Raw genomic sequence first — 231964 nt, 5'->3', positions numbered from 1 at the left:
TGCATTTAAAAAAACCTTCATGCTAATAACAAAAGCATAATCTGTCTGATTTAAATTTGGTAATTTTATTACATGTCCCTACTCCTTATCCTGTGATATTTAGCAAATGTGTTGCTCTCTTCTTCATATCACTCATGATTTTAGAGACTTTTATCAAAAGTGTGTTTGAAAAAGAGGTGAACAACAAAAGTCCTAGATATTCAGAAGCTGTTTCATACACCTTGTTACCATTCACTGTACCTTTTTGATGTGGAGAGAGAGTACCAGAGATGTGGGTTTACCTTGGATTTATATACTGATATAGTGATATTACTTGCTTTTTTCTCTTGTCCTTTCATCATAGTAATCAAAATATTAAACCCAACTTCCTCAATGATTCTCATTTGTTTTGCCACTACATGTCATTTCCAACCTATATGCCCGTGCCTCTCTCCTCACTCTCAATTCAAATTGCTTGTCTTCACTGGTTTAGACACAGACCCTCTAAGGTCTGTGTGTCACCACTGCCCTGCACACAAGTACAACACACAATGGTCATTACCCACAGGAATCGTGAGGGCAAGGATTTCCAGATCTGATCACAATCATGCTGGGAAACTTTGTATGAAATACAAAGGCAAGAGCAGTAGAATTCTGTTTCCTGCAGATCACTCCTGCTGCCTCTCATCAGTTAGAGTCCTACAGGCATGCTTGCATTGTTAATAGTTTCTTGTTATTTTTTTTTTTGCAAGTTTCCATTAATTCTTATAACAAAAGATTCATTTTTGGTGGCAAACATTGGGGTTTTTGAAAGGTACTCTCCTATATCAATTTTTTATATAATGGATGGCAAGACACACCAGAGTGTCTGAGAGCACTCCAGAGGTAAGGAAAAGTGTTTATTAATATTATTTTCCTCCAGATTACCATGCTTTCAGGAGCCAAAGCACTTATCTCCTTTTGAAACAGATACAAGAATTCAAGGGAGTATTTCCTGCTACTATAAAAGAATTCTAGGTTATTTCTGGGGTCATCACCCAGCACGTTGCCTCCACATCACATGCATTAGTGAGGCACTTGTACACTGACATTCATAACGCTTTGCTCTGATATACTGTTAGTCACAATATTAAAAATGATACTTCTCCTATTGTAATTGTACTGAAAGATGGTAGTTTAGGAAACATTTGAAGAGGCAGCCAAACACAAAGTTTACAAATAGCAGAACAGTACAGTACATTTTGCATAATAAGATATCGCTGGGGGCCCATCCAACTCGACACAAAATCCAATTTGTACATTCACGTATTTACATCATGGGATGAGATGGCAACTTCTGACAAATGTCAATTTTCTTATGTTGAAAATTACACATACACATCTTGTATCAACATTTTGTCCTTGACCTTCAACAAATATGTTTATACTAAAACGAACTTTTTTAAAAAGATAGGAAAAATATGGGGGAAAATGTGACAATTTTAAACCCCTGCTATGGAGATGCCTTGCAGGAAGCTTCTGGTGATGGACAAAACAATGGCTCATTAAATCCCTGCAGTGTCCTGTCCTACATAACTTATTCCATCAGGTTACATGATATTGTAAGACACTACACAACTGCCATTCTCTCTGAGTACAGAAGGTGCAAAGAGTAGATTCTTAATGTTGTATTTGCAAAATGGTAAAACACAGCATAGCCTCGTAGCAGTATAAATTTTGTCATTAGTCTTTGCTCTCTCACTGTTGGTTCTAAAACTTTTTTAATTAAGTAATTAAGAGGATAAAAAAATATGGAGAGCAAGAAGAAAAGTCAAGAAAAGTTTTTTCTCTTCATTTGTCTTGCCTCTGGTTTGCTTCTTTATACGCAGGAGACCTTTCAGAGTTACAAAATTCCTTCAAGATTCCACTGAAAGTCAAAAAAACTGGAAACCCGTGATGTGATTAGCTATTAATCCTGGCAAACCTCTTCCCATTAATTTACTTGCTTTTTGCATTATGGAAATCATTTTTTAATTAAAGACTCAATTAAAAAAAATTCTGGGAAATAAGGGTGGGGGTTTTATATCTCAATAAAATTTTTTTTTTCAAGTAATTTCTCATTTAATGTAGAAGGGGGACAACTCTGAAATAGGTTAGGAAACAAATACTGGCAGAGAAAGTCTAGAGCAAGAACAAAAGAAGCTAAGAGAAGTTGACCAGGACAGACAAACATATTTTGAAAGTACAAGAGAAAGAAGTACTAATTAACCAAAACCTCTAGTCACAGAATCAGTCTGATTTTCTAATATTTCCAGAGGATGCATCATGGGTTCAGGATTCTTTTCTCAATAGCAACAAGACACTGAGTTACAGATGAAATAGAGGAAGAGATATGGCTAGTGCTACAGTTTTTAGCCCCCCAAAAACAGATTTGTATTGTAAGGTCAGAACATAAGTATTTTACACAAGAATATGCAAACATTTAAAAAATAAGTCAGCTATACTCGCTAGACCTGGCACTGTATCCTTAACTTCCCTTACAGATGCATTCTTGAAGCATTCAGCTGCTAAATACTTAGAATGCTAATGCACTACTTTCTGAAATGATAATCTAAAGAGACAGAGGAAAAATATAGTTAAAATTCCAAAGCGTTAAAGCCAAAAATGTTATTTATGCACATTATCATATAAAATTTCCATTATTGCTTTTACTTGTCAGGTAAATATGTAGGAGGAATACAAAAATCCATCTATTGCAGGGCACACAGTAGAAAGAATATTTAAAACTACTCAGACCTACATTTTGTAGCAGAAACAATCTGATAATGATCCAGTCCCTGTTCTCTCTCCTATTCTGTAAAAATCAGGTTGTTGCTCAGCTTCCAAGAAACTTTCTGGTTAAATTCTCATCATACCACTACTGCTTCTTGATCAAATTTTCTGTAAGTTCTCTGTAAATGCTAAAATATTATGTAATTGGAGTAACATCATGGGAAATCTGCTCCAGTTATACTTTTCAAGATTGCAGATTTTTACATCCTCCTATTTTTATCTCTTTTTTTATCGAGTTGATGATCAAACATAACTTGGAACTGAGCCTCCAACGAGCAATGGACATTTATGTATATTTGCATCCTTGAGTAAGAAGTATCAGTTGCAAATTCAAAATAGGATTCAGAATTAGAGAATCAGTAAATATCCTAGAAAATACTGTTACCATGCCTGATAGGTATTAGGAATTAATCTGTCAACAACTCTGATACCTTCCATGAAGTTGTGATGGATATTCACAAACATGCTGAACTTCCTAACAAAGTCTGGGTTTCTGTAGCATTTGATTTCCTGTGTCTAGTTTTACTCTTGTCTCTCTAGGTTCAAATCCTTAAGCACACATTCACAGGCACCTCCAACATCTCTTTAATTTCCTGTTTGGAGGACACCACAATCCAAATATCCACACACTTGTTTTGGGAGAAACTCTTTCATAGTGGGTCCCTTCCAGGTCAGAATATTCTGAGACATATCTACAATAGTGATTTCATTGTGCACTTCTTTAGCTCATTGTTCACCTCTCACAACAAAGCCAGTTAAAGCTCAGGCCCTGAGATTTCATACATCCTCCTACTTTACTTGGTGAAAACAAAAGAAAAGAAGTGCAGTTGGTGGAAAACCAACAACATGCGACTAAAATCCCTTTTCCATTGTGCAGGCTACATTAGGATGCTCAGGTTACAAATCAGCCCAAAAGCTGTAGGCTTGTAACATCCACTCTCCTCTCCAAAAACCACTGGAAAAAAAATATCTCTCCTTTACAACCTCAGAATGTGCTTTGCTAGTTTACTGAATCCATAAAATTTTCCCTCCCTGCTCAAATGATCTGCTGCTTAATTACAAGCTCGTCTGGAAGGATCAATATCTCTTGGCAGTAAACAAGTCATTATCCTAACATTCCAGCATTCAATCCAGGCAAACTCCAGTCAATTTTTGATAATCATTCATCACATGCACCTCTGTCAATACCTCCTCTATTTCCAGGACCAAATACACATTTAAATGAAAAAGAAAAGGAAAAAGAAAAAAGGAGACAGAAGTAAAATACCTTTTATGGTCTCAAAAGACAACCAGATACACACTAAATCTTCATGGTCTTAGTCTCTGAAAGAAATAAGTCTCCATTTGTGAAATAGTACTGAAATTACATTTAAAGGCTAAGGATGGAGACATACAGCACATAAAAAGTTACTTTATTCTTATGGTCTCCCTCTGCCAAATCACTGATTTCCTGTGACAGCAACAGCAAAAAGGAGTAAGTGAAACATTAAATTCTCATTTAAATCAGACAATCAGATAAATTTTGTTTATTTTGCTCATTGCTGAATAAATTCTGTTTCACTGTCTGCTTCTGCCATATCAAGTGAAACAAAAGGACAGACCACCAGAAAGCTTAACACAACACATGCTGTAAAATGGACCGTTTCAATCACAGTGTCAACATCTGCACAAATAATTAGCCAGAAAAAAATGTATTTAAAACACAGGTATACACAAAATACAAACAAATTATAAACTTAATTATACCCAGAGTTGTCCCTTCTCCAGTGGCTTCACTTATATTTATTTTAAGTTCAAAAAACAGCTTACCAGGAATGAACTATTGCCCACAAAAGTTTTTCTGGAATTTAGTGACTGTACATTCAGGTTAAATGCCAGTCCAGCCCTGGCAGTCACACTGACCCTCAACAGATTCAGAGGGAAAAGAGAAGCCTGCAAGCCAGAGAAAGTCTTGTAGATTAGTGCTGAATTTGGAAACAGTGAGAGACTGAAAGGTAAGATAAAAGCAGGTGGCTCAGGAACAAAATTTGTCATGTTGCTTTGCCAATGTATTTCCAACTTGATTTGTCACCCTTCTGTTACTTTTCTATTATCCATTATTTGAACAGACTGCATATTTGATGAAGACATTCAGGAATAATTTCTTGCACACAAAAATGTCAAGTAAGAACAAAATAATGAGCAATTTCATTTTAATTTATGACCTCAAATAGGATTTGAATCTTGATAAAAAGAAGAGGAACAAACTCCTGACTGCCTGAATTATGACTTCCCTGCATTGTGATTTTAGGCTTATGTGGAACACAGTCAATGTTATTTATGTCTGAAACGCAACTAAAAAAAATTGGCTGTATCAGCTGAAACCTCCTCCCTCGTAAGGCAGTAGAATGACAGCAAGAAATGCCTGCAACCCCTTGCTGTGGTATCTAGCACATAAAAAACCACAGCCATTTTCCACCACAAACACATAGAGAGATCTGCCAGGTAAATATTTGGAAACTTGAAGGCTGGTATTACCAGCAGATTGAAGCATGGCACTCTCCCATCCTAAATTTCTTTAGGGTACATTCCTTCTGCCCACACTTTGATTGCAAAGACAGAAAAATAAAAGCAAAGCAAAGCAATGCTGTTTTTAGATGACAAACCATCTGCTAAAATGCCTACAATAATTACTCTGTTTCCTTTAGAATAACTTTCCATATGTTGGTAACTAGCTGTATTTTCTTGTCCCACAATACAATGAGCTTGGAACTAAAAATGCCCTCTAGAGTGCTGAAATTAGACTTACATTCACAATTTAGGATATACCCCACTGCAACTGTGCTTGTTCTTTTATTTAAAGAAACTTATGCCTGCTGATTTACTATGGCTCTTCCTCATCAATCCTTATTAGATTTCAAACTGCAATGATCTTGCAAAACAAAGGACAATTATACTGGGGTTGGATTCATTCTTTTTTTTTTTTTTTTTTTGAATAAAAGCTACCACATGTATTTCACCTATTTATCTGCTCTGCTTATTATGGAATTATTTCCAAAAATAAATTTATCTTTTTATCTCCATCCCAGTAGACACATTCTGTATCCTCATCAGTCTTCCTATGGACAAGATTTACTACCTCAGATCAGCAAATCCAGCACACTGAACATTTTTAACACTAATCTTCTAAACCCCAAAGAATACTTCAACCTTTTCTTCTTGTAATTTTTATTTCTCATAGAGAGCTCTTGCCAAAAAATGCATATTGCTCCATATTACATATGATTATACCCCACAAACTATACAATTTATCCTTTGAATAGTTCTATTAGATACAACTATTAGCTTGTCTGAATTTTCCAACTATATCAAACTCACCTAGAAAAATGTATCAGTTTTGTTTACAAACCCCATGTAACTAGTATCAAATATTTTTATATTGAAGGAAAATTGAGTTAAAGGTGCTAGTTAAAAAACGTAAAAAAAACCAATCAAGCCCTGAGACAGAACAAGCTATTAATTGACAAAGCAAGTGGTAAGGTGCTTAATGATGTGACAAGGTGGCAGAGTTTGTCCTTTAAGAAATATTGGCACCCTGCAAGTGAAGGAATGCATGACACCCACATTGTTAACATACAAGCACACACATAACTAGATGACAGAAATTCTCTTGATTTAGCATCAAGCCTTTCCTCCATAATTTGTCACAATATGACAAGTTCCACCCCACAGCAGCTGGCAGGACAGAAATGACCTAACAATGCAAACAGCCCTGAGGTTGGGGAAAGAAATCCTAGTAAATACATCTCACATTCTTCAACTACAGTAACAGTCTCCCAAAATTGATATGAAGAAGTCAACACACTTGGTAAATCACAGAATCAGAGACATTTAAAATGTATCAGTTTGCACACTACTTAATACTGCAGATACTCCGACTTCTGCAGTGAAAAACTGAACCAAACAGGACATCATCCTTAATTTTTCTTACAATCAATATTTAACCCCAGGCCAAAAGCCAAGCACCAGACAGTGTGCATGGGCATCATGAAATTGCATTAGGGATGGAAGAGCTGGGAGTAAATAAACTGAAGGAGAACAATTCAGGTTGTTTTAAAAAAACATTTGAGAGGAAAAGCAAAATTTGAAAGAGAAACAGTTAAAATATAAATTATTTGTATAAATGTTAAATATATGAACAGTCTAGTTAGAACCAAAAAGATTGAACTTTCTACCAAGTAAAATGTTCCATAGATCATTTTGTTCAGTGTTTAGTACTGCCTTAAAAATTGTAAACACTTTCAAAAATGCACCAGAAATTTTCCTGGTTTTTTTTTTATTTCTTTTAGCAATGTATTTTAGAGTCTCCATTCTGATGGAACCAACATTCTGATAATTTCCAAAATAATCACACAGTAGATAGCAAGGTGGAGGGGTGGAGGGAGGTGTGTAAGGAAATAGGGCAGTTACATTATAGAAAAATAGCCTGTGTAAGATCCTGGTGCAACAGCCCCTCTACTTTTATAAATATAAAATAAAAACTCCTTTTATATACACGGCATTCAGAAAAGATCCCCTCAGGCTGCAGCTGTTAGAAATGGGCCACATTTCTGTGATTTAGTGTCGGTCCATCCTATAAAGGTTCTTGTGGACTTACAGTGGAAATCTGCTTAACTGTGTTAGAAATGTGGCTTTATCTTTATGCAAGAAAGGGGGGGGAAAGCAGTGGTGAATCACACAAATGTCAGATATGGTCTCTCTGCTAGTCCAGGGGCAAGAGTGGTTGAGACTTATCTTCAGGATGAGATGTTTCTGTCTTACACTTGGCCTTTTACTGCATCAGCTCCACTCATTGCTCCCTTTCTTACCTTGTTGCATTCACCCTCCCTTCCCACCTTGATCAAATGGGAGAACATCAAATCTCACTGCAGAGCTTGTTTAACTAAATAAGAATTTACTCCTTTCACAGTCCTCTGATATCAACAGAATATATTAATATGTGTCTTGGTAATTAAGGAACATGCCTCTCTCAAGCAAAGGCTTCTGTAAATCATTCTTGAGTTCAAAAATGTTCATTTCAACCCAATTCCACTGCAGCCCACAACTCTGGGCCTATTTTAGCCAAAAGCTCCCCACTTTACTCCTCCTCTACCACTCAAAACTAAATTCTTACAGTATGTCTTTGGGTACCTTTCTATGCACTTGCTATAACTTCACTATTACATATTGACAGATTTGCCTGTATATTGCAACATTTAGGCACAATTTTAGTTTGCTTGAAATGCAAGGTTTATATTTCTAATTTTCTTTTAAAGAAAATGCAGCCTAAATTTTCTAAACATTTCTTAGAGATAAGATGGAACCATGCTGGTTAAGAGAACTTTAGGCATAAAGCAAAAAAATATTTTGTTTTGGTGGGGGTTTTTTGTCTATCTGTTCCCAAAAAGTATTCCAGTTTAAAATCGTTTCAAATCCACTTTTTTTTTTTTTTTACTCAGAGACCCTGTATCTTTCAAGATACAGGAAATTATAGATTTCTTTTATATATTTACTTCTTTATAAATAGAAGTAAATTTAAATTTTGTTCACTTGCTGTGAAGATACATTAATTCTTTGAGAAAGGTAAGCCAGAAGTCGTACATAGCTTTGGAGGTTACCACACATTCTTAAATTACAGCTATAAACAAAGCAAAGCAAAGCAAAGACTTGATAGTGGGCCTGTGCATCCCATATTTACATCCCAAACTTGATATTCATCATCACACATTCCCACTCTTTCCTTTGTTGAAATCTGGTACATTTTTCAGATGGGTTTGTTGTCAGTGAATGAAGACAAACATTTAATTGTGAGTTTTATTAACATAAGCACACACTTACAAGAATTCCCCTCATTGTTGGTATATCAACTAGTTATGATTGCATCAGACTAAGTTTCTGGACTATGTTCAAAATCTCTTTTTGTATTCATCTAATGTTAAATCATAGTTTAATCCAAGCCTGATTTGGCCTTTTAGTGCTACCATCAATACTTATTTTACTCATGATCTGCTGAATTTTATTTGGAGCCTCTGTTAAGTGGATCATAATTTTGGAATTTCTCAAAGATCAAAGAAAACTCTACAAATTAATGATACTAATCCCCCTTGGTTCTACAGAGATTTTTCACACACTGCAGGATATCCTTGGCTGTTAAACTCTACATCTCTAAGTCAACAAGAAGATGCTTAAAATGAGGGAGAGATGGTCTTCTGCATAGTGATTACCCCTGCAAAAATGTTAAATATTCACTAACATTTGTTTTATCTGGATTCTATGAAAAAACCTGGCATGCACAGTGAACTTCTGCATTTTAAAGTGCTTGAACCTTTGAAGCTCACAAAATGTCTTCCAGCCAGAAATGAAAGGTCATAAAGTATAATGGCTTAAATGATAATGGAGGCTTTGCTAATCAAACCTCTGGATTAAAAGTTTTACCCAATTAGCTCCCTGTTAAAAGATATGGTTACTAAATTTTCACATTTTCTTTCCAATTGCTTCCTCTTATCTGATTTCTCTTCTTGGGTCCTTGTGGTGACCTATATAAAACGACAAAGTCTCATTATCAGGATTGTGCAGCACCCAGAACTGGCTGTAATTGATGAACTGAAGCCACAGCTGCAGCAAGAGCCCGTACATTTTAAGTCAAGCAGGAAGGTGTTCCTTTGAAATAAGACAAAAATGGGCTGCCCTCACCAGGGCTTTGAAAGCAGGGGTTGGTAAAAATGTGAAGTTCTATTATATTAAAAATAAGGAGGATTTAGGAAAAAAAAAATCTCGGCTTGATACTTCTATCCTCCTAACCTCTTTCTGCCCATACAAATGTGGAAAAATCACCTAAAAGTCCAGGCAGTCATTCAGGAGCACCATTCCTCACAGATTTCATGTGCTTACAAAGGAGGAAACAAAAAAAAGTAACTTCTGTTGACCCTGTTTGTGAGTACATGAGGGGATACTTTATACACCATATAAAAATTAATGAGGAAGTCTAGTCATGGAAAATCCATAGAATTCCTAGAACTCTAGAAAGGGCATATACAGATATCATCCAAAAATAGCTAATGGATTCTCTTATATTCCCACATCACATATCCTCTGAGAAGATGTTATATTCTAGTGGGCCAGCACTGATCAGCAGAACAAGCAAAGCACAACACAAAATAAATTCAGTCTGAGAGCACATAAAATTACTGTGAGCATCACCCACATCTTATAAATTGAAAGCAAAGTGGGAAGACTAGTTCAGTCATCCTCCCTCATTCTCTTGAAATCTGGAGTACCCTTGAGACCTGCACTGTGCAACCACTTTCTTCGATGCATCAAACATGTTGACCTTCAAGTGTTTATGATGCCACAGTCACCGGGTCTTGCTGCCTACATTTTATCTCCATCGTGACAGAACTTCAACATGAGGAGTTCTATCCCAGGCCACCCCAAAGATGACTTTCCTCCACGTGTAATTCAGTGAAGGAAACTTAGGAACTTCTGATGAAACCTCTCCAAACTAAGCTTACCTCAATTAAAGAGAAAAGGATCAATACTTGTGTTCCTGTTCTTATTTCAATTTGTTTGTTTGTTTGTTTTAGCTTTAAGAGGTTTGTTCACTATCTCTTAGAATTGACCTTTGCAGTTACAAATTTTATGAACTCCCAGTATTGGGCATTCTAATGGGCCTCCGGGGCTTTGACAGCAGTAAAGAATTTGTCAGAATTTCTTAGATTACCTCCGATATTTCAAGTGTCTATAAACATGAGCCTTCTTATTTCTGCACCTGACAATAAAATCTTCAGTTACATGCATTTCCATTCAGAAGCCATCACAAAGCTCATCCATGTCAAAACACTCAGGTTTATCAGTAAGTAAAGAAAAATAGCAGAATTTTTGTTATCTAACATTGAAGGTAGAACTCTTAGCCCTGTCCATAATCTATGCTTAAGGGTCATAACTGGGGTTAAAAAAAAAAAAATTACTTGAAGGATATTTTAACATGTTCACTGTTTCAGAACAAAACAGTACTGACAGGAACAACCTAAAAACATCAAATTTCAGCCAAAACAGGCACGACATGTATTTTGTTTCATAGCCTTATACCATGTAATACAAATGTCATCTACATGTGTGCTGTCATAAAACATTGAAAGGCAAGCTTTTGGGCCTCAAAAAAGATATCAAAATAGATTAACTTTATCAGCTTTATTTTATATTTTCTCACTTAAAAGTTGTTCTGTTTGATAAGTGGGCTGAAAAAAACCATAATTCAGTTTAAATTGCATGTGTTAAGTGGAAGCAATGGTTTCATAACATGTCCTATAGTTATTTTTATAAAAAAAATAAAAATTATCATAGACAAATTGTTCTAGATAGAGTTACTTCTTGTTACTGACAGGTATAAAACACTGGTCCAGGAACACAACCTTTCAAAATTTTCATTTTAATAAAGCAATGTAATTTTTACTCTCTGTGACCAAGAAGTGACTTTTCCCTAATAATGTTTCTAGAAGTATGAAGCCTCTGAAAAATGTAGACTACAACAACTCTGAAGTTCCTGAGTAAGAAAAGGAGGCTTAAACAACATGGTGGTGTTTCTGCATCTCACACTGAAATTTGTAATTACCATAAATATTTTTTAAACCCTTCTAAAATCCACTTTGTCAGCATCTTAGATTGCAGCAATTAATCTTGGCTAACTCATTAACTTGATCCAGCAACCTGTTTGTTCCTTACTTCTGTTGCAATCACAAAGCACCCTTCATAACAGTGTTTAAAAAGAAATAAATAAAAAACACATGGGAAAAAAGTCTTTCCTGGTTCCTTCAAACAAGTGCATCCATACACGTATAAAACTAATTATAGAACATAATACATATACTTTATAAACAAATGTAGTTACGGTTGTACCCCTCCTGCAGTGCATGTGTAATTCTCAGAAATACATCCCTTCTGAAAGAAAGATGCTTACCAGTACATTTATATGCCAATGCCTCCAAATATATCTGCAGACATAAAAGGGTAACACTTAAGTGTAATGCAGAAAGAACTTTATCAGGACTGCAACTTGCAGGACTGGAACATGCAGCATCACCTTTATTTTTTTGAAATTAAAAATGTGCACACCTTTTTGGTACGTGCTCCAGTTCCACTGATTTCAAACAAATACATTCCTGTCTACTTTTACTAACAAGGCTGTAGCATCCTTAGAAGACACAAATATGTTTTTGCATTTTCAGGTTATGAACTGCTCATTTCCACGTTGCCTTATAATATTATATTGAGCATGGCACTGTCTCACATTATAAACAGGAACTACTTATCATAAATACATATATTTATAAGAAATGAACATTCCTAAAATTTAATGAGCAGCACTGCAATCTGCATGCTGCAGTTCATTAGGTCCCATGTGAAAAGCAGAAAACACTGCAGCTCAAAATTAAAAACAGTGGCTGTGAATTAGTTCTTTTAGGGCTCCTCATCTTTTGGCTGACAGTGGGAAATGGATGTAAGAAGACAGATGTTGTAAGCTCAGTTCATTACTACCAGCTATGCATTATTTCCCCACCTTCCTGACAGTATGTAGATTGATTGCTACTCTAGCAGTCACATTCCTCTAGCTGTATTTGGATTTGAATGAAGGTTTTATTTTCTCTATCTTATGTCAGAAATTTTAATATTTTACTTTTTTCTCCCATTTCCTTGCGTTCATGGCACATTGTGGACGTCCCTTGTTTCACCACACTTTCATCCAGTAACGCAACAAAAATCACTAGCAATCTTGATTGAACTCTGTCTTCTCTCCAAAGCAGCAAAAGTATGTTTCACATTGGGAGAGTAGTGCTGCACTTCCCAAAAACACCTACATTAGCTCAAGAACAGTGGCCAGAACAAAGATGCTCTCCTGATCTGATAATGGGGATGATTTTCACTGAAGATGTGTGTGGGTAAGAAAGATGAGATAAAAGCACTCAAAAAATTGTACAATATAAAATAGTCTCACAAACTCATCACCCTTTTTAGCAAGCAGCTTATTTTCAGTACCATTTAAAAGTTCAGTCTGTTTACTACACTTCTCAGTAAAATATTGAGATTACTAAGTTAATAATACAATCTCTCAAATGAGACTAAAATTATTGTATTCTGGTTTGGGTTTTTTTTTTAAATTTACCTTATTGAAGTAGAAAGAAGTCTGCCTTGTCATATTTCAAGGCTGTGTAATGTAGTTATTTTATGTCACATACGACTTTAGATATCTCTGAATTGCTTTAATTCACCAAAGCAGTCACACCTTTACGCTTTGTAAAAGTAGAGGAAAAAAAGTATGGTATTTTCAAGTAAAACATGTATTTTTACTAAAGCTTTTCATCACATACTTTTGTGAGGTTTCATCTGAGGATGCTGAAGGAAACAATGGTGGATGCCCATTTACAATGGGACAGCTACTTTGCTCTGTATTTTGCAAAGCATGTGTTAGTCAAAATATGGACAATAATGCCAAAAACTACATTTACAAAAAATCTTTTATAACTAGAAAAGTGATAAAAGTTTAGACAGTAACCATGAACCACTGAGATAGGGTTAGCAGAATGCCTGCAATGCCCATGGAATATGGTTGCTGAAGTCATGCCAGGTTAACTGAAATAGGTTTTGTTAAACTAATACATTTTTTGTGCAAGGACTCTCCTATAATAGGTTTTCAAATAGTTATTTCAACTTAAATTGTGTCTGTAAAGTTGTGCCATTCTCGTTTTATGAGAATTTCATATAATCCTACTAAAAAGAACTCTTGCTTCAAAATCCTGTGCTTTTATTGCTGCAGGCAGACATGGAGAGGGTAGATAGGGCAAGAGGATTATTAAAGTGGAGACAGGCAGCTTTTTCCCATTAATTTCCAAAGACAGCCACAAATATTTATTGTTCATGTCATATTAACCAAGCTTTTAACACTACTTTTTTCTGCACTGTCACAATAAACTAACCATGGAGCAAACACTGCTAGGTCTCCATGTCACACCATCCATTTTCTTTTGTGACAAACTGGAAGCTCTTTCACACAGGAATCATCCTTTCCTTCCGTGTCTAGAGAGGTACAGCAGAATCCTCATTCATGGCTTATTGTCTAGAGACTACAAAACCATACAGGAACCAGTATAAGCACAATGACTAGAAAATTATGGTCTTGGTTGATACCAAGGCTACAAGGTCAGAATCTTATATGGGAGGCTATTGCAGTCAGCTTAAATGACCCAAATTTGACAGGCTATGCAAACTCCAACCCTTCACAAGCTAAATCAACATGAGTAGCTCTCACCACGAGCATAAGAGCTCTGGAGTGTATTTTACACTGTCTGCCTAAAACTCTCTGACCCAAGAAGGATCTACCTCACCGATTATTGTTATCTGCAAGGGAGTCTACATCCAAGGGAAACAGTTTTATAACTCAGAACTTCTATCTGAAAGTAGCTCAGGAAAAATTACATTTTGCTTTTCAGCTCTCATACTTGGGAATATCTACCATGTAAGAAAGCCTAAATCCAAGAGCTTTGTATGTTATATTACATCCTTAAAGACTGCTAAAAATTTAACCAGCTGGAACCCAAAACATGTGACCCTAAATTGAGAAGCTGTTAAATAAAACACGTAGAAACACACTCAGACCTTTCATTTGGAATTCTATTGTGGCCATTCTATATTTGGAGCTTAAGTCTCAAGAATTACCTCAGGTAAGGCACAAAAAAATCTATGGGGGGAAAAAAGTCAGTGGCTCTAGGAGGAAAAATAAAAACAAAGTCTATTTTTTAACTAAATATTTCTGCAGCCTACATGAAATGTAGAAGAAACCAAGCAGTTTAAAGCCAATAGTTTACCTAATTAAATTATATCTGTTGTCATTTAGCATTGTTTAACTCTTAAGTGGATATCCAGAATGAACAGCCAGCTGAACAAAGGAGACAGAGATGAATATTAAAGCATGTTGGGGAATAGAAGTCCAAAAGCTTTGCTATCACATTAAGTTGTTACATATAAAAACATATATTTCCCCTTTTTGAGAGCTGAAAGTTCCCAAAATAATCCCTCCTTTCACTATTTAACTAATATGAGGTAACTACCAAAACTCCAGCCAACATGAGGCAAGGGTGGTGAATATGGTTGGGTTTTTTCCACTATTAGAACATTCAGTTAATTGATCTAGATATATGATCCCATGCATGTAGCAGAAATCAAATCCTGATAGTCTGATAGAAGAGGTAACTGAAGAGACACATTTCCTAATAGCATCTGCTTGCTCCATGAGCAAGAACAAGACAACACTCCATTTAACAGCCTCTGGTCATGAGCTTACCAGCTTCAGAAACTTCTCATTAACTTTTTCCCTGTAGCAGAACTTAGTTTTTCAGAAAATAAGGTATGTGACAAGATACTACTTTATTCAATTCCAAAAAAATTAAAATGTGCATACACCTTCTAAAAGACTAAAAATTAATTGGTTATGACAGCCCATTGCAAGATTTTCAAAAACAATTTCTTCTGAAGATTTTTCTAATAAACAGTTTCTGGCAATTTCTTCAGTCCTGTCTCATCTTACTTTCTGTAATACCAATACTATGTTGGACTCCTATTCAAACATTCCACACACATTGCTGGGCGCTGTAATGCTGATTAGACTAATTTTCTGAATTAAATTTTCACCAGCCCGATATTATTACATTATTTATAAGCTGTTTGTTGTTTTACAAGCTTTAGCCATTAAACCAAATGAGTCTTTTCAGTGACACTTGTTTGAGTTGGGACCACGACACTATATAATGTTCAACCCAAAAAAAGGTTACAATAAAGGACAATAACAAAACTGTTTGACTTTAAAAGTTGTTTTAGCAGTTGTGGAACTACGGGGTGAAAGTAGGGTTAGTTTCTTGTTGGAAGAGTGCGGCTTACACAACAAAACTCTTTGAGAAATATCTTTCTGTGTATTTGTTTTCACCCTCTGTCAAGCCCAGACCATCCAGTAAAACAAAGGAAGTTAGAAGGTAGCCTTTTTTAATTCTTTATTAAAATTAGCATCCCATCAGTTTCTCCTAGAAATAATAAACCCCCAACACCAAAGATTCCTTAAAAAAAAATGATAAAAATTATTATCCATTTCTTCTTATGAATTCTCCAGTAGACCTAAATTTGAATCCTCCCATGAATGTAAACCCATATGTCATCCATAAGATGATGGTAAAATCAAGAAACAAAAAGTTAATCTAATCTCTCTTGTTTGCATCCTGATAATAAAATTACTTCTCTTTTCTCTACAGCATACAATTTTATCTATTCAGTTGCTGTTACTTTATGCAAAGTAAACGTTCATTGTTTCCTTAAGAGTAAGAAATAAAAGTATGTCATAAAAATTATCCAGATTTCAGTGTAAAACAATGCTCACTGGTACTAAAATATTAAGTAAGAAACAAAAATCATCTAAAAGGAAGTTTTTGTTCAGACCAAAGTTTGTTTTCAATGTAAGTTCTCAAGCAGAATGGTAAGAAAAAGTAGGGAGGTTTTTTTATTTGGCTGTGGGTCTTTTTCTTTCCTTTAACTACAAAATAATTGAGGGTAACTTAATTTCACTGAACCAAATACAGGCTAGTCCTGACTTTGATACATTTGGATTCAATTTCTCCATAATGTTGGATTCCCCATTTCTATTCAAATTACAACCCATAGTTGAAAATTCATTATCTATTGAATCTTACGTGTAGGACCATTACTTTGTAATGAAACCAAAACAAAACACCAGTAGAAAATGCTCCCTAGCTTCCAAACATATCTTCTTTAAACTTCCATTTTTAATTAAAAATACGATATTAAATTCAGGCCTAATGTAACTTGCAAGATCTAAAACCCCATGTAAATACCTTGCTAAAAAGTTATTAAAAACATTTGTTATTACCTCATTAACTTCGAGGCATGTCAAACATGTCTATTAAAGAACATTAAAATTTAATCCTGTGCTTACCTATTAAAAAGCAGAAAACAAAGAGAGAAATGGAAGAACAACACATTATTTCTAAAAGCCTGAAGCAATCAAGGCAGTGATAGCCATCCAGAACTGCAAAACAAAACCAAAAAAACTGCAAATTTTGCTACCTTGATAACATTGAGGCATCTTTTACAAGGAAGAGAGTCTATTTTTGAGGGCAGAAAGAGATGAGTAAAATAATACACTTCTGGAATTATTAGAAGTATCATCGTTACTATAATATTAAGCAAGGAATGTTTCTTAATATTTTTTATTTTCTATATAACTTGGTGCAAGATTTAGAAGTATTATTAAGGTGGATAAGCAAATCCAGAAATAAGCAAATCCAGAAATAAACTGAGACTAATGAGGAATTACCACTAAACACCATCTTAGATATAGAAGAAACAAAATCTCAAAATTCATTCAAGGTAGAAAATACCAGAAGTGACACTACTGTACCACCACACTGGCACAAGAGAAAAGAGACATGAAGGTAAAAGAACACATTTCAGAACTAGAAAACCCTTAAGACTAGGTTTCAAAGTCAGAAAATTGGCTTTCCTGTAATTCAGGAAAAAAGAAATCCTGTTTGCTCTTTTTAACATAATCCTATTTCCAGTAGATGTAAACCCTTTAGATTTAATTCTTACATATAAACCTGTGTCATGGGAAATGCAATAGAAATTCCATATTGCAATGGAATAAAAATGTGGCACATGCTGCTGCCAATTTCATTTATTTTTTTTACCATACAAAACTCTACACAACTTCAGGCACAGAAGCCATTAGGCACTGCAGCTTTCAAGCAAAAATTTTTTACTTAAAACTGTCATAAAACTTTAAAAGATTTCATATTTTTAGAAGTGTCTAGGAAGCATGTGATCGGTTTATTACATCAAAGAACTAGTTCACTGACATCCCTGCATGTGGACAAGACTATGTGTTAGTGAAAGAAGTGCAAGCTAGAAAAGTTATTTTCCTGATAATTGATATTATAATTTGGCATGGTTGATGGTTTTCAACAGAAACTACCACTATTACCTGGAACTGTGCGATTCAGCAAAATACCTCACCCTTCGTGGCAGCATAGAATTGAGATAAGGTGACAAGGAGGCTGGACACCTAACCTGACATTCCAGTCCAAAGCAGAAACTGGGTACTTCATTTCATAAAGGCAAATCTGAATATAAACTCATAAACAGTTTTTACCCATTTTGAACACAGATGCAGAGACACGTGCAAGTTACTGTTGCAGAAACGAATCGATTAGTTGAGTTTTAGCTGCCAATATAAATTCTTAAACTAACATTTCTTCCTCATCTAACTTGAGTGCTACCACACATCGCAGTAATACCACAGTAAGCAAAGCAAGCCCTTCACGAAAGTGAACCTCCCTCTCTTTCCTTTTTCATTCCCCCTTCCTTTCTTTAGTGCAAGAGATCATCAGGTGAATGGAAGGTTGAAATAAACTATCTCTGCTCAAAGTCAAGCATATGCCAAAACTTCAATTTGTTGTTGAAATCAGCAGATTGGAGATTAAATGTTTAAACATTTGAAATCTCAATCATTCACCCATTTGTAAGAGGAAATAAATATCTTCTTCTTTCCCTTCATGCAGCAATATCAAAAGGACCTATTGTTACAATTTTTACAATTAAAGAGACTTGGTGAAAACATTTTTTTCCTCCTACTCACAGACAAGTTAGAAAACCTCCAGGTCTAACTCCATATTTCCCAATTTGACAAAACTTTTTCCATTTTATTTTCACATAAGAGGTGGTAATAAATTTGCTTCGCTAATTTTGCACATCTCCAACAGATGTAAAATACAAGTAATGTGGCGAGGATATTTCAGAAGACTGGAAAGAAAGGATGCAGATGGCATTGCAACGAGAGGAGAATTTGTGCCACAGATGAAAATACTTCCTAGACTGAAACCTTTTGTTAATCACGGAATTCTGACAACCAGTGAGGTATTTTTATCTGCGCTGATTGCCCGGCTCCCCCGGGACAGTGGCTGTGCAGCAGCAGCAGGCCAAGGTCAGAGGACATCACCCACAGTCGCTAAGCAACGAGCAGCCCTTCCTGGGATAAACGACAGCAGGAGCAGGACAGGAGGCAGAAGCAGGATGGGCAGCAGGAGCAGGACGGGCACCCGCCAAGGGCATGGAACTCTCAGCAGCTCTCAGCACCCATTCTCTTCAGCCACGGAAGTTACTGTGCTGTTGAATCAATTGAGGGCCCCCTGCTCACAGCTGGCAACAGCTGTACCTCAGAGACCTGAGGCAGGAGTGCTCCTGCCTTACCCTGGAACACCAAGGACCACAGCCTGGCTGAATTTCGAATAAAGGTGAGTCTACAGGAAGTGGTGGGAGCCGTTCAATATTACTGTTCAGAAGTTATCTCGGCCAATACCAGAAGGTCTGTGTGCCTTTTGGGAATAGCTCTTCCTGTAGAACTGTTCCACATTATTATGTCTTCCTATTATATGTTCTCTATGATTAGGTTTTACTACTTTAAGTTCTTCTCCAGATTTTACAACAAAACTGTACAAGCAGACTTCATACTGACAGTGTGAATTAATTGCTTTGCGTGTGCATTGGTTAATGCATGAATGCTTCGAACAATTAAGACCCAGAGGTGCTGATTAGTTTCCACTGTTTTAGAACCCAAGAAAATCTACTGAAATAAAGCACTGACTCTGAGCTGGACTCGTGCAGTTTGAAATCATTTCATTTGTCTTCTGAAGAAAACAAAGCACATACAAGGTGTCCATGATCCTGGGGTTTAAAATACAAACGAGGTATCACTTTTATGCTGTTGCACTATCAATATGAAACTCATGGGTTTTCGAGCATATTTTAAGACTGCAAGAACAGTTACTTTATGGATGGCTCTATAACCAGAGCATTTGTAAGCAATTCTTCCAAATGATGGATTACAACTGAGAAAGTTTATTTCATTCTTAAAAAAAGAAAAAATCAACTAAGCATTCAACCATTCAGTTAAGACAGCACCAATAACTTCCCCAAAGAAAATTAGCATAAGATAAGAATATACAGTGTCCATTATTTATGTGTCCAGTGCAGAAGCATTTCCTTGGAGAAATCAAATTGGTTTTGTCACTTTTTGTCATCATATGCGTCTATGTCCCACAGCAAAAAAATACTTTTACTTTCACAATTACATATAGGTGCAAAATGGGAACATGGATAAAGTAATATCCTTTTTACAGGAACAAGATGATTCCGAATTCCTAAGAATCAGAGCTGCATTATGGTTCAAGATAAACTGAACAATGCTTATCATTCAGTGCTTTTCACTGTAATGCAACAACAATTTTATTCTATACATTGTATAGAATATAAAAAAATAATTTAAATTTTATAAGCCATATAAACAAGTACTTGTAAATAATCAGTTGCCCATATTCAGAATGAAACATGATTTTTTAATGTCAATTCTAAGGAGACACAGACTTTGAATTAGGACATAATTCAGCACAATCTCATAGACACCTTAAGTTACTGAAATGCGAGGGTATTTTTGCTAGATAAACACCTAAAAGTCTATTAGGGCACCCGCTTCAAAACTGATATTAATTGACATTTTACTGGTCCAGCCAGCTGGTCAAAGGACTGAACTGACACAGAATGGGAAATAGGAGATCTTGTTAAAGGATCTGACAGTGACTGGTATATAAATAAAAACACACCAGAACACACCAAAACACACCAATTGCAAAACTTTTACAATTAAGAAATGATGGTTTTTAAAATGTGCTGAATTGTATTTTTAACTTCTAGTTTTTATATGCTTTCATAAAGAAGAGATTACATTCAGTGGCTGATAACTATTACAATAGGGTTTTTATTACTAAAGCCGTTACATCAAACCCAAAACCTTTTGTTACCAAGGCCAACCCATTATACCTATACACATTTCTTTGTCAAAATAGTTACATCTTACATACACATATTTTGGTTCCTAAATTTTGCATATTTTGTTTAAAAGTTACGAGGCATTTCTCATCTGCTAATTAACAAACAAATGCTGAGATAAACTTCGTGAACCTATACAGTATCTTTCAAGGCTCATTCAAAATTCTTTTTCTAAGATACTTCAACAATCCAGACACCTGCGATAAGTTAAATTGCAGAGGAATGGAGATTTGAACAAGATCTACCTTTTCCAGAGGCACTGTGTGTCTGATCTACCAACCATGAAGCTGCTGGAGCTTCATGCACCAAGCCTGACTTCTTTCAGATGATGCACACGTGACCTGCGAGGAGATTCTCCTGGAGAAGGCTCAAGCTCTGCAGCAGACCAAGTCACAGAAGTCAATGATGGCATGGGAGCCAGAGTGGCAAGAAGAAGTGGACATAAATATTAACTTTTGTTTCCAAAATTATTTGTAAATAAATAATTATTTAAACATAAAGTATATGTAAAGGAAAAATTTCGTGACTTCAACCAGGTCCAGAAAAGGTGATCTGCTGACATTCAAATATTGACTTGCAATTCATAGGCAATCAGTTGGGAGAAAGCTGGATGTGCATCAAACTTTATAGCAGCTGACCTGGCAGCCAGGGAACAATGAGCAGAAAAAGATTTCTGCATCTGGAGGTTACTGTAATTAGTAAAGAGCATTCTGTGAAATCTCCTAAGACACAAAATTAGAACTGGCTCACATGCATATAAATTAAGAGGAATTTCATGTGGACAATTTGATGACTACATTCAGCTTTCAGTTGTTAGCAGATTTTTCAGGGTGGAAAATAAGCAGACTACAGATGGGGAAAACATTGGAGCTGGCTCAGCAGGGTTAATTCTGGCATGATGCTGCATTACTCGTCAGCTGCAGTGCCTCAGCACCACACTCCAGGGACGGGGTAATTGTGCATGGAGCTGGCAGGGAGTCAGGAGCTTTGTTAGCTCCTGATCAGCATTAACCGTTCTAAATAAAGCTCAGCTCTACGCAGGCAAATGTAGGTGACTCCACGTGATCCTCCTCAGTACTCTGGAGCTTTCTTCCATGTGGAGTATACTATTTCCTGATAAGAGCTAATGGAAAGGGACTACTAGCAGAAGAAAGATTTTGTCCAAAGATGTCCCACCCCAGTTTCAGCCCTTCTGTACAAACTTCCCAAAAACACAAACAAGGAAAGGAGGAGATTAGTAGAAGGAAGCAGACCTTTATATTGCCACAGGTGTACAAACAAAAACCTGCAATAAAGTAAAAAATAGAATGCGCATTTGGTGTTCTTGTAACTACAGAAGGAAAATGCTTTATTACAATAAGAAAATTTTTAACTGTTACTGAGCATTCCAGAAGGTTATAGTCCACACAAAGGTACACTTCCAGGGACACAGAACCACTCCACAGAAATTAAGGCAAACTAAATAAACAATTCACTAGAATAATATCCTGTGACGTGGTAAAGTGGAAAAAGTAAAAATAAAAGGAGGACCAAATTGATGCCTTGATACAACTAAATACAGGACCAAAGTCCACAAGATTCCTGGACAATTTACTAAAAAACTTCTAGAATAAATCTGATATGGACTATAATGAAAGTGAATTAATATCAATAGGTAAAAAACTGCATTATCTATCAGCTCTGAAGAACACCTCTATGAGTTCTAAAAGGTAACCATATTGTTAGATTTGAAATGAAAAGTATGAGTCCATTTTGTTATCTGAGGGTCTATATTTTTCTCATAAGATCAAGAGAGTTCCAAATGAATTGTGAACATATCTTTTTCCAACATTAGAGAGATAAAGAAACTTTCGATGTTGAAGAAAAAATTTGAGGAAATTTCTAAGGGCAGATTATAAGCCAAGCCTTGCAATACCAAATTTCCAAACTTTTCGATCAAAAAAGGATATTAACAGATCAGGCAGGAGACAAGGAAGAACAAGCAGTGTGGGGGCAGGATTTGTTTCCTATGTCTATTAATTATATGTAGCCTGAATTATTTCATATGAACAGATCAATGATGTGGTCTTGCAGATATTGATCACTATTGCAGTCTATCGATCCAATCCACAATCAGCTGAATGCAACAGAAACAGTCTTTAATGAGAAATTTAAATATGTCTGCAAAACAGATTCTTATTTCTTTCTTCCTTCGTTCATCTCGAGTCATACCAAGCCTTTTATCTTCACACAGAATCCAACACAGGACTCACCCTATAGTAACACACAGTGAAAGCGTTAAAAAAAAATAAAATAAATAAATAAATAAATAGATAAAAAAGGGATAAGCCCAAGGGCAGCTGGGACAAACTGTGCTTACCACATCTACACAGCACAGCAAATGACTCAAGGTTTCAGAGCAAGGCCTCTGAGCTGCACTGCTCAAATCAAGCCATTTCAGAGTACCTGGAGAAATGAGCTTCTTGAAGACTGTCAGTAGCACCACTATCCACTTGAAAAAACTAAACCACACTTGGCACACCATTTATGGTGCATTTACATATATATATTAATGATGGGAGTCTAGTACAACTCTTGAGCTCATATGCATCATTGTAGATAATTATTTTAAATGTTGCAAGGAAGAAGTTTTTGTCACACAGCTTCAACAATAGATTGTTCCAAATCTATTCCAAAAACCATACGAAAATGGAATCTCAGATTTTACTTACACTATCAAGATGCACTGAGTTATCACAAGTATAGAAGAATAAGAAAGTTGTTATTTAATTGAAATAGAGCAAGAGTTCTTTTGTCATCTGATTTTCCACAAAGCATTTTTACTTTTACAGTAAAATATTGAAAACAAATTTATTCACAGTGATGCCTCTTTGCTTCATAGGATTTTCAAGTACAATCCCAACTCTCAGCTACCTTGGTAGGAGTCATCTACTTACTCTAGAAATACCTTTCCAGAATAAAACAGAAACAGTAGAACAATTACCAAACTGTAATTACAACTAGAAAAACTCATTGAAGGACTTAGCCCCTCAGAAACTCAATCTGATCAATAAACCCAAAAATTATGGGCAGTGAAGAATTATAAATACTGACTCCCAACATATCTCACAGAAAGGAATTTTAGAGAAATATCTTTTCTAGAAGAATCCTCTCATTTGATCTGGAATAAGAAGAGATACAGTCCACTCACACTGTCAAGTTGATGTAGATGACTATGCAATATGACCTCACCAAAAAGGTAAGTGACCTCCACATTAGTTATTGGCCAAAGAGCAAATAAGATCTAAAAAATTAAAGACCTAAATACTGTTCTGAAATAACAATATTACTTAACAGTAATAAGTAAAAGTAATAAGTAAAAGACTGGATAAGAAGTTGGTCAAAAGCAGGGAAATCTAAATTTGTCAAGTGTTTAGCAGGCCTTAGTAAATGCTTCAGAACTGAAAATTTAGAAAATATTTCTGTTAAGTCACTGTTGAGGTTGCTAATGCCAAGCAATAATATTTTACTTATGGTAAGTCCATAATTTGTCTAATAGGAGTAAATGAAAACTAAATCACTCAAGTTAGTTCCTTAGCACTCACTATGGAAATGCAAATCAGATTTGCAACAGGAAAAAAAAGGAAAAGAGAATAAACATCATTATTATATTTGAAAAGTCATCAGCAATGAAAATTACTATTTTTTCCCTAAATTATCTGCTTCTTGTACATTCCCATTCATACCTTGATGCCAAAAATTACCACTTATTATTTCTATTCTGGTGAAATCCTATGCCAGATGTCTAACCATGTCTGCTCCTGTATTATAGAGCAACACTGTTCTAAGATGAAGCAAAATTCAGAAATCCATACAGCTGACTAAATATAATTTGGGTTGCTGTTATCCACATGAACAATGGTATATAACATATAATAGGGTATATATATATATAATAGGACTAGAGAAATTCATAATCCTTTCATGCCCGTGAGAGGGCTAAAGACACCTGTAACACTATGGAGCATCATTAATGCATTTATTCAGACCTGGAATACAGGCAGGTGCAGAAGAAAAGGCCAACAGTCAAACTCTCTGAGATATATGATGTGAATTCACCTAGCTGAGACAGAGAAAATTCAAACCAACTCTCCTTTCACTTATACCCAAAGAACTGTCAGTACTGAAATGAAAAACCCACAATGCCATTGAAATGCAAGTCAAGCAAGAAAAGAAGCTATCAGACTTTTTCAGCATCTAAATCCTCTTTGTCTAAGAAGAATATAAAAACTGTTTTGGAAAGTTAACTTTATTTATGTGACTCAGAGTTAAAAGACAACAACAGAAGCTACAGAAATTACATTCCTGCAACTACAGTGCAAAAAAATCTTGGGCATTGAACAGATGCCTAAGCATCAAACAAGCTGGGAATTGAACAGATGTTATTCTGATAAAGGTAGAGGAAAACCAGGAAAATATACATAGAAATTATTTCAAATAGATTGCCTTCTAATAGTCATTTGATGTATCTAGTTACTCATCTAGCTCATATCCTCAAAGTCATTCCAAACACTGTGAAGGTCAAAGGCAAGGGCAGCTTTGTGGTTCAGGAACAGCAGTGCTGGAGATGTGGATGTCAGAGCAGGACCCCAGTCCAGTTCTTCCTTCCCAAACCAGCAAACACAGCAGTGCACACTTCCCTTGTTCAGAGCGTATTTTGTACATTAAATCAAAGCTTCTATAACTATAAAATTCCACAGCACAGACACAAGTGCTCTGTGATTAAACCACAATTTCCTCATTCTATTATGAATATCTATGGCAAATATTTCAGCTTATCTGTTATACAAACGTAGCATTCAATCCCTAAAGTTTAACTTCCATCCTTTTTTTCCTGATGCTGCCTGTATTTCATGTCTTAAGTAAAGAAGTGCAAACACAACATGATATTCCATATTTGTCTTCATCCCACTTACTTCATGAGGTTTAAGGGACTATAATTGACTTATTCTACTCATTCCACAATTCAGTGACTGCAACCAAATTAGTTTCTGCTCATTCCTACATTAACTTTGGTTTCCTCTGGGTTTGACATGATTGTCTTTAGAATGAAAGCAAATTTTTCTGAAATGAGGGATACAAGTTTCATCAGCTTAACCTGATTGGCAATCAACCAAAGACATTTACAATTCCCTTGAAAAACAGAGAATCTCACCTGTGGTATTCTAAAAAAGACAGAAAAATAAACCATGCAGATCAACAATTGATACTCAAAAGTTTTACAGTTATCTCCAAAATTAGATTAGATAATGGCAAAGTTCACATCTAAATCAATACATCGTTAAACACTCAGGAACTTTTCCCACTAGAGACCACAATGGGTAGAAACTTCCGGCTGAACACAGGAGTTATCAGAAAACGACAGTTCATTGACTAAAATGAGTTTTGTGCTGGCACCTCTGATCAGAGGAGGCCAAATCACAGTTGTGTTTCTGATGGAAGCTCTCTCTCCCTACAGCAGCACTAGTGCTCTGCTCCAAGATCACAGAACGCTGCACCTTGAAGCCTTGAGCTGCAGCCCCACTCAAATCAGAGTAGAGAATTTCAAAGCCATAAGAACACCAGAGTAACTCAAAACTTTCAAGACCTCTCAGCTCAAAACCAACCTTCTTACTGTCAAGAAGTTTGGAAGAGCTTCTACCAGGCAGCAGCTCTCAGAGCTCAACAGCTGCTTGCAGTAAAGGCCCCACCTCCAAGTGGGGTATACTTTCACACCGTAGGCAAGGAGCTTAAAAAAACCTGAAAATACAGAATAGAACTGGATGCAAGCATATTTTGGGAAAGAAAAATGTCCTCAGAACTAGAAATCCCAAGTTGGAAGATGCTGCAGTACTGATTACAAAGTGAAAAGCATATACATCATGCAGAAAGCAACGAAGAAGCTACACTTGTGTTTGCTGTGTGTCACTTGATAAGGTTTGCTAACACAGCTGTCCTTCCAGAGTACCCCTCAACTGATTGTCTCATATAAACATAAAATATGGTTCTATCACTCACTAATATGCTACATTAACAGAAAATCCTCCATGTTCCTAAATCAAATGCAGAGAAGTTTGGGGCCAATACCCTGGTTTGTAACTGCTAGCAGGACTTGGTAGTCAGAGGGCAAATCTGTAACTGATAAATCTATCATGCTGTTCTTAAGCAGGCCTTTGTGAAAAGGCAGAATTACTGTAACTATTAATCCTTCATTTCCCACTCACCTGCAGAAAGAGTTAAAATTGGATGTTGCAGGGGAAGCTGTTTAATTGGGGAGAAGGGTGTTTTGGAAGTAAGTGGCACAGCTGACCTTGCTCCTCCATTCTTTCACCTTAGAGATTTTCTTGGCTACATTTCAAGAAACCAAAGCTCAAATTACTGAAATAACTAGTTCCAAATATATATTTATTATTTTTATAGACAAAGAAATAACTATGAGTTTACTTCACCTTTAAGTGGTATCACAGTGGAATCATAAGTAGCCTTCTAAAGATGCTCCACATTTTTAGCATGCTCTGTACAAGCCAGGTCCCCACACACCCTCAGAAAGATCATCAAGAACTTCTACAACATCCACCCAGTACCTTTCCATTACTTTTAAGAGGAAATAGTTAGACAAATTTTAACATTAGAGTCTATTACAGTTATGTAAATGAAGTCAACCTGTCCTTCCTTCAATTAAACATGTTAATTTCCCAGGGGACTCAGCACCGTTTTCTTTGGTTATCACATATGCCATCAGCACGCAGGACATCAGCTGGAGCCTTAAAAAGAATTAATCAAGTAGCTGATCTCACAGACCTTCCCTGTGTCAGTAAACCTCGTGTAACCCAACTCACTGAAACTCAAAGACATTCTCAAATGTGAAAGTTTCTCAGCTTCCTACACACAAGAACACAACCTTGGTGTTACATAGTGACAATAAATGCCAGAAAACAACCCTCTTGCCACCAGACAGCAGAATTAGGAATCTCAACACAAAAGGCATTTAGCTCATAAATTATTAAACTTTTCCATGGCCGCCTTCCTTCTGTTAAATGTTTAGTTTGCCTGAAAACTGCTGAATTTGCCTGAATATTGGATGACAACAGAAGTACAAGTATACAGTCAATCACAAGTTATTAATAGATTGCTAGATGTGTATGAAACCTAAGAAATTTCGTTTGGCTTGCCATTACAGAGATTCATTCATTAGTTTGATTTTGATAAAAGGTATTTAACAATTTGCCTATTTCTTCAGCAGAGGAAACCAGACATCTGATAAACCTTTAAAACAAATATACAAATAAAATTTGCATTAATTTTTACAGATTTGCAAATTTAAAGCACAAATCATTAGGGTTGAATAAGAAACATAAGAGGTGTCAGGCAGTTCATGGTGATAGTGACTGTTTTTATTGACAAACACAGCTAACAAATACTTCAAAAGGAGATCACACCAAGTCACCAAGTTTGGAAAATTACAAAAAATTGTTTATATATTTTCCTTAGCCACATTATTTGATTAACAGCTGATGCCCAGAAGAATTTAACTACCTCATTCATGTTGATTTTTTAAAGGACTATCTTTGTCTCAAGATTACCTTCAGACTCTTCTTGTTTGTCTCTGTATCAAAGTGAACAAGTAGTTCAGCCCAGGTTATTCAAATCTTCTCATATCTACTGATCTGCTAATCTTTCTCTGGGTGATATCTATTTCTGTTCTCTCTATCATGTAACTAAAGTTACCTGAACTTGACTTCAGGGGACCAAGTATTCATTCAGAGAAAGGAACACCATTCTACAACAGCTTCTGTTCTCCTGTGACATTATCTGCACATCTTAAAATCGCATTTTGAGCACTCAGGCTCAGTGAGGAGTTTACCACATACCCCCAATAAAACATATGGGTCTTCCTCACAGAGAATCAGAGTTTGTTTAGAATATGCATGGTTGACTGAAGCTATTCCTTCTCTTGCACATTTGTCAACAACAAGCTTCAGCTTTATTAGGTCCGGTACAAAGGACCAGATGAGGGCAACCCAGACTGAAGAAGAGGCTTGTTGTAAAGAAAAGGAATCATATCTTGTTACTTTTTTTACAGCTATTGTTCCTACAGCTACCCAAAAGTCTTCTCAGGCTGGCAATACAGTTGCTGTTGTAATTAATACATGAGGCACAGCAAAGTTCTCAAAATCATTAACATTCAGTGACCTTATCTCAGTATAACAATCCTACTTTCACAGTCAAATTGAATCCTCTTCTTGCCTCATTCAAGAGCACCTTGTTCACAAACACCTTTGCTACAGAAGTCTTTGAAATACTGATCATTGATCTATTGCCCTGCTTCCAGTGAGAAAGAACATTATGAAACTAAATTAATCTGTAAACTGCTAGCCTGAATATTTGCCAGAGACAGAAATAGCCCAAACGGTTGATTTCTTTTAATAAGAAGGCTTTTTTTTTCTTTACAATTTAAATATATCCTGATAGGCCACTGATGTGTAATTTAGAATCTAGTATTTCAATATTATGCTTCCTTATAAAGTGCTTCTCACTCAGCATTCTTAGAGCCTTCATATATATTCACAAATTAACCTTTTGAAAACCCAGGATTAACTGAATTTATAGAGAAGAAACGTAAGTAAGAAGGTGATGAGAGTTTTTGCCCAGTGTGACTCAGCAAGGCAGTGAGAATTCCAACCACCAAACCCTGATATTCTTATTCTTAGTCACAATATATTACTTCCAGGCCTTTCTATAGAATTTACAACTATTTTTTCAGGTTTACAGTAGAATATAATACTAAAAACACAGTACAATTGTTACACTACTACAGTTTGTATAACTGTAAAACAAACTCAGGTGAACTTGAAAAATAATATAGGACAGTGACATGTATTGCTGAACTCAAACAGGTTACATATGCAGCACTCAAATCAGCTTTTGAATGCAAGAGTGCTTCTTTGTAAGGGATTACACTCAGCCAATAGAACAAATTAAGTAGTTTTCTTACCAAGTAAACATTACTTGATAAATGTTTATCTTGACGTGCATTTCCCTTGTTACAAAATTTTTGGAAAACTGCACTTACAATTTATGTTGTGTGGAAAACAATTTAATTGGAACACAAATGTGATGCAAAATATCACAAGGGCTTGATATTTAGCAAGAACAGAGTGAGATATGAGAGCATCAAAAAAACAACCCCAAAACCAAAAAACCACCAGTCTGTGTTTATGGTAAAGTGGACACTGTTTTCAGCAGACCCATATCTGCCTTTTAAAGTGGAATTTTAACTAATGATCTTTTAAGATTCCTGGACTCATTACCCCATGATCAAGCAAAATCCTGCTAAATGCCACTTCTGAAGTTATTGATCTAAACAAGACCTTCCCTGAAGGGCAACATGTACAGGATTTTAGGAGAGCCCTCAGAAGGAGGGGAGCAATTCTACCTCCTATAATACCAAGTCAGGTCATACAACTCCACTTGCATGGAGTTTTGGGAATTTGCTCCACTAAACACAATTTCCAGAGCTACATAATATATGAATTACAATATCAAATCAGGTATTTCAAAGGAAAGTAAAACAAAGATGGTTTTTAAGCAGATATTGTTGCAAAGTGATTCTCTTAGATCAAAGAATATAAACTGCAATAAAATCCGACATATGAAAAGTTGAATCATCTTAGCATAGCACAGCTCCTACTATTATTCAGTTACTTTACACCTGATCCAGATCTTTGCAGCCTTTAATCACAAAAAAATTATTAACAACCAACACTTGAAATGTTCATTTATATGATGGAATTCTTCAGGATCAAATAGTTTGCTCTATGTAATGACCTGACTAGCATTTAAAAATAACTATTTTGAACAGATTTAGCGGGATCATTTCAGGACATTGGAAAAGAAAATACAAAGGGTTGGTGTGTAGATGGTACCCAAATAATAACCTCTGGTCCAACCCCTGCTCAGGTCAAGGCACTGGGAGTTTTGGCTACTCAAGCCAAGAATCTCCAGGGATAGAAGTCTTACAACTCCTCTAAATGTCTGCCTCAGTGTTTGACCACCATAATTGCGAGGAATTTTTTTCCTTAGTTTTGGCTGGAACTTCCCCTACTATAACGTGTGTGTCACCTCTCGTCCTTTCTCTGAGCACATCTGAGAAAAGTCTTGCTCCATCTTCTCTCTGACCACCCATGGGGTAGCTGAGAATGGCACTTAGACCCCTCTTCGCCTCCTCTTCTCCCCCAGCCCCTCCTCACACACAGTATATTCATCAGAGCAAATATTTAAATTCTGCACCTTGAAAGCACTGCACAAGTGAGCAGAGTTAGTCAGCAGGAAGTGACGTGGCACCTCAGAACTGAGGCTCATCTACATCCAAATTAAAGAAGAAAACTGCAGGGCATCTGCTAAATATGCATGTTGCTGTTTTTAAAGGTAAAAAGCAAACAGAGTGGTCACATCACAAAACACTTGCATCACAACAGCCACATAATCTAAGTATGTACCCTTCATTAATGAGTACAGAATGAAAAAAAGCATTTTAAATATACTAGAGAATTCATTAGGAATTTAAGGATTAGAGACCTTTCAGAAGCAACGTCAGCATTTAATAGAAAACAGGATCATGTGAGGAATTAATCAGGATACTGACATGAAGGTGATTTAGCAGTTAGATTAAAGGATGGCCTTTTACACAGCACTGTCCAGTGCAACCTGAAATAACCTGGCCAATGAAATTCGTACCACTTCCCCTGAAGGATTAGACCAGTGAGTCAAGAAACAACAATCCTTCTTCGTGGACCTGTTTGCTAACTCTGGATTTCTGCATTCAGTATTAAAGACCACATTATCAGAAATCTACTGAGAACAGAAATAAATTCAAGGAAAAAGAAACACAAACCCAACACAGGATAAAAAAAAAATAAAAGCAAGGGTCACAGAGCAAAAAAACTGAAATCACTGCAGTATAGTCTATAAACATACAACACTATGATCAAAGACGAGAATAAATTCACCTGGCCTTCAAAAGTACAAAAAAAAAAAAAAAGGAGAGAATGAAGAAAAACATAATCAGGCAGAAATTCAGAAGGAGAAATCAAAAATAATTTTAAAAATATAAAAACAATTCTAAAAACAAAATTTAATATACAACCTACTGTCCGGTTTTTGTAATACCAGTTCCTTCACTGACTTTTTTAAACTCAGGTTACACCTTTCTAAAATTCTATTTTAAATAAGCTGCCCACAATTACATGTAAAAAATATTTTTTGTTCTAGGTGTGGAAATACAGCCATTAGAATCAACACAACAAATTCTCCCCAAAACCAAAGAGATCTCTTTGCCACTAAAAGAATTGTTTGAACACTGACTCAAAAACGCTCTTGCATCAGTGGTACCAGCTCAGAAGTGAAACATCCAGTCATCACTAATCAGACTGGAGAGAAGAGAACTGCTGCAAAGTCAGAATTCTGGTTAAGTATGCGTGGACACTACTTGTTTCCTAGTTCTGACTACTGACACTATCTACAAAATAACTAAAAGCATACTAAAAAGCAGCAAAGTAAAAGAATTAGGGAAAATTATCAGTCAAAAGAAAGAAGAACAAAAACAAACAAGAACAGGAACTAAAACAAAGCATCTATGATAGTACTTTAAAATACATTAATAATTTAAATTTCTTCATGTGATAGCCTTTTAATGAAATTAGCACTAGCATGGGATCAAATAAACATCATGCAATTCAATGCAATTAGCTGAGTTCAGTTTCTGTATTTTAAGCCAATTACCAAGTCGATCATGAAATTTTTCATTTCCCAATTAGTTACTTTGTATCTTATGTCTCTAAAATTATCTCATAAGCCACAAATGCAAATTAATCTTTACATAAAACTTTCCTGATAAAGAAAAACAGTTTTATTGGATTACATACGTCATTAGAAATAACAGAGTAGTCATTACACTAGTCATTAGAAATAAAGGTTAAAGATTGCTTTTAAAAGTAAAATATAGATAAAAATTTAGGGATTATAAAGGTAATGTAACTTTAATATCTGTTACTCAGTTCATTTCAGTTTATTTCATCAAATTCTCTCAGTGTAAAGCTGAGAACTGGCCAATTTCAAATTCCTGAAGAAAAGCAGTTGAATTCACTATAATTTTTGTACAATTTTATTGGGAATACATGTGATTTCTTTGCTCAGACCAACGTTTAAAACACTTCAACACAGTAATCCTACTTCTTCTTTACAGACACTGGAAGTATGGTAAAGGGAAGTGGGAAAAAATTCACAACCATGAACAAAAATGGTGGTAAAACAGAGCAATGTCCTACAATGTGAAACCAAAATCCATAACAAAACATGCCTCAAGTTTGCAAAGCAAAGTATATTCAAGCCATAAATAATGTAAGATATACACACTTGCATAATTCATGGCATGGATGTACTAAAAGGACCTATAATTTCTGTTGTTAAATAAATAATGAGTTACTAAAGCAGTTTTCTGATGAAATCATGGACTTGGCTTGTCTAAGTTAAATACGTTACTTGGTGACAGGAAAGCTCTGGACTTTTAGAAGTATCTCACTTGTATGTGATCTCAGTTTTATTCTTTTCCCATGCCAGCACCAGCATACACAGATGCATCAAAGGCAGTTATGGTAGAATCTTCAGGAGTAAAATTTATGTGCAATCTCCAAGTTTGTCTCACAGCAATCCTTCTGCATTATCAGCTTCACTGTGCCCAGTTGACTCATGGGCACATTCAGAACATTTTGTCTTCATTCTAACATCTCAACACATCTGAACAGAATTACTGAAATCTTGCCTTCAATACAGGAAGTAACATGAAAGTATTTTTGTCTTTTTAGAGAAGCAGGATCCCCAAAGAAATCCAGCTCCATCACAAATTGCAAAAACTCAAACATATTTTCCATTATCTGAGTATTTAAGCATAATAATCTCTGTTCTTTTTTCCCCCTCTTTGCATTCTCCTCTACAAGTCCAACTATTCAGTAACAACTTCAGCATTAAGACAAAAACCTCTGTCTAGTTATATCCCAGTGATCTCCCAATTAAGTCAATAGTTTTCTCATAACTCTTAGGAACACATGAAAAAATCCTTATAGTTGCTTTTAAATCCTTACGATTATTCATTGTCACTGAATCAGAAAACATGACTGTTTATGCCTTTCTTTGTAGGAGTTTAAGCCATTAAGTATCTGTTAAGGTCTTTGATATCTGAATGACAGAGCAACCCAAGAAATAAAGCATTTGTATAATATTTATTTATTCCCTATTTTGACAAAATGAACAAAACCTCAAAAGTACTGTGTTTATATTATGCCTTTAAAAAACCCTGCCCGGTCCCTACTTAAAGTTACCTTTCAAAACTATATTAACTTCATAACTACCTGGTATCCATACTTCAGCTGCTGAAAAAAGCTTGAAGTGGCATTCATTTGTTTATCAGTATTCCCTGCAAGGGTCATTACTTGGTATTTTATATAAAGGAAACAAAAGGTATAACACCGTAAGCCTCCTCTTATTAGTTAACAAAAAGCATAACTGCTATGAACATATTGCCTCTCTTTTATTAGAAAAAACAATTAAACTCAGTTCCCCAGGCATAACACTTTCACAGGAGGTGTGATGGCACAAGTGTTACATTTTACTAGGTCTTCAAAAGGGTCATTAATCTTTCAGTCATGGATCTCACAACAAGCAGAAGCAAACACACAGCGCTCTCTTTCTCTCTTTGCAGCAATAGAAACATAGTAAACTCTTAAGAAGACAAGATCTAAAATTAGCCAAAGAGAAATCTATTTAATCCACTTTCATCTCTCCGATGTTACAGAATCTTATTAGTGTAAATATTTTCACTTTCATTGTTACATTGAACCAGCTGAGGCGTTTCAAGGCAAGCACAGAACTCTGTGCTCCTACTTTACAATGACTTTCAGACTCACCTACACATTAAGTCTTCAGTAAACGTATTATCCCTTTCATTTATTCAGCAGCATAATTCAGATTCTACGTGACCAAAGAACAATAAAATAAAGCCTAAAAAGCAGACTGAAATTACTTGAAATCATTTGCTTCTGTGAGATCCACTTACAAGCGAGAGCACTGACAAAGCAATGGTCGCCAATCCACTCAGGCTTTTGTACGCTGCTCTCACAGAAAGTAACCCAGCATATACACATGAAGGAAACAAACCTGGGTCCCTGCACCTGCTTTTCCTTATCTGGAGAGAGGGAAGATTAAGTTTTTGTGAATTTCTGAGCATGATAACAAAGATTGTCATCTTAAATGCTAGAGAAAAAAAAAAAATCACAATTTCACGTGACAATAATTACATTCAGTTATGTTATCACATTAAATCCCAGTATGAGCATTAGAAAGATACTGCTTTTTGCCTCTCCGTATTTTAGACCATTATCCCTACTCTGAGGCTTCCGACCTCTCAAAATTCAAAATCAATCCAAAAGGTACCCGAAATGTGGGAGCGAGCATTCCTAGCCTATGAAAATGACCCCTGGAGACACGATTTAAGGATTAGCATTCAATGCAGTACAGCACCCGCTTCCAAGGACCATCCCTTTCACCTTACAGTAAGTCAATGCTGAATAAACTGCGAGGACTGACTGTAGTACTGACATTAACCTGGGAGGCACCGGCTGGGCTCAGCCCCATCCTCTCTTAGCCTGGCCGAGCCCCTCGCACGCCGCCGCTCCCTGCCATGCCCGGGGTAGCGGCTCCAGGCTCGGGAGCGCAACCCACGGCACGACTCCCACCCCACAGCGCCGGCAGCCCCTCGGGGAACTCGGGGAGCGCCGGGCCACCAGGAACGGCTCCGGCGGCGGCATCGGGGGGGCGCGACAGCGCCCGCCAGGGACCGGGACCGGCGGGGCGGCGAACGCGGACGGGAAGGGGCACGGAGGGTGCGGAGCGGGGCAGGGCGGGCAGAGCCGCCCGCAGACGGAGCAGGGGCGAGGCGGGAAGGGGCATTCGCTGTGTCCCCGCACAGCGCGGGGACACCCAAGGGCAGGGACGGGCAAAAGGACGCGCGGCGGGCGGGCGGCGCTGGGGCGCGCCCCTTACCTGGCAGGAGTCGCCGGTGACCCCCGGGGGGCAGGTGCAGGTGTAGCCGGGCGAGGGCTGGGGCAGGATGAGCTGTAGGCGGCGCGGCGGCGGCAGCGGCGAGCAGGTGCCGTTGTTGCGGCAGGGCTGGCTCAGGCAGGGGTCCCGGCCCGGGGGCGCGGCGCTGGCCGGCGCGGGGAGGCAGGCGCGGCGCTGGGCCAGGGCGAGCAGCAGCAGCAGGACGAGCGGGGCGGCTCGGGGCATGGCGGCGGGGCGCGCGGGTGCGGGCGCCGCTCCGCTGCGGGCGCCGGCAGGGAGGGAAGGAAGGAGGGATGGAAGGAGGGATGCAGGAGCAGCGGCCGCCCGGCTGCTCCCGGCCCGCGTTCCCCGGGCAACGCGCGGGCGGGGCCGGGCCGGGCCGGAGGGGGCGGAGCCGCCTGCAGCGCCACCCGCGGCCGCCAGGGGGCGCCCGCCCGTCCGCCCTCAGCGGGGCCCGGCGGGGCCGGTGCCGAGCTCAGGGTGGGCGGGCGGGGTGAGTCCCACACCCATCGCCCCCCGGCAGCTCATGGGCCACGGGCACCGGCACCGCGCCCCCGGCACGCCGGGTTCGAGCGGGAGCAGCGCGTTCATGAGCTGCCCGCGTTAATGAACCGCCCGTTCGCGTCACACGTGCGAGTGAGGGTGCAGAGGCGCCCAGAGGGATCGAGCGCTGCCCTGGCTGAGTCTGAGCCTGGAAAAGACACTCCTGCGTCAGGACAACTCACCGTTTCCTGCTTATTTACTGTTTCACGAGTGTAATCCGCTGAGAATTACTTTAAAGTTCTATTGAGACCAAAGCAGGGGCAGATGAAAAGCACAAACATTAATCCTATCATTTCTCGTGCTGCAGAGAAGCTGTGTGTTTTCTCAGTCGAGGTTATCTGTGGCTGATTTTTAAAAATCGATTTATATTTTGCTAGTCTTCTGGGCATTTTTAATCACTCATATTAGAACTAAGATACAGGGTCCGTAAATCAACAGTGGGCAGCAGGAAGATACCCCCCCATTCTCCAGCCTTCTATTCATTTGCCTCTGCAAAACTGAAGTGAATTTGTCATAACTATCGCAGGGTACAGGAGGATTGCTGGCTACGGTTTTCATAAACCTTCACACCTCACATAGGGCCAGAAGCCCTCTCACGAGCAGAAATAACTGATGATGCTGATTGAACTGAAAATTCATCAGGGGCTCCAGCAGCCTGGCCACGATACTCCGTCCCTGCATCCTCCATCCTCCATCCCCCCAGCCCCGTTCCCGGCAGCTGCCGCTGCTCCTCCAACCCCACCAGCCCCGTTCCCGGCATCTGTGGCTGCCCCTCCATCCCCCAGCCCCGTTCGGTGCCGCTCCGGCTCCCTCTGCTGCCGCCCGAGCGCTGCAGTGACCGCCTCCAAACCGACCCCATTTACATCTGACATGATTTGTTCTCTGTAAGTCCACAGAGGCTGCAACTTGTCTCCTTGTTATCTTTCAAGTGCTCTGAAATAACTTGTATATATCCCAGGCTGCTGCGATGTTAAAGCAGCAGGGCTGTAATTCTCTCTTGTCCTCCTTCTCAATAACAATGTTTGTCCCTTTCCCGGCTCCTCAGACTTCACCCATCGACACAGGGTGTCAAAGATAGTTGTTAATAACAAGCTTTGGCCAGTTCTCTAAACATCTTACAGAACAATCATCAGAACCAGACAATCTGAAAAAAACATTCTACTCTCTGACCCAACCCATCTTTCTTCCTGTTCAAGCTCTTCTGGCTGATGCTGATTGTGTAGACCAGCTGACCAACCTTCATAACAAAGAGGAGGCCTGCACAGATGGTTATGTAGTGACCCTGCTTTCCAGTTGTTCTTGTACCCCCAGAGGCTTCAATAATTCTGGCCTGAAGCTGAAGCTTTTTAGTAGTAAGATATCTTAGGTAAGTATTGGAAAAGATGGTTTCAAGACTGACAGCCAGACCAGACAATGAATTCTCTTGGTGGAGCAGCCCGGTGTTTGCAGAAAAGGACAACTTTAAAAATAAGCTGGGTCAACCAACACAGCCAACAGAACAGGTCATAACACAGTGCTCTGGGTCAGATTGTACATACCTATATCACAGTTTCCTTAGCATTTTACAGAATAAGTAAGCAATGTTTGCATTATAATTGCCATTTTCATAAGGAAATATTTAACCTTAAAACAGAAAATATTATGCTTACCTAATTAGCTAGTGATTTTTTGAAATGCTGTTCCTTTTTATGCATATTAATGTTCCAATATGCATAGTTTAAATAATTTTATAGTCAGCTTTCCATAAACAAATTACTAATCTTAGTATTCAATAAGGATTCAAGCTGTCTGCCTAATTTACACTTGCTAGGATTTGAATTGTATTACCAGTCTAATAGCTTATTAGTGTGGCTTAGATAAGCTACACTACAGCTTAACTATTTATTTGGATGGGGAAGTACTCATCCTCCAGTGGCTTGAAGGAGATTTTGAACAGATTTTTTTTATCTGTTCTGATTAAATATTTAGTGAGGAACAAAAATCTCTCTGATTTCCTAAGAGAAAGTTACATGCTTTAAATATCTCCCATAACAACAATGATGTTTTCAAATATTGATTAATTCCTTTAAAACCATTAACTATCACTTACATTTTTCCTTATTACCATAGGAGTTACTTTAGATGAGAAAGTTACCGTGTTGAGCCTTTTCTGAACAGTGCCTGGACTGTGATTCTTTTCTGTTTCTTGTTTTGGGTCAGCCTGAAATCACATCTCTATGCTACTGGTTTGCAGAGTACAGAAACAACATTTTCCTCATCTCTCCCTCAGCTTGTGCCTGCTGTACAGCATCTCAGGAGTTAAAGTTTTAAACTACCACAAGGACTGGGATTTTAGCGTCATTTGAGAAATTTCAGAAGGGTCCCATTCATGCAACTGAAGTAAAATTTCCAAAAATGCACATTATCTTCCCAATCCCATATTGAACAGCAGCCAAAATTAAAGCTAAATCCCTTTGAAAATCATTGCTGGAATCACAGAAACTGTTACTGTTTATTTAACATTGTGTTTCATACAGCTTAAGATGCATTTACTTAAAATGTTTGCTACATGTATTTAACTTCCTTTTTCCAAGCACATAGAGTTTGCTGGAATAGAAATTATTTAATGTAACTGTTGGAATGACCCACACCTCCATTTATCCAAATACTGGAGTACGTATTTAATCATGTAAGTAGCCCACAAAATTCAGGAGAGTACACACCTTGGAAGGAACAGGCTCAGGTGTTTCACACTGGAACTTATTTTGTCTGTGGGTTTGTGAGGGCAGGTTTTGGCTACAGGAGAAAGATAGTTCAAGGGTCTGAACAGAGACAAAAATTTAAAAAAGCACATAACTCACTGTTGTAGGTGGGTAAGGGGGAAGTGTTGCTTTATTTTCATGTGTACCTGAATAATTGCTATTTTTCTTTTATCTCAGCACAGACTGACACACACCCTGCTCCCTGACAATGAGCAGGAATTTCTCTGCTTTCTCTCCAGCTCTTGCATTTACATTTGTTTTACCTTGCTCCCCTTTATTAAGCTGTTTGAAGCTTACATGTTTTCTTCTTTTTGTTTGCTAACTTTGCTATAGGAAGCTGGTGATAATCACGCTGGTTTGTTCACCCCTGATGGCAGTGAAAGTACACGTTATTTAATGTCTGCTGCACGGGGGAGCTGCGCTGCCAGCGGGGAGGTGTTGATACAACCAGTACCAAGAGAGAGCTGCCAGCCTGGGTACAGAAACGTTCTTCATTGCAGGAACCATAAATTCTTAAATCATGTTTTAAGACAAAATCCATAGAGCAGAAGTTAAACTATTCTATTAGGGAGCACAAAACCACTGTGCTGTGAATATTCATGGTGCCTGTTTGTCAGTGGCAATTCTGGAGTGGTGGCACCTCCCACATCTTCACTTGTTTGTTTGGTTCACAGGAACTTTTATCAACCTGTGTGGTTCTTATTTATACTTTTAGCACAGTGGAATTAAATATATACAGTATAGATGTTTCCCAAAACAAAATGACTGTCAGCTGTCTAAGAAAGATCTTCTCAATATCTAAGAAAGCTACTGCACCTTTCACCAAAAAGCTGTACACATAATTTGCTCATAGACCCCTTACAGTAAAGATGAGCTTTTTATACTCTTACAATATTTTTTATCACCATGCTGTGGGACACCACAGCAAATATTACTGTACTTCATAAAATGATAAATTTGTCTTATGAAAAAACTGATCTGGACCTACCTTTAAGTGAACTATATATGGTAAAATTCTGCATATTTATACCAAGTCTGAATTAACTTCTGTGGAGCTTACCTTAAATCTTTATGCTAGAATTTACATAGATGTTTCAGTAATTCAAGTAATATGCTTAATATGACAGCTGTCAGAACTTGTATCAAACAAGTATTGCACCACAAAAACTTCAAGGAGGTAATATATCTGAAGAAAATTTATTTTTTATCCAGTAACTAAATGACTCTGTTTCTATGAATTTCAAGGTGAATATGGTAGAGGACATGACATCTATATTTGGGTTGACTAGTGAATCTTACACATTAGAAGCTGTACAGAGGAGAGAGATAAATAAAATATCCAGGGACACCTTGCCCTACCTCTTCGCCTCCCCTAAAAAAATCACAAGGTAATTTACTTAGATGTTTCAAGGTTAATATTTGCTATTCTTAATATTTGTTATTCTTCCTGAGCAGTAAACAAAAAGGTGATGCTTTAGTTTGGTTTGTAGACACAAAATGGCAGTACTTGGGATTCTCAAGGAGCAGCCAGCAGTAAAAAAAAGCCAAATAGAACTGCCTACTATTTTTTTAATTTCAACACAAAATTTCCCAGCAAATACATAACTCAAGTATGTGTCAGGTTTTTCCTTTCATGAAATTTTTCTTTCAAATCTTCTTTTTCAGCTATTCATTTCTTTTCAAGTTTTTCAGTTTATTATTACTCAGTAATATCACCCTCACTAGAATTCAAATTCACAGATAAATATCACTCTTTTTCTATCTTCTATGTTCTTTTACATGTCTTTATAAGCAGTAGACAATGGCTGAGTCCAGGATTGTCTTTTCAATCTCATTCTCTCCCTAAGCATTTATTTCAAATAAGAGATGTATGCACCTATTTTAATAAATGTGGATCCACAAAATATCTTGATTCCTTTACAGGTTGAATCTTCAGGCTCCCAGTTAACTGAGTGCTGATCAGGATTCACCACCTCCTCACTGCTCTCCTGAAGTGAGGAAGTGATTTTATCCAAATTTTACAGCTCAAGCTCCAGCCCAGATCTTAAACTATTAAAACATCTAACCAACAAGTTGGATTCTTGGCTAACATCTGCAGAAAGGCAATGGTAAAGACAAAACTCATCCTTTAACTCTGAACTACTGATTTACACACTGCTAAACCTTGCTAGAGAAAACAATCAGGTGCTAAATTCTGTAAAAATTAGGAATAAATATTGTATGTTTATGGGAAAACAATGAAGCCAGTATCATTGTCATTGTCATGAAAAAGGGGGGCACTGTGCATTGTGTGGTGTCAACATCAATTCAAAGTTAGGGAAAAGGAGACTCAAGAGATTCAAGGAATCGGTGCTGTTTGCAGAGGCAGTGGATGTGCACTGGCACTCCATGCAGTCCACACTCAGAGTTCAGAGTTAATGACAGCCTGTTGTATATTGTATCCACTGTTTCTTAAACCTTTTGAAAACTAAATGGTAATATTGTAAAACAGCTCTGGACCAATTTTCATTAAGCCTCCCACACAAAGAACCTCTTATTTATTTTATGTTATCAAATCTTAGGGAGTGACTTGAATATACCAACCTGGCTTCTTTTCAGGCTGGCAGATCCTATATAATGCACTAATGGGTGGAATTACTCCCTTTATTTTTAGTTGTAGTGAATAAATTTTATGTTTCTGAAATTATGATGAAATTATAGAAATCTACAGCACTAAAAACATTCAGTAGTTTACTTTCATCTTTATGGCTACACACCAGACATTTTTGTATCAATGCAGCAGTGACAGCTATTAATCCCACACTACTGTCTAGTTCAAAAAACAGAGCAATTGCAAATTGTTTGTTTTTCTTAATGTCTTCTTGCTTAGTTGCATAAGTGGCTATAAAGTTCATGCTCTTATACAATTTAACAAGTCAATAATTCAAAATAGAAAATGCAGAATCACTCATCTACATTCCACATTGAGCTTTACAGCTTTTTTCTTTTTTGTTTTTTGATTTAAAGTGTTTGTGTGCCTGTCAACCTCAAGGAATATGCTTACAGGATTCTCCAGGGTAGAGATACACACATTGAAGTCCCTATTTTTGCTCAAATAATGAGAAATCTGTGTCATAAAAAATTGGCATGCTCCCTCAAAGACACACGGCTAATTAGCTCAACATCTAGCACACACACTTAGTGTTACAAATTACCCTATCAGGCAGACTGGCACTTTTGCATTAGGTAGTACCTCTATAAATGCAGCTTTTGCTTTTGGCAGGATGGCTGGTTGGGTTTGCAGAAGGAAGTGTCAAAGTGTTGATCACTTAAAAATTGCTCCTTTCCTCAGCAATTATCAATTCTGAGGGGAAAAAAAAAGTGCAATTATAAAACCCAAAAGGAACTGAATTACTGGTATTTAAGAGTTCACTGAACATTTTTAAACAAAGATACATAAACTGTGAACTTGAAAACCAAAGTGCTATCTTTGATTGCATGCAGAGCAAGGGATAGTTCACATGGTGTCTGGTTTTCCACTGACACATGATTTTTTTTCTACTCTCCATAGTCAAAGAGGCAAGATATTAAGTACTTATTATTATTATTTCAGTAAAAGATTATTGCAGAAACAATCTGTGCCATCCCTTTTGACAGGTTCAGCTCTGTGCAGAGGTGCTGTAACTCAGTCTCTGGAAAACACTCCAGTGTTTAGAAAAGCAGCGGCACAGAGCACATCCGTGCTGCAATGCCTCCTGTCAGCAAAGGCAAAATACCTCATCCCCACGGCTCTGGAGGGCAAAGGCATGCACTTAAACAAAGCTCCAACAAATGAAAAATCAGGCAACCTCTGGAGAGGAGTGCTTAACTTGAATTTTCCAGTAAACTTCATAAATAGCCTTGGCCAAGTGAGAAGATTACATTGCACTGAGATTAATTTTACTATAAAAACTGAATGAGAGGTGCAGATTCACCCTTTGGAAAGCTGTTTTGCTGAAACTGTGTAATACAAAGCAAATATAGCCTAGACTTCTTAATACCTTTTGAAGCCATATGATCACAACATGAAGTGTAAAAGACATTATTACATAGTGTCATATATTATTCTGATCTTCACATGGATTCAGGTGTGAAGAGATGCATTTTCATGATTAAGAATCAAATAGGTAGGACTCCTAAAAGAAATAACAGAAAAAGCCATATCATCTTTGATAAGAGTGTTTACATGGACAACTAACTAAGCAGAATTGCCTAATTCCATTTGAGAATTATTTAAAAGCTAAAAATTATTGCTATTATTTCCCTTAGATAACAATCAAATTAAAGTTTAATAGCTAGATTCAGTTTTTTATTTTTTCACATAAGATTAAAAAGTAAGTCTCTGGCAGCTGGTAATTTTTTGCTTTTATTTCCAGATTGTGCATTAGTTTTGAGACACTGTTCTTGTAACCATGTTCTGTTTAATGCTGTACAGAGAAAGGACCGAAAAAACCTCCCCACTTTTGCTTACAATTAAAGCACAAGAGAGGGCAGGGTCAGGCACTACAGAAAAACTGCACAGCACGAGGGGAATAATGACACAACATTAACCATCACAACAAGCCATAAGCATAAATGGCAATTGTCATTTTTCATGATCATTTCTGGAGCAAACGTTGTGGCAAAGAAGCTTTTCCAAGATTAATTTTAGAGTGCTTGAGGCAACCTGAGAAAACGTTCAGGTGCAAGATAAACGGGAGAGGGAACAGCAGCTCTTTTTTGAAGCATTGGAAGACAAGAACTTTATTGTGGTGGAGGAAAGGGAACTAAGAAATACAAATGGAGAGAAGAAATGATTGACATAAGCCAAGCCACAGTCTGTGTATCTGTCCCCTGAATGGGAATAAGCAAAATTATCTTTACTAGTAAAAAAACATGAAAACCTAAACAAAAATGCCAGTTACATAATGGAGCTGATATATCCATTGAATGATGTATGTGGATGGGAGAGGACCTGCTCAGCACAAAGCATCAGCACATTCAGATCCAGTATGGATGCAAGAATCTATTTTTGAGGCCAGGCTGACATGGGGGATGGTTGTATTAAAAAAAAAAAAAAAAAAGGATATCTCTTGGAAGAATGATTAAAAGCCTTATTTTGGACTTACAGATATGAAACATCAGGACTGGAATTTGGTCAGAAACAGTCTGCTGCAGCACAGAAGGATAAAACCATTAAATCGTTAATATGAAGAAAGTAGTTAAATGTGGTTTAGTGCAAGATTACTGAAAAATAAGCTATAAAAGGAGAAAAACAGGAAACTAAGAATGGGGACACTAATTGTAATATATAATGTATGTAGCAACAATAACAAGGATAAGAGAAGACAAAAGCAATGTATAGCTATATGAAGTTGGTATTGTACTGTCTCTCCCCCTATTCTATTACTAACATTGCTTCCACATTCAGGCTGAAGGAGTTGTAAAGCTGTCCACTCTGCCTACCTAAAGCAACTTCTCTTGTGCAGTACTGATGTCTTACTTTTGAAAGTGTTATGGAAGAGATCAATGCTGCTGGAGGAGAGGGAGATGCTGCTGAGTGAGTGTCACCTTTGTTAGGTTGTGAAGCAAGTATTCCTCCTACAACAGGCTGTCTTTATAGTTTTAAGCCCCATAATTTTTTTTTCCACTGTCATTCTTAAGACAAACATTTTTCTATGAAAACTCATTTAAAAAGACTGCTTGGTGGAACCATAAATGGCTCTGATGAAATAACTGACACACAAATCCTACTTGATTTCAACGGCCTGGTAACTGCTACACCTTTTTATGTTGTCGTAGACATACAGGATCTCTATCAACTCAAAATCAGGCCTCCAAAAGCTTTAAACAACAATGTCAAATGTTACTGACAGCTGGATTTGGGCATCTGATCCCAAACAGCATCTTACTCTCTGTTCCTTTGCCCATACACTTCACAGGATCAAGGTTACATTAATCTGTAAACTGCACAATGAGCTTTTGGTAGAAAATGCATTGTGCAGGAATGTCTCACTAAAATTTTGCACTAACACATTAAAGCAGAAGCTTAGTTATGTGACATGACCATAAACACCTTGAGCATCACCATGGACATACACAGCATTGCTGTGGTCACTCACCTCAGCAGTACTTGTTCAAATTCCACATATGGGATAGGAATAGAACTTTTTCCTATTTTGTCCATGTCATACTCCTAATTCTACCTATCTTTCCATTTCAGGGCAGTTTTCAGGATGCTGGGTTTTCTTAATACCTGTGAAAGCTGCTATTTCTAGAAAACCCTGTATGTGGAATTATGGCATCTCCATAATTCCTGTCAAATCATGTTAACTCCTGACTCTGGAAGAAATTGGAAATGACCAGCTACCTGCTGGGGCAGAGATGAACAGAGAGACAGAACAGTTTCTGATCACAGATAAATGCCAATTCATTCAATATTAAAAACAGAATAAGATGCCAGAAAAACTTTTGAAAATTGAAACCCTTTAAGAAAAGTAGAAGTAATTAAGGCCTGCAATTTTCAGCCAGTTGAAGCAGAATTCTCTGAAGTGGAGGCTGCTCATAATCTGCAGCTGCAAAGACCCTTATCATTTCTATTTATTTTATCAGAAAATTTAGAAAACCTTTCTCTCTGCATATAAACTTCTTCCACTGAATTTATTTAAATTGATGGGACTGATGTAGCACAAAACAGTGTAAGACTAAGATGCATATCAGCTTTGTTTGATGCTCAGCCATCAGTAAATGCCTGCAAACAGTTCTGATTTTCAATTCTAACCACAGCTCATTTGAGAATTGTAACACGTTTCAGTGAAACAAACAGATTTACCCAGTCGGGGAGACTGCACAATCCCTGCTCTGGGGATGTGAAGCTAAGGGGAATAATCCCTTCCCTTGATTCACCAGCTGTGCTCCTGTTACTGCAGCGTGGGATGCTGCTGCTCCCTTGCTGCCAGGGCACAGCACTGACCCAGGGCTCAGCCCTTTCCAGCACAGCTCCTCTCGAGACACTTCTCCCTTTAACTAATACCTGGTCCAGCAGAAGTAGCCAGTACTGCTGGCCATAAGCTGAAATTGCCACTCTTAGAACCTAACTTAGAACTAAAAGTGGAATAATTTTGCTGTTTGATTACAGTTTTAAAGCGATTTTTTCTCCCTTTTGAGTAGCACTTATACTTTCAGTGTCCCAGAACAAGGGTTGGTTCTCTGCACACCAAAGAAATATCAAAACTGTGGGAAACCTTTCTGAATGATTAGTAACATCAGTACTTCCAGTAAATTAAGCATAACAAGCTACAAAGTAAAGGCATAAAGATTAAATACTGCCTTTTTTTTTTTTTTGAAAAGTATAGCACAAACTACGGGAAACAGCTAAAGGAAGTGTAAAATAATTTGGGAAATAGCTGTTGATACGGGATAACTGCATTAAAGTATCTCATAGCATCAACTTGCCTTGGCTTTCAGTGTGTAAGAAAATAGATTGTGTAAGAACATACATTGTGCTAGCTTACCTTTACAATGTGAACCCTCCTTCCTCCACCTCTTCCTGTTCTCAGACAACAGGGTGGGGTGGTTGCTGTCTCACATTTTCCCCCAGGCTTACTTACTTTTGTCCTTTACAGGGTCTCAGCAATTGCCACAGCCTAATACTAAAGGGGGAGCAGGAGGAGGAACAGGACAGAGACAGATGAGACCAAAGAAAAGCCCAACCCACAACACACGTGTTGCTCTACCCCAACATGCTGCTTACAGCTCAAACTGGTCAGTACCCTCCCTATATACAGGAAAATACCACAGGAGTTGGGAATTCCTCCCACCTCCGGGGAGGCTGGTGGAAGGAGAGGGGGACACTTTCATGTCTCCTATTACTTCTAGGGTGGTTTGGGCTTTGTTTGGGGTTTGGGTATTTTTTATTTTTGTTGTTGTTGTTGTTGCATTTTCTTGGGGTTTTCTTTACTTTTTTTTTTTTTCTTCTTTGAACCAGGTTTCCAGAAGTTGCTGCCAAACTAGTTCTTGAGCTATCAGAAACTTTAATCTAGTGCCTTGAAAGTACTGGATGTGCCGTGACTATTTCCCCTCTGTTTACTTCTCCCATTTACTGTCCAAGATTTCATTATTCCCCAGAACACACAACAAAGGAAGAGACCCAAGGTCTGCTCCTCCCTCCACCCCCGAAGCAGCTCAATACCTGATCAATACACACACACACTTCAGCACCAGGAGACAAGGACACCATATTTCTCTAAAGGCATCAGTTATTCCTCGAGCCATTCACTCTCTGTCACAGGCAGCAGAGCTTTTATGTAAGTTGTTTCCTACCTGCTGGATAAACATGCACCAAACATTCTGATCAAACACTGTGACTGCAGCTGCTGCTGGTGCACTGGGGTGGGGCAACTACTCCTACTCTGGGGGCAACCACCTACACTCATCTGAGGAAAGCTCTGAAAACACAATGCAATTGGGAACACACAGCTGTGAAATTCCTGCATAATCACTGGAACAGATCACATAATACAGAGCTGTTCCAGTTCAAGCCATCAAGAGACTAGGAAAGAAAAATAAGAGAAAGAAAGGGCAAGCCCTGAAAAGGCTCGACCATCAGCAAGATTTTGCCTCCCCTTCTAAACTTTTTATTCTAATCCATTTCAGCAAAGCTTTTCATTATTCTCCATTCTGCCAACACCTTTAGCTACAGAAAAGAGTTTTGGCCTGGGGGAGGCACGTTCATATTAAAACCAAGGCATTACCCCTCATGTCAGGTGGACTTTTCTTTCCTGCTAGAAAGCCCCCTGCAGAGGTTCAGGCTGCTCAGAGGACGGGCACTGGCATTACTCATGTGCAGACAGGTTGGTGAAAACAGGTGGGACAGACCCATCTCCAGCAGTGGCCAAAAGAGAGGGCCCAAGTGATGCAGACACTTGGAATTTCACCAGTCCCTGCCCTCAGGCACCCACCTTCTCAATGGAGGACAGCTCAGCAAAGAAAAGAAGATAGAAGAAAATAAGACACATGGTTGAGGGGAAAGAATCTGAGCAATTCAATTTTGCAAGCAGTCTGCATATGGAAACTTGAATATCCAATTAAGTTTGGCAATGGCACGGGGGTTTTACACATAGCTGGAATTAATTCTTGTGCATCTTCCTACAGAATATGAAGCAGCAGTGTAACTAAATTCATGTCAGATGGGATACTAAAGCATTCCCTAAACAAGAGATTCTGGTATAAAGCCAACATATAACAAAAATAAAATTACTGCACAAGTTCAGTAGCAGCTATAAGTGCTTAGATGGCACTTACATCCGTGAATGATTTTTTGCTGCTCTTCTTAATTTAAAAGGACATGAAACTCACCCAAAACAGTAACTGGTGGTGTTCTCTAAAACCAGTTGAACTTACCATGTTAAAAAAATGCATCTATTTTAAAAGATAAGACTTCTCACTGTACCCTTTCTTATACCTTATAAAGGTATACAAAGCAGTGCAGTACTAAGATGACTATGTGTTCTTCTGAGGGCTACAGAGCCCTCAGCTGGCATCTGCAAACACCTGGGATTGATTTTAGTGAGCTTTTCCCTTAATCCAAAGTTCCTGAAAAGGAGGAATCCCTAACATCTTTCCCCACCCCTCCCCTTGTCTTGATTGCTCCTAGATACATTTGTTTGCAGGAAAGTACTGCAGCCATGTGAACTGTGACTCTTCAGTTTATTCTTTTCATTTACTAACTTGCTTTCTAATACATTAAAAGCTGCCCCTGGTATGAAAAAAAGAAGTGTCCCCAAAAGGGTTTCATTCACTTTTCAGGCCAACTAAATCCTTACTCTGTGCTGAAAATGACAGCCAGAACAACCAAAATCATCACCACAGGTACTCTTTTTTTCCTTCCTTTTTAAATAGGTAACCAACAACTTATTTTCCCACTGAAAGTTACACAAAGGCTATATATCAAATTTGAAAGCTCCTCAAAATTTCAAGGTCGATGAAAGCCAGATTCTAGAGGGAGACAACATGGGTAAAAAAAAATATCAATACACATGATATTTTAATACAAAATATTAGCTTTTTTCTTTTTTTTTTTACACAAGTCAGTTTTTTTTTTAAAATATAGAACCTTAGAAAATGAACAAATTGCTATCCACACACTATAAACACTTGTTTGTGCTCAGTTTGATCAAGTTATCAGAACAATTGAAACACCAGTCCATAGTTTAAACACTGCCTTGAAGTTGAATGAAAGCTATGCCGCACTGTGCGCTACCATTATTGTATGTACAGTGTGAAGCGCCTTCGGTCAGGTTTAAGAGTAGGAAAAACTGTTCAGTTATCAGGTTCTTTGTGCAAGGATTTCACGTTCTACTCGTGCTCATGACAGATCTGTATTACATTGCAGTGGCACTGGTATGAGCAACCACATGTAATTCTGTGAATGTTCACTGGAAGAATGTCCGTTACATGTTCTGGAAGTACAAGTTCTTCAGCTAGACAAAAGAAAACTTGTTAGTTTAGGGGAAACACTAGCCTGATTAGCCAGGATTTAACAATGTCTAAGCACTGAAATGAATTTTGATTTCTCAAAGTTGAATAAAAGTCATTAACTATCACATTTTCATAGAGATTAACTGTGTAGCAGGTACATCTCAGGAATATTTGTAATTGCCCGTTTTTTGAACCCATAGAAAGGAAAAAATTTCCCTCTGAGTTGGAGGTCTTTAAAAGGTCTTGTTTTAGTAGTAAATCATCCATAAGTTGCAGGTTGTTAGCCAAGTAGATTTAGGATGATTTACTTGCATTACAGTAATTTACACAATTGAGCTTTAGGCATACAGTACAAAACTATGAACAAAAAGGTGAAGCAAACTTTTTTATTTATATTCAGGTAAAAACATTAACCTGATGAAGTAAATTATTGCAGATTTGAGAAATCAGCACATAAAACAGTTGGACAGAGCATTGCTTACAGGTGCTTTATCTGTGTCAAAAGACAAAGGCTGAACTGCTTGTTCCAAGCTAGCACTGGGGGGGAAGAAAAAAAAAAAAGAAAAAAAAAAGAAGAAAAAACTACAAAATTAATCATGAACTTAGATCAAGAACAAGAAAACTGTTTACTCAAACAGGGAATGGAACAACTAATTTGTCTTTTAAAAAACTTTACATCAATTGGAAATGCTCTGGCCATACCACAATACACACTGGCCAGCCCAAGCTGTTGGACTTCAACTACATGAAAGAAATAATTCTTCCTCGCCTCCAGTAAGAGGCTTTTGCTGCCTGAATCACTGTGTAAACAGCTCTGGAGCGCCGACTGGTAACGACTGTCACCATTATAACCTACCACTACAGTAAAACTATGCTATAAGAAAGGTTCTACCTAGTTACAAAGGCTGAATTATATTGACAATATATATTTGATTTCAGTAAAATTTAAATTATCTTAATCAGAGAAAGAGGCACGGAGCAGTTAAATGCCCATGCTAACCAAAACATAACAATTGTTGAATGTTGCACACAAAAAGAACCAAGTGAATTGCACATCAGACAATACATGAGGATGGGTAAAATTAGAGGCAGGTGAGGGTACACAGAACTAGTCTACTAAACTAGATTCGTCAAATACATGTTGTGTTTTAATTTCTGTACTTATGTACAAAAGTTGTCTTTGGAGGAAAAACTTCAGACTTAGCTAGATGGATACACACAGCCCAGTATTAAACTGCACAGCGACATTTATTGTTCCAGCCTGGAAAAACATCCCTTTTTAAATTTCACACAGCAAAGCAAGTTAAAAACTTCACTCATCAAATAAATGATAATTTAAACAAGAACTTGCTAAAGAAACCTTGTCACAACAACTTTTAGGGCCTGATCACTTTAAGTCCATAGGGGCTTTTAATGAATATCAACCAAGTGTCTTTGTTTATAATCTGCAAGCCGTTTTTCTACAACAAGAAGGCGTAACACGTTTCCTTGACTCAGGTGATATATTTAGAAAAGAATCATGAGTTTCTCTTTTGCTGTAACAGGCAGACATTGCATTTTTCATTGTGATCAGGAAAGATGGAATGACTGCTGCCCTTCTCTTGCAGCTATCAAGAGTTTTTCACGCATTATCTCAATAGTTGAATAGTCCGGCAATTTGAGATAGTTCACACAAGTCATTACTGAGGGTAAGAAATCATCTGGATTCTCTGTAGACTCAAAAGTCTTGCGTACAATCGTCAGGGGAGGGTTCAAACTTCGAAAACCTGGGAATGAGAAAACACAGTCAGAATGAGGTTGCTCCTCTTGAAAACCCACAGCTGACACTGCAGACATCTATCAGTGACAGCAGCACACACGGCACAGCTGAACTTCAGCTCCACATTTACAGCTCTGGGATATGGCTTAATAAGGCCACGCAGCCACCTAAAAAATACCTGAAATCCTGTCTGTAGATTAGATTTCCAAGATGAATTTAAAAAAAGAAATAAGTTAGATGAATCCACTCTACTTTTAATTGTGGTCTGTATATGTAAAAACCCTATTCCAATCATAATATCTTAAAGACTTTGTTGGCTTTGTTTTAAGATTCTGAGGAATTATCTATGACTGTAATACCTTATTTGTTTTTACTCCAGCTAAGGTTTTTATACTCCTAACCTTCAATTCTGTCTGTGCCATCTCTCCATAAAAGAGCTCTAAAAACATACTTTAAATACTTGAAAAAAAAAGTCAACTCTTCCCCCCACATCCCAAAGAATGTAAGTAATGGAACAGATGCATAAATTCTGGTTTTACTTGCCAAGGGTTCAGCTGAGAATACAGTAAAATGTGTATTCTACAATGGTCCCTAGCAAAGACAGCAAATTCCTCTGTTTTCCTCCCTGCCTCTCACCTGAATTCTGAAATTCAAAAGGGGGAGAAAGTGAATAAAATTAATACTATGCTAGTATTGTCTCCTTTCTAGGAAAGAGATTATTGTTTCCAGGTAGCAATGCATCATTTTGTTGACATAACTTAATGCACCTCTAGCCAAGAAATACAGTATTAGGAGCTTTTAGTTTTGTTTAAATTTCAAACTATTTTTTGCCCTAGGTTTTCTGGTAGCAAATTAAACCTGGAGAGTCAAATGAATAAAGTATCATGAGATTAACACAAAGATTATGAAAATTATACCTGAAGTCTACCCAGTCACCTCTGAAATTAGAAATGTCAAACCAGTATGAACCTCTAATAACTTTTTTCCTACACTGAAGTAATCCACTTACTCTGAAATGCATTATTAATAGTGATTTCATATATAGCAAGATGTAATAAGGAAAACCTACCTCCTACGGGCAGTCTGGGGCTCCCCGTCACAAACTGAAGAAACAGTCTTTGCTGCTCACTGTCAAAACTACTGAGAATTTCAAACAGATACTTCACTGCTCGACTGAGGAGGGAAAAGAACCAAGATGACATTGCTTTGTTTATCATTAGAATAATTGCATCAGATTCATATTCAGTGCAGTATAAATATTTTCAAATAAATTTTATATAATTCCTTTAGCTTGAATAACAATATATCAAAGTTATTTAAATACATATTTTCTACTGGTTTTGGCTTTTTGGTTTTTTTTGTTTGTTTGTTTGTTTGAACAAGACCAACCCCACGTTACCTGTCATGTGTATAACCGTGATCAGGCCTGCAACATTCCATTAAGGTCTTTGCATCCCAAGTGTCTGTTTTGCTGCCACACAAGAGCTGCTCCAACTATAAAATGAAACAACAAGGAGTAAGTGCTCCCCTTTAGAACTTGAGGCAGGATGATGAGTACTGTCTGTTCTAAACACTACTACAGTGCTCCACTTCCTGGCATGGCTTGGTGCAAAAGCAACTCTGTCACACCAAGCAATCCACCCAAATTCTTTGGATTCAACAGCTTCATCTCAACACCTGTCTCATTTCTTCAATCTGCCTTTGCACACAATCCACCACCATACGAGATGCAGAATCTATCTCTTAGAACAGAGACAGTGCTAATAAGCATTTTACACTGGAGAACCAAAAATGCCATGAAATCTCACAATTTTTAAAGAAATCTGGAGGAATGCAAAGAATAGAGTGTTTACAGTCGCATTTTAGAACTGAGATCTTCCTTGAAAGAAAAAAGAACAGTCATTAGACAGAAATGGAACTGTCAGATAGCAGTTCTGTACTTCAGTTATTTTGCCTGTTCTGTCTATGGATTTGGGCAAGCAGAGGTGACAGGCTACAGTAGCCAAAACATTAAAAGTTTCTGCTGACATCCTTCAGGATACACGAGGAGTTGTAAAGCCCCAGTCTCAGTAACACCAGAGGTCTGACACACGTAGCTGTTTGGTCCATAAAAGAATTTTACAAGTTCTTTGTAATAGTTTAGGCATGGCTTGTAAAGAGGTTCAAATGGCTGGACAGTTATCAGCAACAGAACATGAGACCACACACGTGTATTCCATCAGGGAAAAGCTCTATCTCAGACTATTCCTGCGGCTTAAATTTGATCAACTGTATTAGCAGATTAGCAATAGACTATCATCTGCATTTTAAAATTCCAAGGGGAAGCAAGCATCGAACCATGCCAATGACAAGACAGAAGAGCATCACACATATCACAAAATGGACAAGTGGATAAACCAGAATAATCTGCCATTTTTACTTGCCTTGAATTTGTTGCAGAAAAAAAAAAGTGGTGGTGCCTTTGAAAGTAGTACCAACAGAGATGCATAAAGAATAATCCCTAGAGTAGCTACAGGCCTCAGCTTTAGGATACTCTTACATTGCAAAGCACCAAGAACATGAGAGTAACAGAGAGGCTTGGCTAACACACTGTTTCAGAGCATGCTTTAATGTTTGTTCTTGAAGTCAAAGGTATAAGTTGATAAAGGTAAAAAAACCCCTCAAAGTACAGTCTTCAAATAGACTCCTTAAAGGGAGAATAATAAAACATTCTCTCTTCTAGTCCAGACAACCATAATTGTGACTCAATTCAGTCCACTTAAGACTGCAAGCATTTTACAAGGAAATTTATATGATGGTGGTGAGAACAGGGCAAGACAAACTATCCTGATTCTTTACCCCTTCACCTGAATCTCTTCTTATTGTCTAAAGCTTTGTTAAAGAGCTGAATACTTTTCTTATTGTTTTCATAGAACATCTAGGTAGCATCCACATCTGTGGATAGCTATTCAGAGGTACTGCAATACAAGGAATTAGAGTATCCATGCCAACACAGAGAGCATGCATATATAAATTCAGGCACTTTTCTCAGAAAAGCCAGAATCACACAGTTTTAAAGAAAATGGAGTTGCTCACAAAAGCATTAAATAAATGACCACTGAACACAGAAATCTTTAACATTTAAGTATGCAATTTCAGGGACACTGAGTTTTACTAAAGTGCATTAGAAATGTAATGTCATCAACTGTCCCAGATGCCCATACACAGATAAGGTTATAAAAACCTCAGCAAAACCACATTCACCAACCTCCTCAGGGTAGAAGTACTGAAGATGACTGAGGGGAAAGACCGATTCAAATCCATCTCTGAAGGAGTCAAATTGTCTGGCAACACCTTCATTTAGCGCCCAGAATATAACCAACTGCAGGGAAAGAAAAAAATAAAAAGGAAAAACCAATCAATTTGAACGTAGGAAGCGTGGAATGACCACGACGGTACAAAAGGGGTACAGCTGCAGAAACAAAACTCCAGAAGTCTCATCATACACTCACTGGAGTTTCAGCAGTTTGAACATGGATTTATGGAGCTGCTCTACAGCATTGCCTCATTCTGCTTTCATTCATAACTTAGAGATTACCCTAAACATGAAAGTCATGCAGAATTTAAACAACATATTTGCCTTTGTTTTTAACTGAACAAATAAACAGAATTCAGAATAGCTGTTTAAAATGAACCTGCAAACCTGAACACTTACTATTTTTAGAAGCCTAACCTAGGTGTTCTCTCTCTACACCATTTAAAATTCAGTAACTGAAACAGAAGTCCGTAGGGCATCATTGGCTGTTATATGGATCCCTTTTCTAATATATAGTTTAAAAAAAGTAATTCTACCCTGTTTGATATATTAAGTAGCTTAATATTACACGAATACATGGGAACAAAAGAAATACCTTCATTTCAAGTTACAGGGACATGGTTAGGAATCATAATGCAAAAGGCAGTAAGACACCGGTCTAGGCTTTCTGAGTGTGATTCTTCTGTTTTGTTTTGGTTTTCTATCTGTAGCTACTCCCTCAATATTAAATTCACTTCCAAAGTGGACAGCACATACTAAAACAACAATCAGTGGGGGGAAGGAAGGGAATATGGCACAAACAAGATGAAATTTCTTTTAAATAATCTCCCACGGGCAGTGTTGCTCTATTAAATTAAGAAACTATATTGTGCCGAGTTCAGATTCTTTTGTCAGTCAGTGCTTTTGGTGATTACATTTGCCTTATATACCCTCGACTCTAGCAGAAAATGAAGGCTGGTTGTAAAAGATGTGTTGTCAACACAGAACTACTAGTTTTAAAACGTGTTAAAAGCTCTGCCGTGTGATGTTGATTAAAGTTATCTGCATGTGAATGTGCTGGACTCCTGAAGCACGTATTTAACCCTGTCCCAGTAACTGAAGAGTTACTTGTTCCAGAAAGCTCTCAAATACAAAAGCTCATCTGGATTTGTTGATAAGCTTTCCTACAGAAGGGACTGAATTTCAGTTGTGTTAAGATACACACCCCTACTCTCACACCCCACATTTTACTCCTGAAGAGGAAGGCAGGAAGCACCAGCAGCACAGAAAGCTGTTCTGTAACACAGAACATTCTATGGCTATTCTAACAGCAGACTTGCTTACCTAGAATTGTGATTACTTTTTATGACCAAGAGCATGTGGCAAAATTCAGCTGCACTGTATTTTTGCAGATTCAAAGAAAAGATCAAATTGCTAGGCAAAAAAACCTACACTACTGAAACTTTTTGTTCACAAATTTAGAAGCAGTAAGTTGGCCTCTTTCTCTGTAGTACAAGGGAGAAGGGGACAAAAAAAGAAAAAAAGAGAATAAAGTCTTTCACTATACTGGTAGCTGAAGTAGTTCTACTTTCTGATAAAGGCAGCTCCTGTGGGAACTGTCCTTTTGGGGAAAAAAGGGAGGTGGAGGGTAGAATGACATGATGACAAGAAAGGCATAAAAAGCAACAGTAGGATATTCTAGCTTTATTGACTACTTTTAATGTTAATCCACACACAGGATTTTAATGAAAATAACATTTTCAAGAGCAGGACAGCTGACCCACAGGGAGTTGTACAGGACAGCTGATAAATAAACTGCTTCTAAAATGCAATTCATCATACTTGTGATAGAGAGCACACTAGTCCTCTCTGAAATCTTTTCTATTTCCTTCACATCAAGTGTGCAGTGCTATAAGGACAAGGACAGGAAAAACTGCACAGGTGTCCTTTAAAAAATTAGTTCCAAAAGTTGCTTAGAAAGAAGAGGAGGGCAAACTTTCTGTAGTAATCTGCTTTTCCTTTACAATGCCAGAGGCCTGCAATAGGACAACTACAGGACACGTGAGTTGTCTGCAAGCCTTTCTCAGTGTATCAGACACCTGATATGAGTTACCTAGAAGAAAAATGACTGCAAAATGTATGAAAAACAGACTTGAATGAAACTTTTCTCAGTAAATAGAGACTGCTAATTCTGTTTCTAACCAACTGTGGTAGTTTATATCGTTCATCTGTTAAGTCTGGAAACAGCTTTATATCCAAATATATTTAATTTTGTAAGTGATTCTTGACCAGCAGAATTTGCTTTCAATAAATACATGAGAACCGGATAGATAACCATTTTGAACTGTAGGATGAACATCAACTGCTCAGTATTCAGTGTAAGGATTATGGAATAACTTTGCAAAGTTCTCAGTTCACATGCAGGAGCTTTTATGACCCTTACTGAATTGTTTCTACCAAAACATCAAATGTGTTTTCTTAGTGCTTTAAAACTTCAGTCATCAGAGTGAAAGGGCAGCAAACCAACCTCTCAGGAAATGCATTATTTAGTAATTGGAATACCATGATCTTTACCTCCATCCCACTCATGACTTCAGGGGATAGCACTGCAAAGTTCCTGCCTCTCCTCATCTCTCTTCCAGGCTGTTTTTAACCTATTCCTTTCAACACTTTCTTAGGGAGAAAGTTTCCTACCTTTGTTCAGCAGTATCAACTTCCTGTTTTTCTATGCCTTCTGACACAGGAATAAATCAATACACAGGTGTCCTGTCAACTTATTATGGCAATACTTTATCTTTTCTTTACCTATTATTTTTTATGGTTTGGGGTTTCTTGTGTCCATATTTCATGGGTTTTATTTATTTGTTTTGGGGGGATAAATGGTTTTTTATTGCCTTTTTTTTTGACAAAACACTACTGCTGTTATTTTGACTCACAACTGAGCTGATGTTTTCTTTGAGCCCCAAAAAGTTACACTATTATTATAGCAATTCAAAGACCATGGGTTAGCAGTGCTAAATTACTATTGCTAACAAATTCACTACTATAACCCAGATGTGGGAACTTGTTAAAGTGTTCTGAAATGAGTCCACTTACAACACTTTCTCCAAAAAACCAAACTTCTGATGACTCAGTTTTTGTACTATAAAATTTTCAAGTCAGGTGCATTGACTAGGATTCAAACAGTTTTTCTGTAGTAACTAAATTTGTACAGAGAAGAAACGATCAGCAGGAAAATTATTGCAGTGCCTAGTTCATGAGAATGAACTGAAATATATATGGGAGCAAGAATAAAGAAAATTTTAGTCCTAGGTTTGCTTTTACATACTCTGAGATACTCCTCTAAATTGTGGATGGTGACCGGTGTATCTTTCCCCCCTTTCTTCAGTTCTATATTGGGAAACCCAGGAAGTGTGAAGTCCAGCCCTAGATCTTCCACTGAGCAGCCATTCATAGTCAGAGCCTCCAATGCATACTGTAGACTTTCTTTGGTCTAAAAAATTGGAAGTGAAAACCAATGAGAACAATTCATTCAAATTAACTCATCCAAAAGTTAAGCAGACGTTTCTATAAGATTATTACCATTAAAACTGTTACAGTACTCCTTGCTTTCCTTCCATAGTTTTCATACATAACAGTAAATCAAGACAAACCAAATAAATCAGCTTAATGGATAAACTGGAAAGCTCATAGGAGTACACTTTTTTCTAGCAATTTTGGGATTACTTTGACTTCTTGCCTATTATGTATCTAGAAAATACTAGTGCAAGATAAGGAAGCGTGTAATAGGCTAAGGCTCTTAGGCTACCTGTTTGCCTTAGAACAGTTAATAGCATTCAGATTTGGCATGCATACTGACATTTTTCAGCCTTCATCCATCAGGTTTCAGGTTTTTCAAACTCTTGTTGGGAAATTAAAGGCGGTGACAAAGGAGAGATAGTGAGACAGTGAGGCGAAGAGGACAAAGACCCACAAGCTTGCAATAACTTCACTAGTAACAAAGCAGATGTATTAAAAGTATAAATTAGGTTATTAACTGCTACCTTCTATTAACATTGGATGCTAGAAAAAGCATGCATGCCAAAGACCTTTCATCACTATTTTGCCACAGTGAATTGTACTATTTTCAGCTAAAAGTGGATAACCTTGAGAAAGACTTTTCTGTATGTCTGACAGAACCTGTACTCTCATGCATTATCACAGTTTACACAGTTCTGCATAAGCTCTTCAGGGCAGGAGGGGAAAATACCCCCAACACAAAAGGCACTTCTAATAAAACCTGAAAATTTGACTAAACTAACTAATAAAGCCAAACCTTTTGAACATTCAAGAATCAAGGACAGATTTTCTTCCTCTGATATTTAAGTTGGTTAGTCTTTTCAAAGTGAACCAAGAAGAGAAGTCAGGCAAACACCTGACAGTTTTAGACATTTCTAGACTGTGTTTAACCACACAAAAGAATCCTATAACGTATTTCTCATGCTAGGTTTCACAAAAAGATTGTTTTATAATTACTAGCCACCGATCCAATAACATTAAAACTATTTTGTATTAGAATGAAGTCATTATGACTATTATCATCAGTATTAAGCCCTATCATACACTCTGAATTACTCCCACTTCATAAAATCCAAATGTGTGAAACTGCACTCTTCCATTCTTAGGGTAACTTTCCCACCTGTGTTTTATCCTGTTCAAGTCTTTTCTTTTGTCTCACAATATCTTCAAGGTGATATATTGATTTGGCTACTACTGGATCAATACTGAACAAGTCATGTGATGTCAAGGAAGTTTCCTGTCGCAGCATCCACTTATAAAAAGGAAGTCCAAGAGGAAGGTCCACCTGGAAAGAAACCAAAGCACTGAACTGTTTAGTATTGAACTGTCTTCCAAAAGTATATCTTTTGCTATCTTATCTCTTGACTGGACCTAGAATACTATTTACTATTTTGTCCTTCCAGCACACACCAAAACACCGTGTCTGATTGTTTTTGCCTCAGAAATTTACAGCTGAGAAAACACAACTGACTGCTTAGTGCACATACATTAAAGCAATCAGCAAACTTGCAGCTGGGAGAACAATAAGCCCAAAACAATCTTGAAAGAAGACTGGATAGAGGCTGCAACACGTGCCAGGTAATGGCTTTTCCTTTTTACACTATGGGCTCAAAAGCCACTGTAAAGATCTTCAACATATGCTACCCTCTCCCCCCTCAAAAGTTCAGCTGCATCCCTGTCCTCCTCCCCAACCCTCCACCAAACTGCACTTAATTCTAGAGCTGAAAGCAATACCATTAAACTCAGAATTACTATTTTAATTTGACCCCTTCAGAATCATATTTTATACTTTATTCTTACCAGTCTAAAATCCATGATTGCCTTGGCCATTAGTTTTCCCAGAAAGCGGAACTTCATTTTAACTTTTGCAATGTGAGCTGGCTTGGCTGTTCTACCAAAAGGAAGTGCAAAAAGGCCTTGAAGGTTATGTATATACTTGGTACCTTCCTGGCTTCCTGTTGAGGAAGGAAGAAAAAAAGAAAAAGAAAATGGTTCAGTACATGCACATCCAGTTTCATTCCAGACTCAAGTCTGAAAGGGGCAGACAGTCATAACCTAAAGCTTCTTATAAAAAACCCCCACCCAAACAAAACAAACAAATAAACCCAAAACCAAAACCCACAAAGATAATCACACTCTATCATGAGGCATATTACCCGGCCACAAACTGAGGTGCCCTTTACAAAACTAAAGTCAGCTTAGAATCAATTCAATATTAATCAATATTGGTAATTTAGACAGTAGAGCAATTACCTTTTGGATTGGCTAAAGTCACTTCTTCTCCCCTCCAAAGGCCCAAGTCTGCTCTCTGTAGTTCCTGAGATACAAGTGCATAGAACTCTAGTGTGGGGCCTAGGCCTGTGCCAACCTTCAGGGGAAGGAGGGTGAAGGGAAATGAGGGGGAATGAGATAAATAAGTAAATAAATTAGTCCATTACATCAGTTTGAATATCAAAATCTTTACCTTATTTGCTATAAAGAAGACTGCACTGCAAAAAGCATCTAAGAGAACACAACTATGCCAACATTTACAATATGACAGAGGCAGCTTGGAAAGACCACATGTCAGAGGGAATAACAGTGGAATAAAAGTATTAACCACCTAATTATCATATTATAGAGGAAATGCACACAGCTGTTTGCTTAAGAGTTAGAAAAAAACGTGCTTTGCAGAATAAGATGGATTATGAAATTCAGATCAGAAAGAGCTTCTCCAAGCAACTAAAAATAACAACCAAGTGGATTAGGGGTAATTAATAGATAAAATTCTGTAGCACCAGCAACATGAAGGAAGAAGAGTCTGACCACGTCATTCTAGGAAAGCTGTAGCTATTTTGCATTAATCTTCAGTAAAAAGGGGTTAAATTAGACTGCATTGATAGTACTTACTTCATTCTCATACTGGATTTCCAACATGGCTCTTGAACTGCCTAGATCCTGCATCACAGATTCTGCCTGTTTCAACAGCTCATCTCTGTTCACAGTGCGCTACACATTAAAGAAGTTTTAAGTAGTGAAATTATGTCTGTAAGTCCCAGCTCCCGAGGCAGTTACAACACGAAAAAAGTCAGTTATGCAAGGTTTTCCACCCCATGCCAATAGTTCCACAGTTCAACAATTTGTAAGCTTATACTTTGATAAAATAATTCTTGCTTCTATACGAAAACTGTTCAGAATTAAAAATTTTCATATAAAATGAAAAACCAATGCCTTACAAGTGTGTCAGTATAACTAACTACTCTTGCCAAGAATCTGGCAATAGGACTGTAACATACAGAGAAGTGCTGTCACATGATGTTATATACCTCTAACTATTATAGGGAGAAGAAAACAGAATAAAGATGCTGAAACCCAAACAGAAAACCCAACACCACCAGGATTCATACATGTTGGAAGCTATATTCTGTTTTAACTTGGTTCTCACGTCTCTTGTCTTTTTTCCCCCACAGGTATTCAGGATCATACAGCAGATCTTATTTTAAGGTAACATCTCTCCAGACTCAAGGCAGGCATCCAAGACTACCTCAGTTTAACACAGTTACAGCTTATTATGCTGTGAAAGGAGGTTTACCTTCCCCAAATACAAGGGCAGTATTTTTGTTTATTCAGGTAACACTTAAGGGTCTAAACCCTACTGCTTGAATTCTTCTGAAAAGTCAAGCAAAGCAGAGGTTTACAAGCTAATATGTAGAAATATCACTAAATTTTTCGTAAAACTCAGCATTCATTACTGGAGCATAGTCTCAAGAATCCTGTGAGGACCCCAGCTGAGGATGGAGCCGGCTGTGAGGGAGCACCGGCCATCCCGCAGCCCCTCCTGCCACCTCGTGGCCAGCGCTGGGAACACACTGAGCTTCCTGCTCGGGGGCTTTAGCGACCAAGAACCACCTCCCCTCACCGCTATACCACCAAAACTCCAGCTTCACAAATGAATCTCTCTCACGTTTATATTCTTAAAGACGATATAAAAATAAGCAGATCGCCCATTCCATTTGAAACAAGATATACCTACTTTTTTCCTGTCCAGCCGTGGTGCCACTCTGCTATCCTGAGAATCCGACTGATTGATTTCTGGATTAGTATCCAGCAGTCTTTGCATGGCTCGATCACGATCAAAAGCGGTTACATAAAACAGCATTTGGCGGGTATCAAATGGAAAGAAAAATGGGCTGTAAGGAGCAATGGATTAGTTAGCTGTGTTCCACGTAGCATCTATGACTATCATTTAGTTTAAAACAAAACAGAAATGTAGTATGCCTGCAATTAGTGCTTTACTACACACTGTGGTGAAAGCAGCCTCCGTGAAGGAAGCCTTCCAGAACACACTTTAGTTTTAGTTACAATGCCTACGAGCAAGAGTCTAAAGAAATGCAATAAAAGAAGGAGCCACAAAAAAACTCTAACTCTTCTTGAAAAATAACTCAAAATACTTGAATGCCTTGGCTATGCAGTTTACATCAGAAAATAAAATTCCTTGTTCACAACTGTTTTATTTTTAGTAAGTCTAACAGATCAAAGATTTTAAGAAAGTGGCTCCAGTTCCTGTATTTGGCAGTGGGAAGGCATGAGAACTCATTTACAGCAGCACCAGTATTCTACCTTCCACCATTTGCAAAAATATTTTAAATAATCTGTAATTTTAATTTATCACTTCCACTATTCTCAAAGGCATGTGTATGTTAACTGTAGTTCTCTATTGGCATTTAAGTGAAAAGGCAGTTTTATGGAGCAAATACTGCTATAGATGTTCATATAAGAATAGACTCTCATACTCATCATCTATTATCTGGAATGTTTATGAAGGACTTCAGAGACCTTATTTTAAAAATGAAAAGCCAAACAGATTCCCTAGAGCATGTATTTCCAGTCAGTTGTCATCAATGTTGCTGCAACTAACATGCTTGAAAAATCCAAGAATGTCAATTCTGGTTCCTCATTTTTTCAAGTGCAAGAGCTTCACAGCTTATACTCTGTATTGAGATACTAAAAAGTACTACGAATATAGCTTCATAAAAATTATCTTGAATATTTTATCAATAATGATAAACATATTTTCCTTTGTACCATATTGAATATGTCATGATAAATGCAGTGATACGGTAAAAATGCCATTTAGCAGTTTAACAGGAGAAAACCACCACCTGAATAAACAAGTACCATAATTTCAATTAGAAAACTTAAAATTGCTCAGAAACTCCCATAAGAAGTTGCCCAAACTTCGCAGCTAGTCTATCCCTTAGCAGGTGGTTTAAATTATGCAATATAGTGTGAACATCCATAGGAGTGTCACTGATGTAACTTGGCAAGACTTCCGTGACCACATTTTACCCTCCTCTGGCTCTCAAGAGTTTTGTAACGTGTGATGCACTTGTGCTGCCCAGTCAAGAGGCCTACTCAATTCAAATTAGAGACACTATGCAGCAAATCATCCATACCATGTTTTCCCCAGTTCTGTCAGCCAAGTTGGTATGTTCCCTGTCATAATGACCAAAGGATCCTGAAGCTGCCTGTTTGCTTTTGCTGTCAGTTTGCTGTTGATAAACTCCGAGGTTGGAATTATCTCCTTGCAGACTGCATTCTGTGTCAAAGAAAAGCAATGTATTTCTAGTTAGAGAAATGCTGAAAGAAGTACCAAGTCTTTATTAAGACATCTCTTTAATGCTTATAGTTTGCTTATCATCACAAGAAAAAAAAAACAACTTTCTCATTTTGGCCATCCAGAGTCTAAGCCATGAAAGAAGGACTCAGTAGAGTTTTACTGTTCATTTTCTTTTCAGGAATAATGTTGGATTTTGAACCTAAAGAAGGAAAAAGCACGAGAAGTGTGTCCAACACACTATAGAGAAAATATGGCCGATGATAAGAATTTACTGCCTTTGTCTTATCAGGAGTTAGAGAAACATGCAAGGGAAGATTACAGTAATAATTTGCATTATTCCATCGTGTTGGGGGGCAGCAAACAGGGGGAGAAGGTTATTTAAGGTGTTTGAGGACAGAACCATCTGTATTATTATTATGAAAGGGATTTAAAAAGTGCTCTACTCACATCATACAAGTAATACCAGTATCGACTGATAGCATGTAAAACTCTCAAAAGAAGAATAACATCTAATGAGGGATCTTCAAATGTTATATTTTCAGGTGGAGTAGATATGAGGTAAATTTCCAGAGGATTTAATACCGAAGGGCATACACCATCTAGCAGGAAAAAAAGAACATGTTAGCAAAACAAATCAGTTAGTGGTCTTCCTAAGATTTTTATTAGGAACCTAGGTAGTATTAGTCATGGCATTCCCTTAGCTACAACAGTTTAGTTAAACAATTCAGTAAATATCTTATTTTTAGTTTTAATACACAGATTAATATATGCTTACTATTCTTATACTATGCTTGCTTTAAAAGAAACACCATGGTGTCTGTAAACATTCCTGTGAAATTTCTGCAAGGAAGGGGAGGAAAGCTAACATATTAGCAAGGCAACACACTCACCGTGCCACAATTCATCATGTTTTTTAGAATTTCTAGGGGAGGTTTTTGTGGGAGCAGTTTGTGCTCTTCCTCTTTTACCACCAACACAGTCCTTATTACCATCTTCGTCCTCCCGCACAGGTTTGTACCTAAAACATAAACAGAAGTTAAAAATATGTTTTTGAAATGCTAACTAACATGGAAATGAAAGCACTTATGAAAGTGTTAGTTCTTTGATTACCAGAATTCTACTTGAATAACAGTTAAAAGCAGAAAGGCAAGAACACTTGCATTTGGATATGATCCAGCCTTTGAAGGTAGGCCCTCAGAAGCAAAGTTTGTCATGAGGGAGAAAAAATGGGGACCCTTCGGCTCTGTGAACTGGAAGGAGAGAAGCAGAAGGTATAGACAAAACCCCAAAGTGACTGGGGTTTAGGGGAGTGGTGGTGGTTGTTTTTTTTGTTTGTCTACTTTTTTCTTTAGCACATTTTAAGATTAGAAAAAGACACTGCTGAGCACTGAAATGTCAGGCACAGTTGCAGGTCAGTGCTCCTCTCAAAGTATGGCCAGAGAACACATACACCTGCACCCCAAGTGTATCAGGAAATTCAAAGGTCCACAGTTATGGAAAGAAAAAGAAGAAAGACAGCTATATTCCGATTTTCTTGATGTACATACACTTAGGAAACTGGAGAAGTTATTCCCTGATTTCTCTAGGAAACTTACCAAATGGTATGTGTTTTTGTCCAAATCCCAGCTCTTCCTAATGGGTTGCTTTCATCATCTGTAGATTCCCTCTCTTCCTCAGATTGCAAACTGTACTGCCTGACTGCCTGATACACAGTCATATTGTATGGCAGCAAGTGATCTCCAATGTAAAACTGCAGTCTATGTCTCACATTCCCTGAATTTAAGAATTGAGCAGCCTGAACAAAACAAAAACCCCATACAAGTTAGGAAGCTTGTTGCACAGCTTTTCTTTTTAAGCTTCTCCCCACACTTCTCCCTCATCTTGCTCCCAGACCAAAAGCTTACCAGAGATTCATCTATTTCTTCATCTGATCCATCATCATCACTATCTTCATCATCTTCTCTAACTCTTCCATAGCCTGAGGCAAGAGAGAAGAAAGATTTCCTCATTAGCTTTTTTACATGAAATGTGACAATGCTCTGATACTCTGACTTCTATAAACTCCACTGCTTAAAATCGTTCCAAAATGCATCAGTTAAAAACACTAAGATTCAGAAGTGCCAGAACAAATTTCAGCATCAACATCTGGCATCAAAACTGCCAAGCTACAGCCAGTTTGACAGTAAAGTAGATTATACTTCTGTTAGTATTTTCACTGAACTGTTTACAACATGAAACAATTTGTCCCAGAAAAGGGAAGATTTTCTACAGTCTTAAGTCTCCTCCCTGTGAGCAAGATATATTTATTTATAGGTGCCTCCCATTTGTCTTCAGTGTAATCCCTCACAGGTTTTTATGAGCTCTACACTGACTGTAGGAACTATTTCAAAAAGCAAAACACAAGTTACTGTATAATATATAAATACCTCTAACTACAAGGTATCTTTCAATGGCTTGTACCAAAGCCAGAGGATCAATCTTCACAGGTCCACCTTTCCACTGTTTCACATTAGCACAGTCTGGATGTCTTTGCAGTTGGCATTTTAATTGATGTGTATTGAAGAATTTTAAAGCTTGGGATCCTCTGTTAAGAGAAAAACTCAAAATAATTTGTGAAAAAAGTTGCTACACAAAGAATCTAATAACTATAATTGCATTAAAATAGGCTTATACATGCATTTACAATTTCACTGGTTCAGTCCATCATCTGTCAGATTATTTCTCTAAAAATAACTTACTACAGGTTTGGATAAATAGATTAAAAGTTTTCTTCTATAAGAACACCAGAACTCAAGTTGGACAAAATCTGGAAGCTACACAGATTAAGAGAAAGCCTAGCCTGAGGTCTGATTACAATATGGCCCACAGTGACCATCTTTGACATCTGCAGTTGTTCAGATTGTCAGCTGATGCCACATGAGATTTAGAGCTGTGTTTTCCTGCAGTGCAATAAGGATCAGAAATGAGCATTTCCTTCCAAAATGCAAGTATTCATCTATATGTTTTTTTCAATAAGGACCTGAATTTTAATGTTAGTTAGATTAATGCTACAGTTTGAGGTTCCAATTCATCTAATATAATGGATGTTATGTCACCATTAGTGACAAAAAATCCACACTAATTTACTCCCTGAGACATAGAAGACTTTTGGCATTTCTAAAAGAAGAGTTTTCAAAAACTCATGTTCAATGCTCCTCCTCTCCTAATTTCTACACAATCGTAAGAATATGTCTACAATCAAACTGAGCTTTTAGCCAGCACCAAAAAATACTTGCAAAACTTCTTTGCAACTTGTACTAGAATAGATTTCCTAACTGTGATACAAAAATGAAAGCTAGTGTTGATATACCAAAGAAAAGCATAGATAAGAAATTGTAGAAATAGGTCTTTAGTCACTTAAATTTGTTACATAAAGCACAACTAACAAGCTGGATTCCAAATTTATTCTCTATCTTAAGACTCAGGGCAGGTCCACAGCTATTTTAAACTATGTTGACAGCCAAGAGTTATCACTCAATCCATTATTATGCTAGAGAACAGAACTTACATGAGTAACAAAGTTTAGCACTGTAATACAAACTCTGCAATTTAATGACTTGGCTAAAAACATCAGTGTCCCAGCAATAAATAGATGTTTTCTTCCCAGTGTTTGTTACATGGAGACAAGGAAGACTTTTGAATTTTTAAAGCTTTAAATTTAGCAACTGCATTTAAAATTACACATCCGCCTCCAATCTAAGTGAGAGAAATTTCACAATGGTAAGCAAATTTTTGGTTAACTATTCCATCTTCCACTGAATAAGAAAGCCAATTGTGTAATCACTTCTGTCTTTAACAGGGTCAGAAGTTTCTATTACTTCCATTATCTCTTGGAGCATTTAGTGTTGTTTAAACAAGTTTTGGAAAACAAAAGCTTCCAACAAAACTGTTACCTGAGCATTAATCCTTACCTGCTCCCTGTTCCATTTCCACTAGGGAAGTCATGCACTTTAACAGGGAACTGTTCCATCTGACTGAGGCAGTTGTTCATTTTATGGACTAATGCCAACAAAGGTGCATTTTCTAATGGCTCTAATCTTCCAAGGGGCTCTTCTCCAGGAAGCTGAAATATAGTCCAGTCTTTTAATTATGTGCCTGAATTAATCCATCTTAAATAATTTATACCATAGATTATTTTAAAAAAGGGATATTAAGAATCACTGTTCTCACTGAAAGCATCAGCAGTATCAGGATGACTAGATGACACATCACAAGACCATGAAAGATCTGTTTCAAAGAACATACTTTTCTCTCCTGTTTCAATTGAATAGCCCTACAGATTTTAAGCATTCACCCTTAGCCATGAGCAGTAAGCTTTGTGGAAGTTGTAGTTATTTACCTTCCTCTCTTCCACTTTAAATTTATTCCTTTAAAAACAGGACACTAGTTCCTTGCAGTACTTAGGACTAAAGAGAACACGTAATAAGATTACTATCCAAACTCTTTCCATATCAACTTCTTAAAAGACAGAAACAACTTGTAAGTTGTTCAAGACTCAGTTAATTGGCCATTTTGGAACTTTTTCCACTGCTGTGTGAAATTCTCTGTAATTACAGGGTATTCAAAAAAGTTCATGGCCTATAAAGACTTAGAACCATGTGAAAGTTATAGTGCTATACAGTTTAGGTATAAACAAACATTCCTTCTGTACTGTATCTTTAAAATAAGGTCAACACTGAACCTTCTCAGATGGTTTTTCGAGCAAGAAAATTTGAGAGAAAGACAACTAAGAATTCCAAGACAAAAACCAAGAAAACTTACCGGAGAAGAAAAAAATACATGAAGAAATCTTTTCAATCTGATATCCCTGCTTACAGCATCTTTTTCACTTTTAGATGTCAAATAAAGCAGCAGTTGTTTAACAAACCCACTATGCTGGATTTCAAATGAGGAGACATCGGACTCCGAGACAATGCTACGGATTTCTACAAGGCACTCTGTTCCACCATCCACCTGAGAAACAGGAAGGTCGTGTTTTACTATGCAGGCACTAAGGGCTTAAGAAATACTATTTTTCCTTCTGCTGCATGGAACAGCTCTAAAGGGAGGGGGAAAAGGGAAAGTCCGGAGTGTATCGTAACTTAATACAAGCAGTAACGGGGCAAATAATCTGAGGATAAGCACTTCTCTGTTCAAGGGGAGACATTATAGGCAATATCTGCATTTTCTTTATTTTAAGAGAAATGCAAGGTCCCATTTTTGTCTCACACAAGGTAAAGATGAGCTCCAAACAAGTGGGTTTTGTTTTAAAAAACAAACACACACACACACACAACCCAGAAAAAGAAAAAAACAAAACACCCCCCCAAACACAAAAAACACAATGTACAAAAAAACCCCAAACAACTCAGACTGGTATATATTTTACACGACTTCCATGTGGCAGAGAAGAAGAGAGAAAGTTACATATTTTAATGATTGCTTAGATTAAAGCACAGAAGATGGCTCAGCTCTTGAGCTTCTTTAGATGTTACATGTTTAGACCACCTATCAAGGATCACAACTGTTTGAAAAGCAAGGCTCAACCTCTTGATATGCTCACAGATTTGCCTCAGTCTGTATTTCTTCTATCATTTTAACAAAGTGCTGCTTCCCTTTTGATCTCCCTCCACCCCCAAAGTTCTTACTACAAGCTGTGTTGCTCTTTAGGTATAAAGAGCACTTTATACCTAACACACTTAACTGTGGAACTTTTAAATTTGAAATAAACTGCTATGTAAATGACATATTGCTAGGAATCAAGAATACCCTTGTTAATACTGGTCTTTTATCGTAAGTGATGTGTGTCAGAGCTTATATACTCATTCCAAAAAATGACTCCAAGTCATAATGAGTCATAAGTCAAGTCAAGAAATGTCTCCCCACTCCAATTAAGTTTGCCATTTCTAACCTGGAGGTTGAGTTGTTCAGTTGCAGTGCAAAGTCTCTGTAATACATTTAGTGCAGGATTGCTTCCATCCATGTTTTCAGAGCTAAAATAATGTTCTACAAATTTATGGGCTTGCTCCTTAATCCAGCCCTTAATTTTTTCTCTGTAAAGAAGAACACAAAAGGCATTTGGCCACACTTAGCATTTCCATCACCAATACTGCAATAAATACAACCAGAGTATGATTTTTCTCCATGTTAAACAGCAGTCACAGACAAAAACTCTTTGCTCTTACTCTAATGCCATAAAGTTCTTTTCTCTACAGATCACTTTTTGCATCACTTTTCTCAGTTCTACAATTTTTCCCCACCATGCTACTTTAAACTACTAAGAGGTTATTTTCTCTACCTTTATTTCTTGATTCTTTTTCCAGAGTTATTTTAACTGTGGTTGTGCTCAAACTTCTTTGTTACATGGTATGCAATCCCTTGATGGTTTATCATAAACAGCTGTACCTCAAAGTTAACATCATATTACAAGTACTTTGACTTTTTTGTGTGTGTACCTGTTATTGGAAATGGTATCCTTGGAAGCAGCCCTTGCAAGACCACTTACTCCTGCTGTTCGTGCTGGTTCAATATTATTACTGTTGGACTGTGTGCTTAATCTTCCCCATGTTTTAGGATTTAAACTTGCCAAGAAAGAAGATTTAGGAGATTGAGTAGTTGTAGGGCTTTTAGCTGGAGGAAGTAAAGACAAAATTAAGAGAGTAACAGGTTTGTTACAGCTAGCACTTTTGGTAGCTTATAAACTTACTTTAGAAGGAGATAAAGTATCACATTTTAAGAATTATTTACCTTGATTGTCTACTTTCTCGTCATCTCTTGGAGGAGAGTATTTTGGTCTCCTTGGCCCTCGTTTTGGCAGTCTTTTCCTCTTTAGAACATCACTGAGTCTTCTGTCCAAAGTTAAAAATAAAGAGACATGTTCCCACCCATCATATTCACAGACATACCCATCCCTTATTTTAACATGCATCTGCCAGCTACTTCCTCGGGAATTAAAGAACAGGCTCTATCCCATAACATGGAGAATACTCTTCACTCTGGGAGAAGGGACCTGAACACTGTTTGAATTGACAGGACCAAGTGACTACTCTCACAAAGAAGGGGGTTTGCTTGCTGTCACCTTTCTATTATGAGCAGCCAAATGCAGAAGCGACACTAAACAGAGGTCTCTCATAATTTTCATGTTTTAATTTGTGTAACCATCTGTTTATTCATTTATTTGAATACCCTTAAAAAGAAGAAAAGGAAAATCCACGAACTTCTACTGAATAAACACTGAAAGACATTGGATATTTGACCTGCCTCCCTTATTAAAGCCCAGAAAACACTTTTTCAACAATTTGAGGCATTTCTACTCACCAACCCCTACACTTACAAAGTTCACATATTTCAGTTCTGGTTTAAAGTGACAAACACTTGACCTTTAAAGTGAAGGCAAACTGTGTAACATGAAAATAATTTATTATTTATTCCTACAAGAGATTTTAATTCTACAAGTGTTCAAAATGGTTGCCTTCCAACAAAGTAACTTAAGGATGATTTCTTTTTTGTCCAGTCTCCAGCAGAAAGGACCTATGCACCATAGCTCTTAAAGAATTGCTCTGTCCTTGAGAGTTAGACGAGACTATAGCTGTGGCTCTTGGCATCCTCCCAAAAAAGCAAATTATTTCATATTGTTACAACATAACTATCATGTCACTAGTCCTTTTTTTTCTTTTAAACATTTAATATAAAATTAATCAAAACTACCCACTGAAAGTTTCAACACCACCCCACTTTAGTTCTTTAGAGGAAAATATCACAGCAAAACACAGACAACAATATGGCAGCCCATGTCACTCTAGGTTTTAAAAAAAAAAAAAAAAAAAATTAAACCACAACAAACCACTAAACTCAACCCAAATATATTACTTTTCAGGAATTGCACTTACCCCTGTGGGCTGAGATCCAGCGAATCCTCCCGGCTGTGCTGTAAGCTGGGAGAGCCCAGATCTGCAGCTGCGTTACTGGCAGCAGTGGCTGTTCCAGTACTTATTGTGGTCGTGGTGCCCAGCGTTCCCGAGCCGTTAGTGCACACTTTTGGGGGGCTCGTTAGCAAAGCCTCAGACTCTGCCAAGTTTTTTACTTGGTGCATCACCCCTTTGTAAAAGAAGAACTCTTTGTTTAGTGGGTTGGTTTGGGGGGTGCAGGGGTGGTGTGGTAGCAGGAACAAGGGTGTTTGAAAATGTAAAAGTCTTATGTGAACCTCTGTTTTGACTCTGGCAGCGGTGGCTCACCCCACCCATCAATACAAAGTTTTAAAAGCAGCTCAACCTTTTCTCCAGGAAGTTAACCTACATAGTTTAAAAACAAAAAAATACAGCAGCATGACCAGTAGCTAAAGAAACCCTGAAATCCCCAATGGAGTAGAACACAGACTTCCTGCCAAGGATTCATCAGTTTTCTCCAGTAAGACTTCCCATGTAATGAGCCATCTTCAGCCCAGGTCAGTTCACTAGGATCTAGTAAGCCCTGTTTCAGATTCAGAAAACACAAGTTTGTCTCTTCCAGAGTCTTGGTAAGCTCCTCCCTAGCAATACGAGGACAGCTTGCACAGATTTGTCTTTACAATAACAATATTCAATTTTTACAGTTTGGAGAGGTTGGAGAGGAGGGGTAAAGGGTATGGATTCTATACACACATGTTTTTAAAATACTACCCAGAGAGGTGAAGAGAAAAAAAAAAAAGAAAGTAAGATTTACCTTCTCTTCTGAAGTAAACACTAAAAATGTCAGGTAACTTTTGCATTAAGATCTCTGCCATCTGCAGGGCTCCAACCACTATCTTAAGGTCTTGACTTGACAGCATGGAGGCAATATGACTAAAACAGATAATTTGTTAGAATTAGCTTTGTCTTTTTTTTTACAGCGTTTTTCTTTACAAATCAAGTCAATTCATCTTGCATATACAGCACTGGAGACTGAAAGCAAACAAATTTCACAGAGCTTTTGTAAGAGCTATAAATAAAAGGACAGCCTTCTTCCCACCTAAATCACTTACTAAGTTTTAACATGGCATAAAGAAAAAGAGAGGGTTTCCTCCCTTCATAAACATGGTGTTGTGCAGCTCGGTACTGCCTTTGAAAAACTATTCAGTTTATTTTCTGACTGTATCCTTTTATCCAGCTCCCTGACTTTAGGCACAACATGTAGGAGAGGCTTCACGAATAAAACTTACCAACTGAATGCCACAACTGTCTATTACTGCTCACACTGTATTACCTCAAAAGTTATCTTGCCCTTAGAGAAGTTCATAGGCAAGTTTTAGAAATCAAAAAACCAATAAAGGGTAATATTAGACATTACCTATGGTTGTGGGTATTAATAATCTAAGTTTCTAGTAAGAATGCCCAGTGTTGGCAACTACTGCAAAATCTATATTGCAAAAAAATTCCTGCAGAGCTGGCAGCCTCAGCTTTTGGAAAAATACATGAGACTTTAAAAGTATCATTTTCCCCTAAAAAAAGATGATTCAAAAAAAGTAATCACAAGTTTTAGTTTTAAGCTTAAAATTAATTTCATTCACAAGAGTTAATGAACCCACCTTGAAACAGCATGGTTTTTCAGAACATCCTTCAGAAGTTCAGCATCAGCAAAATAAATTATCCTAAGAATTGCTCTAAGGCACTTGTGTCTAACAGCAGGTCCAGCTGAAGAACTATATACTTCATAAAGAACACCAAACAATGTTTTGATAAAGGATTTTGCCAGTTCTGGGTCCTCTTTCATTAACTGTGCTCGAGCATCATCCTTCTTCAATTCTGAATGTCCACCTGTGAGAAAGTGTGCAACCAAACACTGTTTAGTTCTTTGCACCTCTGCTCTGATGCTTCCTTTCTTCCATAAAAGCTGATTTAATTCAGCTCTTAAATTGAAAAGATATAATTTAAGAACCAGAAGTCAAAATCATGGCAAGAATGTAGGTACAAAGCCTCCTCTTTTAAAAAGAGTTCATTCTTTTTTTCTTTAGCTTTCTTTCGTATTTCTGTACAACAGTAAGAGCCCTCACAGAGTCTTTGTTAAACAAAAAAGCTGTATGAACAAAACTGTTTCACAAGTTCCTAAGCCAGGAACACCCCCAGCTCCCTCCCAGTTCAATACATTCTCAGTTCCCAGGAAGAGTTTACGTGCGAAAAAGCCATGAATTTATTAGTTAAGTAGTAAAGTGCTGCACAATCCAGCACAAATTAGCCATAGGTAGAGACACCAGGTTTTTCTGAGCTGTACTTACTAGTGTTTGTATTGGCTAAGGGGTTTGGTTTTCGCTGAATGGCACGTGCTGTTCCAGTATCCTCATTTATTTGCTGCATAGAGTTAAAGTCAATAGTATAGACACGCCCAAGTGTAGACAGGCTGATCTCATCCTCACCAACCTGATGAGCTGCCTAAAACCAAGGAAGAGTTCAAAGTTAAGAAATCCCTAACAAACAGAAACTATATGAAAGGTGAGGAGGGGGTAACACAGTAGGAAAAGCAGTGACTGACAGAAATACAGTAAGAACAGTGATTAAGCAATTAAGTGATTTGGGATGACAGAATACCAAAATAGTGCAATACTACAGCAGGATGTTTGAGCAAACTTGTGTTTCTTACTCAGAAAGATCAAGAGTGGTATTCTCAAAGACGTAAAGAAAGCACTCAATTCCCTGTACAACCGCACGCGTATTTTAAAAGCATCACCACACAAATGTGTGGAATTACTACCTCTATTATTCGACTATCAATCCTGTTATAGGGATGCCAGAGACCCCTGTCATCTCGCCATTGCCATATTGCACCATCTGTATTTTGTGCATTTCCTTTCTTTAGCATAGTATCAACAGCAAAGATTCCCTCTTTTGGCAGGCAAGGCATCAGTTCACTGTAAAGAACATTAAAACAGTATTTTACTAGAAATATACAATCAAGTCCATCTAAGCTGAAAACTGTTTGCCTTCATTTTAGCGAAGTTAGGGATTTCAACATACCAACCAGACCCAAAACCTAGGACTGCAAAACTTACCAGATAAGAGAAGTAAGCTCATAAAGTTCTTGAGGACTGCGTGGAACAAGGTCAATTTGTTCTTGACAACTCCCATTTGAGGCTCCACAAAGAAGGAAGTGAAGAGTTTCTGCAATATCTATAAAAATTATTATTCATGAAATTGCCTGTATCAGAATATGGACTCCATTTCCTGTTGGAAACTACACAGTTACTGCCCAAAGCAAAGAGAGTAGACAGTAAGACAAAAGCCATCTCTTTGAACAGTGTAAGAAACATGTTTGTTCTCAGCTCTGGGGTTTGTGGTTTTCTTGGTTTGGGGTTTTTATCTCTAATGGACTTCTAGGGGAGAAGTGTCACTCAATATACAGCACACAGAAGAAAACAGGGAAACATACAGGGCAGATTAAGTGACAAGTCAAAATTTATGGATGAAACAAGGAAAACAAGTGACGACTAAGACAGCTGTAGAGCACCTACTTTGTTAATGTTTTACCTTAGAAAAAGTACTTAAATCACATGGTCCCCCCATATTGTGTAGACCATAAAAAGAATTATTCAATTTGTGTTGGAATGAGAGTAATTTGTGCAGCTAATACAGACTCAAAATTAGGTAAGCACTCCAGTGACAACAACTAGATAGGAAAGGGCAGAAAAAACCCTCTGAATAAAAGCTTTCAACAAGTTCAACTGAACTATATCTCAGGGGAAGCACAGTAAGAGAGAGAACAATTGAAAGAACATAATATTTATATAATCAAGTACAGAGAGGCCCATATTGACTGTAGGCATTAACTTGAACAGGTCCCCTAGAATATGAAAGAGTAAGAACTCACTTTGCTTCATGAGCTGGACTGCAAGTGTAGGGCAATTGGAGCACATCAGGGAGAACATGCGCACCACCATGATGAACATTCCTGAGCTCAGGATTGGAGGCGTCACAACCAAGAGTTGCTGGATATTTGTTAACAAGTCCTTGGAAGCAACCTGCTGCAGCAAGTTCTTCAGGAGGGAACAGCAAAATGGGAAACATTAGTCTTTGAGAGGTAAGCCCTCAAGAGAAATAGAGGGAGGGAAGTAAGAAACAAAAATCCACCCCCATCCACACCGTTACCTCCTCATGCTGGAAGTTGTCCACTAGCCGTGCAAAACAGAGACAAGTGCTTTCAACAGACTTTTTATCCTGTTATAAAAAAAAAGTTAAGTATTTGTTTGAATTGAAATACATTAACTTGCATTAGATCATCCTGTCATTTCCAGACATTCATAAAATATCTCCAAAAAGGCCAGTTGAATCATATTTTACAGAACATCATAGCTCTCAATTTTAAATTAATTGATACATTCTAAACTGACCTCTGATATGACTGTGCTCCTGCATATTCCCTGGGAAACACCCCACACTTGCAACACTAATACCATTAGTGACCTTTAAAGATAAATACATGGATCTATAATATTCTTTTTGGATTCTGCAAGGAGGAAACAAAAGGGAAAGGAGCTACAAAGCCAAGTAACAGAAGATATCGATAATAAGCAGGAGCGAAGGCTACTGTTCTATAGAATACATGGGGCCCATTTTTTATATCATGCAGCACAACCAGCACAGCAAATGCTGAACACCAGAGCAGGTTACCCAGAGAGACTGAGTCTCCACCCTTGGAGATATTTTGAACAAACAAAAAAATCAGCTGGACATGCTCCTGGACAATCTGCTCCAGCTGACCTTGCAGGGTAGCTAGGACTAGACAACTATCCGATGTAACTATTGTTAAAAGCAAACTCAAGATTCTTTTCCAGAAAATTTCCACCTCCAAATTTCTTGAAATCTTACTTTTTGGGGTTGTAGCTTCTCTTCAGAGAGCAGGAATCAGTACCTATCCCTACTATTGCTAAGAATGGTGCTTCCTGCTTCTAAAGTACAATCTAAAGCTGACAACTGACTCTGTGAGGCTGCTTCAAAGATTCAAATAGTCTTTCAGCAAGATGATGTTTGCAAAATTAAGAACAGTACAAGAACACACAAAACCATTGCCTGAAAGTTTCCATTAAGTTTATTTGTTAACAAACAATATACCTCTCATTTTTCATCTTTATAATAGGGATCTGCCAGCCAAGCAGATCAGAAATCTCTTTTGTAGGTGCTCATTTATGAACACAACAACTTGGCAGGATAGGTAGCATTTAGGAGCCCATGATTTAGGATTTATCACTTCAAACTATTGTGCAAGAATAGGAACTTTTTTTAAAAGCCATAAGCCCTCCCAAAAAGTGAAAGCAGTGAAAAAGGACACAAAAACTGAAACTGAAGCTGTTCTGAGTTAAAAGTGGGAGAGAACCTTGCAAGACATTTGTTAAGGAAAAAAAAAACAACAGTAATACTACTAGATTTCCTCTTTCTGATGTCCTTGTAGTTCTTACAAGGACTACAAACCCACTATTATTCATGTTCTAAGTTTAATTACCTTATTTACCTCATTTTATATAATGTCACAAATCCTTACAGCATGCTTACAAAGAACAAAAAGCCCATATGCACATTAGGATATTGCAACTTGATAGTACAGAAACTTAAAGACAATTATCACATTGCAAAGGCAAATAATACACAATAAAGAACTAGGTATCTGGAGGCAACTTTATACTACTTTCACTTAAAAATTAGAACTTTCCGTTTTTTAATAGCTTCTTACCTGATGGGTTAACCTTTGTGTAAGCAGTGGCAAAGAGTCTGCCACAAAGTGAAACTCATCAGGTGTTATACTCTGGCAGCAGTTGGCAGCGATAGCTAGTGCATTCCTCTGTGCATTTATACTGAAGAATTCCAGATACAGCAAACAGTCTGCCAGCCCACCCTATAACAAAACAAACATTTTCACTTTCAGTGCTGTTGAAGTCACAGAAAGTTGTTTTCTTATTTCACCTTCACAGAAGATCACCAAGATGTGGAAATGGTAGAGGTAAGAGGGCAGTTTTTGTCACTTACTGCCTGCAGAATGGCTTTGCTGTGCCTGCGGGACAACATCTCCAGGGCTGTGAGCGCCTGCTCTGCCACATCAATGCACTGGATAACTTGCAGCTACAAGGAAACAAAAAAGCTTGTAGACCAATTTCTAAACCAATCAGTAAAAGTAATCACCTTCATCAACACTCGGACAGACAGTCTCTACTAAGACACACATGCTAATGAAGCCAGATGGAACCAAGCCTGCCAGTTTAGGTTATCTCGGCTCCGAAGCTACTCCAGGAGACAACAGCTCAATTACACAGCACGTCTGCAACATCAACCTGACGAAAAGCTCTCAGTGGATCAGACTGCACCACTCAGCGACGGTGGGAACAAAAATTAAATGTGGTTTTAAAAGACTCTCGTGCATTATGTGTTATCTTGTAAGCAGTGAAAAGAAGCTGTTATCTTAATGGTATTTTTTAAAGTTAAAACAGAAGTTAAAATCCCTTCGTACTATTTTATCACTGTTTTGATTTCATTTTACCTTTTCCAAGAAGACAGGAATTGCATCTACCACTACAGCAGATGATCTGGGAAGTGCTTCCATCATGTATGTTAAGGCTCGGCATGCATGATTCATCTATTAAATAAACAAATGTTTGGTTTTAAGTTCAGATGACGTATTTTTGCATTTCAAAAGTTTCTGAAATATTACAGATGACTTACAATGTCAAAGTTGTGCTCCATCTGCAGCAGCGTTATCTGTTTTTTAAAAAAAAAAAAAGTATTGTTAGTTTAGAAAAAATTATCTAGGTATCATCGTAAAAAGGGTACAAATCACTACTGTAGCTTGACTCGGGACTTTGACTGTGGGTAAGTTTCAAAAGAACCTACCTAAGCTTGAGCTATTAAAGAATTAACAGGACTACCACAATTTCCCAAAACTTGCCCTCAAAACCACATAATGTGATAAACATATGCATAAATACAAGGAAGTCTATATAATATAAATTAAAAAAATTAAGCAAGATATTGAATGAAATATTATATCCTCTAATAGAAACATGAGACTAAATCTTTACCAAAGCTGGTACAACACTCTTGACTGGAAATCCTCCTAATGTTTCTTCATTTCCCATGACCAACAGCTGGCACATCTCAATCACTGCCTGTAGTTGCTGACTTTCATCAGTGGCTTGGAGACCTTGTAAAAGCTGTTGGGCTTTAGAACCTAGTTGTCCAGAAAAAAAAATTAGGAAAGAAGATATTAGAAAACATAAGTGTTCAAGGGAACTGTTATGCTATACTTCTGCCAGAGCGGAAGACCAGAGATAGTTTGTTTTCCTCTGTATTTGTAGTTTCACTTCCTTTCCCTGTCATAAAAAGGTAGGATAGGAAAGGGAGACAAAATCTCTCTTGGCTGTCTTTCCAGTGCAGACTGGTCAGCACAGGGAGTCCGCCACACTGCTCCTCACAGCCATCTTGCCAACCTACAGCAGGTGCCAGAACCCACACCACCCACCCCACCTTTGTAAAGCAAAGGACTTTTCAACACCCTCCCAGATCATCCAGCACGTGAGACCCCATCCTCTCCTTGGCATGCAGTGTAACAGGCTGCCTCTGGCTCTCCTGGGAAGCCAAACAGACTTAGACTAGAAGGTACACATCTCATCCAGCTGCACAATGCAGACCTGGGGGAACAAACCTAAGGACCCACGTTCTCACTGACACACCATCTGAAGGGAATTATTTCTGTCTGAAACTTAAGACACTTCTGAAACTAAAACCAGCATAACTTAGAACTGACATCTACAGGTAGTTTTAAAGCTAGCTTAAGCACTTGTTTCAAGCTAGCAAAAAACCCAAGGGGGTTGGAGAGGTCTTTTGTTAAGCAGCCCATCATGCAAAAGAAAAAGATAAGGAAGGGGTGAAAAGGCAAGAACCCTCCCTTCCCCACCTAGAATGGAACATTAAGATGCCCCCAAAAAAAGAAAAGAAAAGAAATACAGCTAAAGCAGATTTCTCTTCCTTAAAAGAAGACAAGTAAATTAATATTTTTGACCGGTGGTCTAGCACTATCATGACATACAAGTCTCCAACACGTAAAATATTAAACTATGAAGCTAATACAAATATTAGATTTACTAGTGGCTGAATTCTACTAGTCTGGAAGTGGAAAGAATTAAGTCAAATTAGACAAACTTTGCTTACTAGCTCCACTTCCAATTGTCCTGTGGAAGAGCTGCGACATCCGAGGACCAAGAGGGCCAAACAGGTGAGGAGGAAGACCCCTAGCCTCTAATAGAGCTAAAAGCAAACAGAGGATAACAGCCATTGTCAAAGCTTCTACGAATATTTTTAAAAGCTTAAATTCCATGATGTTATCATTTAAGATTGCTAGAATTTTGATATTTTAAGAAAGAAGAATTAGAATTAGATGACTGCAGCTACCTTGATTTCCAAAAAAAACACCGAAAAGATGACCTCTGGAGGATAAGTAACTCATTTCTGTAAGTATCAGAGCATTAAGGCCCTTTAAGAAGTCACCCGCTGAGTGTCCAGAGTTATGCATTTCACAGAAGAAATCTGGTCTGTTAAACTGTTGAAAGTCTAGAGCTACAATAGCAGATATACCAGGCTGTAATTTCAAATCTGAACTCAAACTACATAAAATAGGTTAAGGTTATCTTCACATTTTCAGAAACTGCATGTCACTACTAATCTGAAAAAAAATGACACTGAAAAACAGGTTCATATGTTTATCTGCTGATGTGCAGGAAAGGGAAGAACTCTGCTAGCTATTAGCGGGTTTCTTTTTTGATTGATTTTAAACACTTTACAGTAGTGTTACTTAAACTAAACTAACTGGCAGATTCTGATTTTTATTGTAGCAATCATGACTACTGCTGATTGATAAAATAATCATTAATAGTGAAAACCAACTTAGCTCTATATTCCTAATGCATACCTGTGCTTACTGAGAACTACAAGCTAGTGAACTGGTACTGACACAGCACTCACTTCACATTAAATACCCAGATTAACCAAAACCTCTCATTTGCAAGGGAGATCATAATCTCAGGTCTCCCTGCAATGTAGCAGCAAAATCATTAGTCCAATTGCAGGACATGCAAACTGAGTTTATACCTGTTTGTACTCCTGGGTTGTGAGAGACCGGAGTCCTTTAGCCCAAGCACAAAAGCAAGCATTTTAAGAACATTCAGATTTTGTTTGGTCAAAGCTTATAGCAACATGGGTATCAATGACAAGCACAAAAAAAAAAAAAATGTTATCCAGAAGCAGGCAGAGTACAATAGGCTTAACCTGGCCTGTGAACTGAAAACATGCTTGCAAAGATTATTTTGATATTTGAGCTTACACACTTGGGACTGAGTTCTCAGTTCTCTACCTCCACCTCCTCCCAGAAAATCATCAGTAGTAGTGTATTATACACCATGTAAATGAATATGCCATCCCCTCCAGACATTACTTCCAAATTCTTGCATCTTTAGTATATTAAGGCTTGTAACTCCATACTTCAGAATTACTGTAAGCAAAGCAACACATTCGCAGACAGTGAAACAAAATACAGCCTTCCCACTACATGTAATACAGAATTCGTGTAAGTATGGCTATTTATAGGCTGCAAACAGAGGTAAATTAATAACAACTTTTATACCTTGTAGTCTTCCCATCTCAGAATCATCTGACTCACTTTCTCCAGAAGTTGTCATACCTACAGCTCCAGCAACAGAACTAGAAGCTAAAGAAACAAAATAGAGATTAACGCAAGTTACAGTGCCTTTAAAGCTACAAAATTCACATGAAAAAAGCCTCTGCCATCAAAAGTGTGCTCTGCATCTAACATTGCCACCAGCCAACTTCTGTACAACTTCCCTTTCAAAGCAGACCAGTCTACAGGTCTAGTACTTTCCAAAAGCTGAAGAGAGTGGCTAAATCCACACAACATAATGAAAAAGTACAGCTAGATCCACAAATTACATTTCAGATAGATTTACCAGTATCCTTAATAAATTTATGCTTTTCTTAATTGAGTATTACACTGCACTTAGGTTTTCATTAATTTTAACTTTCAGTACTGATGTGGCTGGCTTTAAGCATAGAACATTTAATATTTTCTACCATTCAGCATAATTACTGGAAAGCACCTTTGAACTCACTACTGATTAGGACCAGATGATAAAATTATCATTTAATAGGACTGTGCAAGTAATAATATTTAACTTAGTTATAAATTTCTCCAGTACAGACATGCTTGCAATTTCAACAGAAAACCTGTAGAATATTTATGAGTAATTTCAACAGAGCTTTTACAGGTACACGATGCCTTCTGTATTCTAAAGCATTCAGTGTCTTTTCAGTTGGTAGTAATTTATGTAGCATCAGCTGAAGTTACTTTTTTTAAAAGAGAGAGAAGCTTGAAAACTAAAGTCTGGTTTATTGAATATAGTTTGGAAACTACAAGAAAGCATAATTGACCCATGTATCAGACAGCCAAGAAACCAAACGCAAAAGAGAAGATCCCTCTCACTCAAAAACCTTCCATAATAATTTATGAGCTTACTCAGAACCATTTAATTATTTTCAAATGCAAAGAAGTCTATATCATTATTATTATTATATCATCATTATTATGCTAAAAATGCTTTAGTTGGAATTTCTTCTTACCTGCAGCTCCCTGGGGAGGCTCATCTGTTCGCGCAGCTGAAGAGTTAACTCCATCCTGGTTGTTGTCAGGATCAGCCATCTTCTCCTGTCGGCGAGCTTCAGCTGCTCCTCTTTTGCCCAGGCCAGAGCCTCGCCGACTAAAGGTTCAAAAAACAAAGTTTCAGACCTTACGAACTATGACAAGGGATTCATTAGTGTAAGTCTACTCAAGACTGTATAACATCTATGCAGATCACTACCACAACACTACACAAACTAATAATTTGTTGAAGAATCAATCGTCACAAAATTATCCAACCCTTCTTTGCCCTCCTTGCCCCACACCATGCAGTGATCCGTTTACACTAATGGATTACAGCCAGGTCCTTACATTATACCCTTCGAGACAAGGCAGTCTACACTAAAATACAACAGTAAAAATGAGCAAGATTAAAGTGACTGTTAGTTACAAATCATGTACACATTTGAGAAGCCCAATAATAAGAGTAACCATCTTTAAAGGAAGTTCTGAACTACTGAAAGAGGACTCCGATGCTCAACATGGTTTTCAGTGCCAGAATAAGTTTGAGGGGATGAGCCTATTTAAATCTGCTGTTTTAAACACTACTGTCATCATCACTACAAATACATATGCCTACGAAGTAAACAGACAAATTGAAATGCTCACTTGACAACAGAACCGAGGCTTCAGAAGTGGGGTTTTTTTATGGTGTGGAAGAGGGAAAAAAAAGTATTGCTGGAACTACTAAACACAGTCTAGGCATAAGAACAAAAATAAAACTTGTTCAGGCTTCCTAGGTCTAGTTCCAGAATCTATACAGCTACAAAAGTTTTTTGCACCACAGGACACATTAACTCTCCCCTCCCACTTAATCTACCAGCTGTTTAAAATAACTAATTCAGGGCTAATTTTCCTCTGCATTAGGAAGTATACTAAGCACTTAAATGTAGTATTGTTCAGATGAAGCTGCTGACAAGCTGAGTCAGCTTAACAGTGCACACTATTAAAACAGACTGCTATGTGGTACCATGAAGTCTCATTTTTCAAAACAAGCATCTATTTTACTAGTCATGATGGACAATAGTTCAGCACTCTCTCTCATTCTCTGTGTTAAGTATCTTTTTAAAAAAAACCTCCCTAAGGACAGGATTACTTAAGTTTGTGACACTGATTTTGGGTGTTTCTTTCCCTCCACCTCCAGAGATGAGGGACATACTGGAAGTCTGCTGGTGACCAATCCTTTGTTCTATCCATGACACTGGTGTACAGAGCCATCAAAGCTACAGCTACTTTTACAACAGCCAAGTAGGAGATAGACAAGGCCAGTTTTCATGCATGCAAGTGACATCAACATCAATTCACTGCAGAAATTGGTTTGCTGAAGTTCTACCTGGTGCTAGCACAGGAGCCCGTGGTCTTTTGCCGTGTGCTCCGCCGCAAACTGGGGAGCTCAGCAGGTGGTGATTCACTGCGCTTCTTTGTAGATTTTCTTAGACCTATGCAATATGTAAAGAATTGAGAGGAAATCAGTCTTTAAATACACAGCAGTTCTACAAAGAAATTTTCCTGTACGGGAAACCTCCACGCAGAAGAAAAGCTTCTACATAAGAACCACACTAAGCCCACCTCAGCTTTTAGTCACCTTGCACTGAACTGCTAGACCAGTAAAAGAAAAGTTCAGGCATTTACTTTTACTTATTATTTTAAGCTAAGTAACACTAAACTCCAAGTTGTTATGTAGGTATCTTTTCCTAAAATACATACTACGGTTACAAAAGAGCTTCTAAGTCTTTCTTACGCTAAATAGGTAACAAATTATGGGATACAAGTTGATTATTTCCACATGTTGATGTCCAAACACAAGAAAATGCTTTAGTCTTAAAAAGGAAAAGAAATTACAATTTGGGGAGGGAGGGCAGTGGTGGTTGTGATCTCAATTTTTGGTCAGTTTTATTCACATTAGTCTGGCTTTAAAATAACTGTATTAAATCAAAACCACGCTCCCCTCCTGGAGTCAAGCACTGCCAGTGCTGAGGTCTATCATGTGTATTATTTGCGTTCCTATTTCAACTACACCCCTCCAGCCCCTCTGTCATGAGGCCTCCTTTGATGAAAATAATCAAGCATATCCTCAAGGCTTTGGAAATGGAGTTCAAGTTTTTAATTTACAAGTATTTGTACTGTTGAAAATGACCCAGTTGATACTAATTTGCTCTAGGTTACAAAGCCATTGTTCTGATGACATCCCACCACAGAGCCAGGTAAATCTTAAGCACACAAAAAACCCACGCGACACAACATTCTCAGCAAGCTTATTATCAGGTTGAAATATCCCATAGCAGCTTCCAAACTGGAAAACTGATAATTTAAATGTCAAAATTAAAAATCTTTATCAGGCTCAATTTGACACTGCAGTGCCCCTCTTACCTCTACAATAAGTCAATAAAATAAAAGAGAAATTTATAACATTAAGTTCAGACATACTATTACTAGAAGAGATGTAAATAATTTTGAAGAGATGAGGAGGTTAGATCACTGCTCCCCCTTCTGGCAACCAAGCAGAAATAAAACACCTTTAAACATGCAATGTGTTTGAGTTCAGTACTTATCAAACTGGCTCCTGTCTACTTCCTTAATCCTAAAACATCCTAGGGATGCAAAGTTGTGGTACTGAGGGATGTAATAACTATGCAGCTTCTGACTAGATATTTAACAGAAAAGGTAAACTGATCTGAAAAGCTACTACTGACCCGGCCAACAGTGTGTCCTTTCAAACACTACGGTGTATCTGACTGGGAACACAATCTGTGTGCAGGTAAGTTCCATGCACATGAAGGTTAACCTGATATTCACAGATTCACCACACACTTGGCTTACCAACCCAAGAAATATGGCAACCTTAAGAACACAACAGGGTATTGTATTTAAAAGCCACCAAGCACTGAACTGAAGCAGGCCAGCCACTTGAATTTTCAGATGGTTTGTACATATAGAACAAAATATGTAGTTTTTTCAAGTGTTCAAGAAGCAGTGGCATGCTTACTACATAAGCTTTGAAACCAAAAATAAGTTGAAGTTGCTACAGTAGAAATACACAATTACTCCAACACTAGGTACATATAGTGAGATACTTATGAGGGGTGACAAGAGAAAGAAAAGTGTCACAGAGATACAAGACAAAAATCACTTGAAACAGTTGCAGCAGGATCCCGTGTCGTAGCTAAGTTTCTCAAGTAGCAGAAGTCCAAAGGTACAGCAGAACTTCCCTCAAAGCTGGTTGTATTTCACACCAGAGAATGCATGCTTTAACTGGCACTAGGTATAGCACTGTACTACTCCACAGGCAAAACATGTTTACCCCTCTGGGTTCAGAGGTATACTTTTCCATATGTAACATATGGAACACATGGAAAAGTAGGCTACTTAAACCCTGTAACTCTACAGTAAAATTCTAAGTGAAATGTACCTTTGCTTTACATTTAAAAGAATAAATCAATCATCTTGTTACAGTAGAGTTCACTGGGAAAAAATTCACATTTTCATCCTTTATGGTAGCTCACCATTTATTACTGCAAATTTGTGGGTCATCATTTTCAAGCAGTCAGACTTTAACATCAGGTACCTTATTAGCTTAGTAACAGGCCACCAATGACACACCACACATTCACTGTAAGTGACATAAGACTGACTTAATGGATCAGAACAGGATTTCTGCTAAGGGCAAAGGTTTCACAAAGCAGCAGAGCTAGCTTAACAACTTGCTGTTTTTTAACAGTATGGCACACTCACCCATGTCTTATTGTCCCCAAATCAGTCCCAAGATGTACAAAGTGCACACCTGACACACATTTTCTTCTTTTGGTATTCTGCCAGTTTGGCAAGCTGAGCTTGCTTTACAAGGGTCGGATGAGCAGACACCATAGTAGAGCAAAGAAGCTATAAAATGGGTTGTCCCTTTTCACTAAGAGACATTAAATTAGCTGAGCCATCTCTTTAAACTGAATTACCTCAATAATTACCTCAGTTGTAGAGAAGGTAGTTACCTGGTTACCATTTGGTGGGTGAGCTGCAGAATACATCCCAGCCCAAGCTCTTGGAAGAGTTGAGTGCATTTTCTCTTGCTGCTCAAGAATGTTCTACTTGTCAGATCTTTGTGCATGTTTCTTTTCCCAAGTCTTTAGTTCTCTATGTCTGATGCATCTACCAGGGCACATTTGAGCTTCATCCTCCCCCTATTAATTTCTAAGGCTACAAAGGAAGCAAAGAAAGACATTCCAGATCGTCTCTCCCTGCTGTTCACTGCCATTCTCTACCCTTAAAGTTCATTGTTTACAAAGGCTTCTTAAGTCAATCTTACCACCTGCATCTTCTGCAAATTCCCTGAGTCTTCCCAATACCAAAACTTCAAGACTTAATTTCTTCAGACTAAACCTTCTTCATTTCACTTGCACTGTCATCAGAATTTGGGATGGCCAACACAGCCTCCCAACTGAAAGTTAGTCCTGTGTCTAGAGGACTTGCAGGAGGCTAAAAGTTGCAAGCCTTCACTGGCAAATAGGGCACAACCAGCATTAAGAAAAATGAGATTAGAGATGCCCTGTGACTGCCTGATGAAGGAAAGCATCAGTCATATTGCCACAGACAGCAAGGGATTTCAGAGGAATAGATTTATGTTCATCTCCAGAAGTTATTTATTCAGCACTATTTCTGTATTATATAGAGCCACGCATTGATAAGTCATCTCTTCTCCAGGCTAAACAGGTGCAGCTCTCTCAGCCTTTCCTCATGAGATGCTTCAGTCTTCTAATCATCTTCGTAGCCCTCCACTGAACCTTTCCCAGTAGTTCCTTGTCTTTCTTGAACTGGGGAGCCCAGAACTGGACACGGCACTCCAAGTGAGGCCTCATGAAGGCAGAGTAGAGGGGCAGGATCACCTCTCTTGATGTGCTGACAATGCTCTTCCTAATGCACCCCAGGACACCATGGGCCTTCTTGATCACAATGGCACAACACCGCCAGCTCGTGGACAGCTTGTCCACCAGGACCCCCAGCTCCTTCTCCACAGAGCTGCTTTCCAGTAGATCAGCCCCCAACATGCACTGGTGCCTGGGGTTGTATCTCCCCAGGTGCAGGATCCTACACTTGCCTTTGCTGAACTTCAGCTGGTTTCTCACCATCCAACTCTCCAGGTTTCACTGAATGGCAGCACAGCCTTCTGCTGTGTCAGTCACTCCTCTCTTTTGTATCTTCTCCAAACTTGCTGAGGGTGCATTCTGACACTTCATCCAGGTCACTGATAAACAAGTAGAACAGGACTGGACCCTGTACTGATCCCTGTGGAATGCTGTGAGCTACAGGCCTCCAACTGGACATGGTGTCTCTGATCACAACCCTCTGAACTCTGCCATTCAGTCAGTTCTCAGTCCAGTTCACTGTCACTCATCTTACCCACTCTTCCTGTGCTACCTATGAAGATGTTATGGGAGACAGTGTCCAAAGCCTCGCTGAAGTCAAGGCAGACAACATCCACTGCTCTCCCCTCATCTACCCAGCCATCATAGAAGACTATCAGACTGGCCAAGCATTATTTCCCCTTGGTGACTACTACGATAAGCTTTTCCTTCATATGCTTAGAGATGACATGCAGCACGAGCTGTTCCATCATCTTTCCAGAGGTGAGGGTGACCAGCCTATGGTTTTCCTGGGTCCTCCTTCTTGCCCTTATTGAAGACTGAAGTGACATCGGCTTTCCTCCAGTCCTCAGGTACCTCTGCTGTTCTCCGTGATCTTTCAAAGAAGATGGAGAGTGGCTCAGCAGTAACATCTGCCTGCTCCCTCAGCACCTGTAGGTACATCCCACCGGGGGCCCATGGAGGATTTGGGGGTGTCAAGTTTACCTAAGTGATCTCTAACCCAATTCCCTCAGCCAAGGAAAAATCATCAGGAGATCTGTTTCAGTACAAGTTATGAACAGACATGGACTTTCAATAAACGAAAAGAAAATTACATTTAAGCAGTTCACATTCAATACCTGCCAAAACTTCAAAACTAAGAGGCATATATTGCTTGTGCCCTGACATCATCCTATTTGCATGCCAAACACTCATGTTTATGAGTCAGAAGGAAAATAGACTCAAACAGGCTAAACCTGAAATAGCACAGCCTAACAGAAATCAAACTAGAAAAATCTTAACAACTTCACATTTAAGTCTGTTTCCTGGTCAGCACTTCTTTTAAAGGCATATTTTGTTGTGTGAAAGAAACAAGTTCTGAATGAAGCTGTACTGCGATCACTTGAGTCAGTGTATCACCCAAGTCAAAACAAAGTTTGTCAAGCTTTCACGTTCATAACCCAGAAAACCCTTTCTTTGCAGTTCAGAAAGGTAATCAGGAGAGATTTACTGGTTAAGATTGGAAGTTTAGATTTAAGATTGGCTCCTGTGCTGGTCTGCTCTCCTCACTGAGAGAGGGTGAAGGAGCTGTGGCAGTGGAAGGTAAGACAGCCTCCTGTCATTCTAATATTCCATTATTACCCTCCCTCAGGACCAACCCAGACACCCTCAGCTCTTGATTATGGTCCCTCACAGCCCATCACCACAATTACAGCAATTATCTCCAAGCCAGCCATCTTACTTCCTCAATCCCAAATCCACAACCCCAAGGCTCCAACAACCATCACCCAAGCCAGCACTGTCACCCACAATCCCAAATAAACTAATTCAGAGCTATTTTCAGACTCTGTTCTCCTCAGCTCTGTCAAATCCCTCAAAGCCAGGAGTTCTACTCTATTCACACTCTGTGTTTATGTTCATGTGGCTTTTCAGTGTATCCCAACAATCCCTCTAGCCAAATCTGACAGCATTAGGTAGAGATTTCTCAGTCAGGGACAGCTACTCTATGTTACCCTGCACTCAGCACTGTCCCAGCCACAGTTTCCAGCTTCCTCCTACTTAAGGGCCACAAGACACTACACAAAGGACAGCAAAGATTTCCCTAATAATGGAAACATAATTACTGTTTTTATATTGTTACATAAGCAGGAAGACGACCCAATTTGCAATATTTAAAAAGCCCCTACAACATATACGGATTGAAAGGGATGTGAAAATAGTCAAATCAAGAGAGCAAAATGAGAAACTTGTTTTCTTCCTCTTTTGCTCCCCCATGAAGAAATATTCAGCTACTCAAATAGATGAGAAAAACTTTAGTCTAGTCTGTTTTTATTATTCCAACATATTGCATAGCTGTTATTCAGTGATGTCACTGCTCAGTTACAGAGAATGCTGTGTAGCTAACACTCTGAAAGTCACCTTGGCTGGATTTAAAACCTATTAATTATCCAGTGAGGACTGGACAAGAAACCTCAGCGTATTCTCCTCCACCATGTGAAAACCTTCTGCAAAGATGGCAACCATGTTTCTCCTCGTTCTTGTCTTCAGCAGAGTAAGCCAGATCAGCTCTTCTTGGTTTTCCCTTTAAGATCACAACATCTAATAATACTTCCTGTACTTCCTGAACTGCAACACCCAGAAGGGAACAGCATTGCCTTTATATAGCCATGGCTGACTGGATGGGGCTTTGAGCAACCTGGAAGGTGGCCTTGCTGTGGCAGGGGGGTTGGAATGAGATGACCTTTAAGATCCCTTCAACCCAAACCACTCTATGACTTTACGTTAGCCTGAATAATCTCCCCTCTCCTCCCACTTTTCATTCTAGAATGTTTGGCTTTTTGCTTATCTCCCACTAGTTCTGTAAGTCCTAGTTCCATCTTCTTCAAGTATGTGTTTCATAGTATACACCTATACAAGCCTACTGAGTTTAAGCTTTCAGTTTCTACACAGGATTACTATGACTTCTAAGGACATGTTTCCAGGCAGACAGTGTACACCCCAATTTCATCAAGATCACTGTTTGCCTTACTGCTTTAGAAAGCTCTAGGGTGTTAATATTTGTGCAAGACATCATCTGCTTCTGCTCCCTTATCCTCTAAGACTACTGGCCTGCTACAGAAAATAAATTTGAACTTATCCAGTCTTTCTTAAAAACCAACCCGTGGTTTATTGTCTTCATATTTTCATGACACTTCTCAGCATTATCCAAAATGTGTATTTTGTTAAAATACTTCAAATTCGTCCCAATATTTTGAAGCTGTCACACAAGCTTGTTTTTAAAAAAGGGCTAAGCTAACAATCCCTACTATTGCTTCCAAGATCATTTCAACCTGTTGTCAAAGAGCACTATTTGAAAGACTGAGACTATCTGAAAGTATCATAGTTTAACACTTCTAAGTTGAGCTCTTACTCTTAGTGATATTTAGTGATTAATTATATTTATTGGAATAAGTTTTGCTGTAATCTATGGTAAAATAAAGAGGCATTAGACATTTTAGACTTCCTAGTATCACCTGTTAGCACTTTTCCCCTACCTCAAACTAGGATGCCCTCTACATAAAATAACCTGATCCTCTACTGCTTCTAGAAACATCTCTCACCGTGCTTTGTGCCCCTTACCAGTGACATTTTATACTTACACACACACCTCTACAATCCACACCAACTTGGTTTTGTCACATAGACTTGAACATTTTAGTTGAACTGAAGTTTAGCTTTTTCCAAAAGATAACTTTAGCTCTTCCATGACCTGAAAGTTAAGCCAAACTGGCTTTCTCAGTAGAGCCCTTTGTGAAGACAGTTTAGGCTCATTCTCAACACTGTTTTTCAAGCTCCTGAACACACACTCCACCCCGCCCCTTACACTGTGCCATTTCCCCCTTCCCCTTCTCACTCTTTGCTGAAGTTTTGTAACTTATCACATGAATTATTCTCTGCCTTCACCTTCTTGTTGTTCACTTGTTGGAGGTAAATTCTCTCTTGTCCCCCGTTGCTTTTTTTTCCATTTCTAAAAAGCTGCCTGTAGCCTGACTTCACCAAGAACTTGTTGGCCGTTCCTGTCGTTGCCTGACTCCTCCTCACTTCTCCCTCATTCCACCCTGTGCAAATTCAGAGTTTTGACTCTGGAATTCATCACCCAGTAAATTCTTGAACCAGGAAGCAGGTAGAAAAAAACCCCAAACTTTGCTGTAAAGCAAGTAAGTCCTCTCCACTTCCCCAATGCCATTCTTCACCCCTTAGGTTAGGTCATTCCAGAATCAATACTCCAGTCATGCAAGTTATCCAAAACATACCTGTTAGATTTAATTGACCCATGTTGATTATACAGGAAGACAATCAGTTGCTGTTGTTTATTCCACCTATTTCCTGCATTAGTATTAGCTACAGATGTGCCCCAGCTGGGACAGGCTACTTGTGACCATGCACAACAATCTATGGGTTCATGCACACAATTCCTTTGTAAAGGAACTTTGTAAGCAAGCTTAGGAATCCAACTTCTTACATTTTAGAGAATACATGCTGTAAATAAATCATTCAGCACACGAAGGCAGCATAATGCATTTAAAAAAAAAATTGCTCAAGACAGCAGAGCTACAAGCATATCTATAGCAAGCAGGTGCTCTGCTTGGAAACAGCCTGTATTTGTTAGAGACCATGTCCAACAATGGTACCCGCTATTCAAATCCAGCACCAAAAAGAAGACATACTTTGTGAGAACCTAAAAGATAAAGTGACTAACAGCCCCAGCACTAGGTACACCAGGTTTACAAGATTACTGTTCTTAAAGTAACATCAGAGAGTCTCACAGCAATGAAAAATTAGGAAGGTAGGTTTGAAAGAAGAAACCACATACAATGTACTTGTTTTCCAGCAGTTATCGTTCCCACTTTGGGACAGAAGGCTTAAGAAAACGAGGAAAAAAAATCTGACAAGAAGAATATAATCGAGTGTTTTATAATGTATATGTCCCCATCACAACATTCAATTATTTTGCATATATTTTATTTTTAAAATCAATTTGAAAGACAGAGAAGCAACTTAAATTTACAGAATGCTGACTGCTCTAAAATCATCTGCTTTAGCTGTAAATTGTTTCAGTCACAGTTTTACTTAAAAACTCAGCAGAACACACTAAAAGTTACTAGGAAGATCCCAAGAAGCTTGAAAACAGAAGTATTTGTTTAGAAGACTTGATTTTAAAACACATGTGCTTATTCTTCCACAAAAGAACAACTTACTTGCTAGCTTAGCCTGTAGTCCTGAAGGTCCAGGTTTTGATGTCTCCGACTTGGAAGAGCCTGGTAGAGACAGTTTTGTTTTGGGCAGACTGACTTTCGGGCTGAATCGAGCAGCCCAGTCAAACTTTGAAGAGCCACCTGTTTTACTCGGTTCTTTGTCCCTGCTACTCCTTCTTGGACTGGGGCTAGATGCAGAACGGGAACGTCTAGCCTTACTCTGGTCCTTTCCCTGTTTCACTCTGGCACCCTGAGGAACAGCAGAAGAAGCAGAGGCAACAGCAGAAGAGGAGGAGGAGGTGGAAGCTGAAGAAGAAGAATCGGTGATGGTGTTACACCCAGCTTTGGCTGAGGTCACCGATTTTGAAGCCAGCTTGGAGACTTTTGCTGACTTCTCTTCAGCGCCAGTTGATTCAACTGATGACCCACTCTTTATACAAGACAGATTCTCTGTCCTTTTCCTTTTCTGACTTCGGGAGCTACCAGCAGCTCCACCCTTTCTGGTGTGAGCCTTGCTTGTTGATGGCAATTGTGTAGACTTGGGCTGTTCTTGGTCTGAGTGTCTTCTCTTAGACTTAGTATGTGGCTTGTTGGTTTCCGAGGAAGTTTCAGTGTGTTGAAGTGCTTTGGGTTTTTTAGCAGAGCTGGGAGAATTGGTCCTCCTGTAATCTGGACTAGCACTGCGTTTAACTCCTCGAGAATTGTCTTTCTTAGGCACTTGCCCCGTTTTTTGCTTTTCTGAAGTATTGACTCTCTCTGGATCTTCTTGTTGTGGTATTAAAACAGCAGATGAACTACAGCCTCTGTAGAAGTAAGCAGGAACAGCATTAGTGCTGAACTCAGGAAACCTCACAGTTGTAACAGTTTTGCATGATAAATGTCATCATTCTCTAATAAAGGAAACTGCACGTAAGAAACTGTTGATTAGGTTAACATTGAAACAAACAAAAACAATGCCACAACATGCTGGTATGAGAACAATCATATTGCACATACTTGCTAGCATAAAAACTAAACAAATTGCAAAATAAAAGCACAGTACACTGCCTTCTAAAGAGGAAGTTATAACTTGAATTGATTTTACTTTTTTATGTATATTGCTACAAACTGATTTAAAAAAACAAACAAAAAAAAAAATCAAGCCATGAAGGTGTTATCTGAATGTTTGAGAATGTAAGTTCCACAAGAGAGTAAGGAGTGTTCAGTAATGCATAACTAGTCATAACTGGATTCTAGTTCAAGAAAGGCTCTTAATGAAAGGATAGTTTCTCATCAATCTTGAAATTGAGGTAGTGAATCACACACAGAAATGGCAAAATTCTCTTCTACATGATAGAAAACTGTTCCAGTGTGTAAATAGCAGAAGCATATGAAGAGCAGACAAAGCAATACCAAGATGATTACTCTGAACACAGGCATACTTTAGATTATTGCATGTTTCAATTCATATTGGACATTGCTCCAAACTCCTTGGGCAATCTTCCCCCAAAATGAAGCAGAAGAATGGGAGAAAGACCTTGCAAGTATTCCAGGACTAGTTATGCAGAAATCGTTTCCTCCCCATCACTGATGGAATGCTCTTAGTTGGTGAATTAGAAAAACAAAACAGAAACAGAATTTGAAACACTGAAATATATCCAGTGAATGCAACACCTAGATTAGTTCAAATCTATTAGTCATATGTAGTATAAGAACTCTGTATAACTCAACACATTATACACAGTTGTGAAGTGCAGATAACACTGGTTAACATATGAACATGAAGCGCAATTACCTTTTAGAAAAGTGTCCCTTGGACTGCTCAGAAGTAGTATTAGACTGCACTTTGGGTGTCTTTGAAATAGATTTTCTACTCTCAGGAGGGCTATGTGCCTTATGTTTTGCCTGCCCTAAATGTGACCTGTCAGCAGAAAGTCAAAACAGAAAGCTATCAGGATTCCAAGATACAGATACAGACCTGTAGGTGGAATTATTGTTTATTTTTGGGCCATTTACAAATATTCATTTACAGCTACAAACCTTTCCATATCAGCTCCCAATATTAAAGCAGCATTTCAAAAGAATCACCTGTTGCAGTTACAAATCACTACCAGTAACTGTTTTGTAAGGCACGCAATTATTTAGTCATTTAAAATGAATAAAACATCATCTAACTCCTGAGCTGTGCAGATAAATTCAAATTTTTCTGATCTGCAAGATTACTGAATTATTCACTTAAACATTAAGTTAGCACAGTAAGGCACATGACTAGAGCACCTGTCAAAGATCTCTTCTCAAAAATAGATATATACTCATCTACCTCGAGATTCCATGCATTAAGTCTTTATACAGTTATGAGTTTGTATCTTTGTTCTTCAGTTTAAAAAAAAATCAAGTGCTCAGAATAGGAATGCAGCCAGTTTCACTTGGTAGGAAATCTCAACCCTACCAGTTATTTTCTGGCTGCAGATCCACCAGTTCAGAGGATTGAGAGCTGTGTGGTAACAGCTAAGGAATGAAGAGGAAAGAAGAATGAAGAAACACATGCTACCAATGAAGGCAGTCAGATGAGACAGGAAACCTGTGATGTCAGAGATAGGAATGAGTTTCACACAGATAAGCTACAAGAGGCCTTCCAAGCAGCCTTCAGCTGTATGCAAAAATTGGTTCATTGTATGAGCTCTGACTGAAGGACAAAGATAATACTATACCATGGATAAAATTTAAGACTTAAGTTACATCTTCACATATTCCACATTTAGCTTCAAAACCACTTGGAATTACCATCTGCAAGACTCAGAAAAGAGCTCATCAGCATTTAGAACAGGACAGTATAAATAATTGCTGAGGCAAGGGACATCTCACTTGCACTTCCCTGGAGAGAACACACTTTTGACTCCGCTGCCACCAGGAAAACTCCACTGCACATTTCATACCTATAGAGAACCATCAAGCACCACCAACCTTTATGAAACCTCAAACTAGTCTAGTATTAACGCTGAAAGAAGTCATGTTTCAAAGGTGAAGAACTCTTGATTATATGTTTATATGTTATTAACCTCAGCTATCTACTCCTTTGAGTTGAGCTCTGCAGTGCTACGGTGTAAGGGGAGGAATGTTGACTTCCAATTTAAGTGTCCTGCTCCAACCCATGACCCCAAACATCACAAAATTTAGGCCAACAGACTAAGTGGAAGTAGTAGAGTTCCACAAGCTTTCAAAAAGTTTTTTCCAGCCAAATGCCAGAAATCCAGTAGCGAAAGCAAAGCTAATTTTACTACTAACCAGAAAGCTTCACTACCCTCTTCAGGACTTCAACACGTAGAAAACAAGTACCAAGTCCAACCACCCAGATGATAATAACATGCTCACCTTTGGAAGAGCATGACAGTCTGCAAAGATTAAATTAGCAGCATCTTCTCCATACTTGAGTAATACTATAAGAAGTAATTTTTACTATCAAAAGCAAGTGACACAAAATAGTTAGATCTCTAGGTCACAACAGCAAACTCCATCAAGGTAAACTTGGGAATATTTCACCCAATCCTCAGTGTTTGGATTTTCCTTTTCCCAACAAAAGATTAAGGCGTGAAATTTAATTTTCCCCTTGAAGTGTTTTTATTATGGGAGTAACAGACGTTATTACATAATTTACACTTGGCAGGAATCTCATTTTTTATGTAAGCTAAACTGATCAGAGTTCACTTATTCTGAAGTGTATTTTAAAAGGTTATTTTCCCTTAAAGATTTTTGTTTTGCTTTAGATATTCACAGAACATAATAATTGAAGATCTTTTCAACTAAAATATTGCTAAAGCAATACATGTAAAACATGCACTGAAGAGTTTCCACTTGTTTCAGGCTCCTCCCCTTTCACCTTTAAACCCTTTGGATTCCTACAAGTTTTACAAATACAGTTTCATAACAACATCCAATTTATGTGGACTACTAAAGCTACAACCATATTCTAGGGATGATGAATGCTGCCTCATGCAGAATACTCGCATTGGCTTTTTCTTTATCCATGAAACGATCAGTAAAAACACTGAGCAGAAAAGTTACTCTAGAAATGCAACAAATGGAGAGTTTAAAACTGATGGGAATTTTTTTTATTTCATTTTTAAAGACCTACTGTGCTTTCACTTCTCCCTCTGAGTTTAATCACTCACCTTGCACGTGTTCCAAAGAGAAGGTACACAAGACAATAACAACTGTGCATGCAGTAGCATGTCAGTTAAAAGGAACATGACATTAATTACCCTTCTATAAGGTCTATACAATAGCAAGAAGCCTGACAACTTGGAGAGTCTGCAGGATTAAGGTAAAAGAACTTGAACCATACACCAACCAGCAAGTATCATAGTCCCAATTTATACTGAAGTTGTGACAGTTTGTTTAAGGGCTCCTTAAAAAAGTTAACTTACATACAAAAGCATAACAGTCTGTAAAGCTCGACACAGAGAGTGGTGGTTGGAGAACAACCAAGGGCCAGGAAAGATCCGTGAGCAGCTGGAAGGCCGATTCTTTTCAAGGTTGTAAACTACCTGTACTCTTGTCCATAATCCAAGGCTTTCCACTTGGAACTTACCATTACAAGCTCTTTAGTCTTTTCCATTAATGTATCATTCATTAAGAATCTTCATTTAAAGCAACATTCCAGCAACAAGTATTTTGAGAGCCTAAGTTCCTTATTAATGACAAAAAATGACAAGGTAAGTATTTATGAGCTTGTGTTTGTCCTTTTCCACTCTCAGGGGCAGGTCCAGAAAGACTGAGCTCTTGCTGCACCTTCAAGTGTTGTTTCCTTCCACCTCTCCCCCAACTTAAAGACAGTTTCATAAACCACTCTGAGGCTTCACTCAACTGGGCAAAGCTGTCTGCTGATACACATTGTAATTCACAGGCAGACATTCAAGTTTAGAGAAGCACACATACAAGTTGACAAGCAAACCACCATTTAGCTCACTGTGTTATATAAACAATATGGTGGAAAACATCAGCCCTGAGCAAAACCATAATAAAGAACCAACTAGAACCTGTTCTCAAAGAGTTACTCTGTGCATATTAAAAAAAAAGTACCTTTTGAAGTTAGTTAATAAACAAAGTGTTTCATCTAAGTAATTTTTCTTAGCAGCTGAGAGTGAGCTATTAAATGCTTCCAAACATTAAGTCTGCAAAAACTAACCACTCTTACTTCTGTCAAAAATGAGACTAAAAAAAAAGCAGCAGCACAGATGAAAAAGCTATGGAAAAACACCTATTTGCTTTCCTCAGAAATACTCCACCTGTCTTCCACACCAACACAAACATTAAATTTAGTTTTTCACAGGTCGCAGGTAAGTTTTTAACAGTTTAACATATTACCAAAACTGGTCCAAAAACAATCCTGTTCAGAACAAAAGCAGTATAACTGACAAAAGCAGTTTGCTTATAACAACATCCTACATGCAGCCAACGAGGACCTCATCTATCATTTAGCCTTCAATCCCATATGCACACGAACATGTATGTATTATATTTCAAAAATAATTAAAATTTGTTTATGAAGTATCCTACTTTCATACACAACTCAACAGCATAGTAGTCATTTATGTCAAATTGATATCCTACTTAAATACTGCTGTTCCTAAAGATTTCATAAGGCTAACAATATGCAGGTTAAAAGAAAAGCACTGGCAATTAATGCCACTAATAAAATACTAACAATGTTTGCAGCATTAATAAAAAGTTCCAGTATATAAGACTACTTCCATTACTCCATACCAGTATAGTGCAACACTGATCACAACTGAAAGGAACAGTCAACTGCACCACTTCCAGAAAAGATCTTATTGTGTGCCTCACAATACCGCTTCCAAATCGCTCCCATTCCAAGTAAATACTACAGCATCACCGGGAGCTAAACCACAAGGGCACAATTCTTCAACACACATGGTAACAATGTAGATACACAGTTAACAGAGTGCCAGTAAGTACCTTCCACCCCCTTCTCCTGCCCCTACGAAGAAAGTTCGAAAGCTCAGGTTAGGGCATCTGCTTCCCATTCCTCTTGGGTTTACTGCTGCAAAGGGAAACTTCAGTATCATTACTGCTTCCCTACAAACCTGCAGAGACATCCTTCAGTGGAAAGTGCTGGGAAAGATACTTCAGACGAGGGTATGGGGTGTACAATTATGAAGGTGCCATTGTAACAGTAATTCTAAATTAGGAGGATAACACTAAATACTTCTCAAACTGGTAGTAAAGCCAGTAAGAACTACAATACCTACAAGAGCTGAAAGCAATCCAAAGCACAGAGTTATTTCAGCATCACTACTGATAACAGAAAGTGAAGAACCACATTAGTCCAACTTCACCAAGGCCAGTATGGTTACATGCACACATGGGAGGAACAACACTCCACCAGTTCACCAGTTTATATTAATCTCTAGTCAAACACACAGCTCTTTCTTATTTAGAGAAAAGCACACACCATTGTTGCAGCACAAATTGGAAATAAAGCATCTATCTTTCTATGCTGTCTGTAAGCCAAGTATCATTGTTCATATTTTTAAACAAATACATCTCTAAAAAATCAAACACTTGAAGCTCCTATCAAGTTCCTGAGCTGAATGTGAAACTGCCTGTAAATCTCTAGCAGAAAACCATTACAGGCTTTCCCCACTCATTTTGACTGCAAGTATTGATGTTACAGTGACATGAAACAAGCCCCGTCTAGAGGAAAATGGGTTTGCATTGTTCCTTCCAGGTTAAGCCAATCCGTCAATATTAGATGTCACGGGAGGGAGATTCTGCATTTAGAATAGACCATACAAAAGTTCAGAATTTCCAAAGTCTTCATGCAAGTGGACAGTAGTTGCTCAGCAAGTTCAATTTTTTAAAACTTTTGTTAAAAGACCTTAAATCTGTAAAAGTGTCAAAAGACTATAGAAGGACACACATTAGCACTTCAGCTTGGCAGCACTGTCATTCTCCTGCCTCTCTCCTTTTTAACACCTCTCTCAACTGAAGTCTATCCCATTCACTCCAGTCAGAGTATAAAAGAGATATTACTCACCTTAGATTACTGGACGTCACATCTAAGTCTGAATTTATGAGTGCCAAACTGCACAAACTCTCCAAATTTTTGTCACTTAATTTGTATTTTGAAAATTCATGCAGCTCAGCCACACAAAAGCCTTAAGAAAAAAAGCTGTTGCACTTCCAGCATTTAGAAAGCTATTTATACAAAGGAGAAGTGCAATCAAGTACACAAGTTCAGACAGTATCAAAACCTGTCCTTGCTCGAAGGGCTATGATTGCATATCTATGACCAAAGTGAAATAACCTCCAACACTTCAGAAGGTGTGGCCCTTAAGTTTGCTTACAAACTTGGTGGCTAATTTTAGGCATGAAGCAACAATCCCCTACAGACTCACATTACTGTCTAATTCACTCTGCAATAGTAGTTTTTCTGTTTTGTGTGAGGTTTGGGCATTTTTCATCTTTGTGTATCGATCTGTTGTTTGTTGGGTTTTTTTAAGAAGCACGTGGATCTAATAAAGTGGCTGAATAAAATCTCATACTGTTTGTACAACTACAAGTAGTACAGATGAACAGAAGAAAATCTGTAAAGCAAGATAGTTCCCATTAAGGATAAATGTCCACTATCTTTGCATTTCAATGATTTCTACTTCAAAGTAAACCAGACTAAAACCCCAAGTGACCAGAATACACGAACTGCTCTTATAGAGCATAACTTTCAGTTCAGTTTCATCCAAAAAGATTCTAGTTCAAGTGCTCCAAGACCATTCCACGATGTTAGCCAAAGCACAGCAGGTTAGGATGACTGATTTGTTTCAAAAGAACATTCCCAGCTCCAACTAAAACACTAACACAGCTACATCGCAGGTTCACAGCTATTTGCACAATACGAACGTATTATTGAAATAGTCTTTCCACAGTTTGTTTATTCTATTTTAAGTGATTTTACAGCTGAAACTGAAGAGTTTCAGTTTACAGATGACAAACACAAAAAAGGCTGGAAATAAATTGTGCCAGGAAGCGCAAGAAAACCCTTATGTAAGAAAAGGTGTGTTGTTTTTTGTTTAGTTTTCTTTTAATACAGCAGCCAAAGCAGTGTGTATCACTGGAGTACAGCAAGGTATAATGACACATCAAGTTGTAAGCTCTAGACTCTCCTACATACTGCTCAGCAGCAGAACTGAAACACAGTAACCCACTGCATGTAGCCGCAGTGTAGGATGAGTCCTGAGCTTTGTGTCTAAAGACAGGCAAGCAGAAAAAAAGCGACTGTTATCTGAGAGCCTGTCTCTTCCCATGTCATGTACAAAATTGCCAAGGACTTGACAGATCTATCTTACATTGGTCCTTGTACCATGGTCATTGCTGCCCAGCAGCTTACTAAAGAGGAGATACTGACGACAGTAAAAGATGATTAATTTATTATAAATTTTATATTAATCAGCATGCTTTATATCCAGGCCTTTTTAGATGCTGTGCCAGCCCAAAATGGTTGTTCAGAGATGGAAAGGCAGGGGAGGTCCTGTTCTAAAGCTACTCAGATTCAAAGCTTCTCCCATCCTCTTTACTTCAGCAAGGAGCTTTGGATCTGATAAAGGTCTAACATAGTTTAAGAGTGCAATACACTCTTGCTCATGGAAGTCTGACTCACACAGATTTGGTGAGGGGTGGAAGAAGTTCAGCCATTCCACACAACTGCATCTTGAATCATTATGTGACAGCATAAGTAACAGATCACAATGCACCAAAACAATGTATGAGTAACTTTTTTGAAAGAGAACAGTGCTACCCCTAAAATTTCTCAATTTGGCTGACTCACTGTAGAGCTTCTCCCTGGCACTGTGCTATAAAATCTGAATTAATGGTAGATATCTGAAGAGGAATCCCCCACCCCTTGCCTCTAATTCTTTATTCAAGGGAGAGGCTGATTCACCCCAGGTCAAGCTCAGTGTATAAGGAAAGAGTTGGAAGGGCAATATCTTACTTAAACATCCACTGAGATTCAGAGACAACACATAGTGAACAGAAGGGAATGAAAGGTTCAGTATGCCTCAGTTAAAAGAAATATTCTTCAGAAACAATTCTAGCTTACAAAATAATCATCAGCATAAGGCAGCAGCTTCCCTCTCCTTATGCCACATTAGTCCAGGAGAGAATCCTTGTGTTTATCAATCTGCTTGTCCATTTGCACAGTGGACTAGTTTAGAGAAAGTGAAGCTGCATTTTTGAGATTGAATTATTCTCCCAGAAGCTCCTTAGAAGAACAGTTGGCCTTCTTCACCCATTCAACAGTTGTTCAACTTGTTCTCACTTAGACTTTATACCAGTAAGACATACACCTCATCTTCCTGAAGTTTTATAGCCCGATGCTTTAAAACAAAAAAATTCTTTTGTGCCTGTGCTGGTTTCAGCTGGGGTAGAGTTAATTTCCTTCACGGTGGCTTGTATGGGGCTATGTTTTGGATTTGTGTGGAACACAGGGTTGGTAATATCCTGATGTTTTTGTTCTTGCTGAGCAGTGCTTATACAGAGCCAAGGCCTTTTCTGCTTTTCATACTGCCACACTGGCAAGGAAGTTGGAAGGTTGGGAGGAGACACAGCCAGGACAGGTGACCCAAACTGACCAAAGGGATACTCCACACCATATGGCATCATGTTCAGTATATAAAGTGCAGCAAAGAAGGAGGAAGGGGGACATTTGGAGTCATGGCGTTTGTATTCCCAAGTCACCGTTGTGTGATAGGGCCCTGCTCTCCTGGGGATGGCTGAACACCTGCTTGCCCTTGGGAAGCAGTGAATTAACTGTTTGGTTGTCTTTGATTGTGTCTGCAGCCTTAGCTTTCTCCCTACTAAAATGTCTTTATCTCAACTCACAAGTTTTCAGGCTTTTACCCTTCCCATTTGCCCTGATCCTGCTGGTGGGGAAGTGAGTGAGCAGCTGTCTGGGGCCTGGCTGCTGGCTGGGGTTAAACCACGACAGTCCTACTCACCTGCAATATTTTAATACACTTATCCCAAAAAAATCAAGTCCAAGGTACATGTATTCAAACAACTGCACCAATAAGATGTCTGGGGGAGCAGAATACAGACAGATGTTGCCTACCATCATACTGTAACCTTCATTAGACTAGTATTTTAACAAAATAAAAGAAACACTTATCCATACAGACTTCACTCACTCACAGCAATAATTATACAGGCATCCACAGGAAAGTTTTAATGATCTTTATTCTGCATTATAGAGGCAATCACTTGCAGAACAAATACAACCTGGTCCACTTGCTTACTAGATCAGGCATATTAAAGGATGGTAAACCTTTTTTTTCTTGAATTATTCAAAAGCTGCAGAGGATTAATATGCAGTGCAAAAGGAACAGAGTGGTACCAGTTACTCAGTCTTCTTTAATAGGAACATAGATTTTCCCAGATTTCCAGTAACAGATTCTCCCTGTCCCCCCCCCACATACTTTTGTTATCAGAGAAGGAAGACAGGGAAGGAATTTGTTATTACCTGTGATTTATGGGATATAGCTCAGCTACACTTCTTCCCCCCATAGATCTACTACTGCTATTCTGGCTGAACATGTACGGTAGTGAGCTACCCATGGTTTCACCCCACACAGGAACAGTACAGAGAGCATCACACAGGCAAAGAGATCTAACACAAATTTCAGAGCTTGGATTGCAGGGTGGAAAACTTCATTCTCTAATTAAATCACAGCAATTTTACTTTTATATACTAAAACACACATAGATGAGAGTCATACCTTCCTCCTACTGCGTCGTCTTGTGGCTGGGCCCCGGCAGTGTTCCTCTGTGAACGTCGCAGTGACCCCCCTGGATTGTTATTAGGCCGGTTGGACATTGGCACCTCTCTCCTGAAGGGACATACCCTTTCTAGACACTATCATTCACTGAAAGACAAGAGAGAAAGAGTCATAAGACATGTGGCATGAAGACTCACTGCCATGCCTCCAGAGGCAAGTGTAAAATGCTATTGTTTAAGCAAAAACTTAAGACAAAAACCTTTAAGCAATTTTTAGTTAAAAGACAGACGGACCAAGATTCTCCTCAAGAATATTTAGAACCTTAATACAGAGCAACCACTTTTACATATATATATAGCATACAGTTGACCTATTGGACTAGATGATCATTAAAGGTCCCTTCCAATCCAAACTACAAAGTCCTCAATGATTCTATGATGACATCCTTTTTTTCTGGTAGGCTTCTGTAACTATGTTGAGACAAGACAAATGTAATTTAGGAGAACCTCTGTTTATCAACATTAAAGAAAAACTCAATGCTTGATAGAGAGTAACAGTATTCAAGTATTTTAACTCTCATTGTGGGAGATGACAATGCCAGTTTCAAGAACAAGCAAGAGTATTCACAAGATTACAGAAGTAAGTTAACTACTATGCTCTTAAAGCAGCTTCTTTCTCTAGTCAGATTTATGCAACTTTTGCTTGCATAAAGCAAGATACTTAACTCAGGAAAAGATCTAGCTACATAAGCAAGAAGTTCTTGCTCACAAGAGGTTAATGAGTGGGAAAAGGTATTTGAGACAGAAGGATTAATAAGTGCACACAATTATTTTTAAAAAATAATCAATATGATGGCCTTGTATTACTGCTTTTGGAATTGCTTTGTAACTGCTACAGGTCTACAGATACTTTAGTAGTTACTTATGAAAGACTACTATAACACCCAGCTGCAGTCCTCAGAAACAGAGGTATTTCAAGAACAAGTCTCACTTAATTCCTCACTGAAGAGAGGTGACTTCTGTATGCTGTGCTAAATCAGTATTATCATGTAGACAGCACAGAAACAGGACCACAACCAGCAAATCCAGTTCTACTATTTCTAATTTTGTGGAATCTGGTAAAAAAAAGGTTATTTGCAGGTGAAAAAAAAAAAGCCATAAGAAGTGTGTTCTTGTTTAAGAACACTATAGCCTATATGGCAATTTGGTATCTATTATATCGATAGCACAGTAAGCAAGAAGTCTGCCAGGAAAAAGTTTAAAACATTTCAGCTGCAGATTCAAATTCAAATGTCTCCAATGAAATAACTCTCCAGACCTGGCACTGTCAGTAAAGCCAGTGAATAGTTGACTGTAATTGTCTATTCCTCTGAAAGGGCCTACAGAATTGAACAAAGGGGGGGAGGGGGCAGGGAGAAAGAATCCTAAGTGATGCAGTTTTACCGTAGGCCATAAGAACCCAGGCACATAAAGTGGTATTATGCAAACCATTACCTCACATATCACACTAAAAGGAACATGTATATCATCATGACACCTGCACAGTTCAAGAAATTATTGATCCAGATTCTGCTAGCTCAGATTCAGTCTTGTTACGCTGTAATAACACAAACTAAAAGCCCACACTTAGCATGCCAGAAATATTTTAAGTAAGGTCCAAGAATCAAATAAGAATACAAGTTAAGCAGAAGAATTGCTCCCCATTCTAATCCCCATAACAAAAGAGTCAAAAGCATCTTTTTTAAGTTTCTCATGTTCTTTTCACTATGAGGTCCCACATAGCAGCAAACAGCAAAAGCAGAAAGTAGGATTAACGAACAAGTCAATTCTACCTTTGTTGTTTCTGTTTTGGTTTTTTTTTTACCTTATGCTTAGGAACTTGAAAGAATGTAAATAAAGCACAAAATACACAGTCCCATGAAACAGTTGTTTGATGAACCTCATAGCTAGAAGTCTTGATGACTAAGAACTGAGAAAGCTGTAAACCCTACTCCTCCAAAGGTGAGCTTTCCATCCTCACAGTTATTTCTAACTCCTTAATCATAACCAATATTCCCACTAACAGGAAGGTTTAAAGCTTTTCAGTAATACATGGTACCATTAGTCTACAACTTCTTATACTTTAGAGCACAAAAGAATTTACAATGAAACAGAAAAGGCCTGGAATAGCTGGAAATCTTGCCAGCTTGCTGGTGTAGCCAGATTAGTCAAGCTGAGGAGAGTGTAAGTGGCAGCATTTTCTTCAAATACCAAGGCAAGAAACAAAGCCCAGCATTAATCAGGCTGAAAGCTGACCCAGGTTCCAGCCCTACCTAGGGGGTCTAGCTGAAGTCAATCACAGGCACTGTCAAATATTGTTGTGCATTCTGTTTCCTTGTACTCAAACATCAAACAAAAAAAATTTTCTTCTTTACTATCAGAAATGAGGTGCATTTTGTCTATTTTCTAAAAGGAGTAGTGTCCCCCTCTGTAAAAGGTCAACTGAGGTTGAAACTGCACTAATGTCAAACTTTTACTCCTACTACAAAATGGTTGCCACAGAACTATTGTCTCACCTCATACTGACAATAAGAATGTGCATTCCAGCAGTTTCATTCTAGAAGGAGCAGTGCTCACTCAGAGCTCTGCCAGCTGAGCCACATGCTTTCCCACCTCGGGCCAGAACATGGGCTTCTCCACACCCCACCACAAGAGTCAGCTACAGAAAAACACTGCACAGGCAATTCTGGCCCTGCCTAGGGAAACTTCAGTTTAACACTGATCTGTCCAGGTGTTCTGGTTTTGCCTGGGATAGAGTTTAATTTATTCCTAGTGGCTAGTATGGGACTATGTTTTGGATTTGTGTGGAACACAGGGTTGATAACAGAGATGTTTTTGTTCTTGCTGAGGAGGGCATATCCAGAGCCAAGGCCTTTCCTGCTTTTCACACTGCCACGCTGGCAAGGAGGCTGGGGGTGCATGGGAAGCTGGGAGGAGACACACTCAGGACAGGTGATCCCAACTGACCAAAGGGATATCCCAGACCACTGGGCATCATGTTCAGTATATAAAGTGGAGGGAAAAAAGAGGAAGGGGAGGACATTTGGAGTGATGGTGTTTGCCTCCCCAAGTCACTGTTACATATCATGGGGCCCTGCTCTCCTGAAGATGGCTGAAAACCTGCCTGCCATTGGGAAGCAGTGAAGGAATTCCTTGTCTTGCTTTGCTTGCATGAGCAGCTTTTTCTTTCCCTATTAAACTGTCTTTATCTCAACTCACAGCTTTTCTGGCTTTTGCCCTTCCCATTCTCTCCCCAGTCCTGCTGGTGGGGGAGTGAGTGAGTGGCTGCTTGGGGTTTGGCTGCTGGCTGGGGTTAAACCACAGCACTGGGTTGGCCAGACACTTTAAGAAGACTGTGCTTAGAAGTTATGCAGCACAATGTGTTGTCACACACACGATATTTTCAGCTGTGTAGAAGAATGAAATGACAGCTGTTTTATCCTGTAAGGCATCTGTCAAGTCAAGATAATGTCCAGAATTATTTTCTATATTGAAACCTCTCAACTTAACTGCATTTCTTATTGTGTACTTGTTACATATGACTCCCAGTTTTCTTTTTAATATAATGCTGCTTCATGATTCAACTGTGACCTTTAACATCAAAACACTAACTTCAGTCTCACTGCAAGTATCTCAAGCCACACAATACCATATGCCCAGTCAGTCCAGTAACAAAGAGATCTTTTCACAACTGTCTTCCACATGCTAGAACCACAAGAGCCCTGAGGTTCCTAAATCCCAACTGCTCTCATTCAGACTTGCCTCTCCACATGTGAGTCTCTCAAAGCACTTGGTTTATTCTTTCCCATCTTCAGACGCTTAAATTCAAAGGAAATGTGCAACCCAGTAGAGATCAGCCAAATGGGCCAGTGCAGTCCTGTCAGATTTTAAGATCATTTCCTCAACTACACTAAATATTCTTCCCCATACCCACAATCAATAAGAAAAAAGCTACAACTGTACATCAGACCTCCACGCTTGACAAACTTGGTGATTTCAGAATTTTTAAGTTCAAGCCCTCTTCTAGCATAAAGTTATCTGCAAACAAACCACTTTAGTTAGTCTTATAACTCCATATTCTTAGCTGTAATGATGCCAAAGCACTGGCCCACAGATGCTCTCATCATAAGCAGACTCTTTAGAATGAGGATGAATTCCAAAAGCCCAAGCATTTCAAATAAACCCACAACAGATCTTCTGAAGCCATGTAACAGCACAGGTATCCAATGCTTTTTATCCTGCATAGTGTTCTTGGGTTGTAGCAAACACTATCTGATTACTATTTACAGTCCCCTTTGTCGCTGTACAGGAAAGCAACTAGAATTAATTTCTGTAGACTTGACACAGCTATTGCAAACACTACAGCTAATGTACAGCCAACATACTGCTTGGAGAATTATACAGGAACACAAGACAAAAATTACCTGCTAATTTGTCAGGAAGCCTTTACCTTTATCCTAGTGGAAAAGCCAACAGGAAATGAGTAACACTCTTCCATGTTTTTGAAGCAAACAGAGGAAACAGACGACTACACAACAAGCCTGTATGAGCTTTTACTTATCACCCTAATCACTCCCTGTAGGATATTGGGAACTATAATGTAGCTACCATGACACAGGCTACAGAGAAGAAAAGAGTTAACTGAAGAATTCCAGTAGGCTCTGGGCCCACTAACAGAGTAACAAGGCAAACCAGTAACAATACCTGTAAAAAATGAACTGAACTCTCTCACAAGGGCCTCCTAATCTACCTGCAGGAGCTCTAAAACCTATTTGTTTGGGGTTTTTGTTTGTTTGGGTTTTTAAGTTCTGTGGAAGAATCTTGGTAATGCAAGAATTCTTTCAGGCTCTTGCACTCCAATTTCCAGAATATTTCAGGATATGCCTAGCACCTCTGCCTAGAATGCTCCATTATAATATCTGTTATCTGTTTGGGGTTGAGCTCAGTACACTGGTCAGCACATCTGCTTTTTCATACCTTGGCCCAAAAAAACCTGTGCTTTATTTAATGCTGCTGCAGCAGCAGTCCAGTGCCTCAAAACTGCAAAGACTTACTGCCCTGAGGTCAGTATTAGGCAAAAGAAGGGGGGAGAAGGACAAGACAGGAGGATGTTTATATGCCTTGTAAGTTCAGAACATTTTCTTCCAGCAAGTTGCACATCTTGCCAGCCAGAACTCAGAGTTTGGCGTACATATCAGAAAATATTACGTCTAAGACTTCGGATTTGTATTCATTTACTTCAGTGTAGACAACATTAATTTACTTGATCAGCTGTTTCTGTGGTAAATCTAGTCACTTAAGATATAGAAACACCATTCTAAATATACAAACATACAACACATTCAAGAGTTGAGACTTTAATTGCAACTAAACTGAAGGACTTAATGCCCACGGTTTAGTAACCGCTGAATTGTTTTAGATCTACGTTACTTCATTTTCGACTGATCTCACAGCTGCACCTCATTTTTGCTCACTGCTCACAAGATTCCCTTATTTACCTGCCGACATACACACCTATTTTCTTGCCTTACAAGCAAGCACTTGCAAGTACTCATTCAATTACTTCTACTACTTCACCAGCGGACTTAAATTGACTTCTTAGTCCGGAGAGTTGCTTTAAACTCAGTCTTATGCAGCTGATTTTGACACAATATTCTTCCTTGCTATACTCTCCAAATTCAGTAGTCATCCACTCTGCTCAATTCTTTTTCCAGTGAGGTCCTCACCTTGAAACGTAAATTTCATGTCAAAGCTCCATGCAGGCAGAAGCTCGTATTTTCAATTTAGCAGCCTCTCATCCCTTCTAGTTGTAGAAGTAGCTTGTGGAAGAATTTAGGGAGTAGGTAAAATAACATACTGAAAACTTCCTAGAAAATTTTTCTGTAACATTTCCTGAATTCTCATCATGCCTCCCTTCTTCCAGACAGCAATTTTCTATACACAACCAGGGGAAAACTATACTCTTCCATGAGCTGTAAGGTACACTAAGATGCATGCATTTCATCTGCATTCATGCAAATCCTGGGTTACTCAGCAGCAGAAAAGCACTGAGCCTTAAGGAACAACAAACTTTTCTTCTTCCAACACAGGAAGACTAAGCTACCATTTATTTTCTTATCTGCTTCCATTTCTACCTTCCCCCCATCAATAGCCATAAGCTGCCTACATGATTCAAAGATGCTAGAGCACACTATGGTTCACTGGCTGCACTGCATCTTATGATGTAAAACTCACGTGGTGACTTGTATCAGATTAACTTCTTTTGATACAGAAACCACACAAAATCATACTGAATCATATATTAGGCTGGACTGTATTGCTTTTGTGTTCTCCTTCCCCAGTGCTAAAATAAAACTGAGAAAACTACACACACAAATGCATGCACAAACACTAGAGCAAATCCAGTACATACAGAAAAATCTTCAGGACAAACGAGACTGTACAGCCTCCTAATACTGTGACATTACCTCACTGCTAAGAAGATGGACAAGTAGGTATCAAGGAAGTTTCTTCTGACTGTGAAGAAACTATTTCTACACCTCCTCAGGCACAGAATTTCTACAGATTTAAAGAACTGTATCACTTTTGTCACTTCTCTCTGAAGACATTAATAAGGGATCGATGGGAAGACAAGTGGAGCTTAACCGCATACAGAGGCAAACTCTCTTCAGACCAGATGCCTTTTTGATGTAGGGTCCAACTGAAGTACAACAGTTAAAGTCACAATGATTAAAAACACCTTGGCTGGAAAGGATCTCTTGAGATCATGTGGTCCAACCACCTGCTGAAAGTAGAACCTCAGATCACATTAGAGATCTCTCATTCTGAGAAGTGACAACTGCCAACCCCGATGACAGAACACACACCCAGCTCCGAAAGCACTCCTGCCCCTTCAGGTCCTCAACAGCACAATCCAGTAACCTGGACTAGGATGAGGAAGTAAGGAAAATGGGCACATAAGCTACAAATTTCAAAGGAGTCCAGTCTCTGGAGATACTATAGATTAAGGACTAGCTCACATGTCCTTTTTTACACTGAGTAAGTATGACAACACATATGCTGTTAATGCAGAGATTTTTCCAAATTGCCAACAAAAAAGAAAAAAGTTGCAGCACAATATTCTTCCTAGATTAATTTACAGTGGAAAAGTTCTTTTTAATTCAGCTACTCTACAATCATTCTTGTGGAAGCATTTCTTAACCATTTCAAAAATACCCCACATACTAAAGAAAGGAACAGATACTGCACAAAACTTCTCAAATACCAGGAGGCCATAAATACACTCAAGCTACAGATTCAAAAGGGAAAAAAAAAAAAATCAGTAAAGAAACTGGAGTTACCCTCTGTTCCACTGACTTTACAACAAACAGCCATCAGAAGACTGTGGCAGCCTCTGGGCCCTGCTGCATTAGGAAGTCACCTTGCCCTTATCCAGTCTATCAAGAGCTTAGATCTTGCCCAGCCTTCCAGCCAAGAGAGTGGAAATGCCAAAGGTCACCTTCATAGAATCAGCAAAACAGGTGGCTTCAAACCTGAAAGGATGTAAGCACCAGGTTTAAAGTCTCCAAACTGTATCTATGTTTATATGTCTGTAATGGCATATAGACAAAGATTGGGAAGAGAAAGCTTGGCATGAAAGAGAAAGGGGAAGAGCCAAAAATATCTTCATTTGTGATCTCACGGTTGGAACGAGGGGGAACTATACTGCTAACTGAAAGTTCAAATATTCATTACCTGAAACTGCAGATTTACAAGTTCCCACAGGAGATAAGAACACTGAAAACACCTCTGAAACGATGCAAACACTATTTGCTAGAGGAATGGCCAGGTTGTTAGGACTGTGTGATCAACAGGTCATACATGCCATAATCCCAAGCCAGAAAAGCAGCATCCTTACCTACTGACTTCTCTCTGGGAAAAGGACTGGAAGATACCTGTGCAAAAGACACCATGGTTTGAGAACGCAGTCTGAGGAAGTCAGAGGTCAAGTATTGTTTAAGGAAAGATCTAAATACATGCTATCACATGCTCCAGGTGTTGATAAAAACAGTTTTGTGACAGTGATTATGAGTTTTAGAAGATGAACGGTCTCCTCTGCTTCAAGCAGGTCAGTTGAATTTGAAGTCTGAGACTGCAGAGACCTTTCATGGGACCCGGCATGGAAAAGCAAACTGGAGATGTCTTCAGTGACCCAGAAGAAGTTTAAAACCCTGTTCCATGAAGATTACCAAGAACTGACACTCATCATTCCTTTAGCAACACAACAGTGGATTGGCCTAAATGCCACAGCCAGAACCTCAGTGAGTCCTTCTGGACTGTGGAAAAGTCAAACTGAAATAGCAAATGGGGCACTACTCAAAATTAGGGAGCAGCACAGGTGCCACTGGCAGTCAAGTACAACCAACTTGTCAGCTCAAAAACCAAGAGAAGCCTATGGATTGTCTAGAGAGGAGGGGAAAAAAAAAAAAAAAAAAGAAGCACCTGCAAGAGTTAAGACAGCAGAACATTCCCAGTTATCTGGATAGCTTAAAGGAACAAAAAAACCTGCTCATGTTCTACTCTGGATATGGTTGCACAGGATACACAGGCAGGCTCAGGTGTCTCAGGTCTGATTGTAAAACTGGTGTTCCCAGTTCATGGTACACAGGAATCCACAGCTTCATTTCATCACTGAAGAAAAAAAAATCACCATATTCATGCACTGGGAAATTGGACCAGGAGTAAATCTTAACTGAGTTCTTGCAAGCTGGCTAAGGGGGCGACCTAACACTAAGATAGTGAAAGCCTTTATCTCCTATAGTCGTTTCTTCTGGAAGACCAGAAGGTACTGCAGTTTGAGGAGAAAAAGCAAAGGAGTTGCATGGAACAAATATAATGCTCTCTTGAGGGCATCCCTCTTCAGTTCTGCCACCTCATTGCTTTGTTTCTCTTATGTTCATCAAGTACATAAATACTACAATTTGTGTCACTCTTTGGACTGCACTTTGGTTCACAAAACACCACAAGTGTCATTCAGATCTTTGATCCTCATCCAAATGAGAAGTTAGGAAAAATAGAAAGCATTTCATTTTTTCTCTTGCTTCTCTATAGTTTTGCACTGTGTATTAAAAGCGTTGTCAACAGCAACTATTCCTCTTGGGTTTGAGTATATCAGTAATGGAGTCAATTAAAAAAATAATCTCTTAGAACATTTATTCATGACTTTTTTCAAAGAATTTGCCCTTGTAAAAAAATTCAAATAATTAAGTTGTTCTTCTCCAAATAAGCCACGTTTGTTACCCTTCCATGTCACCATTTGTAACATGTCCAAACTAATTCACTGTAAGTTTTCCCCCAGTGTATGGTTTGACTTGAATTCATTAATGAAGGAAGATTCAAAATGCTCTCTCAGTGGCAGAGGGCCAGGACTCAACACTTCAGGAAAATATTTTCACGTTTACAACACCTGTAGTTTCTCAACCTGAATTCAGTGTTCTATTTCATGTTAGTTTTTTAGTCAGCTACACATTAAGTTCTGTTGCATAATTCAGTCAACTCTGCAGCAGTTAATTTTTTTTCTATGCACAAATATAAAGATCATCAAAAGCATAAGAACCCAGAAACTTCTGAATCAATCCATATTCAGTAAAAGACCAGTCTGATCAGGATAGCTGCAAGTCAACCAGAGACAGCTCAGCTTCAGCAGCAGCCCAGAGGTATCCAAGCCATGTCAGTAACACAAATGATTGTCACAACACATGGAGAACACACAAACACAGCAAATGTTCCCTGCAAAATAATGAACCAGGCTTCATCTCTTTGTTGACAGGTCTTTTTCGTTTTAGCACAACAATGGGAAAGGAAGGAAAAGTGAGGAACAAATGCACATTCTAAGTTTGTTCTGCTGTACACTTGTGTCACAGAGCGAAATTTCTCTGCCAAATCAGATTCTACATCAAGAGCTTGACTTCACCTCTACAGGAACTTTAAAACTACTGTTACTAACAAGCTGCGAGACAGCAACATTTACACTATGAGAGCCTCAGTATGCAATTCTGCTACCTGGTGCTCAAACAGGTGTGGTTCCAGCTTGTTAGCAGCAATGGAAATACCAGTTCTTTTCCTTTTTAAAATTAAACAAAAGCCTATCTCTCCAATGAAAAAGAATATATTTTCCAGCAGCCAAATTCTGACCAAAACTCTGCTGTTTGTACCCAGAGTGAATTGATGTGAATTCATTTCTTGCAGACTCTCAATAAAAACCATCACAATAAATAAAAGTAAAATCTTATCTGACCTTCACTTTCAGCTTATCCATCCTCCTTGTTTAGTAGAAGCCAGAAGTCAGTATCTGTATGGTGCCTTAACCTTTCACTAACATTATAAAAAACCCACACTGCCTGGCAAGAATGAAGGAGAAGATTCTCTTCAGAAGACAGGAATGAATTTGAATGAGGAGCTTTTACCTTCTGTGAGACGTGAATTAAAGCACAGAATCCTTCATGAAGAACAGATTAGTGACACTGCCAGAGGAGAAGAAAACTACAAGGCAGGTGGTCAAGCTAAGACCAAGTAAACAGCTGCAGCAAAGTTGGGACAGGGGGCATTTATTACCAGTGGAAGAAAAAAAAAAAATCAGCTGAATGATTAGTGCAAATTTCAGTTTAGAAGCTTGGTTTCATTAGTGTCATGTAAGTAAACCAAGAAGTACCCAAAATCATCACTGACTTCCAATCTGCCCTGCCCAGTACTTAATACCCAGCTGCCTTCGAGCTGCATAGCTCTATTTACTTCAACATTATGAGCCTGAATGCAGAACCTCCTGCTAAAACACCAAACCTCTTCTGTATTCTAATGCCATAGACCAGATGGTGCCTTATTTGCAGTTTGCCATTCACCTGCATCTGGCACACACAGCCCTTAAGCAAAACCAAGTGCAATAGCACAAGACAAATACTGATATGGTACAAAGCCATGTCCTACCTGCAGAGCCTGTTAGACAATACAAGCCCCAAGCTGCAGCATGGCAGGTTGCCTGAGCCCTGCCAAGTTCCTAATCAACTTTTGCCAAGCTGTCTTAAATTACAGAGAGACCTAGTGAGCTCAGTGGCTAGTAAAACATAGTTTGGTCACCCACGGTCTAAATTAACACAAGATGATCTCTGCAATCTTCTAGACAACTAGAAGGAGGGAGTCAAACAAAACAAAATGCAAAACTTTAATTAGCCCCTAAACTGAAGGAATTCAGGGACCAGATCTCACAGAAATTAGTGCTGGAAGAAGAAACAAAAAACAGTTGACTTGTACATGCAGATTAGAGAAGTGCACCACAGATAAAGCCAAGATTACAGGTCTAAGAGCATTATGTAGATCTACCTTGAAAACAAGGTAAAGAGGGAGGAGACTGGGTCTTCATTTTGATCATATCCAGCTTCAGCTTTAAACTAGTCTACACATAGAAATATCAAAAGTTGAGAAGCCTGTTCGCTCACACTAGCATGTCTTAAGGAGAAACACTTTAAAAATAAAAACAATTTCAAAAAAATAATTTATGTTTCCAAGGGCAGGTGGAAGGGTGAGTACTCATCTGTTCTCTGCTCACCTAGAACATGTCTCAGGTTTTTCCATCTTCAAAATATAATTTAGACAAGTTTTAGACAAATCAGGAGGCTTTCCGGAGTTTTCCTTCGGTTTTTTTACTCACTGACACTTAGCACTGACTCAGGCTGAGGTCTCCTGAGGCCTCCTTTCCTGCACTGTCTTAAGCAGGTTTTGCCATCCTGCCAAACAAAGACTTCTATCCAAATGCTACACAAAACAAGTCATAGGCCCAATGCATACCGAGATTCCTACGCCACATGATACAATCTGGAAAATGGTGTAATTGGAGTTGTTGAGGAAGAAACCCAATTAAAACAGGTTAAGTTTCCGGCTTCCTCAGCACTGGATCTGCATATGGATCTTTAGCTCTCACAAAAATACTGCAACAACAAACAAAGGGATTGAAACACATTTATGTTTTCTAAACCTGGCAGTGCTCAAAGCAGTGGCATCTTGGAATTATGTGCCACTGCTTTTCCTCCACCAAAAAAAAGGTTTGCATTTACATTACACCTTACAGTGATGTAATTGAGAGCAAGCTCCAATACACATACCAAATCACTGACCCAGGCACAATTAAAGACATTTACCTTGTATGAAATCATGAACTGAACTACCTATCAAACAGCTGTATAGAGAAACAGAAGTTCTGTGTAAAGCCAAACAAAAGGAAGGCACATCCCAAGAAACACCTGTTAAATGCTAAGGATTAAGCTGTCTTTAAGCTGATCCTATCATTGACAGGATCATGACTTTACAGTGCTCAGAGCTATTCTTTCATGTTAACTACACAGAACAACATACAATATTAGTTTCCACAACTGTATTTTAGGGAGGTTCAAGCTTTCACAGTCATGGGAAAAGCTGTCAAAAGGCAGAGCTTTATAAAAGAATTAAACAACTTTATGGCACACTTTATCAACAAGTGTCTACTCCACTCCACACATACACACCTTTCCAGCACTCAATAAATAAAACAAGTTTGTGGGAACAAGGCACTGCACATGGAAATTACAGAGTATGGGAAAGGCAAATGAGTATCTCAAGAACCTGAATACAGAAGGTTAAGATGCTGAACTTATATTAGAGCTCTTTCAAGTGCTTTCTAGCAGGATGCCAGACTTAGTCTTAATTTCAAGCTAGACAAGAACTCACCATCACTGAATCTTGATACAGACAAAAAAAGTCTGCTACAAATTCCTCACTTCCTTCACATAAGTGCAAGTACCACCAGGCTGTTTTTCTGCTTTACCTCAGCAATGATTTTTGCCTCATCTTTCCCAGGCTGCCCACACACTTTCCTTGCACAAGCAACAAAGGTAACTACGCCCATATGCTACAGTTCACTAGATTAACAAGACACTAATGAGGTATTTTTCCTAGGGTCATAGCACGGCCAGGTTTGTAAAAGCCTGAATTCCTTGTGAACAGTCCCATCACCCAAGAGATGCTGCCTAAATCTCTTCAATGTCTTTTGTTATCTTCAGCTAAACTGCTGCTCTGATGTACTGTAAGGATTCACAGAGTGATACAGAATACACATGAGAAGAACACAGTTTCTCCATAGCTCCAACATATTTGGAATAAGCAGAGCTGTAAGCTTTCTGTAGCTTGAGCAAAATGATTATTTAAGAACTAGATATTACAATAGCTGATTTGATAAGCCTTTGCTCTTGCAATTTGCTGTGACCCAATCAGAATACTCAAGAGTTGTCTCCAATACAGGTGACCTTTCATCCTACACTAATGTTTAACTATGCCTTACAAGTAAACCTACAACCTATCGCCCCCAAACAACACACCAATTCTGGCCTTGTCTGGGATTGAAAGAGAATATGGCAAGAAAGAGAGGAAAGGAAGACAGTGTTTCTCCCAAGTACATCAATGATAGAACACGCTGGAGCAAAGCCATGCATCCACCTTGCTACACTCCTAAAAGACATTTTTGCAAACATGAAAATAATCCCATACTGTTAATATGACACCAAATTGGAAGCAAAGTTCACTTAACGCCTATGCAAGATTTCTTGTCTTTCTGGTTTATTTTTGTGGGTTGTTTTTTTTTCCTTTAAAAAATATCCACAAGACACTCCAGAACTACTCCACATCATACTCTTTACTATTTATTATAAGCCATTTAATAAAATGCACTAGTAAGGAAGACAAACAAAAGGATATCTAACTGGAGAGGGCACCTTCATCACAGTGCAAGGCAGAATAATTCTCTTTACAGCATTTGAGTAAAAAACACACAGAGAATGGAAAGACTTCAAGGAAAGACAAAAGAAAGAATATGAAGTAGACAGGCTCATAGAGGGGAAAATAGCTGTAGGCCCAGAAGTGAGCAGTTTCTTCCTTCCTGCCCCTCAGCACAGTATGTTATCATAGCAAATATAAAATGTAGGTATTTCATAAAGGCTGCAGCCTCTCTTAGTCCTATATCTGCTTTGTTAATTAAAGATATTCCGCTAGGAACATGCACATCCCCATCCAACACATGATTAATGCACAAAGAAATGTTCTACTAATACCAGTATCTTTACTACCTCTAATTCCCCATGTCAAGTCTTGAAATATCTTTTCTCACATAAACTATTTCCTAGCACCTCCAGCTCCCAACAGCAACTAAAGTTGCCAAATTAATTGCACTAACTTTGGCTCTTTTTTCTAAGCTTTTCAAATTTTATTTGTATGGTTAATTTGTATTTAAAGGTTCTCCTGGCAGAACAATTTTGGGACACAGATACTGTGTACTGCAATCTGAAAACAGCCTGATCTGTGCAACACAGACTTCTTCCACAGAACTGAAAGCTGATGAGAACACTGCTCACCAAACTTGCAGTTACCTACTAAGAAATATTTTCAACTATTTTCTATTAAATGCCTATTTTAACAAGTTAGAAAGTGGAGGGCATAAAGCATCTAACATTGAATTTCAAATCAGCAGTCTGGTGTTGTTTTTTTCATATATCAAGGACAGCATATGCCATAGGCATATTACTAGCATGGCAATATTTATTACATTAAACAGCTGCATGATAACAGCCTGGAAGTTTCAGGCATACTTTTTTAATTTTTAAGAAAAACACCTCAAATGTTGTACTGCAATCTGTGCTTTATAATGAATTTTTTTTTAATAAAATGACAGCATAAACATTTTTATATATTCAAGTATGACAGACATTCTGAGCCAAACACACCTGTATTTTTTTTAACTCCTAAGCTTAGTAGTGATTACACTTCCTTATAATTTTCATTCAAGGTTTAACTTACTACTGAAGTTACAGTAGAGACAAAGGAGAGAAAACAAGCAGGCCAGACTTGAAGGCATTAGAGCTCTCAGTCTGCACTATGCAGTTTCTCAGTTGAGTTCCACTGTATCTTCCAAAGAGTACCAGGTACTGACGGAAGCCAAAAATCCCAACTACACTTCCTGGGAGACATCCTAGTGAGTGTGGTCATCCAGATAAATTAGGAAGTTAGTTCCTCTAATCCAAACCTACGTGAAAGTCCTGTGTACTAAGCAGAAGGCAGTCTCTAACTATTACATATATTTATCCAAATAAATATCCAAACATGTCATCATTTCAAACCCCTTCCCTTACACAAATAGCTCAGAGGGTACAGGGACAGAGTACAATCATTAGTGTCATTCCTATGCCTGTGCAGACCATCTTCATGTTAAAAATCAGCACGTGAAACTTAAGGATTTGGTCAAATATACAGACTGCATCTGTACAAGTTGATACAGACAATTTAAAACCTGCTACTTTGATCTATCACAAGTTGTCACAAGTAAAACTTTTCAAATTCTGCTGAAGCAACCTGAAATCACAGCAGCTTCTCCTCCCTGTCCCACCACAAACGCTGCTCCAGTCTATGCAAGCACAAAGAACAAAGCAGCTTAGATGATAGCCATCACAAATTTGTATTTTCGAGTTCTTCCGCCTCAAAGCTGAGCCACCAACCCTCCCAACAATGCAGCAAACACACACCAAGAGCAGATCCAACTCTAGTTTGTTGTAATAACCTAGAATACTATTAAGTAGTAACAAACTATCTTGATTTTGGACATATCTAAGTTAAACTCAGATGTTTAAATCACTATATTCTACAATAGGTTAAGTTTCTGCTTCTGGCTGCCACAGGTCTGGGCTTGCACCAGTCACTTCCTGCTGTTGATACTGACAACAGAGAGCCCAAACCCCTCCGAAGGAGCTTTTCAACAAGTCAGGTAACACACAGAAAGCAAAGATAGGGACTTACAAGCCCCAACTCAGCAATGTCTCACACGAGCTATGTGAGAATCAGAAGAAATACAGCAATTTGCATCTCCTCTACTTGTCACACCCAGTGATCTCCCAGCAGCATTCGTGAGTCCATGGGCACAAAGCTCTGGATCCTTGAATTCCCTGCCTCAGTTGTTCAAGGCTTAGGCATGGCAGGTTAACATGTTTAGAATGCCCTCCCTTAAGGGACACGAACAGAGATCCCCATGGGAGCAACTAACTTTCATGGTACAGCTATAATATTTATGACAATGGAGCCTGAGTCAGTGGTATGAAAACTTACACATACTTTTGCACCTTAATTTTTCTCCTCCTGTTAGCCTTCAGCTGGCATTTTAAGTTCTCCAATCTAAAGTGACACAAAAACACAATAAGGAAGAATTATCCCTTCACTTTAAAAAACAAATAAAAACAAATCACTACTGAAAAAGACATCCCCTTAGTGTTGACAGGATTTCCAGGAGTATTTCTCTCCTTTCCTAAGAAAGAAAGCCTGTTTTTTTTCAGGTACTTTTCACAGGATAGCCTTCCTTCCCTATGTCAGTAACGCCACACAATGGTATTTGTTTCCTCTCTGAAGGTATGTAGATAGACACTGCCACTGAAGCAGAGTTGAGCAGAGTACAAGCACTCTTTGATGAGGACCACAGCTTCCACCCCACCAGTTTCAAAGTGTGTTACAGCAAACACACTGCAGCAAGAATAGTTTTGGCTAAAGTACAGTTATGTCTGAACAATGGAAGGACTTAAAATATTCACAGCTACTCAATGTTCAAAGGCTCAACATTGAGAAAAACAGCTGAAAATGAGTGTCTCTGTAAGCCATGGGTGCTTAAACATTTGTAACACTTGAAGGCAGGCAGTAATGTTTAACTTTAATGATATTAAATCTTGAAATCCTAGTTCAGTAATAACATCAGTAGTCTCCAGAAGCAAAAGATTTTTTTTTTGACAGCAGAACTCAGAACACTTGCTACTATTTCCAGGCTCACAGAAGAGAGGTCATTCATTATTTTATTTCGGTTTTGTTAAACCCAAAACTATTTAAACAACCAACTGCTGTTAAGTAACATCCAAATAGAACGCATTATTTATGAGTTTAACAGAAAGTATTTGTAATGATGGAAGACTATTACACATAGAAGGAAACTATGAAATAAGATGAAATCTTTATTATTGTTACAGCCTTGCTTATTTCCACTTAACTCCCCAGGTGATATGATTATCTAAACAGATCTGTTCCCTCAGAATTACCCTTTTCTTCCAAACTAGCAAAACTTTCAAGTTCCCTTTCCTCTCCTCTGTCCCATGTAAGCATGCATCAAAAATTTGGAACAGTAATTATTCTCATGAGACACTACCAATGCTATGAAGTAATAATACCAATCAATATGGAGATGCTGTGCTTCAGAACTGAACCCAAAAAGTGTTGCTATAAGCCAAGCCCATGTCAGTTGACAAAAGCATTAGTGACTACATGTTCCAGTTCCTCCCAGAGTGGTACTGGAGGGGAATGGAAGAGGTGAAGTGTGGAAGAGGCACCAAGGCTTAGGTATATACACCATTACAGAGTAACCAAGAATTCTCAGTGCTTTTGCAAAAAAAGTGGTTATCTGGAGTACTCTATCCCATCCCAGCTGGCCTTGGTCAAGAGACATGAATTCCAACCAAAAAACAGAAGAGTGCTCTTAGAGGAGTTAACTAATAAAGCCTGTATTATTTAGCCTGGCAACAAGGTTATAAATGCTTTTTTTAAGTGCCAAGGGTAAAACAACAACAGAAGAAAATAACTTAGAAAGAGAGGAGTGTATTGATACAGTTAGCAGGCAAAGAGTTATGAGAAACCTTCGGGCTGGAAATTAGATGACCCTAAATTTTGAGAAATGACATGCTGAAAGAATATCCCAGGAGGAAAGAAGAATTAAAAAAGCAAGTATGAAAACAACCAATGCATGCACTTAAATCTAACTCTCAGCCATCTAAAAAGCAGCTAAGTGATAGATCAACAACATTAGCATTAGATCATTTTGACATTACAAGATCTCTTATTAAGCTCCTGGAGAGTCTTCATTGTCCTTACAGACAACTGACAAATAACAAGTTCTGTTGTTCTTCAAGGCAGAGAGATGTTGCTCAGGACTGAGACATTTGGGCAGAAAAAATCTCTTTAAAGGCTCAGTTCCTAGAAAAAGTTTGTTCCCCCACTTTGATCTTTTTGCTAAGGAAGTAACTGGAACACCATTCTTGTCATCACAACACCCATTCTTTCTCAGAAGGTGTAAGAAGTCAGAGAAGACTGCAAAGAAGCAAACCTATATTATCTGCAATCTACAAAGTTTTTCTTGTCCTTCTTGTCCCATGGGACCTACCACTGAAACTCTGCTATGACTGAGGAAAGAAAACTTGTTCCCACACCTTCTCCTGGGAAGGAGAAGGGGAGGCAGAAGACAGCCCTCCACAAAGCAATTTATTGCAATAAGCAGCAAGTTCTAGGATTTAAAAATAAAAAACCACAAACCATATACCAGACTTTTGGACAGGGTTAGTCTGTGCAGAGGTTGTTTATCCAGCTTGATCCTTCAATTGCTGTGTCACTCTGTGCCCATATGGTCAGGTTTGATATCTGCCACATGGGGGGGGGGGGCAGGGGGGAGGAATATGCCAGAGTTAATATATTCTGGAAACCAAACCAACTCCTCGATTTGCTGCACAGAGCTCCATGTAGAACCAGCAGACAAAAACACAGGAATGCTATCAAAGTGCACCAGAGAAATTCTGTAACTGAGTTACTAACGTTCAAGACAATTGATATTTCAGAATGGGTTACAGAACAGAGCAAGTCAAAATATTATTTGAACTCTGCTATTAGATCAATTAGTAATATCACCTGCTCTCTGGTTTTGATTTGCCATCATACTGATCTGACTTTCCAAATAGGATGACATCATTCTGGTGAAGGAAAACAATACTGCAAATCTGAAAGTCTAAGGAAGAAATTATTTCTTAGTTGAAAGGGAACAGCTCTTTGATTAAAACACACTACTCAATTTTGTGATGCAGAGTAATCTACTTGGTTTACTTCTGATTAAGTTTTTAACATGCTCCAACACCACTAAAATACAAATAAAATTAATTGCATTAATAGTACAGGTGAGATCTAATAGGGTTTCCAGTAATTTCAAGTGGATTTCAATTTCAACTGCAACAACAAAACAGATCCCACAAACAAGCAACAATCAGACTGCTGAGAACAGGCTGAGGGAGTCGACAAAGCGTTTTTGTGACACTACAGGTGTTACAAGCAGGAATCATAGTTAGCATTTAAGTATGAGATCTCAATCTGAAAGAACCTCACATTTCACTCGAATAAAATACATAAAGCAAAGAGTTTTAAAAACTAGATAATACAACTACATTGTTTATCCACTGACCTGTTACTAATAGGAATCTGCTTTATTTAAGTTACAAGAATAGTTTTAACAGCTTTTGGCTAACTCTGTGACAGATGAAAAAGCCTGAAGCACCCAGGGAGTATACTTTATTCCAAGCAACCTCTGGAAGCCATAAAGTACAGCAACAAGTGTGTCCACTGCATTGTATTTTGGAAGTGACACATTGAGATTACTTTGCCTGTCACTTCAGTGGAGTCTCACAGGTGACTTTACTTTTAAGTGTACTCTCAAAAATTAACATCACTACATCTCTATTTACCCCAAGTTTCTAAATATACAGTTCTCAGGTTCTAGCTCACTTCAGTTCTTCTGCATACAGCACAGTAAAGTTGGAATCTTCAGTGCCCACTCTGTTCCAACTCCAGTTCTCTTTAGACAGCATGTAGAGAACTCCTAAGCTATTAAAAAAAAAAACATGACCACAGTGCTTGAGTATTTCAACATTAATAGAAGGCATATAAGTGGTACCATTCCTTCACATACTAAATTTCACAAAATTCATCTTTCCTCTTCAGTTACTCTGAAGAGAGCTCAGTTTCCACTCACTCCATGAAGCATTTAAATATGCAGACTGAGGTGTGCAACAGCATTTCTCTTTAAACGCTTCTTCCAAATCCAAAAAGTGCTGATGAAAGTTCTGAGGGGGTTGTCAAGAGTCCAGGATAAAACACTGCTATGCTCAGTTGCAAGTCTACAAATATGCAGCAGAACTGTATCAACTAAAAGCTGCCATACAAGAAATTTGAAGAACGCATATTCGTTATCTTATTTTTGGCAAAGAAATATATTTGTTCTTCTGCCAGGCTTCTTGTAACTCAGAAAGGGAATGAAACTAACTTCTTTTATCCACAATCTTATGATATAATGTAGTTCTTAATTTTTATTAGTAGTATTTTATAGTAGAAAGTTATCTGCTATATACAACAGGCAGGATACTACCACAATAAGACATGGCAGCACACACTGTCATTACATAAATATGAAAAATATTGTGGAATAGACTGCAGAAGATCTCTAAAGCACAACTTTTAACACCAGGAATCCTGGCTTAAAGTTTGCCAAACTTATGCAGCTTCCATCACTTCCATTAAATGAGATTCAGCTGAAATTGTGTTTTTTCCAGTTATTTAATTTAAAGATCTGAAACCTACCTACCTACCTAGGCATGGAGCTTCTTCTCAGGTGCTGTTCACTCAGGCTTATTCATATAGTTCCACTATGCCTGCATGTCCTTGTCCAAGTGAGCGATTTCCTGCCTTCCCCTCACCCCAATACAGTGGATGAGTCCATCAAGCCATCACGACTGAAACAACTGCAAAGCTCAAAACAAGTGAAGTTTTAAGGAGAGGTTACAGTTCCCAGTCAGTAACTTGATTACTAACGAAGTATATCCTCAAAATAAAGAGGAAGAAAACTCTCACTCTCTAAGGAAGGCAGAATTCCAATTTAATATTCAGCATACAGCCAGTTAATATGCACCTTCAGTTACTTTCTTCATTAGTTCTCTTTAAATGCACAGCCACATCTCACCTGTGATCAGAAGATTCAGTTACCTTGCACACACTTTCCAGGACAGGACATTCTCTATACTGAATAAGCTAATTACATAAGGGATTTGACACATCTTAACACATAAGGGATTTAACCACATCTTACAATATCACCCTGTCCAAAAACACACATCTACCACAGATTCCACAAAGGAGTATGATGTAAAGACAGCTTCTCCTCACTAACTTCAGGAGTTAAAGTATGCAACTAATAATTATACCAGTATCAAGGACATTTAATTTGAGTCCCTTGAGAGGTGGGAGGGATGCAGTTGTGTGCTTTTTCTTTTCTTTAGGACTGGGGGAAGGCAGGCAAGGGGGATGTTGAAGTCCACTAACACTAGTGTTACCATGCATTGTTTCCATCTTTCCTGTTTTGGTGCCTCAACTCATTTATGTTGCTCCTGCTCCTACAAAAAAACCCATGCTTTCAACTCAGAAGATACTACATAAGAGTGTATTTTTTATTGCCATGTTTATTTACCTGTACTTCTACTTTTACATCTCAGCAGTCTTGGACTAGAGTAGAGGTACAGAAGAGACTTCAAGTACATAAGACAAACCATAACAAGCTCAAAGTAAGGCAAGTAAGACAGAAGTCAGACGTGGAGAAAGATGAGGGAAAACAAAACAGCATACTTGCTTTCTAAAACAAAGATAGCTTAAGACTAGATCTTGGGGCACAAGTTTGTCACAGACTTATTTTTCCTAATAGTTTTACCTTTAAGAGCTACTCCTGAAAAATCAAAGTAAAAAATTACAGTTACTGTTCTGCACTAATAACAATTGATATCAGCCATGCTTCAAACAGCCAGCCACAAATCTAAAGGAGGTGCACATTGCTGGTATTGAGTCTAATGCCTATCTCAGGACTAGACAGCCTTCTGAAAGTTTAACACCTTTGTTCTCAAAAAACATATGTACACCAAAAAATAACAGGTTTGTATTCTTTCACTTCCATCTTTACAAAAGTCTAGCAAATATTTGCCCTTCTTTACAATAAGTGTATGTATTTGGATGTCACGCACTGGAACAAAAGTTGTCCGTAACAAGTTGCTCTGACATAAAATATACCCTGCCTTTCAGGTCTTAAAACACCCTTCTGGTTCAACAAGTACCAGGGACCTCAGCTTCCATTTTGAAACACCAAATTGCTCCCTACAACTCAAGGTTCACATTCCAGAGGATGACTCAGACCCTTTCATACCTTTTATGAAGGTCAGATCTTTGCAGTTCAGTACGTGCACTTCACTGTGGACACTATCAAAGCAAACCATTCAGAAAACACTGAGAAAATGGGATTTCCCCCTGCTCCATGAGCCAGCACTGTATTACCACACAACTGCAGAATCCTTCCAGTTTCTTCTCCACACATACCTTTGTAGGTTTGTTGGGATTCTCCCTTTCTCACTCAAGAAAATGGAGCTCTTTTTATCAGTTGTGATCAATGACAAACTTTATTCAAGGGTAGATAAAGTTAAACGGGAGAAGGGCCGAGTAACTTTCAAAGTCCTTTCCAAACTGGTTTACTACATGAATCTTGACAAGAGAAGCTTTTCTGGAGCAAATGAGGGCAACTATGGCTTGAACACCATTGTTCATGCATGACAACTGCATCTTCAATATAAAGTCCAGTATTAGATCACCATGATTAATTCTTTTATTATACACCTAACTCTTCCATTTTTCCTACATAAAAGCCTTCACTCCCAGAGTTGTCTCTCTACTGCTCTTACATGGCAGTTTCCTGCCATATTTGCACTGAGCACACTCATGAGTCAAGTAAGACTGGCAACAGTCAGTACATTGCAAGAGGAGCCTTATTATAGACAGTGAGAGCAAACAGATTGGTTCTGAGTGCTCCAACCTCGGCTGCCAGACAGAACTGGAGGAGAATATGACTGCATATTTACACAGTCAGATTCTACCAACTTGATGGCAGGATTAGGAGGACAATTGCTCCTCAAAACTAAACTCTGAAAAAAAGCAGCCATTGCTGGTATCTGAAAGCAGGCAGTGGAGAAGCCAGTTGACTTAGCCCTGCCTGTCACACAGACTGTACACTTGACATGTAGTTAGAATGTCTTTATTTATGGAAGACTGATTAACTTTAAAGCATGAATTCAGCATTTTGTTAAAAAAAAAAGACATCCTGAAACAAGCAGCTACATACAAGCATTTTTGTCATTACTGATCACCAGTGTGAAGTCTGAAAATAGTTTTGCTCCTCGAAAGGCACTTCATTTCATGTAAATTGGAAAAAAAAAATGCATCAGGAGGAAAAAAAAAGAGTTAATGTGGCTTTGTTTTGCTGTTATCAACCACATACCCCAAGTTAAAAGTGAGTTATGAAAACACTTGGGAAGAGGTTGCTTCATATACTGCCATAAATCTGTTATGATACTATATATAGATTAAAATATTATGAGCAAATTCAAAGTAAGTATTACTTCTTCAGAAAAATAAACCTACTGACCCAAAAGTAATCTGCTACTCTTAAAAAAAAAAAAAAAAAAAGCCCAAACAACACGATGTACTCCTATCTTCAGAGTCAGTAACGAATGGGGCAGTGACAGCTTGATGAAGAGTGTCAGAGCCCACAAAGTGCTTTACAGGGAGGGTTACTAATTTGACAGGTGATGAACAGGACACTGCTCATCAGGCCAACGGGAGATGGGTTATGTTTTTGACAATGCAGTAGTACACCGTGGTGTACAACTTGGGGATTTGATTATACCTTGTCACAATAATTTAGCTTCAGTGTGACAAAAGACAGACTCATGATCAGAAGTGTTCTACATGCTGCTTACTAATTAGCTTGTTAGAAAATATAGCATGGCCTATAAATATAAGATTAACACAGATAGTTCTGAGATTCACTTACGCTGCAAATTAAGTACAAACATGTAGTTTAGTCAAACAGTAACTTTCCTACTTATGCTTCAGCTTCATTACTCAGAAACAAAAGGAACTTAGGTTATGTTTCTGGACTGTCGTGGAGTAAATACCTGTACTTATCAATGGTGAAGGACCCCCACAAAAACTCATCATGTCTCCATTCATGGCATTAAAACCAAATACATTGTTTTTACTACACTTCTTCAGGAGAAATAGTGTCCTTGTTGCCTGTAGGCTGCAGGCCTCAAATTTACGAATGATGTTATAAGTACAAGTTCTCATTACAATTTTTTTTTCTGTAATATTTACATTCCAGTTTTGAAAACAAACAGTTAAAACCCAATATAAAAAAAGAAAATTTAAAAAAATTGTGCGTGATTCCTGATTGGGAATGACAGTTCTGATTATTCATTTACTGGGAAGATGCAGGTTGATTCCCTAATGGTCACTCTGGCCTGATGAACTTTTGCAAGACATCAAAAGACTCCATTTTCATAAGCTTTATTCAACAGGTCAGCCCTCCTACTAAAGTAGATCTGCTATATTAATAAGTAGTAATGTCACACTGTGGGTGACCTACAGTTTTTCTACTAACAGATAAGAAATGTTTATGTTACTACCTATGGAACCATCTGGAGACTGAAGACTTAAAAGTTGTTAATTCAAGTTTACTACTCACATTTTTTTGCGGAAATATCCTAGGAATGGGGAAAAAAAAAATCTGATTACCTATATTTCTAACACAATAGAATACACCAAACAATAAAAAACTAAAAATACCTTTCCATTTAAGACCAAAATCAGTATATATGCAGAACTGGGCCATTCACAATCAGCTACATTTTACAAATATAGAAACTATTACCAGTTAAAAACATATATTTCTGGAAACTTGAAGTATTATTTACAGAATTTACTCATCAGAACACTTTTTAAACTTAAACATAATATTGACATCAGCTGCAAAAACTGGAATACTAATATTTTCATAAATACATTCAATTCCTATCAGTATTTATTAAACAGGCTACCAAACAATAGAAAGCTATACAGTTATTTTTCAAGCACTGCTTTCATGTCCATTATGCACATTTTTATATATGTATGTAAAATAAAATGTTCAAAAACTTTTAGTTTAATGAAAAACTTAATAAATCACAGCAATTGCAGAAATCAAATAAAAAAAAAAAAAAAAGAAAAAACCAACGCTGTACAATTAGAACTCTAGTCTTAGGAGTGGGAGAGAAGAGAAAGAACTGGAAAGAAAAGACTATACAAGAGATAACCAGAAGTAATCACAGCAACGTTTGTTAGCTTTTAAACTTTTACAAAAGTACATCCACAGTGACAGCATCCCTAAGAAAATCCTGTAAAATTAATTTAAGTGTTCAGAATTCCTCTTCTTCCTCATTATCATAGATGTAATTCAAATTTATCAGGTGGCAACTACTTAACTCCTCTTTCTGACAACCTTTAAAGCACCAGGAAGCTCAATATTCATAATACACACAATACATTAACTGTGAAAGTCACCCTGTTTGAGCAAAGTTTTGCGTTACGCTGTTAGAAGCTCTGTATCAATATTATTTCTGCTGAACAAGGCAGGAAATAAAAAAAAAAAAAAACTGAACAGTCTTTTGGGGGGAAAAAAAAAGTATTCCAAATAAAAATTATTATTGGATTGCTACACATAATAAAAACACTCCCAAAACAAACTGCACACTCTCTAAAAACGTTCTTAAGTTGCACGCCAGACTTACAGAATAAATTTAGGCCAGTACCAAGCACTCATTTCTTCCCCGTGTGTAAATGCGACACAATCAGGCCTCACATGCAGGCCTCTCTCCCCAACACAGGCAGGACCTTTGTTCGATACGTCGATGTTTTTCCCTCAAAGCCCTTGACATAACTTTCCATTCTTTCCCCTATTATTTTCCGGTTGCCCGTCTAGACTTCGGGACTGCCGAGCCGTGCGAACCCCCGGCCGCCGGAGAGCCCGTGCACTCGGAAAGGGGAAGGGGGAACAATAAAAAAGTTGGACACAGGAAGACGGGCCTGCAGGTCTGTCGAGAGCCCTGGCCTCGGATCCTCTCCCAGCCCCGGATCCCGGGGGCACCGCCGGGACCCCCCCCGCCACCAGCACCCCACAACCTGGCCCCCTGCCCAGCCCCCCGGGAAAGGGGAAGGAGGAAGAGCCAGGCAGGAAAGGCAGAACCCAGCGTTTGATCAGCCTCCAAGTACGACGCATTATGCAAGCAAACGCCAAGGACCAGGCAACTTGCTTCTCGACTGAAAACAAGAAAAACATCGCCTAAAACATTTGGCTGCGAAAATAACCCCCCTCGTGGGCAGCCAGCCCTGGGGCTCCGACCCCACGGGCGCCTCTGTTCTCTGCCCACCTTCTTCCTCCCCCCCCAAAAACCTTGTGAAATATGGACGTCGGCCGATTATTTGGCATTTTTATCGAGCCGGGCAGGGACGAAAGAAAGAGGAATTGCTGTTTTTTCCTTTAAGATATTCGATAGCTCCTTTAGGGGAAAAAATAAAAAGGGGGGGGGGAGGAGAAAGGGCCATTGGGGGAAATGGGGCCCAGCGGAGTGGGGGAAGGAAGACGGGGAAGGGCATCGAAATCGGCACGGCAGTGTCAACACTGACACTGCCCTTTTGTATCAGCAGCCACACAAGGCCCGCGGAGGGGCGGCCGCGCTGCCCCCCCCGCCGGGCGGCCCGGGAGAGCCGAGGGGCGAGGGCTGTCCCCGCAGCGGGCCCGGGCACTGCTTGGCCATTTTGTCAGCTGCGTTTCCACCCCTTCCCTCGGCGGCGAGGGCCCCACTCCCCCCCTCCGGGCCGCCCCACACACACTCACCAGCGCGGCGCCGTGTCGTTCCCAGCTCCCCCTCGCTCCCCCCCCCCATCTGCAACAATGCTCCGGGATGGCGCCGCTCCCCTCCCCCTGCCCCGGGCCGCCAGGAAGGGCAGCTCGGCTAATGCCGGGGATGACACAACAGGCCCTGCCCGGAGGCTGCCGAGGGGCCCAGCGAGCGCCCCACCGCCCCGTGCCCGCCCCCGCGGCGCCCCCTGACCGAGCGGCGGGGCCCCGGGTACCTAGTTTGTCCCGGTGCGGCCTCCGCAGACGCTCCGTGCCTCCCTCCTCCCGGCAGCAGCCGCCTCGCTTCCCTTCAATTATCAGCTGAAGCCGCAGCACCGAGCGGCGCCTCGTCCGCCGCCTCCGCCGCCGAACCCCTTCCAGCGGCGCGAGGGGGAGGCCGCGGGACTACTTTCTCCCGGCGCCGGGGCCCCGCCGGGGCCCGCGCGCCCCCCGGGCCGGCGGGCGGCCCCTGCCCCGGCTGCCGCTCCCCGCGCAGCCCCCGCCGCGGCCCGGACCGCGGCCCGCTCGGTGCGCTCGGCGGGGCCGCTGTCGGCGGCCGGTATCCCTCCGCCGGGGTCGTCACCCCGGGTCCGCGAGAATGTCCGCCCTCGGGGCGGGCGGGGGGCGGCGGGGCCGCGGGTCTGCGCTGGCACCGGCGGCGGGGGTCGGACCCTGCCCGGCACCGCGGCGCCGCCGGGGCTGCTCCTTTAAGAGGGGGCCGGGCCCGCCGTGACCCCGCGCGATGTCCGCCCCTTCCTGGTTGCCATGGGGACCGCCCGCCGGCGTCCAAAATGGCGGCGGCGGAGCCGCGCGGAGCTGCTGCTCCTTCCTCCGCCCGGGAAAGAAGGAAGGCGACCGGGGCCTGTCCCCGGCTCCTGAGGCATCAGCGGCTTTAGCGAGGGCTTGTGCTTGAGCAAGGAGCTCCTTGCCTGGGCAGGACGGGGGTCGCCTGTTAACGCCGGGAAGCGAGCCGGGAGGCGCCTCCAGTAAGTGCTGCAGGCCGGGCCTCCTGAGGGCTGGGAACGCTGGGCCGCGGCCCGGGGATGTGGTGTCGGTGAGTAGCTGGGCAGCAGGTAAGGGTTGGGTACAAAAAGGGTTATTTTCAAGCTTTGGTGAAAGTGGGTCTAGACGAGGAGCCTCCGTATATGGGAGATTCCTTCTACCTGGGAAGGGGCTCTGGGTGAGGACCAGAGGAAAGGGGGAAATAAAAATCCTTCAAAATGGTGAGTTAATAGCCTTGCAAAGACGTATCTTCTGTGATCTCGTAGCCTTAAAATAGATCTAAGTCTACGCTCAGAAATGCCTCACAAGTAAATGAAGTATTAACATTTAAAGTGAATAAGTAACAAATCCTTAAGTAATGTCACAATATTCCTCCTAAGATAAGTCTAGCTGCACTCTCAGAATAACTAGATTAAGGTGGGGGGTGTCGTTCTAGGAATATAAAATTAAATTGCACATCTGGGAATGGGAAGGCTATATATATTTTCCACATGGTACCTGAAGATGTTTGCGTATCCTGCCTAACGCCTCTGTACGTAACTGGTTTTCCAAACAGGGAGAAAAGCAATGTTAAATATCCTGGAAGAGTTTTTTGAACTTTTTTTTTTTAAAATATGCTACAAAATGTGGTTTATGAATATTTTTCAGAATACTCTAATAGGAATCATCAATGAGGAATACTGAACAGTAAACAAATGAGATTTAACAGATCTCGTTATGAGTTTATAAGGTTATGAAATAAAACTGCAAATATTCTATAATTTTTGTTACATTTTTTACTTAGTTGACTTTATATGCATGAGAGATGAACACAAATGCTTGTGTCTGGCTGGACATACTGATTTAGAAGCTGTAAAATTTCAAAAATTTTTCTGAGAAAGTTTTTAAAATGTCTCACCAGAACAAAAAACACCATTGTATTTTAAAACTAGAAGGAAGTTTTTTGGTTTGTTTTCATAAAGTAAACCAAAATAACGAACGTATTTTATTTCAGGGAAAAATTGCTGCACAATGACTGGGAAATGTATGCTTTTGAACAGCTGAAGTCTTGTAATGGGCCTGTCCCATTGACCCCATGGGAATCCTATCAGTGCCCTGCTTGTTCATGGAATATGTAATTCAGTGTTATGGGGTATTTACCATTCATTTTTGCACTCAGATAATAAAAGTAAGATGTCCCTTTTTATTATTGCAGTCTTCAGTGTTTTGATTCTCATATCTGTTTCCTGTCAAACACTTCAGATATCTATTCTTGGGTTTTCAGTTGCCCAAATATATCCTGAAAACAAACCAGTCAGTTAACATAACTGTCAGTGTAAGGAAGTTAAAATTGTTCTGCAAATGTTTATTGTACAAAGCCTTACTAGAAACTTGGTGTCATTGAAAAATAACTGGTTTAGATTATTGGAAAAATTCAGCTTTGATTTTTATGAGGATAAGATCATTTGAGTATGGTGCAGTGAACATATGTATTTGAATATATCACTATATTGTCTGAAGGTAATTGCCTGAAAGACCTCACAGTCTGTGCCTCCAATCTTGCACACAGTTACCTGGACACTGAAACTTGCTGCTTTGAATAGTCCCATTCTTCAAAGTAAGTGGCTTCAGAACTGTCTCTTGGTTTTCTTTAAAAACAAAAAGGGAGTTTGTGGCTGCATACTGGATTTGAATGAAGGCTTCCATATTTCTGTAAGTGTTGCCCTACTTTGAATGGTCTACTTGAGCTTTACCTGAGCAGTAAATTCAGCTCCTTCAGGATGAAGTTATCAATCTACTGGGCATGTCTTATACAGCTCCAGAGTGTTTGTACCTGTGGTCATTGCCAGGATTTCCAGCTATTAACTGACCATCAAGTCCAGCTGTCATAGAGCCAGAAATCCTGTACAAATACAGGATATCTTAAGAATGGCTTAGGGCAAGAAATTTAATTGGACAAAGAGGCCATATCAGAGGGGTAAAAACAAGTCCATGGCAGCAGACTTTTGTGTTCAAATGAGTCATGTGAAATATCTGTGGCTTTTGTGTAGCTTTTTCCCCTGTTCAAGGGAATTAACATCCTTCTTCTGTCCTGCAACCTGATAGGTTGAGGATGTTCTCCAGAAGGCATTTTTGAAGTCTGCTGTGCCTGCCTCGAGTCACTACAGTAGGCCCAACATGCTGTATAACTAAAAATAAGTTAACAGGAAGTACTGTAAATGAACATAAAGAATGTCTCTGAGAGTAGAGTTAAGTATACACTAAGTTTGCTGAAGCTAAGTATAGGACAATAGTCAAATAAAGAGGACAAGACAGACAAACAGAGAACCTAGAATGTGACACTACAGGGGCACACTAGTTTCTGCATGGGCTGCTTCAAGGAGGAAGAGTAAGAAGAAGGGGGAGTCCTGTAACTCATTGCAAATAACTTTTCCAAAAGGAGACTACATAGGTGCAGATGCATAAATGAGCATTCATGGAATACAGTTCAACCAGCTGGATTGTGTAAAAGGAGAAATCTTTTTGAGCCATCAGTGAAAATAATTTTTTTTTCAAGTAGCTATTTCAAGTCAGCAATCATAATCTCACAAATGTAGAGAAACTACTGAACATATTTCCCCTGTGTGGGCATCTGCCAGTTCCACTGCAGAAATATAAGACTCAAAAAGACGACTCCAGGTCATCAAGTCCTAGTGCCTGCTGTTTCGTTCAGCCACATAATAGATCTTCATAGCATAAATGGGATTTGATGTTTCAAAGGTAGTGAGGGTTTTTCACACAGAACAATTGCTCCAGACCATCACTTCTCTGATGGTTAGAAAGGCAGTTATGCAGACTAATTTACAGCTTCTTCTGTTTAGATGTCTCGTGTGTAGGTAACAATGCTGTATATGTGTGTGTATAATAGTGTGGTTCTTCGAGGCTCCTTCTTAGGCCCAGTGCTCTTCAATCTCTTCATAAATGACTTGGACACAGGTCTCCAGGGGATACTGAGCAAGTTTGCAGATGCCACAAAACTGGGAGGAGCTGTTGACTCCCTCGAAGGCACTGCAGGGAGACCTCCACAAATTAGAGGGCTGGGCAATCACCAACCATGTGAAGTCCAACAAGGGAAAGTGCTGAATTCTGCACCTGGGATAGGGCACCCCTGGATGTACGGACAGACTGGGGAATGAGATGCTGGAAAGCAGTGCCAGGAAAGGGACCTGGGGGTCCTGGTCGATGGCAAGTTGAATGTGAGTCAGCAGTGCCCTGGCAGCCAGGAGGGCCAACCGTGTCCTGGGGGCATCAGGCAAAGCATCGCCAGCCGGGTGAGGGAGAGGATTGTCCCGCTCTGCTCTGCACTGGGGCAGCCTCACCTGCAATATTGTGGCAGTTTTGGGCACCACAACATAAGAAAGATAATAAGCTATTGGAGAGTGTCCAAAGGGGGGCAACAAAGATGGTGAAGGGCCCCCAGACTGCTCTGAGTTGTTGTGAAGGAGAAGCTGGTGTACATGGTGTACATGTCAGGATAAACATACTAAATAGAAAAACATGCTTGGCCATAAAGGAATCCTGTACTAGGAATCCTGCTAGAATTCATGGGAACAGTGAATAGCTTTTGTTTTGTGTGAGTGCATGTAATATTACATAGACTGGGAAGTCTTTTCTCAAGACTGACATGAGGGATGGCAATTTGTGTCACGTATGCCTTTCCATTATCTTTCACTGTACGTGTTTTTCACTCTTGAAATGCCAAATTAATATTTGATATGCCAGTTATAATTTGGCAGGGTTTATCACAAACAATAGATGTTATCTGTTTGTACAAAGCAAGTGATAAATCATATGGCCTCCAACACTAAATGTAAGATGGCTTAAAAGAGCCACACAAATAACTCTTTAAAATAAAATTTCTTATAAATTTTCTAACAGATGATAAGTACAGGTTTTGAAAAGTGCAGTGAGAGGAATCCAGATGGTGGGGTAGTGTAGAAAAGATGGGTCACTCATTTTGGTCAAACAAGGAATGTAGACACACATCCCCCACTCCCCCCCAAAAAAAGTCTGGTGCTTAATCTGCTTATAGGGCAGGCTGATAACTAGAATGATGAGGCTGGTAACAAAAGAAACGTAATGGGAAAATGATCCACTCAACATGTAATTAATACCAGCATCTGTCACCATTTAATGAATGCTGCACTAATCAGAGGATTTTGTCATGTTAGTAAAATGTGGAGCTACTTCCCTGTAAAAGGCAGGACTGACACGTACACAACAGCACCGGCATTGTGTGCAATATTCCACACAGGGGCTGCTCACACAACAGTCAGGATGGCTGAACTTTGTCAAATATGCAACTGCAGAATTGTATGTTTGGTCAGAGCTCAGCAACTGCATTCTCTAGCAAATATATACAGGCCATGTAGATGAGCAAACAGTGCAAGTAACCAGGCAAACAGTTCTGATGGATGTTCTTGTTCTTTACCCCTCATTGCTCCTATTGTTTAGTGTTCGCCTCTACATCTTCAATCAGTTTCTGATTAAATCAATACATTCTGAACACAGCATGTTATTTTGGGTACTGAGAACTACAGTATTTTCTTAAAAGACCTTACAATTAACTGTTTTAATTGAAAAAATAAAGTTGTTTTCTGGCTTTTTAGTTTTAAGTAAAAATTCTGAACCTACAGCACTAAAATCTTTAAGAATTTTTTTTTAAAATCCTTTCTCAATAAACAACTCAATTCTATGTCTAATCCCTGTAAGTACTAAATTAAAAAAAAACACAACAACAAAACCCAAACAAAAACCAACAAACCACACATGAAAAAAAAAACACTTACGAATTATCATTTTCAATAAAATTTCAATTTTAGGAGACATAATAATAAGTGATTATTGTAATGATTGTGGGCTGGTTGATTTTCAGTTGTGAGTACCTTTGGGTTTTATTAAACCTGCAAGGATAGCTCCTCCATTTGGGAAAAAAGGTATTCTAAAGTTAACTATTGAATGCTGGCCTTGTTTTTAAGTCTTAATGATGACATTTGATATGTAACCTATTTGACTGACAGGAGATGCCATTTGAAGTGCTTAAGCCAGATGGATTGGAGGGGGGGGAATTAACAGATGTTATAATAGTAATTGAGCTGAAATTAATTTCATGTTATACAAAACAATGTTTTTGAAAGATGTCTTATTTTAAGTAAAGATCTGTGGGAGATGAACCTTTTTCAAAATTCTGCTATTTTATTTGCATTTGAAACCTGGAGGATGCCATACCAATTATTGCCTATCTGGACCAATTCTATTTAAGTCTCTTCTTTGACTTTTCAAAGCAAGAATTTGTTCTTAACAAACAAAAACAGCACAGAAATTTTTCTAGAGGGCGTTTAAAAAATTATATTTTTGTTATGAACTATCTGTATGGAGGACTTAAATTGCATAAAACTAGGAACTTGTTGTTGTCTTAAATTAGAAACCTTTCAAGCATAGTTTGATGAGCTCAGAAAGAAGCCATTTTGTCCCAGCTCAGAAAATGTTCTTTTGTGCTTAAAAAGTGTATTTCCAAAACAGTCAAACACTTTCATGGTAATGGTATCACACACTATTAAGCAATTATTATCAGCAGAATGTTTGTTAATCCTAAAATACATAGGGAAATCTCCTTTGCTTTTTTGCTGTCTCTAATTCAGACATCGAAGGAAACAGTAGAGCTGCTTGGAAAATGGAGACAGTTTCTCTGGGGAACTAATGCTGTGTTGGAAAGATATGAATACTGTTGTCAGGTATTTCTGTGCAAAGCTAAAATCTGTTGTGATGTTGTGTTATAGTTCGGATGCCTCTTAGTACCTCTCACTTCTTCCATGAAGCACCACCTCTGGATGTATGCAGTCACTAGGTCTTATCCATAATGTTTTGGGGAAGATTTGGGAATACTTTAGTCATGCTGCAAATTGAAGATGTAATCCAGCACAAGAACCCAACTGACATATGGGCTTTTAACAACTGAAATGCAATTTCTGATGTGTAGCCCTAGCAGTGCTGGCATTCCAGGGCTTTCCTTACTGGCGGATCAAGATTTCTCTACAGAAGCATCACATAACAGCAGTCAGTGGTGAGCTTTTTCCTTTCCAGAAGACTCAGTTCTCTCTTTTTTGAGGGGTGGTTCTTTTGGGTTTTTTTTCCCCCACAAACTTTACTAAACTGTGTGAAACTCTGTGAAACATTTATTTATGATTTGAAATTAGAAATATAACTGGTTCTGAGTCCTTAAGTAGTTATTACTTGTAAAGTTCAGTTGTTTGTGAGCCTATGATAACTCTGTACTGTTGTGTGGGCTTATAAAATTCTTTCTGTAGTAGTTGACCTGTCCTTTGAAGATGCAGTGGAATATTCTTGTATCAATTTCAATTAAGGTATGTTAAAGATGATAAAGTAATCTTAGTTAATTCTCTGTTACCATTGTTTGCTATTACTCTGGTTTTTCTGTATCACTGGTGGCCTAGAGATGTATTTTTTTCTTTTGTGTCAGCTGGGTTTTGTCTCCTCATAACTAGTCTTTAATATACAGACAGCAGTGACACGCAGAATTGCAATGTTTAAGCTCCCATTTTAAGTTTTATGTATGATTTTAATGTTTGTGGCTTTCTTCAAAAGTATTATGCTTGATGTAGTCCTACCTGCCAAGGATGATTTCCAGGTCATGAAGGTATAATAGTTTCTCAAGGTAAGCAATCACAACTACCTTCTGCTTAATTAAGTCAACATTTCCTGCTGTACCCAAATGTTGCTCACATGTTCATTATTGTCAGTGCTTCTTCCAGAGAAAGATTTAGTTATATTTTTCACTTGCCTTACTTTAGGTAGTACATCCTTGTCCATGTTGTTCTCTCTCTTGCGATTCTTCAGGAGTAATTCTACTTTTGTGTTGCCAAAGGTAAGTTTGTGTTCTTATCTATTGTCTTGTTTTGCTTTTTTCTGCTTCAAGTTCGGAAAAGAGTTATTTCTTCTTTTCTGTTGCCTTTATTAACCCAGAGCAATTTACCTTATTTCATTTTCCATATGCACAGTAGCATTCATGATGAAGAACTTTCAGGGATATTTACTTGACTAGGCATACCATATATTTACACTTTGTTCATTTACCAAAAGTCAATTAAATGCAATCAGTAAAGTGTTCAAAGGAAGAAGGCAAGAAAGGTGGAAGGCAAAGCTAGAAAAAATCAGGATTTTTAGCTCAGTGTGGGCAGGTCTTATCTAAAGATGCACTAGTGTAATTTAAAAACTGTTTTTTTTAAACAAACTTGCTGGTCTAAACTGCTCTATGGATTCTTATTGTAAAGATTTGCTTGATTTTGATTGAGTATAAACTAAATCAATTTGTGTTAAACAGAAATAAGCCTAAATTAAACCAAAGTAAAAGTGCCTGCAGCTTTTGGATGGACTTCACTAAATTAGATTAAAATTGTGCACTGGGTGCAACCAGTGTAAATGTCATTTGTTGGCTGAAACCTAAATTACACAAATTATCTGGAGGAGGGTGGGAACTAGAAGAACAAACAGTAGTGCACAGTAAAATGATCAAAATGATTTGTTGAAAAAGGCAAAATAATACTGCAGAAGCGTAAGAGAGTGTCTGAAGCCAGAGTTCTAAATAACATAATAGGATGATAGTGAACAATAGAGTGAAAGGAATGACAACAGATGGGGATTGCAGGCAAGAGGAGCTGTGTAGCTGGAAAGCATCAAAAAAGCAAGCAGATACTTGTGACAGAAAAGGCAATGTATGTTTTTAATATATGTGCACATCAAATTATCATGACAAATGATAATGAAAGGATAGATTTCAGCATTCACTAAGGTGGTGCTACAGCTGAACTGTGCAATTGTTCCCACCTCTGCAGTTTACAATGAGACTGAAACCTAAAGGTAACAAATGTTAAGTTTCATGTAAAACAAGTAATTAAAATTGGACTAAAAAAACCTAGTATTTGAAGAAACAGGAAAAAAGTCAACCAGCTTTTCAGAGAGTATGCTACCTGTAGTACTGAGCTGAGGACTGGTTGAGAAATAGGACATACTTGTTAACACAGCTTTTTCTGCAAACTGGAGACATAGGCAGGAATCAAGTATATCAGAATGCCTGCACAGTGTGATGGATTCTTTAGTGCTCCTGTCTTTCAATCTGAGGTGGAATTAAAGCTGTAAATAGACAGAAAGGGAACTTTGGAAAACACTCTGATAGTGTTAGTCTGTTCTTAAAAAATGTGATGAGATTTTAGGGGCCACTGCACTAGGTGTTCCTCCAAATTTAGAGTGAGGGGTGTCAGTGCTGGAAGTGAGATGCCCACATAAGAATACAGGAAAACAGTTTTCAGCAGATATTAGATTAGACTGGTTGCAGATGTATACAAATCAGGAGGATAAGAAGCATCCAAGAAGGGAGCAGTGGGATGATTGAACTAAGACTTCATCTGTAATAAAAAGGATTGCCAGTTATGTGTACATACCCTGCTAAAAGAGGTGCAGATTCCCTAAAAATTACTTTGCACAGCTGCACTTGAGGACTTTTTGAGCACATAGCGGGGAGTCTGACTGTTCTGTTCTGTTGATTGGGTTCTTTACTCTAAGAAAGAGGAAAAAACCACACACAAAAAAACCCACAAAAAACCTAACCAACCAAACAAAAAAAAGACCACCCAAAAACAAAGCAGAAGAAATTTAAAGCACAGACTAGACCTGAAATTGTAACAAGAAGACCTTGAAACTGAATTAAGGAGGACAAAACTAAAAGAAATGATTTTAAGTGAAACCTGTCAGTGTGTTATCCATCTAGAAAGGAATGTTATGCCTTGCACTTAGCTTGCATCCTTTGTTCTGTTAAGTAGTGGAATAATCTCTTTGTGGCAGTCTTATCTAGGTCTGCCTATTTAATCACATTAATAAATGGCAAGTATCATGCTCATAATTGAAGACTCTGATCCTCAAGAGTAATATTTTATTCCCTCTGATAGTGTTGCTTTCCCCTCAGCACATCCCCTCCTTTCTGCATTGTCTCTCGCTCTTGTGCTGTCTCTCTGATCTGTGCACAAGTCTGTATAAAGGTAGATGTTACCTTCCAAAGCACCTGTGCTGTTGGCAGCTGTGAGAAACAGCTTGAGCTACTTTTTTTTTCTTATTTTCTTGACTTTTTATGTATTCCTTCTCCCACCTGCAAAGTCTAGGAAAACCAATGAGGAAAGATAGTAAAATAGGAATAAACCAGGTATGTAACTGAGAAAAGGGAGGAGGCCATGGCAAGGCAGCAGATTTTGTGCTCAAACATAACTACTGCATTCCCCAAAGGAAAAGACAGTTATTTTTTTTCCAAGCTTTTACTCCATCTTCCTCCTGTATTTTACTAATATGTTTTTCAGATGCTTTAAGTGGAAGCCTTTGGTAATCATGCACACATGCACACAGAGCTAATCCCTTAAGTGGGTTGATGCTTCAGAGTATGAGTGAAGTGGGGGAAAATTAGCAACTTCATAGTTGCTCCATATGAAATTTTGAAATTGAGATATTTCTTTTCTTCTTCATGCACTTGAAATATTTGTTAATGGCAACTCACAAAACAGTTTGCCTTGACACCAGAAAGTCATCTTTCTTTCCATATGCCATTGTCTTTACAGCTGTACTCTGCTACAGTCACTGTTGTATTTTTGCTTGCTAACTAAATTGTTTTAATCTCTTGCTATTTATTAATAGTAATTTTTTTTCTCCAAAACCAAAGCAGACATAGGGCAGGGAGGGTTTGCATGATGACTGTTGTGGCCCTACAAACTTCCAAGTACACACTGGTCTGAGAGAATGTTTTTTTTCCTTGGAGAACAGTTTATTTAGCACAGCTTAATAGGTTTTACACTTCAGACTCTGGCATATCTGAAACGGACATCCCTTAGAAAGATGAAAAATGGACTATGTCTAATAAATGCCAAAGAGACCTATTTTTGCTTCTCACGAGTGCACATCAAAAGAAAACTATTATCCTGTAGCAATGTAAACCTATCAGTGTAGACAAAATAGTAATTTGTATCATTTCCTGTACTACAGCAAATGCAAGGACAGACTTTCGTATCAATTGTCAAATGAATTAGGGACATTGAAAGCCCTACCTTAGATTTGGAAAGAAAGGTAATAAATTGCCAGAAGAACAAAATGCATCCAATTTCACAGACATAGCGGGCAGCAACTGGTACCTATTTAATTTCATATTGTTCATGCCTGAAATAAGGAATGGCACCGGGGCATGGCTTTAGTTTAATTTCAGTTTGGTGGACTCTTGCACTATTGCACTCAGATGTGTTTCATTTTTTGTGCTTACTCCTATAAAGTTGTCCTTCAGAGACTTCTGGGAACCCTAAATAAATGAAGGCTTCATTAACTGCGACCATTTTACCTTCTTTTCCAAGGAAACAGGACAAAACCTGTCAGCAGTTTTGAGGTACACACCACCACCACCCCCCGCCAAAACCAGTGTAGTCCCTTCTGCCAGGCTGCATTTCCTAGTGTTCACATTCTTGCATATTAACCCAATCAAGACTCTCAAAATAATCTCCTTTGGCCAGTCAAATATTTTCCTTACCAAGAATCTAACTGGGTTTGAAGACAGGAGGAAAAAAGGAGACTTAACAGATTCTTCAGTTCCACAAGATCTGCATTCTTGCTTTTAAGTTAATCACAATGTGCCATTGTAGCCTTCCATGAAACAATGCCCATGTGTGTTACTGTTCTGCCCAGCTTATCCCCCAGGGATCAAAGCAGCCCTGCTTTAGTGCCTCAGTGTCACCACGTGAGCAGAGTCTCGCTCTGCCTGAAGTGATTTAACATTTTACTTTAGTTCTTTCACAAAGACCTCTGCCTTGGCAGTGCTACCTGACTCCATACCTTAGACACAATACATAATTGCCTCTTCTTGGTGAAAAGTGAGTAAAATTGTAAGGTACCTAATTTCCCTTTTCTGAAGTGACCTAGAAGCCAGAGCTTCGTTTGCTTGCAAAATGAGCATAGCTTTGTCTAAGCCTAAAGGTTTCTGCTGTCCAACTCAAATTTTCCTTTATTCCTTACACAGTCAAAGCTGTAATGTGGATGTAGCTGCAACTGTGTGAAAAACTTTGCTATAAAGTAAAAAAAAATTACCATAATATCAATTTCTCAATTAGCTGTGGCTATGTTAGAGTAGAAAAACCTATGCCAGCAGGGGTGCTTTTTCATAAGTAAAATTGCATCTACACTGACAGGCACTGGACAGATGAAGGAAGCAGGTAAGCTGGTAGTTTTCACTGTGCTAATTAATTTCAAAATTCGAACATATATATCTAGCAAAGGCATTTGACTTCATGGCTTGGAAGTTGTGCCTAGCTTTACAAATTCTTAGGCAACAGATTAGCAGATACTGGCCTCAAGCAACCAATTAACTCAAAAATATTTAGGTATACAGATCATGACTTTAGAAATATCTATTTTATAGTTATCTCCTTTAAGATATTTCAGTATGCTGATATTTATTCCACTTTCATTTTGTATAGATTTATGTGAGGGTAAAATGGGCAATTTCTATACCAAGGTACATGAAAATGGATTGTTTTAAAACCAATAGATTCATTTGAAATTGTAGCAAATATGAGACAATATTGTGCAAGAGAAAATGAGATAAAATGAGGACAGAAGCGCTTGAATACTCTAATTTTGAAATCAAATTTTTGTGGTCTCCCCCACTCTACAAAATCCAGCCAAAAGCAGAGATTTATTTTTTTTAATCTATGGAAAATTAATAGAATATGAGATAAAATAGTCTGAGAGAAGGGATTTAGAGATAAATCACTAAGACTAATAGAGAACATGACTTTTTTTCAGTAGAAGACACAAGGGCTCCTTCACTGCACAGGGAAATGAGAGCTTGGACTGCAGTGACAAATCCAAGGGTGAAAACAAAGACTGGGGATTTAGGCCATTCACCTGGGACAGAGGAAAATGTTTAGCTCTAGATCTCCTGAATCTCAACAACACTATTTTCTAGATTCTGCAGTCACCTTCCTTCTCCAGTGAATGTTTAGCTATTTAAAGGAGAACAATTTAAGGGGAAAATAATCTCCCTATAACCTTTAATCTGAGTTATTATATTTTGAGTTTCTGCAGCCGAGTCTGGAGAAGTTTGAAATCCTAAAAATGTGTATTGGGGAAGGAAGAAGTTCCTTGTATGTGCCTTTGTACAGAGCTTCACAATTCACACCTTCTGTCTTGACCTTCCCCCAGAGGTTTCTCAATAGACAACGTGAGTCTGTCATGTGAGACTTGTCTTTACTTATATAACTTTCAAAATAGATTAAATTAAGGGAAGGTTGAGGCCAGCATCCTTAAAAGATGGCTCACCACCATATGACAAATTTCAAATATTATTTTCTCATGCTATGTAAATAGTAACTATGCTTCTGGTAATTTGCAGTCCTGATTAATTTTGACAATACATACTTACTAAATAGTTCGTTTTTTGCTAATTTTCACTTAAATATTTTGGTTGTTTTATTTGTTTAAAAATTTCCTATGACTTTTTACCTGAAGCCTTGTCTGGTTGCTGCTGTTTAGATTTGGTTTTGCTCTTCCTTTCCTCTTCTCTCTTTTTTCATGAAGAAATGCCAACAGAATAAGCAATGTGGCAGTGAATTGCTTTAACACTTGCACCTCCAAATAACATCCAGAATGGAATGTGTCCATGGTAACCAGGATGCACTTACAACACTTTCCATTCCTCATCTTTTTAATCTATGCAAATAATATAGGTACTACAAAGTCTATGCATTATTTTTATTTGAAATAACCACATGCTAAGAAATTATCAAGGTAATTGCAGATTGTCCTGGGTATTTGTACATAAGGAAGTTTTTTAATGCAATTGGCAGTTTGTTCCACTGTAAATCAAAGAATAATGTTTAGAAAAATCACAGTGGTGTTCAACAAAATTACTTGAATATTTTACTTTTCCTGTGCCTCTGCATGTTGGCCTGATCTTTCCATTTTGGCAGAGAGTTCTACTGCAGTGTGCTTCCTGGTATAACAATTAAAAGGAGGTAAGATTATGGAAATATGTATTGCTGTAGTTTTTTTTAAATTAGTATTAAAATGCTTTGGAATTTATACTTCCACACAATAATGCTATAAAGTAAATTTTCATAGCCATGTTAAAACATCTGTTGTAATGCACATGGGTATTTAATTTGTAGAGTATTGACTTAGTGTTTCATTTTAGAGTTTGTTAGATTGTATAAAGATAAAAATCTGATTCAAGAGTCTATAGACACATATGCCCACTCTAGTGTTTGGATTAAAGACGTTCTTGTACACTCACATATACTTAAAGTTACATTATAGATAAATACACACACACACACAAAATACTAAACAAAAAATACATGGAATACTTGCTGTGAAAAGTTTGTCTTGCTTACACCAGTGCAGAATTTCAGTATCTGCTATCTGTATACACTTTGTTCTGTTGTACTGTATATCCCATACTGAAAAGTATTTATTAATGTATTTAATTTACACATTGTAATTTGTGGTGCAATATATTTCTGCTTTTTTAAGAATTAGACTTGTGTGTTCATTTTCTGTACAACCTTATAGATTTAATCTGTAGAATATTGTTCAAAAGTTAGAAAGCAATAGCTGTTAATCATTTTTGGCAAGTGGTTTTGGGGACAGGTAGAACTATTTTCTTTTTCAGTAACACTTGGCATTTTCATGCTGAGAAATGGGGATTTTTGGTTTGGGTGTTTTGGGGTTTTTTTCTAATAAATGTCACTTCCAACAGTAACATGAAAAAGCCCAGAGAAAGCCTATTAACCATGTTCCTTTTCTCCTTTAACAATGGGGTTTTTCCCCATAGGATACTGTATTCTTGCATACCATGTTGAAGGGTGTGCAAGCTGAGGAACGTGTTACAAAGATGTCTTTTCTTTCTCTATTTGCATATCAGTTTTGTTCTGACCTTACTCTCACCTCGTGTTTTCCACAAATAAGAATGGCAGTAGCCCTACATGCTGATTCTCCCTACACTGCCAGAGATAAAAAGAGCTTTTGGAAGTACAGTACAGCATTCAGTGTCCTATTATCCCCGTGGTGGGCTGCAAACATACCAGTTCTAAAGCCTTCCCAGGCACTAAAATCGTCTCTGGAACAGAATGACAAGGGCTTTACAATCACTTCTGCATTGAATCCTCATGTTACCACTAGTATATGAAACGGGGTTATTTTAGCAACATGGTAATCTATATTGTGCATGTACATTGCAGAACTGTTAATTCTGCCATGATCAAATGTTTCAGTGGTGTGGTTTACTTTTCGTATATTAAATTCTAAAATGCAGATTGGATGAATATTTTTTGCCTTCAAAGAGGCAACTGTTTCACTGCAAAGGAATAAAGATTGTGTGTGTATTGTAAAATAGGATGAACTTACGTAACTGAGTAGGATGTTTTTTTCATTTATTCACATAATAAGGGTACAGAGTATTACAGATATGTCTGAGCTGTAATTGAAGCTATTCTGTATGTATGCAATCAGAAATATGATTTAGCATTCTGATTACCCCCTATAATGATGTATTAGCCACAACAGCCATCAAAATGATAAATTTTAGCTGTCTATATTTGACATTCAAATGTAGATGTTAAGCCTTTATTCAAACTTGTTTACTGTTGCTATAGCTAAGAGATTAACAAAGTAAAAGAAAGACTTGAAAAATACAGAAATGACTGGTGTCTTAGCAGATCATCTGGAATCTGAGCTTTAATTTGAAAATTAGTGATGAAAGTGAATGCAACTCTTTGGGAGTTACAAATACTTAATTCTCAACTTTAAAATCTACATTTTATCACTGAAATACCAGAGAGATCTAAAGTTAAATTCGATGTTGAGAGATGTAAACACTGTTGTCAGATCTGATTTGTAATGATAAATTTAACTCTGTTCTTCAGTCAGTATATGTGAGTATTGACTGTTAACTCAAGGCTTGCTTTCAGTTTTCCTTTTCAACATGCCAGTAGAAAAAATAAAGCTCTGTGGAGTTTGTTTTTTATATACACATATAAAACACATAAGTGTTTATATAAAACATATGTGTGTGTGTGTTCACCTCACTAGTATTCTCATTTGTCAGTTGTATCACTCGTATCAGGAATCCACCTATAGATATGACAGTGTAAACCCCTCACTTTTCTCAATGAACTGGAAGGAAATAAACCATATTAATATTAGTAAGACTAGAATATATGTTCTTTTAACCTTGCCTACAATAGCAAGTGAATCTTACTTGTGGCTTGGAGTGTGATCTTTACTAGCATGAAGGGAGAAACGTGATTATGACTTTCCTCTCCTGTAGACCCAGCTGTGACAGCAACAAAAAGAAAGTCAATATTAAAAGCTGACACGCTGTTTAAGCACACAGGTAATGTTTTAAGAGAACTCTGGGAAAATTACTGATAGTCAGGGCCACTTATTCTCCAGCATTTCATAGCTACCTAATTTACTATTCATAGTAATTTTTTGTCTCAGTTGCATGCTTTGTAATGCAGATTTTCTTTTTCTGTCTCTGAAAATGTGAGTTGAACATGTACTTCTGGAGTGCCTTTTCCAGAGTGTTCAGACAGTCTTAAGTGCTGAGCCTTTGAACTGTCCTATTAATTTTGATTTTAACAAAACGTTAAAATCACAGTGTAACTTCCAACACTGCCACTTTTGAATGCCTGAGCAGTTGAATGAGTATTTCTACTTATCAGGCATTAAATTATGTGGTTAAATTGTGTTTCTGTGACTAAATGAAAAACAAAACCAGAATGTTTATAGTTTTGCCAGTTGAGATGTCTTTAAATGTGTGTTTATTTCTACAAACAATTTGCATGCAGGGGTTGGGAATGTTTTCTTTGTATGTAAAAACATTTCACACTTGTTCTAGGTGCATTCTGGGATGTTTATTGTCCTTTGAAGCATGTTTTAGGGCTGCTGGTAAAGTAACCATGGTCTGATCTCTTACAATAACTTTGTTTTGGGACTGTAGTAATATTTCCACAATCTGACACCTGAATCTGAGTATTTATCTCATGGTACTTGATACTCATTTCTTCTGCTTTTTTTCTTTTTCTTCTTCCACAATTGTGGTCACTTAGGAGTGAATTTCATCAGTTAAGACCTGGAGAAATTAAAGAATCCCAGGAGGATTTTTTTGATGATTCATCTCTTCATAGGAGATGATAATAAAAATTACAAATTTGTGGTGGCATATAATGGAATAACATAGCAATATTGGTCTGTAATAACTTCCTGAAAGATGTGATTGCTTTGGCTAATAGACTTTTTTCCTATGAATTTATTAATATAAATTAATGTATGAATACAGGAAAAAACAAAAAGCTGTGACAGTAAACCTAAATATATTATAAAACCCAGCAACACTGATAGTTTCATTATAAGACAATGACAGAGATTTTACCAACAAAAATAGGCCAGGAAGCAATATTTTTATGGCTAATAACTCATAATGCTCTGTGGCAGCCCATTTGTTTTTATGGCCACCTGGATCCCCAATCTGATTTAACACAAGTAACCACAAATGCTGCAGGTAATTGGGACTATGCAAGTGCAACATGACTTCAGGAGCTGCAGCCAGAAAGACATCACTAAATAAACCTCAAAGGTAGACTGGCCACTGAGAACATCCAAAATAATGATGCATTTCCCCAAAATTCTGTGGAACTGTGTGTCCCAAGTAGTTATTGCTTTGCATCTTCCTATAATCTGCGTTCTCAGTAATGGATTAACTTTAAGAGATGGTCATGTCACAAGATACGGTGGATCCTGATCATGGCTCACAGAGGAACGTATCCTGAAAATACTAAGCCAAAGACACATTAATTCACTAACTGGAGGGAATAGATGAGGTGGGCTATGACCTAGTCTGGAAATGGAGAAGTTCATAACTGCACCTGCAGGGACTGCAGTTGAGATCTGAGGCTTTTGTAGCCCAAGAGACCTGACAGGACACCTTGGATTGGGGAGATTTTATTCTTTTTTAAATAAACTGCTCTTGTATTCTGTTTGTGTACAGATATTGAAAAAAATTAGTTACAGATGTGACTTCATATTTATCCTATTTTTATTATGAACTTGAAAGGTGTCATTTTCAAATGAAGTCCTGTTTTTCTCATCAACAGTTTTCAGTAGACATCATCTTATTGAATCATCATCTTATCTGAGTAAGTTGCCCAGGGAGGTGCTGGAGTCACTGTCTCTGGAAGTGTTCAAGAGGTGTCTGGATGTGACAGGGGTGGTTATGGTGGTGCTGGGTTGATGGTTGGACTACATGATCTTGAGGGTCTCTTCCAGCCTTGATGATTCTAGGATCCCATGGTTATTTACTCCTGGGTGGAGGAGTTATTTACTCCTGGTCTGCTTTCCCAAGGAGTATATGAATCTTGGGTAAGTGGTATGGTGGTAGGGAAGAGGGTAACATTATATATCTCTTTTCAAGAATAAACTTGACTGTATCTTCATTTATGATCTCGGATAAGACCAACATGTTCCCTATGCTTTGCTTATTAAAATCTAACACTTCCTACGGCACAATCCAGAGATTTTTAGCCCTGGTGATTTAGCGTGGTCTGCACTTCTATGTTTAGGTTTGTGTTCTTCGGTTTGTGTTTCTCATTCCCTCTATAACTTTTGCAGCTGATCGATATCAAGTGATCTGACAGAAACAGTGACACTTCCTTAGGCCGGTGGGTGGGAGGCTGCAGGTGAGCACTGTTGGTGTTCAGGGATGGACACAGCACACCTTCTAACCTCAAGTGACTGCATATGTGCACAAACCATGGAAAAAGTCTCAATCAGCACTCACAGTCCATGACAAAACCAATCTTTAATTCCAGTTATTACTGCTTGTTTTGACTAGAAGGGGAATGAATGTATCCTGAACCAATAGAAAATGGACTGCCTGTTGGATTTGGCTCAGGGTGTCTTTAAATATGCTGGGTTTTTGCAGTAGACATTCATAATTGCTCTGTTAGTTGAAGCAGAGTTGTACCACATTTTAATTTGTGGCAAAATTGATCATCAATTTTTATAAACTTGAGCTTTCAAAGAAGTATTTTTCTATACTTTTTTGTTTACCGCTGGTGGGTTTATTTTATTTACCTCATAAAAGTAGATTTGACATGTGAATATATGTTAGTGAGAAGGATTTTAGTGGGGTTTTTTTCCATTGCTTATAGTGTAACATTTTCCTGCAGCATTTGATATTAATATGATGTCACAATAAAACATCTGTTTTACATTACCTGGGAACAGTGATTCAAATGATTACATTACTGTTAACATGCAGTTTTCTACTATTACTCTGTGTGTTTTCAGTAGGTTACAAATAAGATCTGCCTGCTTTTTCTTGAAAAGTATTGCTGGTAGTTCAGAGGCTTCCTATCCCATAGGAAGTATTGAAAGCCACAATTGCCATTCTTTTCTAACATTTGATCATTTCTTCCTTCTAAAATCATCTCAAAATTTGGGAGTTTCCCCTCAATTTTTTATTAAAATTATCATATAAGATAAAAGTGCTTTGTTTTCAGAAAAGTGCTAATATAAATAGAAGTATTATGAGAATAAATTACTATGTTTGTGAGAAATTGTATTGTTATCCTGACACTATTTCTGTCCATAGCTCTTGCTGTTCCACACAATCAGATGTTTTTACACCTCCTCACCTCCTGTTAAAGGGAGCTTTGCTGCTCCTAAGTATTCACAAATTATCATTTTTTCTCTTAATTCTCCACAAATATATATATAGGAATTATATATATATACATATATATATATATATATATGTTCTGGAATAATATTCTAGTTATCCTTACTGATTTTTTTGCCAAATGAGTTCAAAGAAAAAACTCATCATCATCCCCATGGTTTGCTGCTAAATATTTGGTACATACCCCAGCCACCAAAATGTTTTCCTGTTAAGTATTGGTATTTCCTGTTCTTATCTCCTAGTTTTCATTCCTAAGATTTTATCTGTTTTCATGGTTTTATAGTAACTACCATACACCTATAAACATCTGTGTTTGATTTGAAATGTTTTCTGTTCTTTTTGGACAGTGAAATAACTTATCATTAGTTTCTTTTCGTAATCTCCATCAAGCCAAGAGGGTAGAGCAAGGTTTTATATATGGTTTTCCAGTGATGGAAAATAAATTGATGATAGTGTCGAGCAAGAGAAGAGAGGTCTACTTATATTTCTGGATGAGTGAACAAATAGTACAAGTCATCAAATAGTCTCCAGCACTCACAGGATGAAATTTTCATAGAAAACTTGAAGTTCAATAGATTTTCACAGTTAGTTCATCATTAGCTGCAGATACATTAATAAAGCAAAATAAACACAGCTAAATATATTTTAAAACAGCCAAAACAGATCACATTATTATTTCTAGAAATAAATAATTTTAAAGAAAAACTCAGATATTCATGTGGTAGCCTGCTTAATCTTCAACATGAAATACCTGCTCAGTGTATTTCACCATCATCATCATTCCCAGTATGTGAAGATTTTGATCATCCTTACATACCAGCCTGAATTAATCAGCCCAACCATTTTTAGTTGACTGTGTAGATCATTTTGTACTTGCATAAGGAATTTGAGGAAAATTACCAACCATATAGAACTGACATGCTTGGAAAGCAAAAAAGCAAAGGAGAACTGACAGCAAACTGCACTTGCAGCACGGAAATGAAAGCTTGCATAATATTGGGCCACCTACCCAAAGACACGAAGGAAGATAAGGCATTAGCTTCCTTCTCCATAGCTACCTTAGGAATATTTGGAAGGAAAAAAGAAGGAAAGTGTCTTAACATCTTAGCAGTGAAATCATGTAATTTTCAAAGCTCTTTCAAATGTAGCCACGTAAGCTTGAATTTTGTAACTAATTTATAAAATACTTTGGAAGGAAAATGGCTGCATCAAAATTGGCCTGTAGTTAGTATAGTTTCAATTTCCATGGTTCTGTTTCTCTCTTTGTATCACTCTAATGTACATGAGAAGATAGATTCTAGTTAGCTAAAACAAAAACAAACCAACCAACAAACAAAAAAGCAATAAAAAGACACCACTTTGGATGTATTAGAAAAAATTTCCAAATATAAAAAATACTAATTCTGCTTTAAATTTTGATTGCGTATGAAAAGGCAAAAAAAGTCCTGTACTAATCTGGATGACTGCATTCATTTTGTTAGATCTTAGGAAATCAAAATCTTCATTAGACGTGTAGCAAATTGAATTCGGGATTCTGTTTTATAATGAACTAGTAATTTTATTACAGCAATTTGATAAAATAGATAAGTGATCTGAAGAAATAGTGTTAAACACAAAAGACCAAGTTCCAAGTGGGACACAGAAGCAGAAATAATTGACTGTATGACTGCACGATGGGAAGTAGCTCACTAAGTAGGAAACCTACAAAGAGAGAATTTGGTGTATTAGATTATAAAGGAATGAGCCAAAAAATGTCATATACTGAGTAATTAGCACAGTCATTATGTAAAAAGATCTATATGCATGTGGAAAAGTGGATCCAAAAATGGTTCTGGATGTTCATGTTAAATGTTATTTTCTCTAGAAAACATTAAAAAAAAAAATAAGCTGACTGTTGGTGTTGGTTTTGGGTTTTTTTTTAGAGATGTATGTGAATAACTTGAGATTATTGATAAGAAATTTTAGGCTTTTACAAGTCTGTCACTTGGGTTTGGTTTCATTTTTTTTCCCTGTACTGTTTGGTGCCAAAGTTCTGGAATCTGTGGCGAGATAAGTAGGACTTCCTGGAACGGCTTCCTGTCCCATTGCTCCTGTACATCATTTCCTTTCTGGAGCTTGAAGATATTGCCAGACTTTCTCAAGTTTCACACAGGTCTGAAACAGTAAAAATTTTGGCATGTTGGTTTTGATTCATCTCATTGGTTTAACATAATCGTCAATCTGTCTGCTTTACTTAAGACAAGTAAAGTAAGGGTTGTCTCTTCATTGAGCTAGATCTTAGAGAAACAGTGCTTATCCTGCAAACTTTTATTTTATAATAAATAGTGATGCAGACAATTCCATTGCCACCCGTGGCTGGATGTTATGCCCTACTTCCAGGATTAAGTACTGGAAATGTAAAACCTTTGCTTTGTGTTATGATTCGTATTATTGTAATGTTTAGAAACTTCAGCCACAGCCTGGGATCCCCTTATGTTAGGCTCATTAGCAAACAAAAAGTCACTGCCATTCCTTACATTTACATCTGTGACAAAAGACAGGAGCACAAGGAAAGACATTTTTTCTTTTTTTTTCTTTTTCTTTTTTTTTGTTAGACTTTACTGCAAGAAACTGTAAGAAACACAGGAGGAGAAAGAGATGACTTTATGCTTGCTTGCTAGGAAGCTCTTTCCAGCTATCAGGAAAGCATGGGAAATAGTATGAACATGTTGAATTTAAACTTTAAAGAGAGAATAACAGAAGTCACCACTATTGGCTGCCTGGAGCTCAGAGCAGCCTGCCTGTGCTGAATGAGGGGTAATGAATTGGAAGGGTAGCCTGGACATTGCAGAAGAATGAGGGGCAATCTGTCCCTCATATTGAAAAGTCCTTCACTCAGAAAAGTCATATTGGAAAGGCCTTTGAAAGGTCATCTGTTCCAGCTTCCTGGTCTGTGCAGGGTCAGGAAATTGGGATAGAAAGATAATGTGTTCAGAGCTATGATCTAGGAATCTTATTTTTGTGGGTCTGAATACCTCAAAACTGTATTTTCTATCCCAGTCAGAGCCTGAGAAAAGGCTGCTGCAATAACTCCAGTAGGGGGAGAAAAAGATTTTAGCTTATGAAAAACAGGAAGAGAAATGTTTTAAAGGGAAAAATAACTTCTTATCCCCAAGGGTGCTGTAGGAGCCTAGAGTGAAGCCTGTCAAGTTATGAGTTGAGCAGTTAATGAAAACATAATGGTGAGACCTTATGAAAAAGTTAAACCCAGGTTTAGTTGTCTTGAGTCTGCTGTGACAACTAGATACACTCTGAAAGACTTCAGAGACACAGATTAACCGTGTAGTGTGGAGAGAGGATGTGTCTGGTACAGAGCACATCTCCAAACTGTATCAGGATGAGATTGCTCCCAGGGTTTCTATTATTTTGAGGCTACGTGGGTCAACATTTCAAGTTGTGTGTCAGACTGCTGGCAGTCCCAGAGGACGTGGCTGTGCTGCAAAGGTGTTACAGATGCTTCAGCAAGACAGAGTTCAAGTGAGCACAAGAAATAGGAGACAGTACAAAGAAAGCACAGGAGAACATGGCAAGTCAGGAAAATAGAGCATGTCATTAATTTAGAGATGAAGGCCAGATGGGAGTAGATAAGCTTGCTGAGTTCTGGGCTTTATTTCAGTTTGCAGATAAAACAGTCGATATTGTGACTGGGAAACAACTGGTTAGAGAATAAGGGAATAAAAACAACTAAAGGAGAGGAAGAGAATGGATAGAAGAGAGGTCAGGAAATTATTTGTTAGTATATCTGGAATTCATCTGGCATTTTGCAGACTGTGAGTGGAGCAGGATGAAGTACTGTGCAGGGCAATAAACTTTTCATTAGTTTAACATAAAGCCTTGGATATTCTGGAATTTAAGGAAATCCTAGAAAGAATTTAGTTGCATGATAACAAAGATAAAATTTTGGGACAATGAAATAACCTACTAGAACTAGTAGGTTCTCTTTCTCTCATTTCAGAAGTATTTTTATGGAATTAAAAATTTGCCCCAATAATATGAGTTTTCATTTCCAAAATAATTCACGTGTAGGCTGGAATGCTGCTCTCTGTGGAATTATAAAATATCGTATTCGGATTTTATATTTTTGTCCCGGCACAAGGGCAGGGCGGGACTCGTTTCGGTTGTTTTGGGACGAGCCTCTTCCAGAATTCCCGGTGCTGCGGGGACGTTCCGCCGCCAGAGGGCGCCGGGCCCCCGGGGCACGGCCGGAGTCACCGGGAACGGGGAAGAGCCGCGGGAACGGCGGGAGCGGCCGCGCTCTGCTCCCTAGATTTATTTTTAATTTTCTTTTTAACAGAACACTGTGTTTGGAAATAAAAACATTTGATAATAAAAACCAGCCTCTGCTATTTTTAACTTCACGGTGTCCATTTCTCATGGGAAAAGCTGAATGGGGGAGAGGTAGAGAGAAAGCAGAAATTCAAAGAAAACTTTTAAAAGGTGTATATTTTCATTTCAGCACTCCTACAGCAACTTTGCCTCAATGATCCCTGCTTTTCCTTTGCTAAAACGTGCTAGGATGTTGTGTGTGCCTGCACAAGAACAAACAGTTCACACGTACAGTGACAGCTTTGCTGTAGGCAGTGAATTAAACAGTTTAAGGTATTCAGCTCCATCAGCAGTAACACAAGTTATACCAGGACTTTTGCTGTTCTATTTCTGTTACCACTTACCAGCCACTTGAATTGGAGTCATCGAGTACAACTGCACTTAGGTCCCTGCAATTGCACATGTAGAGAAGTGGAACGTTTGGGGAAAAATCAGTGTTGCTGTGCTCTTGTATTACTTACAATGGGTAGATAATACATAATGACACAGAGTATCTTCCTAATTTTTTTTTTGGTGATAGTTCTGTCATCTAATAAATTACATCATTTTTGCTTCCTCTTTATAATATTTTTACCTGATTTTTTTATGGAGTCATTCTGAAAGAGAGAAGCACCTCCTGACAAACAGGCTTAATCCTTACAGTACTTCTGAAAGTTGCCTAAAATTGCATTTCTGTTGTAAGCCCAAGGCTTCTCTTACGTCCTTGAAAACAGATTTGTATTTCTGATGTGATTTCTACATCCTGACAAGTCTTTTGGCATCAACTTACCCAGCTCGGTTGATTTCAGAGCAGGTGTATGAATCACATACCAGGAGATTATGGCATTACAGCTGCTTTTAGTGTGGCAGAAAGGCCTTTGATATCATACCAGAAGAAGCTTCTCAGATATTTCACAGAACAACATGGGATACCTTGCACTGGCAACTCTGGGCAAAACTTCCACTGATATCTTGTGAATTTTAACTAAAGCTGTGTCTTTCAAGATACGTGGGCAGCTCACGCTGCAAGTGACCTTGATACAAGGCCTCTGTGCTGTCTAAACACATTCTGTGTAGTAGAATAATCACCAACGAGTAAGCCAAATTATGATTTCTAACCCTCTACTTTCTCTTACAACTACCTGTGTGACAGTGGGAAACTATTGTGGAGAACTTGTGTGACACAATCACACCTGAAATGAAGGAGCTGGCATAGGAAGTGGGCTGGAAACCATTCTCTGCACACAGATGTCCACTGCAGCTACAGCTCTGAAGGAGGAGGCAGAAACAAGATGTTCAGAACAAATAACTGAATAAAGGTTCATTTTTCACTGAAGCAATTGTTGTAAGGTGTGGGTTTGCTGTTTATCGGGTCAAACACATGGACTTCTTTACTGAGGAAAGCAGATTTCTTTAAGGATTGAAAGAGGAAAACCAAAATATGTCTTACTAGGAGCAACATGTAAACAATACAATCTTTAATATGTTGGGCATCCTGAAACTGTGTTACAATCAGCATCATAGCAGTTACTAGTAATATAAATGGTTGTGGCTTCTTTGTACTTCTTCATTCTGACTTGTCTGGTTTGTATATCTGCTATCCACTCCCTGGCTTATAGCAGATGCTGTGGCAATGTCATTAGTACCCTTACAGAAGCATCTATCACTTCGTGCTAGAAAAATTGCTCTTGAGCGCTGGGCCTTTTACTGTCCCCCACAGTAAATCTGCAGTGTTTACAGGCCAATAACATGGAGCTGGTTTCCAGAGTTTGATGTGTGTTGAAATGTTTTTTAAATTAATTATCTAAACTTCAAGCAAATAATAATTTTGTCACCAAGAAGAAACTTCTTTGAGGGTGTGGATCAGATGATCATCCTCATCTTGGACAATCCTTGAACACCATGTTAGAGGCACTCTGCCAGGATGGCAAATGGGAAACGTGTTTCCTTCATCCTGCTGATGCAGGAACTAATTTACTTCCATTGTTCAAGTTGCATATTTGATAAGAGATATTTGCTGTCTTTCAAGACTGTTACTATGGTTCCTTAAGAGTGTATATATGTATGTATGTATATATCAATATTCTGGAAGCATTTGGTGATCATTGATCTTAGAAGAAACACATATATATCCTTTCTTCTTTGTGATTCTTTCATTTTAGGATAATGACAAATACAAATTTCATTATGTGGATAAAACACTGTCCTAACTGAATTAATAAATGAACAGAAAGTGTATTTTTGGGTAATGTAACTTTATTCCCAACATACGGCCCATAGAAAGATATAATGCAGATATCACAAGTGAACAGCATATTATTTATTACTGTAATATGCAAATAAAGTTACTTTTGACAAAAGACAAGGTGAAGATCTATGTATGAAGAGTACATACCTTTCAAAAAGGAAAAAAAAGGCAAATAAGGGAAATCATCACTTCAATATATATATTTCACAGATAAAAGATAGCTCAGTTAAAATAAGCTATCAGCAGCATTCACAACAAGAAGACATTAAACCTGTAACAAAGAACTGATGTGAAAGTTTATGTGAACATCTTCTCCAACAAAAAAAGCTGATTTTAAGAAGTTACTGTGTGTTCACACCATGTGTTGCAGTTCAGTGCCACCTCAGTTGTTTTATGTGACTTTTAAAGGCCATACATAACTACTATATAATTGAACCGATCTAAATCTTAAAGTAGTTCAGGGTTTTCTTAAGGTTTTTTTTTTTGGCTCATTTCAGTGATCTATTTTAAAATATGCCCTTGCCAACAGTTGTAGAAGTGCAACTCTAAGAAGCTGGTGAATTGCAATATAGAACAATACACACAGTGGTTCAGAACTTTTTCTCAGCCAACTTTGCAGCTATAAAGAGGATCGGTAGTGTTGCAAACTCAACTGTGTCTAATAGTTCTTCGATATAATTGAATAGTATCAATTTTTTTTTAAGGAATTCCAGCAGCACATATCAGTGTTATACTAAGAACCTGATTTGTCATGCAAAAAACTTTCATAAAGCTAGGAGGATAAAAACATACAGTGGCTTTTCTTTGATAGAAAAATTAACGTCAGATTCACCTCTCAAAGCTGAAAATTATGTCCTGTCCCACCAGACAACACCTTCTGCATTGGTTACCAGGTGCTTCATGTTAAGAAAATTTATTTGAATAATTCAAATGTTCTTTAGCTCTTCTGTGCTCTGCAGCATCTTATCTTCTAGTGAATAAACTTCTCAAACATGACCAGTCTTATTCAGTTCATGGTGTATGCTATGAGCAGGAACACAACTGCTCATAATGTAACAGTTTTTGTTATTAAAGTAATTGTAACAGAATTTAGTGTGCTGTACTAGAGCCCTTTCCCATGGAAGGACTCAGTGGCAATGTTAAGAAGTTCTACAGTACCTCTAATTAGGTAAAGGGGCCACAGACCCCAGACTGTTCCTGGAATCATTTTCCAGTCACGAGAATATTTTCCATATGTTTCTCGTTTCTGCATTTATGATTTTTTTACTTCAGGTGCATTAAGTGTCACAGCATTTATAATGCAGCCTGTGTGTTGAGGATGGCCACTTTATTACGCAGTTGATACTTTAAAAAAATAAAATTAAAAATCCTTGAAGTAGAATCACAGAATCACAGAATATTCTGAGCTGGAAGGGACACACAAGGATCATCAAGTCAAAATGAGTCACTTCAGAAAAATATAAGAACTTTTCTTCAGTTTTGTATCACAGAAATAGTCATTTTAAAACATTCAATTAATGGAGTTCTTATGCTAGCATTTCAACAGTACTTGACTAGCCAGGCAAGAAATACAATCATTTTCTTATACTCTGTAACTATCAGACTGAACACATAGTAGGAGGGACCTTTATAAATCATTCATGTCCTGACCAAATTCTCTCTAGGACTCGTGTAAATCAGGAGTAACTGCACTGCAGTCAGTGGATTCTCACCAGTGGTTAGTGGTGAAAAGTTGAAAGAGAAGCAAGGATAAAGGCTACTAGCATTGTGCTGATATTAAAAGACTAGCAGCGTGCTTTTAATCACTGTATTTGGTACTTCTAAAGTAAGAGATCTTAACTATTTTAAAAAGCATGTTTCTCATAATTTATTAGCATTATGGAGCACATTTGCTTTTCACTTAAGTACAGCTTAATGTGGTTGGTTTCATAAGAAAAACGTCTTCATACTGTCACACAATAGAAACATGAAATCAAAAAAGTTCTGTAAAAAAACTTCTGGAATTTGTTCTATACTTGTGCTTCTTCTGTAGATTTTTGTCTTGGCTGTTTCTTTTGAATACAAGGTTGTATAAGTAAAAATATTATTCCCACCATGTATAGCAAGCCAGCTATGTAAAAAGAAAAATCGTATTTTTGTGTGATGTCATAGATCCAACCTGGAAAATAAGGACAAAACATGTTTGTTACAAAGCTTGACAACAAGGTATACTGCATGGGAAAATACAAAAAATACTTCACATTTCTCTGATGACATTTCAGTCAAATCCATAGATGTTTTGTGGAAACAAACAATTTTCAAACAAGTTGTCACAGGTCTGAATTTAAAATAGACATTTTGTAATCCCAAACCAATCAGCTCTTCCACCCTACTACTGCCTTTGTGAAATCCCCAACACTGCCCAGTTCAAATGCTCTGCCTTGTGCAAGCAAACACATTCCCAATAGCTTCCTCAAAGACTCACATACCAGTAAAAGAGTTTTGAAGAGATATAATCTCAGTGCTGCAGTGACTCTCATTCCAACCTCAATTCCTTTGCAAAACCACATTAAAGTTATTTCAGAAAGGTTTGAGAACCCAAACTAGCAAAATTCTCTCATGTCACGCTGGCTGCATTGCGATGACACCACAGGATCAGCAGCTCTTTTTACATCAACCACTTGCATCCTATTTGCTTCGTAACCAGTGACCAAATACAGAGCCACGCTCAGCACAGACTGAGAGGTGCTGAGGGAACATATGGCAGAGTGAAACACTGCTGCTTTCAAAGGGCACTGAGTGAGCTTTCTTCTGACTCAGAGGTGGGCAGAGGAGCTGTTCTCTCTTTTCTGGGCTGCTCATGCTGCCAGTGGCTTCCCTTCAGCCCACAGCCATCCCTGGCTGACCATGGCCAAGACTATCAAGGTTTTTTTCTGCTTTCTTCTGACCAACATCCCTGTAAAAGAGAGCTCTAGTCTGGTACAGTACTGACAATTAGGACCCCTATCTCTTCTGCACTTTCACCCCTGCCTCTTTCTATGAGAAAATTCATAATGAATGTCTGTTCAAACCTAAGTAACTAGGGGTACTATGCATATTACACTTCTGCCTTCTGCTGTGAATGGCAGTAAAGAGGTTATGAGCACTTCAGTCCCCAGAGTAAGTATTTCTGGCTGAAGGAAGGCAAAGTTAGTTACATCAACACATCCACTGGCAGCTTTAAGTGGTGACACCCAAACACACCCCACAGTTCTTGGGGGTAATAACTGTGGTACAAACAGCTGCCTGCCCTGGGAACTAATCATCATTTTTTTCATGTGGTAGAGGAATGGGTATGTATAGTGCATATACTACATAAAACAGAAAAACAGGTTACACCTTTCTAGTTGAAAAAAAAGTGCATGACACTATTTTAGGGAAACATACCATTGAAAGCATAGATTTTAATAAATCTGGGGTTATTTCCAAGAACTGGAATTTGCAATGTGTGAGCTGGTACCCAGAAGATGTGATCTGTGAATTTGTACAATTTAAAGCTGAATGTTATAGTCCATTCTGGAGTAGCTGTGATTTTGTTAACTACACATGCTCATAACATAAGAAAATTTAATAAGAGAAGGAGTCATACAGTTATTATACAAACATCTGTTGTTTAGCAATTTGAACTTTTTACCTGCAAAGGGTGGTCCAAACAATGCAGATATTCCATTGGCACAAATGATGATGCCATAGGCATTTGCAAGGTGTTTAGTTCCAACTAAATCTTCAGTCACAACAGGCATTAGAGAAAAATAGCCACTGGAAAATCCTATTAGAGCACAAACCACAGCCAGGCCGACATATGTTTGTATTAGTGGCAAAGTAAGAATGCAGGTGACCAGGGTAAAGTTAGCCATAAGGAAGACATTCCATGTGCTGATGCACGGGAGATCAGAGATGATTCCAAGGATCACTTTACCAAAAATATGAACAATTGCTATAATGGATGTCAAAGGAAATACATTGTCCTGCCTAGATAAGTTGTACTGCTTGACTATTTCTGGAAGATGAATAAAGGGAATGACAAAGCTGCTATAGGCAAACAAAGCCCAAATTATAAAGGCCACAAATACTCTATTGGTAAACAGTGATGCAGCTCCAAAGTAGCTGGAGTACCATAGTGCAAAGCCCTTCCTGACTGTAAGTGTCAGCTGGCTCACTGTCTTAAGCAAGCGCAGTCCATACATATTCCTTCCGCTCCCAGAGCTACCTCCGATTTCTATGTGCTGAGCACTCTCAAGCACTCCTTCATTTGTTGCCTCTTCTTTTTTCTCTGGTTCTTCACCGAGGACTCCATTAGATTTTATAGTCTCTGTAGAATGGGACAGAGCTTTTGCTTGATTATCTTCACTATTACTTCTCACAACAGATTTTTCACTCAGGTCTTTGGGGGAGAGAGGTCTCATAAGTGCCCCACAGACACAAAGGTTCAGAGAGATGGCACCCTGGATGAACATGGCATTTCTCCACCCAAATTCAGTGCAGAGGTACTTCAGTAAGGCAGTCATTAAGAAAGCTCCAAATCCTGTTCCTGTGGTACTGAGCCCTTGTGCAAGCGCTCTTCTCTTCTGAAAATACTGCCCCACCATGACCACTGCAGGCAGATAAACCATGCCACTTCCAATGCCTATGAAAATAATAAAAAAAAAATCCTAAATAAATTTAAACTTTTTGCCAACAATGTAAAAAGCAATGAAAAACAGATCAGTTTTATTCCTAACTTTTATGCAAGCATACTGGTAAAACCAATAATAAAAATTAATATTCAATTCTGATGTCAGCTTTCATTTCTGTCCTGTAGTGTTTTCCAACATTTTCAGTACTCATTCTAGTGAGAATACAAAACAGATATTTAACTGCTGGAGAAACTTAAACACGTGGAAGATAAAACCTTACCTCAGTTCAGCATGACACTGCTGGAAGGGCACAAACGTGCCACAACCAATCAGGGACAGTTAATGTGAGGACAAACACAGACACACCCTATTCTGCATTTGCAATACCTGCATCTGATTGTATCAGTGACCCGAACTGCTTAGTGAGCACATCTTGCTGCTTTCCCCTAAGTTCACCAGCAGTGAAGATTCACACTGGTTTTGTCCTTGCTCTGTAACTGTGGTGCCGCAGTGACCACGATATGTGTTTCAGGAGTCAGCACCAGGGCTTAGCACGGTGGGGGGACCTTGGGTGGCTTCCAGGCTGGTTCTGTTTGGGCACTCCAAGGAAGTCCAGGGAGGGCCACACAGTAGCTGCACAGGCTAAGTCTTAAAAGGCAGATCTCTAATTTTGTAGAAACCTCCTCACCTGTAGTTAAAAAACAAGGTATTCATGGTATATACTTCAAGCAGAAAGTGTTAAGAGCTGTGCAAACTCATCATTAAAGAAGACAGTTGCCCATTTTTTCTCACAGCCTATTCCTCACAGAGGAATTTGGACTGGTACAGGTGTATGCAGAAGATGCTTCCCAATACAATGTGATCATAATTCAGAAGAGTGTTTTGGGGTTTAAAAGTTTTCCTAAACAGGTGATAACACAGCTGCAAGCAGCTACAGCATGACCTAGCTACAGCTAGGTGAGAGAAAGAACAGTGATTCCAGCAAAGCCTGAAAAAAAGCCCTTCAACATCACAGCAGTGACCATGACCGGTGCTGACTCGTTTTGCCTATTAGAAGTATTTATTTCTTTGCTAGGCAAATACACATTCAGGTTTTTATTTTGCACAAATGCCCCTCCCCAGCCACAGAGTTCAGGGAAGCCTCTTTTCCCCCCTGGAGACCTCCTGCTCCTCAGGCTGCCCTGGAGCTCTCCTGCCCCTCACTGCTGGCTGCAGTGAGGAATCAGCTCCTGCTTGCACCAGCGCTCACCGTGTTTCCCCAAGAATACAGCATTTTAAAATGGTGTTATCTTTTCATTCTGTGGGCTACATAGCGAGAGACAGTCTGATTACAAGTGAAGGCCTCATGTACCTGCCTCACAGGCACACACGGGGCCGCAGGTCTCTCCTTGCCTTTTCCTCACAGATTCGTCAGGGCCAGCTCGGCTCTGCCCCCGCCATGCAGGGCCTCGGGGACAGTCTGCCCCCAGCCCACAGGGCCTGCCAGTGCCAGCGGCTCCAGGACGGGTGAGGGGAGAAGGCTCCTCTGCCCCCACGCTGCTGCTGAGGGGAGGAGAGCAGAGCGGGGCTGGAGCTGTCGGCCAGGAGGTGAGGGGACCAGGCTGTGAGGAGCTGGGGAAGGGGAACCACTCTGAGGTAACCCCCCGGGATGGGCTGAGGCAGAGGGCTGGCTGCGGACAGGGAGACACGGTCGGGGTCACAGGGACATCCTGTGAGAAGGCAGGAGCCATGAGTAAGCCCACAGGCACAGCACGGGGGCCCAGAAGTGATGGCAGCAAGAGGCGGTCACTGTAAGGGAACAGCAGCCATGAGAACATGGCACAGACTTCCCTGGGGTGGCAGGGAATGAGGTGACCGTGAGCAAGGGGATGGGACTGAGTGGGCAGAGCCCAAGGCGAGGGGTGAGTGAGGAAACCATGTGTGAGGGGGTGGTGAGCCAGGGACCGGTGAGTCAAGGAGATGGTGAGTCAGGGGACAGTGAACGGAGGTCTCATGGAGCTGGAAGGAACATCTGAGGCACTGCTTTTCTGGCCAGAATTACTCCTGCAACACCATTTTATTTTTCCACCTCACATAAAAGTTTGCTTCTGAATTTTTTCCATATAATCTTTGTCACTTTGTGTGTGCTCTTCCTGAAAAGCAGCAAGGGCTGAGGGAAAAATATGTAGATTCCTGCCTGCTCAATTATATTCAATATATACAGAAACAGAAATTCTGAAAAAGGCAAAACCCTGTCTGTGGCCGTTGTTCTTTGTTCAGGAATTTACATTACTGAAGTCTATGGTATGGTGGTATAAAGAGTCAGCACAGTGACCATTGCTAGTTTTAATATTTCTCCACCCAGAAGGCTAAATCAAAATTTCTGTATAGAAATTCTGTAGCTTTCTATGAAATTCTATGAAAGGACGGTTTAAGAGAATGCCGAGTACTGAAGCTATTATTAGTATTACAAACAATTCCTTTTTTTCATGACGTTTCCATCTGTCACATATAATACAGACACTGTGCTTCATTTGCAAACATAGCTGGCCATGTTATCCGTGGAGTGAGTAATATTTCAAAGCCCCTTGATTGCTCAGTGTTGCTCAGATGATAAGTAAAGCCCAAATTTTATATTTCTTACCTGAGTAACTTTCACATTTCTGCTTCATATCTATTAATAGTATCTCTTTGCAGAAATGAACAGTAAATAAAATGAAGTAGTGCTTTAAGCAGATAATACTGGGCTATTCTACATAACTTACTTAAAGTAACTAAATTTTTTCACAAGACACATTACTGCTAGAACATGAGCATTCAGGCACTAAGGATCTGTTGATTTTGAAGAAAAATGCCTTTTCATATTTTGATCAGGGTCTTACAAGACAAAAGGTTTTCTAGACATCTAATTTCAATTAAAATAACAAAATATTACTTCGGTCATTTTGGTTGTAAAAAAGTGTAGCACTATTTGTTGCTATACATGATTGCTGATACAATGTGAATATCCTTTATTAGAAATTAGGTATGAAATCCAGCATCATAAATTATCCTAATTGAGGCTGGGATAGAGTTGATTTTCTTCCTAGCAGCTCACACAGTCCGTGTTTTGGATTTGAGGCCCAACTACAGCTGATAACACAGCATGTTTTAGCTGTTGCTGGGCACAAGCACCAAGGCCTTTCCTGTTTCTCACACCCCCCAACAGTGAACAGGCTGGGGGAGCACAAGAAGCTGGGAGGGGATGCAGTGGGATAGGGGACCCCAACTGGCTGAAGGAATATCCCACACCATTTCATGTCGTACTCAGTAATAAAACTGGGGGAAAGAAGGAGAAAGAGAGGGCATTTGGAGCTCCGGCATTTTTCTTCCCAGGTAACAGCTACACGTGACCAAGCCCTCCTTTACTGGACATGGTTAAACACCTGCCTGCCCATGGGAAGTAGTGGATGATTCCTTATTTTTCTTTTGCTTACGCACACAGCTTTTGCTTTACCTGCTAAACTGTATTTATCTCATTTTTACCTTTCTGATTCTCTCCCATCTCACTGTGGAAGAGTGAGAGAGGTGCTGTACAAAGCTTATCTGCCTACCAGATGTAACCCACTTCACCCTTTAGTTTTAAAGCAGCACATAGTTATTATAATCCGGTATTGTATGAACGTGGAGCAACTCCTGGAGTTGCTTTTGCTGTTTCGTCCTGTGACAAAGAGAGGAGTTAGCTATATATATAATTCAACAGTGTTTTAACATCTTTAAATTTCATTTGTTAGAGTTTGGCTTACATTAATTTGTCCAATTAAAAATGTCCTCTAATATATTCACTTGGCTAAAACTGATAAAAGCCCAATCCACTGAGTAAATAATTAAGATTTCTAAAAAGATAAAAGGCTGTAAAGACTGTGAAAGAAGAGCCGGAATAACTTTACAATCTAACTTCCCTCTTGACTCACTCGGATAACCTTCAAAGGAATCAAAAGTAATTGAACTTTCAAACATTAGTGCAGCTCTTACCGGCTGTCACTCCAAACGTAAGGAAGAGGTAGTGCACACTGGAGGCATAGGCACTCAGGATCCAACCCAGGGCATTCAATATCCCTCCAATTATAGCTGTCAGGCGGCACCCACACATGCTGATGAATAAACCAATAAAAGGACCTGTTAAAAAACATGAAAAAAAAAAGAGAAAAGACAAATTATTTATTTCATTCTTCTGCTCTAGCAATTTTTCACATTGACTTTTTTAATGCTTTAAATAAAATGTAAAACATCAGGCAACTTGTGCAATTCAGTTTATTTTCCATATTACTGCTTAAAATTATGCAAAGAAAAATATGACCAACTGATCAAATACTTAGCAAATACCTGCAAGACCTAAAATCAGAGTTGCCTCATGAAGGATAGACAGTTTAAACAGAGGAAAAAGCTGAAACTGCTGTTCCCAGTGCTGATGCTGTGTGAGTGCAGGCCTTTTTCATAAATAACTAGAAAGTAAACATTTTATTGTGTTTTCAGTGGGATATTTTAGGCAGATCTAAACACAGCTTTTTCAGTCTTCATTTAGGGAGCCATAGGTGTATATATACACATACATGCAACCATATCCTCCAGGTATTATTTTGGATTGATCCAACCACAACTTAAAAAGTAAGTTTTAATTCAGCTGCCAAACTTAAATATAAACTGAATTCAACATTTTCTCCTCCTAGATAGAGTACAGAAAGGACCACAAGCTTCACAGATCATCTGTTTCCTTAATTGTAGTGAGACCTTGAAGTCACAGGCTTCCTTTCCTGCTCATCCCGTCTCCTGGACTGACATCCCTATCATCTTCCCTGTTGTTCCCTTTTCCATCTAAATTGTAAAACTCGTCCTAGGGACTTCAAAAAGGCAACTCAGGACAACTTTGTCAGCTCTGCTAATAAAATGGGAAACTAAGAAAATACTTTAGGGATGAATGGCAAACATATTCTAAAAATCTGTGTAGTTTTGAAGTAACTGATGCTAAAACATACCCACAATAAGTGTAATGCCCATGCTGAGGGAGCTGACCCACGCTGTTAAGCCACGGCTCTGATTAAACTCTTCAAGCCATTCCATGTTGAGTACTCCAAGGGCCATTTGGGAACCCATGATAAGTATGTGCACAAGGAAAGAGGAAAATACAATCATCCAAGCCCATCCTCCATCGATGTTTGGATTAGGCTTAATTGGCTTACTTCCAACTTTTGAGTTGTCTCCAAAATCATACCCAATATCCTCTCGACTAGCATACATTTTCTCCACAGTATTCTGAAACAAATGCAGTAAATACCTACAAAATACACACAAAAATATCAGACTTTTTATTTTGGCTACAGTGAATACCACAAATCCCTATCATATTTCGCCACTTTTATTTAGTGCAGTTCTCAAGTTAATATTGTGATTTCAGTGTTCAAATGTAAAATGCTTAGAAAATTGTCCAATTAATTTATTTCTTTGTGTACCTTATTATCATGGCTGTCTATGCAGGAGTATTTACAGGCTAAGAGTAGGCTGCATTATTTCCATTACTATAGATTCTACTTACTTTCAGGTGGCTGAGAGCACTCACTCTTCATGGGTTGACTGTGGTCCCAAAAAAGACTGGTCTCTCTCTCTATATTTCTTCACTGTATCACCTTTTGCTGTCCCAGTAAGATTTTGCGCCTTTGTGTTCAAGTTCATAAAGCTTTGAGTAAAGAAATGAAATCCTCAAGAGGCAAGTAGTTGAAGTTACCCCATCTTTTCAGAGGAAACCAGTTTTCAGATGTATTTCTTCCTTAGCAATGGCAGAACAAGAATGAAGACAGCAAAAGATAAAGAATTACGGTTCTTGATTTTGAAAACGCTTTGCTTACATAAATCACAACAAGGGGATTGTTACTACCTCTCTGGCAAGCTTTTTAGTAGAGTCAATGTGACAAACAGTTTGCTATTATGCTTTCAGTTTCCATAGTATTAATCCTTATAATCCTACCAAAACCAAAGAATTCTTCCAAATGAATGTCAGTGCCTATCAGAATCAAACCCACAGGCAGAGTTATGTATAGGTGTACATAGGAGCAAGCCATACTTAGCATAATTTGATTACTTCAATTTATTCTGTTGTTACTCTAAACAAAGATTGCAACACAATGTGAAAATAATTTCAAGACCGTTTTTAATTGATTAACATGCGAGGTGCAGAACCCAGCCTTCCCTCCATCTGATTTCTGCTGCAACAGATTGAAATATTACCCAACTGTGGAGCACCACATAGGTTTCCATGGAGACTAGAAATGTAGTGATACAATTTACCAGAGATGGTAATTTTTTGTCTTTCCTTCTCCAGAGAAATAAAAAGAAACATCAGCTTCACGACAGTTGAAACAGAGAAGAAAGTTATCAAAAATTGTTTAAAAAAGCTCCTTATATATTCTGAGAGCCCTCAGAAGGTGTCTTTCTGGGCTAGCTCCTCACTGCTGCAAACGGGCAGTGAATGGACTAACTCCGATTCTGTACCAAATGAAGATTTGTCTTTAAATCCATGACTGCATTTTGCTTCTCAAGGTACTACCTTTCCAAACGATTTTACTTTTTTTCTGATTGCTAGATGAACACAGAGAGATGGCCCTGGAGTATTCCACGCCGATACACAGATGGAGTCAGAGCTGACTGGTCAAAGCTGTTTTTCTCACAGACACCAGTGAACACCTGTTGACATGTGTGACCTCCCCAGCCTGGCTGTTGGGTAAGTTACCTTTGCAGTCAAGTGCCACCTGACCCTTCCTGGCACTACAGGCAATAATGTGTAACTAAGGGCAGCTTGGACACGTAGGTTCCTCCAAGAGCACACTGATTTGCCTCATACAGTGAGCTGGAGCTAAAATATGTTGTAATCCTGGCATCAAATTTTTCACAAATACTCTTCAGTGACTAAGTTCTCCCTAGCCCTAATTTGGCTATGGCAGGTATTGGTGACAGGGAGGAAGAACAAGAACTTGTGTACATTTAACACTGCATGGACAGATAAAGTGGGATCGATTGATGAGTCCACACCTGGCTGCCAGTGGAAACAGGTACTGAAATGCCTTATAGGCTTTGCTTTCCAAACTGAGAAACAAGAAGAATGGGGATGGTGCTTAGAGGTCTTTCCAGAGGTCCTGCAGCGTGTTTGAGGCAGGAAGGGTAGCAGGGGAGCCAGGCAGAGCCATGTGGGGGTGCAGACTTGTTTTTTGATGATAAGACAACAGCCTGGGATAGCCTTAGTTACAAACGTAGCTCATCCTTCCTCTACAAAGAGTAGGTCTTAAAGGTGACATCCCAACTCTTTCCTAACAATGTACTTGGAGCCAGATCCCCTGTTGCTGTAGTTTAGAGGACCACCTATGGAGGATTCAGCCCACTCACAAGAGAGAAGACTAACTGCATAAAGGCGATAAACACAGTGAATAATCATGCTAATGGGAAATCATGAGAAATAGCAGAATGAAGGAAAATCACAAGCTATTATACATGCTCTGCATAAGATTAATGAAAATGTATGATGGATATTACAGTACATCTTTGATAATGGAATACAAAATTATGTAACTGAAAATTCAGAGTCAGGATTAAATGTGAGGCCTCACCTTTCTCTTTTATGCTTTTGACTGGTTTTGTACACACCTGAATCCTGATACTGGATACAAAAATTTTCTTCTTTGGACAGAAAACTGACACAGCTTTTACCTATTTTAAATTATTTGAAGCAAAAATAATTGACATTGAGCTACAAAGATATGACACTCATCTCTGCAGTCTTGCTGACAGAATGGGCTTAGATTGAGTAGATGCAAGTTAATGTCATACTTGCATCAACCTCCACAAATCTTCAGAAAATGCATATATTTTCCCTTTGAACTAGATTCTTGCTTATTATTACTGTTTTACTGTTAACTTTTCCCTAACGTCACAATTTCAGAGTGAATTCACTCAAAAGCAGGCAAGTCATCTCCAATAACTGCACAGACTCTCAGGCTCTGGATAAAGCAAGGAATGGATGCCTGGATCACCTTCCCAGTACTGACTCATCGCCCCATGGCCTGTTGTGCCCAGGAGAAATGCAGTTACCTGTCCTCAGCCTTCTTCCCACACCACAGCACAGCCAAAAACAGTCTCATGAAAGGCAGAGGAGACCAAGGGAGTCTTTGTAATTATGAAATCCTAGAGAGGCAGGCCAGTTTCCCCAGTAAGCAAGGCAGTGAAGACCCATTCACAGTAACAATGTTTGAATACAGCCCCTCACAGGGAATTGCATTTAAAGGCAGGAGAATCTGGATTCCTGTTTGGTCAGCTGGAGAAGATCTAGATTTTTTTTTTTTCAGAAAAGCTTTTAGGACTGTATGCACACAAAGTATGCAGAGCTCTCAGAAAAATGGCCCAGATAGTAGTGACTGGAAAGATGCTGAGCTTTTTTGAAAATCTGACTCATGAGCTATTTCAGGGGCAAATGCAGGTGCTGTAATAAGACCATAGTTAGCAGCAAAACACCCAAGTTCCCTGTACCATCAGCGGAGCTATGGCTCTCTAGCCTGTAGTTGAACTAGATCACTGAAAAACATCTGATCTTGATATCAAGTCCGTATGATGAATAATTGACATATACTTGGGCAACCTCTTCTAGCACGCGACTGCCTCAGTATTAAAAGTTATAGAATAAAATCGTACTTTAGAGGCACTTCCAATGGATAACTCATAAACGTATTATAACTAGTAATGAGTTTTGCTTTGCAATATTCCCAGTAGACATACCACATGTAATTATTTGTCTGCTGAAGGCATACAGAAAAAACATTGTTAAAAACATCGTTTATTTTGGTTTTCATATGTTTTGGCAGTCTGACCTCACCTAGCCAACACGAGCACTTCAGCTGTCAACGACTTCACTGGAGATGCGAACACTGGCCACACCGAGCCACAGTGGCAGGAGTGTGTGTCCAGCAAAGAACACAAAATCGGGGAAATTAAATGTTCAAAAGGCTAACTGCCAGGGTCACAAGTTTGCATAAAGTCGGTAGCGGTTCCATTTCCAGACTGGGGGTGCTGCCCTGCTGTCCCTTCCCGGGAGCTGTTTCCCAAGCCCTGCTCTGACCTCCCCGGGCGATCCCTCGGTGCTGTTCTGCCGCGGTGCGACCCACGCGTGGTGCCACGTCCCCGGGGACTGCGGGGATTGGTTTAGGCAGTAAAACATTTTTCTCCTAAGGGAACGGGCAGCTTTTGCCAAGGGAATGGTCAGCTTTCACCAGGCATGCACCTTTGTTTTGTACAGGGTTACGAGAGCAGCCCGAAGGCAGGGGATGTACTTTTCGCCCCAAGATAACAGATTTGGGAGCTCCACATGCTGAGCCTTCCCCCAGCACTCCAGTGAGGTTCCCCTACGCGAAACACCGCCGGGGCGAGCACGGCCGCCCCTGCCCGCGCCGGGGCTGCTCCGGGGGCAGCGCAGCAGCGCCGGTGGCGGGCAGGGCGGGGGCCCGGGCACGGCCCGCGGGGCTGCGGCGGGGGCGGCGTTCGGGAGGGCGGCGCGGCGGCGGCACCGCCCGCCCGCGGAGCACAAAGGATGACCGCGAGTTACCCCGCTGCGGCAGCGGTGCTCCCGGCCCGCCGCGAGTCACAGGGGTCCCCGCAGTCCCCGGGCAGCCCCGCGCCCCTGCCCGCGCTGCACCGTGCGGGGACAGCCCGGCCCGGCCCGGCCCAGCCCTGCGCGCCTTTGCCGCAGGCGGTCCCTGCCCGCTCCCGTCCCGGTGCCGGTGCGGGTGCGGTGCGGCGGCTCCCGGCTCCTCCCGAGGTACTCACCGCGCCGGGCTCCGCCAGCGCCGCCGTCCCTGCCCGCCACGGCGCCGAGCCCCCGCTGTCAGCCCAGCCCGAGCCCCGAGAGCTGCTGCGGGCTGCGGTGTCCACCTGCGCCCGGCCCCGCTCAGCCTCGCCCCTGCTCGCCGCCCCGGGGCTTATTTTCCATTGGAGTGCGGCACTGGTCTGGGGCCCCCTGCCCCCCAGGCGGCTCGTCTTCTGCACCGCCTTGTCTCCATTCCCTGCAATTTCAAATCTCCACGCTCTTTCATTCCTGCGATACCGGCTAATTCTGGTTTGGCGGAGCAGATTTGCAATCCTCTCACATGCACACTCTTGTGGCTGAATGAAGTTTATTGCTGCACAGGTTATCGCCGGAAATTTACATCCCAGAGAGTTAGAGGATATAGTCCAATAAAAGCAGCCAGTATCAAGATCTTAACGGCCGTTGAATTATGTTTACTTCTTCGTTGAATTTATGCAGCTAAACCACCCTAAGAATGAAGCTCGAAAGTTTCACTGTATGGTACCGTATTTGTGTAATAAATAAGTTTCAAAAATATTACTCCCTTAGGAGAAAAGCTGCAGAAATACATTATTTTTTCAGACCAGTATTCACACCTCGGTCGTATCTTTCTGAATAATCTGACTAATGAGATATATATTCTGCAATTCATTGTTTTGATTATTTGCAGTGAATATATCCAGGCTAAAATGATTTTATGCCACCATACAAAACTTTCATCATCGAAGAATCTTGATGTTCTAGCAGTGCACGGAGTAGTATAAATGAAGACTGTTCAAGAATATGTAAGAAGTACTTTGAGAGAAAAGAAAATGAGGAGAGGCCAACAGGAATGTTTTAATGGTGTTGTTAATGCTGTCTACGTGCAAGACATGGTGGTACAGAATCTGTTAGAATTGCTTTTAGAGGGGTTAAAATATGTATTTGGGGCTTTTTATATATTTTTTCCTACATTTTTATTTGACTCTTTGGTTTATCTGCTGTTTACACTTGAAAATCTCATCTATTTTTTAATTCAAAAAATGTGCTGCTCCATTATGTATTTAGTCTATCAAATATATCATTATGAAACACTTCTGTCTGGGTTAGATTCAAGTGTGTGGCAGACTATGGGCTGTTGCTATGGCTTCAGTCTTTACATAAAACTTACATACTACTTTGCACTGTAGTCTTCAAAAAATAATCCTTTCCCACAATGAACAACTGGATTACTGTCAGAGACTTGTGATTGGGTTATTTATTTTTCCTTTATAAATAAAACTAGATTTGTCATTTTAAAAGACTATGACACTGCATTGCAAATGTGTGTCATTCTGAAGTATACATATTCCTTGGTTCCTTTGTGTTTTACAGAAAATACCTTGCCCAACAGTGTATGGGCATTCTTATCCCAGAATTTAGCTTTGGCATTAGCTTTTTGCCTGAAGTCTGGTTTCTTAAAAGGTATAATGCTAGGTACTTGACATTTGAAATCTGCTGCTTATTGACTAATGTTATTACTCAAGTTTGAGACACATATATTTGCACTTGTGAATTATCTAATATGCTAACGTGCTTTATTAATCTGGCACAGAAATAGATTTGTCTGTTAACCCCACATTGCCTCCAGTACCCGAGATGCTGCCTGCGTGCCTAAATCCTTGTGCCAACAGAGATTTGATCTGATGGAGAATTCACTTAGCTGTGTCATACTGCTACAGCAGTTCTGCTTCATGTGTCATTGTGGTTCTGGGCTATAAGCCTGGATTTATGTTGCCTTTTGGAAAGGTGAGTATGTAAGGACCTACTTGAATTTAACCATTAAATTGTGCAGGTCTAGCAGCAAGGGTGCAAACTATGTTCAGTAAGGGAAAAGTCCGTTTTGTAAGAATGGGAAAGACAATTCTATGGTATCAGAAAAAGTGCAGTTTTTGGCAAAGATGAATAAGGTGCCTGATCCAGTAAAATAAGATGTAAACCAAGTCTGACAGATTCTGGTGCACCCGTGCACAATCAGTCACAACTCCATGGACTCGGCTTCAGACTTTTGCTCCTTGTTTTGCCATTCACTATTGTTGGCAAGAGTCCAGCTAAACGATCTTTGCCGCTCCTTCGGGTAGTTTTAGATCGTTATCAGATCTCCCCTTATTTTCTTCTTTGCCAGGCAAACCAAGCCCAACTTCTTCAACATCTCTTCACAAGTCATGTGCTGTAAGCCATTTACCATCTCATCAGCCCTCTGCACGTCCCTCTCCTGTTTCTTGAAATCCTTCTTGAACTGGGGAGCCCTGAACGGGACATATTATCCCAGGTGTGGACTCATTAGCACTAAGTAAAGAGGGATAATAATTTCTATTCATCTGCTGTCCATGCTCCCTTCCTAATGTAGCTCAGTGTATGGTTCACTTTCTTCGCAATGAAAACACCCTGTTGGCTCATGTCCAACCGAGTGTCCGCTGTGACAGCCACATGCTTTTCAGCTGCTGCTGCCCTGAGCACTGGTGCCTGGCACTGTCCAACCCCATCTGCACACTCTGCACTCCTCGTTAAACTTCATGAGGTTTCTGTTGACCCGGGTTTTAAGTTTCTCAAAGGCCTCTCAACTGAACCTCCGCTGTTTGTTTTGAAAACCACCCCTTCTAAGTTAGTATTGTCTGAAAATCTCCTGCAAGTGCATCCTGTATCCAAGTTACTGGCACCAGTATTGACTCCAGACTGTTTTGTTTGTACTGGTCACCAACTAAACATCAACCCATTGATTCCTACTCTTCAATTGCCCAGCAATCCATCCAGTTTTATCCATCTAGCAGTACATTCATCCAGACCATACTCTTCAGCTTTTTCCTCACCCTGGGCTCCAACCACTTGCTTAATTCCCATTGCTCACAAGGGCAGCTGTGCTGGAGAGCTTACAGACCATTCAGCCCTCTGCAAATGTGTATTGATGAACCTATAAAGTGCTATTTAACTTCCCAGCATTTTTCCTCTACTTCTGCTGCAGTGCTGATTATTCTCCTCCCTAAAGTTCTCATTAAGTCACCACCCTGCTTCCCATGACATGGTGGTGCTGCAGTGATTGATGAGGGAGTACAGGTTTGAAATAAAGCCTGGTTGCTGCAGCATCAAGACACAGAACAGAAAAAACATCCTCCTCCCACTTTTGTTCAATCACTGAACTTTTAACCAGTGCAAAGAAGCATCAAATAATCTGGTCAAATAATCTGGTCAAATAATCTGGTCTTTTACAATTATTGCTAAAAGGAAAGATAAGTTATGGTATTTATAAATTTTGCCTCCTCTTTTTTCCAGAGGCCTCTTTGGGTTACTGAAGAATTCTGTGTATTTGCAAGGGCATGTTACATTGGTCCTGGAGTAAAAAGGAAAACAAGCCAAACTTAATGCTGTAATTTGCCATAGAGACTGCACAGAAGTACAGCTTTCTTATGACACCCTAAAAGCTTGTGTGTTCTCTTCGTTTTGTTAACTCCAGACTGCCAAACAGAAATAATGCATATTTTCTTGTTTTCTCACTGCCTGTCTGAGGAGAATCCTTGGTATCCTTGGTGGATTCACCACAAACAACATTCTCAAACAATACCCCAAGCAAGTATGAACATTTTCAGCAACTCCCCCGCCTACTCCCATGATAGCTGCAGTCTTACTCAAATGGGAAAGAATGAACTAATTTACTATCTTCAAGTTCACCAAAGACTGAGGATAGACCATGGGAATGGATTTCAAAAATAGAAGAAAAAGCAACATTTTTATCATTGCTGCCATGGAGAATTCCTTCTGGAGAATAACTACTTATCTTTTCTCTTTCTGTTCTCCACAGCTGCATTATAGCAGCTACAGATATGGAGGGACTAAGAAAGTCCTGTCCAATTTTCTTAGATCCTTCAGGGGGACAATGCAGAATCGTAGAATGGTTTGTGTTGGAAGGGACCAACAGAACATGTAGTTTCAAACCTGCTATGGTTAGGAACACCTTCCACTAAAGCAGCTTCCTCAAAGTCCCATTCAGCCTGGTCTTGAACACTTCCAGGGATGGGGCAGCCACAGCTTCTTTGGGCAGCCTGTGCCAGTGTCTCACCATGCTCCCAGTGAAGAATTTCTTCATAATATCTAATCTAAAGCTACCCTCTTTGAGTTTAAAGTCATTAAACTTGGTAAAACATCCTCTGAGTATCCTATGAGAGATGTGAGAGTTTCCTGGAGTGTATTGAAAGGACAAAAAGATGTTTCTCATCAGATGAGGATGCTGCAGGGGTTAACAGTCCTGCCTCAGAGGCTATTTCGTCAATGCCTTGACAAGATTCACATTAGAAGTTCCCCCAGCAAAACTGAGTGTTGTCTCACATGAGAGATTGGGGCCAGGCTCTTCCTGCCACAAGAAGTGCAGTACGAATGAAGTGGGACAGTGAATGGGAACAGGACACTGAGCTGGCAGGGTACATTGGGTGGGTAGGAGTATGTACAGTGGCTTCTGCTCCTGAACTGGAGTGCCACTACCCACATACTTTTAAGTTCTTCAGTGGCAGCAGCAGCAGCAAACCTGGGTTTCCATGTTGTAGATAAAGATATCCATAGGAAAACAAATGTTTTGCAACTCCTTATAGTTATTTCCCTGATTCAGAAAGTCACACCACAGGAGCAATGATACTTGCTCACAAAACAAAGGAAGAGATGACAAAACAGTGCTTTCTTGCAGTGCTATTTAATTTCAGCTTTATACGTTAGCAATCCAAGTTGCATATTGAGGAGGTAAAATAAACTATGTTATCAAAAAGAACTCTATTAGTCCTAAGTGCTGTTGTAACACTAACATGTTTTGCACGTGGCGATATCTCGCTTTTCTGGTTTAAAACGTGTGAGCATAAGGGTGTGGTTGCAGTTGGCTGAACATCTGAAGTATGGTGTGAGGAGAGAGAACTCGGGGGCCTCTGATATGACTCACAGTGGCACTGCAGTCACTTCCTCCAGGTCAAACTTGTGCATGTAAGAGATGGCAGAACGTTCAGTGAGAACTGCATGACTTGGTCATGGGTCACACCTGTTGCAAATACACCGCATTAACTGCAAATTCCAGCAAGGTCAAATTAGGACTGAACTAGTTAATATAAATGATTTATTTCAGTGAGTCCTGCACCCTGTGGCATACAAGTCTCAGTATTAATCTGTGTGCAGTAGCTTTCTAAAATTTTCACACTTGGACCCAACGGGTCCGAAGTAAATGTTTTGCATGTCTTATCCAAATCAATAAATTTGATTTTACTGCAGATTAAGCATGAAGTTTTAAATGTATTCCTGGCTTTGTTCTGTAGTTTTCTTCATGCTTATCTTGACGGGCATTTAGGTCAAAAGAATCCTGATCTGTAAATATTTTGAAAATATGGTCTAAAACAGTGTTTGTGCTTGTAAATTTTGAGTTCATCTGAGATGGATCTGTGATTTTCCTTTTTGTTTCCCTTTTTATTCTCTGTAGCACCACTGCCAAAGTATTACATTCTTTATAACCAGTGCATGAAATATCAATGCTGTCATGAAATCCGAACATCAACATTTTGGTACCTTGATTTGTATAAAATCCCAAAGCAATATATTTTCAGAAAGGGTATTTTTTTAAACACCAGAACTGCAATGATGTTATGATTCACGAGAACAGAGCAAGTAAACAATGATTAGAGACAGGAGGAGACACGTACACTGTCCTCCACTGGATCGAGAGCTGTAAATATGTCAGCCAAGTTAGAGGAGGTAACTTCCTCAATTCACAGCTAAACTAAACTTCATTGTGTGATTAGTGGCTCAGATCTCATAAGGTCACCTCCATCAGTACTTGAGCCAGGTATTTTCAGGTTGTGTGAAGCTGCCAGGGTGTTCTCAGTGTTCTCCTGCTGTTGCACTCCGCAAAGCTGCACGGGCTGTTTTGGAGGGCTGGGGTGTGACTGATCTGCATTAGGCCAACAAAACCCAGAGATTCTGCAACAGAGATCGCTGTGAGAGCTCAGCCAGAACTATTTGTACAAAAGCTGCCATTATGCATCCAAAGTAGAGTCATTCCTTCCTTCTCAGTAACTGTTCCAGTGTCACTTGCTTGTTTTGTTGGGGTTTTTTCAGTCTCTCTCTGTATAGCACTCATACTGTCAATAGCTACAGTTTTTGCTAAACAGAGATAGGGAGGGAAATGGAATGTATTATTAAATTGCCTCAAGTTCCTTAGAAAATTTAATAAATATAAACAGGAGTGCAAAATAGAAGTATATTTTATGGGTTTTTTTGATTTGTGAGCATTTTGTAAACTCCAAAATGAAATTCAAACATTCCATTAAGGCCTAGGTTACGTTTCCCTGTTAAGTTCTTGTTCTTGAGCTGTAAACAGAGGGCTTCCTTTGAAATGTATAACAGCACAAACTAAACAGTTGTTGCCTTGTGCTTAGTTTGTCTGTATCTCAGTGTATAAAGAAATATTTGCAACTTTTCAAGGTCAACTAAACTTTCAGTGGTAGATTATCACTATGCTAATCTACATGTGAACCCCTCCCAGCATTCCTTCTCACCCTTTCTGCAGAGAGTTCCACGAGAAAGTAACAGTTCAGATTATATGCCACCCATGGTTGTCCTACAGGTACCACTACCTACAGGTTGCCCCCTTTCCAAATGACATTACACGTATCAGAAACTCGGTCCTATTCGGGACTCTGAAGCTGGATCAAGTGCCTCGTGCTTCTGTGAGCTGGATCAGTTTCTGCACATTTTGTGGGGCACACAGAGCACCAGAGCTTGTTTTCTCACCACACAACAAACTGCAAACCAGCAGGATCATGAGTCCATGGGGCTAAAGGTGTCAGATCATTTGTGTGGATATCATGGACTGGATCATCAGGGTATTTAGATGAAACTGAAACATTGAGACATTCTGAGCAGTTACTGTCAAATTGTCTTTGGGAAGGTGAGACTTTCATGAGATTAAGGGTGACCTGTTGGGTGGAAGAAATTGTGCTCTGATTTCTAAGGAAGCAGTGAAAACAATGCAATACCTGTAGGAATGTTTCACATCCAATACAGAATGAAAAGTACAATATAGGTCATTTGTTTCATTATCAAATTAGTAGCTGCTCTTCAGTAATACAATTTCTGTTACTTTTGCTATTTATTTTAGATTTTTTTCATAAATATGTTAACATCCACATCTAAAGAAATCACCGTGGTGTAGTGATGATTGCAGAAAGTAACCTATCAGCAATGAAATTTTAGATTTCAGGGCTTTAATATTTTAGAAATTACCTCGTATTTGGTAATATAATGGACTAAATTGCTCCGGGTTTTTTTTCCCCCAAATTTGATAGCATTGCTTTAAGTGGTGCAGAATGAAGCTGTTTTCAGAATCTGCCTAGCAACAAGAGCTGCTCTCTCTCCCTCTAGTGGAAGATAATAAAATAGTTTTCTTTCTGGTTTTTCATATGTAAACCATCAAATAATACTGTCAGAGGTTGAAAGCTTTTCTGAATAAGACTATATCATAATTTGTGTTTACTGTATAACATAAATGTTATACGAATAGCATTGTAATGCTTTATGTTTGCATATTAATATTTTTCTGCAAGTGCACTGTTTTTAAAGTGATTCTATGGATTGTAAAATATTTCTATGTGTAAGTATCTACAGATATCGAGACACTTTGTAAAAAAACAATAAAGGCCCCGAAGTTAAGATTAAAAATAACTCCTAATCTCAAAAGTAAAATACAGTATGCTTAATGTTGAACACAGGAGCTTGGTATTTGCCAGATTGATCCTCAGTTTAAAAAGGAAGTACCTAAATTATAAACTTTTTATTTTAGCCCAAAGTGCTTTCAGTATTTGTGGTGTTCACCAAGAGGAGTGCCACAATATTTGGATGCAATGTGTATCTTTTTTTTATAATTAGATGCTACAATCTACTGCTTTGTTTCAGTCTCCTAATAAACAAATTTTTAAAGAACAGCATAAACATCTTACAAGCATTTAGTATTCATTGGGAGTACAAACTGCTTATGTAAGTAAAGATTTACAGGACTAAGTCAGTAATTAGGGTAGTAGAAAATACTTCTTATGTACTACTGATTAAACAAGATATGCCTATAATTACTGCACTTCTAGTTTCCAAAATGTACCAAGACCATTTTTTCTTGGCTAGATTCCTGTTGCTGTTTTTCAGGGGCACGTTTGATTTCTAATTAGGCTACTGAGCTTCTTTTTAGTGTATTTTTCTATTTTGTGTTTTTATCTCACTTTCTCTATTAGTACTTTTCTTTCCCTTCCCTGTTGCCATACAACACTTCACACAGGTAGCTGGGGAAGCTGTCAGTCCAAGGGGATCTGTAGGCACATGCAGGTAACTTGAGAGTCTTCATCTTTTCGGGAAAGGCACTTTCCCACCTGCAAGTCACTGCCTTGCACTGAGTTTGTCACTGTGAACATTTCAGTTCGATTTCATTTGAATTTGTGTATTTGTTGTTCTTACCAAGTCACTAAAGGGTAACAAAGCTACTTGACAAGAAGTGTTGGGTGACAATTCTGGGTTGCCGCTGCCTCACTCAAGTACTAGCAGAAAGTAGATCTCTGAGCAAGACAGGAGAGGTTTTATTTTCTTGCACGGAGGAGTGACTCCAAGGACTGTGGTGCAATGAGTCAGTCGAATTGTAATTGCTTTAAGAAGCAGAGAAACTTAGAGAGGGGGGTGAAACAGTGCGCTGAGAGACGATACAGGAGAGATGGTGGAAATGCCAGTATGGCCTCCTATCCGCACTTAAAATTCTCCTCCAGCATAAGGAAGAGACGTAAGGGAGGGACAGAGGGATGTGTGAGACAGTGCTTTTGTCAGCCCAGCAGCTCTGCACTTTCATCCCGAAAGAGATAGGCTGGCATAAATGCGTCCCAGGCTCTGGAATCTGGCAAACTATTTACGGCTCGGTTAGTTTGTGTTGTTTTGGGAGGGTGACAGAGAACAAAAAGCAGAGGAGCAAAGTGCGAAAGGGACATTTGCCCACTCACTGTATTATCGAATGGAGAGAAGTAATAGATTGCTGGACAGGATAATGTCATCCCACACACCAGCCTGTAGTCGTGGGTTATGTTTTCCCAAATGCTCATTCCTTTCCTTTCAGTGTAATAAGAATGTAATAAACATTGTTATTTGAGGGAGAGCAAGGGCGTGGGCTCCCGGGGCGTTCATTCAAGCCAGCTCTTAACTTCGCCCTGGTTGCAAAATGGACTCTGGAGCTCCAGTGGCCGGTGGTGCCGGAGGCCCTGGCACATTATGGAGGTGCCAGTGCTGCTGCTGCAGCGGCTGCAGCTGAACTGGCACCAAATACACTGAATGGAAAAAACAAACTCATAAATGTCCTCTAATTTAAATCAGTTGATCATCTGTGGGGTTGTATTAATAGGGAATGCAAATATGATTTTAATACAACTTTATTACGTTTAAAGGAAGGAAATGGTTGTTAACTTCTATATGTATCATTTTAGAAGTACTTTTGGTTCATGATTTGAAATGTTTTTTCACCCAATTAATGTGTTCCTCACACTGGGATGATGATTATTTCAGCCTCAGAATATTTCCAGGTGCACTGTCTCTAGGGTTAAGTATTGCAGACCTTCTCCTCAAGATCTTTTTCAAAAAGGCACATACTTTATTCAGCTCATTTCAGTACTGACCCGACAGTTCCGCCTGTTTGTACCTTTCAATGCATTTCTTAACAGAAATGTAACGCGACTGTAATGAGGAGCTATAATTAGTATTAATGAGGCTTCCTGGAAGGAGCAGTCATCGCAACATTTTACCGTCCCTAAAAATAATAATGTTCCAGCGCCTCTGGCTGTCTCCGATCCCGGGGCGGGGTCGGCGTCCCCTCGATCCCAGTGCGGAATCGGTGCTCCCCTCGATCCCGGAGCGGGATCGGTGCTCTCCCCAATCCCGGGCGGGGTCGGTGCTCCCCTCGATCCCGGGGCGGGATCGGTGCTCTCCCCAATCCCGGGTGGGGTCGGTGCTCTCCCCAATCCCGGGCGGGATCGGTGCTCTCCCCAATCCCGGGCGGGATCGGTGCTCTCCCCAATGCCGGGCGGGGTCGGTGCTCTCCCCAATCCCGGGCGGGGTCGGTGCTCCCCTCGATCCCGGGGCGGGATCGGTGCTCTCCCCAATCCCGGGTGGGATCGGTGCTCTCCCCAATCCCGGGCGGGGTCGGTGTCCCCTCGATCCCAGTGCGGGATCGGTGCTCTCCCCAATCCCGGGCGGGGTCGGTGCTCCCCTCGATCCCGGGGCGGGGCCCCCTCAGGGCGCAGAGACAGCGGGGGCTCCGTGGCGGCCCCGCCCGCCCGCCAGGGGGCGCCGTGGCGCAGCGGCCGCCTCAGGGGCTGGCGCGGGCGGTGCCGCGTCCCGGCCGTGCCCGCGCCGTGCGGGAGCCGGGATCGGGAACACCGATCGGGAACACCTTCAGCCCCGTTTCGTGCCCGACATGGGCAGCAGCTCCATGGGGAACGCCCGGTGCGGATGTGACATGACACACCGGGCGGGCGCTTCGGGCGGTGCGCGTCGGGAATGACGCCAATGACACCAGCGCAGTGACAGCGGGTCGCGCTGGGGGCAGACACCTTGCAGGTTCTGAAAATGTTGACTTATTTGGCAAGAAAACACTGGTTTTTCTGGTTTTTTTAGTATTTATTTTGTCAGAAATCCATCTGAAAGTGTTGCTACTTCAGATGTAGCAAATTAGATTAAAAATGTATTTTAAATCCTCTATTAATTTCTCTTACGCTGTTGCCAGTTTACTGAAGTTTTGATGGGCAATTTAAGTAAGGCCGCTATAGAAAATGGGCGGTTATTGCTGAACACATAATTAGTCTGTATCCTTGAAATTCTATAAAACTTTGCTGCACTAAATAACAGCTGTTAATGCCTGTGGAGTATCTTTAGTATGCACGATTCATAGTACTTTGCAAATCATTAAAACATTACATTGTTTCACAAACAATGCCATGTACGTCACAGAGGAGCCAAGACACACACTGGAAGCAGACTGCCGAGAAGACGGAAATAATGAGCTCGTCCTTTGACCCCATTTTGATGACTCTTTGACCCAAAAAGTGGGTAGTGCTTGATAGGCGGGTAAGGCTGAAAATCAGGGCCTCTGAGGAGGTTACAAATTGCACGCAGGAAACCTTAGAACCTCTGGTATTCACATCAGGCTCAGAAAACTATCCATGGTTTCAATATTTATTGAAATACACCTGACATCTGTTAGAAAGGAGGGATCCTTGCTGTCAGCTCTGCTATTCTGAGAGTACAGAATGCAATACAGCAAGCATATGCAAAGTCTGACCTTTGTGTCAAAGTTAAATGACCTTGGTCTTGCTCCCTGCAGTTCTGGAGAGGTGGCGAAGCTTCTGGGTTTCACCATTGACCTTATCCCCACCTTTTGAGAAAAAATGTTGTGGACTAACTAGGAAGTCTACTAAATGATGAGGTCTTCATTTTCCATAGTTACAGCAGCTTTACCAAACCACATCTAATCTGTCAATAGCCAACTGCAAGCCCTCGTTAACTTTTGCAGAGTTACCATCAAGGCCCTTGACCTGATTCTGCCAGAGAGCTCCAGGCAGTTTTAGATATCTGTTCTCACAATATCATTTGTCAGACTGAGGTTTTGGCTTACAGAAGGTCAGAAAGAAGAACAGTTATCAACTCATTGCCAAGTCATCATTTCAGTGGGAGAGCACAGTGAAAGAAAACTGTTACTACCTCTTTCAAATGTTACATTATTTTAACTAATTTCACCCTCAGTGTTATTCGCCATTTATTAATGTTCATTTACAAACAGAAGGAAAAAACCTCCTACATATTGATAAAAATGGGGTTTGAAGTACTTTAGTTATAGTAAATAATTAAATAAATTGGAGAGAAGCCTGGATTATGTAAATCTGTACACTATGAAAATTGCCAATAGATATATAGAGAGTCTCATGAAAGACACAAGTTTCATTATTGCCCACAACTCAGGACCAAGTCCATACCAAGGGAACACATATGACACTGATCCTGCAATTGCACATCTGGGGCCAAAACCATGCAGAGAATTTTTCTGGATTTTTTTTCATGTATTTACAGATTTGCATTTAAACTTGCTGCCTACTTTAAGTCTCTTGTTTAGAGAGGTGTGATGAGTTACTAGTTTTTAAATATTTTAGAAGTCTTATGTTCATCTGCTTTGTTCCTTCTGAACTTCTGGCCTCTTTAAGATGTTTCAATTTGACACCTAAAAATTGAGATGCTAATGACTTCTGATGCTTTGATAGCAGTGCAGTGTGTTGTATTGTTAAATGTATTTTGACTTATGTCTTTCTTAGTGCAGTTAATAATTTTGCCTACAGTTAGCTGGAGTGGCCTGCAGCTGCTCCCCTGAAATCTGTGGGAGTCTTTAGCTCTGACGCCAGCATGAGCCGGGCTGTGCTCTAACCTAGAGACCATGCAGCTGGCTTTTAACATACTTAGCTGGGTTTGAAATCATTGTATTAGTCAGAACAATGAGGAGGCAGAAGCAAAGCTAAAATTGAGGCTTTAAGGATCTGACTCATTCGGTTTCTGGCACAAGGAGGTGCAAATTGCACTTCCTGATTTTGCTGCGCACCTACCAAACCCCAATTACAGCACACCCCAAATGCGCTGGGCTCTGAAAAGACCCACTCACTGCGTCAGCACATCCCCATGTAACCTGCATGTTGTTGCTCTCGTTGCTAATGTACCATTTGGAAGCTGATGTTTGTAGGGTGTTAGCTGGAAGATGGCTGGGTGTTGCTGCATGTCCAAAGACATGCCAGTTTTGCAGTCTTTGCCACCCCGAGAGCCCAGCTTGTAGTGCTGCTACCCTGAGAGTCTTCAGCTGGACAATAACCTGACAGATCCAGAGCCTCCATCCTCTCTGCTGGCAATAAGCAGCATATTGCCTAGTGGGTTTTTTTCTCAGAGATAGCAATAATATGGCTTCTCAGACATGTTCTATTTGTTCCATCAACCACAGTATGTTATTACCCCAATTCCATACAATTATATATCAAAAAAAAAAAAAAGCCCAAAGCTGGCAAACCCACTGTTGTCTTGCTGAAAGCATGTTGCAGCCCCTTTCAAGTCACAAGACCTGTCTGGGAAGTATCAAGAAAATGCAGTGCATTGTAGTCATATGGGTCAGATTCAGCAGGTCCCGTGCATGGAGGCAGCCCCACAGTGCACTCAGCATGAAGAACCAGCCAAAGGCAATTCTGCCTGCAGATCTGTGCTGGTTACAGCAAAGGAGGAACTTTCGAGGGCAATCCAGAGAAGATGGTAGACATGTTTTACCCAGTGCTCTCGTCATTCCTGGTGCACACATCCCTGCTTGCTGCTGTTTGCTACATGACACACCAGCCTGCAGCTGGTAGTGAACCTGAACACAGCAAGGCATGCTGCAGCTAATTATTTAGGACTTTCATAAACATCTACTTTGGGGAAAAGACTATTGTCATTCTAAGGCTTGGGACCAAAATTCTGATGAAAATATGGAGGTTTTGTGGTTGTGTCACCCACATTTTCCAAGCCACTTACGTTTTTCTTCCACAGTTAAAATGCACTAAGTACATTTGAGATTCTCAAAAGATATGAAGAGAGACCCAGGAAGGATTTTTCATTAAAGGTGAGTTAGTTTTTCAGTTGAATTGTTATTTATATGTATTTATTTCTACAGCATTTAGGAGATGCTCTCTTGAACCTCCCTGGACAAATGGAAGGCCATAGGACTCCATAAAAACAGCAGTGATTCAATCTCAGCTGCAGAATTGAGAAATAAGCAGTGAGAATGATGTAGAGCTCAATCACACCTTTCATCTTGCTTAGCTATACTTACCTTACTGAGTATAGACCTTGTAAGAATCAGTTAATCTATCTCCCATGGGCTATTCTATTTCCTATTCCTTCTCATATTACTTTTAATATTCCATTATTAAGGAGGATTTATTTCTAAAATATTTTTAGACATTTCTTAGAAAATTTTGAAACAGCTTTGAAGTCTTGTCTTTGAGCTGTTTAAGTTGGCTAAAGGGACAGGTGAGGTGAACTACATGCAATTAAATAGCTTATATAATTTGTGGCATAAGAAACATATCAAAAGCTCTTTTTTTTTTCCTATTCTACCTGGGTGGAAGAAAGGTTTTTGTAAGGTTTTCAGAGAGGAATGCTAGAAAACATATTGGGAACCCAAGGAATATTGACAGAGTGATCAAATGTCTTCCCCAAATAACAAAAAAAAAAAAGACAATGATGGTATATGTTCCCTTTGCTGTGAATCAGAGCAGCTAAATTGTATACAATATGTCTTAGGCTATTAACAGGTATTCTCCTTAACACAACTAATTAATTAGGAGATTTGCATTATAAGTAAGAGGATCCGAGTTTTGTTACTTTGTTTCTCTAAAATTTTAGGCCACATTAAATCTATGATAGCTGTGAGGTTATTGTATTTATTAAATATTTGTAGCTCTTATTATTACTTTTTTGAGTCTGTGGTGGCATAAAAAAATTGTAAATGCCTCCACAAGGACTCACATTCTAAATAAGTAATGACATCCTAGACATTTTGGTTTTAAAGTGACTTCTTTATTTTAGCTTCTCTTTAATTTCTCTTGCTTCTTTTGCTTCTTCTTTTACAAGGAGCAGTATTTTAACAACACGGAGAAGGAAACAGATGCATGAACTACTCCAGTTTCAACAGAGAAAAAATACAAGGTGGGTTAACTTTTTTTGAATATACAGTCAAGTTACTATCCTTTAATTATCAGGTGTTGGTAGGCATTAGTGTACTGTTGAAATGGCTATCTTTCCTTTAAATTCATGTTTTCCAACTAGAAGTCTGGTTATTCCCCACATAAAATCCTATCAATAAAGAGATGAATTTAAGACTACAGTTTATGTTACACTCAAAGAATGAAACTATACCCAGTAGGCTAAACATCAAAAGAATGGGAATACCACAGATTATTTGTCTCAGTAGTAAAAAAACTATTTCTGAGAAATATGCTTTTATACTCAAACTCTGCAAGATATATTTGAAGATTACTCTTAATAAGAGACTTCAGGCAGTCTGCTCCCTAAGATTTGAGTCATATATATCTTTATTGCCTCAGTAAGTTCAAACTTATAAAATTTTCCTACTTCTGAATTATATTTAGTTCATCATTCTCATAATTTAAGTTCACCATATTCCTATACTCCATTTGTATTGTGAACCTTCTTCAAATGATATTTCTTAAATTTTGGAATAGATCATTGGTACAAAACCAAAACACTTTTGAATGTGTCCCATCTTCTAAACATTTGATCTATAGCTAACAACATTCTTTCTTATGAGTCTGAATAAAACTGCAACACAAACTGGAAAGCATTCAGCATCAATTCCAACACTTCCATCTCAAGCCAGTCCTGTCCCATTGAAACCAGCAGTAGAGTCCATTATTTTAGCTAGAATTATACATCATTTTCTGGCATCATGTACTTTGGTCTCTGGTAGTTTTTTGCATCTAGGCACAGTAAAGAAATCAGATGGTATCCTTCTAGGCAGCTCGGTTTCCTTTGTTGTGAGATATGAGAAGGATCATAGTGGTCCCAGGCAAGAGGAAACAAAAAAACCCCTAGGTATCAGGAGTTTAGATCATAACTAACAGAACATTTGGGGTACATATATAATAGTTCTGGGAGGAAATATGTCGTCATGATTTAAGTAAACAAGGCACTTTTGCACTGTAGAGAGATTATTGTCTTTAAACAATGTAGTGGCTGTATTAGTCCTGTCTTGCCACAAGATGTTGTTCCTGCTGGTGTGTTGGTACTGTATCTCATACATGGCAGAACAGTCCACAGGCATATTGCAAATGTGCAATATGATTAGATGCAGTCAGCTTTGTGACATTAGAGACAGTTTTGAAGTTCCTTATCTGAACATCAGTCTGACCTGTTAGCAAGGGATGCCTTCCTGGATCTTACATTGTAATCCACATTTTTCCTTGTTTGAAGGCTCTCCCATACCAGGATTACAATTAGAATCAGGCCAGAATTAGAGCTGCTCATATGGTGCTATTTGGGATGAACTTCAGTTTCCTAAATAGAGGCTTCAGTGTCTTTAAAAAAACCCACCCTGAGTTGCCCAAGACATCCATATGGGGCCTGTCGGATACAATGGGGCTGTCAGAATAAGGAGATGCTTATTTCTAGAGCACAAAGTGGTTGAAATGTGTGACACTCCATAGCTGCCTCTTTTTAGGTAGGTGAAATCCCCTGGGTACTGTCAGCAGACAGTGCAGAGTCACTGCTGGCACAGCTGCCCCCACTGTGGAAAGGGGAGCTCCTTCTCATGTCACACGGCAGCATTCCTGGCTGCAGGAGGAACCGCCTCAGGCTCCTGAGATACGGACACTTCACCATACAGGCTAAGCAGCAAGAGCATAAGGGGTCCTGAATGTCAGACTGGACTGCCCCTCTTGAGAGGGTGGAGTTTGCTTCTGCTGGGTGTGTATTCCTTTTGGTTTGCATTACCAGACCACTTCAGACGCTAAATATATAAGTATTATAAATCTTTTTGTCTCCGCAGTGACTAAACATCACTTTCAGATTATTAAATATTTCCAAATATGCTTAGTCAAAATTAGTATGGAGTCTTGAAAGTCAATGAATGTAGCAATTATAGAAGAAAGGATAAGACAGGGTAGAGTGGTAATCTGATTTTAATTTCCTTTAAATCTTTACTAATTTATTTATCAGTGTAATGCCCATTGGTAGTGCCTGAAATAATACAACTAACATATATAATGGGTTTATTATTTTGCATAAGTCCCAAAATGAAAGAGTTTTACTTTTGTAGATAGTCTAATTAAGAAGTCCAAATGAAATCTGTGGTGCTTTTAAACAGAAGCTTTAACTTCATGTATAAACATTGCTGATGCACAAACAGGTTTCATTTCTTATCAAATTCAGTGTTAACATTCTTTAAGCTTTTGTAATATTGGCAAATCTGCAAGATGAAGATTTCTGTGTGTTGTGGGTAAAGACTTGTGCAGACAGGCCCCATGCCCTCAGACTAACGTAAAGCAGCATACAGATCTAAACTGCAGAGAAGACCCTTTAACCACTGTTTTCTTTTGCTCATACATAGGAAGTGACCAACTGACAGACGAATGACTAAGCAAAGCATTCCTTATTTATGCACATATGAAGTTGACTTTCTAGGGCCCCTGACAACCACAGGGATCAGTAGTTTAATTCTACCATGTGTATTCTGAGTAATCTAACAAAAACAATAGCAGTTTTCTGCTTATTTAGTGCATACCTTCAATGAGTTCATCATTCTACACAACAAATGGAAGGTTGAGTGCCTGCTGCATATATATACATTTATACATATATACATGGATGAAGGAACTAAATGCACCATTTGCTAAACAGATTAGACCAGGAGGCTGATTTGTGACAATGCAGTGCCTTTTAAAAATAGCTCCAGCCACCAGTATTGACAGTGCTGAACTGAAGCTGTGTGACTGCACAGAGCTCCAGTAAAAACAGAAGCTGGGCTGTGTGGAGTAGTTTGAAGCTCTGGAGCTGTAACTGAAGTGATGCCTTAGTTTTAACAGGGTGACAGGAAGTGGTGAGTCAGCCCCCTGGGAGGGAAGCTGTAGTCACTGGCCACTGCCTTCCCTTTTGCTTAAATAAAAGAACAACTGTCAATGTTTCTCTTCTTTTTGAAAAGCTAGTACATATGCAATGTCTCACCTGATACAATCATCAAAATAAACTTCCCATGCTCTGTGTTTTCCCCCAGGCTTTTTGCAGCATGTGTCATTGTTTTAAATGCTTATCTCTTCTCCAAGTGCCCAAAGGCCACGTGTATCTATGGAGACTGTGTGACACTTTTGTGAGCTTGCAGAGTCAGGAAGGAGATGCTGACTCTGCCCCATACATGTCTGTCTGTGTTCAGAAGTATTCTTGAAGAAGATAACTGCAGGTGAATTATGTAAAATCTTGCCATGCAGCTTTGTCAAGTCAGAAACTCTATGCAGGGCCTGTGTTATGGCTTATTGTTCGCTAACGACCAAGCACAGGCTGGTCTCAGTTGTAACAGGAATGAGGCCATTGTGCTCTTGATGCTGAAAAGTCAGAGCAGGAGCTCTCTAGACTCATTTTGAGTACAGAAAGCCAAAAAGCACACACGTTTACTGCGGCGCCAGGTGCTTTGGAAAAAATCCCAAAGGATGCACCCTGAATCACATGGGTTTCATAAATTTATACAACTTTCTAACTACAGATTCAAGGATTACCTCATCTGTCCCACCCCATTCTCCCCCACAGTACGCCCCCCTCAAATCGCTTGTGTTTCTCTTGACTCCTTGGTTCTGGTGCAGTTTCCTGCCTTCTGGACCTGGTTCAAGGCCTAAACCCAGTCTTGTCGGGGCTGTTTCATCTTCTTTCTCGCTTTTATCAGCCTCTCCACAGGTGCAAGCATCCGTCTCTGTTTTATCAAAATTCTTGCCTGTAATGAAATTATAAACTTGCCCTTGAGAACTTCCAGCCTTACTAAAATACATGAGTTCTGTGGCTAACACTCTCCTTTTAAAATGCTTAGTCTGCAATACATTAATTCTGTGGCTAACAATTTCTAATAAAGTGCTTAATTTTATGGCTGCACTTTCAGAAGCAGCCTGGAAACCTGCTTGTCAGTAGTGAGCCTATGGCTGACAGCTGAGTGACAGTAGCCATGGGCACAGTGAAAGCTCCCCTCAAACTTGTTGTGTGACTTCCAAAAACAGGACTTATGCTCTGAAACTACCCAACTGCTTTGGAAGTGCTTAAACTGTGGTATCTGTGTACATATGTACTTTCTTAACTGATGGTCACACAGACAAAGCTGAGACTCCTTAGTTCATTTGCAGAATTTTTGTTGCCTCTGAAATACCTGGCTTTGAGTGCTTGTCTTGGTTCTCAATTTCAATTATTAAATTCAGTCTTCTCAGTAATGTATACTTTGGTTAAATGCAGGGAGCATCTATTAAAGATGTCTGAATATCATATACAGAATAAATTGCAAGTGACCTCAAGGAAACCCAGCATTTAAGACTGCATTTAAAAGATTCTGCATTTATATACAGTTAAGAGAATATCAGAGGTTGGGGAGACACTGAAATAGCAGAAATACAAAGCTCTGAGACAGCTAAACTTCTGTGGAGAACTGATGCTTACAACAGAACAGTTTCAAAGACTCTATGCACATAACATTTATACTTACATATTTTTTATATGTGGGGTTTTTTTAAAGTTGCTAGTGACAATTGGCAAAGTAAATTTATGTTTAAATGAAAATCATATCCTGCTGACTAAAATTTTAAATACTGCTCAGAACTGACATCTGTTTATATATTTGACATTCAGAGCAGATTATGTCATACTAAGTGCCAGATACATACTATCAGCAAAGCTATTTGCCTATTACTATTAGAAGGCATAAAAGAAAGACCTCAAGATATATTTAAAACAGAAGCTCATAGCCAACCTTGCCTGGAGCTACTTTTGTCAGAACAGCTGGAATTGTCTTAATTGTAGTTCTTATAATCATCACTGTAATTAACTACTGCCTCTTCTGCAGAGAAGAAAAACATGATGGCCAATTAAATAAGTCAAATAAAAAGGTCAGAAAAACTATTATTATTCATGGACTGCAAATGAATTTGCATCTTCTGCTACTTCTGATAACAGCTGTTGGAAGACACCCTGAAAACACTATTTTACAGTTTTTCTTATTTTATTATTTGCACTATATTTTAAACCTGTGGTTGATGGTCAGAGAAACAAAGAGCTGCAAACCAAGTTATTCAACAGGCACTTTCTCACCACATGGCAACTCTATCGACACAGCAGCTATTTAGTTTATTGAGTGACTGATCCTCTATGTAAAACTCTAACTCTTCCACCTTCTAAAAATTATGATCGTCAGCACTGTAAAATAAAGAGGAAAGAAAGACTTGGATATCCTGCACAAAGTGTTTTTATGGCACTGGCTGGAACTTAAAGGAAGTTGTACTGGTTGACTCCTTTAACAATTTTCATATCCTTATTATTATAACCCTACTACTATGAAGCTTACTATGAAACAAGATCTAGCAGAAGGAGGAGTATGAGCTGCCATCTGGGAATGCTGCAGGTTTGCCAAAGGAGATCTAACCCAGGATTTATTTTAAAAGAAATGAAAACCTACTTTCACTGGGCTGTAGTAAAAATGAGGATTATAGAGAATATGATGGAATCCATCTGAAGGTAACCACTGTTAGATAGGAAAATAACAGCAGTAGAGTAAGTTCTGATTACAGCCTTTCCAAATGCAAAATCAACTTGCAGAACCAAGTTTCGGAACTGTTTTTAATATCTGAAAATATGCACACTATTTTGTCTTTACTCGTTACATTTAGAACAATTAAGTTTTATTAAGATTTTAGCGAGCTACCATTTTTTTTTGTGATTTTTCCCTTTTACTGTTGAATTCTGAAATATGTCAAAAAGTAGGAACACAAAATCTTTTTGTTTATTTATTTAAAGCAATGAATTCTTGACCTAACCATGCTGATACATTGTTCTTTTAGGACCTCTAAAAGTGTACTTGAGGGAAGGACATGAATACCTTTTTACCTCTTGCTTCCCCACATTCACTGTATGCCCTGGAAAGTCTAGAGGATGCCTTCTGGAGTGAAGTAAAGCTAATTAAATCTTTGAGGTTTTATATTTAGAGAAGCTACCTAGACATAGAAATCTGAAGAACTAGACTGATTTTTTGTTGAAAATTTTTCCAGCATTGTCAACCCCGAGAGACCCATTCATAAAATGAATGAACTGTCAGTATTTGAATTATTATAAAACTAAAGGGAAGTGAATCTGGTGTTCACTTGCCTTTTAACTTTTCAGGGTAAAGCATATCCTGATGCTTTGATATACATCTCTGAAGCTAAAAATCATTTTCAAATAAATGCTAATACTCTTCCTAGTAATAGGATCCCAAATCCTGTCCCATGATACTATGATGAGTGGAAAAAAAGTTGCACTGTACTTCAGGATAAAGTTTCAGTAACTGCTGCATTACTGTATCATTCACTACATATTGACATGCTTAACTTGTGACATTTAAATTTGAAAGTAGTGGCCTTGTGTATAAGGTCTTACTTTTGCAGATCCAACAAGCAGATGAAAAAGGAGGAGAAAAAGACTGCTTGTTTAGCAGTGAGTTTAGATGAGCCAATGAGATCCTCCACTGTAACCTAAAGTACAAAAAAAATGAGGAAGTATGAGCCCGACCACTTGCCCGTCTCTTCCGTGATCAGGCAGCAGATTAGCTGTTTTCAGCTTGGCCTTTATTTTAGCTTAATACTGTCATAAGTACAGCCCAGGGACTGAAAACTAAAGCCAGCTGATAACGAGTTCCACTTTCCCAGCTGGAATGAGCCCTGAATGTCAGGTATGAGAGGGGGAAAAAAGTTTCCTGCCTCGCAGTATAGCATAAGGAGAGAATGGTATCCTGGTAATGACTTGGCAAAAAGAAATGGCCTGAGGTTTGTGTGCAAGCTGAGCCAGACTGGGAGGCTGGTGCTGCCTGTGCCTGGAGCGGCCACCGCGGGGTTTTGGGCTGGGCTGGGCTGGGCTGGGCTGCCTTTGCGCCCGCGCCGGGATCGCGCTTGTTTAAACCCAGAGTGCAGTGAAGGAAATGTCACAGGATGTCAAAAACAACACAGGAACTCTGAAGAGTACATTCACACCTACTGAGCAGGCCTTCTAGAGAGGTACACATTTCAACATCACTGAATGCTATGTAAAAATATGAGAACAAACTATGTAATACCACAGGATCCATATTAGCAATGGAAGCTAAACATTAATTCAGACAAATAATAGAAAATAAAACAACAAATATGTGGATTTTAATTACTAATTTTTTTCCACTATAAATAAATTGAAATCCTGCTGCTTTTCATATTTCACGCTGGTATGCACAGTGTTGAAGCAGGGGAGGAGAGAGAAGATGAGAAGAGTCCTGCTACAGGGAGGTGGGGAAAGTCCGAGCTGACAGATGGAAAAAAGTGCTGTCGTGTGAAGGCTGGAGTAACACAGCATGAATTGGTCTGAGTATCACTTAACTGCACTGCATATATAGGCCCAGATTTAGAATAACTGCAAACTGAAACCTGAACACTGGTGGAAACTCTTGTCTACAGAATTTTGGTAAAACAAGTGAATGATTGAGGGGGTCTCTCTTCTGAGTGTCTTGTTCACAAGCACTTATTGCCCTGGCAAAGGGTCTTAGGTCCTGTATACCAGGAAACAGTTCTCAGTTTTCTCTTTCTATGGCTTCTTTAGGGTTACAGCCCTGGGAGTAGATCATTAATGCAGATTTATGGTGGCTGTTATAACCATACTAATGTCGGTATCTTTTAAAGGCAGAGTTTGCAGTTAAATTCCAGTTGATAAACGTTTAGATAATACCAGATTTTATGCAGTTTAATCATAGTAAGGTGATTAGAGATCACAAGCTAAGGCAACCACAGACCTTTTCAAACAAATATACTCAGCATGTTATATTTAACAAGATGCTAAACATTCCAGAATCATCAAATCCTTTTTTCAAAGTAAGGGGTACTTTTCCAAAGTAAGAGGTAATGCCAGTGGAATCCTTGCCAAGTAGGCAAGAACTCATGAGGGCTGTTAATAATTTCTGACTTTTTCCCCTTATCCCTTATGAGAGTTCTAAAATTGCTACTTTTGCTTTATTGTGGTTTTATGCATTAAATGCATAATGCACAGTATGCTGTTTTGTCCCTGCTCTTCCTATGCACTTGTCCAGCTGCATTGATCCATTTTATAGCAGTAGAGAACCTCACACAGCAGCAGCAGCAGCAGCCAACCTGCTTACCCACAGTGAGTAACCACAGCCTAGAGATGGCTGAGAACCACATGCTGTGTGGAAGAAAGACACGTAGAAACCAATTGTCCTTGTAGTGATCCTTTTCCCTTCACTGACTTATGATTGTTACTATGATATTCATATATTCTCCACTGCTAATGCAGAGGATATCTTCTGTGATTTACACAGAGGATTTCAGAGTGGTGACAGCTGTTGATGGTTATCATTTCAGAGGATGTAGACAGACACACCTTGGAGCTTCAAGCTTGCCTTCTGTGGCAGTGCATCCTCCCCCCCTCCTTGGGCCACGCTCTGATCTCAGAAATGCTTGTTAGGCCTCGGCCTTGATGAACAGCACCTGGACTAAGGTCCTCTTGACCTTACCAGAAACACTGCTTCCAGGAGCTTATGTTGGCTAACAAGCTCCTGGTTTTTAATGAACAGTCTTGGAAACTTAACTTGTCTTGCTAAAACAACAACTTGAGTGGAACAACATTTTTGTTATCACTCTTTCAAAGAAAATTGCTGACCCTAATTGCAACCAAGATGGAAAATTACTATGACTAAAGGCAACTCTCCTGAGATCCCATAAACAATGGTCCTAAGTGAGACACTTTGAGCTCTCCTGGACCACAGTGGACTGTGATGTATCTGACATCCCACTAGTATTTTTCTGTCCTCTTCTCTGAGTGGGACAATCTCTCGGAGCCAGTGAACTCTCAAGTTTGCTATACTATATTGCCAACATACCAAGAGACCACTCATTCACAACACCTTCACTACAAATGTTCTACCATCCTGCAAATCTTTTCAACACTAGTTCCAGGAAGGTCTCTTAGGCAGTGTGGTTCTGCCCATGTGTAAAGATAGGTTGGGAGATTTTACACATTTGGATTGGAAACAGTGATTTGGTCTAAATAGAGGCTACACAGCAGTTTAACAGAGCAGCAGGTAAGTTCTCTTCCACAGGAGCAGACATCTGCCAGCAATAACTGCAATCACGGAATTAGTTATTCAAATTTGACATTTCTCAGGAGAAAGCATGCTTTTACATGTATTTTTAACTTTTGGTGTTTCCACCTGGAAGTCAAGTTGGCACCATGTATATCACGAGTATTCTCTCTCAGCGTCTTCAAACCAAAAGGCAGTAGGTGTTGGTGATACATCCTGTTCTCTGTATTTGCAAGCACAGTGAGTAGTCAGGTCTCTGCCAGTGGAGCAGAGTGATTTTTGCTTTATTTTTAACAAAAATCCTGGAAATTGAGTTCTGCCCTTGCTGGTATACATTCAGCCTGGCTTCCTGGGCCTAGAGCCTAGGACCATACTGACTTAATGGAATTTGCAGTGATGTAACAGTTTGAAATTCAGCTTGAGAAAAAAATTAAATAGATTTTCAGCTGAGTAAAAAGAAGCTACACTTACTTTATTACTTTCCAAAACAGATTCCCTCGCAGCTTTAGATGTTTGCAACAAAACTGGCTAGCACATTGCTGGCAAAAGATTTTGTGATCATGTTTTGCTTGGATTGTTCTGCTTTGTCAGTGTGGTTCAGAACACAAAGGCTATTGTTTAAAAAACCCATGAATGTTAATTTGCATTCCATTGCTGGGTTATTACATGGAGGGTGGAAAGAAAAAAAAGCTCTGATTTAAAAAAAAATACATTGTTTTCTTTTCCCTTTCTTCTTCCTTGGGAATGGTTCTCCTTTATTTTAATGTTTCTTCTCCAGACTATGCTCTTAGACACAGTGAGTGTTCTCTAGCATTTTTAGACAAATACAAGTACACCCACAGCTGTGTCTGTAGAATAGAATACTTCAGTTGGGAGGGACCAAAACAACCATCTAGTCCAGCTGCATGTAGATCATCTAGTAGAGCTATATAAATAAAAAATTAAATTAACTAACAGAATCAATTCCATAATGATGTTTGTGAGCAGTGACACTTGCAATAACACACCTGCTCTTAAATTAGGAGGTGATTGCAGTGTGAAATTCCAGAAGACTCTGAGTACAGTTTCACAAGTGGCATAGTCCCCATTTGGACCACACTGCCACATCTGCCACCATCTATTGATTCTCAGCCCTGAGCCACATGTTCCAGCTGCCTCCACACCCTCAGTTCTAATGTTCATACCGCAGCGTAGGGAGATGAATAAGCTTACTAAGACAACCAGAAATAACCTTACCAAAAGACAGTTAGTTTTTGTACTTCACTGATCTGGTTCCTCATGCAGCCTCACAAGCACTAAGGCTTAAGGAGGGTGGGAGGAACAGGACACAAGGAAGAGGAAAGAGTAGGACTGTCAAGGCCATAACGGCACTAATAAGCCTTCATTTGCCTCCCCCACACCTCTGCCCATGGGCCCAGAGGCTCTATTTAAGTTCAGATGTACCTATTTCTACCACGGCCATACCTGTCTGTAGGTTGTGCCTGTTGATCTGGGTCTTTGTGGACTGTTCTGGCCTCAGACCTGTGGATTGACTTCGCAGCCCGATCTTTTCTCTCTCCTGTCACTTTGGTCCTGGCTAGTGGTCACAAGGCTGGGCCGCTTCCTGCTTGACCTCAGCCCTGCTCTGGCATCACAGACCACCTGTGTCTGACCCTGACCTGCAGACTGACTGCTCAGCCTGACCTTGGACCTGCCTCATTGCCACGAGCTTGCTTGATGACCTAGTTTGGCCCTGGCTACTGTCCCTAGCCTGCCCTGCGCCCTTATTTTAGGACAGTAGGATGGTGTCTGGTGAGCCATCTGCTCTGCTCCCTGGGGAGCAGCCGGTCCTGACAAGGACCCGGCACTGGGAGCAGTGTCATCTCTGACTGGCTTCTACCAGTTTAAACTAATTACAAGACTGTGTTAAGAGGTAGCAGGAACAATGAAGGTGGCGTTAGTTCTTCCACCACCTCCCAAAAGAGGGAGTCACACCACCTCCCCAGCCACAGGTATATGTTCCAACCTTTCTTCCTTCTGCCAGCACAAGTGTTTGTGCAGCAAGGCAGTGAACCAGGACTAAGAAAAGTAATGCAGTTATTTCTTGAAAGAATGGATTGACCCTGTTACCTGAGGAACAAGCAACTTTTGTTGAGAAGACTGGCTGATGCATCTTCAGCCTCAAGTGTTTGTGGAAGTCTGGAAGATCACCAAGGTTAGGGGTCTATCTGGGATCTTGGGAATTCTTGTGACTGGCCTAGGCTGAAGTGAGCGATGATGACGTGTCTTCCTTTCTGTCACTGCCCAAACTAGCTCAGGCAGGAAGGTGCTGCTGCACTTACATCCTGCAACTGGCAATGCAGACAGAGCTGTGCTTATTTAGGCCTTTATTAAACGAAGCAGCAAAAACATTTATGTAGACCCAAAGGTGCTGGTCACAGGGTTTACTTTCAGTTCGTAGTGAACGAGGAGACGGTCAAAACTGAAGTGTTCTGTGCCTGCCTCTGCCCACTCAGTTGTTTGATGATGAGCCCATTTAGTACTGATTGGGGTTTTTGGGGTTTTCTACTGCCCAGCATTTTGATTGTTCTTTCCAAATGTCCTCTTCTGTCAAAACCAGCATGGAAGTAATATTGTAACTGCTATACCTGAACCAGCAGTGTTCAGAAGATGTTAACTGAGGAAATTCTTAAGGCACTAAGTGAAATCTCCAAGAGAAAGCTCTCACTGTTGACCATACTGCTAACAGGGAAAATGGTGGTTAGCTGGAAATGGAGAATAAGCTTGTACTGCAGTTAATTAGTCTGGATTTGCTTATGTCTGTAGTGTCCAGCTCCTATGTTATGCTAATTTAACTTTTATTTAATGAGGAAGAAGGAAAAATTTTCGTAGAAACTGATAAAGCCAGAACTGCCCAGCAAATAAAAGGCATCTTCAACATAAGCAGGTAAGAAACCTTTAAGAAGATTAATGAAGGAGAAAATGGTAATAATCGAGAATTTATTCTGTATGTTGTAGAGGAAAAATACATTTCACTAATTACTTGTTACTTACTGTTGGATATTCATAAAAGAACATTTGCTTTCTTCTGCCATTAGTAATGAGGACTTAATTAAAAGTATTTGTTTTGAGACTAACAAGATACATTCGCATAAAGATTGTGGTATTCTAGAAACTTACGAAGTTCCAAAATTTATCAAATATCATGGACATATTAGGAATGATTGAAAAAGCAGTCTAAAGGGTAGTAAAACCAAGCAGGCATATGAAACAAACTGCCAGTGTAAGTAAGGAGCAAGTGATGAATGGTACAAAGGGTGGAAGAAAGGCTAAGGATTATTTTTGTCTGGAATAGAGTCCCTGATGCTTGGTAAAGATGCACCTGTTATACCTCTTGTTGTGAGCTGTATTAAATCAGACTAAGCTTAATGAGTGCCAGATTAAGTGTTTTCCAGGATATTCAATAAGGAAAGGAGTCCAAACCAGCTTTTAAATGTTTGTTGTTTGGTGTTTTTTTTTTTAAGAGCTGAAAATATTGAAGGAGATTGGAATGTTCTTGGAGAGACAATTTATTATTTTAACTGTTTTGTCCTCTTTTCTATATCCAGTCTGATGTTTTAAAGAAAAGCAGATGCAGTCATGTTGTCCTCTTCTTGGAAGTTATAACTGATGTGAGTAACACCGATGAGTGATTCAGGCCTCATGGCCATTATTTAAAATATCCTCCCACTTTTAGGTATGTATCTGGGTAAACCAACATAACCGGTAAGAAATTCTTGGTGCTTATGAATGATCTTGCAAAGGTCCAGAGAGAATTTCAAAATAAAAGAACAAATGAAAGAAATTTACCTGCTGTAAGCCCACAGTAACACTATTTCCTTGCTGGTGAGCACTTCCTCAGAGCAATTATGTCATGGTTTTGGAAGCCTTTTATAATGTTTGTATCTGACATCTCACTTGCATTTGTCTGTCAGCAATTCTTGGTTGGGATAACCCACTTGAGCACGTGGTTATGGGTTCCTGAGTGAATCATTTAACCTCTCTGCCTTTTTCTCTTTCCATCCATAAAATTAGCATAATAATGCTAATTCATTACAGGCTATAGTTAGGCTCAATTAATGTTTGTAATGATCTCTGAGACTGTTGGATAAAACATGCTGTAAAAGTGTATTATTATTGTTAATAGAGCCTTTTGTACTACTGCACTCTAACAAAGCACTACCATTGCTCACCAGCTCCTAAATTTCATTGAAATCCCAAGGAGTTAATGGGATACAACTTTCTGTTAGTGTGTGCATTTATCTTCCTGATTCATTCAAACCATCAGAACAGTTTCAGTTTTGAAACATGGAAGAGCTGTGGAATTTGTGCAAAGAGAAATTATGTAATTTTGTAAGTGATCTAGGACTGAAAGCTTTTTAAACAGGACCTCACACTGACCTCAGTTCCAGCTGAACTAGTTCAGACTGCAGAGAGCTGTGATTTGTGCAGCTTTCCTAAAATGAGGTGCCTGTGTGGTCAGGAAGATAAACAGTCACAACTGTGTAAGGGAGTGGCAGTAGACAAATCTCAGTCAATACCACTGAGGAAAAGTTCAGTAGTCTGGGGTTCAGAGTTAATGCTCTGGGGTTTTGGTTACACATACCAGGTTGACAGTGGGAAGACTCACTTAGAACTCCTCTCCCATTTGTCAGGAGCAGATGAAAAAATGAAGGAACAAGCTTCACAACTGGACTGGTTGGGAGAAATGGTTCAAGCAGATCTACAGCCCTCAAAGAACAGCCCACATTTAGCAGCATAATGAACAGCTGAGCTTGAGCATGTAAGTCTGAAATGGATTTTTGGTTGCATTGGTTCTACATTTGTTAGACTGTTTGGAGCTGTGAGACAGTCATCTATACACATGGGTTTAAGGAAATGAGATTTCGCTGTCCTGTTATGTGACATTTTATTTTATCAAATGCTAAACAGTTTTCTTGGAACTTTCAAAACATTTTCTCTTCTGTTGACATACTCCAGCTTCCTACCCCTGCTTGTTCCAGTACTTACACTGTTCAAAAATGATTTCTTACTATTTTTGATAATGAGAAATGTGTGTTATTCTCATCCTGTCTGTTCTTCAAAATAGCTGGACAGTCCCTACTAAAGCTTTATGGGGAAAAAAAAGCAATAATTGAGAGAGAGATTATGTTCACAGACCTGATTCTTCTAAAGGTTATATGTTTCAGAATTAACTTTAATCATGTGTTTATAAAAGGAAATTTTTTGCCGATTTGAAAATGTAAAATGGCTGAATAGATTTTATGTTGACTGCTTTGAGAAACTACTTTTTTTCCAACCTACTTTTTTCCAAGCTAATTCTTATTGCTCTTCTTGTCTACTGCCTAGTACTGCTGAGAATGATTCAGCTTAAATGTCTGTAATCTCTCTACAGGATTTTATGTGACTGAGTGAAGCCTCTTTCCATATCAAATCTTTGAGTCTCTTACTCTCTCTAAAAGAAAAGTTTGCCCCATAAAACTGGAAGAGAAGAAATAGGTGATGTGAACATGGATGTGCTGATCAACACAAGGGAAGCACAGGAAAAGTGCAGGTATGGGCATCAAGCCAGTTGTGCCATTTAGTAGAGAAAAAAATTAGAATTGATAAGAACAAAGTAAAATTGAAAAATATACAATACCTAAATTCACTAATCATGTGAATTAGCCTGGAGTGATAAGAGACAGAAATTTGAAACCTTTGTCATAGTGTCTGGCAGCAGTTTAGAAAGCAAATAGGGCCTAAGGAAGTAGAATTAGATGGAGAGGACTACACTTATCAGTAATTAAAGCACTATTCTGAGAAAAAGCAAGGCAAAGCCACTTATTATTGCTAACTACCTTGAGTGTCATGTTACACAGAAAATACAAAAATACAACTGTAAAGGTGAGCACAAATATCTATAAAGGCATCACTTTCTTCAGATTCTATGGATAGTAATACAGTTTTTAAAGAAATTCTCTTTGCCATTTGTTTACAGTGAATCCCAGGCATTCTAATCCTTAAAGATTTTATAGTATAGAGTACTAGACTATAAGTGGCTGTTAGAAGCATTTCACAAAAAAACCCCATATGGCACCTCAATATATCTTAGTACATGGCTTGTCTGTGATCCTACAGTTTAGGCATGCCCATAATGCATGTTCATAACACATTGATACAATGGAGTATCTCAGAATACATTTCAGAATATTCAGATACTTGCTATTTTTGTAGAGTCTCTGTATTTGCCTTTTATAAAAGGAATTGCCTTTAAATGCTGCTCAGCTTTTTGTTCAGTCTCATCTAACAGGAACAGCATCTTAGACCGCTTACATAGTATTTTTGGTGGCCTGTTTATGGGAGTGTGACAATTAAAAATGAAGGTGTGTAAATCATTACAGGAATAACTAAGAGCAATTGTTTTCTGTCCTGGCAAATAATGGAAGACTTTGTTCAGCCATACAGAGACACAGAAGGAATTGTGGGGAAGTCTGGGAAAACTGTCAGCACTCAACTGAGTCAGTCTGTATCCTTGGGGCAACTTAAGCTCCCTGTGTACACAAATGGAAGTCCAGGGCATGTTGGCTGGGTCAGGTACAAATGTGCTTTGCTTTGGCTCTAGAAAGGCAAACTGTGGAGGTTCTATCATGAGTCCTTTTTTTCCTTTCCATCCCCTTCTTTTCTACAGCCCAAAGTGGAGCTTTAGTACTGAAGAAGGTAGCTTCTAAATCATGTAGGATGTAGCAGTAGGATTTGGGACAGAAGGCATTTGACCAGCAAGTTAATGACTAGGCTGAATGCCTGGGTATAGGGATGCCTTCCTGAATGTGTCAGGTCAGAGAAATTTAGTTCATAATAAAGGGTGTGGGTTTTTAATTTTCCAAAATAACTCTTAATTTCAAACTGAGTATTCACCAACAATGTGTTTTTTGCAATGGCAATAGTGGAATGAAAAGAAAAATATAATTGATTACAGCTAAATTCAGAGGCTGAAAGAGTCATTCCAAGAGCAGGTTTGCTGAAAGGCTGTAGCTGGTTCTGGTATGCCTTTTAACATCCACCCTGGATTCCCAGCTGTGCTTCATGACCCCTTGTCATTGCTTTGCAGGGATTGTATCACCAAGTAGTTCACTACAGTTTCTTGAGGGCCAGGGTTGATTCTATCCTTTGACTTCCATATGCTGCTCATTTACTTGACAAACTATTTTAGAAACAAACAAAACCAAAACCGTAAGTACTAAGGTGTCAACAAACCCAAGTGTATGTATGTTTGCTCATTCATTTATTAAGCATGCTCATTACTATTAAGCACATCTCTCTCACATCCAGCATGTCTCCTATAGCTAGAGGGACAGCTTATTCCCTTGGTCCAGCTCGGACGTGTGTTGAATAAAGACAGAAGTGAACTGGTCCATATAAAACTGTGTTTGTCACTTTTTTTCTCAAAGTCTGCTAATCTTCATCCAGATATTTACTGCTACAAGGTTGGTGCTTGGCAGAGTTCCCAGCCTACCCGACTGCCCTTTGTATTTCCTTCTTAGGAAGACAAGGTGTGGCAATACTTCTGAGACAAAAATCAGTACAGGTTTAGGGACTTTATGTGTCTTTCTTTCCACACCCTATCTCCTTTTGCCAAATGATTGATGTGGAGGACTAGGACTTTTCCTCTAAGAAACCATGTACCACAAGGAGGATGATGCAATATAAAGTGATGCTGGAAGTCTTCATTCCTCACCAATTTTGATAAGCTATAGTATGTGAGGAGAGATAAGTGATGATAAATAAAGGAAGAGGAAGCATGTTTACAAGTAGGATGCTTGAAAGTGGGAAAGGCTGCAGCACAAATGGCCTGTGAGATCCAGTGAGGATACTTGAAATAGCCTGACTTTAAGCTGATTGAATAAAGAACTGACACAAGCTCATAGCATGGACAGAGACACTCCAGGCCCAGCAGAGGCAGGGAATTTTGAAGTCAGGACTCAAGCGAGCCAATGCCTTGGGACTGGAACAGTTTTGGCACAAATCATGTTAGAGCTTAAATCCAAGTTGCTGAGTGAGAAATTACATAAAATATGAATATATCTCTACCTTGAAAAATTGGGCCTACTTTGTGCAACTTACAAATGCAACTTTTTGAATTTGTTTATTTACCATGGCATGCATTGTGAAGCTGCAGAAGGATGAAGAATCTGCTTTCTGAACTGATGTTGAATCTGAAGCAAAATCATTGCAAATTTAAGCCTGCAAAATTATTATTAAGCACTGAAAATTGCCGATTAAAGCAAGAAGTATGCATAAAGATTTCGACAGACTCACTCCCCTGTTCAACGTGAGATGTTTATTCCTCTGCTGCGTTCACTGCCAGCAGGCTTTTAATGTTTCCTAAATCACACAAGCCAAAACACCTTGCTGTGTCTGTCCCAGAGCAGTACTTCTCTGGGAGACTAAGAATGCTGACCTCAGGAATGCAGGAGCAGACATATTTGTTGCGAGACTCCGCAGAAATCAGTCTTCTGCTGAAAATTACTGTCTTTATACAAAACTATCACTGGCTTCTGAAATAATAATATCATACTTTAACAAACTGCTAATACAGCCCAAATCTTCCCTTCTTGAAATCTATAGGAGCTTTCACCGTGGTTTAAACAGGGCATGACTAACGTGACAGTATACATTTGACTAAGAGATGAACATTAAATAAACCTCAAAACTAAGCTATATTTAATATTCTTAATTTAAAGTTGATATATGGTGGCATCAGACAGCTCTTAATTAAAAAGGCTCAAACCAAACAAAAATACAAATAAAGGCTTGCTAAAATCCTAACTTATTTTGTAATCATGCATTGCAATAGCAGTTGTTTTTGCTGGTCTGATCTGCCTTTCTGTTGGCTGGGTTCCCTTTCTGTGACAGATGTGCTATTTATGGAAGGGGATTCTGAATATTTTAAAGCACTGACTGTTAGGATCATCTCATTCCCAGCCTTTAAAATGAAAGAGAACAAAATGCCAAATAACTTCCCAAAGAAAAACCTCCAAACTGAACAGATACCTATTTAATCATTAAAAAAGAAAGGGGGGGGGGAAGCAAAATCAGATTGTCTGATTTTTACAAGAAATGAATACGTACGTACAGCAGCCTAGTTTTTGCTGTGCAACATTTTCTGATTTAACACGATATTTGGTATTAGTCTTCACTTTTAAAAAAGTGATGCTCTTTTAGAGAAAAAAATAAATCATAAGGTACACAGGTTCCTAGGGAAAGAATATGTGCCTGAAAATTTGGCTGCTTTCTTTCTCAGCCATATTGGCAGGTCGAATGAAAGATAGCGCTTCTCTGGGCAAATCTGGCCTCACAAGGAGCTGTTTATTTCTGCAGTTGGCCAGAAACCATTTATATTCTCTTATACATATGATAAATATTATTTACCTAAAGAATTCTTTCAGTGAAATATTTTCAGAGCTAACACGTTAATCTTCCCAATTCTGTTCTCGTGCTGGGTATCAGCTTGCGGTATTCGCAGGTAGAGGGAGAGGGAGCTGAGAGAAGTCACCGACATAGTGGGGGAGATTCTACTCTTTAAACAGGTAGATCTCATGGTTTGTTTTACCTCACCTGCTGGTTTAGCCTTCTGGGAAGGTAATTCAGGTTATAGTAAACTGCAGTGTGGTTCTCATTCTCCCTTTGGAGACACAGTGACAATGAAAACAGAACCATTTTTGCTTATTAGGCATTTTAAAAAAATCAGATTAGTAGTTTTTAATGTTTTTCTCTTTGCATATTTTTCATTATACATGCAAAATACTTTATTGTGCTTTTAAGTTTTCCAGAAAATAAGCCTTTTTTGACACTTATAAAAATCTAATTCCCACAATTACTCCTGCAGTCTGTGCAGAGGGTGATACCAATTTAACGTATGCAGCGGCTGAACAACATGCATGCTATTAATCTCAGAAGGTAACAGAAAGCCATTAAGTAGGTGATGTGATATTTTTAATTATTATTTCTGCTGGTTTTATGTTTCAAAATTATTTTTTCCTTAAAGACGACAGCACTTTAGGATCTGCATTGACCTCCATGATGTCAGAATGTCATTGTGCAACCGTAGCTAAGAAAAGCCTCAGAGAAAAAAAAAACAACAAAGGAGCTTTGCGTCTTCCAATAACATGAGATGTGCATATACAGTACGTAGCATTTTGGAATTCAGACTGTGGTAGTGAGTTGTTGCTTTCAGTTTGATTAGACAATCATTGTTTCGCTTTCCTTGCTCTGACAGTGAGTATGCTCGTACGCTGCTTAAGTCTTCTTAGTGCTATCTAGGTCAGTGTACTTAGCATGGCTTTTATGTTCTGTAAGTCTGACAGATACCGTGCTTGACAGAGATCAGCACCAAATTTTCTTTTATTTATTATATCTGAGGATAGCAAAATATCTTAAAACTGATCAGAATTGTATGCCACATAGCACCTACCGTTTCTGCATTGCAGATATATTTAGCTCTAACACTGCTTGTGGTTAACAGGGTGTAGCGTAGACACAGACAGCTGATCATGCAGTCAGACCCGGGGCTCGTGTGGTTTGTCAATACTGCTCAGGATTTTGATGGACTGTAAAAGAGAGAAAACAGAAAGGAAAGAAAAAGAAATGTTTTATTTGTCTGAACATTAGACTTTTAGCTCTATTATTTCTGCTGTCACTGGCTTTTTATTTTATTTTTTAATTCAGAGACTTAAAAATTGAGAAAGCACAGCAAATGCATCCAGGATTTAATATGTGCGACGTGAAATCTTTCTGCATCGAGAGGATGTTACTGTAGTCGCTGCAGCGCTTCTCCAATAAGCAAGAAGACTGTTTTGTTTTCCTCGGCAGGCGACTCAGCCATTGCACAAGCAGATTTTGATAAGAGTTTGAAATGCTTACTACTGTATCATTGTAGAATTTGGAGTTTGCTAACAGTGTTAGTGACTGGAGCTCATCTTGCATCACCAGTTGATGACAATTTTCTTTGTTCCCTCCCACCCAGTTGAACCAAGACTCTGTAGCTGATACGCAATGTCACTTACAACATTAATCAGATACTGCATTTAAGGTGAGCTGTCCCTTGCCTCCTCCCTTACCAGAGCTGTGCTGCAGTATGTATCTTACTCCTGCAAGCCTAAAATGGCAGGCAGGATTAACGTTGCTTGTGCTGTGTGCATGCTGTGTATTGAATTCATTATACTGTGCCTAGTATCTCAAATGTGAGTATGTAAATGGTCTGTGTGCCATGTCATGCAGTAGTGAAGAGTGGTTTGTGCTTCATTACAGGCTTAGATATTTGAGCATCACCTTAAGAATTCTTTTTTCATTTGCAGTGTGGTGAGCTGTTAGCTTGTCATCACATTCAAACTACATTATTAGCCCTTGGAAAGGGAAAAAAAAAAAGCAAACTGTGCTTCCAGATGGTGTCACCCTTTTTCTTCTTGCGTTTACTGTAGTTTAAATAATGTATATTGTATTGTTAATTAATGTGAATATCGAATTAAAGCACTTGAAACTTACATATTTATTATGCAGGTAGGAGGCACGTCGAATCTATTTTTAACTCTTACGCAGTCCACGTTGTGCAATGGGCTTTGGTTGTCGAGTTTATATTTTCAGCTGTGATATCAATAGGTTGATTTTCAGTAAATGTGACAAGTGGCCTTTGCAGTGGTCAGCTTCAAGCTTTGAACCCTCTGAGGAGGAGGAAAAAAAAAAAGCCAACCTTGTGTTGCAGTTTCGGAAAACCTTGGATGAGGACGTGGTTTTTTTTTTTCCCACTCCTGCTTTCCCTGTTGATAAACTCAGTTCTCCTGATCACGGTCTATTCAAGCTGCTTCCCATCTGAATTTTGACAACTGCTTCTAAAAAATTATCAAGAAGATCAAGAATAGAACTTATCTCCATCGCTTTACATAAAAATGGCTGGGTGCATTGCCATGCTAACACTGCTCTAAGTGGTACATGCAGGTAGGTTGAGATTTGCATGTTTTACTGTTTTCTTGGTCAGTGTTGCAAGAACATGAAATGGGCTTTGGAATGTAGCTTTCAGTTTAAAAATGTACTTAACTGTTAATGAAAACAACCTATATTAAATTGTTGGCTTCACATAATGGCATGACAGTTACTCATATCTGTTTTTTTCAAATCTATTGTGAAAGTGGAGCAATCATGTCTGTTAAAATAATCATATGTACTAAGGGCGTGGCAACGCTTATGCAACAAAAGAATTTTTGAAAACCCTATTGATTCCATTACATTTTAAAGCTGACTATAAGCATTACTAAGCTCGAAGATAAAATGCAGAAATAACAATTGAGATAGATTAGAAAAATGAAAAATATTTAAATTCTGTCGTAAGCGGTTTTGTGTTTTGTGCGAAATATTAAATAAAGAATAATATGTTTTAATGCTTATATTTTATTTTGCTTGTATTAGCTACAAACATAAAACTCCAGTATTTCTTTTTATTTAAAGATAGAAGGATTTTAAAGAGAAAGATTGATATAGATGGCCCTGTCAGCTTAAACTGAGTATCAGTTCACTGTGTTTTACTTCACACAGAAAAGATTATGAAGTAAAAACTTAACAGCCTTAAATGCAAAAATCTGAATTTGAGCATTAAGAATAAAAATAATTATGAGTACTGTATTACTTACTCCAACTTTTGTAATATGTTTTTTTCAGATTAATACTGGGCCAGAACCAGTTTCCTTGGCAACCAAATCCTTTTAAAAGGTTCAATGGTAGAGATGTAGAAAGATGTTATTCTCTTTAATAGCAATATCACAATGCAAATGGAAATGGTTGTTTCCTCCTAGTTCTAACTGAGAACTGATCTCATTTTATGTTTCCATGTGTCTATCAGTTCTTAAACGATGCCATGTTTATAAGGCTGTACACACAAAAACCTGTTTTATTCCTGTTTTGCAATGGTTGTTCCCAGAAACGTACCCTGGTTTCTTTTTTTAATTTAGCCTCGCCTTGCATGTAGGTCAAGGTTTGTACTACGTGTATATAAAGAGATAGTTTCATTATCACAAGTATAAAAATATTACTAAAATATTTAGCAGCTGAGAAATTTAGAGAATCAGAAGTATGTTTAAACCTTCTTTCACTTTTTCTGAATTCAGCCACAGTAATGCTAATAAAGCTTTCTTTAAATACTGAAGTGCAGGTACAGAACTGTTTTTAAGCATACTGCAAAGAACTCCTGTCAGACCTTAAACAAACCTTCAGAGGATAAGGTCACTTGTGGTCTGCGGTAATTTGCAGACCTTACAGATTTTGCAAAATTTAAGTATTATAATTCTTTATTTCTATTTTTAGCTACTATTTTTTACAGTGTCAGTTAAGTAAAATCATATGTGTACCACAGGTAACTGCCTATGCAAAATCAGATGTTACTAAATGTCTCCACTGAGCTTATAACGTAGTGTATCTGCGTGTCGACCCCTTTTGTACGTGACTTGAGAAATTCTCACTGCTGCAATGAGACTTTTGCAGCAGGGAAGCCATTTTCCTTTCATGTCCTTGGCTTTAAAATGACTAAGTATATTTTGTGTGCATGAGGACCCAGCACTGAAAATGAATGCAGAGGACGCATTTAGAAGCACAGCCAATTATTAATAATAGCCTTGACAGTATCAGTAATATCAAATTAATTCTCATTTATTTCTAAATATATCAGTTCAATGCATTCCAAATGAACAGAGTGTAACTGTTCAGGAATATGACTTGTCATCTGTTGTAATAGGCAAATGCTTAACAATGATAATAAACCCATTTGATTCCTAATTGTAAGATTAGTTTAACACAGTGCAATATTCCTCTGTTCCACCTAGAGAAGCAGAACTGAAAACACAACAGACAGCATCTCTCAAGTGACATATTAAAGTTTGCATTTTTTGTAATCTGATTTATCTCCAGTAGCCTGCTTCTGCTGATTATTCTCCTGTCTAAAATGTTAATATGGAGTGCGCCATTACATGCAGCAAGAAAGTGCATTTCTTTGTTTATTTTTGTGTGGTTATTTTTAAAGGAAATTGCTGAGCAAATGATATGTCGAAGCAGTCTATTTATTGCCGCTGATATTTATCTTTAGAAAAGATGGAGCACTTAGCAATAAACTGTTTTTATTAGGTCTTTGTGTTCAAGCATACCCACTTAAGGCATTTTTTAAAAGTAGCTCTGTTCCATGAGCACACTTCGCTATGGTTGTTTTAAATCCATTTGCCAATTTGCTCTTTGTTAAGGGGTGCGAGTCCTCTTGTAATTAATATGACTGAACTCAAGTGCTTTCATGAGTCCGGAAAAACTCATTGGCAGCCTGTGAACAGTAATTTCTTCCAGCTAAAGAAACCGATTTCTTTATTGAGGAGGAGTCTGGTAATTAGCAAGCTGGTTCCAGTTTGACTGTTAGACGTGGGTTGCTGTACGTACTTCAGAGGTACCTCCAGCTACTGCAGTGTCAGAATGTCGTAGCCAGAGGTGCCACAGGAAATCTGTAAACTTCATCCATTTTATTCTCTTTGGCTAAGGGGTTTAACTCGGGCAGGGAGGAGCAGGTGCAGTTTTTCCCACCTCCAGCACAGCCTGCAGATATTACTGTTAGTGGGGCTTGTTGGGTTTTTTGGGGTATATTTTGTTGTGGGTTTTGTTTTCAGTTTTATCTAGAAGTCTAATTGTTGATACTGAGCCTCCCTTTTTATAAATGCAATTTGTGCTTTTAATCATGCAAATTCCATTTATGCCAAACAGAAAATCTATACAAAGCATGAGTAAAAATAAAATCAAACTCAAAAACTATTCACTCTGACACTATTCTACTTTCAATAGCATTTCTGCTTAAGGTTACTTCTACCTCTAAACTTCATTTTGATTTGAAACTGCAGGTCTCTCAGTGGATTAGATAATATTTCTCAGACTATTAGACAGATTCTGGTTGTAATGAACAGGTACCAATTAACCCTTTCGAGGCATCTAGTGCCTGTTGTATTTTTTCACATAAATTGCTTTAGTATGTATTAAAAGGGCTTTATTGTGTAAAATATTGTATTTGAATTCTGGTATTACCAAATTTGGGAATTCTTTATCTTTGGTAAGAACTTTTACTGTTTGATTCCCCCAAATGAGCTGTTTAAGCTTCATGTCACCATATTTTGGTCACTTATGATTATGCCTTTATTGGAAGTTGAGGTAATAATAACAACTTAACACAATTTTCTTTCATTCTGGCCTTTGTCATAGGCAACGTGAGCTACAGAATTCTCATTCAAATTAACCTGTACTAAAATGTACTTGGCTAAACCAACACAAAAAAATTAGCTCACCTTCTTACCTTTAAAAGCCAAAGTAATGGATCCTGTATTTCCTGTACAATGTTATCTGTAAGAGTATTTGGTGTATTTGCAAATGGAAGATGCATCTCTGTGTTCTTAATTGCTGCTCTCTCATTGCTGCTGTATAAATGCCTATCAGCTGAGTCATAAGGCCTTATCTGTATGATTCTGCAATTGCCCTATGGAACAATTTAATTTTGTTTAGTAACTTTGAAACAAAATCCTGTTCTGAATAATTTTAGTACTATTACATGAAAACCTTTTTAGGATGTTTGATACATAATAACAAAATCCACATGTTTGACAAGGATGAATAATCATTTAAGCAGAGAGATAGAGGAAGTACATTCCAGAGAACAAGAACTGCCTAGAAATGTCATTATCACAGATACTCTGATGATATCTGTGACAAGAGAGACCAAAAGGGATGGAATAGAAAGAGAAGAAAGGGAACATCTTTTGAAATTATTATTTTAAACTTGAAAATGTCCTTACATTTCTGTCTAGAACATATTATGAATCATTATGTCCAGTTTGCACTACACAGGTTAAACCATAATAAAACAATGCAGCAATGCAGCAGAAGTTTGGTTAATGGTACTGTTTTATTGCTGGTGTGTTCTAAGCCTCACAGATGTAGATTTGGAGTCCTACAGCACCCCTGGGAAAATTCTGCTGAATTACATAATGTATGCGGAAATTAGTACTTGTCCAATAATTCAGTATTACATTTGGATTTTTCCCTTTGCAGGCTGATACACAGTAGCCACAGAGTTTACAAAAATTACTGAGATGATTTTCCCGAAAATACCTGTCAATACCACTTTTAAAAGGCTCTAACAGAAGAACAACCTGATTTTAGGTGGGTAAGTTTATGGGGTGATATCACATAGAATTAGAGATAAAATATTTAACACTATAACCACTGCATTACATAATTTTTTTCTGTTAAGTTCTAATTTATTATAGTCATTTAAGAGTTGTTCTCGTTATGGTACCACACTGCTCTATTCTCATGTCAGTATTGTTGGATTTTTCCAGCTCCTGCTGGATTTCTATTGCCACAGAGGTTGGACAAACAAAATCAGGCAGAACAGATCTTTGAAACAGGTTGTTAGAGCCACCAATGATCTGTACAAACCAAACAGATTGGTAGGGAAGCAAACCTCTGAGCTTGCCAGAATGTCAGCTCGAGATCCCAGTCACGAGTGCTCCTCACAAACCTGTGCCACACAGGAAAGGCAGAACTCTTCGTGCCAGTGCCCACTTCTGACACTGTTGTGTTGGTTAAGCTGTGTACAGTTCATAGAACTCTACCTTTATATGTGACCGTAATCAGGGATGGTAAAAACCCTCTTGATTCATGAGCTGGAAAGAGCACTCTGTAGATTCAGAGCGATAAATATTCAGGATATTTCAAAATAACAGTTCGCATTTTGCACGTCTTTTTCAGATTTTAGCAGTTTCCTTTTTTCTTATTGTAATGTTCAATAACAGTCTTGGTTAGAATGAATATGTCTGATATCTGTGCTTTAAATTTAAGATATGTATGTATTGAATGGAAGAATCAGTGAAATCCTGATTAATTTGTTAATTTTTAATGTGGTCCTTTGTACCAAAGAGTATAATTTGCGTTACAGAAAGGGAGAAGTTCCATTGATTTCAGTAGCACTATTTGCACAAATTTCTGTAGGAAATGGTTTGTTGCATCACAGTCGTTCATGCTGTGGTATCTCTAAGTCAAAATAAGTAATTAAGGTTACCAGGCAGAATGTATGATAAGGAACCAAATTTAAAAAAAAAACAAAAACAACAAACCCACAAGCCAAAAAACCTCTTTGATTCCTAGAATATCTCAAACTGTTTTCTGTATTTACTTTTATTTTTAATACATGATGTTGCGTGACATAGAAAATGGTAACAGATTTTCAGAGACAATAAAATGGCACTGGTGGTTTAAATTAATCGGGGAAATACTAAAATTAGATAAATTCAGGTCACCTGCACTTACAGAAGCAATGAGCTGCCAAACCCAAGTTGTACCTATTTTAAGTAAATTATCATGGAACACTTGCTCAGTACATTTGAGATAGAATACTGGGCCATAACCTGTTTCCTTGACAACCACATACGAATAAAAGGTACATTAGCAAAGCTGCAGATGTGTGTCAGTGAATGCTTATTAAGCAGCCCCATGCATTTACATACCATGTGCTCACAATAATGCATGCATCTTGAAAATCACCATATAAAAAGATTTCTGGGCATGGCCCAATGTGGATTCCTAATACTCAAAGGTTTTAACTGAAAATCTCCATGTTTTCAATGGAAATATCTCTTGTGATTTTTTAACTCATTGCACTTTAAATTGGACTTGCGATAACTGGACGAAATTGGTGTGGTAGGCTTGGTCTGCAAATTGAAACCTCTCTCCAGGATTCTGAACATTCATAGCTCTGCCTTCAACATCAAAATATGGATGGGAATGATGGTTGGTTTACATTCTTTCAGAAATGCTCAGGCATTCTAAATCCGAATCTTGTGCCAGCAGTCAGAAGCAAGCACGATCATACTGTTTTATACAGTGACAAACTAAAGCCACTAAATAAAAACGAAGCTGGTGTTGCTTGCAGCACTCTCGTTCTATCCAATGTACCCAGGCCAAGAGATAAGACCCAAGTGTTGTCTTCTACCAGTCAATGACAGGAAAAGGCAGGGCTGGAGAAAAAGCTGTGGAAGTCAAAATAACAGCTGTTCAAAGACTTTTGGAATAATATTTGGATGTAGCATTTAGGCAGCACTCATACTTTCTGTGCAAGTGTTTGTATAGTACTATTTTGGTTTACAGTCCTGGATTAAAAAGAAGCTCAGATAAATAAGGTCAGTTCTGTCAAATTTGTGTACTGACTTCAGCAAGTTTATGTACAGGTTATTTTTGGCCTTTCTTCTTGAAGTATTTATATCTGGAATGAAAAGTGTATATAATGCTTTGGGTTATCCCAAAATTACATATTTTTAAGAAATAAGTCTGAAATCCTATTAATTAAAAAGACAGGGAAAATGGGAATCTGCAAATCCTGGCTTTAAATTCAGTGTGTGTAATCTGAGAAGTTGCTTATGTGACCAGTAGCCTAATTACATCTGCCTTGAAATCAATGAAAAGATTCCCATTTACATTTTTTTGGAGCGTACAGTAAGAGAGAAGACTTCATACATAACAATTAGCTTTAGGAAATGAAGATTATCCTGACAATGCTCAACATTTCCCTAATTCTCAGCAGTTGAGAATCAATATGAGAATCTAGTATTAATTCCAGACAGTTTGAACACTGTGACATGAATCTTTTCATGATCCTGAACCATAAACAATGTGATTATACACCATCACGTGCTGCAATACCATTAAGGCCTTTGAGCAAATAAGAGTTTGGGAAATTATTACAGAGGGAGAGAAGTCAACTGTTGTTTGGTTGGTTTGTGGTTTTGTTTTGGGGTTTTTTAAATTATTATTAATAATTTTATTTGTTGCTCCCCATCTGAGCTGAGCTCAGAGCTGAGCAGTTCATACTGGTGGCAGAACAAGCAGCACAGACTTTCTTCTTGCTGCCAGTTGTTACCTGCTTTTGCTACCGTCCTTCTCCACTGCACGAGCAAAGGCCCTGCTACAGCCTTGAGGAAACGTGCAGGAGGGTGGAAAAGTAGGACTTAGGCTGAGCCACTTAGGTCAGCACAAAATGGAGCGTAAGAAGAGCATACAAAGTTATTGTGTGTCCAGTAAGCTGTCATAATATTGACCACGCAAAGTGATGATTCAGAGCAATAGCCATCACTTGCACGTTGGTTTTGGCTCACCGATATGATCAGCAAAACCAAAAATATTTTGCAATATTTTAAGGGATACTGGAGAGCAGTGGTGGCCAGTTAACAGCTTAAAAACAATCCTAGTTTTCAAAATGGCTGTGTCCAGCCCTCTGGCAGACCAACTAAATGAGGTGTTTCCAGGAAAAGGGATTTAGCTCTATTTTCAGTCTCGCATGATTTGCTACATCAGCTGTAGTAAAGGGCAGGAACGGCTGCACTGGCCCAGCACACCTCACCCAGAATAACAGTGGCCCCCGAGCGTGCAGTGAATGCTGGTTCCCATATTCCAAGGATGTTTCCTCTGAAAATTGGAAAATGAGGGACTGAGTTCAACTGAGTTCAAAAGCTCAATACTTTATCTTTCTGATAACCAAATAGGCAAAAAAATACCACATAGTAATTGTTCTGAATGAGCAAATAATAAATGTTTCATTTGCTCCTTTTGTTTAAAGCTATTCAAACATATAAATCACTACATTTGACAGCAGTCAACAACAGAAAAATGTCTGTTGTTGTCACTGTGTCTGTAAACACAGCTTCGTGCTTGCAATTGATCTGTGCTAGCTAAGGACTCTGATATGCCACACAAGTGTAGGCGGCTAGAAAATGGCTTGTCAGCAGCACGTAAAAAATGAAAGACTTAAATGGAAAATAATACTAAGATTGTTCAGAGATAGCAAGATGTAAAGTCAGCTGATTCTTAGTACCAGTTCAACATAAGCTTTTGTATTTTGTGCAAAAGAAGAATTTGGATTTATGTCAGTTATTGCTGTTGCTTCATTTTCTTTTTTTTAGACTGATGAAAAAGATGTAGTTACACCTTTAAGAAGTGCTTGAATGTGTTCTGTTCAGTGTTAATGGGAGCCAGATTAGGCCATGCCTAAATTTTATAAAGGTAATATACCTTGGAGAGAGACTTGGTTGGTGCACATGCACAGCTCACAGTTTGAGAGCCAAATGAGTTGTCCAGGTTTCTCTCCTCTCCACCAGACTTGGAGGAGCAGGTGGCTGCTGCAGGCACTGTAACTGTGCTCCTTCTCCCTTCTTCTCCCTCCACTTGATGCTTGAGAAAAGGAGGAGGGCTGCACAAAGGAACTCTTACCCTTGCTCATGTAACACGAAGAGGAGTTGAAGCCACTTTGGTTGGGCTGCTGGGTCTTTCCTGTGCCTCACTTCTGAGTGAAGTGTTGCCCATCTGAGAGCTGAGGAGCTGCGTTTCCTTCCTCAGCAGCATCACTGGCTGATGCTTTAAGATGAGAGCAAGGAAGACGACAGTCCATCCAAGAGTTTTCCTTATGGATAGGTTGGCCTGCTGTAGGCACTGAGACAGAAACCAGTCACGTCCTGGCCAAACTCCTGTTACTTATGAGGAATTTGTGAGCCTGAGTAACGCTATATATATGTTGTTTCCTGCTGTACCTTAAGAGCTGAAACTGCCTGAGGAACATTGGAACATTTTTTTCCCAGGCAGTCTGAAATACTCTTAAAGAAAGAATGCCACATGCCACCAGCTGCAGAAGTGAGATTATCAGACTTCAGCAAAGCATCCAAAGGTTTTTCAGTAACATTTCAGTAACCATTTCAGTAACGTTCGAACTGTTTTATACATTTTAAAGAAACTCTGACAATTTTCTCTGTACCTTGCAATTTTACCATATTGGAAATAATCCACTGCTAAACTACTTGGACCTCCACTTAAAAGGAACATAATATTTGTGTGAGGTTATATGCAAACATTTATATTTTTAATAGAAATTGGTATACTTACACTAGCAAGATAGCTATTTTTAAAGTATATCATTTATATCCTGGCTTATACCCTGGAATCAGGACTGCACATGCAAATGAATCTTGTGTGAGTTCTCACAGATGTCACCATAGTCCATTCACACAGGTCTGACTGCAGCACCAGCACCCCCATTTGCTTAGCATGCAGCTGGTTTTACATGAAACGTTATGATGATAATGTAAAATCCTGGGTGAGGCCAAGACAGCCTTAGAAAAAAATTCTTATCATGAAGAATATTTTTAATACACAAGGAGCTGATGGGACTGTAAATTCCAGTATCTTAAGTTATATATATATATATGGAAATTAGTTCCTACAATTACAGTATTAGTCATAGAAAAGATAATTCTTTTTTTAGCAGATGAGCTGAAGTTGCCTTAAAAAAACACCCTGTTTAAAAAAAAAAAAAGAGAAAAAAGATAAAGAAAAAAGTCAACTTTCCTCCAAATCTGTTATTTTGTCTATAGATATTAAGATTGCCAGAGCATCCAGTGGTCAAGTACCAATAAATTAATCTCTCTAAGTTGGAGGTATCAGCTATACAAATGATGGTTATGTATCTGATTTTCAAAACAATTTAAAATAATTAGGATTATGGGGGAATTAATAACCTAATCTTCCTTAAGTTTGTTTCATGTAATCAAAAAAGATGCTTGTTCAGTAATGCATTTCTTTCTTTTAAAGGATTACAACAGGTTTAATTTAATCCATTTTATCGTATTGTTACTGACAACACACTTGTCACAAATAATTCTTGTGGCACTTGTGCCAGAAATCTTCATAAATACATATTATTATGTATATACATATCTAAAATAGTAATAAAGGAACAATAGCAAATAAGCAATAGGCAAAGTCCAAGATTAAAAGTAACCTGCACATGCATATGAAACTTTGCTTCTCTGTTATGTAAGTCAGAATATAAAAGGCGATTGGGAAAACCTTGGGACACACTTTGCTTTCTCAATCAATACCACCATGTTCTTCAATTATTTGTTCCCCTCCCACAGCTGTGGGTGAACAGCACTGGTCATCTCATGACTCAGTTTGCCATGAGATTAAAGAAACAGTTTTTTGGTAGCAGAGAGTCCAAAGCTAAAAACATACTCATTGCTTCAGTAGGTGAATTATAAGTAAGAATTCCAGTGATCCAGAAGAGGGAATTCACAGAGATATTCAGTATCTCTAAGACAATCTTTTAATGTGGACTGTATAAATTAGTGAAAGAAGAGGTGTGTATAGATAAGTCACTGAAATTATGACAATTGCCTGACATGAACAAATTTCTTTCCGTATCTTTTAAAGAACCAGGAAAACATTGATAGTTCCAAGACAGAATGACAGGGGCAAAAGACCTCCCCTCCTTATATTTTTTTATGTTGATATTAAATAGTTTCCTGAGATAATAAGCAGCGCTTATCATGAAGAGACTCTAGCAAAGTTCTGACGTCCAGGCCCATCAAGTATGACAATGACAAAATAGTTCATGCTTCTGGATTTTGTTTTTGTCTAAAATGAATCAGTTCCTACTATTCAGTGCTTCTAATGCATAGGTTTAAGATTTGAAAACAGAGCTACTGTCCAATGAAGCCTTGTACACAATAGCTTGTAAAACTAAGCACAGGTTAGCTTTGGACAAAGTATTTTCAAGCAATCTTTAAGACAAAACCCCAAATTGTTAATTTTTCTAATAATGTTTTTCACCTGTCTCAAAGCCCAGTTTTTCTCTAAGCTTCATAATTCCAAGTCCTGAGAAAACAGGTTTTGCTGAGTATTTAAAGTGAGAGGCTGAGAGAGAAAATATCTGGGAAGACTGTACCGAATGTATTGGAGCATCAGGCCAAATGAAATCAAGCTGTGTCCTTCTTTATCTACATGAGCATTTGTCAGCGCTTATGAAGCACTAATGGTAGTGTTGTGCTTGTTTCCTGAGGCAGTAAAAGATACGAAGAAACCCTAAATTAGTGAGAATACTGTTTAACATAACTTCCTTGTACCATTTGTCTATAGATGCTTTAAAAATATAAATAATTACTATAATCAGATAAGGAAAAGGGTAAATGTGACTATACTGCAGTAACCAAATGTAATTTATTTCAGATTTTTTTCAAGAAGTGTTTCATCTCAGCTTTCTGGAGGGAAGTGGTAGGAGACAGCATTTCTGGAGATAAATAGCTCTGTGCTTTCTCTTCCTTCCTGGGAGAAGGCTTGGAAGGACAGCGAGGCCCTGGAAGTGCCGAGGCAGGTGTCAGAGTAATTCTCAGAGATGAGCACAGAGCCGCACTGATGGCGGTGGAGCAGGGGCTGGGAACTGGCAACGCCGCATTTCCTCGTCCTTCTGAATTCACGGTCCTTGCCTACGAACAGCTTGGCGGACAGGCCCAATATCCCACTGTCCCAGTTATCCAGCACGAGGCGTTTGCCGTGGGACAGGGACAGGGCCCGGCCGCGATGGCGGCGGAGGGCGCCGGGCCCGGCCCGGCCCTGCCCGGCAGACCTCGGGCGATCCCATCGCCGGGATCGGCACAGCAAAATGGCGGCCGCGCCGTCCGCCCGCCGCCGGGCCGGCAACGCGGCCCCGGCCCCGGCCCTCGACCGCTGCCCGCCCGCGGGGAGCCCGCGGACACGGCGTTAATGGCCCGGTGTCCCGGGGACCGGGAGCTGCTCTGTGCGCGGGCGGAGCGCGGCGCTGGCAGGGACCGAGCGGCGGCAGGTCAGTACGCGGCTCCCGCGGGAGGGGCAGCGCGGGCACAGCGCTCCGCCATGAGCGGGGCCCCGCGCGGGCCGCGCCGTTCTCAGGCGCACACACGGAGAGGCCGCCGCGCCGGGAGCCCGAGCCTTGCGCGGACGGTGCGGGATTAGGAGGCGATGGCAGCGGCCGCAGCCACCGCCTGCGGGGCCGCGCGTTCCTGCGGCTGCAAAGGGGGTTATTTCGCACCGCGCTGCCCGCGAGGGGCCGCGGCCGTCACGGCGCGGGGGCAGCGCCCCCCCGCGGGCACCGCCGGCAGCGCCCGCGCCCCCCGCCCCGGGCCGAGCCGGGAGCCAGGGCGGGACCCCCCGGTCAGAGCGGGCCCGCGGCACCGCGGAGGGGCTGTGGTTACCTACGGCCGGGGCAGGCACGGCGCCCACAGACCCGGCTTGCTCTGGTGTTCTGAGCCAGGCGCTGCCCAGGCCGTGCACGTTGTTTCTGTGCGGTGCGAAAAGTTCGTGGGAAGCGTAAAGGAGGGAGCGAGAGGATGAGGTAGGGAGGCTAATAGTGGGAAAGAGTCTCAGCTCTGAGCGTGGGGCTCGTCGCGTCGCTTCAGAGGGCTGTTAACCCTGACATCACATTCTTAGGCTAAATTCCAGTCGTGTCCCCCCCCCCCCCCCCAGCTGTCTGAATTAAAAGAGGAAAGCGCCAGGCTGAAAAAAAAAAAAAAAAAAAAATTAAAATCTATAATGCTTATGGGGCTTTAACAAACAGACCAGGTAAGTAAGTGTTCGATAGTAACGGAGGAGAGTCTAAAAGAGTAAAGCTCTAAATGCATTTGTAGAAATGAGGTGTAGCTCCATGGAGCGGAGCCCTGTCCCGCATGGTCCTGCGAGCTGTTGAACGGCGTTAGACATCATTAACATCCTGAGACATCATTAACATCTTGAGACATCATTAACATCATTAGACATCACTAACATCATTAGACATCATTAACACGGCCCTGCGTGCGTGGGGTTGTGAGGAGGCTGCAGGGACCCTGACCGGGGCAGCCGTACTGCCCAGGGGGCACTGGTGAAGTGATTCCATAAAAAGCTGGGCAGTCGTCATAACAGGGATGGTGGGACAGCAGGGTTCCAGGTGAGCAGGGATCAGATCTGGGGGATATAGGGCGTGTGTGTACTTAATTTGGGTTTTTTTGTTCGTTGGTGATGCATACCCCCCTTTCTGCTGTAGAAGAAAATGGCATCCTTTAGGAGAGTTAGATAAAGGGGAACGTCCCTTCTGAGCTTGGGAAGCAGCCTGGAAACAGAGAGAGACCCTGCAGAGTAGGTTAACGGAGTGGGGTGAGACTGAACATGAGGAAATTACGGAGTGAACGTATTTCCATAGTGTCATGTTCCTAAGTAGCAGAAAATATTAGCATCTTCAAAATCCCGGTAGAAATCTAAGGAATAAGAAAACAGAAAAACTCTTCCTACAGTTCATCAATTATCTTGCTCATTTTTATTTTGACTGGGTAGTAGCAACTGCCCCTAATGTTTTGGGATTTTTTAGTTATGCCACTAGCCTGTGTTTCAAATTTAGCTGACTGAAGTGGAATAAAAGAATCTCTTGTCATATGTAATGGGGTACACTTGCCTGGCAGTGGATTTCAAAAGTTTAGCAGAAGTTAAAAGAATGTTCCTAGATTGCAACAGTTCTCTTCGGTAGTAAAAAAATATATTTGGTATTTATTGGCCAATAAAACTTGTTGTGATCCCTTTGTTGACTTCAAAGTAATATTAATATAAAAATTAACAGTAGCTTCTTGTTTCAGCATTGTTCATGTAGAGCTGGCTGCTGTAGTATTTATAATTAGCAGTGGCCATCTGTGAGGCATAAGCAGTAAAATTTGTGTTTGGCTGCATCAATTTCTGATACTGACATTAACTTTTAATATTACTTATTTTCACTTATGACTATTGTCCCGCCATGGTGTTCTGTTGATGTCAGAAAAGGTACCATTATAATTTAATCAGCCTGCTGACCATTACACTTAAGTTTTAGATGAATATTTAACTCTTATTTCTCAAAGTGATTCAACAACTCTTAATGGCAGGTTAAGTCTGTTACTGTTTTTGCAGGAAATCTGCAAATAGAACCCATAACTCCCAAGAAAAAACTCTGCTGTTCATAACCTAAGTTTATCTATAGCTGTGCCAAAGACCATGAGGTTGTACTACAGAGGTACTGTTCATATTCCTCAGAAATTATTTATGTCTGGATTGAGAGTAAAAAGTGTAAAAATAACAGACATATTTGTGTCAGAAAAGGATGGCTCAGTCGGCTGAAGAGTTTTGTTGCCCTTCAATAGGTCAAGTGGTATTTACATATATTTTGGGCAACATTTATGAGTAATACTAGAATTTCTTCAGTAATTCTATAATAAAAATCATACAGAAGAATAGTTACATTCCAAATTGACTTCCCTGTGTTTTAATCAGAAATATTTAACAATAATACATCTGCAGAGTTTGCTCTCTGTGTATTTTGGTCTTGGTAGCGCTCCCTTGGAAACTGAAGAGCAGGTTTTCATTTTACAGTATGAACTCCAAATGGAATGTAAAACATTCCTAAAATAGTCCATTTATGTGTGTGCTAGGTAGGGTATTCTGATTTGATAGCATTTCAGACACATTTTTTGCAAATACAAGAAGCATGACAGGTACAATAGAAGGCAGTGAAGAATCATTACAGATATGAATAAATGGGCTATTTGGGGAGCACGTAGGTGGAGATGGGAGAAGCAAAAAGTGTTGGCTCTGAAAATGGATTTTCTCTGGATTTTTTTTTATAGATTTCCTGGGAGATATATAGCATATGGTTTAGCATGCAGCCAAAAAAAAAAATAAATTACCAAATAGCAAATGATAGTTTCTACCATGTTAACACAAGGAGTCTAGTTTGATATTTTACTGAGCATACCAAAATATCCAGGACCACAAAACCTGTCAATCTGTATACATGCAAGTGGAAATTTAAAATATTCACTTTTGTCCTTAGGAGGATAAATTTTTAAATAACAAGTTGAATAATAAGACTTGTACTAAACCCACTTGTGTTTGTATGCCTCTCATCATAAGCAGTAGCAGGCTGACACACTTAGCAAACAGTCTGTCAGATGATGTGTCTTTGAACTACAACCAGCTGTCTCCAATAAAGAAACAGAAAAAAACCAGGCAAGTTCCTGTGGGGCAGTTCACTGGGAGGTAGAGTTGACATCATTTATTTCCTATACTCAGGAAATAACCCTATCAGTGGCTCCTGTTGTGAAATGTTTTTGATGTCTGACAGTTGGTTTCTAATACCACATCACATGAGCAAGTCAGATGTAATCTCAGACATTGTCAATGAGAAAAAAGAATCAATTATGGGATAGTGGCTGCTTGCTGGAAGGAAAGTGTTTTTGTCAGAACGCTTTCTGTAAAAGACTCGATATTCCAGAAATATCTACAATTATATCTGGGATTTTAGATACTGAACCAAAGCAGATAACCATATCTAAGCATTGTGAATTTCAGGTTATCATGCCAAATGAGTAAATATCTCTTACTTTAAGCAAAATAAGTGTCATAAACAAACCCATTGTAAATTACAGTTTTAAGTTTAAAAGGCACAAAACGATGCATCTAGATTTACAGCTACTGTGAGCGTCATTTAATCAAAATAATATTCATCTACATTTCTATCATTCTTGCACCGATGAATTAATTTCTTGGCATCTGTGGCATATGTAAGCATTAGAGGTATTTTTGTGAATCACGATTTTGTTTGTTCAGAATTCTCTGCCTTGAAAATTCTTAGCCATTGTACAGTTTTGGAAGCTCTGACCATTTGCATAGACAACACCTTCCTGATGGAAACAGTGGCCATGCTGCAAGGGACAAATTTTACTTTAAAGCTTCATCCATCACGTACCAGTTTATGGTCTTGTTCATAGTACATTCTGTTTGTCTTCACACTGAGGTTGTAATTGCTTTTTGGTAATTTCATTTGCAGTAGGGTAGGTGGTGGATTTGTGATAAAGTGTCCAAAGTGTCATTAGATTAGTGAGAGCAGGGATGTGTGCCCAGTATTACCTACCTTCATGAGAAAGACCCTATTTTCCAGAAGGGATTACTCCCCAATAGCTTGGGTGAGGGAGCCAATGTGTTTTAAATGGCCGTTGCTGTTTGCTCAGTGAATATGGGTCAAACCTTTATTTTGCCATTTGGATCAAACCCATCTTAATAAATATATTGTCATTCATAATGTAAAGTATTTCAGGGCAAGGGTCATCATAAAATTTTTCCAGCTGAACACTGAAGTTTGGAGCAGCAGATGGAATGTTTAGAAAGTAATTCCTAACTCAGAACTACAGTGTTGTACTATCCTAACCTGTCTTACAAAATACCTGCATTGGTAATTTTCTTAAAGGTGCATTTTGATTCCACAAGTTGAAAGAAAAGGGTCTTTAATAATGTGATTTTTTTTTTTACTGTAGTGATTTGTAAGTGCCAGTAGAACAACTATTTCTTCATGACCTGAAGTCAGAAATGGGCAGCAGTAATTGAAAACACTACACAGAGATGGGGGAAAAAAAGGAACAAACCTCATTATATGATACAGATCTGAATTTTGAACAAAACAGAAAAATCATCTGGTTAAGACAGATTTTAAACGGATAAAAAATTCAATTGTCAAAATTCAAATTCAATTGTCAAATTAATTCATTTTTTCCAGTCTGTTTTTCATTTGTATTTTGCATATTTCATCTCAATGGAATAAACCAGTATATTCATACAGTAACAGCCTGGCTAATATAATTTTTTTGGTCATCATTAAACCTCATTATTATGTATTGGCAGTAATTTAATGGTATTTACTATTGCAATTAAATCCTTTTATTTGTTAGAAATTAAGAATACACTATGAAATTATAATCTAATACGCTAAATCTAAACTATAACTGAAGAAAACAATTGTTATTCTCTACTTGATTTGCTCACAAATTTTCAGTCATTTTAAAGTAGTGTAAAGTATTTATCTAATAAAATTTAATCACTATTTAAAAAATAATATTTTGTTCATGTAAATAATGTCATATGTACTCCACTACTCTTTGTCAGATTGTGTTCCTTTTGCATTCATTTGTTTAGAAAGCCTTATCCTGTAACTGAAGCTCTATTGCATGTGATTTAAATATCAACTTAGTAGGGGGATCAAATGCACTTGTGTTGTAAAGTCATTGTCTGACAAAACAGCCCCAGAAAACAAAGTCCTCCGTATCCATGGAACCACAGCAATCCAGCCTTCCCCTTCTACCTGCCAGATCCCTCTGCCTGTGCTGGGGAATCACATCCAGGGCTCGGGGTCACTCGGTGTGAGCTGAGCAGGAGCACCCCTGGCACAGCAAAAGTTGGGAGCCACAGTCCCCAGGGAAAAGCAGGGGATGGGCGACAGAATGACAGGGGCAGGGAGGCTCCTCTGCCTCCTGCTGGGAAGCTACTGGTGCTCCTGCCTCCTTCATTTGTACACACATTTCCTGCAGTGGGGTTGGCACCAGTGAACGTAAGATGACTTAAACCTGAAATAATATGACAAGATTTACTCATTCTTAAAATTTAAAAGTTAATAAATAAAAAAAATTATATGAAACTATAACTTTACTCTGTAACCGAAATGGATGAAAAATGCCTTCTAAATATCTTTTTTTTCTTGTAGATGACAGTCATGTCCCATTCAAAGGATCTCAAGGATGACTTCCACAGCGACACTGTACTTTCCATTTTAAATGAACAGCGCATTCGGGGTATTCTTTGTGATGTCACCATAATTGTGGAAGATACCAAATTTAAAGCCCATAGTAATGTGCTGGCAGCTTCAAGCCTTTACTTTAAAAACATTTTTTGGAGTCGTACTATCTGTATTTCAGGTCATGTACTGGAGTTAGATGATCTCAAAGCTGAAGTGTTTACAGAAATACTGAATTACATCTACAGTTCCACAGTAGTTGTTAAGAGGCAGGAGACTGTAACAGACCTTGCAGCTGCAGGGAAAAAGCTGGGAATATCATTTCTGGAAGATCTTACAGATGTGAATTTTTCAAGTTCCCCCTGCCCCTATGCATACTGTGTTAATGAGAAAGGGAATGTCAAAGAGGAAAAACACGAAAAGAGACATGAAGACTCCGCTGTGACAAATGGACCACGAATTACAAATGCATTCTCAATTTTTGAGACAGAAAGCAGTTTGTTTTCTCCACTTGATTTGAGGGCCAGCTTTAAAAAGGTTTCTGACACAATACAAGCTCCCAATATCAGCCTCGACAGAAGCGATGTTTGCAAAGATGCTGAGCCAGCCAGTACCTTGGCTGAACACTCCTATGCAGTTTCTTCTGGGGGAGACACTTCACAAGGAGCCCCTTTTGTGGAACAGGACAGCAGCCCTTCATACCAGGGGGGTGAGGACCGCTATGAAAATCACCAAGCCACGCCAGTCATTCAGCAGGGAAAACAAGCAGGTAGTACTCCTAAGCCAGCCTTTAAGCCCCAGAGTACGAGTTTGGCTGTAGCAAAAGTACCAGCCTCTACAGTAACCACTGCAGAAGCCCAGCATGAAGCAGTTACTGATCAGACAATTACTTCCTTTCCAAAACCTCAGAATAAAGCAGGAGATTTTCATTTATCCAGAGAAGAACAAGACAGTTCTGCTAATGCTTCTGCATCTGAGACAACTGTCATTCCACCTGCTTACAGTTGTAACTGTTGCGCAAAATCATTCAATGACAGGGCCTCGCTCACTGCTCATCTTCAACTCCATTCAGAGCATCAGGAAACTTTCATATGCAAACACTGCAGCAAACAGTTTGCAAATCTAAATATACTGGAAAGTCATGAACAAGTCTGCATGAGATCAAGTAGCTTATCGGTCCACAATGGAAAAGAACAAAATTTTGCAGATAACTATACTGCTACAGAGGGAAGGAATGGAAGTTCATACGCAAACACAGAGCCCCTGTTGTCTGAAAACAGTGTCACTGATCGTTCTAATCCAAACTGCACTTTGCCAGAGACAGATCATTTGGTTAAAGTGGTCGATGGGCAGATATTATACACTTGTGTTGTTTGCAAGCGCAGCTATGTAACACTGTCTAGCCTTCGAAGACATGCAAATGTGCACTCGTGGAGGAGAACATACCCTTGTCACTACTGCAATAAAGTGTTTGCATTGGCTGAGTACCGCACCAGACACGAGATCTGGCACACGGGGGAGAGGCGGTACCAGTGCATTTTCTGTCTGGAGACTTTCATGACTTACTATATACTGAAAAATCACCAGAAGTCCTTCCATGCAATTGACCATCGTCTCTCAGTAAATAAAAAGACAGCCAACGGAGGTTTAAAACCCAGTGTGTACCCATACAAACTGTACAGGCTCCTACCGATGAAATGCAGGCGAATGCCTTACAAGTCCTACCGAAATTCTTCATATGAAAATGTTCAAACAACTACCCAGGCCAATGAAACTACTTCTGCTAACTGCTTCATTCCGACTTCTCTTAGCTCTGAGCTACCACCACTAAATTTTCAACACAGTATAATAGCAAACAACAGAACTCTGGCCTTGGATACATCTTCACATAATGATACAGCACCTTCCACGAATACTCAGAATTCTTCCTCTTGGGGAGTAAGTATCTTAAATTCTGACTTGCAGAGGGACTTTTTCACAGCTGAAAAAAGAGTTTCCACTGCTGCGAATGACTCTGGTTCTCAGGAGTGTGACTCCTCAGTTGTGTCTTTAAGTAATGTGAATGAAAATTCAACCTCTGTCATCAGTTACAGCAGTTCTGCACCCTCTGTTATAATGCACAGTAGCAGAGTTTCATCAGTAATCATGCACAGTAAAACAATCACTTCCATAGAAAACAGTAAGACAGAATCTTCAAATAATCTGCCTAGTCAGTCCGTAAGCGATGACGGTAAGTATGGACCAGATAATCACGGGAAGTGCATTACAAAATCAAAAACTATTAAGGAGAAAAAGAAAACACTGCAGTACAACAGAGCAGAAGCAACTGAGGATACACAGCATGTCACAGGATCTGGAGGTTCATCAAGCAAAACAATAAATACTGTGCAAGAATCAAGTAAAACTGAAACATACATTGCAAAGCCTGCCTTACCTGGAACGTCTGCCGACAGCAATGTTGCACCTCTGTGTCAAATAACAGTAAAAATTGGTAATGAAGCTATTGTAAAAAGACACATTTTAGGATCCAAGCTCTTTTGTAAAAGGGGACGAAAATCTAAACATGAGTCCAAGCAGGACAATCTAACTGAGGAACCAGAAATAGAGGTAAAAGAAAAGAGCCCATCTAGACTTTACAGCTCAGAATGCCTGGAACTGACAGAAATGTGTGATGATGTAAGTGACCAGGACTCCAGTGATAAACCCTGGAGACCCTATTATAATTACAAACCGAAAAAGAAATCGAAACAGCTAAGAAAAATGAAAAAGACCAAATGGAGGAAAAAGCACGGAAGCAAGAACACCATTATGGAAAGCCACAACACGTGCAGTCGAGAGTATGCACTCAGGAATGCTCCTGAGGAAAAGGCCATCAGCCAGGAAGACAACACAGAAATGCCTAATCTTCATTGTGAGCTCTGTGAAAGAGACCCATCTTCCACAGCAGAAGGTCAAGAACACGTGCACTGGCATGTAGCTACTTCAAAGCCTTACATTTGTGAGTTATGCCAAAAACAGTTTCAAAGTCCATCCACTTTAAAAATGCACATGAGGTGTCACACTGGGGAAAAGCCCTACACTTGCAAAACCTGTGGTAAATGTTTCTCAGTTCCTGGAAATCTACAGAAACACGAACGTATTCACCTGGGTGTCAAAGATTTTGTCTGCCAATACTGTAATAAGGCGTTCACTTTAAATGAAACACTCAAAATACACGAAAGAATTCATACTGGAGAAAAACGCTACCACTGTCAGTTCTGCTTTCAGAGCTTCTTGTACCTTTCTACCAAAAGGAACCATGAGCAAAGGCATGTCCGTGAGCACAACGGAAAAGGATATGCTTGCTTTCAGTGCCCCAAAATTTGCAAGACAGCAGCTGCTCTGGGAATGCACCAGAAGAAACATCTATTCAAAAGTCCAGCTCCACAAGATAGAAAAGAACAGTTTTGCAATGAAAGCACTAAACTTCTGGAAAATCCACGTTTCCTTGGCTCAGAAGGAAGTGAAGTGAAAAATACACAAAGTGTAACTCCAGAAGTTATACTCTGAGTGGCAGCTGTGCAAAAGAGAATCAAAACCCAAAACTATATATTGGAGAAGATAGAGATGCATTGAATGGGGAAAGTCTCCACTCAAATTAGTATCATTTACTACGATAAAGTTTCTTCATCTAAATGTGTGTCAGTATATGCAAAAGAAGGAAAAATAACAGAAAAACTAGTATTTGCAATAATACAAACTTAATGTGAAATACCCAAAATACTTTTGCCACAATAGACTCTTGGAGAGAGAGAGAAAGGAAAAAAACGACCAACCAAAACCCTTCTACTTAACATTACAGGTAACTGGTCACTGAACTATTTTACAGTGCTGGTTTTGAGTCAGAATCGTTCTAGGCAAAAGAAATGAGTAGGTTCATGGTGTATTCCGTAGAAGGATTTTTTGCTGCAGAAACTATATATTGCATTTTTTAAAACAAAAAGTAATGTGTTTATAAAGGACATAACTGTAATCTAGTGTATTCTACAGTGAAGGTGGGAAGTGTTTCATGAGCTCGAGTGTACCGAAGTACAGTTGAGTTCTGCTGTGCTTTTCTGTAACTCCAACATTTACAAAACATAGTCAGGAGTTTAAACTGCTCTTTTCCTTTCCATATTCAGTTTTGTAGTTACCATAATAACTGTTAAGTCTGAGTGCTTGTGTGGAGAGTATTCCAGATTTATGATATCTCTGAGACATTTAATAACGATTCAGTAGAAGTCATTATAGCCAGTCTTCCAAACTGCTTAAATCCCTATGTCAGTGGCCTGGTGAGCTATTCAGGTGCATTGGTCTTAAGGAAATTGTCCTGAAACAGCCTAGCTTAAAGAAATCCTGTATAGAAATGTCCACCTCCTGGTGGGTCTGCAACTCCTGTCTTTTAGAAATATCATTCTTCTCAGCAGAAGAGGAGATGTAGACAGAGTTTTCTTCCTCATCCTAGAATAATGCCTGGACACAAACAACAGAGCAATTCCCCATAAATACTTTGATTTTGAGAGGAGTTGGTAAATAAGATTCTTGCTTTCATATATATCCCTGAGGCAGTCCTTGTGTATAAACAGGAACAGGGGCAGTTTGTGGGGTTCCCTGTCATCTCCATGCCTTAAATGCAACTTTTAACCTTCAAATGTCCCTTCTCGGTGATGCCAAGTGTGCCAGCACCTGGCCCCAGGCAGGCTCTGCCGCAGTGTCCCGTGGCCCATAGCAGAGAGGTGCTGGGAATGGGCTGGAGGAAGGAGTGTTGGCCTTCCTGCCTCCCTCATCCCGCCACGCCGAAGGTCTTGGTGAGCCTTACGGCCTCACAGTTCACTAAGGACTGTCTGAAAGACATCACCAAAATATTCCAATTAACACTGTTTTGTGGAAATGTGATAAATTTTAACTGAGATGTTCAAAAAAAGTCAAAGCGGGTGTATGTCTACGAGTTGCATTTTATATGATAGGGCTCTGTTGTACTGTATCTGCATTTCCAATTACTCATGTATGTTTATCCCTGTGAAGTGTTAAAAAATTAAGTCAGGACAAGGGTTAGTGATCCTCAGCTTCATTCTGTGTGATGGTTCACAGTTTGTTACTTAACTTCGTCTTCTCGAATATTTTCAGAGAAATTATAGCTTGGGTACAATAAAATTACAATTGAAATGATAATACAGTATTGATTGAAGTAATAATATAGTCCACTTACTTATTCTATCACTGTTGAATGCTACGAACCCCTTGAGAAATTTTGGCTTCATGGTAGCTTTGGTTCCATTTAAATAAGGATAACAGAATAATAAAACACAGGAAAATATAATGATGCTTCAAAGAAAGTACACAAAGATATCTTCTAAGTGGACTTGTATGGTGATAAAATATAGACCAAAGCAAATAAGGTAGAATATTTATAAATACAAAGATAATTTTACAAATATTTTATATAACTGTATAGTTCATGAGAAAAATATTGTTAGCTTGCATTAGGTTGGGGGGGTTTGTATATTTTGATAAAAACACAACAACTTTGTAACTCTGTATATTCTCTACAGTTTATAGCAAAGCAGTTTTAAGATGGCAATGTCATGTTTATAGTTCAGTTGTGGCACTTTTACTACAAGTAACACGTTGCAGTAATTAATTGAGTATTAATGACCAAATTAGAATTAAAGTATGTGTAAGAGAAGGTAAATACTATACGTTGTCAAAGACTGTAATTTGTTACATAATCACATCTGTATTTTTGTTTAGAAGAAAATATTAAATGCAGATGTTAAGGATTGATAAAGAGTCTAATTTTATTTTTAGAAAGAGCGATTATAACTCTGTTTTTGCTTAATTAAAACAACATATTCCTATTTTTCTGTAAGTCTCTCCATTTTTTAAATTGTTTTAATACCTATATAGTCTATAAGACCCACAGATACGTATCATCTAATACTTATTTCGTTAGAAGATTAAGCAACACAGTTACCAAGCATCCCTTCATTAGGGTCAAACCAGCAAACTGAGAACCTGCCAGAGCTCAAGGGAAGTGATGGTATCTCCTGGCACCGTTTAGGGTGAGCACAGTGCTCAGCAGAACACAATCTACCTGCTCAGTGTCTCAGAGGACTTGGAAGACAGGTGAACTGTGTTTAGTACTTTACAACATCTTAAGCGTGTTCATGAGGACCTGAAACTTGAAAAATTCTTTTCAGTTCTGATAGTAATCTTTGTAATATAGATTGTGTATTTTACATGCTGTACTTGAACTTTTTGGAACTACTATGAAGAAACATAGTTCAAAATGCAAATATCGAATTGCATATGAAAATATGAAGATACATATAAAATGGAAGATTATGCATATTCAAAGTACTTCCCCCTTCAGCTAGGTGTCACTAGTCTATAACCTGCAGTAAAAATTAAATTTAAGCACAATTATGCAGGTCATTTTGGGAAGGTTCTCAGGAGAGATGTATAACAAAAAAAAAAAATTGGAAGTTTGCTACTTGTAACAAATACTTTTTTTTCTGTATTTCAAATACTAATTAAAAAGGCAAGTGGATCATCATGAAGTTTTTGCATCTAAACAATATGTTAGTCAATCCTCAGTTATGACATACCTAAAATTAGAACAAACGTACTCAATCATATTGCTGTCTTCTGTGAAATGAGATAGCATGACACAGCTAAACTCCAGGCATTTGAAGTAAGCCACTGCATGTCATCATCACTACTATTTGTTCTAAACATCCTTAATATAGCAGTTACCACTGACAGTTCAACACCTTGGCTGTCAGGTTACCTCACAAGAGCAAAGATCCATCCTCATTGTTAAATGAAGAAATCCTTCCCCTAAGTCTGCAAGGCAGCACACCAGTGTTTGTTTTAACCATGGCCTTAGCTGCACAGACCTACCTGTCATACAGATGCTCCCAAAATGCAACTTCAAGAGAGGTAAAAAATGAACATTATGCAATTGAAACATTATTCTCAATATAGTATGGAAGATTAAAATGAGGCTTTTTTTAAATAAAAGGGAGTGTCAGGAATCAGGCAATGGCAAAACTCGATGTCAATAGGTCTGTGCTTCAAAGAAAGCTGATATTAAGTTAAAACATTAAACCCCAACTGTAGTCATAACTTTTGAGAGAGTATGGAGGCAGTAGAGTCACACGATCTAACTTTCAAAATGAGGCAACACACAGTTCAAGCACACATGTCCATTCTCAGAGTGCTGCCCTGCTCCTTTCTCAGATCAAAGCTCTGACTCTGCCCAGGTTAGCCTCAGTTCACCAGCCAGGCAGGGCAGCCAGCCTAGACAGCCAACTGTACATAATCAACTCCTCAATTTGTACTGTAGAGGAACCTCTCATTTCCAACAGGTTAAAATTCAGCTTATGCAAACCCATGTCTTTGTTCAGGTTTAGGTTTTGCATGCACACAAATACGGCTCTTAGTGGTGTGATGAAACAGTTCATTCCCCACCACTCCCTGCCCACCACCTTTAAACATATCTGTTATCCCCCAACCACCGTGTGGAGTGTGGGGATGAGGAAGGAACGTCACCACAGCTGAGGGAGCAGCAGGTGAGAAGTTGGACACAGGAAAAGCCACCAAGAAATGAGGTGCAGCAGTGGCTGTCAGATTATATGGCTCAATG

At 39.0% G+C, this 231964-nt stretch overlaps 4 protein-coding genes and 2 long non-coding RNA genes across 20 annotated transcripts; 4 read left to right on the top strand and 2 right to left on the bottom strand.

Moving 5' to 3' along the window:
- Nucleotides 1-50009: 50009 nt before the first annotated feature.
- On the bottom strand, nucleotides 50010-130442 carry TRIP12 (thyroid hormone receptor interactor 12). Of its 7 annotated transcripts, XM_039389863.1 has the most exons (43): nucleotides 130271-130441; nucleotides 123877-124029; nucleotides 103359-103505; nucleotides 94364-94489; nucleotides 92593-93392; nucleotides 83854-83959; nucleotides 82463-82599; nucleotides 81453-81536; nucleotides 79985-80080; nucleotides 78856-79004; nucleotides 78500-78535; nucleotides 78318-78413; nucleotides 77810-77902; nucleotides 77517-77678; nucleotides 75938-76006; nucleotides 75660-75825; nucleotides 74845-74962; nucleotides 74547-74703; nucleotides 74074-74227; nucleotides 73387-73615; nucleotides 72546-72664; nucleotides 71735-71942; nucleotides 70593-70693; nucleotides 70301-70475; nucleotides 69757-69898; nucleotides 68628-68819; nucleotides 67778-67929; nucleotides 66254-66426; nucleotides 65732-65805; nucleotides 65423-65622; nucleotides 64718-64845; nucleotides 64275-64426; nucleotides 63664-63806; nucleotides 62241-62397; nucleotides 61118-61216; nucleotides 60482-60596; nucleotides 60029-60183; nucleotides 59349-59513; nucleotides 57999-58163; nucleotides 54644-54757; nucleotides 52796-52890; nucleotides 52466-52569; nucleotides 50010-51403 (listed from the first exon to the last, which is right to left on the bottom strand). In XM_039389863.1, the coding sequence occupies exons 3-43, from the start codon at nucleotides 103454-103456 to the stop codon at nucleotides 51207-51209; spliced, it is 6201 nt and encodes a 2066-aa protein (XP_039245797.1). In that variant the 5' UTR covers nucleotides 103457-103505; nucleotides 123877-124029; nucleotides 130271-130441; the 3' UTR covers nucleotides 50010-51206. The 7 variants fall into 7 exon arrangements, with proteins under 7 accessions (XP_039245797.1, XP_027594946.1, XP_027594985.1 ...); XM_027739145.2 differs by lacking the exon at nucleotides 123877-124029; XM_027739184.2 differs by lacking the exon at nucleotides 123877-124029 and having other exon boundaries at nucleotides 66254-66411; nucleotides 130271-130440.
- On the top strand, nucleotides 130429-132222 carry LOC120324956. Its single transcript, XR_005566687.1, has 2 exons — nucleotides 130429-131088; nucleotides 132031-132222. It is a non-coding gene; the product is annotated as an uncharacterized LOC120324956 (long non-coding RNA).
- Nucleotides 132223-134403: 2181 nt separating this feature from the next.
- On the top strand, nucleotides 134404-144628 carry LOC120324957. 2 transcript variants are annotated; one of them, XR_005566691.1, is made up of 2 exons: nucleotides 134404-137940; nucleotides 142902-144628. It is a non-coding gene; the product is annotated as an uncharacterized LOC120324957 (long non-coding RNA). The 2 variants fall into 2 exon arrangements; XR_005566689.1 differs by having other exon boundaries at nucleotides 142899-144628.
- A 434-nt stretch (nucleotides 144629-145062) lies between these two features.
- Nucleotides 145063-156417, top strand: FBXO36 (F-box protein 36). The gene is given in 4 exon segments (XM_039389937.1): nucleotides 145063-145273; nucleotides 147130-147287; nucleotides 151866-152009; nucleotides 155333-156417. Coding segments are annotated over 4 exon segments (669 nt in total). The 3' UTR covers nucleotides 155489-156417.
- A 1449-nt stretch (nucleotides 156418-157866) lies between these two features.
- SLC16A14 (solute carrier family 16 member 14) lies at nucleotides 157867-170964 on the bottom strand. 2 transcript variants are annotated; one of them, XM_027739315.2, is made up of 6 exons: nucleotides 170881-170958; nucleotides 166613-166843; nucleotides 166056-166354; nucleotides 165055-165198; nucleotides 160080-161072; nucleotides 157867-158585 (listed from the first exon to the last, which is right to left on the bottom strand). In XM_027739315.2, exons 3-6 carry the CDS (start codon nucleotides 166315-166317, stop codon nucleotides 158437-158439), a joined length of 1548 nt encoding a protein of 515 aa, XP_027595116.1. In that variant the 5' UTR covers nucleotides 166318-166354; nucleotides 166613-166843; nucleotides 170881-170958; the 3' UTR covers nucleotides 157867-158436. The 2 variants fall into 2 exon arrangements, with proteins under 2 accessions (XP_027595116.1, XP_027595126.1); XM_027739325.2 differs by having other exon boundaries at nucleotides 158437-158585; nucleotides 166613-166839; nucleotides 170881-170964.
- A 33889-nt stretch (nucleotides 170965-204853) lies between these two features.
- Nucleotides 204854-230174, top strand: ZBTB38 (zinc finger and BTB domain containing 38). Of its 7 annotated transcripts, XM_027739251.2 has the most exons (5): nucleotides 204889-205003; nucleotides 205545-205908; nucleotides 206376-206810; nucleotides 210933-211043; nucleotides 224269-230174. In XM_027739251.2, the coding sequence occupies exon 5, from the start codon at nucleotides 224269-224271 to the stop codon at nucleotides 227845-227847; it is 3579 nt and encodes a 1192-aa protein (XP_027595052.2). In that variant the 5' UTR covers nucleotides 204889-205003; nucleotides 205545-205908; nucleotides 206376-206810; nucleotides 210933-211043; the 3' UTR covers nucleotides 227848-230174. The 7 variants fall into 7 exon arrangements, with proteins under 7 accessions (XP_039245821.1, XP_027595052.2, XP_039245834.1 ...); XM_039389887.1 differs by lacking the exon at nucleotides 210933-211043 and having other exon boundaries at nucleotides 204854-205003; XM_039389900.1 differs by lacking the exon at nucleotides 206376-206810.
- The last annotated feature ends 1790 nt before the right edge of the window (nucleotides 230175-231964 follow it).

Source organism: Pipra filicauda, unplaced genomic scaffold (assembly GCF_003945595.2).
Source record: "Pipra filicauda isolate LSUMZ 115617 unplaced genomic scaffold, ASM394559v2 scaffold126_size2276778_pilon, whole genome shotgun sequence".
In the NCBI taxonomy this organism is placed as follows: domain Eukaryota; kingdom Metazoa; phylum Chordata; class Aves; order Passeriformes; family Pipridae; genus Pipra; species Pipra filicauda.
The sequence above is the reverse complement of the archived record's forward strand: the minus strand, read 5'-3'. Positions and strand labels throughout refer to the sequence as shown.

Excerpts from the sequence above, each read along its gene's own strand:
- TRIP12 (XM_039389863.1), bottom strand. The coding sequence starts at position 103,456 with ATGTCCAACCGGCCTAATAACAATCCAGGGGGGTCACTGCGACGTTCA. Across the intron at positions 76,007-77,516 it reads CACAAAGGTTAACCCATCAG|GATAAAAAGTCTGTTGAAAG; the intron begins GTAAGAAGCTAT and ends TTTTTATAACAG. Across the intron at positions 52,570-52,795 it reads CACGGTTATACACATGACAG|TCGAGCAGTGAAGTATCTGT; the intron begins GTAACGTGGGGT and ends TTCCCTCCTCAG.
- SLC16A14 (XM_027739325.2), bottom strand. The coding sequence starts at position 166,317 with ATGTATGCTAGTCGAGAGGATATTGGGTATGATTTTGGAGACAACTCA. Across the intron at positions 165,199-166,055 it reads GGGCATTACACTTATTGTGG|GTCCTTTTATTGGTTTATTC; the intron begins GTATGTTTTAGC and ends GTTTTTTAACAG. Across the intron at positions 161,073-165,054 it reads TACGTTTGGAGTGACAGCCG|GCATTGGAAGTGGCATGGTT; the intron begins GTAAGAGCTGCA and ends TTATTTTCATAG.